The 276,882-nt window shown below is 33.4% G+C and overlaps 11 protein-coding genes, 1 long non-coding RNA gene and 1 pseudogene across 22 annotated transcripts; 9 read left to right on the top strand and 4 right to left on the bottom strand.

Annotated features, from left to right (window-relative positions):
- Positions 1–15,773: 15,773 nt before the first annotated feature.
- On the top strand, positions 15,774–27,162 carry LOC140056766 (uncharacterized). Its single transcript, XM_072102247.1, has 14 exons — positions 15,774–16,300; positions 17,385–17,565; positions 18,043–18,157; positions 18,684–18,890; positions 20,402–20,597; positions 20,980–21,142; positions 21,435–21,658; positions 22,274–22,410; positions 22,532–22,720; positions 23,025–24,064; positions 24,636–24,770; positions 24,867–24,968; positions 25,403–25,460; positions 25,622–27,162. The coding sequence occupies exons 1-14, from the start codon at positions 16,162–16,164 to the stop codon at positions 25,772–25,774; spliced, it is 3,039 nt and encodes a 1,012-aa protein (XP_071958348.1). The 5' UTR covers positions 15,774–16,161; the 3' UTR covers positions 25,775–27,162.
- A 9,100-nt stretch (positions 27,163–36,262) lies between these two features.
- LOC140041613 (uncharacterized) lies at positions 36,263–38,056 on the bottom strand. The gene is made up of 2 exons (XM_072087648.1): positions 38,033–38,056; positions 36,263–37,170 (listed from the first exon to the last, which is right to left on the bottom strand). Exons 1-2 carry the CDS (start codon positions 38,054–38,056, stop codon positions 36,280–36,282), a joined length of 915 nt encoding a protein of 304 aa, XP_071943749.1. The 3' UTR covers positions 36,263–36,279.
- Positions 38,057–39,692: 1,636 nt separating this feature from the next.
- On the top strand, positions 39,693–58,597 carry LOC140056736 (tRNA N(3)-cytidine methyltransferase METTL6-like). Of its 2 annotated transcripts, XM_072102220.1 has the most exons (7): positions 39,693–39,735; positions 40,219–40,474; positions 40,902–41,036; positions 43,991–44,161; positions 46,705–46,846; positions 47,368–47,525; positions 58,501–58,597. In XM_072102220.1, exons 2-6 carry the CDS (start codon positions 40,235–40,237, stop codon positions 47,517–47,519), a joined length of 840 nt encoding a protein of 279 aa, XP_071958321.1. In that variant the 5' UTR covers positions 39,693–39,735; positions 40,219–40,234; the 3' UTR covers positions 47,520–47,525; positions 58,501–58,597. The 2 variants fall into 2 exon arrangements, with proteins under 2 accessions (XP_071958321.1, XP_071958314.1); XM_072102213.1 differs by lacking the exon at positions 58,501–58,597 and having other exon boundaries at positions 47,368–48,014.
- Positions 48,039–54,854, bottom strand: LOC140056711 (ribosome biogenesis protein wdr12-like). Its single transcript, XM_072102183.1, has 9 exons — positions 54,705–54,854; positions 53,137–53,225; positions 52,289–52,502; positions 51,601–51,716; positions 50,987–51,187; positions 50,001–50,089; positions 49,302–49,442; positions 48,888–49,199; positions 48,039–48,519 (listed from the first exon to the last, which is right to left on the bottom strand). The coding sequence occupies exons 1-9, from the start codon at positions 54,761–54,763 to the stop codon at positions 48,451–48,453; spliced, it is 1,290 nt and encodes a 429-aa protein (XP_071958284.1). The 5' UTR covers positions 54,764–54,854; the 3' UTR covers positions 48,039–48,450.
- On the top strand, positions 58,323–65,353 carry LOC140056752 (uncharacterized). 2 transcript variants are annotated; one of them, XM_072102228.1, is made up of 5 exons: positions 58,323–58,591; positions 60,929–61,096; positions 61,445–61,711; positions 62,243–62,359; positions 64,231–65,353. In XM_072102228.1, the coding sequence occupies exons 1-5, from the start codon at positions 58,534–58,536 to the stop codon at positions 64,392–64,394; spliced, it is 774 nt and encodes a 257-aa protein (XP_071958329.1). In that variant the 5' UTR covers positions 58,323–58,533; the 3' UTR covers positions 64,395–65,353. The 2 variants fall into 2 exon arrangements, with proteins under 2 accessions (XP_071958329.1, XP_071958336.1); XM_072102235.1 differs by having other exon boundaries at positions 58,327–58,591; positions 60,941–61,096; positions 64,231–65,352.
- A 13,471-nt stretch (positions 65,354–78,824) lies between these two features.
- Positions 78,825–79,906, bottom strand: LOC140046628 (uncharacterized). Its single transcript, XR_011844816.1, has 3 exons — positions 79,816–79,906; positions 79,339–79,458; positions 78,825–79,154 (listed from the first exon to the last, which is right to left on the bottom strand). It is a non-coding gene; the product is annotated as an uncharacterized lncRNA (long non-coding RNA).
- A 40,455-nt stretch (positions 79,907–120,361) lies between these two features.
- On the top strand, positions 120,362–164,340 carry LOC140056641 (corticotropin-releasing factor receptor 2-like). Its single transcript, XM_072102083.1, has 13 exons — positions 120,362–120,472; positions 120,665–121,156; positions 155,974–156,253; positions 156,519–156,629; positions 157,098–157,174; positions 157,319–157,419; positions 158,053–158,167; positions 158,387–158,540; positions 158,745–158,802; positions 159,119–159,230; positions 159,785–159,870; positions 160,530–160,701; positions 161,227–164,340. The coding sequence occupies exons 2-13, from the start codon at positions 121,127–121,129 to the stop codon at positions 162,010–162,012; spliced, it is 2,082 nt and encodes a 693-aa protein (XP_071958184.1). The 5' UTR covers positions 120,362–120,472; positions 120,665–121,126; the 3' UTR covers positions 162,013–164,340.
- A 1,833-nt stretch (positions 164,341–166,173) lies between these two features.
- LOC140056625 (S-acyl fatty acid synthase thioesterase, medium chain-like) lies at positions 166,174–177,996 on the top strand. The gene is made up of 7 exons (XM_072102059.1): positions 166,174–166,197; positions 166,645–166,775; positions 174,815–174,953; positions 175,207–175,306; positions 175,818–175,987; positions 176,400–176,482; positions 177,161–177,996. Exons 1-7 carry the CDS (start codon positions 166,187–166,189, stop codon positions 177,280–177,282), a joined length of 756 nt encoding a protein of 251 aa, XP_071958160.1. The 5' UTR covers positions 166,174–166,186; the 3' UTR covers positions 177,283–177,996.
- LOC140056615 (uncharacterized) lies at positions 168,363–172,562 on the top strand. Its single transcript, XM_072102047.1, has 12 exons — positions 168,363–168,491; positions 168,717–168,771; positions 168,949–169,002; positions 169,157–169,261; positions 169,367–169,682; positions 169,896–170,178; positions 170,433–170,669; positions 170,795–170,871; positions 171,015–171,119; positions 171,412–171,626; positions 171,873–172,037; positions 172,304–172,562. Exons 4-12 carry the CDS (start codon positions 169,158–169,160, stop codon positions 172,560–172,562), a joined length of 1,761 nt encoding a protein of 586 aa, XP_071958148.1. The 5' UTR covers positions 168,363–168,491; positions 168,717–168,771; positions 168,949–169,002; position 169,157.
- A 777-nt stretch (positions 177,997–178,773) lies between the features above and the next one.
- On the top strand, positions 178,774–192,366 carry LOC140056606 (cullin-2-like). The gene is made up of 22 exons (XM_072102038.1): positions 178,774–178,854; positions 179,498–179,624; positions 180,187–180,289; positions 180,905–180,999; positions 181,334–181,436; positions 182,232–182,314; positions 182,480–182,576; positions 182,845–182,955; positions 183,071–183,233; positions 183,598–183,687; positions 183,817–183,851; positions 184,214–184,321; positions 184,964–185,026; positions 185,418–185,546; positions 186,123–186,209; positions 187,323–187,469; positions 187,963–188,040; positions 188,406–188,472; positions 188,733–188,932; positions 189,363–189,464; positions 189,787–189,903; positions 190,288–192,366. The coding sequence occupies exons 2-22, from the start codon at positions 179,506–179,508 to the stop codon at positions 190,414–190,416; spliced, it is 2,226 nt and encodes a 741-aa protein (XP_071958139.1). The 5' UTR covers positions 178,774–178,854; positions 179,498–179,505; the 3' UTR covers positions 190,417–192,366.
- A 541-nt stretch (positions 192,367–192,907) lies between these two features.
- LOC140056647 (partitioning defective 3 homolog) lies at positions 192,908–269,044 on the top strand. Of its 9 annotated transcripts, XM_072102110.1 has the most exons (24): positions 192,908–193,046; positions 194,590–194,854; positions 228,522–228,626; positions 236,517–236,730; positions 238,290–238,420; positions 239,282–239,437; positions 242,645–242,790; positions 243,984–244,109; positions 244,863–245,116; positions 246,656–246,795; positions 247,196–247,327; positions 247,873–248,076; positions 248,196–248,738; positions 249,099–249,241; positions 249,455–249,551; positions 249,738–249,801; positions 253,983–254,081; positions 256,696–256,752; positions 260,255–260,476; positions 261,317–261,470; positions 261,905–262,051; positions 262,469–262,688; positions 263,415–264,742; positions 265,263–269,044. In XM_072102110.1, the coding sequence occupies exons 2-24, from the start codon at positions 194,729–194,731 to the stop codon at positions 265,651–265,653; spliced, it is 5,199 nt and encodes a 1,732-aa protein (XP_071958211.1). In that variant the 5' UTR covers positions 192,908–193,046; positions 194,590–194,728; the 3' UTR covers positions 265,654–269,044. The 9 variants fall into 9 exon arrangements, with proteins under 9 accessions (XP_071958211.1, XP_071958257.1, XP_071958203.1 ...); XM_072102156.1 differs by lacking the exon at positions 194,590–194,854; XM_072102102.1 differs by lacking the exons at positions 192,908–193,046; positions 194,590–194,854 and adding an exon at positions 205,182–205,383 and having other exon boundaries at positions 249,102–249,241.
- On the bottom strand, positions 230,875–230,992 carry LOC140063705 (5S ribosomal RNA; annotated as a pseudogene).
- A 370-nt stretch (positions 269,045–269,414) lies between the features above and the next one.
- Positions 269,415–275,916, top strand: LOC140056596 (uncharacterized). Its single transcript, XM_072102027.1, has 7 exons — positions 269,415–269,504; positions 270,499–270,707; positions 270,836–270,963; positions 271,451–271,563; positions 272,152–272,370; positions 273,091–273,283; positions 273,985–275,916. Exons 2-7 carry the CDS (start codon positions 270,502–270,504, stop codon positions 274,194–274,196), a joined length of 1,071 nt encoding a protein of 356 aa, XP_071958128.1. The 5' UTR covers positions 269,415–269,504; positions 270,499–270,501; the 3' UTR covers positions 274,197–275,916.
- Positions 275,917–276,882: the final 966 nt, after the last annotated feature.

Raw genomic sequence — 276,882 nt, 5'->3', positions numbered from 1 at the left:
CTACAGCCTTCTAAGGTGTTTTACAGATTGCCGATGACGGCAAATTAATTGCTATACCTGTATAATATATGCACAATATACTGTACATAGCATGTATTGCATAAATATGCTATAAAGGAAGATAATAATCTGTAACTTAACATTCGCCGCCATATCATCGCTAGACAAAAATAATAACAATAAAGGACGCCCTCAATAATTATTTTGTCAGAGACTTTTTATTGGCCGAATATGCCCGACTCCTTTCTCACAGAAAGCCGGTATATACCGGTTATATTTCCGGCACGATAGTCCGATGAGAATGGGTATATGCCGGTAACGATACCGGCACGATGCCAGCACTGTACCGGTATATTGCAGGCACATCTGTGAGAAAGGGGCTTATGTCGGTCGGTCGGTCTGTCGGTCCGGTATTACTATGCGTTTTATCGCTTTTCTGTACTTTCTGAACTGTTTTGATGTACATTACTTTTTGAAAGTTCATTTTTTCTGAGAGCACGCGACTTATGGCTGTTGGCCTTGTTTAATTTACAATGTTCTTTTTCAAGAAAGCATACTCAAAATATATCGATTAACAATACAAGTGTACATTCTTTAAAATAGAAATAAAAATACAAATTATTATGTTTATAGTATATTATTTGTTTTAAAATATGGTTTTCAGTAGGCCTTATTTTAACCGTAATATAATACTTTTTTCTTTAGTTTTACCCGTTTTTCAAGAATATTTCTTCACAAACGTATAACGTATAAAACGTATAAAAAAACAACAAACCCAACCAACATTTTGACTGACTATTTTTAGCTTTAAATTACAGTTTTTCGGGTAATAATATATATATATATATATATATATATATATATATATATGAATGAATGTTTATGAATGAATGTTTATGAATATTTATATATATATATATATATATATATATATATATATATATATATATATATATTATGAATCTATTTATGAATCTATATATATATATAAATATATATAAACACAGCAGACAAAGAACATTAATTCTAAACCGCCCGGTGATATACTGAAATTTAATTAATTAATTTGAAACGATAAAGATGAGGGAATCTGTTACATTACACATATTACTTGTAATATTTGTACATTTAACCAAAACATATCTTATTTCTGAAATTTATACCTGTACCAAGCAGATTACTAAAGTAGTTTTTACGTTTGCTGAGCTGAGCTTTGAGAAACAGAAAAACATCTTAAGTTTAAACCAATATTCTTTTACGTATTTTCATATTATAACACGTTTTCTATTTCCAATACTTTCATTATATAGTTTACAGTACATTATATGGTTTTCATGCTCGGTGATTTTTTCTTAATATACATTATAATTACAAGTTTTTATTTGTTGAAAATTTATTTAAAAAAATTTATTCTATAGTTCACTATGTCGGTCGGTGTGTCGGTCTGTCTGTCGGTCCGGTATCACTAAGCGTTTTAGCACGCGACTGATGGCTGTTGGCCTTGTTACTCACCTTTTCGATGTAAAGAAATGCAGGCGTTTGAACTATCTTGACAGTAGCTGACGCATCCTGAGGTATACGTCTACTGATTCGACAAACACGATCTCTCGGGCTATAGTTAACCGACCAGCAATACGTTTTCTTCGAACAGACTTGCAAACAACTTACACGACTGATATCTTTTAATTCATAACTCCAGCCTTCTAGAATCTGACCAGGCTCAATAGTATAGAATGTACCGATTGTACTGACGAAAAACGGCAGAAAAAAGACAACCAATAAAGTAAGCCTGTGCATTCTGACGTTTTAGGAAGTCTGCATCAAAGTTAGCCTCGAATGAGTTTCGATCTCTGTTGTATTACATTTATGAACTATTATCTATTTTTCATTTGACGACAGATAAAATATTCCATCCAATACCAACCATTAGTGAAAATAGCTTGTGTAAACCAATCAATTTAATAGTGATATTTATATAAATGTATTCACATTTTGTGAGGATTCTTTACGGAATGATTATATAGTAATAGAACAATAATATGTAGTTGTTATAGTTTTGTAAGTTTTTGAGTTCGTCAATAATTGATCTTTTCCAGTCTACCAATAATTGGTTAATATTTCAAACAATAACATAATAAAAAAAAAACAGTAAAGTAAGACCACTTAACAATTATTTTTACTTTGGTGTATTATGAACAAAAGTTCTATTACAACAATTATCTATCATTTTAAATAGAGTAGTTTTATTAATCTTCTTTTGAAGACCTGTAATAAATATCAGGTATATGATATATTTGTTTGCCTAATGGTTTTGATCTGTTGAACTATACTGTGTGATGCTTTCATCTGATTGACAGTATAAATTGTTTATTTGATATACTAACCACGTGTCCAAAGAACACCAATCAAATGGGGCCATCCCCGCAAACCCCTACAAACCTAATAAAAAAACCAGCAAACCTCATTGGACCAACATAAAGGTGATTGAATCATGTAGTTTACAACTAGCTCACTTGGTGACAAAACTATTTAGGATATTCATTATCAAATGAGAGTTAAAATCAGCCCACTGAACAGATTCGAATGACTCTTGGTGGTTTCGAAGCTTGTCCATGGGCATACGTTTCCGAACTTTTTCAGTGAACTGGACCAGGCAATATTTTTACAGTAGAAATGTAGGGAAATACTAATGCACTGTATAATAAAGAGTATATTTATAGGAAGATAAGGGTATTTCTACACTGCGCAATGTACAATCCGTATCTAGATCATTTAGATTAAAATCAAACGGAGAGAAGATAATTTGAAGAAGGATCATCGGTGTAGGTTTTTTTTTATCTAGAACAAAATTAAAAATGTGAAGAATATCATCATCTGTTATGTTGTAAAAGGAAAGTGAGTTTATTTATTTATTTATTTATTTATTTATTTATTTATTTATTACCATATTTATTGAGGGTAGCCTATCCAGTTCCTAATAGAACTGATCATTCAGGGCCCTCGATAAAACATACATACAGTACAACACATAAAATATTAAATATTCAAATGACATAAAATATATTAAAGGCTTAAAAATTTACAATGATTATATAAAATTCATATAAAAGTTGAAATCGTTGACAGAAAAAAAAAATATATTATGCCTGTTCAGCAACGGCATAAACTTTTTCTTTTTCGTTTGCTTCATTTCATTATGTTTGTTAGCCATAGTATTCACTAAGTGCACAAACACAATAAGCTTAACTAGGTATGAGTACAATTTAAACAATGGTTGCCAAGCACGACGACGCTAGACAGTGATTGACCGATTTACAATGGTTGCCAGGCACGACGACGCTAGGCAGTGATTGTGGAGTGAATGGTTTGGTAAAGAGGAAAGTGATATGGGTTCCAGGGTTGGAAGAGAGTTTTGTGATAATCGAAACCTAAAGATACCAGTTTGTAATTTATTGATGACACAAATATTTAGGATATTCATGTTATAAAAATGAGAGTTCAAATCAACCCACTGAACAGATTCGAATGACTCTTTTTGGGGGTTTCGAAGCTTGTCCATGGGCATAAGTTTCCGAACTTGTTCAGTGAACCGGACCATGCAATATTACAGTATAAATGTAGGGAAGTACTAATGCATTGTATATTAAAGAGTATATTTATAGGAAGATAAGGGTATTGTTACACTCCGCAATGTACAATCCGTATCGATATCATTTAGATTAAAATTAAACGGAGAGAAGATAATTTGAAGAAGGATCATCGGTGTAGGTTTTTTTTATCTTGAAAAAGATTAAAAATGTGAAGAAGATCATCATCTGTTGTTGTAAAAGGGAAGTGAGTTAGTAGAGACAGTCATGAATTATATGGTCTTTTTACGATAAGAATGTTAGATATACGATAATTAGAAAGTTTAATGTTAAGCGCTAAGGTCCAGCGTGTTCAGAACATTGCTGCTCGTCTTGTTCTTCGCATCCCAATATGTCACCAATATTGGAACAGCTACACTCTGGTTACCAGTTGAGAAGAGAGTAATGTACAAGATTCTACTCATCTCATTTAAATCACTTCATAACATGGCTCCAACATTTCTATCCGATATCATTTCTCCATACAGGCCAAAACGGACACTGTCATCATCAGAGGTTTTGATCAGGCCTATACCTACACGGCCACAAAATTGTGTGGACAATGCGCCCTTTCCACATTTAAACAACTCCCCAAATAACACCTTTTCAATTTTCGCTTAAGCTTGGTTCCCACTAGAACGTAACGCAAGGACGTAAGCGCAACGCAAGCGTTTTAACCAATGACAAGCGAAGTTATAGACAGTTAGCAATCACAAGCGAATAAGCCATCGCTTGTGATTGGTCAATTTCCTTGCGTTGCGTTACGTCTTTGTGTTGCGTCGCTAGTGGAAACCACGCTTTAGAGGCGCTCTGTATTTTGCGCTATATAAAAATTATCTATATATAAATTTGCGTAAGGGCAAAATTTGTTAAATCGTGCGTTATTTCTAGAATGTTTACTCGATGGTATATACAGTTGGTTAGAATCTTGGTACTGATTTAAACCACCAGATGTAACCCTGTTTACTAATTAAATTGAGTTAGATAATTAGTTATTGACAATTAAAACGAACTTAGGTTGAACGATTTGCCCCAAATAGAGGTGTTTTCCGACCATAGTATACACTGTCTAATGGATGTCCTCTTAAAAAATACCTGCACACAATAATACGAGGTTGCTTCGCATTTTCCTATCTCCTCCTACGATAATTGTTTTTAATAGCTGAAACCCGGTTGAACAGCTCGAGTACAGTATCATAATGTTGAAGACAGGCCGATTTTCTTTAAAAAAATACTATTTTGATAGATTTAATATACGTTTATACAAATGTATTGATTTGCGATGAATGGAACATTCCAATCTCACAGACTCCCAGTTTGTCGGTAAATTTATGAGCCCTCCATGGTTTAACACAAGTATGTAAATTTATGGGCCCTTTGAGAATAAACTTAAAACTGAGATATAGCATTGCAATACTTTGACAATATTGTAAATACTGTACGAACCATTTTTGGTCGCCATTTGAATCGAAATTTTCTTACTGTGAATGTGGTTACTGTTTATTGTATTAATTTATAGTAATTATAAAAAATATAAACGTCGTAGTGGTGCATCGTTACATGTACTTTACTATTTTAATCGACTAACAGGCACAGTTTTAGTTTTTTGGACTCATTTTAAGACAAGTTTCTCTTTCGGAAGTAGGAAAAATTCCCAGTGTGCTAATTTTAGTTGACTACATTAATCATCGTGTCTATATTCGTTTCTGACATCGACAATGTATTTATAGTCCTGCGGTACGTAAATTTGAAATCGCCAGTTTTTTTACGCTGAAATTACTGTGTATTCGAGAACCATCTGTGAACACGACCTAGATGGTACGCGAGCGAAGGAAAATTAAACAGTGTTTATTTACAAATTACTATCAACCTCTAACATTACCATATTGAATAAAACATTCTATACCTTCATACCAGAATAAACAAGTCAGTGTGGTTTGTTAAATCTACATGTGCATCTTTTATTTCCATACATAAGTTCCTCATTTTCATTTCAGTACACTATGCATATATTCTATTAAAAATGTTTGTTGTATCATCTGCTAATACAAGCTTTTTTAAAGTTGTATTCATTTCGTTACATATCACATTTTCCATTGTTTTTTTGTTTTTATCTTTTTCCTACGTAATTTATACTAGTACTGTATACGGCTTTACTCTTTTTATACATACAATCTATGTAACATATTTCCATTAACATTTTTTTCTTATTAACATAGTTACATATATATTTTATACTTACATTCATGTCTTTATACAATTATCTATTAATACATTTTTTTAAAGCGAATACTATTGAATATAAATAGCAAAACATCGATATTATTTGAATAATATTTTCGTTCATTTTGTATCATCAGTTGAAGAGATACGAGAATAGAAAACGAATGGCTTGTGCAATTGAACTCGGTCTTAGATAAATGCGTGCTGAAGGTTAGAGGGAGATTGAAAAATGATGCCAATCACCCATTCGTTGCCAACACTTAACAGACACAACAAAATGGTAGAAAAAAAATCAAAGAGAAAAAAGTAGGCTAAAAAAAGGGAAAGAGAAAAATAATAATAATAAAAGAAAGAAAACAAAAATGGAAAGAAAAGATAAAATGGGAAATTTAATGTTGTAAGAAATGTGAAAAAAAAAATTAAAATATAAAACAAAGAAATGAAAAAAAATAGAAAAAAAGAAAAGAAAAAAGTTGCTTCACATTTTGTATACAGCAATGTTTGTAGGGAGAGGAGAGCAAGTCCAGGCCTAGGACTGTTCGTTTGTTAATTGTTCAGGGTCATCTTGCATCGTGAACCATAATGTCATGTTGTGTGGTACAATTATAATTGCAGTGTACTGTCATGAATATTGACATTTTAAAGAGAAAAATGATACTATAGTACGCTTTCATTAAAGCGAATTATATGCTTTATGGTATGTAACAATAAGCAGATGATTCAGTACGCGGGTCATTCGGATTGATGATTCCGGTACTTGGTTGCCAAGATCTTGGTGTTTGTAACACATACACGGTGTACCCTTCTTTAATCCAACCTGCACGTATACACTCTAAACCCATATTATATGCATTCTGAACTTCAGCGCGCGTTGCAAGTGTACCGCCATAGACCGCGCACCTGGCTATAGCTTCCACGTAAGTGTAACTCCATGCACCCGTCGTCCCAGACGCGACTATGACACGATGAGGCGGGTATGGATCAGGGAGAGAAATGAGACCATCTCCATGTAAAGGAATATAACAAAAGCTGAACTGTTTGAAAGATGGTTCAGTTAAAAAGATCAACCATAACGTTTCAGGATCCCAGTATTTCGATGGTTGATTATCTGTATTGCATACGTCTCCATCAAGACCACCAGCATACCAACCTTGAGCACAAAAATCAACATTCATTGAGTAAGTGACATTGTAGGCCTCGAATGATGTAGACATTCTACCAGAATAATCATCTCTACAACATTGATCTGCCTCTTCAGGATACAGCTTAGTCGTCAATGACTCACTTATTCTAATTATCCGTTGAGATTTTGGAATGTAATCGGCGGTAGGTGTACTCGAAACTATGTTTCTTTCTCTAAAACAATAAAACCCGAAACGATACTGTCCACAAACAAACACATTGCTTCTTTCAACCGGTGGTTTCATTGTGCACGCGTAGGAGATTTCTGTAAAGGCAATCTCTCTGCTGATAAGCCATCCTTTAGCACACTGTGCACCATCGGCGAATGCGTCATAGAGTTGCTCGTATGTTGCCAGTGAACCTAGCTTATCTTCACATATAGCTGAAGCGTCATCGTATGTTACTTCAGTCGAATAGTAAACTATGCCATCTGAAAAAAAGTACGTTGTGATATAGTTAAAATGAAAAATACACAATATGCAATTGTCAACTGATATACAGGGAATAAAGCCGGATTTCTTGCCAACGTTGATAGCCCGAGTTAATTAACATAATAGATAGTAACTAATTGATATTAGTATAAAATGTGAATGATTAGTTTAGAGATATATTATGAGCTCAACAAGATCAATAAAATATATAGATACGTGTTTGTAAAATGTAACATTTTTTAAAGCAAACCTTTACAGATTGGTTCCCATTAGGACGAAAAGCAAGGGAGGGTTTTTACCAATCACAAGTGATAGATTATTCGTACTGTCGCTTGCCATTGGATAACTCACTTGCATTACGGCCTAGAATGGGAACCAAGTTAGTGATCAGATGTTAAATAGTGAATATTAATTGCATTGACGTGATGCGATAAATCGATAGGCCCAATAAATATGTTGCTAATAATACATTTAGAATAATAATATTAAACAAGTAAAAGCACTTTACTTTAATGGAAACTTAACTACAAACATATATTATTGCCTGACATCTTTTTGTATTGAACAATATTTCTATTACAAAAATGACTGTGTTGCAAACATTTGGAAGAGTTATTTGGGAATACTCACGTCTTTTGAAGTCACTGTCTAAGACCTGTATTAAAATACAAAAAATAGAGAAAATAAGTAGGCTCTATATCTCAAAAAAACGCAAATACATTTAAGAAACAGAAAACCAATATAAATTATATATTACGTATTTTCATATATATCACGTTTTACTTGTTTCCTATACCTTCATGATATTTTTTACATAATTATAATGTAAAAACAAATAATTTTTGTTTGTTCAATTTTCGTAATTTAGAAGAAATTGAACGTTTTTACTCACTTTTTCGATGTAAAGAAATGCAGGCGTTTGATCTATCTTTACAGTAGCTGACGCATCCAGAGGTGTACGTTTACTGATTCGACAAACACGATCTTTCGGGCTATAGTTAACCGACCAGCAATAAGTTTTCTTCGAACAGACTTGCAAACAACTTACACGACTGATATCCTTTAATTCATAACTCCATCCTTCTAGAGTCTGACCAGGAACATTGGTATAGAATGTACCAATCGAGATAACATTGGCGACAAACGGCAGGAAAAAAAACAACCAATATATTAGGGCAATGCATTCTGACGTTTTAGGAAGTCTGCATCAAAATTAGCCTCGAACTCTGTTGCCTTACATTTATAAACTATTATCTATTTTTCATCAACGGCAGGTAAAATGTTCCATCTAATACCAACCATTAGTGAAAATAAGTATTTGAGTGCGGCGACAATATTAATCTCCCCTCGCTAACAATACATTCAATTCAAATCAACATTTATTTCTTCCACAATAAAATAACAACAAATATCCAATTGTTAATATTTCGAACAATAATATACTAAAAAAGTAAAGTAAGACTACTTAACAATTATTTTTACTATGCTATATTTTTTGTTATGAACAAAAGTTCTATTACAACAATTATCTAACATTTTAAATACATTAGTAAATTAAGAATAAGCCACGTCTTTTGAAAACCTGTATTCAATATCAGGTATAAATGGTCTACTGATGCTATTTTTCATATCTGGATGGAAGTATAATACATCTGATATACTAACCGCGTGCACAAAGAACACCATTCAAATGGGGTATTGCTAATTAAACCAAGAAACCATAAAAAAGTGATTGAATCATGTAGTGTACAACTCACATATTATGTCAGTTTAAAAAAAATATAATAGTTTTGAATTACTTATTTTTTGAGTAAAACATCATTTTTTGATTAAAAATGATTGATAAACCATTACAAAATGCTCATAGTGATATCATTTGCGCATAATCACATCACGCTGCGCATGTCACACTAAACAATCAAACGGACCCGATTATTCAACAATGTTAGTGGAGTGAACATGCACAAACAAAAATTACCAAATGTCCATTGTGACATTATTGTTCTGTGACATGCGCATAATTTCGTAAATTTAATAAAAAATATAAAATCTTCAAGTAGGAACAATATCTGCTGGAGTAAACAAAATCAGCAAGCGTGAAAAAAATTTGCGAGAGTTAACAAAATCTGCACGAAGAGTAAACAAAATTAGTGAGAGTGAACAACATCGGCGGGAGTGAATAAAATATGCAACATTGAAAAAAATCTGCGAGAGTGAAAACAAGGCCAACAGCCATTAAGTCGCGTGCTACAATGCATAGTGATACCGGACCGAAAGACAAACAGACCTACAGACAGACAGACCGACAGACAGACGGACCGACCGACATAGTGAACTATACTGACCGAAATTACTGAACATGTTTAAAAATGTTGAAATGTTTAAAAACATTTATATATTTTTAATTTACACGTGCGTAGCCTGTCACTTTTGACGTGCTCGTATAACGTAATTTCGAGTTGAAAAGTAAGTCAAGAAAACAGAAATCGGGCAAAAAGAGTGCGCAATAACATTTAACGCGCACTGCGCGCGCAAAAATCTGCGCACTCATGGCAATTTTTTAAACGCTTAAAATTGCCTGAAACGTACTCTTATTTCATCGAAAATAAATTTTGAAAATTTTAAGCGCGCGTACGCATGCGTTACATGCGCTACGCACGTAATTGTATTGCCATATGATGATTTATGCCCTGAAATTTATGAGTACCAAATTTTATTTAATTGTGATTCATGGTTGTTAAGATATGATTACAAACGTGATTTCGTTAAATCGTGCGTAGACCGCGTAATTTTTTATTGCGCACCGTGAAAACATAACCACATCGATTCCTGGCCATAAGGAATATTCTGTGAAAAATTGACTTAGCTAGATTAAACTGATATCAAGATAAGGTCATAAAGCGATAAAACGCATAGTGATACCGGACCGACAGACAGACAGACAGACAGACCGACAGACAGACCGACAGACCGACAGACAGACAGCCAGACAGACCGACCGACCGACATAGTGAACTATAGAGTCGCTTCCACGCGACTAAAAATTTGTGAGAGTGAACAAAATCTGCGAGAGTGAACAAAATCTGCGAGAGTTTTACGTTTTAGTCTGTTAAACTTACGTCCTGTATGAGTTTCTTAAATCAGTTGTAGTTTAATACGTGGTTGTACATTATAATAATAGAACCATAATTGCCTGAAACCCATTTTTAGTCGCGTGGACGCAACTCTATAGTTCACTATGTCGGTCGGTCGGTCTGTCGGTCTGTCTGTCTGTCGGTCCGGTATCACTATGCGTTTTATCACTTTCTGACCTTATCTTGATATCAGTTTAATCTAGCTAAGTCAATTTTTCACAGTATATTCTTTATGGCCAGGAATCGATGTGGTTATATGTTTTCACGGTGCGCAATAAAAAATTACGCGGTCTACGCACGATTTAACGAAATCACGTCTTCACAACCATGAATCACAATTAAATAAAATTTGGTACTCATAAATTTCAGGGCATAAATCATCATATGGCAATACAATTACGTGCGTAGCTAATGTAACGCATGAGTACGCTCGCTTAAAATTTTCAAAATTTATTTTCGATGAAATAAGAGTACGGTTCAGGCAATTTTAGGCGTTTACAAAATTGCCATGAGTGCGCAGATATTTGCGCGCGCACTGCGCGTTAAATGTTATTGCGCACTCTTTTTGCCCGATTTCTGTTTTCTTGACTTACTTTTCAACTCGAAATTACGTTATACGAGCACGTCAAAAGTGACAGGCTACGCACGTGTAAATTAAAAAAATATAAATGTTTTTAAACATTTCAACATTTTTAAACATGTTCAGTAATTTCGGTCAGTTGCTAGGTTGGTCGGTCGGTCGTCGGTAAACACTAATGAGCACGCGACTGCAGCCATCTATATGGCATTGTTTTTTCAAGTTTTTGAGTGAGTGCGCTAATTAATACTCTATTTCGCTACCAACATGCTTCTCAAATATACTCATTTTTTAATTAGCAATTGTTAATATAAAGACCAACTCAGACAGCGTCGTACGGTGAGGCCCGACGAAACGTAGTGACTCGTCTGTGCTGTCCGAGTTGAATCCCGACAAGACGAGTCGTCCTAAAATGGTGTAGTTTTTATGTCGTCGCGGGAACTTTAATCATGTTTAATTTTTACCCGACGAGACGGGTCATCGGACCCCGTCATACGACGTTCGAACAATAAATAAAACAGTAAAGCGCTTAGCTTAATGGAAACTAGACGACTAGGCAATAACTTAAATATTACGTTTTCGGGTGTGTTTTTTCACTTTCCTTTTGAGCTATTACAAATTATTCTGCCGAACCACCAGATATTAAAAAAAAAGTATTATAGTTTAGAAGATAATTGAACGCTTTCACACTCATCTTCTTCTTATTATTATTTAAGTATTAGTTTTTAGGCTAGTTAGGGATGTAGGAGGACACAACTTTCCAAGCTCTTTTGAGTTTTTATGTGTTTCCTTTTCATCTTTATATATATTATGTATTCATTATTGTTGTATTTCACAATGTTTTATGTTTGATGAATAAAGAATATTTGACTTGATTTGATTTTCAATGCAAAGAAATGCAGGCGTTTGAAGTAGTAGCTGACCGTCGCATCCTGAGGTATCGACAAACACGATCTTTCGGGCCGGCTATCCGACCAGCAATACGTTTTTTTTTCGAACAGACTTGCAAACAACTTACAATAGTATAGAATGTACCGATTGTACTGACGAAAAACGGCAGAAAAAAAACCAACCAATATAGTAATAATAAATGAAAAAAAAAGAATGTTAATATTTATTTGTAATAATTATGATGAACGAATAAATGTGGTTGATTACACCACAAAAAAACAAACTATACGCTATTTTTCATCTGACGACAGGTACTGTTTCATTCAATAACAACCAATCATCATGATAGTGTGCGAGGATCAAATTCTAGGGTGATTTATTTGCAAAGTTGTAACCATAAATGCCTGGACAATAATTGCTATAGTTTATACTTACATAATTACCCCGCTACATAAATGCTTCTCACATATACCATTTTTAAAACTAGCAATTGTTAACATTATTATTCACCGTTCGAACAATAAAATAAAAACAGTATTGTGATGGTACTTAGCTTAATGGAAACTAAGCCACAACATGTATTTTACTACGCTATATTTTTGTTATGAGCAATAGTTTATTACAAGAATTATATAAGATGTTTAACTGTTATGTAAGAATAATGTTTTTTTTTAAAAGTCGGTATCTAATTCCTGTACAAGAATGATAAATGATCTGTTTGGCTGTGTATAACACATGCCATTTCATTTAATGGTTTCAAACTTTTTTACGGTGGTTCTCTAGTTAGTGGGCTTACTGGTGATCCATTAAAAAAAAAAATATTTAAACAATATTTTACGAGGGTGGTCCATCCAGCTGAAGCTGATCATTAGGGACCCTCACAGAAATACATCATGACGAGAGACATAAACATGTAACAATAACAATTAAATTAAAATAAATATAATTTAAAAGATAAAATAAAGCACAAACAATTTAGAATAAAAAATTAAATAAATTAAATTAAATTGGCCTCTCAGAAGAAACGATAGGAAAAAGGAAGCAACTAAACAAGAAGATGGTTCTTGAGTAGAAATTTGAAGGAAGAGTAAGATGAAGTCGGATATCAAAAGGAAGAGAATTTTAAAAAATTGGACTGTTTGAAAAGTTCCAAGTAAAGTCTGGGTATAAGGAGATTACCGTTAGTGATCTGCCGTGTGCCCATGCGGCCATTAGATGTGATCTTAGCAAATAACTGGGAGATTGAGGAGCAAGAATAATATGGAGAGCTTTAAAAGTAATACAGCCAAGTTGATATCGAAATCTGAAGAAAGAGTATTAACAATGGTGAAGTGAAAAGAAGTTAAATTAGTAGAAGGAGGAAGATGGAGAAGGATACGAGCATAGCTTTGTTTTTAAAAATAGAGAATTATACAAGAGGTGAAAGGAAGGAATTAAGCTTGGATGCTTTTTTTGCGGAAATTTTAATATTAATAGAACCATTATGCCTGGACTATAGGCCTAATTGTTATAGTTTTGTAAGTTTTTGAGTGCCTCAATAATTGTTCTCCTCCACGCGTAGCCTACACCAATAAATCATAATAACTTTTTAAATCTATAGCAATATAGTTATTTATCGACATAGTATTATTACAGTATAACACTTTTTATCAGAGTAAACAGAATGTGTGACATTGAAAACAATTTGCGACATAAACTTGTGAATAACAAAATCTCCTTGAAGAATCCCGCTATCTCGCAGCAGCAGTGTGTGCAATTAACGTTCTAGGTTCATAATACAACTTCACCAAAAAGATTGAAATCATGTTTTGGGGGGTTTGTTTGTTAGTGTGTGTGTGCTTGTGTGTTTTTTCTTGTTTTTGTCGTGATTTCTGTAAATTAAAAAGGTGTTTTTGTAATTTACAAGCCACCGTGTGAACAGCTTCTTTCCTTTAGTATAATAAACTGCGGGAATAAAAGGCGCCCCATAGTTTTCCAAAACGAAACAAAAAAGCATGGCGCGGTGTGTATGACAAATAAGTCATAACAAAGAATATATATCACAAGAATGAGTATTCCGCGATTTTTGCATGAGAAATTTGTAACAGAGAGCTCCAGTGAGTGATGGCCGCCCTCATAAGGGCGGATGTATACATACTAAATAAGACTTGATTTAATAGATATTATACATGTCACATTAAATAGAATTATGATAATAGTTTTTGCAATTGTAAACTATTTTATAATACATATTTATTAACAAACTAGTGTACATTCACTTTTACAGACAATTATTTACTAACATGCTGAGTTAGTTCACAAAAAAGGCCTAACACAGCAACACCAAAAATCAACGAATCGTTACTCAGCACGGCCTATTCTTTACCATTGCCGTGTACTACTCTACGCCCGGTAAATTAAGTATTGTTTTTATGATACAGTATAAATTAGTATAAAATACATGTTATTAATAGGACAAAATGTTAAATGTCATTAACATTTATTTGTTTTACCAGAAACAAGTTAAATATAGGAATATTATTAAACTATCCTTTGTGAAAACGCGTAAACACCAACACGCCCGGTCACGCTATCGTAGCGCCCGGTTGATAAAGCAAACTGTTTATAACGGCAGTTTTACTAAATAAATTGCATAAAACGAACAATTAAATATCCAAATATTATTTAACATGATGTTGGCATGTAGTTGATAACATTTTTTATCATGAAAATACTACCGGTGGTCCAGCCTTTGATTAGTGAAACCGTCACAAAAAGTTGTATACATCCCAGATACATCCACACTTATGGCGGCGCCCTACCACATGGACAATATTACTGTTACAGGGAAAATCGCGGAATACTCATTCTTCTTGTGAGATGACCAACAAAACCTGAAAAGACAATTGCTGGGCGGCTGTAGGTCATGCGGTGATAATTATAATAAGGTGATTTTGTGTAGATCTATCTATTACTCTATGATAGATCTATATATGCCTTTATTCAGTATTTAAGTAAACGGTGATCCTTAGTTAAAATAATGTTGATTATACTGCTAGCCTACTAGGCCTAAGCGAGTGGCCTAGCTAGGTAGGCTAGCTAGTATAGATAGAGGCTTACCTTCTTAGCCCTAGCTAGCTCTGGGCCTAGGCTAGTTGTAGGGCTAGCTAGCTAGGCCAGGGCCTGGCTAGCCTAGTAGGGCCTAGCTAGGCCAGGAGTTCCAAGCTAGAGGGGGCCTAGTTACTAGTAGGAGCTTTGCGTTGGGGAGACTTTTCTTTCCGGTGGGGCGACTTTGTGGGTGATGGGCGGAGGGGGGTTGCGACTGTGCCAGGGCGACTTTGCGATTGGGCATAGGCCTAGGCCTAGATAGAGAGAGATATTATATCACTATAATATCTCTATGGGTTGGGTGACATTGTATTGGGCGACTTTGTATGGGGTGACTTGACTGGATCCCATGGTTTTGGCATAGCCCCTAGATAGAGAGGCCCAAGCAAGAAGGGAGCGATAGGCTATAGGCATCCCGGATGGCCCTACCCTACTGTGTACTAGACTAGGGTACTAGCCTATAGGCTATATATCATAGGGTAGCTAGTGAGTGAGAGAATGTCTGTGACTTGCAGTATAGCCTAGTATTGATAAAGACTAAAAAGTGGCACATTTAAAAAAAAATTGTTGTCACAAAACAACGTTCTAAGGAACGTCGAGAGAATGCCTACATGCTCGAGTACTACTTGTAGTAGACCTATCTGTGCGGACGGAGAGCCATAATAATTATAATATATAGTACAGTACAGTTTTTTTTTTTGTGAATTAATTTTTGCATACATATTAAATACCATACAGCTTTTTCACGAAACGGAAGACATCTTTGATCGATGACAAACAACCAATGCTGTGCAGGGAAGTGTAACTAACAGAAATAACATGGTATTTTCAGAGGATTTTAAACAGCATTTTGATACAAATTTTATTTATTTGATTACAGTATAATAATGTGTTTTTCAGATTGATTGATATTAACATTGATATATATTAAAATTGCTTTTCTATAGATGCAACAGTACACAGATACAGACTGATACAAATATTAAGACTTGAAGCAGAAAATCCCAAACATGGCAGGCCTCATTGTAGTGGATGTTATCCATGTGGTGACTCAATTAGGTGGCTGCGATATTGAGCTATGTTTCGGTGACATTGTTAAACTACCTGTGAAAGATAAAGTTGATGTTGTTGTGGCATCAGCCTTTCGAGGTTAGTATGCCATGCATCAGCAGGGATAAATTCAATTCTACCATTTTTTTAAAGCAATATTATTGCTAATCAAACTGATTTTTTAGTCGAGAAACATAGTTTTGTATTGTATTTTTTGCTACACAGTTTTAGAAATGTGTAGCAATAAGGTTGTTCTATGCTACTGGCGAAATTATTCCCTGAGCAGTTTTACTACCATTTCTATGCCATACTGAATCACAGTTTAAATGAATTGATTTGTTTGTGACGTTGTACTGGTTGAATATGTCGGGTATTTTGTTACTAAAGGTGTGTTCACACAGTACAATTGTCCATTGAACAGTGTTCAGCTGATTTGAATAATATCCAAGTATTAACCATGCAATCAGTTAACTATCTTATACCTAAGGAAATCCTCAAATGGGTTTAAGATGTACAGTACTGTACATTGTACAATTGTTCTTTTTCTGTTTATAAGTTTATTTATATGGATGATATTTCCGAAATAAAAAGAAATTAAATATACATCTGATGTACAGTAATGCATGTCAATTGTATGACCCACTATACGACCCCCAGTAGAGGTACGTCATTTGTCCGATGTGCATCATTCCTTATGAATACCATGACGCACAAAAATTTGACTTTCCTTTAGGTGACCATGACGCACCCATATTGACACACTGTGACCATGCTGTTTATGATTGGTGGATGGTAAAGTGACGGACATTGACAACCATTATTCATTAATGTGACTCACCATTTAGGTTTAGTGACGCACCCCTACCAATAATTATTTGTAAATGATGCATCCATGACGCACCTATCCCGAGGGTCATATAGTGGATCATACAATTGGCAAGTGCATAACTAGCTCAAATACTGTAGGTTTTAGAATGTAGAGTAAACAGCAGACAAACTATAGAAACAGCATCCCTTTCACTCCAGGGATTAAAATAGTTGGTATCTGAAATGTAATTTTTCGCAGAAAAGGTTAGACTGCAATGTAACTCTGATAGACTACAATTTAACGCCAATAGAGAAAAAAGCACAATAAACATACTTACTATCCAAGTGTTGCTTAATTGAAGTTTCTATTTTCTAGGTAACTATATGCCAACAGCAGGATCTCTGATTGGAGCTTTAAAGCGAGATCTTGGAATCGATGTCTTCAAACTTGCTGCGGATAAAGCTGAAGATCTACGGGATGTTCATCATTGCTGGTGGTCTCAAAAGCTTCCAGAGCACCTGCCATTCAAAAGACTTATGTGCTTTGAAGCTAAACAGTAAGTTCAGTGGTGATAATTATTATGGTAATTTTATGGTCAAACTCCCTATTTTTTATAAATTGACTTGAAAGAGTAGGAAAGAATGTGCGATCTTAAAGGTGGGTTTTACACTAGAATCCAACAAATCATCAGAACTGTGACTTTTGATTGGTCAAATTACACTTGCATGTATTTCCTTGCATTGAGTCCAAGTGGAAACCAACCTTAGACATGTTTTTGATTTAAAATTTTCATTTCAAATTCAGTGATACAAAAGTTTCAAAATAAAATAAATTCTGTAATCGGATAGAGTTTGTGTACCAATAGAATTGCTACATATTGTTTCTGTAATGTCACCAGCGGGCGTTTTGAGCTCAAATATAGGTACAGTATGCCAAAATTATCTACTGTACCTACTGTGATATCATTTTCTGTTACGGTTAGCAATGACACTAATTATACACTTGGGTTATTAATACAAATTTCTTCTTTCAGCACTGGTTTTTCTAGGCCGCAAGAACTTGTTGGAGATGTATTTCGTTGTTTGATTCCTATATTGAAAAATCAAGATGGATCGGTGATTACACCGTTACTCAACACAGGTTCTCAGGTAAACCATCAAGTAGAATAGTGCAGTGTTGAACTACTGTATTTAAAAAAAAAAAATTGTGCCATTTTGTAAAATAGTACTGAAATTGGCACCAGTTTTTTGATCTTCTAGACTAATTAAAAAAAAAGGATTTGCACATTTTATTTAACTTTCTATAATGTCAATAGTTGGGCCAGTAGAATAGCATATAGTAAGATTGGCCATTATTTCATTTTGGCCAATTCGCATTGGAATTAATCTAGTAGAGATTTAAATCTTAAAAATTAAATCTTACCATTGTCCATATATGAGAAGCAAGGATTTCTGTGAATGTGGCTCAGAAAGGGTCATGTTTGCACAAGTGGTGAAACTTGCCACACAACTCAGTAAGTTTTTCAGACTGTAGTTTACCAGTCTTAATAAAAAAAAGTCCAGTGAGATTTCTGCTACAGAAATAAAATGGATGCTGTAACAATTATGTTTGAACTAATCAAAGGTAAAATTTATGTATGTAGATTACTAGCCTATTATTTTGTTTTCCTTGCAGGGACATAATGAGAAAAGTATGATGAATGGTATGGTAGAGGCAGCTGTAAACTGGATGAAGGCTGGCCTACCACTGCGAAAGCTAAAAATTGTAGTTTATGCATCCAAAGTATCAAACAAAGAATTGCTTTTGAAGAAAAATGAACAATTATGTCAATTGTTTGAAAAGTTGAAAGGAAATTATGGAATGAAAGAACTGCAACGAAAGGTACAATCTTATTACTGTTTATTTGATTTCAAATTTTATTTCCACTTATCACAATGAGAGATAAATTCAATAAAATTACCTTAACAAAAAATGAAAGGAAAGTGGAAATTTGAGGAGAACAACAGCTTATAAAATGAAAAAAAACAAATAATACATAATATTCAAATTTTGTTACATGGCTCTCAGAGACTTTTACCAAAGGCTCTTAACCCTTTCACTGCGTATACCCGGTACTACCGGGTATAAACAAACGTCGTTGAAGTGCGTATACCCGGTAATACCGGGTATGGGCAAAACAATGATTTAATCGTATTTGCCTATAATATATAGCACCCTCTATATTTGTTCGATGAACTTGAATATTTCTGCAAGTCATTAAAAAAATTTTCCAGCAAAAAAAACGGCCCTCTATAGCTGTATTATTGTCTTGAAAATCATGCGCCCTCTATAGTTATATTATATATAGTATAGTGTATATAATAGTATGTAATAATATTCTATCTTGGAAAGTTGTTTTGAGTAGCGTAATGGCGGGCATTTTGAAAGTAACCAAAATTTACCAGCCCCAATAGGGCAACATTGTGTTTATCACAACACGCAAAAAAAAAAAATTCTGAAACAATAGTTAGTTATGTACTATAGTGAATTTTTGGGAAATGTCATTATTTTCACGATTTTGCCCCAAAACTTTGATTTGTGCATAATTTTTATAAAATAATAAAAATAATTCAATTTTTTTAAATATTTTTATTTGTTATACGTATCTTTATCAATATCCAGTTGGAAAAACGTATTCCATAAGAATTTCTTATAGAAAATATAGTTTTTATCATTGATTCGATAAAAAACACGAAATCCAAAATACCTGTAATGACGTCACATGACGTCATCAATATGCAAATTACATTTTTTTTTATACCTAACTGTAGACTAACCCTTTGCCCATCACACACCACAAAAATAATTACACAATTATCTCAATTAGTATTTTTTTGCAATTTATTAAAATACCATATGTTTTTCTTAAATATACATTACGCACAGAGATGGGAATAATGCTCCGCAGTGAAAGGGTTAAACCTGAGTCATCAATCAAAATGACATTTTACAACCATAAAAGAAACTCTTTTCTGTATTTATTCTTTTGAAATCACCTGAATCGCAGCATATTAAAAAAATAATACACTTTGCTATGCTTTTTAATTTGATTATTTAGTGATCATGGCAATGTACTGTATTTCACAGCTACATTGAGTTGGTTCTTTCTAAATAGTGTAATGTGTTCTTATTGTGCAGATATGCAACTAACAGCTCATCGACCTATCTGAAGGGCACTTACATTGTTTTATTAATGTTTATAGTTGTTTTTAATATAATAAGTAGTTTTAGTTTTTAAGACAATATTGTATACTTAAAATGAATGAACACTTGCATGTTTGCAAAGAAAGTAATTTACAAATCGGGGTAGTAACCAATACTATCACAACACAGTATATTAAATTACATTCCAGAATGTTCCAATTGAGTATGATGTGTACCTTTCTACCTCAAAAGAAGATGAAAATATTGCAACTGTTATTAAAGATAAACTACGGTTAGCTAAGCCTGACATTCGTATCTTTGGCAGTCAACATGAGGTAAACAAAGAGGAGGTGTGGCAGAAAGACATGTATGAAGTCATGATCAGGTGTGCCAGGGTCATCACAGGTAGGATTATTTATTGGTCGGTGTCTTGTCATAGAATGACATTCTGACATCTGATTTATGTTCCAATTACCCCCTGGAGTAAAATATTGCCACTGTAGTGAATGGTACAATCATCTAAATCTCAATTTTTCAGCTTAATAACTTATTGAAAGAATTTTTCTTTGATATATTAATAAAATTAATATCCTCCATTTGTATGTAAGGATATTTAAACTCTATCATTTACTCCTACATTTATTTAACATTGGCAAAACTATGAATCATACACCATAGGCTACTACTGTACTTATAAGTTTCACTCCAGCCAGAGGGAGTAAGTGTTTCATATTAAACCATCCCCAATCAAACAGAATTATTGACAATCAAATTCTTTTACTTTCAGTTCTTACTCCCCATTACCTTCAAAGCGTTTCCTGTATGGAACAGTATAACATGGCTCTCTGTTGTAATCGAACCGCTCAGCGTGATATGCTGGCGCCATTTTATGCAGAGCCTATTACTGACATGCCAACTTATATGGGACTTGTACAATATGTTGATTGTCTGTAAGTTCTGTAATTCCAATGCTTTTATGTAGATTATAAGTTAGCTAAATATTTTGACCTTATTCATATACTTGAGCATACCAAATAATAGAACATAATTACAAATATTTTATTGAACTTTAATTATACACACTCAAAAATGGATTGTTCCATTTACATTTGAGGTGTGTTTTGCTGTGCAAACATAACTCATCAGTTTATCCATGTATTTATTTTAATTACTACATAAGAAGTATGAGGTCTCCTTTGTTTATTCAGTTTTAGCATGATTAATTTTGTTCGTTTTTTTAAGCGTTAAAGATACCGAGAAGATTTCAGCAGCCTGTGTACAACTCATTGCGACCCTTGATGTCAAAGTTCATGCTGAGGTCATGTACGAACAACCAAAGCTTGCGTATGATGTGTTCATCTCATACAGTCATCGTAATGCAGATAGGGCTGCAGAGGTCATCAAATGTGTCAAAGCCCTTGATGCTAATTTAAAGGTGTTTTTTGATACAGAAGAACTAAAAACAGGTATGTCCCAGAAAACTAATATTACTGAACCATATTTCATCAAATGTTTATGGCATTGTGTACTGTAGTAAATAAAATTACAATCAAACATCTTATTCCTAATTCATAGGGAACATTTGGTTCATTACCCTTGAGCCTACAGTAAAGACCTACTACTCTACCTACAAATTGGCCAAAATCTAGCAATCGAGTGAGGAAGCAGATCACAATGTCCCCTCTGCATGCACACAATGAATTACTGTAACATGATGCAACTACTGTAGTTCCTAGGTCTTTGGTCGTTGAATTGAAAGCTCCTTATTGTACTGTGATGTAAGGTTGATGCTAAGATAATAAAGAGCTTGGGATTTGTGAAGACCAACAACCAACCATCATGTTAATCGACTGTGCATACAGAGATATTGAATATCTGTCCCCACCTCAAGACAAGTTTAATTGTTTCTAGGTCCAGACTACCTCCAGAGACGCATCAATTGACCTGACCTAACAAAATTTGAATCTCCCTATTGAAGAAATTGCACTATAACTTGCTGCTTAGAAAGCAGAGAAAAGTAACATTGTATTGACATTTTTTATTGATTATCAACTTCATCAACATTTTTCTTGATCTCTCAGGTGCCACTTGGCAGCAGATGCTGTACCATGCCATTGATGGTACAAAGTGCTTCATTGCTGTTGTAACTAAAGAATACTTGCTGTCTCCTGTTTGCCAGGAAGAGTTCAATCTCTCCTTGAGTAAACATTGTCAAAAGGTGAGACATATTTGGAGATTTTTACTAGAAATTGAACTGATGATTGATTATGATGGATAGACCAATTGACATACACTACAACTTGTTTATGCTGCCACATGTTCTCTTTCTCTTGTAACAGAGTGATCAATTGATCATGGTACCGTTTCTAGTGGATGATGATCTGGATGACCTTCCTCTTGAGTTCAAACAGATCCAACTCGTGAAGGCAACTGGAGAGTTATTCACACCAGCCATTCAAGCAACCTGCACAGCAATCTTCCAACATCTCAGAGGACAAAAATCTAAGATGCAGAATCTATTTACTAAAGTAAACAAAATGTTTAGTCATTTTTAGATATATGATAAAAAAAGTGTAGGCTTATCTTGGCTGTTTAAATATCTTCCCACTTTGAATTGAGTAAAAAAAAAACGCATTTTGGATTTTCTGAGATTTTTTCTTATAGAGCTTCCAGTATTTAGTGAATTTTACATTGTTCACTGTACAGTTTGTTTAAAATAAATACAATTTACTTTTGTCATATCAAGCATATAATAAATAATGCATTGGATTTGATCATGTGTATTATGAAAAAGAGAAGTCCATATTAATTCTTGATTCTTAATATTTCTAGCCAAAAGAGTCTCCAGATATCCTTAAAAGTCAAGAAAAACTCAGAAGAACATGTCTTTGTGCCCGATATAATTTGAATGATAGGTGGTATAAGAAGGTATTTCCATGGGATCTTGAGAGTTTTTACCTGAAAGAAGAAGAGAAAGTAGGGTTAGCAAAGGTTGAAGAAATTGAAGGTGATGGTGAGAAAGAAAAAGAAAGAAAGATGGAAAAAGATGTTAAGGGAAAATTATTGGCAGATAAAAGCATAATTGCAGAAGACAAAAAAGAAGAAAAGGGAAGAAAAAAAGAAAATGATCTGAAGGAAGCTGATGGAAAAGGACAAGAGTTATTGGATGAGAAAGAGGAGAATGTAGGTCTGCAGTTGGACAAGAATGTAGTTACAGAAGGTATGAAAGAAGAAAATGGAAGTAAGAAAGAAACTGATGGAAAAAGACCAGAGTTATTGGAAGGGGAAATGGAGAATGTGCAGATTGATAAAAATGAATTATTTGATCTTGAAAAAAGGGATAATAATTTATCTGAAATTACAAATGATGTAAAAGAAGAAAATAGGAAGATAGAAAATGTCATTGAGAGAACTGATGAAAAGAGACCAGAGTTGTTGAAGCTTGAGGAGACAGTACAGATAGATAAAGAAGAAGAAGATGCTGTCAAAGAGTTAGATAATGTTAGGTATGACATTGCAGTAAGCTGCACTCAATCTGATTTGAAGTTTGCCTCATACTTCATCGACATGATCAAAGAGTTCTCTCCACATCTCAAAGTAGCATCGAGTGATTGCTCTGATCAAGAAAAGCGATCAATTCTTGAAAGTGCATCAAAGATTGTGGCATTTGTTTCTCCAAGCTACACAGAATCTCCTCCTCACATGGAAGAGCTGAATATCGCTCTTTGCAGACATCGCTTCAGTCCTCAACCGATACTCTTTGCTATCCAGCTACACATGTTGCCAAGACTTCCTTCTTACTTGCACTTAATTCCATATCGGTTTTGCCTTGAAGATGAGATATGGAAAGAAATCATTAAGAAGATTGAAAAGTAAGACTCACAGCAATTACATATTCTAAAAATTACCTTTTTATGATTAATATAATGATTCAATCTTTTCTTCGACTGTGCCTTGGGAATGTTATGCTTGACATGGAGGTGTATCAATTTGATCTCTGTTGTACTTAGTGATCTGTTGCATGGCTTGTCTTTCAAGAATGGAAAGAGTTGCTATACATTTAAATATACCATTAGAACATTGTATGCTCTGGTTTTAGTTTGTTGCAGCTCATGAGTTTTATGAGTGGCACAGTAATTAGGTGATTATAATGTTTGCTTATCAACCATAGAATAATTAGTTCAAATCCTGACTTTGTATTTGTACTAAAATCACTATAAAAATGAGACCTTTTATGTACAGTATATCAAAAGAAATGACAAAAGAATGCTTAAAGCTCTGTCTACACTATCAAACTAGTTTCAATGTGATGTGCCAAAATATGGTAGTGATATGCCAAAATTATGGTAGTGATACTGTATATCATGTCCATATGAGCACATCACATAAACTTTGATAGTGTAAACAGAGCTTTAGTATCTTCAATTCATTTTATTTATTTAGGGATGGGGCAGAAACACACAGACAGATTCGTTTGACAAGAAAATCAATGGATCTTTACTTGCGTGTGTCGGTTGAAGCAGCCATAAGTCTGGCGATTGCAGCAGGAGATTTACTCAATGACATTAGGAATGAAAGGTAATTTTTAATATTTAGCTTTTCTTGTGGATACACATATTTTTCCCTCTTAATTTATTTCTTCTCTATTTTATAATATGTTCTTGTGTCTTTTAGAACTACACTTGACTCCAAATGCCCCAGGTCTGTTCTTGGAAACATTGCACGATTTCAAGCAGATGTCAAAGAGCAATCCAAGGTTAACCTGATCTCTCAAAGGTATGAGTATACTCTAGGCCTATTGTATCTTTGAAGATGTAATGTCTTCCTGAAAAAATACTTCTCAAAATGTTTCGTTAAATATGCCATTTTAATTTCACCTAATTGTTATCCACTTTGACCAAAAATTTGATTATACTCAAATCAAAGAAATAGACAAATTGGTTGTTGGTTGAATTTAACCATATATTTATTTATTTTATAAGTTAAAACGTTTTTTTTCCAATGGAAGTGATTAACTTTATTAAAACTACAAAATAACCTATTCAAAGTCTGATTTTAATTAATCTTCTCTTTTTATGTTTTAGTGAACAATATATCTTTAACTTTATACATTTATACGCGTGTGTTGGTTGAAGTCCAATGATTATTAATTTTATTTATGTTAATTTGTAATACAAGAAAAAGTTTTGAAATATGTTTTTTTTCTGCAGAATTTCACATTCAGAAGTCAAAGGGCAATCTGAGGTCAATGACCCTGATCTCTCAAAGGTACAAATATATATATGTGCATATACATTATTTTACTTTAGTTTCGTCTCGGGATGTAAATTCCTTTTGAGGATTTTATAGGCTATCCTTTGTACCGTGCAATATTGTGGTTTTTTTTTAAAATGCATAATATTTTTAGTTTGATTGTTTTATTTTGTCAGCTACTGTTTACCATAATACTACCTAAAGATTCAATTAAGAACAAGAATGTAAAAGAAGAAGAAACCACTAGCAAAACCAAAATTACTGTCAGACCTGAGCAAAACAAAGAGAAGAATTTAAATAACTCTAATAGTAAATGTGATGTTTTATAAGAACAATTTTGTTATTAGATAACACACTCAGGTACTGTATATTGTTGATATTTGATTGGTTGATTTTGTACCAAATAGCATTTTATTATTTATTATATTCAATGGTATAGTAAATATTCAATGGTTCTTTTCAAAAGCCAGAGGCCATATTCACACTTAAGCGAGATATTCCACTTAAATATTAAGTATTTCACATAACTTAATACACATTTAAGTATTTCCCTAAATAAAATTGTATTCACTTAAATAGGAGATTTTTCTTATTTTTAAAGATAAGTGTTTCCGTTAGCTAAGTGTGAATGGTGAATACGGCCACAGCACTTAGATTTGTGTTGTTCAATAAGTTGATAAATGTAAGATTATGCTGGCAATTATTCTTCTTCTTGCCTACAGCTTTTTGTTGTGGCCTAGTCTATTCAAGATGGAAGCGGAGGTTTCTGTTCATTATATCTTAATGTAAAGTGCATTATCAAGTGTTTTGTATTCATTCAATGGACAGATTATTTTTCATTCGTTGAAAGATTCCTTATTGTGCAATAGGTCTACTATACTTTATTTTAAAACAAATTAAAATGGTGCTAGTTGCTCTCCATAGGTAATATCGGTATGAAAGGCATTGTCAGCAAAAAAACCAAAAGATAGCTCAACTATTGATTTATTCATTGTATTGAAAGTTGTTGGTATCCTATGCCTTTTTCATGTATTTAAGCATATTTCTACTTAAGATTCAAGACATTTTATCATACCATAATTAAGACAATAAAACTAAGAAAAATACTTCAAATTGCAAAAAAAATAATATTGGCCAATGTAAAATACTGTTAAGTGTTATATATTGTGCTCTGGGAATGAATGATAATACTTAAGTATTTCACTAAGAAATCAGACCATGTGCTAATGTTTAGCCATATTGTAGAACTCCTTTATTAGTTTTCGGTTTTCGTATGGATCAAAACATCATCTTGATTGCATAAGCAACATTCAATCCCTGTTAACATCTTATCCATTTGTTTTTGGAACAGCTTTGATGCAGGTTTAATTCCATACGGCAGTTTGTTAAACGTATATAGACCTTTGTGTGTGTTTATAGTTACAAACTCTTTACTCTCTCCGTCAATATTCAACTGTGTGTACGCATGTGATAAGTCAAGCTTTGTAATTACACGTTTTCCTGAAAGTTCAGAGTACAAATCATCAGCACTGGGTAAGCTGTATTCTTCATCTGTTACATGTTGGTTTATGGTAACACTATAGTCCCCACAAATTCTAACAGTACCGTCGGATTTAGGAACCACTACTATAGGTGATGCCCAATTTGATTTTTCTACTTTCGTTTGTACATGTTCATTTTCTAATTTAACCAACTCTCTTTCTACTTTAGATTTCATTGCATATGGTACAAATCTAGCTTTACAATATATGGGTTGAACATTTTGTTTCATGTTAATATGAACTTTTTCTCCTGTAATACCTTTCTTATCAGACTCAAACAATTGTGCATGTTCTTTTAACAATGCCTGTAACTGAGAATTATCTCAAATTTACACCTTTATCTTTTTGCAGACTATTTACATTTCTGGAATTTAAGTTTTGGGTTATTTTTGACCAGTCTAGTTTAACCACATTAAGCCAATCTACACCAAGTAAAGTCAGTTTAGCTTTATAGTCAGCTACGTTAGCACTCAGATAGTGTATGACATTTTGTTTGTCAACAACTTTACACTTAATTTTTCCAATTAACTTAAGTTTCTCACCACTGTATGTTTTAAGAGGAATCAATAACATCTGGGTCAATTTTTATATGACTAAAATATTTGTTGTACTGTAGGTATCAATAGACATTATAGTATCATCAGCTTGAGTATCAATTAGCATTTCAAGATTAACATCATTTACGTTTAAAATAGTTTTGAAATGACTTCTATCTATCTTATTATTACTTAATACAAACATTGAATGATCACTGTCGCTATCATCTGAGAACCCTCGTTCTGTTTGATTGACACGTCTAGCTCGCGCTCGTATACTTCCTGTTTGATTACCGCGTCTTCTATTACCACCGCGTGAACTTTGGTCGTTATATCGCTGGTTGTTTCTACCACATGAAGAATTTCCCTTGTGTGTACTCTTTGAATAACACTGTGTTGCGTAATGTCCTACTCTTGAACAACGATAGCATATTCTATTGCTAGCTGGACACTGTGAAGCGGTATGACCTGGTGTAGAACCACACTTATTACATTGCTTCGCTTGTGTTATTTTATTAACTGAATGATCTGCCTTAGTCTCGCCACTACGACTAGGCATACTACTACTAGTATTATCACCGTTCTCCATTTCATTAGATTGTTTAGTTGTTAGTTCATTTGTCCTACCATGTAGAAGTAACTCATCTAATGTACATCCACCCGTTTTCAAACCAAATTTTCTTAGCTTAGAATCTGTTGTCGATTGAATAATATGTGATTTAATCTCTCCACTAATATCATGGAAATCACACTTATCAGCTTGTTCACGTAGTCTAATGTGATACACGTCAATGCTCTCACCTTTATTTTGCTGTAACTTTCTAAATTTCGATCTTTCAAATTCACTGTTCGATGATGGTAAGAAGTAATTTTTCAAAGCTTCTTTTGCCTGTACGTATGTCGTACCTTTATTTGGTAGCATTTCAAATGTGTTAAAGTTACCTGGGCCAATGAAGTGTAGCAGTAGTGCTCTCTTCCTTACGTCAGCAGTCACGTTCGCTGCCACTAGTAGTTATCAAACCTGGCGATCCATCTCGCCCATTCTTGTATGGTTGGATCAAAATACTCCACCGATATGTCAAATTTAGACATTATTGCTTACTGATAATATTCACGGAGTTCACTTATCCACAATTCTCGTCGCCAATGTTATATATTGTGCTCTGGGAATGAATGATAACACTAAGTATTTCACTAAGAAATCAGACCATGTGCTAATGTGATCAGCCATATTGTAGAACTCCTTTATTAGTCTCCAATCCAGTCGTTAAATTGCTAATATGAATATATTACATTAAGCATATTTCTACTTAAGAATATTTCTACTTAAGCATTATTATTCATTCATCTTTTATTTCGGAAAAAAAAAATTCTCCATAGCTCAATAACAAATTAGTGTACATAATTATAAATATAACAAAAATATATAATATAGAAATATAAAAAAAAATAAAAAACCTATGCCACATAGTCACGTGGTTAGAACAATAGCTTCATACATCTATCATGTAGATTGGATGAAGGAAAAGCAAATTCATAAATACATTTTGTGACAATATTGCCTGTCCTTCCCAACCTGCACAACATGCCAAACACCACCTTACGTTGTAGTTCGTAGAACGAGCAGATGTGGTTTTCTACAAACATGGTGCTGGCACTGCATGACCTAGGTTTATTAAGGAGCAGGCGTAAGGCATTGTTGAAGCACACCTTTAGTGCTTCCATAGATTTTACATTAACATTTGCCCACAGAGAAGCACAGTATAAGTTATTACAATATGTTTTAAACAAAAAACACTTTCTTTCAAATCGGGTGTCAAAGTGTGACCCAAGTAATTAAAAACTCTAACAAAGTCAAGTTCCGACTCAAATAAGTTTAAAGTGGGAAGCTCTGACAATTTCCTGACTGTAGGACAGAATAACATACATACAGATTTTTTCTTGTTATACAATATATCATGCGTTAATTGAGTATTTTTCACACATAAGAATTAGATGTTGTAAGGCGGAGGCAGATGGTGCAAAAAGTACCATATCATCCGCGTAAACTAAGGTTGTTTAGTTTTATACCGTGTAATTCGCATCCATTGCGTGACATATTGAGATTGACAATTAATTATGAAAGTTGTCAATACGTGAAATTGATATATATTTAGAGACAAAGTTTTACATATTTTTTTTTATTAGGAATATTTCTACATAAGTATATTATGAAAGTTGTCAATACATGAAATTGATCTATAGAGACACAGTTGTATATATTTTTCTTAAATATTTTTAATATTTCTACATAAGAATATTTCTACTAATAAGCATATGAAGAAAGTTGTCAATAGTGAAATATTATATATTTTTAGAGACACATTATTTTTTTTCCACTGTAAACCTTGGAAATGTTATGTATTTTATATGATATAACACTTTTAAAAATTAAACATTTTAGAATAGAAATATTAAGCAAATAATATATAAAACTTATAAATAGAATTATATTATACAGTACAGTATATATATACAGTATGTTATAGTGAACATTGAATGGTAATAGCACACTTTATAATACCATAGAAATTAAAGCAAAATTTGGAGACAAAACAAGATGAAAATGACTGAAACATTTCTGTGATACAGCATCTCATGTTTTTCACATAAACACATTTATTATACTATTTTGAATTTGGTGGTTCTTCGTAAAAAAATCCAAGTTTTAGGGCCATGTCAACCAAATCTTTGTTCGAATGTATATTAGTCATTGCTAATTGAAAGTTGATTTGCCTTTAAGCTTTTATACATACATTTTCCTAACAAAATCATAGAATTTACATACTCGACTGGAGTTTCTTCTAATTTAGAAATCTTTTGAACGTTCCCTTGTTTATTAAACTGATTTAAAATGCTACGAAATATTTCTTTAAAAAGTTCAGCCTTATTTTCAGGAAAACTTTGATTGTCTTCCCACAGTACACACATTGAAAGAAGTAGCATTGGATTTTTGCACATTGAATATGCTTCTGGATGTTTTTTTGTATCTAATTCATCTTTAAGAGATTCTCCTAAATGTGGTTTTCCAAAATACCGGAAGTGTCCGTCAATATAATTTCTTACGCTGTCTTTATTAAATCCCTTAACTCTTACATGTACATCAGACTCTATAAATTCATCTATGTTTTCTAGTCGTGAAGTAAGTACTACAGTACATTTATTTAAGTTCTTCTTTCTGAAGAGACTAATTAAGCTTTGATTATTAAACCGTAATTCATCTAACCCATCTAATAACAAGACAATGTTATTGTCATGTTTCGTTATGAATTTCTTAATCTTTTGGGAGATCTGAGTCCAAACTGAAATCTTCTATATCGTGTTGCCTTTCAATGTTTTGTCTCTAAACAACTTAAAGAATTACTTTTATTTAAATATATAAAAGAATAATCTATAATTTACAATGTTTTATATATTGTTAATCCATATTATTGTAAAGTACAGGAAGAATAATAGCCAAAGAGACGATGTAATCTTCGATGACAAATTTATTCAGATCGAATAGGAACTAGTATCGCAATAAAACCACAAAACTTATAAAAACTAAACACCCCCAACTTGACAAGTAATGCCGGTATGCCAAGCTAGAAAATATAATATAAAAATACAAACTTATCATCGTTAGTCCTTGACTACATCATGTCATAATTAACTTTATAAGAAACCATTGGCTTGTATTACAAAGCAACACAACACGGTATCCTTTAACACACAATACTGTAACTAGCGTGACCGTTGGCCTTGCCTCTTATTTTATAGGCAATACAGGTAAAACTTTAACATGGAGAAACACGAGGTGTTTGACCTTTTGACTTCTTGATTCGTTCTGACTGTACGCGCAGTAGTAATGCGCTAGTCCTAATTACAAATTACCTGCGGTGTAATCATCCGCACAATATTATACCTTGTTCTATCATATCGTCATAACTTAGATAATAACTACTGTACAAATACATTATTCATCATGTAAACATAAAACTCTATCATCAATGAAGTAAACATAGATTTCATAATAGAATTGATAATCATAAATAAGAACTACTTATTACTGCGAAGTACCACAGGGCTGCACGCTGATATATACAATGTACTACGAGGAGACGGGTAAAACCCGTACCTTACATACTCCCCATCTTTATCCGTTGTTGTCCCTGACAACAAAAACAAAAAAATAAGCAAAAACATTAAGCAAAATATGTATAGATAATCAAATTCAATCCAGCTGTTACATTCTCCCCAGCTTTGTCCGTTGTCGTCCTCGGCAACATGACTATTTGTAGAATATTTCGTCGAACTGTTATTAAATTGTCCGGCTAACATTTGTGCAAACAAAAACTGTGTTTTGCTAAATTCTGCTAAGATAGCACTGTTGACTGTTTGTCTTCTTTATCTTTGATTCGTTTAGATCGTCTTATTGTTTCTGCTTTAGACTGGTCTGCATCACTATTACTTTGTACATCTAAATGTGGTTCACGAACAATATCTTCTTTATTTCTTATTAATTCTCCTTCATCATCTCTATTTACAATTCGATGTACATTTTCTGGTTCTTCATGCTGTATAACTGCATGTTCTGGTTCATCATGTTGTATAACTACAGGTTCTGGTTCATCATGTTGTATGACTACAGGTTCTGGTTCGTCATATCGTATGACTACAGGTTCTGGTTCATCATGCCGTATAACTGCATGTTCTGGTTCATCATGTTGTATAATTACAGGTTCTTGTTCAGGGAGAAATATTTCAAATGGACCATCAAAACTGTCTGTCAACTGTGTCACTTGGAATTACCTCCAGTTCAGTTAAGTTATTACTTTGTGTAGCTGGGTTGTCTAAATTCTTCTGCTTGATTTCTCGAGTAGGCTGTTGACAGTCTTATCCTGTCCAGCACCGGTCAACGGTTGTATTGTGTACACATTCCCAGTCGGATTCGGTCGGTTGATTACAACATACGGTGTACAGTAGATTGCCAGTAGTCTTGTATCTTATTTCGACCGAAAGGATGGTTTCTTAAAAATACTCTTGCTCCAATAAGAAGGTCCGTCTCATCTGCGGTGCGATTGTTTCTTTCTCTTCGTGCTAGAGCTTGCTTCTCTATTTCTACTAAAGCACTTTGGAATGCACGCCCTATGGTGGTGGTTGCTTACCCATTCTTCTATACTTCCACTTTCATCTGCATCTAGCTCATTTCTCAAAATATGGTCGATCGGTAGTTTTGGCTCACGACCAAAGAAAAGGTAATATGGTGAATAACCTGTTGCTGAATGCGGGGTGACGTTATAGGCATAAAGTAGTTCTGGGAGATGATCTGGCCAGTTCTTCTTAGCTGCAGGTTGCAAAGTGCGTAACCGATCATGCATTGTCCTATTGAACCTTTCGCATTGCCCATTCCCCCTTGGGGATGGTAAGGCGTCGTTCTTGATTTAGTGATGTTATATAATCGGCATAATTCTTTGATCACATTACCTTCAAAATTACGTCCTTTACTTGTTTACTTGTTTCCCGTACACTTTCGTCTACGGGATCGAGGCGAAGCACTCAGTGCTTAAAAGCCCCTCTTAGCAATAAAATCATATTCTATATAGGGTGAAAACTTCAGCGGGTGGTTAGACCATGCAACGTTAAGTTTTGCTTTGAACAAGTTCACCGTAGCACATGAAACTACATCCGTAGGCAGAGCATTCCATAAGAGAATAACTCTCCTGGAGAACGTGTTCCTCCTAATATTAAGACGAGAGCTTTTAAACTTGAGTTTATATGGGTGTCCACGGGTCCGAGATTCTAGATCAAATTCAAAAAATGTGTTGATCGAAACCTTTAACAATCCTAAAAACTTGGATAATATCTGCTCTCTGCCTTCGATATCTCATGGTAGGAAGACCAAGAATTCTCAAATGTTGTTCATAAGGAATATTACGGTACCTAGGAATCAATCTTGTTGCTCTTTGCTGGACCTTCTCTATTTCATCCTGATCTCGTTTTCTAATAGGATTATAAACAGTGTTACAATATTCAAGCGTTGGCCTGACAATAGACTTATACAGCTTCAAAAATCCATCTTTATTCAAGAATTTAAAAGATCTATAAATCATTCCTAGTTTCTTATTAGCTCTTTTACAAATATCCGCTACATGCAAATTAAAGATTAAACTAGGATCAAAGGTAACACCTAGATCTTTCTCCTGCTTTACCTCATGTAGTAAAGTACCAGCCATTGAATACAAGAAATTGGGATTATCACGACAATAATGAAATACCTTGCACTTAGTGTCATTAAAAGGCAATTGCCAAACATTAGACCAATGGGAAGCACTGTCAATGTCTCTTTGAAATAAATCCGCATCATCAATGTTATTGACCACTCTATACAACTTGGTGTCGTCTGCAAATAAACGTATACTAGATTCGACAACATCAGGTAAATCGTTAATGAAGATTGAAAATCACTATGGAGACGTTGAGGAACTCCAAACCTCACAAACCATTCTCGAACCAAAACTCTAGCCACTGTTGTTGCTTTCTGGTCCCTCGTAGGAATAGCTTGGGTGTATTTTGTAAAAACATCCGTCATTACTAAAACATTTTCTAGGTTATTCTTCCGGGTTCTAATGTGGTGAAATCTATGGCTAAGACTTCTAGTGGTTTCTTCGCTATCAGAGAGCCCATCGATGGTCGAACTTTCTTCCCTGATTTCGCTAGTGTGCATCTGGGGCACTTGTCACAGTAATCTTGTATTTCATCTGCCATCCCAGGCCAGTAACACCTTCGTCGCATCACAGCTAAAGTTTTCCCGCTGGACTGGTGACCAAGATCGTCGTGCACTGTGCCCAAAACTTTGGTTTTCATTGATTCCGGCAGTAATAGCTGTTTGACCTTTTCCCCATTATCGACGATATTTCTGTACAGTACTCCTCCCGTCTCTGTGAGTCTGGGCCATTCTTTAAGCAGTTTCTTGACCTTCCTCGATTCGTTGGCCAACTGTCGTTTTCTCGGTGTCCTTCCAATTTTCCAAAAGTGTACTAAACGTGCAATACTCTCATCAGAATTCTGCAACTTTGCCATGTCCTCACCTGGAATTGACGGAATAGTTGTTGATGCCGTTTTTCGGTGTTCACCGTTAATTGCTGAGATCAATTCTTCACTGAACATTTCTTCTACCCTTGGTCTGAGAAAATTAGGTATTAATGATGATTGGTGGTCTTGAGAACAGTTTACCTCAGTTACTTCTTCAAAACGCACCAATGTCGGTTCGGGTGAGTGTTGGGTCTTTCTGCTTAGCGCATCGGCGTTGGCATTTGTTTTTCCTGGCCGGTATTTTATGGTGAAATTAAACTTGGCTAAGTCCGCCATCCATCTAGTTTCAGTTGCACCTAGTTTGGTTGAGGTTTGAATATGGGTCAGTGGGTTGTTGTCGGTGAATACGGTGAACTCGTTACCTATTAGTAGATCCCTGAATTTCTCAGTTATGGACCACTTCAGTGCTAGAAACTCCAACTTCATACTACTGTAATTAGACATGTTCTGTTCATTTTTCCGGAGCGACCTGCTTGCGAATGACAAAACAACACGCTTACCACCTTGGTCTTGTGACAGCACTGCTCCTAATCCTTTATTGCTTGCATCTACATTGGTGTGGTGGGACCATTCTGTGTGGAATTTTGATAGGCTGTTGATCATGTAGGATTATTTTGTGCTTAACCTCATCGCAAAATCCGATGTCATCTTCGTCTCTGCTAAACACATGCTGATACTTGTTGATCATTCCCTGTAATAGATTTTGCTGTTAGTTATTAAGGTCCTTACCAACATTCATTCTGGACATCAGTTCGTCTATATTCTTCTCACTATTGACCTGTGAAATATCATGTTGTCCTGCACACATAGTCTGGTATTGAAAGCAAACATCTGATTGTAGTGGTGCGGTGGTTGCCCTGGCAACTGGTGTCCTCGGCTGTAAATAAACATCTGCATCAGCAAAGTTAGCTATTTGTAGTGGAATCTTGCCAAATTGGTTTACTTCAACTAACGTCTGAGCAACAGTCACACCATTTTGTAAATCGTAACTATAATTCTCTTCAATAATCGCCTCAATTACACCAGTCTTTGAAGATGCTGTGGTACAGTCGACTGTCTTCAACGTCCTGAATGGTATAAGGATTGGTTTGTCTCCAGCTATTCTTACCAAACTGTTAATATCAGGGGGTGGTATGGATGCAGAGACGCCTTCAATTCAATTCAACTTTATTTCAGACAAAGTGTCCATATGAAACACATAAAGTTTACAAAAACAACACATTATTATGGCTATACTGATACTAGTTAACACACGTAAAAGTATACATGAGATTAAATATACAAAAGTTCTGTCCATTTTCTATGCAACTTTGAATCTTCATACAGAGCTAATGCATGGATAAGATATCTTTCATCTTCCGATCTTTCTTCAGTTCCTAGTTGGTCACCAATCAGTTTCCTCATGTCCCTTAGGACGTTGGAACCCAAGACACCTGGAACTTGCCTTTTTCTTTCCGCCATCGGACCAGCTACATCTTTTACAACCAGAAATCCCATGTTATCAACTCTGTGACCCATAGCCTGTAATGAAACTTCTATGTAACCTACATACGGTATCTCAAGTCCCTGTGCGCCAGAAATGGTCAGGTGTGATGAAATATCTTCTGCTTTTAAGTGTGCAAGTCTCTCTTCAGATGTCCAGGTTCACCACATATGAAACAGCAACGTACTGACCTTGGGTGTTGTTGCCATCTGTTGTCTGGAATTGGTGCTTGTTGAGGATGTAGTTGTGTAGTTACTTGAGGTGGTTGCCAACTGACTGGTTGCACAAACCGTTCGGTGGAGCATGTTGATCTGTCTCTGTTGCATCTCAAGCTGCACATTCTGTTTCTGTAAAAGATCTAATATTTTTGTCTTAGCAGACACGGTTCTTACTGCAGCTTCTGTTGGATTTCTTCCCACGTCTCCCAGCCATGCTACAGCTCGGTCTCGTAGCTGAAAGAAAGACAGTCGTGGTGATTCAATATTTAGATGCCTCAGTTCCCTCTGTAAATTGTGGTCCGAGACAGCTTCTGCCAGGCGGCTCTTCAAAGATGCCTCTCTGCACGGTTTATACGCACCATCTAATATTACAATCGAGTCGTATAGGCTGACCAATTCAAGAGAAAGACTGAGTAAATCTTGCTGTGCACACTGTTTATAAGTGAAGAATTTCTGCTGTAATTGCGGGAGATTATTTGCATATCCAAATACCTTGAGAAGAATTTCTAGAACTTGATTGGGGTTGTTTTCTACTTCTTTACCCCGCCCACTGATTTCTTTCCTGGGATAACCACCTAAGTTTTCTTTTATAAATGCAACGGCTGCTCCCGGTGACAAACGTCTCATATCAAGTTGGGCAGGTACATCGGCCACCCAGTCCTCTACAATCGGTTCGGTTGCTTTTTTGGGCCTCCCTTGGAATACTTCCAATCTTCTACCAGGGGAAATGTATACAGCCTTCGACTCTGTACCAGTCTCCTGTCGCTTTATTTCTTCCCGAGCCTCATCTGCATCCAACTTTGCCGTCTCAGACTTTTTCTGCGGCCAATGCAGCTTTGAGCGAGTCAATTTGGTCTTTGAGTTCCTGCAACTCCATTATATTTATGCGGGACAAAAATCGTTAAAATACAAGCATAAAAATATTGCATAAAAATTCCACATACATAAAAAAATGGTTGAAATTTGAACTATAAACACAACAAATATGCATGTAAGAACATTGAATCTAAGGTTGCAAATGTATAACCTCGGACGTCAGAGTCTTGATCGGTTTTCGTTGTTCAGTATACCTTGGTTGGTGACATGTAAACGTTCCGCCCGATGTTAGTAGCGATCAGAGTGTTTGGTTCGTAATCTTCTTAGAGGTGTCAAACATCTTTCCAATCCACGTGTTAGTACAAGCTGGGGGTTTGTTTTTTGGGGGGTTTTTTGGGTTGGATACTATCCTGTTGTTCCCATCCTGCCGACTACGCCAAATGTAAAGTACAGGAAGAATAATAGCCAAAGAGACGATGTAATCTTCGATGACAAATTTATTCAGATCGAATAGGAACTAGTATCGCAATAAAACCACAAAACTTATAAAAACTAAACACCCCCAACTTGACAAGTAATGCCGGTATGCCAAGCTAGAAAATATAATATAAAAATACAAACAACTTATCGTTAGTCCTTGACTACATCATGTCATAATTAACTTTATAAGAAACCATTGGCTTGTATTACAACAACACAACACGGTATCCTTTAACACACAATACTGTAACTAGCGTGACCGTTGGCCTTGCCTCTTATTTTATAGGCAATACAGGTAAAACTTTAACATGGAGAAACACGAGGTGTTTGACCTTTTGACTTCTTGATTCGTTCTGACTGTACGCGCAGTAGTAATGCGCTAGTCCTAATTACAAATTACCTGCGGTGTAATCATCCGCACCATATTATACCTTGTTCTATCATATTGTCATAACTTAGATAATAACTACTGTACAAATACATTATTCATCATGTAAACATAAAACTCTATCATCAATGAAGTAAACATAGATTTCATAATAGAATTGATAATCATAAATAAGAACTACTTATTACTGCGAAGTACCACAGGGCTGCACGCTGATATACAATGTACTACGAGGAGACGGGTAAAACCCGTACCATACATTATTAAACCGTAATTCATCTAACCCATCTAATAACAAGACAATGTTATTGTCATGTTTCGTTATGAATTTCTTAATTAGATTTGGATCTTTTGGTAGATCTGTGTCCAAACTGAAATCTTCTATATCGTGTTGCCTTTCAATGTTTTGTCCCTAAACAAATTAAAGAATTACTTTTATTTAAGTATATGAAAGAATAATCTATAATTTACAATGTTTTATATATTGTTAATCCATCAGATATTATCTATTGAACTGATATGGTTTTGTTTATTACAGTACAGTACATACAGCACTTTATGTTTTGTTATTTATTTATTATTCAACATTTTTTGTTTTGTTTTTGACGTTATCACATTTTTATTTTCTTTTAAGTTCTGTTATTTATTTGTTAATTTCGTAGCTTAAGTTAGTTAAGATTTTTTTAAAGGTACCAAGCTTGAGTAGCTTCGGCTATATCTTGGCTACCTTTTGTATTGATTAATTGTTTGATATAATAAAGAAGAACAAAAACTATAGACCCGGAATCCAAGTTTCCATTATACAAACAAAACATGATGTAGAGTATGTGGAATTTATCTAGGGTCCTTGAAAAATATCGTCATAAGCGGAGTCACAGTGGTGAGACTAAATATACATTTTAAATATAAGGGGTAATAAATACTATATTTATTATTAAAGTTAAAGATATATTGTCCCTTTGACCAATTCCAAAAAAAATAAAAAATATTTCGAAAAAAAGTGGGTCATTGTGAAGTATCATAATAGTTTCACCAAAAATAAGTCGAAAAAATCATTTAACTGCTGAAATACAGACGTTTTTTTGTTCAAAAAAAGTTTTCGATCAAAACATATCTCATAAAACGCGCTTGTTTGACTACTGCATCATCATAAAACTTCCTCGCGATCTGTGTGAAAACACCTTCTGTTGTAAACAATCCTAATCAGCAACAGCATACTCGTGGTTTAAAATCTTTGTTACTCGCTCGCGACGATTCCAGACGAAATGTAATCAAATTAATTTACCTGTTAATTACGTAAACTTGTTGTTTTTGGCTCGAATATTCGACTTAAAGTGAATATCTTTAATATTACTTTGATATGGCCAATTTAAATTTGGAATATTTTGACCTTCATTTTTTGTGTTTCAAGGGACAATACATCTTTAAAAGAGAAGATCAACATTTTGCATCTTCTTTTTAAATTGTTTTCTGTTGAAGAATACATCTAACAAAACAAAACATTATTTCATATATAATCAGAGGCAGAACTGAATTTTCACTGAGAAGTTAATGACTGGAACAAAGTACCATACCATAATTATTGTTATTGCTTCATTAATATAATAATAAATAATTAAATACATTTTACATTTAAACGATTGTGGACTATAGGGGGCGTTGTTATGAAAATATTTTATTACGAAAAAAGACACGAAAAAACTTTTCTGTGTGAGGTTGGTTTTATTTGGGTTTTTTTTAGTTCCGTATTTTATAATATAATTACAAAAATATATTTAGATGAAATTAACAGGTTTTCAGGATCTTTACAGTTAACAAACACAATGCTAGGGAATTTATTAGCTAAGCTAGGCCTAGGCTAGTACTAGTAGTAGTAGGCTAGAAGTAGTAGTAGGGTTAGGTCTATCTATATAGGGCCAGGCCTACCATACAGGGGTCCCCCCTACTCTAGTCAGAGGTAGGCCTAGGCTTAGTTAAGTAGCAGGCTCCGGTGTAATACAGGTCAATTCGTACCCACCATGCATGTGCCAATCCATGCCAACTCTGAATTCGTACCCCCTAACTCGTACTCAACTTGGCTCACTCGTACTAAAAACTGTGCTGAGAGTATACTAGCCTACTACTATGTAGGTCTAGTAGGCCTAAATCTTTATATTATAGATTTATTAACAACATTTCTTTCTAATTATATATGCTAGCCTATACAGACTGAAAATGGATAAGGAAACTTGTTCTACCATACCACAAAATAAAACTGAAGAACATCCAAGAAAATTAACAGAAAAAGAACTTGAAAAATTATTAAATGATTCTGAACTGGTGTCTGAATTCAAAAAATGTAAACTTGAAAAAGAAGCTCAACGCAATTGGGACCTGTTTTATAAACGTAATTCTGTGAACTTTTTCAAAGACCGACATTGGACCTCACGAGAATTTGATGAACTTAAGGAACCTGTAAGTATTTCTGCGCTTTTGTATTTGTCTATAATCTCAGGCTCAGATGATGTCAAATAAAAGGCAATTGAACATATACTGGAGGGAAGTGGGGTGTAGCAGTTGCGCCTTCTTAAAACTCAGGCACCTCCTATCCCAATAAAGCAAAGGAAAGACGAGACATAAATGAAAACCAATGTCAATGACTAAACTGACAAACAATAAATGTCCTGAGCTTTATTTTTAAAATACCAACAGAAGGGAAAATAAAACAAAAAGTGAAAGCAAGTTTCACAGTGCGGTGAATCGACTATAAATGACTGCTCATCGCATAACTTTGACCGACAGAGGGGTGAACAATGGAGAGTACAGTAGTTGCATCTGATGAGTGCAAGTTAAAGAACAAAGCTGAATAAGTTCAGAAATTAACTAGACTGGTTTTTTTTAGGGTAACAATAAAAAGCAAACTCTCCTTGAGGTTGGCTGTGGAGTTGGCAATGCATTATTTCCATTACTGCAAGAAAATCCCAACCTGATGATACATGCATGTGATTTTTCTCCACGAGCAGTACAATTTGTGAAGGTAAGTAATACTATTTGAACATTGAATCTGGGTCATTCCATCTCAGTTCACCCAAAAAAAATGGAATTTTAAACCCTACCTCTTCCAATTTTGATGAAATTTGGTATATGGGTGATTCATAGCAATTAAAGCCAAAATTTCAAATTTTAACTTTATCGGACCAACGGTTTTCGAGATATCGCAATTTCAATTTTCGGTTTTTACGCAAAAAAGGGAGCGGCCGCCACGTTTCAAAGAGCTGTATCTCGGGAACTATAGGTTCGATTTTAAAAACAAAGGTATTTTTGTAAAGGGGAGACCATAAGGAACCTAAATATACTAATTGTGTGTGTTTTATGTTAATTTTAAGTTGAATAAAACTTTGACATATATTTTGACCTTGAAATTGACCCCGTGGAACACGCCCGATTTGTTGGTGACTATCACGAAAAATGTAGCCCTACTTGTCAACTACAACATATAACAAAATTGGAGGGGTTTTTTTGTTTGTTTCCATGAAATTACAATTTGAAGTTGACATACCTCTTCCTTTTAGTGTATTTTTGGTGTTGTTATATACTTATACACAGTGTGAACACTAACTGTTAAGGTGTCTTATTGTTACGCTTTCTCATCAGGCCCACTTAAACAGTAGATATACTTTGATATGAGAAATACTGGGTAACTCACATACTTTTCAAATCAATTTTGACACATAGTTTAGTGTCCTTACTATGTTATTATGCATATTAATGCATAATAAGTGATTGCAGAGAACATACATCAGTTACTGATGCCTTTTTAAAGGTTGTCATCCCCTATTTAAAATCAAAACTACCAACCATGAAAAAAGTTCATTATTTCACAGATGGATGTGGCGGCCAATACAAAAACAAATATAACTTTATTAACCTTTGCCACCACCAGGAAGATTTTGGTTTAGACGCCGAGGGGAATTTTTTCGCTACATCACATGGCAAGAGTGCATGTGATGGCATAGGTGGAACAGTTAAGAGGCTTGTCACTAAGAGAAGCTTACAGCGTTTGACTGAATGTCATATTCTCACATCTCTCAGTATGTTCGACTACTGTGTAATTTTTTATTTTTATTTATGTCTTTAGGCAATGTGGCCAAGGATTACCAATAGTGAATTAATCACTGTCCTATCAGATAGGTGGTAATCCCCCTGATACAGGGGCTATTGTGTGAACCAGTTCACCGGGATAACCCCCTACTCTTTTTCGAATAATGAACTGGGTTCTTTAAAGTACACACAGGTTATAACTGTGTACACTGGACCTACGGTTTATAGTCCTTATCTGAGAAGACTTGTTCCACCACCAGAACTAGGAGCGAGTCGGCCTCGAACCCTTGCCGATGTTGTTGTTGGCTCTTTAGGTACGGTAAACGACGCCCCTGCCTTAACCGCTCGGCCATATGACTCGCTCATATGGACATTCCAGGCATCAACTTTTTTCATGTGGGAATAGATGAGGTATCTACTGTGGAAAAAGAAATAAAGCCGAGATTCAACCTCGCCCAGACCATCAAGGGTACATTACAATATCATCGCTTTGTTCACGTTTATCTGGCACAGATGCAGGTCTACAAACTTAGTACCCAGATAAACCCTCCGGATGTGGTAGTGATTCAAGAATCTTTCAGTGATGAAAATGAAATTGTTGCTGATACATTTCTAAATACTGTTTGAATTGGCCAGATGACAAGGAGTAAAGGCCAGACATAGACAATTGTAACATTATAATAATATTTAGTTTGTAAATAAAATTATTTTTGGAATACATCAAATTGACATTGAAGTAATGCATGGACAGACACCAAAATACACTAAAATAACATAGTAAGGACACTAAACTATGTGTCAAAATTGATTTGAAAAGTATGTGAGTTACCCAGTATTTCTCATATCAAAATATATCTACTGTAGTGTTTAAGTGGGCCTGATGAGAAAGCGTAACAATAAGACACCTTAACAGTTAGTGTTCACACTGTGTATAAGTATATAACAACACCAAAAAATACACTAAAAGGAAGAGGTATGTCAACTTCAAATTGTAATTTCATGGAAACAAAGAAAAAAACCCCTCCAATTTTTTTATATGTTGTAGTTGACACGTAGGGCTACATTTTTCGTGATAGTCACCAACAAATCGGGCGTGTTCCACGGTGTCAATTTCAAGGTCAAAATATATTTCAAAGTTTTATTAAACTTAAAATTAACATAAAACACACACAATTAGTATATTTAGATTCCTTATGGTCTCCCCTTTACAAAAATACCTTTGCTTTTAAAATTGAACCTATAGTTCCCGAGATACAGCTCTTTGAAACGTGGCGGACGCGCCCTTTTTTGCGTAAAAACCGAAAATTGAAATTGCGATATCTCGAAAACCGTTGGTCCGATAAAGTTAAAATTTGAAATTTTGACTTTAATTGCTATGAATCACCCATATACCAAATTTCATCAAAATTGGAAGAGGTAGGGTTTAACTCATTGGGTGATCTGAGATGGAATGACCCATCTATAAAGTGTCTAATAGAGCAGATTGTTTCAAGATGTATTTTTCCTCTGAAAAAACACATTGTCGTTAAATATGCCATTTTAATGTCACATAATTATCCACTTTGACCAAAAATTATTGACCTGAAAAAACTGTAATTTAACACAAAAGATAGTCTAATTAACTGGAAGTCAATGGGCTTTTTTTTATTATTGAATTTAACCGTTTATCTTGTCTTTTTATAAGTGAAAACATTATTTTTAAAGTTTTTTTCTATGGCATTATTAAAACTACGAAAGGTCTATTCAAAGTATTTTTTTTAATATTCAATTTTCATGTTTTTGGGGAAAACTTTCCGATTGAGTCAAGTGTCTACTCTCATCAAGCATGGTGTTAAATTGTTAAAACTAAATCACTTTTTTGTTATCAGTTTTTTATTTATTTATTTCTAGAATAATTCTTTATACGATGAATCAAGAGTAAATGCTTTTCAATGTGATCTTACTAAGGATGAATTAATGGACAATATACCAGAGGGCAGTGTTGATATGACAAGCATGCTATTTGTACTTTCAGCTATTCATCCTGAAAAGATGGCAGATGTTTTTAAGAATATTTATAAGGTTTGTATAATTATCTCTACATAGACCCATACATACAAAGAAAATGCGTTACCATAAATCTTCTAATAGTAACCCCCTTCTAATAATAGTAACCCCCTTCTAATAATAGTAACCCACCTTATAAGTCAATCTATAATAATAACCCACTACTCTAATAGTAACCCACCTTAAAAAACAATAACCCAGGGTTACAATTAGAAGATTTACGGTATACTTTTTTCATGTCCTCCAATTTCTCGCTTTTGTGCTGACAGCTAACCCTAAGCTTAATACGTATAATAGAAGAAAGATGGGAGAAGCTTTGTATGTCATGGGCTGTACGGGGCTGTAGCCCCCTCGTCGGGGAGCCTAGCCCCCCCGTCGGGGAACGCGAGTACTTTTCGTCGGGGAATATAATATACAGTAAAAATCATTTGCGTTCACTTCGTAACTTCAGCGCCTAGAAAACCGTGACGTTCCATTTTTTAGTACGTCGGACGAAGAGCTATTAATTTCACTTTTTTGCATGCATTATTGCCGGCGATCTAATAAACAATAGGTACGCACTTGTCTGGCGGTGTCCATTTGTACGAATCGTTTAACATTTAACCCGGCCCATTGCGGTTTACGCGTGATATCATGTTCCATCCGGGGACCAGAATGTGTACTGTAGTTTCCAGGCGAACTTGACTGAAGCGTTACGTTGTGTACTGTGTATCGACGTACGCTATACAACGGCAAAAGGTTACGAATTATGTTCGCAATCTATTGTTTTTTTTATTTACGATTAACCCTGTACCGTGGGGTCCCTAAAATAGACGTTTCACTGTAGGCTCGCCTACATCACTAAACAAACATTTTTCCAACATCTTATTATAGCTAAGTTATTACATTCCAATGTCCTGTATGTCATGAATTGCTCATCATACATCGAAATTCCAGATTCCACATCTGGGAAATAAACTGATTTTCCCCGAATGAAAATGGTCTACGCTTGCGGACGCATTCCCCTCCAAATAAAAGGTAAAAAGGGTAACTTTTTTAAAGCCTTTAGGCCTGAATTTGTTTAAGTCATAAGTGTAGTTTTTGAAGACCTGCAGCTCTAGTTTTCAAAAATTGTCTTAGCTCAACCGTCACGGTCCCCAATTATAGAGCTGGTCATGGATACTTATACATTTCGTTTCATATTTCGATGTACAATATACAGTTAGTGCATTGTCTGGGAACATAGAGCTCTCTTTTTTTCACATTTTTTTCCATATCCATGGTAGGGCTGGTTCTGGAGACGTACCGGTATATATTTTGTTTTATGCTTTGAAGTATAATAAGTTAAATTTCCGGGACCTAGCAACTCTATTTTTCAAAATGTTCTTAGCTCCACCCCAACCCTGGTGGGCTGGTCCTGTAGACCTATAATTTCATTCCATATTTCAATGTTTTGCAGGGATCTAGCAGCTCTATTTTTCAAAATTTTCTTAGCTCCATCCAACCATCTATGGCGGGCTGGTCCTGTAGACTTATAATTTCGTTTCATTTATCAATATGGGCCTATATAAGTGCAATTTCCAGGTACCTAGCAGTTCTATTTTTCACAATTTTCTTAGCAGCTCAACCCTAATGGTAGCTGGTCCTGGAGATGTATATAGTTTTTCTTTTTTTTTCGAAATACTATATTCCAATTTCCGGGACATAACAAACTTGTTTAAATGTTCTTAGCTGTATCTCAACCTCGGTGGGCTGGTTCTCTGGTAGACTTGTAATTTCTTTTCATATATCAATGTATAATTTCCGGGGACCTAGCAGATCTATTTTTCAAAATGTTCTTACAGATCAGCCCATGGGTGTTAGTCTCGCGCATTTACAATTTTCGCACCCCCACCAGACAGCAACCTGCCTACGGCTCTGCGATTATAACGATATACCTCTTGGCCCGTGGGAAGTTTTACGTTCGCGTATATTTTCTATGATAGGCATATTGAACTTCATTTTTAAAATTGAAAGAGTGGATTTACACAGTCATCGCATCGGATCTCGTGCAATGTGTTTTTCGCAGAGTATTTTATCTATATACCATACAAAATGGAAAAATTTGGCTACCCTAAATCTAATTAAAACGGCCTCAAATTACGCTATAACGCGTTGCTTTCGGGGGCGTCGCCCCTGGACCGCTTGGCGGCCCCCTGTCCCCCAGCCTAGCGAGGCTGGCTTCGCTCCTATAGCCCCTCCGTCGGGGGAATTTAGTCCCCGCGTCGGAAAGATCCTGGCGCCACCGCTGTGTGAAATACTAAAGATAGTGTCAAATGACCAAAGGAAATCGTCATATCAACATACGTAAAGGTATTTGTCATCCTCGGACTTAACTGGAAACTGAGGAAATTAAAATCAGGCCCTTCTACGGACACTATGTCAGCCAGATCAGCACACCTTGAGATAATTCCCTACTCTATATGTGTATATCCATGCACATAATAGCAATGTTTCTCTCAATATATTACAGTTATCACTATAAATAGGCCTTGATGATATACAGTACTGTATAACCCTATATTTCAATTAACATACAGGTGCTAAAACCAGGTGGTGTACTTCTGTTTCGTGATTACGGTCTGTATGATCATGCAATGTTGAGGTTTTCAAAAGGACACAAGATCAGTGAGAACTTCTATGTTAGACAAGATGGTACCCGTGCTTTCTACTTCACGACAGGTATGGTTGCCAGAACCATTGAATCCAGTGTACTTCATTTTCCTGTTTGCACTAACCTACATCTTGATAAGTAATAGTTGAAAGACCCTTTACACCTGTTCCGGCACGTGTCCGACGCCGGCAAATCAAACGGCAATGTTTCGTTTTAACAATGCTTCACACAGCTACAGTATGCGGCAATTAAAATGCACATAGCCGCATTAAAACAAAACATTCAATTTGATTTGTCGGGGCAGGAACAAGTGTGAAAGAACCTTTACTTCAGTATACTAATTCAGTCAAAAAGGCATAGTTGAGTAGTATATGTGTACAAAAGTAACAGATAGCTGGTGAAACTGTACCTTACAAATTCCAAGGCTTAATTGAAAACTACTCCACATCCTAAAAATACATACTTTTAGACAGGCAGCATAGGATACAAACCCCGTTAGTTGTAGCTAGGTAGTTAACATTTGTGCAAGTTATGTATTTGGTGTTGGATGTGTGCTAAATAAACTAAACTTAAATTTTTTTGTCTTCAGATTTTGTGAAAGATTTATGCGAAGAAAGCGGATTTACCGTTGCCAAGAACGAGTATGTGCTCCGAGAAACGGTCAACAAGAAAGAAGGGCTATGTGTACCAAGAGTTTTTGTGCAATCAACGTTTCTTAAACCAGAATCCACTGCATCATGACACATGGTAAAGTAATCTTTATGAATATTTAGATAAATTTGCAGAATGTAGTACAACGTAAACGGGACATACAACATTTTCGACTCTGGTGATATAAAAATGTGTATGCAAACTAGGAATTTTAGCGCCAGTAACTATTCAAATACTAAAACTAATTTCCTAATTAGAAATGGTTCATGAATATTTAGAAGTAATTTGAATAATGACAGTGTATTATGTGAAATAAACTTAGTGAATTACATTTTCGACTCCGGCTCTGTGATCTGACATTTTAAACTACTGTCCATTAACATACCAGACATTGTTTAATGAATATTTAGATAAGTAATTTGCATAATGCCAGGTGTATTATGTGAAGGGGAAAAATGCTTGGTGAATTACATTTTTGACTGTGTGTATACAGAGATTAAAGAGCGCTAAGATAACTCTCCATTAAAGCTTGTGACCAAAATGCTGATCGATTTAAAATGAATACAGTATTTACACAAATGAAAATATTCATAGTATACGTTTTATTGGCAGTATTAAGATTTACACCTGGAAAGACCTTCTGACTGCCATACAAGCACATGGCAAAGATCTATTAAGCACCTTATAGTCACTACAATGTTGAAGTGGAAGTGTCAACATTATTTACTCTTTAAATTTTTTTTAAAGTGTAATCATACACACTGTTTACTGCAGTAACTAACCTCATAAAAACAAACTAAAATGTAAAAAAAATGTAGTTACTGCTGAATAATTTTGACGTGGTCCCTAACACAACCGGGGAAGCTGTTGGAGCACCAAGGAAACGTTTCATTTCCTCACGTAGTTTTTAGTTATTTGCTCTGCTATTCATTACTTAAGCATTCAAGTTGTCTACTACCGTTTAGTTTTCATTTACTGTAACACAATAATATTTTATTTTTATTATGTGTACGTCAAATGTTCACCTTGGAATGATCTCAGCAGAGCGAAAAACATGTAGACAGTTGTCGGCTCCTCCAAAGAGTAGCAACTGAAATATAAAAAAAGAAGAGTTCTATAATTCAACAAAATGTATGCAGTTGGACACCTTAATAACCCAGCAAAGTGTCCCCTTAAAGGGTCTTTCACACCTGTTCCGGCACGGCGAATCGAACATCAATGTTTCGTTTTGTGTCACCTTAATAAAGGTTGGGCTTATATATATTGCCCCTCACTTGTTTCACAGAAAAGTGTTCCTTGATAGGGTGTGCTGGTGATACTGTATGTGTTATATGACTGAAAAGTGTTTGAACCAACCAATATTAAAATAAACGCAATATGAAACATTTTTGTCAAATAAATGAAGAAGTATTTTACTTTTTTAATTAGTTAAAAATATTATTAAAAAGTCAGCTTTACCTCAGGAATGTTCCAGTTAACAGTTAAGACTTTATCTCCTAATCCAGACATATTGTATAGTGGAGCCTTCGGACTTCTTATGTCCCACAATTTAAAAGTTTGATCATAGGAACCGGAGATTAACTGGTTTGGATTCACACGTGACCAATCCACTGTGGTCACCCAACCGTTGTGATGCGAGAGAGACGATTTGACAACAGTGCCTTCGCTGCTTCGTGGATCCCATATTCTGATATGCCGGTCAGCATTTCCGGATGCTAACAGACCGCAGCTTTCAGAATTTGCAATTGAAAGAAATACCTTAGTACCAGTCTGTAAAGTAAAAAAAAAAAAAAATACAAGTTTTGCATATACAACTCAAATACTTAAAGCAAAAATAAATTTCTACTAATATTAATAGTAAATAAGCCTTACCAGTGTTGATTTCTGCACACCAGATTCAACATCCCATAATTGTATTGTGTGATCCCATGATGCACTGCACACTTCATTGTTTTTGTACCACAAAACTGATGATACTGCCTCCCTGTGTCCGTCTAGTGTCAGGAGCGGAGTCTATTAACAAAATAATACTAGGCTTTTGAGATGCCATCTTCTGAATTTGTCCTAAATGATTAATAGTAGGGACTTTACAAAACACGACGGTTAGGGGAGGACGACGAATATCCTGTATATCCATATACAGTCGACATATCTGTTTTATTAGTTATATCTCTCTCCCTCCCCTCTGTCTCGCGGCGTGGGGCCCTTCTGAATCGCTTGGCTCTGGTGGAACAAAATAGGCCTAGCCTTCCTAACCAGGAGCCTCGCATTCAAATGCCGCGCAGAATGTATTGCTTTTAACGCAGCCATTTTAACCCAATAAAAATGTTATTTCGTTAAACAATTAAATTAAAAGTTCAAATATTATTTAGAGATTTGAAATTTCCACGTTTAAGTGTATTTTGAACTGTATATTTAAGGTTATATGTACATTATTTCTAGTAGTTCTCCGTATTAACGGGAAAATGGCAACTTTATCGTCATCAAAAAGTTAAGACGACAGAATTTCAGGCTAAGCTGATGTATGTATACAGTACAGTACTTTATATTTTGTTTTTCTTTAAAAATTACCCTTGTGAGTGGTTGATTTTTTTCTGATCTGATTTTCTTTTTATGTTGGTCCTCTATTCGTTCCGATTTGTCTTCAGTTGTTCCAGGAACTAATCAAAATTAAAGTGTTTATGTGTTTATTATTTCATCATCAACTACAATTTGAATTTCAGTAGCAGCATGCATGGTTTTGTAATCATGTGAGCACCAATTTCTATTTCCACTATTACCCCTTTCACACCAAAACTCCAGAGTGATCTCCGGAGACACCCCGGGGTTTATGACCATTCAAAACGTCGAGAAACTCCGGAGATACCCCTTTCACACCAATCTAGCAACACCAGGGTTTATAAAATAAAATTGTAAATGTTGCAGTCTATTTTGTTTGATAATATTTTTAATTTAATAATTATTTTCAAAAGTCTCAGAAGTCAGTCATATAATGTTTTATTGATACTACTTATTATTTTTTAGACCAGCTATGTATTTTGAAATAAACTAAAGCAGCAATAAGTGATCGTGTGAGGATGACCTTTTGACCTAAAAACTCGGAGTTTGATTTTGGTACCTTTCCCCGCAGTTCGCCCGTCCTGAGAACGTTCAGCTGTTCAACCCGGCTGTTTTGAACTCCAGAGTTGTTTGATGTTACCTTTCGCACCAAAACACCGGGGCGTCAACTCCAGAGTTTTGTTTTGGTGTGAAAGGGGTATATGTTAAACAATGCATATTACTGTCGTAGAAAACCGTGATAATAAAAAAAAAGGATTTGGTATTAATTTAAGGAAAGTTCTACAGTTTTTTATTAATGAAGACGGGCATACTGTAGGAATTGATAAGCTAGCTGATTCTAGTACAAGCAAATGTTATGTAAATGTATGCATCAAGCCAAATCTATAGTATCACAGTTGTTATCCTAATCACTAAAACAATTCCTGTGTTACAGTATCACAAGTGACAAAATGTAGCAGTGTATCATGAAACTTTCCCAAGTAACAGTGGTAAATTACCTGCTGACCAGATTTTAATCATACTGTCAAAGGACCCACTACATATCTTGGTACCACTTTTATCAACAGCTACAGTATCCACACTCCTTGCATGCCCCCTACAGCTATGTAATGCCTGGTACGTCTGTTTCTCTTCATTCACTTCCCATATCACTAAAGTCTGATCATGTGATCCGGAGACGAGTAAACTGGTCTCACCATCTGAAAACATTGTATGTTTTGTTTAGTAATTATTTGATTTAAAGCATAACTCCATATTAATGACAGTTTAGCATGATTACAAATAGAGTAGTTACCCATTTACATCACCTAGAAAAACTCGAGAGTTTAAGCTCTGTCCACACTATAAAACCTATATATGGACACGATGATGTCATATTAACTACCATATTGGGGCACATCACACTTTTTTTCTCAAACTAGTTTATAGTGTAGACAGAGCTTTACACACACACATTAGTCATTCATTTTGTGTGCACCCAGGTTCAGCTTCATTGACTGATGAAAAAGTTTTGCTGTGTTTTGGTATTGCATGTTTTTGTGAGAAATATCTTCATTTGTATGGTTTTGTTTCTGTATTGATTAAAATGTTGTCACCGTTTTATTTGCCATACCTTTCTTTATCCACGACACACATTTGACAGGATCTGAATGGTAACTCAATGTCATTAAGTTTTCACCTTGTGTGTTCCACATCCGTACCGTGTTGTCGTAAGAACCAGTTATAATTCTGAAATGCATTGAAAGAATTATTATTGAACTAAAGTTTAAGATGTCATCAGGCCAGAAAAAGTGTCCGCTAACAGGTCTACATTAATTTGGCGATTAGATGGCCAAATTTGCATTCTAAGGACCGATATTTTCTAACTGAGATGACCGCTGAATTTGGTTATATTTCAATAAATTGTTTAAAAATACAGTAGAATACCTCTTCTGCGAAAACCCCCTTTTCAGGGGACATTCCTATCTCGAGGGGACACTTTGAAAAAAATGAGAGGAACTATATTACACTATTAGTATTGCCAACCCCTATTCAGGTGACACACGTAGTAAGGAGACACACTTAGTATTAGGGGAAACTGCTACTGTATGATGGTTTTGTACTGTAATATGGTTTTTTTTTAAAGTATTTTTGTTTAGAAATCGTAAACCATTGTCAAAAAGTCTGTTTACAGTTGGTAAATTATCAAAAAAATCTGATGTGCTTATAATCAGGCTGCGCTGTTTAAATTAGTTGTAATTTTGGAAAAATAAACCATAATATCCTTATTCTTTTTATCTAATCTCTCCACTTAACCCCACCTGTCTTTAAGGCCTTGTACAGAGCTAACCCAATCGTCATGTAACAGACTGCCCTCTGGAGTTGGAGCTGGATGTTTCTCAAAATATTCAATCTCTACGACAGTTTCAGAGGATATTCCCTTCTCTTCCATGTGGTTGCTAACAGAGACTCGTAGGAGTTCCCCATCGATGAGGAAGTCAAAGTCGATCTGTTGGACATCTTCCTCTGCTTTCTCTGCAAAGTGTAACATTTAATTTGTTAATCTGTTATGATTCTATTGATCATACATTCTAATTATAATAATTATCAATCTATAATTTCCCCTATGTTTTATAATTTTTGGGATTTTGTTCATCAGTGGGAATTAAATTACACAGTAAAACCCTATTCTTTTGTACACAAATGTTGTAAATAGAGAGGCAGATTTAAACAATTAGGAAAGATAAACGGTGTGGTGGTAAAAAATATTATCAGATGACTAAATATAGGTAATATTACTTCAATTTTACGTTTCTGATGTTTTTATTCAACTTCAGATTTTTTTTTTTTGTGCTACACTAAAAATTATCCACCGACTTTTTTTTTGCACTTTTTTCATTTTCTAGGGAGTCACCTGATATGTTATTGCATTGGTTAACTACTTAAAAAACTCTGTTTGGCTGTTATAGCAGAATTTTGCCAAATTTTGTATTTGGCAATTTTCATGTTTTTAATGCCAATTCATGTTTTTTTGTCATCATTTCTGTTACACATATTTGTTTTAAGTACATCTAACCAGATAGTATATTTCATATTTTAAGTCATGCCTGTACATGAGCTTTAAAATAAAAACTCAAAACTTGACAAACCAAAACAAAAAAATTTGTACCTTCATTCAGTAACTTATTAATAAGTGCACTCAATTCTTGAGGTCCCACATTTTCAGGCACAGAAAAGGGCGATTCTGGGACTGCAAACCTATGGATTGTGAAAAATATGGTGTTTAGTTAGAATGAAATTAGTATACTGTAATTGTCAAGTGGCCAAGGCACCTGCCGCAAACCATAGCCAAATTTGGCACAGGTTCAAGGCCCTCCCTGGCTATTATTCTGGTGGTAGAACAAGTCTTCTGGGATAATAATAATAATACATAAACTGTATTATTGAATGTCAATTTAACAGCCATGAAGAATATCCAAATATTAATAATGTTATTGTATACACATTTTCTCATGAGTTTTGAGATCTAAATCTAGCTCCAATGACGTTGATTGACGTCGCTTAAGATAGCAAATCGACAGTGATTGACACCTACAGTAGTACATGGTAGGTTAGTTATTTCAATATCAAACAGTATACAGTACGTATACACTATACATATATTCTCAAACAGGCTGTCTGTACTTAAAATCTGACAAAACAAAATTTTGCACCACATTTGTAATCAATTTATGAACAGATATACACTGTAGGCATAAACATTTTTGTATTATCTACCGTCATCTCTATTAAAAAGTAATGTTCTCCATGTATATGTATCATATTGTATGCATGCAGTTTATCACCAACAGCAGTTACATTTTATACGAATGTCCACCTACCCACCATATCACCAAGATTCCCAACAACCAAGTTGCTGATAGTGAGTGAGTGGCCGAGCGGTTAAGACAGTGGAACCGTAATCACGTAGCCATAACATCGGCAGGGGTTTGAGGCTCACTCACTCCATGGTTCTGGTGGTAGAACGAGTCTTCTCGGATAAGGACTATAAACCGTAGGTCCAGTGTACACAACTTGCTCGTGTGCACTTTAAAGAACCTAGTACATCTTTCGAGACAAGTAGGGGGTTACCCCGGTGTATTAGTACATCACAGCCACTGATCACCAACTGGGCCCTCTGGGAGATCAGTCTTTGACTGAAGAGGTCACCCAGTATAAAGATAAAACAAACAAACTCTATGGCTATGCGTGTACTGTAGTCATACACTACAGTTTAGCAACAGTTTCTGAGGATTTTCATTTTTCTGGATCAAGTCTTAGGTATTTGCTTCTGAGGTCTTGTTAGTTTTTGCAACACAGGCCAAATTGTAATTATTTACTTTAATTATACTTTTTGAGTAAGAGCAGCGGATAGATAGACCATACTCATTTTACAGCTCTCTAAGTTTAGACTTTACAGACTGCTTTACCTTTATATATATATTATATAACGAAGATTAGTTTATTACTTAGCACTAGGTCTAGAATCATACAATCATGCTAGTAAAAAAGGAGGACCCAAGTAAACACAGGTCACAGATGTAGACTTTTTTAATCTTAGTACAAATATCACAAACACTTCACTTTGTGTACTGTGGTACGACACGACACAGAGAGTTGGAGCCTACGTAACGTAGCTTTTCTATCGGGAGGCTTATTTCTCATGGTCAATTGAGCTGTGCTGTTAAACTAACTTACTTTAGATCTTTTGTTACAAATCGCGCCTGTAAATATGATCCAGCACTTTTAGGGTCCATACTGCCTGAGATTAGTAACAATCAACTTATTTATTTTATAGTTTTAGTCTATTTTATAATGCTCAACAAACTCCTTCTTTCACATGTGTTGAAGATGAAGAAAAAGATCATAAATAACAGCAACTGTGAAATAATAGTCATAGATGGCGCTGTTGTTGCCCACTCATGTGTGAAATTTAATTTGTGTCCCTCCCCCCTCCTTGTGAAAAAATGTATTTGTTAGATTTTTTTGTTGAATATGCAATTTTAGTGTTACATAATAGTTATTCACTTTGACCTAAAATTAAATCGAAAAAAAATTATGTCAAGAAAACAATCGTCAAATTGGCTGCTAGTTTATCGGTTGAATGTAAACGTTTAATTTGTTACCGTATTAATTAGTGAAAACATGATTTATTTTTTTGTTTTTTTTGTCTTTGGATAGCCTATTCAAATCCTAATTTTATAATGTTTTTTTCTTGTTTTTGGGAACAACAAATCTTTAGATTCTCCAAAAAGATAAACTAGCATCTGTTTATGCTGTGGCTACACGTTTTTTTTTAATTTCATCTTTCATATGGCTATCAAGTAAAATCTTGGCATTGCAGACATTTTCCTAATTAATAAACTATTACATAGTACATAATATATCCAGTGTAAAAGGTATCAAAATCTATAAAAAAAAAAAATTACTCCCAAAACTCAATGTGAGCCTATGTTTTAGAAAGGGTGTTTCCTCACGTGCACCCAACCTCACCTATAGGCCTATATATTCCCCATTTAATTTTCTTGACTATCTTCACTCTCAACCCCGAGAAATCGAATGTGAATGATATTAGCGAAACATCGAGAAACTCAACAGTTCTACACAGTATGTGCCGAAAATCGTATCAGCTGAATTATAAAATAATGTTTCTGTAGTTTCCGTAAAACTATGAATGTTTAACAAATGTATTGAAGCTCTGTCTACACTATCAGACAACAAAATGTAATGTACCCATGGACATGATGATGTCATATCCCTACCACATTTGTGACATATCACACTTTTTTGTCAAACTAGTTTGATAGTGTAGACAGAGCTTACTTAATCGGTATTATAATAATTTGCATGCTATAGCCTAATTTGTTTTACATGCTAAACAAGAGTCTCTACGGCATTAATGTTTCTGCTGATGTCTTGTTCCCCTGATATTTAAGTAAAAATGTCCAGATTAATACCAACAAACATTCTTTAAATTGACTGCATGTGTTTTGTTTGAGCTCTATGCAAACACGCAATTCTATTTATTTCGTATCAATCTTCATCGTGTGTAGAGTCTTACACCAAAGACGAGTATAGTCCTAATAAATCGTAGTTGAAACGGTCAATATTATAGAAACGCTCACGAGCCTAAATCAATTGTTTAGGCTTATTTATATCTGTCTTTAAACAGGCATCAATATACAAGTAACAAGCCAATAGTCAAATTGAGCTCCGCTGACCGAAAAGACGTTGCGTTTAGTTTTTCATTGACATTACATTTTGTACGAAATCCGAATGCGTTTTAGTGTTAACTGATGTATTCTTTAACACTACCTCATTTTAACGATATATTCAATATCCGGAACGGAATGCGGGCTCAATGTGAACGTAGCTTTTTAAAAGCTCCACACTAAACGCATTCCGGATTCCGTACAACATGTAATAATAAAAAACTTACGTAAATTGTCTTGTTGGTCACCAGAACTCAATGTGACCATAAGCTTTACATACATTACTAATGCCTGGATTGTTAAAGATGTATTGTCCCCCAAAAACATGAAAAATGAAGATTAATTAAATTAGACTTTGAATATGGTATTTTGTAGAAAAAAAAACGAACAAAATAATATTTCAGGTAAATAATTTTGTTGTTGATCTAATTTTTTGTCAAAGTGGATAACTAATGGTTTAATGGTTTTAAATTTATATAGCGCAAAATACAAATAGTGTCTATGCGCTGTTTAGCACAAGTGTGAAAATGAAAATGTTGATGTAAAATAAACCACGAAATAGCCTAAAAAAACAAAATTAATTGACCAAGACAACAGAAAAATGTGACATTAAAATGGCATATTCAATAAAAAAAAATTTAAAAATTGCTTTTCAGAGGGACAATACATCTTTAAATGATGCACGTCGATCTTCAGTCCTTATTGAAGAGCTCAGTTTTAAGTTCTAACCTACATATGTGTTCAGTATTATTTCACTTAAGTGTTTGATGGATGTTTTGTTTTACGGGATTAGCACAGATTGGAACTGTGACACTAATTCTCTATTTGAATATCGAAAGTAACCAATAATCCCTTAAAATACGTACACTGAATGTTTGATTTTGTAAGCTTAACGAGAACGTAGCAACAGTTTAATATACATAATAATAATAATAATAATTACAATAATAATAATTTATTTGGAAGCTATACGTTTGAAACAGCGGCACACTTCTTGAATGAAGGTGCGTCCAGAGTAAGTAAAAAGTTAGAGAAAAAAAATGATTTAACAATAGGCCTATTTACAGTACAAGGAAACTTAAACTAAATTATGTACAAGATATAAAAAAATAACATTAACAAAAGTAATACTTTTGAAACAGTGTCGCACTTCTTGAATGAAGATGCGTCCATAATCAGTGAGTAAGTAAAATAAAAGTTTTAAAAAAATGATTTAATAGGTATGTATAGTACAAGGAAACTTGAAATAAATTATGTACAAGATTAAAAGTAATACAGGATTTAAAAAGCAAAGAACTAATTATTTCATAACATAATTTGGTTTTATGATTTAACTAAACGTGTAATTAGCCAGCTAAAAGTTAGGTGAAAGTTACACGTCTAACGACCGATTAATTTACTAATTATTGTACTTATTAAGTTGTATTAACTTCCAATTAAAATGGTAATTAAGATAAAACATTTTATCGAATTAAAATAACATTATAGGGGTGGCATTGGATTTCATATTGGATATTAAAATCTCTGTTAGAGTGAAAATTCAATCGCTCACTCATACTATTACATTTTAGAATGTTTTAGAAATTCATAATAACTTATAAAGTTGAGGTACATCGACAGTTGCATTTGCGCACCAAGAATGGACGTACAGTAATATTAGTACGCAATTACTGTGAACATAAAATGTGCCTAGGCCTAAAATACGCTGAACTATTAGTATTGTGTATCTTTACCCCTGGTGATGCAGTGTACGTTCACTCTTCCCTCATGGTCCTCCATGGTTATACTGAAAAACATAAATAGAAGTGGGCGTAACCCGGGTAACAATACAGTCTTGGCAACAACATAGCATTATATTATTAATACAATTTCAAATTTGCAATCTATCGAAAACAAGGATGGAAAAAGGCCTGCTGAATAAACAAAACTTCGTTTACAGTGATAAACAATTTCAAGCAAGGGGATTGACTCGGGAGCAAACACAAATTGCCCTTTTCTGCATAGCCAATAATGGACAAAGTCAATATGGACAGACGGTTAAAGAAACTCGGGTGGTCTTTCCAAACAGATGGCGGGAATTTCGATCTAGTTTGGCCTGAGGGTGATACGGATCGATACAGTGGCAATGTCAATTATAATTACGAAACGTCAAAATCACTGATTCTAGTTTCTTTTTATCACTGCCATATTTATGAGCATCGCTTCATTTTGTAAGAGATCAGTTTAGTTTTTAAGAGTAAAGCATAGTTCTTCAATAAGATAATTAATTTAATATTTCGCAGTGTTTGAAGAACCAAACTTACGGATGCGATATAATGGTGTTTTTAAAACTTTTATTTCTGTTGGTTGTTGCAATACAAGTCAAAAGTACAGGTATGTTACCAGGATTTTTTGTAATACTTTAATTAGGCCTAATTTTTTTTCATTTCATTAATTGTTCCTTAAATACAAATAGACAAATACAATAGACAAGGAACCAAAACAAAACAACAAATACAACCATGGAGAGAGAGACAGGATTCCTAAAAGGTGAACTTAATCAATCGCTACCTAAATTGCGATGTAATTACTAGACTGTTTATTATTATTAATTCTGTATCTGTATTTAAAATGTAATTGTTCTTGTATGTCTTTCTATAATATAAAACAACAAAAAAATGTTTTTTCCAACTTATGACTATTCACTATTATGCATACATTTCTTTTATCATGGACCATTTGTTGTTTGTTTATTTTTAATGAAATGTCATCCATGTAAAATAAGTTTGTAAATAAATAAATAAATCTAGTAAGTCTCTTATTGCACAAAACAGAATAATTATAAACATTTACCTAAACATTACACATTTGTAAAAATACTTTAGAACATTATTATGTTATGTTATACACTATGTTACAATTTTATTGAATCTCAAAATACTACTATAACAGTAAATAGCAAAATAAAAAATCGTACAATAAAATATTGTTTTATAAAAGTCGTAATTTTACTGATAGTTATCTGAAATACTGATTTGTAAAATAGAACATAATTTAATAAATATTTTTGCTTTTTTCTAAAGTTAAGTTGGTTGTCTGTTATTAATCATTACTTATAACCTTACTAATAATACTTAACAACAAGAAAAAACTCCTCCCGTGTAACAACTAAATGTGAAAAAAAACACATTTTTCAAGAAAAGTATCCATACAGTCGATCAAAAGATAATCGTTGCTCAGTCTAATTATTTAACTTTTTTTTACAAATTTGGTATAGAATAATTGTGTTTTTGTGTGCGACAATACTCTCTATGCATCGGACGGAACTGTAGAATCCCGTTTCACTATTTTTAAAATGAAATACTATTATTTACGGGAAATATTTCACAGTGCTATTGGTGAATTACAGCTCACAGAATGTTGGCAACCCCTTTTTTCACCTTCCAAAGTCGGAAACCTGCGTTGCCCTCTAGATACTGACAAAACAAGATTATGAGTCATGTCACAACATTACTCTATACTATACCATTACTGCAGTAACTGCATTGTTTACTGCAACAACCTATGATTTCATTTTTCTTCAATTTTCAAGTTGCTAACAATAAATATGTACTCAAATAAGCTTGCAAATAATTGGATAAACCGTAAGTTTAAAATAAGAAAATTCTAGTTACTGCAGCAGAATAATGTTTCTGTCTCTTAAGCTTGGTTCCCACTAGAACGTAACGCAAGGACGTAAACGCAACGCAAGCGTTTTAACCAATGACAAGCGAAGTTATAGACAGTTAGCAATCATCGAATAAGCCATCGCTTGTGATTGGTCAATTCACTTGCGTTGCATTACGTCCTTGTGTTGCGTCGCTAGTGGGAGCCATGCTTTAATACTACATCTGTTCAGATTTGTTATTATTATTATTATTATTATTATTATTAGTATTCATTAGTTTCACTTCAGGTTATAATTATTGTCAGGCATTAGTAATCTTGGCTCACACTAAGCTTTGTTCCCACTAGAACGCAACGCAAGTACGTAAGCACAACGTAAGCGTGTTGACCAATCAAAATCGATGGACAATTCAAACTTTCGCTTGGTCAACTCTCTTGCGTTGCGTCTACGTCCTTGCGTTGCGTTCTAGTGGGAACCAAGCATTAAGACGCAACGCAAGAAAGTTGACCAATGGTAAGCGACAGTTAGTCTATCGTCTGTGATTGGTCAAATCACGTACGTTACGCTTACGTCCTTGCGTTGATTCTCTAGTGGGAACCAACCATTAAGGCCCATTTACACTATAGGGCTATAGCGATCGACCATAAATAGATAAAGATACATTTTTAAAACAAAAGAAATTAGAACAGTTTTCGTTCTAGAACTATAGGATAATCATTTATGATGTATTTGATAAAAATAATATTTAAAAAAATCCAATCAATTAAATGACGTGACATCATGATCAATAAAAATAATAGAATCGTTGTGTTGTAACGATATTATTATCATGACGTCATTTGATTGGACGTGTGGAAGTATTATTTTCATCAAAGACAGCATAGATGATAATCCTATAGTTCTAGGATGGAAACTTTTTAAAATTATTTGTTTTAGGTATGAAAAATGCATAGGCCTATTTATCTTTTTATCGTCGATCGTTGTCGCCCTAGTGTAAATGGCCTTTTAAACTGGTTACGGCCAATACTGTAACTCACAGGCCTATGTATAGTAACACATTTTAGTTTCCGTTGTAGCTGTGGGATTGAGCGAATGGAGTCAGTGGTCTCCATGTTTCAAGACGTGTGGTGCTAGTTTTCGTGTTCGTAGCCGAAGTTGTCACGATGACTCATCATGCGCATCAGAGGAACTGCTTGCTATGGAAACGTGCTATGATCGTCCATCTTGTGAAGGTAAGATTGTATCTGTTGCATGTGCGAATATATACTTATATGTCTTGAATTACTATGACTATTCCATGCTAAGAATTCACCTACATGTGGAGCAGAATGATTATCTTTTTACCTACAAATCTAGGCCTAATCATGGGCTTCAAAAAGTGGCTCCAAAGCTGAACTACAGCAAATGGTTTGACAATTAATAGTTTATTTCACGATGAGCCGTTTAAATAAGTAAACATATCGTGTAGGTCATTAACTGGGAACGAATGGCGAACTCCATGAGAAAAGATTGTACAAATGTTGTACGAAAAACCTATGTGAGACGCCAAATCACCTAACTTCTATTTTCTATTCTTAAAGGACCATCGACAACAAAAGCAGATTTGAAAAGATCTACCGAAGTCGATATTGTCTTCTTATTGGATGAATCAATAAGCGTCTCGAAACATTACGTCACTCTGGGAGAAGTGTTTATTCGTCGGTTTCTGCAAAAGAGTCTAGAAAGTTACGGCGATCTTATACGTCATGCACTGTGTAGTTTTTCGTCGAAATTTAATATCGTGTTTGAGTATGGTGAGCTAGACGAAACTGGTATGATTAATGCACTAGAAGGACTTCGATACGATGGTAATTTAATTATTTAAAATAGATTTAAACTATCTGCTTTCTAGTTTAAAAAACACGCAAACTTAACTATAATGTATGCAGAGAAAAAGAATACTGGATTCTCAATGCTGTCGACATAATTATTTCAAAATAAAAATGCTGTGAACACAATTTCTTCTCCAACTGCAGAATTTCTGCAAAGTAAACATTGTGTCTACACAATGGCTGTATTTTAACATGATTATACTCTAGTTTTTATAGCAGAATTTTGCTAAATTGAAAACTTTTAAAAGAAATGCATGTTTTTGTCGTGATTTCTGTTACACCGTCTTAATTCTTATACATTTAATCAAATATTTTATCTGATGATGCATGCCTGTAGCTGAGAATTTAAGTTTATCTTTGAAGTAATACCCATGAATGCTACATCACAACCGTAATCATTGCAATACATTTATTTATTATTAGTTATATGTTTACTCATTGTAAAACGAGAAGCACGCCTTTGATCCCCAAATTATAATAGTATTTGGATTGTTGATTTTGTTGCAGGTGGCTCAACCGATGTAGCGTACGCGATCGAACGGCTTGGGAAGGATGTTTTAACCAGAGCTAGGCCAGAGGCTAAATCCGTTGTTGTTTTAATATCAGATGGTTTCTTTGATAAAGGTAAAATATGTTATTTATTTATTAATTATACAATTTATGTATTGATATACTTTAGACCTACTTGTAGTGTAATGTTTCAATGCTTTGTGTTACCACATTGCCGACAAGCTTTGACTCTACTTGAGACGTCGCGCGTAACGGTCAACTCAGATAGCGTCGTACGACGAGGCCCGACGAAACGTCTTCACTCGTCGGTGTTGTCTTGTCTGAGTTGAATCACGACGAGAAGAGTCGTTTTGAGATAGCGTTGGGCATAGTATTTAGGTCGTCGATAGAACATTGAACATGTCTTATTTTCTCCCGGTGTGACGACTAGTCGGGAAACGTCGTAAGACGCTGTTTGAATCGGTCCTTAAAGCGTGGTTCCCACTAGACCTCAACGCAACGACGTATTGTTATTGACGCAAAGTGCTGTATTGCGTAATCACAAGTGGGAACCGACGACGCAATATACTGCAAACATCGCAGGTTTGATTTCACGCAGGCGGGGGCCAACACAATTATTGGAAGGGTATTTCCTTAAGCGTGGTTCCCACTAGCGACGCAACACAAGGACGTAACGCAACGCAAGTGAATTGACCAATCACAAGCGATGGCTTATTCGCTTGTGATTGCTAACTGTCTCTAACTTCGCTTGTCATTGGTTAAAACGCTTGCGTTGCGTTTACGTCCTTGCGTTACGTTCTAGTGGGAACCACGCTTTACGTTGCATAGGTTGCGTTACGTTGCGTCGCTAGTGGGAAACAAGCTGTAGTGTCTGCATTCCTTAGCCCTGCTGCGGTAGAGTTAAATAAAAGATCTTATACGATCTTTGGTTGAATGTAGGCATATGTAAAAACATTAAACGAACAGAAACGCGCTTTGTGGTACGGTGGGAGGAAGGCCCAAATCTAATAAAACGAAGCAAGAGTCTAGACGCTACAATGAGTTTATGTTGTTTTCTTTACTCTTCTCAAAATTTAATTAAAAAAAAATTATATGAGTAAAACAACAATTTTTGAAATTTAGATTGCGTTTGAAACTATAAATATACATCGGACCTTATTAGCTTGAAAACAAACAATGAGGAAACCAGTGCATAAAGAGTATGAACAATAATATTATAGCGCCCCAAACGGTTGGTTATGGTTTGATGCGTTATCAATTTTAACGTCTGGTTAACCATTTCCCTCTGTATTAGGATAATTTTACATGATAAAAAAAAATCATTCAATTTCAAATCGCATGATATGTCCGTAAAGAAAGATTGGTTTTAATAGTACAGTAATAAGAAATTGGAAATTCCTTCCGATGTTATTATTCATTCGGTCATTCGGTACTGATTTTTTTTTTTCAAACCATGTTTCCGATAATAAAAATGATATGTATTTTTAGCGATTCATTTTCCTTAAATCACCTTTTAAATTAACGTTATGTCTGTACGTGTTTGATTTATTGTAGATCCTGATATTGAATATTGCTGATGATAAAACGAAATTATTTTTTTGTTGATTCTTAGAATTTCTCATAATTCTTAGCAACGATTAAAAAAGAATTGCTTAAAAAACAGCGACCACTTTTTACCAGATTCTTTGTTGTATAGTATATTATATTATGTAAAATCGTGCTCGGAATAAAATTTCTACACCACGTGGTGATATGTTTGAATATCAATAGCCTGAAATAATTAATTGAAGGATTTGTTTATTAGGTGATAGGCACTATAGGTGTATCACCTTTTGTGATTGTAGTTGGTTGTCATTTTCTAAACCAAGGAAGAGTAAAATTTCACTCTATTCCGTCTGCCTGAAACGGAATAGGCAATAATCTGCAGGCGGAGCATAAATATTTTGATGCAACGAACATTTATATTGACATTGTATCTTAACTAGATCCAGTGGCCCCTCCAGGCGTGACAACATTTGTGGTTGCCATTGGAGACAACATAAACACGGGAATACTTTCGAAGTTTACCGAAGATGATGGATCGATATTTGATATGCAGTTGGAATCAGACGTTAGTACTGCAATTGACGGCCTTCTATCGGCCATGTGATTTCCCCATATCATACATCTTCATTAACTACACATTTAATAGTGTTTCATTATCATAACATCACTAACGCAGCACGTATCATTCGTATAAAATAGACCATTTCACACGTACTGAAAAAGACCACTTGTAAAATGTATTTAAATCAAATTCGAATCTAAGTATCTTACCTTGAACATTTTAACTAGATATTTTTCTTCTAGTAGTTTACTTTCATTACATTTTCATGTCTGTTACAGTAGGTAAAAAGTTAGGTATCCTGTTTCTCTATACTCAAAGTCATTATCACATTATCATCTCTATTAGGAGGATACCTTCGATATCCAACAAAATATCCTCTTTAATCCTTGAATATTTGTTGGCCAGATTAATATATATACTGTATTTCTCTAATCGTTCGTTTGTGAATTTTTTTGTAGTTTTGATCAAGTTAATCACTTCCGTAGAAGTTTTATTTTGGGTTAGGCCCCTAAATATATTTTTTTTAATTCATTTTTGGTTAAAGTGAAACTATTATGTGACATTCAAATTGCATATACAACAACAAAAAAACGTATTTTTACAGGGGGACAATACATCTTGAATATAGGTTCCCATAGGTTCTACTACTGTTCAGAATAAACAAAATTAATTTACTCACTTATTATGCTGATATTCAAAGAATTTGTTGAAATTCAAAATGGGTTACTTTACCACACTTGAAGGTGTTTAAAATGTAAAACCAAGAATTATTTTATCTAAAAATCATTTTGAATTAAGATCAATTCGTAGACTTCATTACTAGTGACCTTTCGTTTTCCAGAAGACGCATCAAACAGACGCTCTTCGCGTGTTAAACTATATGAGCATGCGTAGAATTATTGTAAAACTATATTCGGTGCATAGTCTAGTTTCTTTGAAAAAGACAATTGTATACAGTACCACAATAAAGTGATTTTATTTCTAGTTACATTTTCTGTTTATCTTTGAATTGCTGTTTTATTTGATTTAATTTGAGAGTTGTAAGAATTTGACGCATAAACTGTAGGATATTAGGAAAATGATATAACAAGATGATTGGTGGCAGCATAGTATAAAAGTTGGGGACAGCAAACCTGTCAACTACATGAAAGAACGAAACGACTGATTGACTTGTGTTGCTATGGTAAGGAAAATGGAAAAATAGTGATACGAATAATGTTAAATAACTGAAAAGGAGTTACTGTCACACTGCCTCGCATAATTTGTGATATAATTTTAGTAAGGCACAGACACTATTTCGAATGTTTGTTTCGTAGGTAGGAGTGAGTGAGTGAGTGAGTGAAAACGAGCTCGACTTAACACTCTCAAACAAAAAAAACACGACACTGCAGGGACTGCAATAGCACTGTGTTGTTGTTGTGCCAAATTGTTACCATTAATATATCCATTTACGCATGAAAAAATGACCAATCTACGTTTTCACTCCTCACCAACCAACGAAATCAATATAACTTCCACTCGATTCAAATATTGCAATATGTCTGAGGTCTGTATATGCGTGTCACGCGTTGATTAGGACAATATAGTTCAACAGTTAAATTTATTTTTCGTTAATATAGAACACAAAGCTGAAATAAACTTTATATTCGTGTTACAGTAAATTGGGCAATAAAATAATATTAATCAACTTTCAATGTAAAACAAAACCTTATGACGCCTATTGTCACTAACATGAACGTCATAACATTGTTATATAGTTGTTTTTTTAGAAATAGACAATTACAATGTCAAACCGAGGACGTCATCCTAGTATAATAAATTTCGTTTATTGGTAAATAATCAAAGTGAGCATTTGCTAATAATACACAAACACATTTCTAATGGCATGTAAAGTAATGACGTCATTTCTATGAATAACCTTTTGACCTGACCATGAACTGAATTCTCTAATTTGAGGTGTATTTTCGTATGTTGCGATTTTATTTTTATTACAATCGTGATAACAAATTACGCAATATAAAATGTAAATTTTTCTTTAAATGAAATATATTTCATCGCCCGGAGGTATCTTTTCTATGATATATTTTTTTTAATTCATCCATCATTCATAATATCTATGTATTCATTATTTATGTTATTCTGTTATTCATTCATTGTTGGCGCATTTATACATTTATCCATACATACATGTTTGTTCATCCTTAACTCACTATTTACAAAGTAAAATCAGGGACTATTCTCTCCTGCACATTCATTACTTATTTTATTACACTTTGTTTAGAAGGAATCCAATTCCTTTTAAAAACAAGAACTAGGGTGATATCATCATCGAGACTTCGGTCCGGGGACGATTCGGCCCGGGAACGATTCGGCCCAGGAACGATTCGGTCCGGGAACGATTCGACCCAGATTCGGCCCGGGAACGATTCGATCCAGAGATGATTAGGCCCGAGATGATTATATTTTCGAATATGCATTTTTTATACACAAATTATTCGATAATATTAATCAAATATGTTATTGAAATATGGTAGTTCAAAGATAAAAGTCCACACAAAATGTGTATTAACAATCATTGGTTGGTCTAAAGTGGGACGTTTCGCGGTTCTACTGTTTTCTATTTTTACGGTATAATTTCTATAGAATGAAAAATCAATCTTTTAACTTATAAAATGTTTTCACCATTCAATTCGGAGCAAAAAAATCATTTCAGAGCTTTTATCCAATTAAATAACAAAAATTCTACTGCGATAATTATGCAGACACTGACTGATCCTTTGTTTTACGATTACCGAGCCGTCAGTTTTAACAAAATATAATTTTCAATTTATAGAAACCTAATGAAATAATGAGTTTTTTCATGGATAATTATTCAAAAATTCAATACATCGCGAGTTTTGAAATATTCTCGAATTCATCTTATAACTCAAGGTGATGACTGACTTCAAACGAAAAGTGAGAAAATTTCTAGAAGCTACAAATACGAAATAGATAATGTAACTCTAGAATTTGTAAAAAGCGTTCGTCAAAATTAGAAGTAATTTTAGAATTTATAGCTGTCTAACAACAGATTTGTGTAAATTATAGGCGATTAATTTCAGCTAATTTAGTTAAACAAATATGTATTCACTTACTGACAAATCCTTTAAAATGTTTCGGAGAAAACCTGATAAAATTAAAAAGAAAAAATAAAAATACATCAATCTGTAACATAACAGTCAAAATATTCTGTCTGCATTAGTTTGACCTATTGGTGCTTTACTAAACTTGTAAAATGGTGGGTTATTGGTGGCGATATAAGAACATTATTTATTTTTTTTTTTTAAATTAATTATATTTTTCATTTTTTAAAAACACAAATAAACAATAAATACTAATGTTGAACATTTTCCTTGGCTGGCATTAGCCTATAACGTCCTGGTATCAAAAATTCCACCTAGTCCACCTAGTCCACCTACGCTTTGGAAACTTCCGATGGAATCCATGGCATGAAAGTAATTTCACTCTTCTCTCGATGGAGGAGTGCAAATCAATTAATTTTTACATGGCAAAATGAAAATAATCTAACTCTTTTCTGGCGAAATAGTGCGTGAAGGTGAATAATTTCCTAGTGGGAGAGTGAGAGTAATTTCTCTCTTTTCTTGTAGAAGGAGTAAAAGCAATTTCTCACTTTCCCACTGGTAGAGTGAAAGTAATTTACTTTATTGTTATATTCGAAAAGTTAAGGTAAAACAAATATCGGGTTTGCTCTGCTTATTTAACAGTGGTGATTTTATAAGTAAGTATGGCACATGAAGTACAATCGTTTTTACGTATTAAGGATCTATATTGACGATTAGCCTAACTACAGCTCATATGCTATAATTTAAGTGTAAAGCCAAATTAAGCTATCGTTTTTAGCAGTGATTTATTGATGTGCGATTTAACATTAATCAAGATCGATGTTATCTTATCCGTCACGTTCTTTGCTATGTCTTTAAGATCCGGCCACAGAACAAATCTGTTTAAAACTTTCTGTAGACATATCTATAATAATACTGCATTTTTAGTGGGCGACGAAAGACAAATGTGCAATTAGAGTCACTTATCTCTGCCCTCTAGTCGATTCCCGCGAATTTAAAAATGTTTCCGCAAAGAAAAAAAATCGCACTATGGGGCCTACACCCTTTATTTTTCCACTTTTTAATTAGCATGAGTGCTCAGGAACGTATATGACTTATTTTCAGAGTTCAAATTGTTTGAACATTTTTAAAAAAAGGAGAAACATTTCGAACTACTTTTCTCTGACGCGAAAAAGCTCAAGGAACTAGAGTTTATTCCGTCACAGAGACGAAATAGGCCTAGCGCCGTAGTTAGCAGCACCGACATGACCTGACCAGAGGGAGAATCATGTACTTGAAAAGTGTAATTGAGTGTAATCCTAGTGTATTGAGACGAAATTGTTTGTGGGATGCGTTGTGTAAGAAATTAGAGTATATTTTCAGTAACATCACAAAGACACATGTAACACGCATGCGCAGTTGCTAATGACGTTCATTAACAAAATTACAACCAACATAATATAATTTTATATCACAAAATTATATCTATCTACCATTATTATTCTTATAAGAAATAATGATAGAAATAGCTTTAACCTTCTCTATTTCCTGTAAATCCCTCTCACGTCACATTGATTTGGCGTTTTAAATTTCAATACTCAACAGTATGTATCATGTAAACCATAGGATGCGTATGATGTAATTCAATAATAGAATAATGCCATTGAAAACTCTATATTAAGTGTTCAAAACTACATTTTGTTTTATTTAAAAGTTTTGTAAATTAAAGCATTTGAATTTTCCATTGCATTCACTTTCATTTCAAAATAAAAGCAAAAACAATCTTTTATTGACAAATAGAAGGCAAAAGAAAGTTGAAGTAAAATTACTAGACGGTAACTTTAATGTATATCCACCTATTGTGAACATACCGTACCAGTTCGCGAATAACTTTTTTTAAATTAGTGTCTACACAAATATAGTCTCATTGAAATAATTCTCTGCTAGGCATATTGTTATTATTAGCTATATATACCTTATTGAGAAAATAATAGGATATTTTTAAATTATTTTCTTAACATAATAATCTTTAAAAACAAATCAGAGCGGTGGTTGACAGTAAACTTGTTTTATTAGGCATTTTCAACATCGCTACATCATCAATATGTTCTCAATGTGTTGGTCTATCGCATTATGTAATGTAAACATGATGAGAGTGAGCAATGTTTTATAACATAATCAGTCGCGTAATTACCTATTGTGATCGTATCATAACATCACGTAATGTAATTTTGTAAGATATCTAAAGCCGTTATTGGAAGTGAACTCGAAAGGAGGACACCACCGTCGCAGTTGAAGAACTGAGTGTAAAATATATGTTACAAAACTCCAATTACCTGAATTTGATGAATTTGAAACGAGTGTTTCGCTTAACTTGTGAACAAGATCGATGCACGGCTTATCGGCCGGACGGACTCCCTCAGGTACTGAGTATTATTTATGGAACGCTGAATAGGAATATATAGATCACAAATTGATAAATTCCACTATGTACTCCTTCCATCATTTCAAAATAATTAAATCTAATATCTTCATGTATATCATATTTAACAACTAAAATACATTAGCCCGAAATTAAACAATGTTTAACATTTTGGTGACGTCGACTTTCCCACCGATATGGAACACAGATTATGTTTCATTTCTTCTAAATTTAAATCTACGCCTAATGATTATATTAAACAGTGTGCCCTCCATCATCTGAACCTTGCCTGTTAGCGTTTCATACCTGACTTAATTCGAACTAAAATTAATGTTTACATTCCAAAACGTTACTTTTTTTCCACTAATTGATATATTTGTACTTTATCAACATTGATATGCGAGACTCAAATGTGCCAGTTTATCGCTCCGATTAATCATAAGATCAATAAATTGTGTAACAACATGAAGGTTTAAAATTTATATTTATGTATTTGGAACAAATTGCGTTTGATTATGGATGCTCCCAAACCTCCCCGCCTGATTTCTTCTCAGATTCCGTCTCCGACATATTGAGAGATAAAAAATGGAGACTTTAACATGTTTTTCACGCTGCTGCTCTAGCCCGCTACGTCCCATTAGGACTACTCAACCAGAAGCTAAAGCAAGCAGCAGTTATAGTTCTAAGGACGACAGTTTTGCGAAAATGGAAACTCCACTATAATTTATAGATTCCACCTGCTACAGTAGACCCAAAAAACGTCTGGGAAAAGAGTCTATTAGGACATGTCGTGCTAAAATTACAAATCCCAAAGCATTTCTGGTATATTCACTGTCAGATATTCATTGAATTATTATCGAAACAGGCCATTAAAGTTTGTGTTTGTAATAGGATACTTCACACTTGAAATATCTAGAGTGATGAAGTGACCCCCAGACTTGGCCTTAGCAATAAAATTAACTAAAGTGACAGAAATTGAGTATTCACTTCTGTCACAAAAAAATAATATTTATTCACATATAAAAAGAGAAAAGAACCCCAAAAACCATTATCTGACAGACAATTTAAGTATTTGTTGCTTTAAATTACATTTTTTCAGGTAAAATAACTATTATGTGACAATAAAATGACACATTCAAAAACATTTGAAATAAAACATATTTTTCAATAAGCGAGCAACGTTTTTTGTAAGAAATATTTCTTGTTTATTACATGAATCTATTCCATGATTCATTGACAAATAGAACTGACATTTCAGAGAACATTACTCCATTAAGTCCATCTTGTTAGATTTCCGGTCTACACTACGGAAATTGGCTCCTGTCAAAAAAAGACAATTGAAGAGACCAGTAGACATTTATTAATAAAACAGTAACTCAGATGTTATAGAAGTACGCGCATACAATGTGATGAAATTGCACTACTGATTATGACAAGCGTGCAATGGTTGTCAGTTGGACTAGGCCTATACTCTACGACAATTATAGACGGACGGCCACCACACGTATGTCGTCCATGGCGACGTAAGGCCACTTTACACAGACGAGCGGTAACTGTAAAAAAAAATATCGAATCCGTGTTATTTCCTATGACCATTTACACACAACGCGGAGCGGACGGGCGGTTTCCACGTGGGACAAGCTACACGGTTTTTCGCTTACCGTTAACGTTTGTCTGTGTAAATTAGCCTTAACAGTACAATTTCACGGGTTGTAAATCTTAAAGTGGAATTACATACGCGGTAACCTATCTCTGAGTTCAAATAAGCAAAAACCACATCCTCGTCAGTTATTATAATAAGTCTGTAGTATTTGTGTAGATTTGGTATGGATTTTAGCTATGGTAGTTCTGCCCGCATGGCGTGATGGGTAATAAACTACACTATCAAAATAGTTTGATAAAAAAAGTGTGATGTGCCCAAATACGGCAATGATATTTTAAATATGGTAATGATATGACATCATCAGGTCCATATGGGCATATCACATTTTGTTGACATATACAGTTTGATAATGTAGACATAGCTTTACATCCATACACTGGTCACATCTCTTTAATATTGCACTTTATCAAACTAGTACCCCTTTTGAGTAAAAGTAAGTTAAGGTATATAGTTGATGCACCGGTAATCTGCATGAATAGGCCTACACTTAAATAAATAATAATAAATAATGCGCCCTGTTATCTGAGCAATCTCTTACGGGTGTATAGATGTGCTAAGAGAGGCCTGAGGTCCGAAATAGATCACACTAGATTGGATCACTGTCTCGAAAAGCGGACCTCTGGAAATAATACTTTCTCAAAATTTGGACCGGTGATGTGGAACGAACTCCCGTCTGTGATCCGGGAACAAACCACGGTTTTAAAATTTAAAAAAGCCCTCAAAACACATCTATATCCTAAGAAGTGACTCATTGTTGGGTGTGCTGATGTAAAGCGCTTTGATTATTTTATACTAATTTAGAAAAGCGCTATATATAAATAAAATAATAATAATAATAATAATAACATGCGTTGAGAAGATATAAGAAGATAAATAACGTTTTATGTATTGACTTGTTAGCGAACATTCTTTGTAGGCCTTATTCTGTGTTTTGTACTTCTGTTAAGGAGATGCTACTTCATTGTTAATAATGGCGAAATAGAACCTGAAACTGTAACGCTAAAACCGTCAGGCAGATTGCATGACGGTACTTGATCTTTGCTAATTTCACATATTGGTTTCATCTAATGTTTTCCACTGTTTGTATTACATTGAGTATCATGCCGTCTACTTGTCGTTTTCGCATACCTTTATGTAAAAATCAATTTAAAATAAGCTATTAAGAAATGTTAATTGTGCCTAGGCCTATTTTTAGTTTTGCATCATCGGAAGAGATGACAACGAGGACCATTAAGGCATCTCTCCTGACAAACAATATCTAGAGAGCTATTTTGGAATTTCAAAGCCAATATGAGATTTTCAATAAAGCTTCATATCTTAACGGTATTGAGAAATAATTGATACTAAAACAAATCAAAAGTTCATAGTATTAAGTTATTTTCTCTTAACGATACTGAGACAACAAAACAATATGACTGTCGCGTGTGATGTATTTGATAATACACTTTTCCACAGAATAAAACATGCTGGAAATTTCGGATAAAAATAAACGTTTTTATATTATACGAATGACCATCGTTATACGTACATGGGTGTGTATATAGCCTAAAGCGTGGTTTCCACTAGCGAAGCAACGTAACGCAACCTACGCAACGTTAGAAAATGCCCTTACAATAATTGTGTTTGCCCCCGCCTGCGTGTAATCAAACCCGCGATGTTTACAGCACTATTGCGTCATCGGTTCCCACTTGTGATTACGCAATACACAACTTTGCGTCGCTGCGTTACGTTACGTTCTAGTGGGAACCACGCTTTATTAACGTGGAGTTCTTAAGTATACATATAATAGTAAAGCGTGGTTCCCACTAGGACGTAACGCAACGACGTATTAACGCAAAGTGCTGTATTGCGCAAGTGGGAACCGACGACGCAATAATGATGCAAACATCGCAGGTTTGATTTCACGCGGGGGCAAACACAATTATCGGAAGGGCATTTTCTTACGTTGCGTAGGTTGCGTTATGTTGCGTCGCTAGTGATGAAGTCACAAGTGGGAACCGACGACGCAACGCAACAGTGCTGCAAAAATCGCAGGTTTGATTTCACGCAGGCAGGGGCAATTGGAAGGGCATTTTCTTACGTTGGGTAGATTGCGTTACGTTGCGTCGCAAGTGGGAACCAAGTTTTAAGCGTGGTTCCCACTAGCGACGCAACACAAGGACGTAACGCAACGCAAGTGAATTGACCAATCACAAGCGATGGCTTATTCGCTTGTGATTGTTAACTGTCTATAACTTCGCTTGTCATTGGTAACGCTTGCGTTGCGTTTACGTCCTTGCGTTACGTTCGAATTTTCCACTCAAAACATTTTAACGCTATAAAGCACATTTTCTCCTCTCGTACTAGCACATAGCAGCATTCATTAATAGGCCTGTATCTGAAACCATACCAGATACTATGTTGTGACGACGTGTGTGTTAAAACCGCTTTAGTACGCATGCGTCAACTTCAATCTTTGCATCACAAATTTAGAATTTGAATCCATCTCTGGAACCATCCGTTCATTAATTAGACTTAACCAAGCTTACTCTGAGCCTATTTCCCTTTTTACAGAATTCTCGTCTATCAATATATGTTGTACCTCGAGGACAAGATTTTTCTTCAAAATCGCTAAATTGGATTTTTTTCATGAAATATAAGGTAATTTGTTTAAAATTTGTATTAGCATTGAGTTCACGTTTTAACAGTTATATTATTAATCGTGATGGCTAGTTTGCCTTTAGAAAATGTAATTAAGCTTTACCTCGCCTCTTAACTTAAAAACATTCGAATATATTTGGCGCTCAGATATGGATAAAAATAACATTTGTGACGTCATCAATATATCGATTTCACTAGAAATAAATTATTAGGCATCTGTTGATACATACATATAAATAGTATAGAGGGCGCTGCAATTTAAAATGATTACGTAATATAGTCGAATGAAATGTGATACGTTGTAATCCCGTTGTTGTAAAACATGAAAACAATATTAATAATTATTATGCACGCTTCCCCTCCATTGGACAACAATAGCGATTTAAACAAAAACTGAAATGTTCCCAGATGCAATTAAAGCTTGGTTCCCACTAGAACGTAACCCAAGGACGTAAACGCAACGCAAGCGTTTTAACCAATGACAAGCGAAGTTATAGACAGTTAGCAATCACAAGCGAATAAGCCATCGCTTGTGATTGGTCAATTCACTTGCGTTGCGTTACGTCACTTTGCGTCGATACGTCGCTGCGTTACGTTCTAGTGGAAACCACGCTTAACCACCACATATCGTCTGTATTAACAGTAAATCCGTAATGCCAATATCAAAATGTCACTGAAAGATTCGACTTTTAACAAAATAATAAGTCTCTCGTATCACCTTCTGAAAAATTGAGGTCATATATCAGTTCTGTTCATGTTTTAAAACTCTTTCCAAAAAGCACTCAATTTTACAAGTCACGTCGCTTACTATTACCCGTCTTAATGTATAAATAGTATATAGAAAAACATATAAATATTGATTGATATGATATTGAGGCCGAATTAATGGCTGTTGCGGATTAAAAGTACTAAGAGATGACACTTAAAAAGTTTAAAAAAGATTAAAGGGTAGTGCATTTAGACACTTGAAGCTATGAAGATGTTTTTAACACAATCAATCAGTCAATCAACGTGGATCTGCCAAGAGTGGTTCGTTCTTAAACAGCGTCTAATGTCTACTTGCTTAGATTATAAAGCTTATATTTCAGATTTGTCGTACTATATTCAGATCATCATTGCATTATTAAGTAAACTTTCTACATAAATGTGCTCGCTTCTCGTACGATCAACGATGGCCCGCCTGTTAAAATCAATAATGCATGTTGTTTCGATATGAACATTTTATAGCGGCATTTATCATCGAAACAAACATCACATATTTGACAACCTCGTGTTCTATAATTAGCTTTGCTTCTGTTGTTAAGAATCCTTTTTAATCTACAGTAATTCGATTTATAACATCAATGGATAAATAGGTTTATCTTAGAAAGGTAAAAGTTTTTGCAAAACATCGTGCTTGGAAACCGATGATTTTCCGATGACGTATGGTACGGTTTGGTAAGATTTGTAATATATAAATGGCATGCTTTGATTTAATACGCAAAGATATGATGTGTGAACATGTTGTTAGGCTTCTGATGATTTGTCCTTAATGATTAGTATTATGTTATAATTATTATCAGTGAGTGAAACAGCACGACTCAGACGTGCGCGTTCGAATACTGGTGTTGATACTAACGTTACCTATTTGCGCGCGTTTAAATATTGGTAATAATGCACACATACTAATAATAACGTTATGTTTGTATGCGTTCAAATATTAATGTCATTTTTACGCGCGTTTTCAATAATGATAATAATCTTACATCTCTTCTACGCGCGCATTCAAATACTGATAATAACGTTACGTCTGGCAGGGGCAAACACAATTATTGGAAGGGCATTTGCTTATGTTGCGTAGGTTGCGTTACGTTGCGTCGCAAGTGGGAACCACGCTCTATGCTTGGTTCCCACTAGCGACGCAATTTTGCAGCACTATTGCGTCGTCGTTTCCCACTTGTGATTACGCAATACAGCACTTTGCGTCGATGCGTTGCGTTCTAGTGGGAACCACGCTAAAAGCTTGGTTCCCACTAGCGACGCAACGTAACGCAACCCACGCAATGTAAGAAAATGCCCTTTCAAACATTGTGCTTGCTCCCGCCTGCGTGAAATCAAATCTGCGATGTTTGCAACACTGTTGCGTCGTCGGTTCCCACTTGTGATTACGCAATACATCACTTTGCGTTAATACGTCACTGCGTAGCGTTCTAGTGGGAACCACGCTTTGATAATAATGTTACGTACGTACGTATTCAAATACTGATATGTTACGTCTTTTTGTACGCGCGCGTTTAAATACCGATAATGACGTTGCGTCTGTTTATGTGTGTTAACTTTGTGTCTACCAGTATTTTCTATACTATAGTTACGTGTAGAATTTACTCAGGTAAAAATTAAAAATAATGACATGAAACGGTAAACTAAAATCACGATTGTATCAAGTTTGTGATAACATTCACCAACTACCGCATCATTTTAGGCTATTTGTGTTTAACGATGTAATAATGCCGCCATTTACCCCCTAGTACTCCGATGTTGATCAACGTTGATGCTCTCTCGTCACGTTCATGTTAGGAATACCAATGCATTTAAGTACTAATGTATCTGTAATAATACGTATGCTTAGATCGTAATATATATTTTCATCTAAATCTTTAATTTACTCGTGAATGTTATACTGTATTTAATAGATAACGACATGCAGCCTAGTCTGGACTGTTAATGTCACTATGTTTTCTAACATTTAGTCACTTTATGATTAAAGTTGTAAATTATGTTCTAACACCACAAATAATAAAATAACATTTAATTACATCGTAACGTTTTAAGTGCATTAATAGTGAACATAATCAATTAGTGAAAAGTAACCTTTTTGTTAAACCACCGATTATTTGACATAAGAGCACAATTTAATTATATTCAAGTTCAAGTTGAACTTTATTTAAGAATAGCACATGACTGTTCTTCCCTAACACCAAAACCAAAATACCAAAATGTGTTTATTTCTTGTTTTATTCTTTATTCCAATATGTTTAAAGAGTAGAGAGTTGAAGTAAGAAGTTTGGTATTAGAACCATACCTAAGTAACCTGTTGAATAATAAAGAATAATTACATTTAGCCAAAGTTGCCGTCATCAACCAATGTGAAATAATAAACAAGTAATACTTAAGTTTTAATACAGATATTTTATTAGGCCATGATTCGTAACAATTTTTTTGATTTTTCAATGTTTTTCTCATTTTCATATTATGTACTTAAAATCCAATTCCATTTTAATATAAGATGTTCTTTTTATGTGATAACTTTTTTATATGTGGAATATTTTGTAAAATCTTACACAATTTAGCCTTTGGCTACAATGTAAATTTTCGTTTTATTGAATAAAACCTTGAATATGAATAGAATAGAAGATAATTCCAATCTAGTGCTCCTTTATATTACATGCTTTTGTATTCTGATTTTGGCAAAGGTTTTTTTTTCCAATTCAAGCTTGAAATGATTAGTATTTGAAACCCATGTATGTATGTTGATTTATTGGTTAAGCTAATTCAAGAAATGAAATCTAGATGCAACGTTTAAAGATGTATTGTCCCCATGAAAAAAATTTTTTTTTCAATATTTTTGTTGAATAGGCCATTTTAATTGCACATAAAAGTTATTCACTTTGACCTCAATTTGGATTGAAAAAAATAATTTTTTACACGGGAAAATCGCAATTTAATGCAAAAATTAACCAACCGGAAGCTATTTGTCTGGAAGACAAATGTGTTCCGGTTTAATTTAACCCTTGACCTGAGTTAGCTCATAAATATTCATATTGTATGGATACATCGTGTGGATGATGACGCTTTCCAACCAAATCAACACAGCCAACAACGATAGCAATGCCATGCGTGCGAGAGAGTCGAGTAGTGATGCGAGACGAATCTTGAAGAAAACACGAAAACTATAGCTAGCAGAATGCTAAGTTAGAATTACAGTTGGTAACTTTGATGTTGAATCTTATTCATTTAGGTGAGTTTTTGTTTCGCTAACAGGAGAGGCCTAGCTAGGCCTAGGCCCGAATTTGCTGCTACTGTACTACTAGGCCTAGTACTACTACTAGCACTCGAGTAGCCTAACTGCTGCCTACTTCTGTCTCTAGAAGTAGAGTGTAGTAGGCCTAGGCAGTACACTGCTAGCTAGGGCTACAGTAGACCACCACCAGAAGGGATGTATTTTTGTTTTAATCATGATGAATTGGTTTAATTTTTAAAGATTTCAACTATCTATTCGGCAGTGAAAATTAAAAAAAAAAGAAAATCTAAATATTGTTTTGGATGTTTTACTGATGCAATATTTTAAAAATATTTTCTGTATCAAATGCAATAGGTTCAAATTAACATTCCGCAAATAAACATTTTATGCAGATATTTTGACACAAATTTCTTTTTTTTTTAGGTTGATTGATTGAACAATAAGAGCAAGTAGTGAGAAACATAAAATGTATCGTACAGTGGCAACATTCACAATTTATTGAAACGTTTCTTACTATTAAAATGACACTTTGTAATGGATGTGAGCGATCTTAGAAGACTATAGCTGTCGTAATTACTGCCACAATCAACACATTGATAATTAGTAGACAAATTGACACAAAAAACAATACAGGAATTCAATAAGATATACTGTATATATATATTTTATTAACTCCTTTTGCACTGTAATATTTACAGTAAAATTATGAAGTGTAAGTAAATTTGAAGAATTTATCCTGTGTACTGTTGTAGTAGTTTTTTTTTATTTATTGAATGTTATGTTTACAAAATAATATACTGTACATATAATACAAAAAAAAATATACAATATTTTACAAGCTGGACAAGAACATATTGGCTGAATGCAGCAGGAGAGTCAGAAATATTTTTCCTGCAATATCCAATCATATTCCAATACCGAGTCTATCATTGTTGTCTTTGGGTGACCTCTGTTCCAGTCTTCATCAGCTCAACGTCTTTAAAAAAAGCAAAGTATGAAAATCTGGAAAAAATAGATCATGCATATTTAGTGCAAAGTTGGGCTAGTGAAATTGCTTACTTTGACATAGTCAAATAAGTATACTACCTTTCTATGGTAATTAAAACACATTACTTATAATGTTATAACTTATAAAAATAGAAAATAAATATTTGACTTACTACAGTACAGAGAACATTTGTTTGTGTTGTAAAATGGCTAAGCTGGCTTTTCCCCTCTGTCTACTTGTACAGTGCTGCTGGAAGGTTCTCAATTTCAGGCTTGTATTGCAACCATTTTCCCTGAAAAATGTTTGTTTTATTTTTATCATAAAAATTAGTTAAACAAGCTTCAACTGTAAATATATATGGTACAGCAAGCTGGCTGTATTTTCGGAATGTAGCTAAGATTGATGGCATATAGCCTAGGCCAGTCTATGAAGAGTACAATGTATAGGGCCTAGCTGGGCATCTTCTGCATGGACCCGATTGTCACAGTCTGCTTGCTACTAGCCTAGTAATATGCAGCAGCATGTATTAATTATTCTAGGCCTAGCCCTGAACTGAAAAAATCCCAGGCTAAGTTAATTAATTTACCTTCCTTTTATTATTGCGTTATATATATTATTATATTTAAAAAAACCGTCTAGGCCTACATACCGACAAATTAACAGCTCAGCTTTACATATTTATACGATCAGCCATCCCAGGGAAACCCACAGTCGAGTCGCGTCGATCTCTGGTGGTGTTGTTGTACCCGTACCATACAACGTGCATCGTTCATTGTTAGATCAGATCTCTGCTGTGTGGATGCTCATTAACATATCATGCATATGTATGAGTTAGCTCTACCGGCCTAATTTCCGAGCCGATGAGTTCGAAAAAATGGTTAACTTATTTTGATTTTTTTATAAGCGAAATCAATATTTTTTTCGGATTTTTTTTCGGTGGAAGTGAATAACTTTATGTTAACTACAAAACGGTCTATTCAAAATTTGATTTTTTTCATCTTTATTTTTCATTTTTTGGGGGACAATACATCTTTAAACAACAAAAACTTATAGAAATTGTAATTATCGTCTGCCATAAAAGATAAACTGAACGCGCTCAACAGACATGTTATCGTTGTGTGATAAAATAATATTAACAAGTCTAATCATATGCATCGTAATCCATTTTGCAGTAAAGTCTCTTAATCAGGTAACACTTTATCTCATGTGAATAATCTGTGGTTCAATTCTGTCTCCTCAGGTGTCTTAATTTCAATATATAGCCCAAATACTAACTTATATGAATCCAGTCATATCTGAAAGTTCAACATAACTTAATGTTAAAAAAAATACTATATGTTGATTAACATAGGCAACATTCACATGTAAATTATTCCAATTTCTAATTCAGGAGATAAAAGTTCACATTCTAATTAAAGATGTATTGTCCCCCTGAAAAAAAAAATTGTGTTGAATATTCCATTTTAATGTAACATAATTGTTATCTTCTTTGACCAAAAATTGGATCAGAAAAAAATATATTTACATGAAAAAATGTAATTTAAAGCCAAAAATGGTCAAATTGGCTGCCAGCCAATAGATTTTTGGTTGAATTTTTGTCATTTAACATTTTTTTTTCTATGGAAGTGAATAACTTTATTAAAACTACAAAAAATACATTTTTTATGTTTTGAATTTATTTTTTATAATTCTTGCTATACTACTAATTGGAACCCTGATTAGGACATTTTAGAGATTAATATCGAGTTTCTATCACATCAACTGTCATATTGAACTCTGCTTATTAGTGCTTGATAATTGTACCATTTCAGTCTTCTACCACCGTTTCTCTTACTCTCGTTTCTGCACTACTCTGTGTCTGCAACATGAGTTTCTTCTACCATGGAGTAATTACAGTACTCCATGCTACTACTGTCATTTCTGCTACTGCCGCTTCTGCTACTAACCTTTCTGCTACTGCCGCTTCTGCTACTAACCTTTCTGCTACTGCCGCTTCTGCTACTAACCTATCTGCTACTGCCGCTTCTGCTACTAACCTTTCTGCTACTGCCGCTTCTGCTACTAACCTTTCCGCTACTGCCCCTTCTGCTACTGCCGCTTCTGCTACTGCCGCTTCTGCTACTGCCACTTCTGCTACTGCCGCTTCTGCTACTGCCGCTTCTGCTACTGCCGCTTCTGCTACTGCCGCTTCTGCTACTAACCTTTCTGCTACTGCCGCTTCTGCTACTGCCGCTTCTGCTACTAATTTTTCTGCTACTGCCGCTTCTGCTACTAACTTTTCTGCTACTGTCGCTTCTGCTACTAACATTTCTGCTACTGCCGCTTCTGCTACTAACCCGTCTGCTACTGCCGCTTCTGCTACTGCCGCTTCTGCTACTGCCGCCTCTGCTACTGTCGCTTCTGCTACTGCTACTGTTATTTCTATTACCGCCGTGTGGTAGTGTGGTTTGGTTTCTGATCTACGATTTTTCGCTTCTTCTATAGTAGACTGGTGGCATATGACAAAAATAGAGCTAGAAATACCGTTTGGGAATGTTTCTTCTACGACTGTTATTATTATCACCTCCATCATCAAGGAGGTTATAATTTTGTCCAAGATATTTGTGTGTTGGTGTGTTGGCCTTTTTCCATGATAACTTCAAAACTAAAATAAGAATCTTTACCAAATTTAAACAACATATTAGATATGTGGTCACGAACGACTCTGGAACAATCCGGACAACCAATTCTGGACTATTTTTGTTTAGTATAATTTGTTTACAAATTTTTGGCTGTACGTCAAAACCAGAAGACGAATCTTTATCACAATTCTTGATCTTCTTTCTCTTGATTACTCTTTTTATATTTTTATTTTACTGTATTTATTTTTTTATTTTACCTTTTACACAACCGTTTATGTTTATTGCTTTTTGTTTGCTGTTTGTTTACTCTTAGTTTCTGCCGTGCTACAACCATTTCTTCTGGTTTTTTTCTATCTACTTTCTGTACCTTCGTCTCGCCACAAAGCCGATGTCTGTCGTTATTGGCACTGCCACCGTTTCCTTCTTTTTACTGCAATCTTTCTTTTCTGTTTCGTATGACTATTTCGTTACTATTATTATGTAGTTACTTATGTTACTTCTTCTGTTGTCTTCTAATACTTTGGCTATTGTTAACAATACTAAATTACACTATTAATTTGGATAATGCTGTCTCTGCTATATCTAACAAAGTGCATACTAACTACACACATATATAATATGAACACATTTCTTTTATTTCATTTAGCAATTTTCACAAAAAAAATTGCCCTGGGAATAAAACATCAACATTCGAAATTCATCTCAATAAATTATTCTGTGTTGCTCCCTGTACTCATTAAATGTATACATACAGTATTTATAAAATATTCCCTGGAATATATTCGACGCTGCGAAACATTTTCGGTGACACACATATTAAACATTTTACTGTACATTTTTATCGAAGCAATAACATTATTGAAAGCATTTTGTAATTTCTATTAAGTTCCGGACATACTTGAACCTGTGTGTGCGTTGCATTAAGAATCGATTTAACTATTATCGAAGTGATTCGAATAATTGCTCGTATGAAGCAGGTAAAATCTTGTATTTCTAAGAACTAAAAAATATCTTAGTTAAACCCCGATTGAGGAAGCCTATGATAATTAAAGACTTGGACGCAACGCAATGACGTAACGCAACGCAAGTAAATTGACCAATCATAAGCCACTTTTCGGATGACCAACCTCGTCGTGATTGGTCATATTCGTGCGTAATGTTCAATTGGGAACCAATATTAATGTAACGTTACCCTACTGTATGCCTCCTCAGTCAGGCTTTAGTCTTTTATCGCAGTTCTCAATACATGCACTACCATGCATATCCTCCCTGAAAATTGACTTATGAAGAATAGTTTTGCCTGCATACTGAATGCCTATAACTTTATTGTTTCTTTATTCTAAACGCTGATATAAAGCTCGGTCCCAATCACAAGCGACCGTGATAGGCCAAATTACGTACGGATTGTGTACATGCGTGTCCACATTGCCGTCTGACAATTTTATTGCGACTTGCACTTGTACTACGGTATTTTCTCCATGCCTAATTCATGATTATTTGTGTTTTTTGTTTCAATAAAACCTTATCTACACTATTAGGTATTATTGGCTATTTTGTCCAAATCGTGACTGTTAAATTACTGTATAATCGGATGGATACCGTAATTATTCCTTTTTTTAATCTCTGAAATTAATTGGCCAGTATAAAACGAAAATAGATGATAGCTTCACCGGTCAACAGAGAAATATTTATATTACACGATTTTAGTTTTCCAATCAGCATTAATAGTAACAAATAGATATAGTACAGAGCCTCTCTTAACGCTTGAATGATTTTCGCTTTTTTGTTTTCTAAATATAAAATTAATAGCGTAGATCTAATCACCCTTAAATGGTAATATCGTCTGTGTAGTTATTTTTATATTCCTCCGCGTATGTAAATAGCTTGGCTCTCTAGTTGGAAAATCAATGACGGGCCTAACGTATTGTTTATTTAAGCTTGGTTCCCACTAGAACGTAACGCAAGGAAGTAAACGCAACGCAAGCGTTTTAACCAATGACAAGCGAAGTTATAGACAGTTAGCAATCACAAGCGAATAAGCCATCGCTTGTGATTGGTCAATTCACTTAGTAGAAATTACAAATATAAAATGTTAAATAAATGAAAGTATAAGCGATTTTCTATTGTCTTATGGGTAAAACTAGTCGTTGCGCGTCGTACGTCCTTATATACATGATTATGTCATAGTACTACCATATTTTGGCATACCACTACCATACTAGTTTGATAGAGCTTTACATACAGTGCGTCCTAGTGGGAACCAAGCTTTACATTTTACAGTCACTCTTGAAGACGGCATCGACATCGTTCAAATAAAACTTGGCGCCGTCTTCTATTTCGTGAAACGGAACATGGTGTGAATGCAGCTTTAATCAGTGGATATTGCTTTGAACAATTTGACACTAACCATTTTAAATGTTAATGAACACATATTTTAATTTACAATCGTCGTATTGCATTTTATAAGATATTCAAATTAGCATATTTAGACTTTTGACACATTATTGATTTGCCTCATCTATAGTTTTATGCTCATGCATGCATAAGATTGCGTTCTTTCTTTTTCTTTGTAATAATTGATTTGGCTGTATTCTGTATTATTTTAACGTTTAATGCTTTATTAATGTTCCCCTTCTATCTTATTACGTCACTCAACTTGCCGTTACCGCTCGTAACTGGTAATTGGTCTTTAGGAAAGTTCCGGGATGTAGCGTCCGTTGGTCAGACGTTGATATAGAAATTTTTCAAACTTTTAAATGTCACCTGAAGTAAATAGGCACATTTTTGCTTTAACGTCAAACAACCTTTAATTAAAATCTCATTCCCATTATCGTCAATAGTGTAGCCCCATTATACTTTGCCATTTAAGGATCATTTCCTTTACATTGTAATCTCATTAACTGGTTTCATTTTGCAGTAAATCGTTTTCATTCAAGTAATGAGAAACATCCATTACGTTGCCTCTACGCTACTTTGGTGTGGCGCCGTGTTTTTAATTAAGATTTAGAATCGTAAACTAATTGTGATTTCTTGTCTAGATTGGATAATATATAGCGTTCCCACTTCAAAAGAACTCCGAATTTATATGATAACAACTAGACTTGCCCCAAGTCTGTATTTATTGTCTTTTTTTTATATATTTATTATTTGTTTTTATTTCGACCGCGATTTTTCTCTGAAAATATCCAAACTCAAGTAATACACGTATGAAACGCCATATGTGCAAAAATATTTATATTTTTACTAATATTAAGACAAAACTCCGCCTGGAGCCCAGACTAGATAACAACATGCAGCCTTCGTGATTTACATTGTTATTTTGTTTTAAAGGATATTTTTATGTATTCTATTATAGGCCTACAGTACTTGTAAGTAACACTACATTTGTAAAAAAAAGGTGTCTTGTGGTATTATTATCTCTGTTTGATATGTTTTATTCGTTCCATTAGTTATTTAAAACACTCCAAGCAAATAGAAGTTAGAAAATAGACAATCTATAAATCAAACTAATTTATATTATAATTTTCAGGTTCAATATTCTTATATTCTAATATTTCTCAGGAGATTTAATTATAAGATAATTACACTCTGCAAACTCTGGAGAAATGTCATGTATATTATAAGATGTTTATGGTAATTGGAAACTATAAATATATTCAACGTTAACATTATTAAAACGAAGGCTCAGCAGCTTATTCGATGATCAAGTACCACTTTTGTAGAATTGTGTGGTTTTAGCAGCTTTTGATCCCTAATGAAGTAACTTTTAATTGGATCAATTCGAGATCAAGAAGTCGTGATTACCTCAACCTTAGGTCGTCTGCATTAAACTTGGTTAAACCCAGAGAGACGATGACCGTTTAGAGTGAACTACTCGTGCCATGGAGAGTTTTACCTGCCTCGAGATAGAATTAGTTTTTGACTCAGTAATAATGAACCGAATAATAATGTTCGCCATATAGATGGAAATTCGTATACTATGACACTGACCTTCTCAGAGCTACCTGACATGGAAAAAAGTTGTGTGGTTTCCTCTATTTTGTGCTCCAATCCGACACTCCAAGGGGGAAGGGATGTTATAATAGAGAAATATATTATTCTGAGGAGAGAAAGCAATTGATACTATTACTATATAAGCCTACATTGCCATATATATCCAGTTAGGCCTGGTGAGATGCAGAGATGTGAGAAGACATCTAGTGGTGTCATTATTAACGGTGGATTATAATGTATCATGACAAGATAAAAAGAAATGGCCGATGTATCCATGCGTTATAACCCCGGATGGATACTGCTGACGCTGGTACAGTGTCATAATCAACAATTTTGGTTCTTGGTAGACAACATCAGTACTGATGGTGAAAGATAAATGGAGGGGAGACAGTTGTTGGTGAAACGTGGAAATACAGATATTTAACTACACCGCCAATATTTCGGTTTGTGACGGCCTGAGACCCATGCTACGCATATTGTTTCCGTAGAACTAGAATCTGGTAAACTGTATCGGGAATCAAGCGTGGCATAATGTCCCTACACGCACACAATGAATTAAAATGACTTAACGTTCCTACGTTCGGAGTGGTCGCTAATAGAAAGCTCACTCCCTGGACGTTTGGCACAAAAACTGCTCTAAGTTACATTTGGACATTCATAGTAAAGTGTTTAATTGATTTGAGCAAACTATAAGTAAAACCCCTCGAACCCTATCTCAGGGTGAAGATTCCTAAAATAAGAAGAAGCCCATGGGCCTTTATTCGTGGTTTCGTTGACAACCCGTAACACCGATAGTCTGCATGATTGTCAAATCTTCCATTACATAATATTTCTAATTCTACACATATTTTACATTTTTTCATATTCTCTTCATGTGAAAGTTCTAAATATCTATGCCTATGTTATAATAGATTAATTTAAACATCTTCTTGGATCTTCACAATCACGTCAACAATTTGCAAATTGCCGTATCATCATGTTTTTGAAAGTATAATTTGAAACGCGCATTAATCTCCGTATCTCTTGGATTAAATCGTTCATCTGACTTTTATAACGCTTATCGGTCAAGGAAGAAGCCGACATGACGACTCTAAAAATATTATCGTTTGATAAATAAAGTGTACTTGAAAAAATGTATTTTCTGGTTATTAACCAAATCAGAATTGCCCACGAGAATTAAAGTTTGTTTATTATGTTTTAAGCTGGTTCCCGTGGCATACGATGCAAACTGTATTTGACGTTTGTAAGTAATTGAATGTATGATGCTTAAAGGTAGATGGATATGCAACTAATGTACGGCTGTAACGTACTTGTAGTAATCCGCTTGTGTAATGGTTTATTTTTAGGTTGCTCAAGGAAATGAATGCTTGTAGAATATATGTTTTTACCTTGTTCGCTTCAATCACCACTTTATATTCATCATGGTACATAATCGTTCTCCTCATCGAAGGTTTGTTTTGGAATTACAGTAGGTAAGAGGTTTTGAACATTTAATTCAAATTGGTTTGAGATGTGGAAACTGAAGAGATTTTTCCTCCTACTCCTCTATCGTCATAATTGATGTCGTCATCCGTATTGCCATCAGCATCAACATGGTTGTTTACAATTCCAATGTCGTTTCCATCGTCATCATTCCCGTGGTTATCATTATATCACATTCATTTATCGTCATATTCTTTATTTCTTCGTCAAACGTAATCGTACCATCCTTTCTCAAAGAATAGATATGAATCTAGAATAATTATAATTATGTTTCAATACCGCATCATAGTAATCGTTGTCATTATTGTTGTCGTTGTCGTCATCATCATCATCGTCGTCGTCATCTCGTCGTAATCATTGTCATCACCGTCGCCATCATCACCATCGTATGCATCACCATGTAGCAGCTGTACGTAATATCGTCACCAGCATTATTATCCTGCAAAATACTTGGTCGTCGTCGTCAACTTTTAAGCCATTGATTCGTGACGACCTTGTTGTTCTTCTTTAATTATTGTATCAAACAATTAATCAATACAAAAGGTAGCCAAGATATAGCCGGAGCTAATCAAGCCTTTTAAAACATCTTAACTAACTTAAGCTACGAAATTAACAAATAAATAACAGAAATTAAAGTCGTCTTTTCAGGAATAAATTGAAAAAAAAAAACTTTCTCATATACCTGTCGTACCAATACCAATGACCTTTGACCGGACGGTCAGTCTTTAACTAAATAAGGTCTAAGGTTGGCAGTGCATCTAATTGCTAGCAAGGTATAGACATGTATTGGGAATGTCTCAATGTTACTTACAGTTGTTACACGTCTTGGATTGTCTAGCTAGGTTAGACAGCGATTCACCATGGTTAATTTTGCCTATTTTGGCGCAACCTTTTGATACGAGCATACAAGAAAAGGTACATACTTTGACGATGCGCTTGATCGAATGCCGAATTAAACCGAGTTAAAGCCGAGTGTCATTAAAAGAAATTACCGGCAGGTCTAATGTATCGCTACATCTATGTAGGCTAATCGTCGGAACCAGCAATAAAAATATAATATCATTTTGTTAAAAGTACAGTTCTTGGTCATGAACTAATGTTTGTTTTAGTGTGAACAAATGTATGTTTTCTTCAAAATAAATATAGCAACTGACTTACATAAAACAAATTAACTTTATTAGTATTAGTTCGATATGTAAAATTTGTGAACTATTAACCTCTGTTCTACATCTGAATATTACCAATTATGAAAAATTACATGATCTTTTAAAATATAGGCCTACATTTGTATAAACTATTATTATAATGTCCTAAATATAAAGACTTTGAGTGACGTGTCCAGGCATCGGCGGATGCTCGGGTCACGGGCAAAAGTTGCCGACACGGCGAGCGTCGGTACTAGAACTATATGCATCGGTGGTTGGTGGTATGTCGTATGGATAATTTAAATGGTTTATGGCAACTATACGACGCTACGCTTTTTGAGTTTGGTTTAACAAAATTATATAAAATGTCTTCAAACTAACCTCATACACGTTATATGTACAGTAGAACCTGTATTTTACGTACGCCTTCCGGTCCCGTACCGTACGTAAAATGAAGGTTCTACTGTACCTTCAGAAGCCATCGGCATAAATAGTTAATCACCGCCGTAATTGTGGAAATGGAGTAGGCTTACATGTACACTGATAGTCGTTGCCAGAGAGGAAACTTGTCATCAATAGGGTATTTCATAATTTAATTGTTTAGTTTATTCATTCAATAAAATATAATAAATTATAAATCAAAACCATATCAGTTTAGTATAATAATTCTATTGTGTGAATATAATATAAGTGGATACATTATCCCATCGCTGTATGTTTTGTCATCGTTTGCGTTCCATCATGTTCTCAGTTGCGAATGTGATATACATTATAATAATGTCTTACAATTCGATTGAAATTAACGTTTTTACGTTTTCAGTTCTGGATGGTAATGCTACTGTAAGGCAGACAATTGATCGTCATGATTTTCGTACATTCTGGGAATTCGATATTATCATAACATGACTTCTTTGATGTTATTATACCGTTAACATTATTACGTATGTTAAGGTAGTCATTATGATGTATTATATTACAATCGTGTAATACAATCTTTATTTAATTAAGTTTATTATGTCTTAATAGAGCGTTTTATTACTCAATACCTTTTGATGGACAATAATGGCAATGATTTTTGAAAAAGTGCTTGTTAGCGCCGCCAACGTATGAATCGTTATGAAAAGCATAGATAGTTGGCCTCTAAAGCGCCAATTCTTTCTAATTTCAGCGTCATCAGTTGGTGATTCGTTCCTCTTTTTATAAAGTTAAATACGTTGATTTTTTTTAGACATTCACTCCTTTGCGAGTGGTCCTCTAAAGCGGACATTCACTCAAAATAGTGAAATTTTCACTCGTTCACTCTTTTAAAGAGTGAAAGACTAACGCTTTCTCAATTATGACAGTGACCTGACCGTTAGTCGTTGTTTATACATTACTGGAAAAATGTTTAGATATATGAGTACCAAAAATCTGCTATATATTATCTTGAACACATGTACCAGATTCTCAGTGCTGTATCTTCACATGATAAAGGCTCCTTGTGTTTTTACATCCTGATGACGGAGATTGTCTATAATACTTGGGGAAATTTAGATACAGAATCGGCTATACAATTGCCAGGGGTGCGTGTTTGAAGACAATTACCAGGTGTTGGCGCCGATGATTTGAGATTGAGATTAAATCTGTGATTCATTTATTTTTAAAACCCGTGAATCATTGCGAAAACCGAGCGCGAGTAAATTGGCCGAGTGGCGCTGACGCCTTATCTAAAGAGCCAACAACATCGACATTGGTTCGAGACCGACTCGCTCCTAGTTCTGGTGGTGGAACCATTCTTCTCAGATAAGGACTGTACACCGAGGTCCAGTGTAAACAGTTTTACCGTGTGCACTTTTAAAGAAGCCAGTTCCCCGATGAACGGGTTTGAATTCACATAGTACGGTAGCCCATGTGTTGGGGGCGGTGCATTACCACCTATCTTATAGTACAATGATTAGCTGCTATTGGTAATCCATCGCCATATGTGTATGAAGACATAAAATAAATAACTAAAATTAAGAAAAGTGAATGCTTCTGTCGTTGACGAGCCAATGACGTCCAACTTAAGCACCGTTGACTGTTATGTGCTTTCTTGTTTGTTTATATTATTATATTTGATTTATATAAGACTAATTGCTGTTTTTAGTATTTTTGTTTGATAAATATTATCACAGAGGAAATCGAGAATTAACGGTGGATTATGTGTACAGTGTACATACGTACGAGACTGAAGATTGTTAGACCGATAGAATTTCTTCTTGAGATGAATCCAATTACTATACGCCTTCGCAAATAAACAAATCCTATATAGTCTCTTGTGTAATATTGGTGAAATATATAATAAACAAATCTCTGATACCCGACCGAAAATGATGCTGATATACAGTACATAGACTCCTGTCTTTGGGCTAATCTTACTTACTCTTAAAAGAACGCCGCCTAATGCATATGTTCAAAAAGAAAAAAACTCACTTGTTTTATTATTTTTGTTCGAGTGTAGCTGTATCTATTTCTACCTCTGAAATATTCATCATCTTTATTAAAGATGTATTGTCCCCCTGAATAATAATTTTTTTGGAATATGCCATTTTAATCTCAAATATTAATTATCAACCTTTACCAAAAAATTGGATCGACAAAAAAAATATTTACCTGAAAAAAACTGTAATTTAAAGCAAAACATTGTCAAATTGGCTGCAAGCCAATGGATTTTTGGTTGAATTTAACCATTTATTATGTTATTTTATAAGTGAAAACATTATTTGTGAAGTGCTTAATTTTAGCCTATTAAAACTACACAATAACCTATTCAAAGTCTGATTTAATTAATCTTTAATTTTTCATGTTTTTGGGGGACAATCTTTAAGATATGATAACTTTATAAGAATTGAAACCCATGCTAATGAAAATAATGATAATGGTTGTTTTTTTATAGCGCATACTAGACAATTCAAGACGAACCATTATTAGATGTAACGAGCGCGTCAACTTAATGACGTTCAAGCGCGTCTACTTAATGACGTTTGAGCGCGTCTACTTAATGACGTTTGAGCTCGTCAACTTAATGGCGTTTGAGCGCGTAAATTTAATGACGTCTACTAGCATTACCACTACTTGTTGCTTTACTCCCAACATTTGTTTATGTTTTTTTTTAAATTTAAAATATGCACTGCCTTCAAAATTACTTAGGTTTGGTAAATATAGCAACGCCAGCGGGTATAGATCGATTCTGTAATGCACTAACATGATGAAATTTCCCTATATATATTTATGATACTGTATGTAGATTTCTTTCCATAACGCGCGGTTCTTTATGCCCCAAAGGGCTTCAAACCACACAATGAATTGAAATGATGGTAGGCATAAAGGTTGATGTATATTACTTTTCTTGATTCTCTCCTCTTTATGTACAGAAACGTTTGTATCCTTTGTAGGCCTAATACTTGCTGTTTTTTTATTAATACAACATTCGCGCTAAAATTGATTGGCGCCGTTCGAATGAACAGTTCACTTCTCCTTATGTTCAGATCGAAATCTTTTACCATATCTATTACACATTTCGTAATCTGTATAATCAAACACTATATTATATTGCTAATAAAAGTTGGATTTAATTTATATTGATATCTAATGTCATAAACGATTATAAAATCGAATGAGTACATAATTTTCTATCTCACGTTAATTGTATCTAAATACCGGTTTCATCAGTAGAGAATCATGTAATGTATACTGACAACAGTAAATGTAACGGAGTATTAGGAGACGGGGTCCTATATTGGAAATATGTGATCTCATTGGTAATTCAACCTGAAATCACCTCAGGTTTTCTAAAGAGGTAGGCCTAATTTGCGAACTGCAATTGACCCACTTGAACCAGCATCACTCTTACAATATTATAATGATAACCAATTTATAATTTTTATTATAGGAAGAACAAACCAAGTCGTAAAAACAGCATCCGCTAAATTATTATTGGAAGTTAAAAAATGTTTTACGTAAAATACTATAAATCTTCCTTTTTCTAATTATTCTTTTTTTCCCTCTGGCCTCGTTTGATGTTGCAATATAGAAACAGGCGCTGCGAAGTCATGTTCAACTGTCGTTTGCTTATATTAAAAATCCACAAGTCGTCGGGCTGAGAACGTGTTGTTAGAGTATATTAAACATACTAATCAGCTTAACACTATACCACTCTGTTGATTAGCTTACGCCGAATATATTTAAATAGTAATTCCTCTTGTATCTGTTGATGTCAAATGAAGACGAGTAGTCTGTGAAGTAATAACAATAATAACGATGTCTTTACTTTGATATACCCTAACGTGATAACGACACGATTTATACAAGGTCCTGACTTGAATCGTACATTTCTTAAATAAGAGTAATTAAACAGAACAACTGTATCACGTCGATTATAAAACATTTTAAAATAGATCAAATCAACTTCTTCATCAAAGTGTATGACCTGATTGTAGGCCAGGGTACAAACATTAGTTTGCCAAGATTTTTGAATTAATGGGCTTTGACGGTATCTCTAAGCGTGGTGTACCAACATGATCATGTACCGGAATTAGGATATAGGCCTACTGGATATCGGTTTAGAACACAAAATTAATAAAATTAACATTTTTTGTTGTTATGATCAAGCTTTAGCCAATAGTATTAATTGATACCGATTGACCCCCTCACACTCTATCTTCAAGAAGATTAAATCTGCCGCTTACAATATTTGAGGACCTATTGTATATAATCGATGTTGAACTAAATTTCAATTTCAGCCTTCGCACTCATTATTGTGAACGGTCTTCCACTATGTTTTAATGCAGTAAAGTTGATAATAAAAAATGTAACAAAATATTAATGGAATTCTCTATGGTCTTCATGGTGTGGTTATCGCCTTAATTACTTAAGGTGTTTCATTTAGGGACCACAGTGGAAATAAGCGTTTTGAACTTGAGGTGCTTTTATCAGAATTAATCAATAAAAAAATAAATAAAAAGTCGTCCTGATCCGCTTATTGAAAATAATCCTCCCTTATTTCCGAACTCTGATTGGTTTACTGATTCTCAATGCTGTAACAACACAACACACATACGACATTATTTGCCCAGTATCATAGGAAAACATCGTAGGGTCTCATGTGTATCACATGTCGTAACTGTAACACTGTATCATGTAATGTGTAGGTTACGGTCTTATGATACTATGCGATACATTATGGAGTGTTTTTAAGATACTGGAGAAATCTAAATATAGTACCGAGAATCGGGTGAATGTGTTACACAAAAAAAAAATCATATTCAATGAACAACATCAATTGTACATTTTACATACCAAGAATGATAAATATGTCTTGCAGTATGTGGTTTATAATTGTGATAAAGGAGAGAGATACATCACATAAACGCATCAATGTTTAAAAAATGTGCTGTTTGGTCAGAAAAACAAGTTGATTTTAGTATTAAGTGTATGGCAAGTTACCTCATCGTAAAAACCACCCGATTCTGCAGCTGTCTCGCTAGGTAGAACGTAGCTGACCTATTGCAGTCATATTGGTGTATTATTTTAATAAAAGCATTTTTAAGACATTATTATAAGATATATATTATTGAGTTGATAATTCATATAGTAAGTCTAGTTTAATTAAATAATCATAACAGAATACTTTATACATCTTCTGTTTACATTACTGTAATGATGTTTATAATTGTGCCTCCTCTGTGTAAGTTTAATTTATGATAACGAGAAGTTATATGCATATTATGTACAATCTCGCGCCCCATTTTTAATTCTGTCGCAATTTCTGTGAAAGTGCGACAGATATAAAAAAAAAGAAAAGAAAAGAAGATTATTGTAAAGTGTGAGGGTACTGTCGTATTTTTAATTAAAGGTTGATTGATATATCAATTTTGTCTTCAAAAACAGCCGACTATGATTATTCTTTCAGTCAGTTCTCCAAGAAGATTAAATTTCAAGCATAGATAGATTCACCCATATTACTTCTAGATTGAGAGAATTAACACTAATAATTTAGAATAGAATATCTTCAAATGAACATTAACCCTGACTTAACATCATGCATTTATCGTTAAATAATCACCAAACAGCCAACTGTAAGTTATCGTCTGCATTCCTGCAGCTGATGGCGAAAAGCAGACGATAAAGAGAAAATGCTTGAAAGCAGATACAAAGATACCCCAAAGATGTATGGCGCGCGAGGTGAATCTAATTATAGATAATAGCAGCGATTATTAATCCAACTGTTTCTGGTGAGCAGAAATAAAAGGATAATTCCATTACACGTCTGTTCAAAAGTCACTAAACGCTAGATCTTATAATCATTACTGTATGTATGTATGGCGTTAGAGAGACGTAACAAATGCCTTGAATGAGAATGATGGAATGTATCACTACTCTACTACTTCTTTTGATCTAAATGTCTTTGTAAGATTATTAAATTGTTTTTATTAACCGCTTTTGTGATCAGTATTTTGTATTACAAACCTTGGAAATCAGTATACGTTAAATGTTTGTTGTTTTGCATAACAAGGTCCGCAATTTGCAAGTTATTTTCTAGATTTTATTCCTAATACATTAGCAACTCTATGCCTTGGTGACGTCACAAAAGCTTATTGAAATCTCGAGTGATCTATATTTTCAATACAGGCCGATATATTAAATTGCACGCCCTCTGTCGATCTTTGCATGTCCCACTCATTCACTAAATGTATTTATTTTCAGGCGATGCGTTACATTAATGCTGAAATGAAGATTCTCCTGTGTGATATTCTTGATTTCAGTAAAGAACGTTTGGCTTGTTTTACCAAAGGATCATGAATCTTGTAAGTTAATCAATTATTACTGTAAATGATGTTGTCGCAACGTTTATAGTTAACTAGTTTCGGTGCGGCGGTTTATTTAATATTATTCGACCGTGGCACTTTAAGTTAGTTTTGTTCCACTTAAACTTGGTTCTCACTAGCGACGCAACCTAGGCAACGTAAAAAAATTCCCTTTCAATAATTGTGTTTGCCCCGCCTGCGTGAAATCACTCCTGCGATATTTGCAGCACTGTTGCGTCGTTGGTTCCCACGTGTGATTACGCAATACAGCACTTTGCGTCGATACGTCGCTGCGTATGCGTTACGTTCTAGTGGAGGCAACGTAAGCGCAAAGCAAGTGAGTTGGCCAATCACAAACGGTAGTTCAAATCATCCATCGCGTCGTAATTAGTCAAACGCTTGCGGTGCGTTTACGTCATAATCACGGTGCGTCCAAGTGGAAACCACGCCTCAGGGTTTAGTATAAGGATGTCAGTAGACAGATCATCATATGCTATTAATTTAGTGTTTCTATTTTTTAATCATTTTAAATTATGTTGCCTACTTTTGGTGGTGTACGTTTGGAATGTAAATGCATGTCATAAACTCTGAACTTGGAATGAACTGTTACCGGTAATTCATATGACCTCTGTCGCACACCCTCAAATTGAGGAGAGTAGATAGGTTACCCATGATATATTCTGTAGAACCAGATTAAAGTGTTATCCAAATTAGAACTCCAGCAGACTAGAATCGGCACATTGTAAAAAGACTGATTGTAATCTAGATTTACTTACTATAAATACCCGTCTGAGTGCAAAGCTAACAGATAAAGGAATCGTGTCAGTTATTGTAGTTTGTTACTAAAAATAGTTTGTGATTAAAAATAAATAATTTACTAAAAATAAATATAATCAATCAAATCATCTGGTGTCTACGCCCTAATGACATTGAACGTTCTGTTTTTACAGGTGCTCTTACAACATTAATGTATGTTTTTTTCGGGCCACATAAAAGGTTTGAAGAAACGTGTAGACATGCCCATTGTTTTACCTGAAGTCTCGGTCGATAGTAACATATAGGCTATATATCATAGTTACAACAGTTAATGCATTACTCGTAAAGCGTGGTTCCCACTAGCGACGCAACACAAGGACATAACGCAACGCAAGTGAATTGACCAATCACAAGCGATGGCTTATTCGCTTGTGATTGCTAACTGTCTATAACTTCGCTTGTCATTGGTCAATTCACTTGCGTTGCGTTACGTCCTTGTGTTGCGTCGCTAGTGGGAACCAAGCTTTAATCTCAGGATAGAATACAAACGTTGCTTTCTAAACTGGTATCATCATTCGTTAAGTTTTGGCAGTGGCCATGAGAAAAATCGTGGAATCAAAACTTTATTTCGCAAACAAAAATGCAACAAAAACGTAAAAAAGGTATAAAAATACATTTGAGTATTGTAAAAATCTAATATAAAATGTCAGACAAGCTGACATACAATTTTGAATTCAAAAGCAATTTATCAAACACAGTTTTAACAATCAAATTATTAGACATACTAATACGTAACATAAAACTATAAACACAAAAATTCACCAAAACTAGGGATACCAAATTTAACATAGGAAGCACTACAAAATTTACTCATATTCAACAACATTCGCTTAGTGAAATTTGAGTACAACACTAAAAATTCATACAACAAGATTTAAACAGAATCAGAACACTTCGAAAATTTACGACACAAAACATTAGATCTAGTACATGTACAAAGCCCGATATTGTTTACGAATATCCATAATATCATTCATCATTAACACTAGGCTTAAGGAAACACTTACCCTTAAAATTAAGAAAATCTCTTATTTAAGTGAATACAATTTAAAGAAAATACTTAAATATTTATTAAGGTAAGTAAAATACTGTACTTAATATTTAAGGGAAACATAACTTAAGTGTGATTGGTGAATACGGCCACAGGACTCGTTGGTTTTAAGGAGATGCACCTATAGCTTCGGTGTCAATATGGTTGACTGCAATATGGATTTACTTAGGCCTACTATAAATAGCATTTTAGAAGTGCAAAGCTAACAGATAAAGGGTCCAATTTGTGTCCAACAATGTTGTATCATGATATCAAATACGTTTTCTCAATCGTCTTCTAGAATTATGTTTTGCCCAGTGACCATCAAAATATAAGGTGGTCCTCTTTAATTACTTTACTGATCTGGCTCTGTCCACTTTTCTCTCTTTAGTTGTAGTCTTTCTTTCTAATTTATTTTTAAAATTTTATTTGAACCATATTTAACGAGGGTGATCCATCCAACGATTGCTGATCATGGTGGGACCCTCAGAACAGATACAATACACAACATACAAAAAAAACAGAAAAACAAAAGCCTATAAATAAAATAAAATAAATTACATTAATTAATTAATTAAAAATCTGAATAAGAACATTAGAAATATAGTAAATAACTGATATGTTAAATTAAGCAACAATGATAAATATATATTAGATCTAATATTTTACAATTTAAAGTCTGGAAAATGATTACATAGTTTGGAGAAAAGTCTAGTTTTGAATGAGGAAAAGGATATTGAATTGCGGATATATAGATAGAGGAAGATCAGTGTAGAAATGAGGGGTCTTTTTGGCTGAAGAGAGTTTGAACATTTCAAGAGAGGGTTTAGGAATGTGAAGATTTCCTTTGGAGATTTGACGAGTAGTCAATTAGTTTGTGTGACGATTTGTGATTATTTTTGTATTTGCTATTTATTAAGACACGAATGGAAGCTAACAGTAAGAATAGTAAAAAAAAATCATGTTCAGAATGCGCGTATCTTAATACCGTTTATATAGTTAATACCGACATGTCTATACATTAATTTGTTAGTGAAAAACAATGCGATAATGGTCTTTAGTAATCGTTCATATATACGTCACATCTACTTAATCGTTTTGTGAGTTAATACGACATTAAGTTGTGTGCAGCCGTTTCAAATGTTTCTCTTAGCTCAATTACTGTAGGCTGTGAAGATGGAATAAGTACTAAGGACAAGTTAAGTGAAATTAAATTACGCTTTATAAGATTTTCGATTCACAGTTGATGCTCTCAGAGCGAATATTATCAGCGAACATCGCACGCTTGTCAAAGATTATTAAGGGGCCTACGGAGTGTCGATGGGGCTTCGAGTGGTAATCTTCGTGACAATACTACGACAAATAACGTATAGCAGATATATGTTAATTGTCACTAATGTGAAATACTAAACATGGAGAAGGCATGATTCGATCGTCTGATAGACATACGTTACTTTTTCCACTTGTTCCGTTTAGTGCAGAATTGTTTCGTGTGCAAAGTTTTTTTTCTTCACTTTTGTGGCGTAAACACCACTTTATTCACATTAATATCATCTTTCATGTCATCACCCTAAAATCATATTATTTTTTGTTAATTTGATCCACTTCATCAGCAACGTATTAAATCATATTACCTATAGACCTTTTATTTTTCATTAATTTTCTTATTTTTCTATAAAACACTTAATATAGAAGTTAACACAAAGGTGATATACCTAAATAACTGCATCGTCATAATTATATATAAATTCTAGTTTTATATATCATTTAAAAATATTTTACACAGAAATAACAATTTTCCTTTTGTAGTTTTTAAAGTTTTTTTCCCAACTGTTCCATTTATATTTTGGTCTTACTACTTTTCGTTTTCTTTTTGATTTTTTCTTTGCTTCTGTAACTAGTGTCGTGTTTTGTTGTTTTTTTAAATGTATTATTCTATATTTTTCACACAAAATTATTGTCTAGTAGTCGAATCATATTCCTATAGTATTCTACGTGTATACATACGTCTGTTCTTCTGTTGTTGTTTTTTATGCTTTAGACTTAGAGGTTTTGTTGTTGCCCATATCGCCCGACCCAAAATTTAAGAAAATCTGTCATCAAATTCTTTTTAATTCGGGAATTTAGTATTAAAACAAAAGCATGTTAATGTAAAATAATCTGGAAAAATAGATAGCATTATATAAAAATCACTCATGCATGTAAATTTAACAAATTTTTACAAGGAGAAGCCACGTTGATGATCATTTTTAGACTAAAAATGTAAGTACATTTTATTATTAAATTACAATAGACTATGTATTTTCATATACCTAAATTTCTATTTGCCTAAACTTTCATTTTCATTGTAAACTTGCAAGCTAAATTTTTAATTTCAACTTCGGCTAAAATAAAAAAAAAGAATGCATTTCAATTAATGCTGTACTTAAAAAAAATTTTGTTTAGGCCTTATTGTCATAAAACAGAACGCAGAGTGTGATGCATTAGTAGATGTGTAAGTATGATTGAAATTCTCCTTTCACTACCGTACTGTATATTCCTCAATTAGAACTGCTCCCCAAGTGTGTAGTCTTTTTTTACGATTTTTGTTTGAAAGTCTGGAGTTATTGTCTTTTTTATGTTAGCGTGGAAATACGTGCTCAAGTAGTATACGTATAAAACGCCATATGTGCCAAAATCTTCAATGTACGAAGAGAAAAAAATGTTTTTGAACTTTCAATTACTGATTTCTTGCTTTATTGCAATTATTGGCAGTCATTTACATGCTCCTAAATATCATTCAATTTAGATAACCATGTTATCTAGATAGTCACTACGTCAAACCCATAGTACCAACGTTAATTGCCGAGAAAAGAAACTTAAAATGACTACATCACCCTGCAGCTCCCCGCGCTAAAAATTCAATTAGCGTCGATCGATAAATGTTGGTTGTACTTAAATTCATTAGCTTTTGCCGGGTCACTTGATAACGACCGATATTCGACCATAATGCGAAAACTAAGTGCCAGAATGACCACTATCTGATGAATTAAGATACCTCGTCACTCGTGTTATCAAAATGTATATAGACTTTTGCCAAAGGGTAGACGTCATAACATATAATCACAAGTTGTTGACCGATGTCAATGCACCGTATACAGATTGGTATCTATGCGGCGATATCGTTTATTTTCTCTATAACTGTTAAGCTTACCGTACGGTAATACAAACGCTTGGTTTCCACTACGACGCAACGCAAGCACGTAAGTGCAACGCAAGTGATTTGACCAATCACAAGCGATGGGTTATTCAAGCTTCGCTTTTGATTGGTCAACTCGCCTGTGTTGCGTCTACGTCACTAGTGGGAACCACGCTTAAGTGAAGGTAGCTCATAATCACCCGATTCTCTGTATTGTATCTCCACATAAGTATGGCATTTATATCTAAATTCTGTAATACAGTGTATCGCATGGCGCCTATGTCATGTTAAGGTTATGGAGCAGGCATCACCCGGAATTTGCCTATATACTGTACAAATTATCAGCATAAATCGGTTCAGGATGCTCCGGCGAGCGCCCTCTTTTGCACTGAACAACTGAGATTTTCCACCAGGATACCATATGAGCATGCGCATAGCCTGTCAAGATGATACTTTTCTTGAAGATGTTCAATGAAACACATTTCCAGGTTAAAATTGACACATGTAATGATTACAGGTTAGAGATTCTTGTCAAATTCTCTTCCTTGCATACTAATCGATGTTTCTCACAATGATTGAATGTGTCTATTTCTAATCGTACCACGCTAGAAAAGTTAAACCATTGAATCTTTAGAGGGTATTATAATTATGGAAGGTTTTCGTATAATACAAACAGAATATCGGATAATGCAAATAAAGTAACGCAATACCTGTAGGTGTGAATGACATTCAAATGCAGTGTAAAGATGATATGCCACCTGTTTTAATGAGAAGGGGACGACGAGAAAGGTTACATAACGACAAGCGGATAAATGTAGTCGATATAACGAAAATATGAATTGGCTGACGCATTCATGATATAGTTGTCAGTGAGAACGCAATGTAATGGCTCGGATCGAAAGTTGTGTTTTTTTTGTGGCGCTATTTAGTATCAAGTCCAAAACTTCATGCGGTATTTTAGTAGTTTGATTTCCGAATACGTCGTGGCCCGGCCTTGATTTTAAAACGTTACCACTATCTAGTAGTTGAAAAAACGAGGAACAATTATTGCTATTATCCTTTATCATTTAATTTATACATAATAGGCTAGACTTGCCCCAATTCTGTATTTTATGTATATTTAATTTTTGTCCTGATTTTGTATACGTATGAAACGCCATATGTGCCAACATATATATCTTTTTACTAATATTAAGTCAAAACATCGTCAGGAACCCAGACTAATAATAGGCCTACAAAATCCTTTTATTACCTTATTTAGTGGTGATCGAGTAAGTTTTAAAATAATGTATTATTCTAGTTACGTCACGTTATTCATAACAATAATTATCTTGGCCGCTTTCTTTCGCTTTAGATGTATGTTAACTATTTATTGTTAGATAGTACACATGAGAGAGTAGCTAGCCTACGGTACTTGTATTTTCATATATTTATTATTCTTCTGAATATTTCAATCATAACTATTTAAAGATGTTTTGCTTGATACATATTCAAATAATAGGTTATTTACACTGACAACAATACCGCGACCAGTTACACTTAATTTTAGCAATCTAAGAACTGTAAATTTATTTTATGAGACTACACAGAAACCGTTACCGTACAACTACGCGATTCTTTAACTGGGAACGTGTTTTATTTTGTTTCAACCTGTGTTTTCAGATTCAAAGTACTGTATTGGGTTTTTACCTACTTTGTAAATTATTGCTCCGTATTGTCTGTGCGTGCAAGTTTGTATAAACAAAGTTTGGCGATAGCGTGAGCGTCACGCTTCAGTGTGCTCCATAACGCAGTTTTGTCATCCAACATTCCTGTTCGTAAATTCATTATCTTTTTCAATAGACAAATGGATGGGACGTCAACAAATTGAAATAATGAACAATGTAGAACAAGAGTTATTGAATAATGTGACAGATATAGATATTTGAATTAAAAACTGAATTATGTAGGCGTATTACGCAAAACAATCTTTACTTTTACTTTCTCACGAAAACTTTGGTCCCCGCATGGATCTGGATTTAAATATACGATACAAAGACGAACATAAACGTCGTACTGTAGTTTCAGCATTTGATCTTCAGGGCCCCATCATAAGCTTAATCTAACCATAATCTTAACATAATACAGGTACCACATGCATGTTATTTATATGTTACACTGTATTACGGAATTTGCCATGTATCCCAAAATCAGGTGGTTTTCGTTGTCAATCATCAATAATAAAGATTTAATCTGATGAACTTTCCGTTTCGAAGTGGATTTATTGTATTATATTAAAATGGTACATTATCGATCAATAGTCTTTCTTGAAAAAAAAAAATATTATTCTATTTAACTATCATATTCAAAGTTTTGTTATAGCAATGACAGTTTTACTGCAACAATGATAATATGATTGATATCTTATCGCCAGAAGGTAGAATTTTCTTTAAAATCGCAAAATTTAATTATACTAACATTTCAATGTTAAATCCATTACTCAAACAAATGCTATATTTGTGACAGTAATCGTTTGCATATTATTAATTGTATACCGCATAGCATTATGGTGCCATACGATAACTTTACACATAGCATTTGATGAATATAGTACGTACGGTTAAAGAGTACGCATAGCTGTGACGCATAATGCACAAACTTCACAAGGCATGTTAAACATAGCATTTAGATGCATATGTACGGTACGTTTAAAGCACATAGACGCATATAGCTGTGACGCATAGTACACAAACTTTACAAGGTATGTTAAACATAGCATTTTGATGCATATGTACGGTACGTTTAAAGCAAATAGATGCATATGACGCATAATACACAAACTTCACAAGGTATGTTAAACATAGCATTTTGATGCAGTACGGTACGTTTAAAGCACATAGACGCATATAGCTGTGACGCATAATACACAAACTTAACAAAGCATGTTAAACATAGCATTTTGATGCATTGTTCGTAATATACATTTAACAAAGCATTGTCGTGATGCGGAACAAGCAAATTTAACTAGGCATAATGTCTAGAATACCTGCATTGCAAAATGTATTGCGATATAATGCATGCGAAGGATACTACCTAAATGTGTTTGCGAGTAAAATTCGAGCGATATAGTTTTTTTTTTTTAACGGTTCACGTGCGTACGCATAATTGTTCTATTACCTGTATGTAATTAATTACGGTGAGGCATATGTCACATGCCATAATGTTTAATGAATTTATTTTATTGTACTGTACTGTAACATATTCATGATGGTTTTGTAGAATAATATTACAATATTAATTATTATATGGAAAAACAATTTGATTGTCGGTCACAAAATCTTAAATGATATAGAAAATAAGTATACCATTGGACTCAAACAAAGCAGAAAACAAATTAGACGAAATTAAGAAATACTAAAAAAATGCAATTGAAGATAAATTTAAACTATTTCGTGAATAATTATTGAAGAAGTAAAGTTGATATTCTAATATTTATTGTAGATATCTATTTTGACGAATTGTTTTATTAATCTCTTGACCTTAATAATAATACGTGTAATCGTGAAATAAAAAGGCCGCAAAAGTAAATTATTTTTATATTTAATTTTACGATACGGAATTGTGATTATCCGCAATGCGGCAGTACGTTTTCCCCCCATGATAAAATCAATGCGGCGAACTTTGGATTCAACTCACAACCTCAGTAGTCCAACGACCAAAACAATGCGCCATATTATTGTTACAGTTCCAACTTTAACAGCCTATAATTTAATTTTGCAAAAGTTATTGAAATTCATAACATTTTTAGTCGCGTGCAAACGCGACCCTATAGCTCACTTTAAACAATGAAATAGTCGTTTTCATTTCCAAATACGTAACTGCGTCATAGAGTTTAAAAGCGATCATTGACTGGTAACAAGTTTAAAAAATTGCAAAATAATTGGAGAAGCTAAGAAGCTGTAATTAAAGTTATAAATTATATAGCTAAAGGAAAATAATAATAAATATAGTATAATACAATAAATGGGTTCAAATTGATACAGATAAGCATTTTTTAATCCCAAAAAGATCTTCTTATATCAAGAATTATACAAGAAAATCTTGTTTTAAGATTGCCTTCGAAACAATTTTGTATAATGCAAGATAACTATCATTGACTTTCGTGCGGTAAAACCCCGACTTATATATTGGCAAAAGAGTGATTGATTACTTTATTCCGAATCCTTATCCATGCAATACACAAATATATACACAAATACAAAGGCAACATCAATAACAATATGAAATTTGATTTACAATAATAACATTTTAAAAACCTTCAAATAGTTAAATGAATGGACTGTAAGTGTTGTAAATTTGAGTGAGACATAAAATATACATCCATATGGTCTATTATAAAATGTAATTTAAAGTACATTTAAAGGTGTTAATTTTTGATAATTTCAATAGGTAATTTGTTCCACTTTGAATTGCATTTTGAAAGAATATCTCAGAAAGTCCTCTAGTAGCCTATAATGAAATACAGATTATCAGATTCTGAACAATTTATATTATTATCTTCTTAAATAAAACAAGTCTGTTATAGTCATTGAATTTTTATTTACATGGAAATAATGTTGCTTTTTTACTTCAATAAATCTAAAAAATGTCCATATATACAATAAATTTGTACCGGGAAAAACATATATAATTTTAGGCTAAGACATTGGGTTTGTGGGTAGCAAATCAGGAAATTAAACTCATTTATGATAAACTATAAAAATACAAATAACCAAGATAGGTATCAAATAAAACAATCGATCTAGTCTACATACGTTTATGCTGTTGCATCAAAGCTAAGTGGACGCCGTTTCTTGACAAATTAGTTCTAACTTTGTTGTGAGTATGGAACGCTATGAAATAATGTCTGCGGTGTCATATTATGCAGTCGGGAATCAGTAACAAAGACAAAATAAGATCAAATTAGCATAATTTTACGATGTTCGTATAGACTATATCGCCATCCAATTCTGTCACTGGAAAGAGTCTAACCGACTAGCATGTAACATAGATACGTGTCTGACTGTATTAAGGCCCACTTTAGAAATGATTTCATTTTCTTTATTCTTTCTTATTTGTTATAAACGACACCTGGCCCGGAAATGTTGGTACTCCTTATTTTGTAAGCTAAGCTCGTGTTGATTTTTTCATATTCCAAGTAGGGTTAAAACATTGATAGTTTGAAATTAGCTCCGGCATGGTTCGATTCTTAGGCATGGGACACGAAGGTGGCCGAAAAACCACCGTACTCACACCGCCCAGACTCCTTATCTAATGCCTTAATAAATGGTCAGAAATATAAAACAACAAATAATATTACCTTAATTTTAGATACAAACTTAACATTGGTCATAATTCGAACGTCTTTAAAAAAATAGGTAACTTTTTTTTCCAAATTACGAATTAAAAAACGTTTACTATATACAGTAATCTCAATACATTGTTTATTATTATTAATTTAAAAGGTAAACACAACTTTTGTTTTTCGTGGAATTGTTATTGTGTAATATTTGATAGTGTTACGTATACGCTATCCAGTAGTTCATAATATTGTTCTCCAAGTATTAGTCCTAAATACAAACACAATTGTGTTTGTTCGGTCAGGGAAAGTGAATAGCTGGAGTTGATTCATTGTCCTTGGCGTAATATTGACCACTCTATTGCCAAAATACAACTAATATACTGTTCAGTCATAGCAATACAATGACATAGCTTATCGGAATTCGCCGCCCACACTTTTTGATTTGTATTTATATTGAAAAAAATATACAGTACAGTATAGTTTTTACGACCTTGATTTTACCTTTTTTTTGGTAGAAAGACAAGATATATCTCCAAAAGTTGAAGAGCAAATAGTTTAACTAATATCCAATAAAAGTATGTATATATATATTTATGATATAATTATAAGATTAAATTTAAGCTCTGCTAACTTTTCTGACTGTTTTTCTTATTGGTTTGATTTTGCTTTTTGCTTTGTTTTTGTACATCCATTGAGATCCAGCCACTGATACACCCACAGCATTGTCATTTTGTATCTCCATTGAGATCCAGCCACTGATACACCCACAGCATTGTCATTTTGTATCTCCATTGAGATCCAGCCACTGATACACCCACAGCATTGTCATTTTGTATCTCCATTGAGATCCAGCCACTGATACACCCACAGCATTGTCATTTTGTACATCCATTGAGATCCAGCCACTGATACACCCACAGCATTGTCATTTTGTATCTCCATTGAGATCCAGCCACTGATACACCCACAGCATTGTCATTTTGTATCTCCATTGAGATCCAGCCACTGATACACCCACAGCATTGTCATTTTGTATCTCCATTGAGATCCAGCCACTGATACACCCACAGCATTGTCATTTTGTATCTCCATTGAGATCCAGCCACTGATACACCCACAGCATTGTCATTTTGTATCTCCATTGAGATCCAGCCACTGATACACCCACAGCATTGTCATTTTGTATCTCCATTGAGATCCAGCCACTGATACACCCACAGCATTGTCATTTTGTATCTCCATTGAGATCCAGCCACTGATACACCCACAGCATTGTCATTTTTGAGTAATTTGCCTTTGGATTTATATATAAGAATATAAAGAAGTGCATCCTTAATCTGATTGGTTACTTTTGTATCGTTGAGTTCTACTGCACGTCAAAGTGATACAGTATTTTGTGCACCTTTAACTTTTTTCAAACATTTGCCGTGCACAACTTTCCTATTCCGCTGCCACAATCGGACCGCTGATTTTTTTTTAATTTCCTATATCCTACCGTCTTTTATTCAAAATTGATTTAAAGATTGATTAATTTACTTTAGAGCGATAGTTTGTGTACTTATAAGTGTTTTTTTTTTCAATTAATGTTTTGTATTCGTGGCAGTGCGATGACGCTAGTCACAATCCGTTATGCGTGTGTAATTAATAATGACGTAATACATAAACGGGCATAAATAGTAAGATTTGTATTCGGTAATACGTCATATTGTACAATAAAAATAAAGTTCGAATGAAATTAGCCGATTAAGTTGTTTAGTACTTGTCGTCAGGAGACTATTTCCTTCGTTGACAACCATATAAATATTCACACCATATTATTTATTTTCGATCGATCGATTTAGTATTTAAAAATCGAAATTGTTATCCGTTATCCACGGAGCTACTGTTGCTTTTCTTTCTTTTGATTTATACGATATAGAGATATTGTACATTTCAATTTTAAATTATCATAAATATTACAAGTAAAAAAATGCAGTGATATTTACTTACGTGATATTCACAATGTGTAAGTAATGCAACACCAATGCATTCTAAGTGAATTTTCTCCAACCTGACGCGAGAGATTGATTAATAGAACTCAGTATAAATAATTAGTATTAGAACACTTGAAATTCCAACTAGCTAACGTGTTTTTACAAAAAAAATGTTGATGTTCTTCCATCCGATTCTTAGTGTTTTATCTCCACATGACAACATTGTGCAGTATCGTAGGCAAATGTCGTAATACAACATCTCATGTGTATCACACATGGTGCTCGTTTAAAAGAAGGTTAATTTATTAGGGTCCATTTTAACATACAGGCTTTAAATAGGAATATTTGATCATAGATTTATTATATATTTTATTAATATATGTTACTAAAGAGTGGTTAGGACCATGACTGCTTGGCTGTCATACAAAGAGATCGGATCCGGGTTCAATTCCCGACAACTTCCAGTTTACTCAGCTGTAAATGTAAAAAAACAAAAATATATTGAAAATGAAAATACTAAGGAGGATAAGGCAGCGTGGATAGGAACTGGCCACCCTACCACATAATGACGAGGCTTAGTAAAATCAGCTCCTAACAGATCATTTCCCTCAGAACGGGAGTTACCTTTATGTTACTAAACAAAACAGTATTTAAAATTGTATACCGAGAATCAGATGTTCTTCCACGAAGCCGATATCGAAAGTAATAATAATTTACTTATGTTTAACTTGTTTATTCAATTATTTAAGCGTTTTTATTAGGTAGTCATACAAACTGTTTGTTACAGCGACTGCCTCATACACTTCTACATTGAACAAACTGGAAGCCTGCGTTGTTGTAGTGTAGTAAGGAATATAGTTACTGCAGTAACTACAGTAGAATAATCAGTGACATGGACAACATGTATTAAAAGTACTTAATACACATAGACTCGTATCTAGATGACTATCAATAGTAAGTTACAATCTACCTATGGACATTTATTAATGTTTCGTGTACTCTATGCTCTGTCTACACTATCAAACTAGTTTGACAAAGAAGTGTGATGTGCCCAAACATGGTAGTGATATGCCAAAATATGGTGATATGACATCATCTTGTCCATATATGGGCACATGACATTTTTTGTGACATGTTTGATAGTGTATACAGAGCTATACACGTTCGGTTTTAAATATATTTCTGTAAATCAAATATGGTTTTGATTATTTTCTTTCATATACCTATCATTAATAAATGAGAGTACGTGTTCCCTACTAAATTACTAAATAATTTAAAAGCTCTATTTCACACGTATAAGGCCGGAGTTTTTTTAATAATTTGTTGAAAATGCAATTTTCATATTAAGAAGCGAATTATAATTACAACGACGGATAATCATAATTTTTTAATGACTTTTATTAGGCCTACCATATTTTGAATCGATATTTTAATTTAATTTTTTTATTACAATAGTTATTCTAATTCTGTAAATCTAGGTCGTGTTTACGACCTAAACACAGTGTATGTGTTCTAATTAGGCGTGAACAGTAATTACTGACTGTTAGCTGCTTTATTATGGGGTGTGTTTCCATACGTGTATGATTAAAAAAAATGACCGGGGTAATAATGTGTAGCGCATTGAGAGCTATGAACTATATAAGAATGAAATATTATTATATATCTTTAAATCACAATGCATATTTACAAGGCCATGTGTTTACATACGTACATATTGTTATTATATTACAAACCATGCAAATCAAATTCTTATTAAAGTCGAACGTTAGCCCTAGATCAATGTTTAAATTATGTATTTTTATAATTCGTTACTTTTTTACACTTTAACTTCGACATCCTTAACGAGAAACAATGTTATTCAGCGAACTGGTCTGTTATTTTGATATCTTGCTTCATTTCAACGTATTTATTATATTTTAGTAGTTCCTTGTGATTGGTGCCCATTATGCGGTTCTGTCGCCCTTGCGACAAGTTGTTGGGCGACGTAATGTAAACAAACTAGCGTCGCTAGTCTAGGTTCTAGACCGAAATTAGTAAAGAAATAAATATTTTGGCAAATTTGGCGTTTCATACGTATAATACATGAGCTTGTATTTTCTGACAAAAATCGAATCGCCGACATAAAAAATAACCAATAAATACAGACTTGGGCTACTTGGGCATACGTCCGTTTAAATTCATCAAGACGCGCGCCCATAAAGGCACTATGCCGCATTTTGGTCTCTCTCTTACGTGTGTTGCCTTTTTGCTGTTTAGTGGTTTAAGCCTAAACGTATTTCCTGGTACAATTTATAATCGTTTTCTCCTCATAAGATAAGTCTATATTACAATATATTATTTTGCGCTTTGAGGCAATTATACTGTTTAATTCTATTTCGAAATAATAATATTTTTAACCGTATAGATATGATCCGAGGGTTGAAATACCTTTGAATGAGATGAATGCATAGGATATCCGGGTATACAATGTATTGCCTGAAAGTTTAACCACCATGAACACGCAAATATAAAAACTGAAAGTGTAATACAAGGAAAGCGTTTTATAAATACTGTATAACAATTTTTATCTACTACACAATAACTGACACTGGTCCATTAAATTCCCTTTATGATAAACCTTGTTATTGTCTGGTGGTGGTGCTATCAAATAAGAAACTGTTATACATAGAAAAAATAAATATGTATTTCCTTAATGGGGGTAGGCCTAATACTGTTCTATGAATATCTTAACCAACATAAACCTACGCGAGTGCGCTCTCGAGTCAGAAGTTAATCTCTTTTAGTTAATTCTCTAAATGAATATTTGTACGCGTAATGAAAAATAGTGTTTTTATGATTTTTTTTTTGGAGAGAGGGAGAAGGAGGTTGACAGATAAATAATTCATTTGACGGTTGTTACATGTTAAATTCCGTGCACGTTTTGCTATAATGTTTTGTTATTGCGCTGCTGCACGCATGTACGCAATGGGGGTCAGACAGGAATTGTACTTCATGGAAGGTTTTAAACTACTTTGAACAAAAATGGTGCGGTCGGAGAATGGGGTGTTCGGATCATTGTGGTAATTCAATTCAACTTTTATTTCAGACAATTGTCCATATGGTATAATACATTACAAATAAAAAAGATGAAGGAGAGAGGACCAAAACTTTGATCTATTGGTATAAAATGCTTCTTTCCATTTGTAGTACATTAGTTTGAATCCATCAACAAATATTTATATATACAAATTAACATTCTGACCAGAATTGTCTTCTATAGTAGATTATAATGATAAATAGTAACATTCTATTTATTAATTAAAAAACTTTCATTCTCAATACCTTGCAAAACACCGTTGCTGCATATTTACTGGGTGTACAGTATGTAAATAAGATTAGTATAGGTGATATATTAGTGTTAGATGTAGTAAACATCGTTTTTTAAAAGACGTAATCCTAACTCTTTGATTTGTATTTAACATATTGTATGTGACATTCAAGATTTTAATTATCATTATAATTAGTCTCCATAGTGTGTTTTTGAAGTAATAGCCACATCCTTGATTTTAGGCTGATAATTCGTAAAAGAATCTGTTGATTAGTATCTGATGGAATATCTACTTACTCACTTACTTAATGCTCAAGAGAGAGATGTACAATTTCGGACGTTTAACGCAAGGGATTTAGCTGAGTCTCAGTACTGTATGCACCTGTGAATTTGTTTTAATGAATTGATAAATATACAAATTATAAATAAAAAAAGGTATCATTAAGAAATTATTCTTACTTTACTTACTTTTCATTAGAGCAGCACATTATTTTGATTGTAATATAAATATCGAACATTTCGCCACCAGCTAGCTCTCCATAATAGGATCTCGGTCTTCTTTGAGATGTGGCTTGCTCATCTACCGAATGTGGAATTTGGGTTAGCATATAAAAAACCTCAAAGTACATATTGGGCTTTTAAAATGATGACACTTTCTATTATAGGGTTTTGCAGCCATAGTGATCTATATAAAAACTAATCTAAATATCATAAAATAGTAGACATCTAGTAAAGAGGATTGTCTCCTCAAAATGAACTTGTGATACATTTGTCTAATGAAATAACCATTTTGTAGGATATGCTAATAAATTATTTTTAATTGGATATAAATAATTGTACAAATTAGTAGCAGATATTCGATTGTTGAACTACTTTTAAAAAAATGCATAATAATTTGTTAAAATAAAATGTCAATTCTTAATTTTGTGAACCTAGAAATTTTACCTTTAGTGCATGAGTTGCCCAAGTTGGACCTTTTCAGTCGTATCCTCGATCGAATTTACGAGTTTCTTAATTATTTCTGTTTATTGAACTTTTTAAACAAAAAGTTTTTCTATTGAGCATTTTGACTTTTTTATGATTTTTGTTTATGTTTTGATTTTCTTTTTATTATCTTGATTTCATATAGGGCTTATTTTGTGTTTTCGTGTTTTTTGTTTGCTTTTAGTAGTATCGTGATTTTGTTCGTTTTTTTGTTGTATTTTTTACAAATGTTTACTTTTGTACCTTGATTTGTGTATCTATGTTTGTTTAAATCTTTTATTGCTATTATTTGTTTTTTGTTTTTTTGGTTTTTTTTTTTCATTTCTTCAATTGTTCTTAATATTCATTAAATGTGTCAGTACCCCGTGAACCTTCAACTAATTGACACTGATGTGTTTTATTTTTGTTGTTTAATTAAGTATTGATCTTTTTTTAGCACGTCTCTGTCTCTTGTCGCACCATTAATCTAAAAGATTTCTAAGTTGCATAGAGTTATAGACATTCGGTCGCACTCAAAAACAAAAAAATGCATGCAGTGCTCATGCGCTAAAGAAGAGACTCAAGTTCATTCATCTTCCATGATGCCTTCAGCCCGCAAAGTTCTGAATTAGTATCTTTTATAAAAAAAAATAATGCCGACTATTTTTATATTCATTTATATGGCTTGATGGTTTTCCGTGTGTTATTTTTAAACCTGTGTTTAATTGTCTAATGTGATTTTGCTAATGTTCCAATAGTAATACGGCGTATGTCTATTTTGGTATATATTATATAAAATAATAACTTTGTCGGAGGTCGGTGGTGTAAATCCTATAATTATTTTATTGAATCTAACAATATTATTATCTATAAGAGAGAGATTGTATTTGTACTGCTTATCATATTTACATGCATTGGGATGGGGGAGGTACCCTGAGGCGAGCATATACTCTACTAGTAGGCTTTAAGCACCCGATTCTCTGCATATGACATTTTTTATGTGATACATTATGTTACAGTGTATTACAAAATGCTCTCATGAAACTGGACAAAGTATATAGAAACAGGACAGAGAATCGGTTAAAGTAAGTTTAAACCATCCATTAATTATTGTAATATTCTAATCATGAGACATTTATGGTCATGTTGTTTTAAAAGCTTCTTGTTTTGTATTAGTTTGTATACATTTATGGAAACAAGCCTTGAAGAGGCTATACTCATCGAAAATAAATGTTGTGAGCGGCGATTTATGTCATGAGTGACAATAGATGTAACTCTAGTATCATTTTTTAAAAGAAAGTGAATCAACGAAGAAGCACGTGATTACGTGTAGTCGTATAATGGATTCCATATCTTATAGATGGGATTATAGATGGGATTATCTGTCACTTGTATGGTAATATCCCAACACCTTCGAGTCCCTCTTAAGACCTTATTGATACTAAATGATAGCAAACAGTATATAATCCTTTTAACATTTACTACAGCTTGCTCGAATGCATCATTATCCCCGTCAAAGCAAGCATTTACGTCAAAAGATCTGTCAGAATCTGAACTTGTCAATTCGGTGATGAACTTCATCTTCGTGGAAGACGAAACGCACTGAAGACAAGAATAGGATGTAGTACGTTTTCAAACGTACGGTTAGAATAGAGGCATGTTGTATACAGTTAACATCGCTCAAGATTTATATTGACTACGTACATGTAACATAATGAATTGAAACATTATATGTTTTATTTTATACAAGAAGGAAGTATACGCACATTTTATTCTGGAAGATTATCATTCGTAGAAAACGTATGGTATCTATTTTTTTTTTTTACTGATAAAAGTGATATTATTCGTTTTAGGTGATGATAGGCCCTAAATTATTCCGACAATTTTTTTCACGGTAATTTATACCGGACTTTCCGGAAACTATGTAGATATGTAGACCAGAGCAATCGTTTCCGGGATTGACTATCATGCATCACTTTGTATACTTCGTAAGTTATCTTTTATATAGATAAAAAAATATATATTGTGTAGTTATAATCTGCTTTTATATGAATCTTTCTCCACTCCAGTGGTTTTCAAATGCAGTTAAACATTTTCCCAGTACAATTACGGTCTTTAATACCCCTCTGATGGATATGTACAATAGCAAAACATAAGGCCTATAGGCCTAAATAAATTCAAAATAAAAATTCAACTTCAGGCCCACGTTTAGTTTAGCTATCTGGGTACCAAACATTCGTCTGTCAACAACGACTGGGCTGAGATGTACCAGTACATCGAGGTTTACACCAGATTTTTAAAACACGATTCTTTTTGGGTGAATGAAATATTGAGCAAAACTGATGTCCAAAAAAATGCAGAAAATCTCTTTGATTCTTGGAAATCTCGGAGGATTGTGATGGCGCCATAGCTTGTTGATCCCCGTCACGCTTCATTCAACATTCAGAACCGAAAGGTTATTGTTTGACCACAAAACATTGGCCTAAGACAATCTAGGCTACTAGTACGGTTTTGCTCTCTACTGGTGAAATCATTATTACAGGCTACGGTTGTCAAATTTAGTGAAATGTCCACATTTTCTACAAATTAGTATTTTCTTTTATCCAGATATCTCAGCACTCACTGCAATATTGCAATATCTAGTATAATTATGTTATCGCAATCATTTTAGTGGTTTCAGAGCATTCTCGACATTTTTTTGCTGCCAAGGCGCATTACCTTTCTTTCAGCCAGATTATATATAAATGCCGCATTATCATTCTAGCATTTTTGTCGATTTATCATAACATCGTATAGTGTGTGTTAAGGTAGTACATGAATAATTAAGGTTATCATGTTGTACGTGTATGTCTGTTTAACAACATCTCAACGCTTATTTCCCATTTGTGCCTTTACTTGTCAAACGTAACACAATTCTTAAAGTTGGTCAATTATTTAAGAAATGCCACGGTAACGTTAACAACTCAATCCTGACGGTTATAATTGTCTATGGAGTTCCTAATACTCCTATCAATGTTAATATAATATAATAACAATAAGCATATAATCAATACATAATATTTCATGCTGTCGAGCTTTAAACCACAGCAGATGCGAATGCATTATAAATGAATGTCTAAAGCATAACTTTATTGTACTGTATACTTTTATTGTAGATTGGTAAAGAGATTTATAATAAAGGGTATTGTTGCGATTTCTGCGAGTTATTTTAAGAAATCGCTTTAGACAAAGCTGCGTCGGTTACGGCTTATATGCATGAATAGATTGTGCACGCAAGTCGATATGATTTTCCCTTTAATAGTACAAAGCAACGTTTGATCTTTTCGATTTAAGAGTGAATATTACAAATATCTCACCGGTCGAGGTATTTTTTATTTATTTTGGTATAAATATTAAAAATTACTAAGTTTATGCCTGAGAATCTTCTCGGATAAGGACTATAAACCGTAGGTCCAGTGTACACATCTAGCTCGTGTGCACTTTAAAGAACCTAGTACATCTTTCGAGACGAGTAGGGGGTTACCCCGGTGTATTAGTACATCACAGCCACTGATCATAACTAGGCCCTCTGGGAGACCAGTCTTTGACTGAAGAGGTTACCCAGTATAAATATATATTTCAATCAATCAATCAGTAGGACTTCTCCCACAATTCACGCCTCATCAATGCGGACATAAGAATATCCAGGTAACATGCAACTATCGATCGTGGAGAACATACAGTACCCATCGAATAAACATGTATTAGATGTGTTACCTTTATACATTTATGTCAGCTCTGGCGTTCCATACCAACACACCTCACCTGTCAACTTATGCTCCTACCTGTTTACTAGCCCTATGACACACTCATTCGTACATGTAATCTATACATAGGATGTGAATTGCTTTTGCATTCCTTATTTTTTTTATGAAAAGATATTCTGCGCATCGATAATCATGATTTGCTTCAAGGAACTGGAACTTTACAAAATATAATATTTCATGAAATTATATTTCAAAATAATCACCTTTACGTAACCAAACTCACTAGGCTAGTTACCGCGATGTAGTTTTGTTTTCCTGTTTGGTTATTAATTAATTAATGAGTTTACTAGGCCTTAGGACTTCTTGGTAATTTCAGTTGCAGGTGCATATTGCTACACTGCTGTCTTTGTTTTATAATTATGCCACAGTTATAGATTCAAAAGACAAGTTACTAAGCATAATATTTTAAAGGTATTTCTAATGATTATACATTAGTTTTGTATATAACATCACATTCCCTTGCCTCTCTTGTTATATCGATTAAAACTAGTTAAACCTTGATTTCTACCAGAAAGTTTACGCGCGGAAATTTGACCAATCAGAAAATCGGATCATCGGAACATTTGCTTGTGATTGGACAAATACTTACGCGTACATTGTGGCTTGTGTTGCGCGTACTTCCCGTAATCAAACTTTACGAAGTCATAGTGAATTGCACACTCTAATATATTGCAGTTAATTCATTCGGTAAATATTACTGCACCTATATACGTCTATCGTAATAGCCCTATACATTCACAATTTTAGAACGAAAGACGGCGCCGTTAAATTCTATTATTTTTCCATTATTTAACAACGCGGCGTCGTGTTCCGTTCCGTAAAAAAAGTTTGAATGTAGCTTTAACCATTTGTTTGGCCTGGATACTTATTTATATAACTTAAATGGAAACTTGATTGCATTGTGAAATGTATAATGCCGTGGAGTAATTTACTCTGTGGTAATACATGACTAATTATTTCCCCATAATATATTCGCCACAAAATATGAGGTTTGTAAATTAATGGTATGATTTAATAAAGTTACCCTGGATGTAATGTATAAAAGTAATACTGCAGTTCTATCTTTCACGCCTTGTCACGTGTCACGTACCTGGATGCTATGTTTCCATTCATACACTACGAATCGTAAATACTTTGGTTTAATCATGTTTGTATCATTAATTATCCACACTTCACCTTGGTATAATCATGTTTATATCATGAATTATCCAAAACCAATCAATACGGCTTTTACATTTATTTTTATGTTTATGTTTATTATACAATGATAATTAGTTTATATACAGAATTATAATTCTACCTCCATTATTCTACTTACTACAGTATAAACAAATCGTACTCAACGGTGGGTGTTGATCAGTATTTCTCTTTTCACACTAAAGGCCATAACTGTAGAGTATTTCACCATACCCCCATGGGCCTATTATAAAAATTTAATAATATAAACACAATTTGAAAATATCTCGCGTGTATACGTGACAAAACCTGCGTACCGGTAAGTGTAGGCCTACCCGATTCTCACGGGTGCTTTATCTTCACATACGACAATTATTTGCCCAGTTCATGGAATATTCTGTATACCACCGGTGGGTATTTATATACAGTAATATAGGCCTACATAATAACATGTACTACATGGACGTGGTGTCTTTGTTATATAAGGTCAGGTTATAATGTTACCGGCGATACATGTGAAACATCATTACTATGATACTGGAGAAATATCGATACAGTTCCGAGGATCGGGTGGTATTTCAGGGTTAAAAAACTGAAGCTTTTTTTTTTATCAAACCATTTTTTGACGAAAGGACTTAGAAATGAATATGCAAAGATTTTTGATTAGGTAATTTTGAAAACTGACTTAAGTTAATAAAGTTAAGATGCTTTTATTTCTAAGCAAGTTTGATCAATCTGACCCCAGGTCTCTTAAAATGCAGAGATTTTTGCTTAGATAATTTTGAAAGCTGACTTAAGTTAACAAAGTTAAGATGCTTTAATTTCTAAGCAAGTTTGATCAATCTGACCCCAGGTCTTTTAAAACTTTCATGGATATTACTATGGGGCGTCATTCGTGCCAATTGTTCTTAGATACTTAATTTGGATCACGTTTTTATGAGCGTAGTTGTTGGGCGAAACATGTGTAATGTATGGTATTCCTTTGTAATAAATATGTTTGAATCTAAATAGACTCTTAATTTATTCCACTTTATCATGTGACTGATATTATTCTTTATGTGCTTGGCGCGGACAAACAATATTTCCAATCAGATGAGAACATTACAATATATGAAGATGGGCAACAAACATAGATGAATTTTTCGTTCATCAAAACACAATTCAGCTTTAAATTGAAAGAAATATGTTATGGAAAGGCTCGCATGTCGTCAAATTATTTATCGACAGTAATTCATGTCGCCTATCCTTTGGTAGTTACATCTTATAGAATTGAAACAAGGCTCCATTTCATTTATTAAGGTATATGCTATGTATTGTCACAATTACCTAAGTATCATTGTTGGTTGTTTTTTTCCGAGTGTCTCCTAATGTTATTAGGTCTTTCTATACGAATCCCGTTATATAAACATAACAATTGCCATGTATTTATGAACCACCGTATCTTAGTTTACGCTATTAATAATATCGATGTTTTATATAACGGCATGTGCATTTGCCTAATCAATTTTTAGGTTATATTTACGACAGGCTATATTTAGATTTATTATCGCAAAACCCCGATAAAACATCGTTTGGTAGAAGCGCAATGTAATGTTTCGTGCATTAGAAGAAAGATAGTAACGTTATAAATATTGGACTTTGGCGTATAGCAGCGACCGAGTTCATGTCTTTTTACCCTTGTATTCCCTACACGTGCATTATTATCCACAATGTACCACATTTACCGGTCACATTTTCACATTGTTTCTTTGAATTGTATCCTTCTAGTTCACACTTGTCCAGTCGTTGCCTCACCCAGTAGTATACTTTTAAAGCTTGGTTCCCACTAGAACGTAACGCAAGGACGTAAACGCAACTCAAGCGTTTTAACCAATGACAAGCGAAGTTATAGACAGCAATCACAAGCGAATAAGCCATCGCTTGTGATTGGTCAATTCACTTGCGTTGCGTTACGTCCTTGTGTTGCGTCGTTAGTTGGAACCAAGCATGCAATCACTTGCGTTGCGTTACGTCCTTGTGTTGCGTCGCTAGTAGTGGGAACCACGCTTAAACCTCTGATCCCACGTACGTGGACGCAACGTAAGAACGTAAGCGCAAGTAATTTGACCAATGACGACGCGATGGAAATTTATAACTGCCGCTTGTGATTTGTAAACTCACAGCGTTGCACCATATGTGTCTTTGTGTAATTGTGAATCAAGCAAAAAATAAAAATATATAATAATAATATTAAATCGTGGTAAATTTAACGCAGATCATGAAATCGAAAGTGCTCGATACAAAATGTAGAGCCAAATATAAATAAATGATAAAGACGCTAGTAAATTACCAACTGAACATTTTATTGCACTACAGGCTGTTTCATGACTATCATTCAGAGCCAAGCACCTGAAGATTGAGTTCATACTCATGAAACAGCCTGTAGTGCAATAAAATGTTCAGTTGGTAATTTACTAGCGTCTTTATCATTTATTTATTTAATTATAATATTATATATATTTTATATTATATTGTATAATTTGCTGAACTCAACACACCACAATTAAAGTATTGTTAGCCTCACTTGCTACACGCGTGTAATAATCGAGTAGGCATTTGCACGAATTTGGGTAATTACCAAGCAGTGTGTATTCCATAACTACGTGTAAACGCGCATAGGGTATTATCATATTAAGCCGCAAGTCTGTGTAAAAACATAATCTCCGCAGATGAAATTCAATCACGAATTAACTTAAATGCTAACATATGACTGTGATTATGAGCTACTGTATGCCTATTGGGGATTTTACACAATATGAATCTTGACGAATTCAACGTGTATATACGATTTTCGATTTTCGTCGACCGAGGATTCAGCGACCAACTTAGGTCAGAAGTCATTTCAATCGACGTGTCATTGGTCGTCTGGACCTAGAAACCATCCCTATGTCAAGTTGAGGAGCGATGACACACCGTCCTATATCTCCACATGCGCACATTGTGAACTAACATGACGTAGTTTGGTCGTCGCAATTCGAAAACATAGTATCCACTTACGCAACAAAATTACGTACGCTCAACGTAAGTAGGTTGAGTTGACCAATCACACGCGACAGTTCGGACGATCCATCGCGTCGGATTGGTTAAAAGTGTGCGTTGTACTGCATCCGAGTGGAGAACCAAGACCACCTCATGCGTTGCGCATGTACGTTAGTTTAAGTTGGTTATTGAACTTTTGTATGCCTACCGTACAGTAGTTTATAATACACACGGTGTTAATTCTCTGGAAGTTTTAAGCTCGGTCGATTCCATTATTTTGATGGAGACATTTAAAAAATACATTTTTTTAGCTTTTTTCTGCAAAATCAAAGCTATTAATAGCAAAATAATACACTTACATAATTTCCATTTTTCTTTTGCGAAACCTATTTCAACCTCTCTGTTTTTAGTCTATTTCTAATCCAAATATTTATAAATTCGACACTCCCATTCACTAACCAATCAGAACTGCGCATGCTCCTTGAAGTTCTCTCCGAGATGTAACTAGTAGCTAGCGATTATACCATTGTTAGTGTGTGAGTAGCGATAAGTCAGTGCTAACGTCTCTGTCGCTGGACGGCTCTTCTGTTCGATATGGACATTACTGTTTAAGAGAATACAAATGTTATACTTGGATTTGTTATACTTTTCAAGGTAATTTGTACTACCAATATGATATTTTTTATGCTCATATATAAAAATTGTGTATATATTATCGTGGGTTCTATTTATAGATCTATAAAAATATACACACCCAGCCAAACGCACGAGTAAATAGACTGCGACCTTCAAAACCACAAGTTGCATTGAAATCATAAATATTGTTTGATTTTGTTTATATTACAGTGTTAATTAAACAGCGTGACTGAACGTATTAAGCACACACAGAACTAGCTTAATTCCTCACTAGTTGAACTCAATTTACTGCTGAACTGACCGTGTTCACATGGAAGGAACCGTATACTTTGTATCCGCAGCAGGAAAGTTTGTATGTTTGAAGTGCTAGGATAATAATCGCCTAAACAAAGAGACAAAGCTGGTGTGGTTTATTGTATTCAGGGGAAAAGAGACGTTATCAGGGTCTGATAACCGTTGTTATGAGCTAAAACAGCGTTGGAATGCCGGCCTGCATATATACTGCTATTAAAACATCACCACGCCGATAATATTACTAAAGATTGTTTGTTTATTGTATTTTTACGGTTGTGAATTGAATTGAATTTTCATCACAAGATCACTGCCACTCCTCATTGATTGAAGAGTTAATGAAACTATTTCCAATAATCGATTGATTTGTATAATACCGGCATGATGCTGTCATCAATCACCTATGTATTCGTAAGTACCTACATCTTTCTTTCAAAATATTGAATAGGCCTAGGCCTATATTAATGTTCAGATAAGTGGTTTCTCCCCCGTTTCTCCTTTCTAGGCTTTTTGCAAGCCTCCCAACCTAATGTATCTGTCCCAACCCCGACAACACACGCGCTCACAAAATAAACAATTTGTTTAAAAAGTTTAAATTACGATGTTAGAATGTATTGAATACGTGCAATTGCGCGTACAACTCAAAAGTTGACATTCTCGAATTATTTGTGTTACTGCACGAATTATACACGCGAGTGTCATGTCATATAGAGAGTGCCACAAGCAAAACAATGGTAAATGGTGGAACGGTTAGTACTTTGTGGAAAGTGTCAGTGACGAGATTTCCGAGCTAAATGTTTTATAAAACTTAGGCCTATTGCCAAGCCTACATCAGACGATGGTATAACTTCACAGGTATATCACAAATCACGGCACAGTAGTTTGTTTAGTAAGGATATATTTTAATACCCATTTTAATACATCACTACTATATGACCTACTTTTAGTAAAATTAGTAATCATGTAGTCTTCTTCACTTTAAACCAAAGATAAACCCAGCAATTACATCTTATTCTTATTAAAAAAATAAATTTTTGTAACAAAATTATATCGTGCACTAATCAAAACGACTCATCGTTCCTTGTATGTAGATTTTTGAACAAACGAGGTGTTTCCATCAATCAAACACCATGAATGAATATTAATTATCATAATCCGCGAATTGATTAAGCATGGACCTAACTAATTTATAGGTCCATGGATGAAGCAGTATTTTATACCATATATTTTAATTTTGCATTGTTTATTTAACCAATACTCTAGCTAGGCCCAGTGTAGACAAATTGAACCTTTGAGCATTTTGATCACAACAACATTTTGTCGGCTGTGCACTACTTTGTGCGGTGATAAAAAGTAATTATAACCATAATGTATGAGTTTTTAGGCAAACTATAATCGATAATTTAATATGTGTAATACTATACTGCTCTGAAATGACGGGCACGTGTTGCATAGAATATATATTTATGACCTACCACACTTACAATCCTCCTACCTGTAAAATTTACGATATATAGGCTGCAAGTATTACATTACAATTTATAAACAATACAAATATAAACGCATCTCATAATTCATTTACATTTCCATTGAGTAATTGATTCAGATCATAAACTGTACTTGATATCTATAAATAGAACAGATATTAAACCTAGCGGAATCGTGTTGTCGTTGCATGTTGGTGAAATCGTTTTTAGACTTTAATCCGAAGCAAATACCAATACCAACAGAAAATATTACTACAATTGGAGTCCTTGGGTTTCCCACAGATGGAAAAATAAATGAATAGTTTACACAATAAACATTAGTCTGTGTACCATTGCTAATAAGTATTTAATTAAAGACATTACGGTAATAATAATGTGTCTGTACTTTTTAGGTCAACACATTCCTATTGTATATTGATGAAATATTAAAGAGAACATGCTACATTTTGTAGGACATTGATTAACCTCGCAAATAAATACTAGTAGGCGTATTTCCTAATCCTGGGGCGAATGTTAATAAAACGAAACGTAAGAATAGATTTTGTAAGCGATTGTAAGTAACTTTTGTAGCGTACACGCTGCGGTAACTTTGTACAGTACATAAAACCAACTTACCCGGGTAAAAAACTAAAGTATGAATGGGCCTAAGAAGATCAGTTTAGAAGTCATGAGGTAGTATGTCATGAAAATAAGATGCATCCCGTCATTTGAAGACACCCAGTTCAGAATTCACCAGTTATCTCTGAAACACATGGTCTGGTGAAACTCTAGTTCATACACGTTATTCCCATTGGATCCCATGAATTTGATTTCTTGAGCAGTACCATTTATAGCAAATAAAATTTACTAATTGTAGGCCCTATCTAGCCACACCATATGCCAGATACTATGTATAGTGAGATGGTTAAGTTACAGTTAATATGTTATGGTATGGTCCTGGTGCCCGCAGTAGACGTAATACTGCAGAGTGTTAAACGTTGCTGTAGGCGATACCGTACTTAGAATCTGCAAATTAATGTATAAGATCTATATTACAATTCCACTTTTCGTGCCTATAACAATATCCCATGTGATACAGGTTGATGTCAGAAGACATGATACTGCATTGTGTTAATTGTCACTAGACATGATACCGCTTGTGGATCGAGTGCATGATATGGAATGTTAGGCGTTATGTCCTTGGATACAGTTCATTCCTTTTACTCTATTGTATCCCATGAGAGAATCTTTCACAAATCCAATTAATGCTGTAACCGTTTATCTAGGATTACGGTCGGATTTTGTCAACGATCTCATTTCTTCCTTTCTGTCAAAATATTTCAGAATAAATGATTACATTTGCCGTCATTCGGCTATTTGTAGATACACGGCTATTTAAAATATTAATTGTTATTTGGTTTACGGATCATGGCGATTCAGCAAGTAGACATGTAGCTTAACAGTTTGTTTCCTTACCAAATAAATGTTATGATCCAAAGAAACACTGTAATTTGCTCGTAATTTGCGTTATTACAGAAACGTACCTCCATTTTTGTGCAGAATATTAATTTTTATAAATTGCATTTTTTTTAGTGCTTAACTTCGTTTCTTCATATCATTATTTTGGACATCAATATTAAAAGCTCGAATTTAATTTACATAACAAATACGGTCGGTATCTAATATCAGCATCTGTGACGGCTAGGATTATGGAACTAGAATTTCGAACAAAAAGATCGTAAAACAATTTATATAACCGCGTGCATTGAAAGACAATAATTTGTGTATCAGCGAAGCGGAGGTTTAAACAATGAAAGAAATGGAGAAAAACCTGGTTACTCCAGGTGGTGCAATTGTGGGAGGAGTTTGATTATTTAGTTTATTCATGGAAACTATTGAATAATTTGATATATTTATGAATATATTAACTAGGCCTAATTAAATTACTTTAATATAATGTGAATATGTATTTAATTTAATTAATTTCATGAATATACATTAATTAATTAAATTATGAATATGCATTAATTGATTACATTTGATATCATGAATATAAATGAATTAATTTAAATAATATGAATATTCATTAGGGGCCAAATTAATTAAATTTACATAATGAATATGCATTAATTAATAATTTTATGATTAATGCATTAATTCATTAAATTAATATCTTGAATATGCATTCATTCATTAAATTAATATGAATATGCATTTATTCATTAAATTACTGTAATATTATGAATATGCATTAGCCTAATTTATTAAATTGATATCATGATTAATACATTTTAGCAAATTAATTTAATATCATAAATATTCATTAACTAATTTATTTAATATCATGAATATGCATTAGCAAATTAATTTAATATCATAAATATTCATTAACTAATTTATTTAATATCATGAATATGCATTAATTAGTTATTTTAATAGTCATGCTTTAATACTAGTAACGTAAATAAATAATTATTTTGATAGTCGTAAATTTGCACCATTCTCATTTGTTTTAGTCCTCATTTTTTTCTTGTTGGCAAACAACTAATCATAGTTTATTCAGGGAGATGTAAACATCTCCCTGGTTTATTGTTGAGAATTTAAAGAATTAACTAATTACATCCACTCGATAAATGATAGGCCCATTACTGTGGATTTGAATTTACGTGTGGTGATTAGACTTAATTTGTAATTCGGATATTAAACGGTACAAATCCACACTACTAAACGTTATTACATACGTCTCTTATAGCACATTTAATGTTTGATAAGAAGTGATTTATCTGTTATAATACAAATCAGTTATTCACACATTGGCCTATATTGCCAAAAAACATTGACGTTATAATGTAATTTGGAATTTAATTTAGGCCTAGTATGTATTATTTTTATTAACGAGACGACGTGTGTAATAACCACGTGCAAACGTTTCAAATTCATTTTAAAAAAGAGACATCAATATCCCAATTAATTATTATCCAGAATGTATATGTCTGTTTTAACTTAGCCCAGTCAGTATACCGTCTTCTCACTTTTAGAATTTGCACAGCTAGTTAATGTTATTCATCAATGTTGCAATAATGTGCAACATTTTCGAAAATTACTTGGCAAAACAACATTAAAATACTTAAAAGTAAAAATATTTAAATTACACTATTAAAATACGATAAAAGCAATAAATTAAAATACCGTAGGCCTATTATTAATAAGTGAGTTAAAGCTTGGTTCTAGCTAGGACACAACGCAAGAACGTAAGCGCAACGTAAAACGTACATGATTTGACCTATTACAAGCGCGATGAATTATTCGAACTGTTGCTTGCGTTGCGTATCTGTAATTCCTTGCCTTGCGTCCTAGTGGGAACCAAGCTTTAAAGAAGAATTTCTATAATAAAACTGGAGCACATTAGGCAACACTTCATCAGTCACAAATTCAACTAAAGCACATTTAATTGTTCAAACGTTCTTGATGTTTATATTTGTCTGCACAATTGTACAACCATCATGCAATGGAAACGGCTCCCAAAATTAATCATCATCATTAGGCCTACCGGTAATTTGCGATCCCTATTTAACTAGCGTTTACGTGTTATCGCTCTTCCAATTATGAACAAAACACAGCCTTGGCTGTAAAGTGGTTTTATCCAATTCTATTGCATTCAACTTTTCGAGGTTTATCTGAAATATTTTTGTACAATAGGTGAATCATGATCAGCAAATAACAACTCCTAGTAAAAAGCACAATGCACCTTTGTAACTTTTAACAATTGCTAAAAAAAGAGTAAATTTCCCCAGAATATCATTACAATAAAGCATTTTTTAAGGAATGCCAATTATCTTTTTTGAGGAAATATAAAAGTCAGATAAGAGACCGTGTCTGAAATTATTCTACTGCATTTACTGCAGTAACTATTATTTTGTTTTACTGCAATAACGTATCGTGTGGTTTATTATATTTTTTATATATTTTTTTTAATGTTTTTTTATAAGTTTATTTCAATGAAGTTTATGACGCAATCACTGCAAGTTATACACATTGTTAAATAAATGCATAAACAAGTTAAAAAGTAAACAACATGTAGATGCTGCAGTAACTGCAGTAGACTAATTTGACATGATCCCTTAGTACTTTTATATAACTTTTAGATACCGATTTAAATTTGTTCTACTTCCTTCAGAGTCTAGTTGAAGTACTATTAAATCGGTTTAATGGCACAGTAAATATTTTGTTTCGTAATTTTAAAATAAACAATTAGTTCTTCAAACATAATTTAATTAAAAATCAATTTAAAGAAAAGTGAAGGCGCCAAAGCAATAGACTGAAAGATAACAATAATAAGCGCTCACTTAATTTAATATCAACAGAGGGCGTGATTTTGAATGGTTCCGCCCATATTGAAGACACCTTTACTCGAGATTTCAATCCGCTTTATAACGTCACCAATTTATCGATTTTCTTTTTGTGACAATTTATTAGAAAACAGGACACTGCGCTAATTTGTTTATTTTCTTTTTTTTAAACTTTTTTGATTATGAGAAGACAAAAATGTAAATATAGCTGTTCACACGCGCACACGCACTAGAGTAACTGTAAGCGTGCATAAACATAGTCTAATCCAAATCGCATCAGAGTACGGTAACATCGGACTTTATTGTGTTATTTTAAACTCTCTTCCTGTCGCGTAGTTAACTCCAATAAGACTCCGATGTACCTCGAATTTTTAATAACTTACAGCTTGTATATACATTCGATCAAGGCAATTTGAAATAACGCTACTGTATTATACGGTTGAACACGTAACTGTAACTCCGATTGAGCGAGAAAAGTGCATGTAGGCCTAAACATAGCTTAAAATAGGAAAGCTAGTAACTCGGTGACATCCTTATTTTCTGTTGCTTTTTTATTTTCTAAAAATAGTATATGAAGGATATAACACAAGGACATTAGTTACCGCTGTGGGTAGATAATAACCGCACTACCATTTCCTACATTGGAATCCGGTCATCTTGGGTCACGTATAAAATTAGAAAAGGAAATATCTATTATGAAGCAGTCAATAGAACCTTTTATGTAGTTTTTTAGAAGTGGGCAGATTGGAAAGTGGTGAGCCACAGAAGACAGCTATAGCGTTTCATGTAGGCCTAAAAAATAAAAGTGAAAAAAAAGACTTCACACCAAATTCTACTTTTTGTCGACATGGTTAGTTAGAGAACTTTTTAGCAACATTGGCCAAGCTTCATATTCATAATGTATATTGCATTTTTAAATAAGTTTGAGATACCAATAGATAATACGGGCCCAGCTGAATTCATTTTTTTTTTCGTTATCAGATAGGCCTATCAGCAATCGTTCTGTTAAAAGTAGGCCTAGGTTTATTTTCCTGTTTATTCGCTTGTGCATTGATATATTCCACGCATTATTTGGTGTGTATACGTCGTTGCGTTCTGTTGGGACCAAACTTTATTGGACATCACATTTTAAAATCAAATTAAACAATTTTCAGATATTCTTATTCTATTTTTAGAAAAGAGACACACATAAAGTAACCTTGAACCAAGTCAATCCGTTGTTTGAATTTGTTTCACTTTGTGATTTATAACGTCCAACCTATGCAAGTTATTGTTTTTCTCTTTGTACTTTTTATCATCCATAAAATGTTAATTATCGCTGTTCGTTGACTTAATTAAACAAAAGTGAAATACAGTAGATGAATTTTTCTAGAAATACTGTAGCCCTACTATACTCGGTAGGCCTCTCTACAGTATAGTCCGCTTCGAACCGATTAAAGTTATATAAAAATACAGTTATGTAGATTTTCTACCTGCTTTCCAATCATGTTCAGATTCCGAGAAATCAATACCTTTCCTTCTTGTTGTTGAAAGTTGTGAAGTGGGCGATGGCGATGTGGCTCCATGGTGACTATGCCTAGGAAATCAACTGTTTTCATGAACAATTAACTTTAAATCCAAGTCGTAAAATGCACATTTTGTGGCCATGAGTTGAATGACCTCTTTAATATTTGTATATAATTATAATACTTTGTATACTAGGCCTATAGATAATGTATCTTGATTCTATTATTCTATTGAATGTCTGTACCGGATTTTAAAAACTTCCGGAAGAAATATAAAGTTCAAAGGCCAATAACATAAACATAGCAATAATAATAATATTAATAAGTAAAACGGTTATAATATTGAAAGAGTGTTATGTCCATCATAATAATAACAAATCTAGATTAATAGTAATAGTAATAGGCAGTACTATTATTTTTCTGAACAAAATAAATATTTATTTTAAAATGATAATACTTAAAGAAAAGAAGAAGAAACGATATCATAAAGAGTGTATTATGGACTACGGTACCATTTAGGAATGTTGGTCTGATCTGGTATTTCATTTGGAATGAAATAAGTCTTTGTTGAAGGTCCTTTCTATTAATGAAATTGGCAATTTTCCATATTTTACAATCAAACCCTTTTAATAACATTCGCTGTCTGGTCGTCGGTTACTTACCTTAGGCCTATGTCGTTCATCATGAAATCTGTTAAATGGGTTCCATTTGAATAATGAATTTATGTCGTAATATGTAAGTTCTGTAAATCCTATAGTATAATTTTGGCCTAAGAAAATGTGCTATTGTGTAGGCTAGAAGGTGGACTGGGATTGTCGTTGGTCTCAGATAATGGGTTCATGAAAAGGACAAACATCGAACATTATTACTCCCATGGGGTTCGTTCGATTTTTGCTTTAACTTGTTACCCACTTAATGAGATAGAAGGAAAAGTCTTGAATTGAACTTAGAAAGATTCACGTGTTTTTGTTTATTTTAAACCACTTGTTCAGATATTAAATTACTTGTTAATTGCAGTAGCCCTTGATGATTTATAATACTGTGTTATTCTAGATCAATCTGATTTATTTGTGTAGCCTAACGATGTTTGCAAACTATCGGTTATTCATAATAAAGGTTTTTTTTTTCCTGAAACGGTAAGTGCCATTTCTAGTGCCAGAAAACCCCCGTTTTTTAACAACAATTCTAAAAACCAGGTTTTAGTTCAATATATTCTCTGTTCTGTATCTCTACATATGCCTTAATTTGTCCAGTATCGTCAACGGCAAATTCTGGTATTTTGTACAATATTACATTATCATACATGTGACGCCTGTTGTAGGCATATTATGTAAAAATTAGTATTATAGTTTATCATACCTTCAATCTACAATAGCCGCTATCTATGTATTTTGTCACATATATGTATTTTAATCTTCGTTATCCCAGATAGCATTGCTTAATTGTATGCATTGGCAGTAGTTCAAATACAACAACCAAACAGGTTGAATAAAATTACGAACATGACATTAAATGGAGTTCATCTTTAATAAGGGAAGACAAAACATTATTTAAAAACATTGTATCGTTATGAAATCATAAATAATAATAAGAATAATTAATCTGTAAAGATGACAAAAAGCGCCCTATACAAATAATAATAATAAATGTGACCGGCCAAACAATAATACAATAAGCTATTAACTGGTGTGTCATCTATAGGCCTAAAGAAACAGAAAAAAAAATTTCAACCGCCGGTCGTGAAAACCGTAGATGATTAAACCAAGTATATAATATAGTTGTTAGTTGTTACTTAGCAACGCGGTATATTCCCGGATGTCTTTTTGTTAAAATGATGTAGACTCTTCCGGGACCTCTAACACTTTTACGTGGTCACTCCGGGGAAATGAGTTAATATGACTAACATTTTCGGTCATAATCATAACAAATCAGCCCTCTGAGATAATTTTAATCAAATGCATATGTTGCGATGATGCAAACACTCGTATTCCAGGCCGGAAGGTTTTTACTTTCGTCAGTTGCATGGAATATTGCCAGAACGTGCAGAGGTTTTTAACATTTCCTCCGGCCACTCACAAAGATCATTATTATTTGTTTTAACTCTCATCTTATATATACATAATAGTATACGATATTATAGTCGATCAGGCGCATATTGTAATGCAATAAAACAAATACAATACAATGTTTTAACAATATTATGTACGCCTACAGTATATAAATATACATTTAAAAGTTTTAATGAAGTTTGTAGGTTCACAGACGAGTGAATATCAACACCAAGGTTGTTCAATTCTAAGATACGTTTTTGTTATATAATTCAGTCCAATGTAGACCATTGGTCAGCATGGTTATCGATAGCTCTTAAGTATACAGTGCCCGCATATTGACAAGCCAAAGATCATTAGTTGAAAAGATAAATCTTGGATGCAAAGCACGGTATCACAAAAAAAACTCAAATTCTAATAATGACCAAAAAAGAATAAAAGCGTTCTGTGTGCACTTGATTGATGATAGGATAAACAGAGGCCTAACTTGTTAAAACATGGTTCAGGGAATACTATAAAACGTGCCAGCCTTCATTAGATGGTACTCTATTTCGATTAACACTAATTTGTATGTTAGGCCTTTCGTAAAAAGATGATGGCCATCCGTAAGGTTTTCCATCCTACCATGGATGAAAAAAAATTTCCTCCATGATCCAACCAAGGCAATCTAAAAACGGGAGTTTATCTGTGGCTGCAACACGATCAGTTCCACGTCCCTTACCAGACACCGCTCGCCGCGCAGAGAATATGTACATGTACAGTACTGTTGATATTTGTCGCAGCCAGATATAAGATCAAAGGACTGTTAAATACGAGTTCCTATCTTGTAATGAGACTGCCTTGGTCCAACCTAAGTTAATAGGCTTCACGCATCTAACACGGTTATTTATTCTATCATTGGCCTCTCCTTACAGATATATCCAAATTTTCAGACAGACACCAAGAATATTATTTAATATCATCGTCATTGTTATTTATTGTCGTCGTGCCTTCTATGTTACTGGTAGTAAACACACACACACACACACACATTCATTGTTTATTTTATGTCAACAATATTTTATGAGTATGGTCCATTCAGACTCAGCTGAGCAATAAAGTTTGGCACAAGACCTATAGTGTGTAATGTTGACACTGTTGACAATGTAGACCTAACTATGAAATAAAAATTTATATTCATTTTTCATACAATATTAATCTCGTTAAAAAAAAATGTTAAAATCAATAAAGAAAGACGTGTGTTGTTTCCAATAGCGCGTTTTATCTATACACGAATAATAAATGGGTGCTTTTTTAATAAAAGTAGGGGTTTCGTTTTAAGGGGTTTTATTTTCTTAAGCTGGTATGTTTCTTATTTATAACATTTCATCACCAACATAGCCTCATACGCCATTGCGCGTGTTTACATCACAACACTGCAGTAATCAACAATGTGATGATGGCCGACGACAATTTCGCTGATGATTCGGTAATCCCGGATTATCGATTAAGTAATAATAGAAGACATCTAATTTGAAATATTCGTTCTATTAAAATAAATATGTAATGTTGAAGGCACTATTGATGAGGGTCGTGAATTGCGGTTATAAACAACAACAACATGGTTGATATATCTTGAAGTATGACACGCCAAATAAGCAATAATTCAAATTCAAATTGCTTTTTAAGAATCATCAACCTTAATGCATACACGCGTAGGCCTTCCGTCAGTGTTAACCAGTTTGATTAGAATTGTCATATTATCATTTTGGAAGTAAGCCCGAACACGGTTGTTCCGGGTTCTGTTCAACAAAAGTGTTCAAAGTTGTAGTTAATCTCATTATTGTTGATTGTATTAAAGTAGTGGGCTTATTAGTGTAAGACAAAGTAATGCATTCGAGCATCACACTACTAATAATAATAATAATAATAATACCACATTTATATAGCGCCCTTTTCATGAGTAATCATGCTCAAAGGCGCTTTACAAGCATTATTACCCCAGTAATATAGGCTGTCTTTGCCAAACGATGATAGATGAGGAGTTAGACAGTTCAAATATCCCGGACCTTTAATGTAACAATGCCGTCATAGGTCATAACTTAAGCAGAGTTTTAGCATGCGCATCTGTTAACATTAATTGTACATACTCAATATGGCGTTCAAATGAAAACATTACAGAACGCATGTAAATGTGGCCAATCAGGATGACCTCCGTTCCGCTTCAAGGATTGCTCAAATACTTGCGTTGCTTTGTAGGTTGCGTCGTCAACTAGAGTTATGCGTCAACCAAGCTTTGTTCCTAGGTATGGTATACGCAGAATGTGTTTGGAGAAAATAAAAACATGTGTAAAGTGTATACATCAAACGTGCCGACGCACGATTACCTGCCTTTTGTATTTAATCAGGGAGCTAATCTTCTTGTTCGTCATCAAATTCTGATCGATTTGCAACTTCTGATAAACAACAACAAATACATTAATTGAAGAATATTGTTGTCGTATCAAAAAAGTTCAATAAATTCACCACGATGCATCATGAACACTGACGATACTATTAGAGGAGACGCGTGTGCGTTTTCATCGGTCAGTTTTTGTAGGCCTTCTCTTTGATGTTTGTTTGCTTGATATAATGGTTTTGTATGAGGGCACTGGTAATTATCAAGCTTATTCCGGGTGTACATGATAAGAAGGAGCTGTAGGTCTAATGCTAAATTAGACAACTGGCACCTGCTGTATCATAGAAGTTGTTTTTAAAATTAATGAAAAGTTATGGACGTAAAATCAATGTGGCACTGTATTTAGGAATTTTCCGATATAAGTTTTACATAATACACCATTATGATTCTCAGTACCGTATCCAAATGTTCTCATAATTTCCGAATTAAACAAGAGACAAGTTGGTTTAAATAATTCATGCGTGAAGTGGGAGGAGCAAGTATTCAGCTTACCTTGTCTAAAGAAAACAATACTTGTTAAACCGATGTCAAGCATTTATACACCGACCTTACCTGATGGTAGAAAGTAATAGAAAGTCAATTAGTGACACCTGGCAAATTACTCTTATTCAGTGACCTTAGCCTATAGATCCCTGAAACCTAATAAAGTACTAACATTATAAAGCTATCAATCCAATGACAATAAGTTAATTGATATTAATTACGCAATCGCAACTTTGCAAAAACTGTATTATTGTGGGTATTCTATAGGTCCAAACTGATTCTTACATTAGTACATATTACCTCTTAGTATTTGGGAATATGTGTCATGTAACCCCGCACAATAGTTATGATGGTCAGTTGTATAGTGTTTGTGTTTCACTGATGATCGATCGGTCAGAGTACTATGTTGTCTCTCATTAAGCTTATGGCAAGTACAAAATAACGACAATCGGCTAAATTAATTTGTACTTTATTTCACATCTGGCTTGTAATAATAACATAACAATAGGAATGCCTCCAGTACCCGTAATTAACCAAGAGTAGGCCTACCAATCTTTCTCCGTCGTTTGTTATGCTTTTTATGCATTACGTCATTTTATTAATTAATCATGCATAACGGAGTGTAACTAGTGCCATCACATTATCGTAAAATGTCATTTGATACCATTTATTAAAGGAATGTGATATTAGTTACTTGATTTATATCAAGCTTGAAGAATATATACATTTAATATAACGTGGGGATTATAAACTATTATATTTGATTTATTTAATTCAATTTTTGCACTATGGAAATAGGGAATACCGAGATTACATAACTCTCTTCCCTGTGAGTCGGCATTGGTACGCCAATACTGCCATAATAAATCCAGACACTATTTAACGAATCGAACAATGATATAATATGAAAAATATCACGACCTCGTTTAGTAGGTCAACAAATGGTTTATACATTTCAAAAATAATTGTTAGATTAATCATACGGTTTCGATTATTGTTTGCTGAATTGATTTTTGTTTTCACTCCAATAATTTAAACTAGGAAGAGTATGGGTGTTACGCTAATGTGAATGGCCAACTACTCGGAAAGAGGTCGCCGGTGAAGGTTGCTTCAAATATAGAATTGTACAAGGACTGCCACGATCACCTGGGCTTGTATATTTTTGGATAAAGTTGTATATCATTTTATGGTATAGCGGAAAGCTGACGTCTATGGGCGGCCATTAGGGCCAAAATAGACAAACTTTGCCGTACGAACAATTCCGCTCCCGTAAGGCAAACTAATGGCGTTAAAGACATAATTCCTCGAGTGACAAACAAATATTGCCGTACGGACACACACACACATTGCCATATGAACAAATTGCCGTATGGTTAAATTGGCGTAAGGACAAAAATTGGCGTAAGGACAAAAATTGGCGTAAGGACAAAAATTGCCGTAAGGACAAAATTGCCGTAAGGACAACAATTGACGTAAGGACAAAAATTGGCGTACAGTCTAACTACATATAAACGTTGAGGGCAGCATAGTATTTTAAAACCACGTGACTGAAACCACTCTGTGTCCAGTCCTGGGGATTAACAACATAATCGATCATTGAAGGCCTGTGTCAAGCCATGTCTTATTTATGGTTTTTATGGTATTAGAAAATAAATATTTGTGAGAAAACGGCGGATTGCTCCTGGGAGTCACTTTGGTGGGATTATACTAGGGTACCTCCTTAGTCGTCCAGTATAGGCTAAGTAAGAGTAGGACCGCTGGTCCCGTTTTTACTCGGCATTTATCTTTTAAATCTGAGTGTAATAACTCAATTACGTTTTTTTATATATATAGTGAAATTTGATACTGTATTTGTGAGAAAACGGCGGATTGCTCCTGGGAGTCACTTGGTGGGATTATACTAGGGTACCTCCTTAGTCGTCCAGTATAGGCTAAGTAAGAGTAGGACCGCTGGTCCCGTTTTTACTCGGCATTTATCTTTTAAATCTGAGTGTAATAACTCAATTACGTTTTTTTATATATATAGTGAAATTTGATACTGTATTTGTGAGAAAACGGCGGATTGTTCCTGGGAGTCACTTGGTGGGATTATACTCTAGGGTACCTCTTTAGTCGTCCAGTAAAAGTTAGAGTATGACCACTGGTCCCGTTTACTCAGCCCTCATCTTTTAAATCTGAGTGTAACTCAATTACGATTTTTAATATTATAGTGAAATTTGATACTGTATTTGTGAGAAAACGGCGGATTGCTCCTGGGAGTTACTTGGTGCATGGATTAAAGAATAGAATAATATTCCTTAATCCATGCTTGGTGGGATTATACTAGGGTACCTCCTTAGTCCAGTATAAGTTAGAGTGGAACTGCTGGTCCCGTTTACTCAGCATTTATCTTTTAAATCTGAGTGTAACTCAATTACGATTTTTTATATATAGTGGAATTTTATACTGTATTTGTGAGAAAACGGCGGATTGCTCCTGGGTGTCACTTGGTGGGATTATACTAGGGTACCTCCTTAGTCGTCCAGTAAAAGTTAGAGTATGACCACTGGTCCCGTTTACTCAGCCCTCATCTTTTAAATCTGAGTGTAACTCAATTACGATTTATTAATATTATAGTGAAATTCGATACTGTATTTGTGAGAAAACGGCGAATTGCTCCTGGTAGTCACTTAGTTGGATTATACTGGGGTACGGTACCTCCTTAGTCGTCCAGATGTTAGAGTAGGACCACTAGTCCCGTTTACTCAGCATTTATCTTTTAGATGAATATGACTTGGACAAGTATACCAAAATGACTATAGTTGAGAACAGTGTTAAACGGTATCGTACATTAATGTTATTTGTTGTATTTTATTAAGTTTATCCTATTCTTTATCACTGTGCTCAAGTAGACCAAAATGACTATAGTTGAGAACAGTGTTAAACGGGATCGTACATTAATTTTATTTTTTGTATATTGTTAAGTTTATCCTATTCTTTATCAATGTTCTCAAGTATACCAAAATGACTATAGTTAAGAACAGTGTTAAACTACATCGTACATTAATGTTATTTGTTATATTGTTAAGTGTATTCTTTATTCTTAATAATTGTACTAAATTATTAAGAAAGAAACAGTAGTAAGCATAATTCCCCACTCCTACATTAGCATGGTAGGACATTGTAATGGTCGCAGGTGGCTCAACTTTATTTATTACTGCAATAGGATGGACATGGTCCTACTACCACCTTACCATCCAATGGGATTCCAGTAAATTTCCTTTAGGGCATACTACCATGCCAATCAGAATTCAGTAATTAAATGAATGAACCCCTTAAGTTAACAAGGAAATCAGCCTAGCTATCCGAATATACCAGTAGACTTCGTCGTACAGTCGTACTGTGGTAATAGTTGAGAATTCTCAATAGTCAATTTGGTATATTTTATATACCTGGCAGGACTGGACACAGAGTGGTTTCAGTCACGTGGTTTTAAAATACTATGCTGCCCTCAACGTTTATATTTAGTTAGACTGTACGCCAATTTGTCCTTTCGCCAATTTTTGTCCTTACGGCAATTTTTGTCCTTACGCCAATTTTTGTCCTTACGCCAATTTAACCATACGGCAATTTGTTCATATGGCAATGTGTTTGTGTGTCCGTACGGCAATATTTGTTTGTCACTCGAGGAATTATGTCTTTAACGCCATTAGTTTGCCTTACGGGAGCGGAATTGTTCGTACGGCAACGTTTGTCTATTTTGGCCCTAATGGCCGCCCATAGACGTCCACATCTGTGCGCAATTGAGCCATGTTGCGCTGCATGACACGTCTTATGCCATTAAAAACCTTTGAACAATCACAAGCTGCCAATAGAACATTGGGTGTGGTTTAAAAAAAACTCAATTTGTTTTAATAAAAAAAGAAACAACAACAAACTGTTCATCATAAACGAATTGAAACTGAAGAGTTTCTTCTGCAAAACTGGAAATATTGACTGTTTGTTATTTTGTAGTTCATCACTGCGGCCTATTTCTCTTCTAATTCTCTAAGGTTTTAATTAGGAATTTCGTGTATTCTTCGCATTGTGGTTGGATATTAGCTTTATTTTGTTTACGTTCTACTTTGTCTTTGTGCCCTTTCCATGTATCTAAACTTTACTGATCCGTGTCGTCGGGCCAAACCAAACAAAGAGGTGGAACAGTAAAATTCGGGTTAAAACTATTTATACATTTTTTCAACCTACACGTTCGTGACCAATTAGCACGCCTGGTACAGAGGCCTAGTAGAGTGATTCTGCTACCATATTGAATGCAAATGCCCATTTAATACTAGGACGATAATGATCTACGATATGTTGTTTATTCAAAAGACAAAATTATATTATAAAAATGATAAATTTATAAAAAATATAGAGATCATAGAAAAGGTTCTAAATAAAATTTATCAAAGCAGGGTGAAATGATTGACAGACGATATATTATAACTCATGACATTAAAATATCAATTACAGTATTTGATTTATATCATTACCTTGGCTTCATATGGCGCTAAATGACATATGCTACCGTACATTTGTTTTAATGAATTCGTATAATCAGGGAGTTGTCACTCCCTGGTATAATTAAATCCATTACACTGTCGTACGTCAAAATGGGTTTCAGGCATCTCTCAAAGTAATATTGCTCTAGTGTAACTATAGTATACATTAGATTATAATATGAAAAATCCTTTAGGCCAAAATTTAATCAAATCTGTATATTATATTTAGGCAAAACATGTTTCAAGTTCGTCTGGGATTTAATATTTTTTTATATGAGGTATAGTAGTTGTAGCTTGGTGGTACCATGGTCATGGCTCAGATGTCATGACCTTTTTTTCTCGGGACAAAAAAAAAGTGCCAAAGAATATAGATTTTATGTAAGCATCTTGTATTTTGTACGTTTGTCTGTGAGGATTTCCACATTTACGAAGGATAGTGGATGAATTCGCTTATCAAACTCGATATTAAATCCTAAACAATAATAAAATAATAATAGTTATTGTCATGGACCAACATGATGGTTAGAATGTCCAGTTTGTTATTCGGTCGATCGTCGAAAATTATACATATTCAGGATTTTTTTTTTATTTTCGTCAATATACAAATGAGCAAATGTTAACAACCTCTCAATCGAGACTTTATTATATAATTATTATTAGTACATAGTTTTTCTGCTGTTAAAAATAAAATTATCGCCGATAGTAATAGTTTTTTTTTTTTTTTGTGTTACATAATAATCATATGGCCTAATAACTGTACTGTTCCCTGTTGTAAAATCGATTAGTATTACTAGGAAAAATACTTTGGGCTTTATGTTACCCTTGACCCTGTAATTAACCCTTAACCCATGGTCAGGCCGAGCATATACTTCTCTTGTCCGGCTTACATGTGTCGTACAAGATATTCTACGACCAGAGAGGGCTGATACGTTGTAGAACACATTCAAAACGTAAACCTAACGTTAAATGTGTATTTTACGCCACATGCACGCGTATGACACGTCATATATGCCAAAATGTTGATTTTATTACGAATATTTGGTTTGGCACAACACGCTTTCGATCATCTCAACATCTAAAACCTAGAGTAGGCCTAATATAGTATACAATTTGTACTGGTAGACAATTACAATGCAAATGAATACGAAGGCACTTTTTTATGTTGGTTCATGACCTTATAAACCAAACCATAACGATAAACAATAATTAAATTATAATATGTATTGTTAGAAGTGGCTTTTAAAAAGCACATGTAATAAACAAGAAGACAATCTTTGCTGCTCCAATGATACTACCAATCTGACCCGCACGCCGCGCCGCAGTAGACTCACAGTATGCGGTTTATGATCATAAAAACTTAATTATGTATGAAACATAAGGCAACGAAAAATGAACATCAATTATGCAAATAATATAATAAAACCACAATTGCAGCTGCAGATTGTTTGCTTTCTGTTTATTTTGTTCATAATTGTTAGAGACTGTGCGGTTCTAACGTTAACGTAGAATAGGTAAATTCGCGTTGAGCCACACGTAGTTTCTATTTTACAAGATGCCCCTAAGAGCAGCTGCATGTTTCTTGCAAGCGCTTGGGAAATTACGTGGAACCAATGCTATTAATTGCCCTGGTGTGGAACCGCTACGAAGTTTACAGAGCGTAGTAATAAGCTGCGCATGTTTACAAACCAAACCAGTGACTAGGATACCAGGGACGGAATCGGGTCGCAACCGTTTGATTTGTGCGTATTCGCGTATGAACAGGAGCATCTATCTGTCATCTAGTGGTACTGAACATATTATTAGTCAATGACTAAAATACTGTGTGCGCCTTCGTAGATAACCGTTAAGCTTGGTTTCATCGCGTCGCGTGATTGGTCAAATATTGCTTGCGTTGCGCTCACGTCCGATACGTCCCTGTGGGATAATGCTTCCCACTAGAGACGTAACGTAACGTTAGTCGTTTGACCAATCCGATGGATTATTCAAACTTTCTCTTTTCGTTGGTCAACTTGCTTGAGTTGTAACCTTTAGCGATTGATTCCTAGTGTGAACCACGCTTTACTCTGTCGTTTCGTGCGCAGTACCGTACAGTAGTACGTTATTTTAGCATACATAGTTGCTAAATGTGATACCATATATACGGCGTTTTATATTATTCGACGCATAATTGTTATCACCGCGTTGTATGTGGTTAAGCCTAACCTCCTTCAATAAAACACACTGACTGTGTACGCTTAGAAGTTACCCTCGTTTTCCTAGAGAAATCTGTTGATTGAAACCTGCCACGAATCTGAAATCAATTTAATTGGATTGTGTATAATATACCGTGAGCAGTGCATCATTGCTAAATAATTTGATTTTGTCTCCGTATTTCGCAATGATACTTCAACTGCTGTTTATTTAGATCCAATTGGCATTAATGTCACATCTAGTCGGTCTTTTTCGATGCACCAAGCCACCTGCCAAAACATGAATTTCTCCTTAGATTTAATAGCTTTCTTCTATCAAAGTCATATAGACTTAAATAAAATGTATTTATATATTTACTTTTATTGCTTTTATGTTGCCTATGCTTGGTATTTTCTACGCTTATTCTGTTCAATCAAGTGTGTTGTTTGTTGAACTTATAATAATCACAATATAGATTAATTATTATGGTGTTTAGAAAATTTACGACACACAGGTAAAATATGAATGAAGTTTTTTTGAGCATCTGTTAATCCTGTTTTCCACTAGGCGAATTTATTAGCGCGAACCGAATGCGTCTCATGTGTAGTCATATCTCCATGAAATTTTTAGTAGATTTTGAACTTGTTTGGAAGACAACACTTTCGCGCCCAATCATGTCACTGAATCAGATCTCAATTCGAACACAGGCTTTGATATGCAGTGTATGGTGCGATATAAATACGCTATAATTGCCTTAACTATTCATTAACGTTATTACTAAACCCAAATAAGCCGTGTGCTGTGTTTTATTAGAGAAATACATTTTAAATATATTTCGTTCTTACGTACTTTCAAATATTAATTGCAGTTTCCAAACAATGTTTAATTACAGTCATTTCCAGGTCATTACAATCAAATTAAAATTGTTCAAGCAAATCCTATTCATTTTCTGGTACGCGGTTCGTTAACAAATATACGTATAAGGCCTAACAGGCACCACGCTGTATTTACTTTCAAACCTTGTTCATTTCCATTTAATTCTAATTGATAAGAGGCTCTTTGGTCCAGTGAATCATTCATATTATGATAATGGTTGTAGCTTAATAAATAAAGTGTGTTTATGCCACAGACTTTTTTTTCCTCAGTGGATATGCCTACTAATTAGTTCTAATGGTAAATGTTAATTATTTAGTTCTATAAGAACTAATTTTCTCCCCGGCTAGTAATTATTGAAATTATTATTAGTAAATATTATTTTTATTTTTTTTGTGTATAAAAACAAATATATAATGAAAATGAAGCTCATTTATGTTATTGTTTGAGTGCGCGCGTTGTGTAACACAGACGTGTACACATGATTTTAAAAACCTTGTTGAAGTTAAGCTTACCATAAGTATAATTGATAGTCACTTATTAACGTTTCTGTGTATATATATTTATGCTGATTTTATTAAACACTGTCTCTAGGGCCTCGCTATAAAATTCAGTGTGGTTACGGGGTTTTTATGCGCAATCAGTGAATGTTCAAAATCCTAGTGATATGTCCCATTAACGTAATTAAGGTCACGTCTGTCTACACTCAAACTTTTTGTAACAAAAAAATGTGGTGTGCCCATATATGGACATGATGATGTTATATCACTACCACATTTGGGTATATCACTACCATATTTGGTGACATCACTACCATATTTGGGCACATCACACTTTTTTTTTGCCAAACTAGCTTGAAAGTGTAGACAGAGCTTTGTATTACAACACCAAGTATATCTTTCTCATGTAATTGGTTGATTTGTATCACGTGGCTTTGAAAGTTTAAAAGTTTTGACAAGTCTATCAAACCTCTTTGAATAGAATAGTCAATCTTATAAGGATATTTCCCCGTTCAACTCATAACATTAAGGAAATGCGCGTGCGCATCATGATGATAGACCGTATATTATAGAAAACACTGAAATCTCGAGTTGTTCATCATTCGATGTTGAATATTCAGTACAACACCTACTGCATTTGTATTTCAAGCACATATTCCCAAGCGTGTTCGATGGGCTTTAACGTACGTTGCATATAGTTGGTGAGATTTAACCTGTCTTGCTAGTTTGATGTATATAGGTTTCAATGGCATATTTGCTTCGTTTGAATATCAATATATTGTAACACACCCTTGTTCACTTGCCATTTGGGTGATTGTCACGTCCCATGTATTCATTTATCCTTTATGATTTGGTTGGGGGATGGGAGGTAGTTTACAGTGTGTCGTCTGTAACTATTTCGTCAAATTCCGAGCGTCGTTGGATTTAGCCTTAAGCTTGGTTCCCACTATGACGTAAGTCGCAACGCAAACGAATTGACCAATTTAAGCGATGGTTTATTCAAACCGTTTCTTGTGATTGGTCAATTACGTCCTTGCGTTGCGTTCTAGTGAGAATATGTTTATGTTATTTTACGCGAGGTGGAACATTTTTCTCCGTATTTCACGCTTCACGTTTATTATCCAAGAAAACAAAATGTCCGCATGGATCTTACAAAAGAAAAAGTGGTTGTAAGTCCCATTACAAAATGACAACAAGTAAAACGTAACCTACAAGACTACATCGTAATAACAACAAATTTAAAATACATAGAACCAACTCATCACCAGAGATACACAATTAACTTATCTTACTACTGATGTCTTAAGATGTATCTAGTGACAGAGCAGAATCGGGTGCAACGCGGTAACAACGACAATAATCTTTTAATCAATTCGATTCAATTTTTCTTACATTTTCTTGAAATGAATATTCTATTTTGTATCTGATAAATGAATATGTAATTGATAGCTACATTCTAATATTGGCATGTTATTGGGCGGCGTATACTGCCAGTAGTTCTTTTTACATTTGTCCTATACTGTACATCGAATATAAAACGGCTTCGATTATTGTATTCCTATTTCAACATAACGTGTGAAAACTAAACCATTTCAGAAAATTAACTGAACATTTTTTATTATGTAAGTGTAACTCTATAATGTCACACTATACGTAGATTATCACACCTGCAGTTTTGGGTGCGTTGAAATAATGGTATGATGAACCACCAGTCCTAAAAGCCTGGACCTATATTCAGTGGCATGAGATCTACCACGTTATAATCAGTTTACAATTGTTCCTTTGTGATTAAACTTTATTATATGATGTTAAACACGACTAGAATGACTTCCTTGGTTCATTATCTAGGGATTTTTTAAACGTTATGTTTTTCTACAAGGGAAGTAGTTCATAATGTATTTCCATCAACTATGTTGGTATTTTAATCTTTTAAAAGTCGAACAAAATTGATGTTAACAACTGTATATTTTATATTAAAGCTTGATTTTGTATGTCGCGAGGAAACAAACCAATTCAAAGTTACGATGTATTCATTAAACGTGTCAGTTAAAGCAGGCAAGATAAAAAACATGTAATTCACAGTTATGTAGATTTCATAACGTCCATGATATTTAAAGGGACAGTGAAGCGAAAGCGGGGATTTATAGTGTTTTAACAGTACGTCCAACCATGGAAATAGGGCAAGGACACTCCTAATAAGCTTCCTGTGAAACGAATGAGGCGGATGTTGAACACTCGTGCAACCCCCCATCCCACCCCCACCCCTGTGGATTACATTATTAAGGAGACATCCCTAAAAAAGGGACACTTCCTTTTGAAACGAATGCCGAGCAAATAATGTTAATAACGTCCACCTTTCCATGGCACCTCTGCGTCATACAAGGAACATCCATATTAAGGGACACTTTGTCGGTCCCCGAAGGTGTTCCATTATATGTGTTGTTTTGCTTTATGCTAAAACAAATAATTATGCATGTAAAATGAATGTCTTAACTACTGATGCAGTTGAACATTAGTAAAATTATCCTTTTGGGTGTTTTTTAAAGAATTTAAGGCAAAAATGCAGGTCTCATTTTTGTGGTTAAACTAAAGCTCATTTTTGTATTTCTTGATTTCGGTAGTTACACTTTAGTGTTAACAAGTCTACTCTACCACGAAGGAAGGAATTGACCTTTCGAGGTCAATTCCCCCTTAGTTAACCTCTTTAGGTAATAAATTAGTAACTCGTTATTAATTTGTAACGAATGACTGATATAACAGGTTCAATAACCCCTTTGTATTCTTCTTATCGTAAATTTGCTGGAGTGTTGCTTATATATTTGCACATCTATTAATAAAACATACAACGAAAATCATTAAGTCAGTTGTTTTGAATTTGAAGTGAAGGACAATAATGTCGGCATACGTTCTCGTAAATATAAATTGTGCCACTGGCAGATTGCGTTGTGGGTGGATATAGCATGGGTTGAAGCAGTTGTGCTACGAGTGAATCTAGTTGAGCTACGACTAGATTTAGTTGTTCTACGTGTGGATCTAGTTGTTCAACGACTAGATCTAGTTGTTCTACGTGTGGATCTAGTTGTTCAACGACTAGATCTAGTTGTTCTACGAGTGGATCTAGTTGTTCAACGACTAGGTCTAGTTGTTCTACGAGTGAATCTAGTTGTTCTACGTGTGGATCTAGTTGTTCAACGACTAGATCTAGTTGTTCTACGAGTGAATCTAGTTGTTCTACGTGTGGATCTAGTTGTTCTACGAGTGGATCTAGTTGTTCTACGTGTAGATCTAGTTGTTCAACGACTAGATCTAGTTGTTCTACGTCTAGTTGTTTTACGAGTGGATCTAGTTGTTCAACGACTAGATCTAGTTGTTCTACGAGTGGATCTAGTTGTTCTACGTGTGGATCTAGTTTTTCAACGACTAGATCTAGTTGTTCTACGTGTGGATCTAGTTATTCAACGACTAGATCTAGTTGTTCTACGAGTGGATCTAGTTGTTCTACGAGTAATGGATCTAGTTGTTCTACGAGTAGTGGCTAGTTGGTCTACGAGTGGATCTAGTTGTTCTACAAGTAAATCTAGTTGTACCACGACTGGATCTAGTTGTGCCACGAGTGGATCTAGTTGTTCAATTGTGGATCTAATTGTGCTACGAGTGGATTTAGTTGTGCTACGAGTGGATCTAGTTTTTTTAAATATAGTTTTATTATTATAAATAGAAGTGGATATAATAATAAATAGCGTTATGATTATGAGTGAAATAGTTGTTCTATGGTTGGATCTAGTTATGTTAAGAATGAATCTAGTTGTTCTATGGTTGGATCTAGTTATGTTAAGAATGAATCTAGTTGTTCTATGGTTGGATCTAGTTATGTTAAGAATTAATCTAGTTGTTCTATGGTTGGATCTAGTTATGTTAAGAATGAATCTAGTTGTTCTATGGTTGGATCTAGTTATGTTAAGAATGAATCTATTTGTTCTATGGTTGGATCTAGTTATGTTAAGAATGAATCTAGTTGTTCTATGGTTGGATCTAGCTATGTTAAGAATGAATCTATTTGTTCTAAGGTTGGATCTAGTTATGTTAAGAATGAATCTAGTTGTTCTATGGTTGGATCTAGTTATGTTAAGAATGAATCTAGTTGTTCTATGGTTGGATCTAGTTATGTTAAGAATGAATCTAGTTGTTCTATGGTTGGATCTAGTTATGTTAAGAATTAATCTAGTTGTTCTATGGCATGGATCTAGTTATGTTAAGAATGAATCTAGTTGTTCTATGGTTGGATCTAGTTATGTTAAGAATGAATCTAGTTGTTCTATGGTTGGATCTAGTTATGTTAAGAATGAATCTAGTTGTTCTATGGTTGGATCTAGTTATGTTAAGAATGAATCTAGTTGTTCTATGGTTGGATCTAGTTATGTTAAGAATGAATCTAGTGGTTCTGCGAGTAAATATCTATAGCCATGTTACGGTTGTGTCCAATTACTTACATGGATTTCTTACGGGTAGATGTCGAGTGAAATGATTGTGACCGGGTAATATAAATTATTATTATTATATAATATAAGAAGTGTTCAACATAAAGTAGGCCCTAGATGGTTTCCTTGGAATCCAAGTGACCTGTAGCCATGCTCAACACAAAGACAGTCTTCCGAGTAGAATGTTATGTTTGATGTACAGTTCGTTGTTAACAAAAGAATTGAAAGTAAATACACTCTATAAAACTAATATTATTCCTAAACATGAAGTACCCAATATGTATACAGTTTTGAACCGTATTTTACGAGGGTATCGTAAAGTATCGATCTTTTTTTAATGAAAACAGTACACAAGTCGACGCAACTACTGACAGATAGTATTCAGTAGCTGGATAAACCGAACGATGAAATCGATCTAATAAAATATTTTACAAATTTATTTTTGCACAATAAAAGCTTGGAAATTATCATATATTAAGTGGAAATTAAATTCCAGGTGTTTTTTTTTATAAAAAAAAACGAAATTCTAAAATTATACGTTATTATATTTCTCCTGAACCTCATGAAACAGCTAAATGTTCAAGTTATAGCGTGTTTGACTATATTATTATTTTTAATATACCTTTCAAGCTTTCAACCTACTTTATACCAAAATGTCAAATATTAGGCCTATTGCTTTTGTTTTGGATGGATGGCGTCATCCGAATGTTGATACCCTTCCCATTCCTCTTAAAAACATGTCGCATCGGGAAGTAGGCTCGTCAGTTTGGGGTAAGTAGGCCTAAGTTAAGTAACAAGTGCTAGCGTGTGTCCAAAGGGCGCGGCTACTTAATTCCTTACATATATTTTCAGTACAGTTGGTTCTATTGTTACAAGTCCATAATTTGATTTCACAGAACGTTTCCCTTGCGAGCCATATTTAAACAATCGGAAGGTCATGAACCGGTCGTTTAGGACCATGAACTGTTAATATTCGAGTTATTAATAAAACTCTCTTATAATGACGTATGTTTTTTGCTTGTCCGGAGTGTATTGTAATGTATTATGTTCGGTTTATGTCCATGTAATTTATGTGAACATGTGTTACCTTTTATAGCTTGAATTTTAGCTAAACCATCTCTCTCGTGAATCCAACGATGGACCAAACTAAACATTAATTTGAGGTCAGACAAGGTTGGCGATATTAATGTAACGATTATTACCCCTCTACCGGGGGTAAATGACGTTAATAAAATATCCTTATAGCTTTAAAATATTTTAAACATGAAATTTTATAATTTGTGTTATTACTATTATTTATTAAGCACGCACACAAAAATCAATATGAGTCACTGGTGATGATATAAACGTGGATCATTACATTAATGTTTCTCAAAACATTCCGATTGCATTCCCAACAACCTGTTACCGTCCGATTTAGATACCTTGTCTCGTATCCGAAAGTGGCTAACGGCTACGGCACCTAGTTCTCTGTATGTTTACATTTAAATATCCACAACCCCAATTATGAAATTTAACCAGCTGAAATAAACACATTATTTAGATAATTAAAATTGAAAGTATACGAAACCAAAATAAACAATTTTCAATGAAAATGTAAATATGATTAAGAAAAAACAATCAATATTTATATTACTTATTGATCTATTCAGTGTGCATATTTATAATGTAAATATAATTAAGAAGGCAGTAATAGTATTAATATTTAAATATCCTTTAAATTGTTTTCGCACTCTCTAAAATTTGCGTAATGCTAAAAAATTCCCACAATTACCTCTCATACCGATATCGAAGACCTAGAGTCTAGGTTAAAATTATTGTGATATACACTTAACGATTTTAATGGAAAATTCTAATTATAATATAGATTGACAAGAAGAAGATGTGTTTTAATATTCATCGCTAAGTAGTAACCTTGGTTGGTGTTAATTTAACGTGCCTTTTAAGTAATTTTCATTCTTAAAGTGTAGCTCCGGGTTAAAATTGATTTTTCTTTCGATTTATATATTTATTTCCTTAAGAAAAGTGTCTCAAATTTACATAACCAGAGTCCACTTGTGGTGAATTTCCAATCCTTTAACACTAGAAAAACAGTTAAGTGGCACCACTTTTAAAAAGGGACTTATTTAACTACGCTCGTTCTGCTTTACCGATTTCGGGAAAATATAGTATGATTTATCAATGTGGTTGCAAAGTTTTGTATTAAATATAAATAAAGAATAGAATTTTAAACTCGGAGCTACCCTGCTCGTTCTGCTTCACTGATTTCGGGAAAATATAGGCCTATATGATTTATCAATGTGGTTGCAAAGTTTTGTATTGATAAAGAATAGAATTTTAAACCCGGAGCTACCCTTTAAGCTTTAGCATACCGACACACAACAAAAAGATACAGCGGGTACATACAGCAATAGCATTCGGTGCTGTTATACGCCTGCTAACAAAGTTCGACTTTATGGTCATTTTAGAAATAATCACTCTATATAGAGAGACGTTTACGTGTTGCGTGGTAAAGAATTAACTGTGTGGGTTGCCTGAAAAAACAAAACAAGGGTTGACCTAACACTCCATAATCATATAATATATGCATAAATTAAAATAGGAACTTATGGTGTACATGTGTCATTTTCCGATGGCTCATTTGAGTTTTTAAGTGAAGACCACTCATCAGCACCCGATTCCCTATGCATTTGTCTCCACATGACTCGAACCATCTGCCAAGAAAATGTTGTAACACAACATGTGTGCGTCGGTTATATGCGGTACATGTATCAGGTAATGTTAGTTACGAGATGGTTATCGATACGATACCATGTTCATTTGTGTGATGCTGTATCATGGTATTTTGCTATATACTTTAAAAATTTAGAATCGACCCCTCATTGCAACTCGCGTATCGTAAATTTCTATAATAGTCTCGCACACATCATAAGTTTAAAAATAGCCGAGTTGGATCGTTTTTCATATAATACAATTATTCTGATAGAATTCCCTGGAATCAGACAAGTGCCCACAGCAATGGAATTTCACTTAGCTTTCATTGTCATGTAGCTATACAATACATTACAATAAACATCAATGCATTTATTATAATGCACTATAAATAGATTTTCAAAAATCAAACGTATAATATCTTAACCAAAAGCATTGCCATTTTATCTTATGATATTTAAGCATCTTCGATTAATTGACGATGGCAGACTAAATAGATTCACAAAGTATTCAAACTGCATCACGTGTTACCTTGAATTATTGAAATCACCAGAGCCATATTCTATAATCTGTAGTCAAATATTCACCTCTAATTTAGATCCGAATCCAGCCACTCGCTCTGTGGTTGTATGTGATGTAACGACTACTTATAAACAGTAGCTCCAAAAATTAGGCAATTCTACTGTATTTAAAGGGAACGTGCGATTGACAAGTACAACTTTAAAACCACATCTGATATGGTATTATTTAGGCCTATCTGAAATTTATGAAAAATTAATGTTCGCACTTTTACTGTCACACTGTTGATTAATGTGCAACAATTGAATAGGATAATCGTACTTTGTCTAAGAAAATGATCATAAAATACCGCTACTGTGAGATTAGAGGTACAGTAATCGTTTTTTCGCCGCAATGACACCGTCAATTCTCTGCGTTTGCGAGTGAATAAAGTTCTAATTTCAATGAAGGAGATATCAATACTAATATATATTAGATACATCTATATATTAATACAAATTAACCTTCTAGAAAAATTTCGTTTAATAGTTGCAAAAAAACAAAACGATTCTACACAGACGAGATGAATAACTATAATATTATTATTTATTATAGTTCTTTGCACTACAATCGATACCGCTTATGAATTTGTTTATACCTTCGAGTCACATTCTCTCGGCAATGCACCGTATCCGTCATACACACTTACTCCCTTGAAGATGCTAATATCAGAGAATTCTCCGGCGGCCTGTATTACAATTATTGTAGTTTTAACTTTATAATTATTCAGAGAACGGTTGATGCTAACTCCCTGGGTGAAATTTGTAGCAATTTATTCGAGCGATGAACCATCTTGGTTCAATTTCCGATTGGTTTCCTATAAGTTCATAGTTCATTTCAAAGTTGTCCTCATTCCGCTCCCTCTTCTTTTTTAGGTCTATTCGATTTTATTAGGGACACCATACCTTAAAATAATAAATGAAAAAAAATTGCCTGGTAAAACGCTGAACAAAAACACAAGAAAATCTTCAATTAAATGGGTTGGCTGTAGTGTTAAAACATATTTTATCGTTCCACATGAAAGTGTTGTGTCCATTTAATAATGGGAAAGCCTGTCTGCTGTATCGCATCTTTCTTGAGGAAATAATTTCATCTGGAATTATTTTTCTCGGTAAAAAATTTTGATCCGGAATTATTTTCATCGGGAAAAAGTTCCTGCTGCAATATTTTCCTAGGGAAAGTGTAGTTCAAGTGAAAATACCAAATTAACCGTAACGTTATTTCACGTATCGAAGAATGTTGCATACCCTTTGGCAAATTACGACTTACACAATTTATTTATATCCCGCATTTTCTAAATACACACTGGCAACACAGAATTCATTTGGTTTGTCTGTCGAACTGGAAACGAGTTTTAGGGATAGTTAGTACCTCTGTAGATAGATAAATTTATTTGTTGTATACTACGAATAAAGCTATCTCTATAGTAGTATACTAGATATATTTTTAGGGCTCATGTCAAAATTATTCTGCTGCAGTTACTGCAGTATAACTAAACATTATTTACTCTCTTATATTTAAAAAATACTGACCAAAATACATAAAAAGTGTTAGAATATAAACAGATTAAAAAAGGGAAAAACAATCAGGCAAAAAACAAAACAAACAAAAACACACACGTTGATTGCAGTGACTGCCTTTTAAACAAACTAAAACCATATACATTATTACAGTAAAAATGTATAGTTACTGCAGTAAATGTTGACATGATCACTGTACTTGTAAAAATGAATCAGAGTTTTGCTTAGTATTTGCAAGGAAGAGTGAAATTACACTAATTTCACTCTTCCGTAATATTTGCTATTTTAGATTTCTTAACGAACCCACAATATGGTTTTTGTGTATAATAAAGGAAGCGAACCGCTAATAATACGTTCACATTACCATCACCATTGGCATTGTTATCAAGTTATTATCAAAATCAGATTACCTGATAGTACCCGGTATTTTTTTACTGCAGTCTCTTCCGATGATTTCTATTAATAGATCGAATGAATAAAAAAGAAATCGAAATGAGACTAAATGTCTATTCTGTAACAAATAACGTACTTTAAAAAGATTACTTAGGCTAAACCGTTACAAAGGAAATTATCTAGTCCTGTGTATAGTACATACATAACAATACGAAATTGTTATATAATATTCCCACCAGATTAAATAAAGTTTAAAATATCGCTGCCGATTGGTCAACAAATCCAGCAATCAACCACGTAGGCCCCATATTTATTTAGTTATTTATTTAACTATCGTTCAAGAGGGTGGGTGACCCAGCCAGCAGAAGCTGATTTTAAGGGGCCCTCAACAATACGACATAAAACATAAAGTAAAAATATATTACAATAGTTAAAATTGAATAAAGAATAAATATATAAATGTAAATAGAAAGGCAAAAAAGGAAAGGTCGGGAAGATAAAAATTTAAAAAGTGTCATTATTATATAATATTATAGATTACAACTTGATATGTAATATTGACACTGAAAGCAATCATAATTATATGCCTACACACTTTTCCGTTATTCTATAATCTATTATAGACATAAGGCATATTCATCAATTCACACATTCCGAGTATAAATAACCGAGGCCCTCGTTACCGTCGAGCGTATGTTAAGTCGCACTTAGTAATAATCGTGGCACTTTGTAATAATAGCAGAAAAGAGTGAAATTATTTTCATTCTTCCATGGTAATAGCTATCGCACTTTTCATGTTAACAGCGAGTAACATGTGTCTTTGGGTCGTAATGTATTTGTATTTCCAAACGAAGAAATAATTACTGGTACAGTACTAGTTAATGAATACTCCACACTTCTTTTCATTGAAACAGGGTGTTTACTGAGCTCTGTTGAAGTAATTAAATTATAGAAAGACTTCAGTCAATATACGATGCCATTGACTTTCTTGTAACAACACGGTATAAAACTATACTTCATGCTAAACCGTACGACACGTTATAAACTACAGCAGCTCTAAATGCCAACGAGTTGAGTGTGTTTTTGCTTTAAAAGATCATTTCTTACCCACTGGCATTTCTTTAATTTATTATCGATAATATGGCACTTCCTAGAAAATGCTCCTGGTGAGGCGTTTCATACATGGATAAACTGGAATGCCATTTTGCTCTTATTGGACACCCCTCAAAATAAAATTGATGGGTCCATTTTTTTACTACTTACATAGCGGAAGTATGGGTTTCATACCGTTGTGGTTTTGCAGAGCATCTTTCTTATTAATACATGGAATGAATTGGCGGTCTCAACACATTTTCGTCAAATGGAAAAGGGACAGATGAGTATACTGTAAACACCCGCCTCCTTACTTCACTTTAGGTAAAATAAAATCCACAGCATGCATAGCATTGCCGTCTCTCTTGATTTGTATCATCAAAGTATAATATTCTGAAAACTACATACTTGTACAGTAAAGGTAATCATGCTTGTTGATATTACTTGATTAAAGCACTCTCTGGGTCTGATCAATAATGTTCTGTATTCTAAATCTATCTCTTAACGTTTAATTTGTATATGAGAAACTTAATTAACGGTAAATTAGGTGTTATAAACCTTTTGAAATTTGAGAAAGAAGAATAGATTGATATAGTTTCAATTTTTTTTTCTCTATTATAATCGACTTAATCATAACTTATGATTATCAGTTTCTACAAAATAACAACATAAATCACTGCTTTTATCATAGTTTGTATTATATCGTTTCCAAAAAACATAGTCCGACAGACAGACAGACATCACATACTTTAGAATAACTTTATAAATTCGAGATTAGGGATCATCTCCGGTATGTTGATCATCTCCGGTATGTTGATAGTAGGCGCTGCACTATGGCCGATGTGGGTCTCCGTAGAGGACCAATTAGAATGTCTTCAATTCACAGTTAAATTAAGGAAGATTATTAATACATATTTTCATTTAATTTTTAATCGTCAAGATATGTTTGGTTTTGTAGTATGAATGTAGTAAATATTATTGACTTTCAGCTTCATGCAAAAGTCAGCCGAATCTGGGAACCTGAACTCAATATTTCTCATTGCAATCATTCCTATAAAAATAGCTAGCGCAAACAAGGTGTAACCTTTGCACCCTAAGTAGTTCTAGAGTAAATATGAATAACTTCAACCACTAACTATTTGAATCTTAGTTGTATGAATTTAGTAAATTTTGCTCACAGATCACTATAGACTATCGGGGATATTTCAATTTTAAAAATATCACTGGTGGAATGATAATGGAAATGATGAAGTTACTAAAAGTGGCGAGTTGGGTACCATATTGATTGTAAACAAAATGTATTTCTCTATGTTTATGCATGTTGTAGAGTTATAAAGAATTTAAATAAAAGCATTTAAAATAACACAATTTTCGCTCGTATAAATATTGGAAAATTAGCGCCTCCAACGGTTTATTATGATTATATACCGTACCCGTTTACGCTCGTACACGTAATTTCCCTCTATTTATCTCTATGATTAAAAATGTTTACGAATGTGGAATCAGTGCTGGACAATCTAATATTCTACTGATTAAAACATTCTCATTTATTGTTATAATTTAAGAAAGGATTTATTTTATTTGAATTACTTTATGGCCTACTTGTAGCCTATTGTATCATATTTCAATAGGAAAATAAAATAATATTGATTTGATTGTACCTCTACAGCGCCTACAACCTATTTTTATTCTTAAATTAGCCCTCGGAACACCTTCCATTCGTTTACTAAAGATTGATAGGAATCAATAACTTGATGGCCTACTTTCATTAATGCAAGTGAAAGCGGAAAGCAGCAGGACATTGAATGTTGAGAGGAGTGGCAGTAATTGTTATTTTCCTGTGGTACTTTTTAATTCAAAATCTAAATTTTAAATGTGTTGGTTAACATAGATAATTCCACGCGTTAAGAGTTCAATTCAATTAAATTTCTTTATTGCTGCAAATGCCATCAAGGGCTAATATCCGCTTAAACATACATCATAGAAAAATATACATATTTACATTTGAAATTTAAACACATACAAATTATAGTCATTACTATACTGTGTAGTTATTATTTATTTTAAATTATTGTAATTATTGTTATTTTTATTAGGCTATTGTTATTGTAAAAATATCCTATGCATAAAGGCAGTATCCACATCTTATCAACTACACAGTTGAAGGATGGATGTGTCCTTATTATCTGTTCGCATTTCAACAATTTGACGTCCAAATTATTCTCATGAGGCCCTCACAACCCCATAATAATGCATTTAGCTATAGCTTGAAAGAATACAACCGCGTATGACGTGACGTAAGTGAACTGTTAATGCTAAAATTAATGTTATCACTTAGTTTATTTTAAAACTGTATTTTGTTTTCAGTAGGAATAGTACAAAATAGTTCGTCATACTTTGTTTCTGAACGGTTTTGGCGCTGATCGCGTCCCATGGGGATAATAAACAGTTTTCCAGATTTAAAACCCGAGCATTTGCACAGGACTCGAATACCATAGAATGGTAGGATGTACAGCAGCCTGGTGTCGCTCGTTCTTTTTGTGGCACATTTTAATATGAACAGTGTATTATAGTATGGATGACCATGGTATACAAATATAGAGCGGGGTAATAAGCTCTTCAAATCAGTGGCTGATTAATTTATGAAGAGGAACATATTTTGTTGGAGAGCATATTTTAATGAACACCATCATTATGCCTCATTAATGTTGTCGACATTCCTTCGAAGCACATATTGATGTTGAACCAATAAAAACCTCCATGGATTGTCAAAAATAGTTCCAACGCCTCTCTCCTATCTACCTCCCTGCTTAGCTTGGTTCCTGTTCGAACGCAACCCAAAGACGTAAAAAACACAACGCGTGATCGGACAATTATTGATTGCGGTGCGCTTACGTCTTTCCTCCGAGTAGGAATCAAGCTTTAAAGTTGGTTCCTCAGACGCAATTCAATAACGTGTACACACAACGCAGAAAATGTGATCAATCAAAAGCGAAGGACTATCAGAACTGTTGTATGTGATTGGCCCATTTAGGATGTGCTTTGCGTTGCGTTGCGTCCAGCAGAGAAACCACACTATGTACTCATACATTCATTACAATATTATAACTCAGAGTATGTATTTTAAAACACGGTGCACCACAGTAAATGGCATAGCAAGATATTTGTACATATCTTTCAATCATATAGTGTATTTGTATATCGTGGATAGTAAATATAATTACTTCTAAATATAGAAAAGTCAAGTGTTCATTTCGTTTAGATTGCAGGGTTCGGTATCTTATCAATGAGTTGCTTGCTAACAATATCATCATTGGTATCGTCGCGAAAGTGTTTTGACGAATTACAAACTACAGTACGTACGTCCCTCGTTCCGTCGTATAATTTAATAACATAGCTTAATATACTGTGCTGTCTCTTGAGCTGGGGCAAACTATATAGTAGTTTCAAAAACCTGTTTAACTTCAGGAAGTATGGGGCTGTTTAGTTGGAAGAGTTGGGATCTCAAGAATTAAGCAATTTCAGTGCTCTAATAAATTGGCACTTTATTAAGCTATTTCGGTGCTCTAGAGAATTATGTTCGTATGAGAATTAAGCTCTTGTATGTGCTCTGAAGAATAACATGTAGGCTCTTTTTGGTGTTCTGAAGAATTAGGCTTCTTTATGTGCTCTGAAAAAAATATGCTTGTTTAGGTCCTCAGAAGAATTTAGGCCCCTTTATGTGCTCGGAAGAATTAAGCTCCTTTGGGTGCTTAAAAATGACACTCCCGCCCTATTCACATATTCATGAAATAGGGAACCTAAATCTGCTTGATATTATAGAGGGACTACCATTTTCCCACATCCGCAAAATAAGAAGAAATTGGTTATTAGTATAAAAATATATTTTTTTTCATCATTACGTGCAATACAGTATGTACAGATGATTCGACTGGTGATAGGCCTACATTGGTCCTGTTCCGGCTCAGTTATTTACCCGGGTAAATAAGAACTAACCTACCCGGATAAATAGCTAACAGTGAGTGTGTATGTATAGTTAAAATGTGTATGGTTATTTGTTATACAGCAATCGTGATAAGCTTTGCCTTCTTTACTAATCATAATGTGTTGCATTGTATATTTCAGATTGCTGCAACTATCACTATCGCCTTGTCTTCTGATGGTACATTCGGTGAATACAATGTCTCGGATTTACTCACGGCACCCACGGATTACGATAATGAAACATCGGATATACTCGATGATCATCAGTATACTGTGGAAGTTCTAGCTCCGGTTGTACAGGCATATTTAGATCAAGAGAACTTACATCCAGAAGACGAGAATGCCCAATTTACAACATGCACATTGTGGAAAATATATGAAGAGCAAGACCTAATAGATATGCAGCCAAACGGAACCGAAGGTAGTGATTGTAAAAGTATAAGTAATCGGAGGGAGGCCTGTAATATTGTGATTTAAATTAGTATATATAGGGGCGCTATTTAAGTATGGACATGGATCAAAATAGGTTGAAGATGGGTCTTTAATTGGAGTCGTGGTGGGGAGGTTCCATAACCTCTTCCATGAATATGTTACCATAACTTTCTTTGTTTTGGAAATTAAGATTAACACTTTGGCGTCTGTGGTCAGATACATAACGGGTAACATCATCTTGCTCTCATACTTAGGTCGTTACTGTCCAAGTTTGTATGACAATATCACATGTTGGCCTCCAAGCCCTCCTGGTGAAGTACGATTGAAATGCCCAAGAGTCTGGAATGGCGTCGCATACAAGTCAGGTAGGCAGGCCGTACGCTTTGGTCTCTCCAACAATCCAATCACGACTCTCATGTATCTTCTGTTGTACAATATGCCAATGTTGGCAGTCAATATGCAAATATGAGCACCTCTTCTGTGGTCAATAATGTTCATGTTTTTACAAAACTGTGATCAATATCTGAATTGCCGTAAAAATTCGTGTTTTAACAAAAGATTTTCTTGGTCTGCCCTCTGTTTAACTCGTTGGCGGCAAGATACAATGTACGTTTTATCTCTGATCGATACATAATCTGATCCTTCTCTCTTTATATAAATTGTTTCTCTTTGTTTTTGTTTGATTTGTATATGATGTACTATCCGAAATAAAGAAAATGAATGAATGAATGAACTTTTTATTCATAATAAGGTTGACCAAGTTTGTCGGATTAATAGTGTAAGGGACAGAAAACACAAATATAATATTGAGGGAATTTTTATTTTTATTTCAGAGGTGACTAGGAATTGTTATTTGAATGGCACTTGGGCAAATAAAGCTAATTACACAAACTGCCAGGCTGTTACTGTGGTTTGTATTTTAATTTTAGAATTATTAAAAAAAAAGATAATTGCATGCATAGCGTTACTTATAATTATATCGTACCATATTAATTTCTGTATTAAAACTGTCTATTTTGTAAGTGTCATTGTTTTCTTGTGTTTTTTCTTTCAGAGTGCCGTATACTTGGACATAGCTACCGTCATTCTATACGCTGGCTATTCGTTGTCATTTGTTTCTCTTGTCATCGCATTCTGTATATTCTTATCTTTCAAGTAAGTGATGTTAATTTAATTAATGCTATTAATTTGTTCTTGGTCGAGCAATTATCTTCGTAAAAAGCTCAAATCTACTTTAATTAATTATTTATTTTCATTTCTAACTACATTTCTAACGTATGGTGGACTGCTTATACAAAAGTGTTATGATTATCAAGTGGTGAAAGAAATAATTAAATTCAATTTAGTTTATTTTCGGTCTCGAAATAAATATACATATTGAATTTAGTTATGAATTAATTACACGTTCCATTGCTGTTACTATTTCGCAGTTTCTTCTTATCCCTAGCCGATCTACATCACTATATAGCCAAACTGTTTTCTATCACCTTGTCTATTCTACCGTAGGATAATAATTAAATAATTCACAAAGCAAATTAGAAGTATTGATTATAGTACAATAATTTCAAACATCTTTAATTTATCAAACCGTTAAAAAAAAGAATCCAATTTCTCAAACGGTTGCAGGAAAAAAACATAATGATGTATTTCATTGTTGAATTCGTATAGTTTGGTGTGTATATTTACACAGTTTTCTCAACCCAAGAAAGAGCAATAGTCAAGATCATCCAATAGTAGCGCGGGTTCTATTACCATATAACTCTTAAAATGTTTTCATTTGTTTTGTAGGAGTTTGAGATGTCTTCGGAATTATATTCACTGGAATTTCATAGCAAGTTTCCTCTTTCTCTACATAATGTTCTTTTGCAACCATCAGATGATTAAGAAAAGTTTGGATAATCTAGTAAGTAAAATATTTTAATTAGTTTTTTACAAATTTGACTTGTTTTTGATACAAAAAGTCCTGACATACGTGGTGCAGTATTGATTCTTCCCATCATGCAAATTTGTCGTTACGTTTTATTAAGTGGAATATCTTATGTGTTGTTATCTTATGTATGTTTCTGCATCTATGTTGTATCTCTATTGTGGATTTTTTCATAGTATTTTCTTTAATTTTCAGACTGTATGTCGTATTCTGATGACATTGATCATATACGCTCAATGTACAAACTTCTTCTGGATGTTTGTCGAAGGACTATACTTGTATACTTTGGTTGTCATGGCCCTGAAACCTGAGAAAATGACGATTATCAAGTATTGTCTTATTGGATGGGGTAAGAATATACAACTTTGTATGTACATGAATCATGTAACATGTATTTTTACACACTATCAAAAAAACAAAAGGCACTTTGCATTAATTATAGAACGCATTAACTTAAGAAATTGTTGTTACGACACCTAATTAAAAACTGTAAACAAAATAAAAAGAAAAAAATAATATAAACAAAATTAATTAATTTCTTTTGTATTTTCAGGAATTCCGTTAATAATTACTATTGTTTATGCAATATGTGAACTTCAACTTGGCGTAGGGTAAGAATAAAAATTAATTCAGTTTTTTTGTTGCAGCGAATAAGTTATCAAAACTTGACTAACGTTGTTTTAAATTATGGCTCCAGCTGTGATGCAACGTAGGACGTATGCGCAATTTAATTTGACCAATCACAAGCGAGAGTTGATTATTATGTTCGACTTTTTTTCGTGCTCTGCGTATAATACCAAGCTTTAGTTAGTTGCATTTGGATAAAGGCTTTTTTCCAGCGAGTGGGAAAACATTAGTCAGACTCCTGCGAGTTTTAAGAGACTTCTTGAAACCTCCTTTTATACTCCATTATGTTCTTTATTGCAGATGTTGGGCATCTGTTGGGGCTGACCTGTATGACGACAATGGTGAACCCATAAAGGGCTCTGTTGAATACCTTGAATTCATATTTGTTGGACCAGTTATTGCCATATTGGTGGTAAGTAAAGTTTTACAATTTTGAATACAGAAACAATAATTATATTGTGCAGTTGGTGTTATGTGTTGTTTGGTTCTAGACCGAAATTAGTAAAAAGATAAATATGTTGGCATATATGGCGTTTCATAAGTATAATACATGAGCTCCTAGTATTCAGAACAAAAATCGAAACGCCGACTGGTGGACTAACATAAACCAATAAACTACAGACTTACGGCAAGTCTAAGGTTATGTGTAGCGTACGCAATGGTGAGGCTTATTTGGTTACACAGGTGTCAATTCAGTCCATTCCCTCTCACTTTGTTATCACACATACGGAGTAAGTAGCTGACGTAACCATGGAACAATTTTTTTTCTCCATGGTGTAGTATACGTAAGTAAATGTGAACTAGGCAGTAGCGTTGTTACCTAGCCTATGCCACATACAGATCCATCTGAATTCTTTTAAATAACTGTCATTGTCAATCAATTGGAGTTGATAGTTTACAAAAAACAATAATGTAATATATAAATATTGTTCTATATATTATTATGTTTATTTCTTTGTGTTACAGACGAATTGCTTCTTCTTATTTCACATTAGTTTCATTTTAATGACGAAACTTAAGGCATCGCATTCGTTTGAAACCAAACAGTACAGGTATGTATTGATTGAATCATAATACACATCAACTATGACGACATACTTCTCTTTACTTCTTGATTAACCAATCCGACCAATAGGAGAACCTCTGGATACCGGTAGTGACTGGTATAGTACCGATGACGCCAATCTTGCGAAAGAGGCCATGGATATTGACTCGACGTGCCGACCGAAGGGTGTCAACATCCCCTAAATTTCGAGTCATCACCCGCTCTCCCGCTACAATGCAATTTATCCCGATATTTTGGATAAACCAAAAAAAACTCCGTGATTTATTTATGTATAAATTTACTCGAGAGAATTTAATACATACAGTAGTAATATCTGTAGGCCTACACAACTCATGCGTTTTTTATTAAGTGAAATAAGGTTACGCCAGACATCAGTACCCATGTTTACAATTATAGATTATAATAGCCCTCTATGGTTTGATGCATTGTTACAGCGCCCTCGATATTTCATTTTTCCAAATTGGAATGTCTGGTCAAAACTAATACCGCGTTATCGGGACGTGAACCTATCAAGGAACACAATAAGGACATAAATTAGACCAAGGACTGAGACTGGAGGAGGTTTGGACCACCACTTGCCATTGTTTTCTTTCGCTTGTTGTCAGATCACCTAACTTGTCGATGAATTGTTATTTGTCGTTTCAGGAAAGCTTTACGTGGCATCGTCCTTCTCTTACCGCTACTTGGGGTTACTGGAATTGTTTACGTCTTCAATACTGGTGGTGGTAACCATCCATCCGTGGTTATCAGTAACGCTTTGCTTCATTCGTTTGAGGGCTTTTTTGTCGTCTTGATATATGTCTTTTGCAACCAAGAGGTAAGGCATAGTTATTGCAAAACTACATTAGAACCTTGGTGTGGGACAGCCCCGGGGACACCCATTAATAGGACACTTCCCGAGAAACGAACGAAGGCTAATAACATGATTTAACTTTAGCCAACCCATATTCTAGGAACACCCACTGCTAGTAAAAACTTCGTAGGGTAGACTTTGTTTGGTCCTGAATGGTTCCCTTAATAATAAGGTTGTACTTCATATCAGCACTGTGTGCTTAAACTTTACTTCTTGATTTAAAGTACTTCAAGTACAAAAAAGATTACTAAGCTAGATTTACTATTGCCAGATGTTCATGTGGTTGCCTGGGGGTGTTGGAGATAAGTGAGAATGTTCCGCGATATTTTCAATTCATAGTATAATATACAAGATTGAAGAAACACACGTCTACAGAAATTGTAAATTACCATGTTGTGCCAACATTGGGCGCAGGAACACAAATTTCACATGTCCCCAAATCAAAACCATCCTTCCGTAATAATACATGTCTTCTTTATCTTTTGTCAGGTAAAAAGGGTAATCAAACGAAAAATTCATCATTGGAGAGAGGAGCAGTCGTTGCCCACTCGGCAAGTATCGCGACGCGGGTCTCATTCCCGCCAAAACAGTATCGTTAGCGCTATGTACGCCAAACACAACGGTGACAATAATGTTGTTTTCGACAAGGCAAGGAATAATTCAAAAGTCGGTTGTTGCAACTTCACCAAGACACAAAAGAACGAGGGTTATAATATGATGACCGCGAATTCTTTTGACGCGAGTACACGCCAAAGTTCGTTAGATGGTATTACCAGTGAGAAGTGCTTTACTAAACCAGGGTTTGAGTCCATATCTGAGGTAAGCACTGGACAAGAGAACTCGTACAGCAAATCTGAGAACTCCGTTGTCTACCACGAGAAACATCCAGATACAAATCAAAATCTGAAAGTTGTGTCTAACAATGGATCTGTTAATAAATTACCAACATATAGTGAATCGAATGATTCTGGATTGAAAGCAGTAGAAATAAATTTAACGCCGTCGAAAGAAAAAGATATTTTAACAAATAAAGAGCAGTGTCGCGAATCTTCAGAACCGGAGGACGAACAGGAAGCACTGTTGCAGAATAGGCTTACAGACGAGGCTGAACCACGGCCTGCTGACGATTGCGTCGGAGATGGAGATACGGAGTACTCTGCACTTATGACTAAAGAAACGGATGACACATCTTTATCAGACGAATTGTGCTTGGACGTTAAACATAAAAACAGTATGATCATTCCAAAAGGTTTGGCTATAGGCACGCAGCTTTGATATACGTGTTGTGCTGAATATGGAAATGATGGCAGTTGACCAGAGAAGACGTTAAGTGTGAATTTTTGAATGGTTCTTTTACCACGTGGATGGGTGATGTTTCAATTTGGAAACTCTGCCAACATATTTTAACTTGGACAAAATGCTGCCGAGATATTTGTATATAGAATAATATGTATATTATGTTGTTTGTATAGACCTTTAATGGAACTGTTGTTATGTGCCAATCTTCGCGATGCCAATGTCTTTATATTGTATGTCTGAAGACGGCGAAGTACTTTTAAAATCGTATCATTACAATGCTATAGAATAATATGACTGAAGACGATATCTGATTGATGCGTTTCCTAACAGTCAATTTGACTGCGAAGAAGGAATTATGAAAAGGTAGAATTAATCAATAATTCAAAGTATCAACTCAAAGTCTCTTTGCAAAAAACGTTAACTGCGCTTGGTTTTTAGGTAGAAAGCAACACGTGAGTAATTTGACCAATCACAAGCATTGTGATTATTCAAATTACTTGCGTTGCACGAGGGCCTACGTCTTAATCACGTCGTATTGCGCCTCATGGTAATTGGGAATCAACTTTTACCCTTTTCTCAAAACACCTATCTGCATGATTGAATAGTTTTCAGGCTCATAATTTACCCGAGCAGACGATAACACCATGTGAAAAGAGAGACGATTTGCCCGCCAAGGTTTTGCTTGCTTGTCTGACTACGATGGAAACAAACATTGTGACATCATACATTCCTATATTAATTTGTCTTTCAGTGTAAAAATTTCTATTTTTATATAATTCCAATGACGTCATTGATGAGAATGAATAATGAATCGACTTGGTCGTCTGGAACAGTTTGCGATTGATCAGAGTTATGACGTTTAGCTAATCATTATCATATTATATTCCTGCATAAGATAAACTGTAGAATATAGACTTTTTATTTGATGTTCTATCAATTTAATTGTAAATGTTATTTACGCCAATTTCATAAACGGCGTCCCATAGCATTTACCTATAATCGTTTAAATTGTACTGTGGCGTACCATTGATTGTCGTCGCGACGTACTATGTGTCGTTTCGAGTTGTCATTGTGACGTAATCTAATTTTATAAGTAACTGAAATAAATAAAAGGTGTATATGTTTTTATAAATTCCGCGTAATTTTATCATGCGTTTTTAATAATTTTATTGTTTACGTTAATTGCAGCTAAACCAAGTGTCAAAGCTAAACTAACTGAAATGTTGGAATAGAATTTAATATAATCAGCTCATTCAACTATTTTAATTTATGGTGCGGGACTAAGTATAGTTTAGTGAATACAATTTTATTTTTAGGTGGAAGTGTATATTAATTTATTTTATGGGCCATGAGTGTAGGCCTATTATTATCAGCCGAAGTAAAATATTATACTAACGTTCATTTGTTGAATTGTTTTGCTACATCACTGTGTAAGATAAGAAAAATACGGCTTGGTAAAAATAATAACAAAAGATTGTGACGTTTCATCGCTATTGTTAATAGTGTTTAATGATAATTTTTAAATGTCTACAAAAAAAATTTATATATAATACTTTATCAATTGAATTTAAGGTTATAAATTAAATACAATTGCAATAACCCGATTATTAGACAATAACGAAACGAATGTAATTATTATTGTAGGCCTATATTTGTTACTATTTTACTATTTTTACTTTCATTGTTATTAATGAATAATACCGTTCCCAAATAAAGAGAATATTATTAAAGTTAACTCAAGTTAGAAGTGAATTCCACTCAAATGGATGATAGGTACCGTAAAACGGAATTTCGTCGGCCCTGTACAGTAAAATATAGCATATTCTTGTTTCCGTTTACGAATTGGGTCTGCATTCGCAAGGTTACTGAAAATCTTCAGACGAATCAATAGAACGATTCCCTTCCTCTCATTCCAACATTTATTTTCAAGGTATTATGTATAAGAAGCAAAAGTTGAATTATATAATATTACTTTTATACACTATTTCCCATCGTATTTAATTGTTAATATTCGCATACATAGATCCTATTTATATTCCTGTCGTATTGGATTATAGGGTCGCCTATACTAATAAACACCTTAGTTCTGAATACGATTACAAATCCAAGTTGGAAACATCGTCAAACAGAGGCCCAACGGTGGCGGACACACAGTCCGTGTCAATAATTTTTATAGCAGGGAGTTGAACTCCCTGGTTATAGTATAATAATTATCAACGGTTGATTAGTGCTAGGCTGAATAATGCACTGTTGGAATATCGGTACCCACTGGGTTCTGTTGTTTTTTTTTGCTATATGCCTAAACACATGATAAATATATTTCTTGATATTAATGATAAACAATAACAGTATTGATGTGTGAAAGTTGCCAAACGTGTCACTTTTTATAAGTAAATGAGCTAGTACGTACAATGTGAAGTTATCTTCCTTGTGTTATCGTGCTAAATTCTAGATATCGATTACTTAAGTTAAAGCTATAGGCCTAATGGGGTGCCAATGAATGAGAGATAATCCCACCAGAAAAGGAAAAGTGTGTAATATAGCTTAATTTTATAATAAATAAATAAAGATATCAGTCAGTGAAAAACGTCTGTGTTTTGTTTTATTTTATTATCTAATCTCATAATAATAATAATAATAATATTTATTCGGTCATCAATGTAAAAATAACCAGGAATGAGAATAGGCTAAAGCCCAAACAGATTCTGCACTCACTCCATACAATACAATCAGTTAAAGATAAAACCATATACAAGAAAAATACAAATAAATTATACATAACATGAAATATAGTGTTTTGTCATGGCTTTTTTTTTTCAATAAAAAACAGGTTTTGATACAAACAAAGCCAGAACTATTTAAAGCACCTTGATTGGTCCTAACATTGATTAAGAGCTTCTCTCGTCCAGTGTCCACCCTGACCAGCAGAGGAAAGGCATGGGCCAATACGTCTGAGGCAGATACTAGATTCAGGGCTGCCATACGAGTCAGCAATGCTGATTTCAAATGCCAAACGGGACCCCAGCTCCATAATACAACACCCGTTATTCACAGATGATCTCCCATCCAAGCTCTAACCAGGCCCAGCGTTGCTTAACTTCGGTGATCTGACGAGAACCGGTGTTTCAACGTGGTGGTAAAGCCGTATATTAAAATATTGAAAACAAAGAATCTAATTTGACGATGACAAGATTTGGTAATTACGAAATGGAGATGAGCTTTAATTAAAATTATTATGGCACTAACATGAATTTTACAAAAAAAGAGAAAATTCTAAGTAAAACGTTAGAAACATTTTTATTGGATAACCATTTATGTTGTCTTTTAATTTAAAAAGAAAATCCAATTAAATGACGTCATGATATTATTGCTCTTCTTGGACGTATTAGTTTATTCTAGGATGAACATTTTTGTATATATTTTGTCGCGGGCGCTTTTAGGCAGTTATATTCAAGAGGTTATTAAATCTATTAAAATACTAATTTTTTAATTTATTTTATTTATTCAATTTTCAGGCACAAAAATACATGACAACAAGACAGCGGTGTAGCACCCTGAGGATTGCCATGAGTGCAAAGCACTATTGAGATGGATCTCCATATACTGCACTTGAACATAAGTAAACAATAAAATACAAAGATAAACATTTAAAAATTGCGCAGCATCAAATTGAACAATCTAAAATTTGAATCTAAATATATATATATATATATAAATATTATGTACAGATAAAAATGATTGCGCCGCTCCTTTAGGCTATATTCAAGAGAACGGCGGAATAATTAGGAAACAGTTAGCATAATATGTGGTAGCTTATTGTTTACTACGAATATTCGGACTGGGCATGCTCAAACCCCAGAGCTGTGAGAACAGAGTCTATGAGATGTATAAATGTTTACTAGGCTAGGCCTGCTGATTGTTAAACAAATACAATTTACGATAATGAATCATTATTTCTTATATTATTAAATAGAATATCAATTTTTAAAAACATCCTTTAATGACACGTCAAAATGTCAAGCGGCGTTTTTTATTAGAAATATTTATATAAATAATTTCCTCATTGTTGTGAAAGTTTATGTAAAAAGTAGTAGTTATAGGTGGCGCTAAACAAAAACATGTTGATACTGCACTGGTTGTTGAGTGTTTTATGTTGATAAGGTAGGTAGGCCTAGGCCTAAGCTTTTTAGGATATTATTTCTTTATTTAAGCATAAATGTTTTGCTAATTTTACGTTACTTGTGATTTATCTCTGAAAAAGCGAGACGAAACAGCATTCGATTCTTATGTATAGGCTAAGCTAAGCAGCTAGATAGAAGCTACAATGTGGCTAGGCCTCTACTCCAAGCTATCTGTGATTTAATATTGTGAGCCTGGCTACTGGCCTCCTGCGCCCTGTCGGAAGTGTGACTGGGTGCGTGTCTCACTGGGATTTCCCCCTCACCGGTGTCACGCGAAATTAGGTTCTATTGCTAAATTAGGTAGACATATAATTGTATGAGTTTGCCCATGGCATACTTAGACCTAGCCTAATTTAATATATAAATTTAATATTAATAATTATAATACATTTTATTTTTGTAAAAACTAAAATATATTTTTTTTTAGGATGGAGAGCATGATTAATTGTCGCCATACACGACCAAATTCTCAGCTTCGTTTATTCTGCTTTCCGTGGGCTGGAGGTGGAACAAATTATTATGTAAATTGGGCTAAAACTTTATCTGACTCCATAGAAGGTACGAAAGATCACAGGTCATGCAATAACAATAAAGTCAAGAAATGGATAAGACTTCAGAATAATTAGCATATCCAGTGTTTATACGGATCATTTGGCTTATTAGATTTTGACTTTAGTGAGCCTCTTGTGCCTCTACACAAAAATAAATGATAATCTAGAGACTAGAAGGTCTAACATTTTACACTTACTATCTTATCAAATATTAAAGATGTATTGTCCCTTTGACTAATTCCAAAAAAATAAAAAATAACAGATTTCGAAAAAAAATGGGTCAATTTGAAGTATCATAATAGTAATTTAACTTTCAATAAAAATTAGTCGAAAAAAAAATCATTCAACTGAATTACAAACGGTTTTTTGTTAAAAAAAAAACTGTGACTTCCAGTCAAAGTTTTCGATCAAAACATATCCCATAATGCAACGCGCTTGCTAATGAATTATGCATACGACTCCTTTTTTGGCTTGTTTATTTCTGTACGTACCGCAAGAGAACACACGTGTGAGTTGATTATCATCGTTCATCACGAGAGAGACGAACCCGTGGTAAAGGATGGGTAAACGAGGCCCTTATTCTGGATTGAGATCATCGGAAAAGAAAAGGCGCAAACTTACACGTAATGTAGCGTCAAATGCTCGCAGAATTTTGCTAAACTTCGATACATTTCAGAGATGGTCCGTAGTAAAAGAAGCAAATAATTTAGCAAGTAATTCTGATGTTGCAAATTTTTTGCTTGACAGGTAACTTCTCTCTTTAGAAATAGTACAGTGTCCATCGGCTCTAGGGATTAGTTAGGGCCTTTTATTTAGTAAAATAGGCAATACTAGTAAGTAATGATAATTATTATTATTGGTACTATAGTTCCACAGAGTTATAGATAGCCTAATAATTTTGAATTTAGTATAATACTAATAATAATAAATAGGTTAGGTTAGACCTCCAGGGCAGGCTAGGCCTAGCTAGCCTATCTATACTAACTACTATATAGCCTATACTACTACTACTACTAGGCCTGCCTACCTTTGCAATTAGATGAATCGTTCGAAAACAGGCGGATTGATAGGCCTAGGTAGATAGAGTAATACAACACACCTTTCGTAGTACAGCAGGTATTTTGAGACAGAAAGTATACTTTTAGTGTTAGTGTTATATATAATCTAGCATAGAATAGCTAGCCGCTAGGCCTATGCCTAATTAAAATCATAGATCCGGTTACCTAGCTGAACATACACACAGCACAGGTCCTACCATTTTTTTTTAATAAAAAAATTGGCCACCCATGACGAAAAGGTTTACCTCCTAACCATTTGACTTGGAATTTTAAGTAGATAATTGATTACAATACCATCTGTTTGGTAGTGAGGGCCTTCACAAACAGGGCTAGTAAAATAATTATTTTCCTAGCTAGAGTGGGAATTAACTTTGGTACCTCCTCTGTTGTTACATTACTAGGGCTAGCCAGTGTCAATTTTAGTACAGTATTAATTTGATGATTTGGTATATTAATTTTTTTTTTTATTTAAATTGTAAAATTGTTTTCCCTTATTCTATACCTCTTCACACTGTGCTTTATTGTTTTACGTTTAGTCATGCAGAAAGACATAGCACAGCTTCTGGGCCGACCAGGACAACAGTTTCTACTCACCTTCCTACAACATCGACGCCTATAGAAGGTGCTTATTTAAGAACTACACTATCTGGTGGTTCAGATACAAGGTATGAAAATTTAGATATAATACAAATTTTGTTATGAAATATATTACTAATAATATTAATACCGTACTTAAATTAGATCACATGGGATTCACATAGTGAACGGTTGCTTTCTACACTCATGATTACATGGCTTCAACACTCACTACTAACTGACTTCTCAATAGGAACTCTACAAATATAACTAAAAAATATAGAAATTGTCATCGATCATAAATTGTTCTTTAGAATTTCTTCAATATCTGGAATTGATAGATTTTCCAAGTGCTTCTGAAGATGGAAGGTAAGTTTAAACTAAAATTGCAGCGCTTTAACTTTTCTGTTTCACTTAATTCCAATGGAATGAACACAGCAAAATCCTTGTCTGTGGCTTGATAATACCCTGCACTCTTTATACACTATGCCAATCTGATTACTGTTATTGAGAAATAAAATGGCATTAAAACTGTTATTTTTTTAGTATAAGCAACATTAAAGAAGAGGACAGACCCAGATGCTCTGCTGAAATATTAAAGTAAATGAATTCTGTATACTTTTCATTTTATATGTTACAATGTATTAATTTTAATTACATAGTTTAAAATCCTTTCCCCCTCGATTGCTAGTGTTTCTAATCACACAATTAAGAGGTTGACATCATTGCACAAGTATTACTATTATTCTTTCAGTATGACCATTGACATTAACTTGTCAAGTGAATCTGAGTCAGAGAGCACTTGTGATGAAGATGAAGATTATGATTTATATGAACCATCATTTGACATAAGCCTTTGGTAAGTCATCATCTATTCCTTTAACCTAAACTTTATTGTGATGCAGTAAAGCATCATTTAAAAAAAAATTAATGTTTGAAATTAAGTCATACATACATTTTTCAGTCCCAACAATGCACTTAACCTCAGAGAAACCTCATTCGTTGAAGAGGAATTTGAAATTGAGGCAGAAAATGATGATCCATCCAGTCAGATTGAGGAGGACATTGAAGGTGTGGAAGTTGAAAGCCCTTATGTTAAACACATTGATATTATGGAAGAGTCTGACTTTCTTATAAAAGATGAAACCTGCATAGTGTACTTAAACTGTTTGAAAACCTTGGCAGAAATCAAAATCAACAAATCTTGTACTAGAAAATCCTGTAGTAGTCCTGTTGATCTGCATTCAAAGTTTGTTGGTTCTGCTGTGTATTTCAAATGGGTAAAAAGTCTTACTTTCAATTTTTGTAAACATTTTATCTTAATTTAATAATTCATAATTCTAATTAATTCCTGAAACCAATTTATGAACAAGTCTATGGTACCATCAAACAATGATGGTTGCTATGTAATGTGTTTCAGCTTGTCAAATGACTTATTTTATGAAATTGGTTTAATGGTTTATTTAATAAATATATTATTGTGATCTACTTAGATTTGTACAAATGGCCACCTGAACAACAAATGGTGTTCTCTACCAATTCTAAAGAACAAATTGCATGGAGGGGATTTGTTAATGTCTACGGCACTTTTAGCTTCTGGAAACAACTATGCAAAGATTGCTCTTCTGGCCAAGTTTTTAAAACTTCATATTCTGAATGTCAACACCTACTATAGAATTCAGAGAAAATATCTTGTGCCTGCAGTTACTGAATTATGGGAAGATACCCAGAAAGAAATCTTGACAGCACATGAAGGAAAAGATGTTGTACTGCTTGGTAGGTATTATAATATAAAATGGAGGTGTATGGAAAAAAAATAAATGTGACTAAACTAAAGTTCATAGGTCAAGGCTTCATTGTGCAAATGAAAATGCAGGATGGAACTAAATTACTGAAAAACGCTAATATTGTTTTTGACGAGTTATAGTGAAGAGAAATTCTATTAAAAACTGTTTTTAGTGGTGGTCAGGTACAAATCTACTTATATACAGTACAAGAATGTTATTACTGTAAATATTTTTTTTTCATAGGAGATGGAAGGATGGACAGTCCAGGACACTCTGCCCAATTTTGCACGTATACTATGATGGACAATGCTGACAAAAGTATTTTGTCAATTATGACAATTGATAAGCGGGAGACAGAGGGCAAAAGTACTTTAATGGAAAAAGTAGGATTTCAGAAGAGTGTTTCATTTCTCAAACAACAAAATGTGAATGTAGTTGAATGTGTAACCGATGCACACTTACAGATTGGCGCATTGATGAGTATGTTTTATTTTTACATCGTAATTCTAGATGATCACCAAAATCTAAAATAAATTTTTGATTAACATGTTTTTATTCTGTAAAATATGGTTTATTTTTATATTTGTTTTTCTTCATCACTCTAGAAAACGAATATCCAGACATCAAACACTCACACAATATTTGGCATGCTGCCAAGAATCTAGCAAAAGCATTGGTTGCAGTAAGTTTTTTGGTAATTTGCAGACAATGTAAATTATTTTATTATAGTTATACCCTAATTTCATAATATGTAAAATAGGATATTTATTATACAAATTAATACTAATCTTTTGTTTCATTGGTATTTTTTATACAATTTAACAGGCTGGTCAGAAGAAAGACTGCAAAGTCTTATTAAGTTGGAGCAAAGATATTGTAAACCATTTCTGGCATACCTGCGAGACTTCAAAGACATATGATGAATTTCTTGTATGTACATGTTTTAATTTAATGATGCACATACTGTATATACACTCTCAAAGACAAGTTATATTGTTCTTGAACATAAACTTTAGCACAAGATCTTCTTTATTGTGGAATTAATTTCTTTATTCTGGTTCTACTATGTTCATCAATTTTAAAGGCTCACAGCTATCTTCAGATACTGACATTGTCATATTATCTCTGTGTGTATCTGATATTGTATCCATTTTTTCCATATTTAAAAAAAGAAATCTGTATTTGAGATATGTATTTTACTGATTTTCTTGTTCAATGATAGGGAATATGGTGTGGAATTCTTCACCATGTGGTGGATGAACACCAGTGGGCTTTATCATATAGTGATGTTGGTACAGCCTCCTGTAGTCATAGACCTCTTGAGAGCGAGAGACAAAAGGGATGGATGACAAAGGGTCATCCAGCGCACAATGCACTACGAAAGATCGTCCTAAACAACAGATTTCTAAAGAAAATCCCATATTGGCTTAATTTTCGGTGAGCAAATTGATTAAAAATAGAGGAATGGTTTATACTGTACAAGCATTTCTGTGCATATTCTGTAGTATTGATTAAAGCTAAAAAAAAAAAAACAGGTGCTCTAAACAATAAATATACATTTCAACAGAACAATATACACATAATAAACACATTTATTAGTATTACTTTAAAACTTGCATATTTTATTGCATTTGACAACAGTATTGACTTAGCTATTTATATATACATATTGTGTATTTTTAGTGGAACTGCTGAACTGGAAAATTTCCACCAATGTATTTTGATGTATGCGGCCAAAAGATTCCATTACAGTCCACCAATGTACAAAGTAAGGAATCTTCTGGCAGCATTGGATTACACAGCAAACCATCAACGAGAGATCAAGAAAAATAAAGATGGGACCACAAGGTACATTCCATAGTTTTTTACAGTTGAATATTAATTGGCTATATTAATTACTAAATACCGTACTACATATGAAACCGACAAGTCTATTCTTAAATCAATTGTATCTTTATGCCATGTACAACGGAGTTACCATGGAACTAGCTACAGGTATATGGGCAAAAGAAATTTGACAATTAATTTTAAAATCGGTTTTCCCGAATTGCAATCTAAGCAAAATATTCCAAATTGCTGTCAAAAATTATAAACAATTATTTTCTGTTGTGTAGATATCAACGCTTATTTAACAAAAAAAGTAAGAGGTGGACAGTGGTGCCTGTTAAAGAAGAAAAGGATTACAGCTACATCCAGAAATTGGTGGAAATGGTTGTATACAGAAGACTACTTGATGAAACTAGCCTGAAAACAGTAACAGGCTTAGGAGAAGATGACCCAAGAAGGCTCAGCAGAAACATTGCTTCAGTACCAGCATTACCAACTCATCAACTAGTTGAAGAGAAATTGTCAAGATTTAAAAAAAAACTATGATGTATCAGTTACCTTTCTATTCGTGCAAACAGTACTGGGCAATTCCTGTTAAGTTTTTAATGTATTCAGTTAAAAATGATTTATTTTTTTCTGTTATGGTACTAAAATGAGCAATTAAATTTGGAAATCTATTTGTGGGAATTGTACAAAGGGACAATACATCTTTAAATTCGTCCTGGTTGAAAACCAACATACTGGCCAAATGCATCGGGGTATTTGTCCCGTACTGCCCATACACAACTGGGTATTATATTCTGATGCCAATACCGAGACGACCATGTGGTCACAAAACATACTGCCGGTAGGCTGTATGTTTATGACCCCTACTCCATTTGTTGTCCATAGGCGCTGCTAATATATCTTGATGATAGGCTCGTGCCAATTGCAACATTGCTTCATTTAGAATGAGCAACTAAAAGTCCTAAAATGAAAAAAAAAAATGTTTATTTAGTATTTTTTGTTTAGTTTATGTTATGCACTATTTTTCAAAATAATATAAGCTGGTAACAGGTCTGTATTTTAACAACAGTACTTATTAAAAATAAAGCAGAACTTTTAAAATTAGTTTGACAAAAAGACAATTCTTTTTGTGTTTTTTTAGATACACTATATCGACACTTTATCATTGTAATGCATTTTATCAATAAGTATGTTAAATTAATATACTGTAATGTTTCACACGTGCAATTACCTGAAATTTGTTGTGTTTTCGTGTGTATAGCCACAGAACACTCTTTCATTTTCAGTTTGAATTTGCCAGCAGTTGTTGCAAACACACCAACTTGGTGTAGTTGCTGGTGGTACAGAATGATGACCTCCCTCTGGTACTTTTTCTCTGCTGCTTCCTTTAGTTAGTAGGTCTTTAGCCTCTACCTCTGTCAATGCATTAATTTTAACCTAAAATAAAATTGTTATAAATTGTTTACTGCTAAATATGGAAATATGAAATATTTATCGTGAGGAATCTTTGCCATTTGCCACCAGAATTTCAAATGTTGAACCAGGTTTCACAATATCTTTTTACCTTTATGTATTACTGGTCCATTGACAAGTAACATTAACAGTGAAGCTAATTAGTTGCGAATATTTTTAAAAGTATTGTCACAAAAATAGTAAATAACCACAGATCCTATAGATTTTTATATATATTGTATATGGAAATTATAGTATTAATTATTAGTAACATATTTCTAATTAAAAAATCCCATGGATATGATTAGTGTATTTCTTTTTATACACAGTACAATTCAATAGTTAGGCTACTACTACTAGTAATAGGCTAGTCTTTAAAAATAGAACTGGCATCTATCGTCAAAATGACGAATCAGTTGCCAGTACAGTGGGCTAACTTGGGCACATTTTACTAGCCTATACTCGATAATTAGTAATGATGAACCGATCGGACCTGGCAAAAATTAATACGGGTAGCCAACGAATACTTAAAAATGAGTCTAAAGCATAGGCCTAATATTAATAAAAAGACAACGTGAACCTGAAAGGTAGACCTACCTACCTAGAGTAGCCTAGGCCTAGGCTAGAGTAGAAGGCTAGGCCTATCCTATAGGTAGGTACTGTGCAAGTTACAGCTTAGAGCTAGGCTTAGTAGTAGTAGCCTAGAGTATCTAAACTAGGCCACAAGTATACATTTTATTTGAGAGAAACTAAGTAAAAAATAGTAATATATTTACCGATAAATCCATGGGTTTCTTGAATACATTAAAACAAAATTCGTTCCGCAACTAGGCCTAGGCATACACTGCCGGCCGCGCCGGCGGCGCGCGTTACGTACAGTTTGGCTATATTATATGCATAATCATAAAACTTCCTCTCTCGATCGCGCGATATGTGTAAAAACATCTCCTCAACCACCGTGACAAGTTGTAAACAATCTTAATTAGCATATCATGCATAATTCATACTCGTGGTTTGAAATCTTTGTTTACTTTCGCTCGGAATGATTTTCCAGACGAAATTTAATCAAACTAATTTACCTGTTAATTACGTAAACTTGTTGTTTTTGGCTCGAATTTTTAACTTAAAGTGAATAACTTTAATATTACTTTGATATGGCCAATTTAAATTTAGAATATTTTGACCTTCATTTTTTGTGTTCAAAGGGACAATACAACTTTAATTAAAAAAACTCAAAATACTGCCCTCACATTTGTAACCAATTAAATATCAGACAATACATAAAGAATAACGTTTTATTGAAATATCATAATTATTAAATATCTGTTTTTATTTTATAGTATGTGCAGTTCGATTAGCGGGAAGAGAGATTCGTTTGAATGACAAACCATGTGGTGATATGTTAACAACTGTAGCTAACATTGCTAACACACTCCTTCCAAAGTTTCAATCAAAACCCTTTGCTTTCTTCGGTCATAGGTAAACTCTGTCCACACTATTAAAATAGTAAGAGCCCAAATATGGTAATGATCGTGTCCATATATTGGCACATCACATTTTTTTGTCACATAAAGTTTGATAGTGTAAACAGAGCTTTACAGCTCTTTAAAAAAAAACTTATTTAAGTGAATAGTTCTCCAGTCCAGTATTTCGTTTTTGATGTTTTTTATTTACCTTCAACCCTTTGATGTTAAAATTATATGTGGTGTTATGTTTTATTAAATGTTATTAGTATGGGATCTGTTCTTTCATTCGAAGTTGCTCTGTATCTGAAGAAGTACTATGGATTAGAACCAGTTCATCTCTTTGTTTCTGGATTCACCTCTCCTCAGGTAAGAGCTTTGGTCAAGACACTAAGCAATGGTTTGATGATGTCCTCATGGTTTCAATTGGTGTCTCCTGCTGGTGACGGTGTTGTGTTGTGGAACTAAACCCACAATACTAAAGTTAAGCGATCAAAATAAGTAGAACCTGGGTTTCCATCTAGATGTTGTTTATGTCTTCTGTTAGTCGAGGTCCTACACAGAGCAATTTGGTTTAATATTATGTAAAAGAAAAAACATTTTTTACACTTGGTGTGTCATACCTACTTTAGCTGGATTAGTCTAGTTATGGAAATATTGAAATTCCCACTGATAAAGGAACACAATAATCAGAAACTTGGCATAAGTTGACTCTCCTTGTTTTGCTTTTGAATATGTGGTATATATTCAAGCCTGGACATAAACACTTCCACATTATAATCTCATTTTCTGAATACAAATAAAGAATAGAAAAGAATCTATTTAATTGTCTGCTTTAGGAAGAATTGACCCAATATTTTATTCTTCTTTTTTTTTTTAGTCTGCAGGACAAAGAATTGCAACCGATTGGATAAATATGCCCGAGGATGAATTTTTGGAAAATATTAAACGAATCGGTGGAACACCGCAAGAAGTTTTAGAAAACCGTGATTTGATGAAAATGTATATGCCATCCCTTAGGGCTGATTTTCACATGGTATCACATTATAGGTATTGTTAATTTTTATTTGTACTTTACAAATTGTTTATTTTCCAATACCATGCCCTCTCCTTATGAGGTCATTGATGTTCCATACATGGCAGCATCATTTTTTCTCTTTATTTGCCATTATGTCAAACTATAATTTCTGTCTACACTATCAAACTTTATATGACAAATAAATGTGATGTGCCCATATATGAACATGATGATGTCATATCACTACCATATTTGGGCACTTCACTTTTTTTAGTCAAACTAGTTTCATAGTGTAGACAGTGCTTAATACTTGCTTCTACTAGTAACCTCTTACCCTTCACATTATCATAATCATAATATTTAATACAATGTTTTGTTTTTATACACACAGCTGCTGTGTGAATAGCCAGTCTTGTACAACTTTGCATTTCTATGATTTTTCAGGTATAATCTTCCAGATAGTGTCCCTCTGACGTGCCCTGTGAGTTTTACAGATGGAGACAATGATAAGCCTCATGATGTTGCTGGTAAAAATTTTAATAACTTGTTTACTGAGAGTGGAGGTGTGCTAATAAGTGGTAGTTGTAATTGTAACATGATTGGGCACAAGAATAAGACGATAATAAAGGACAAACTAAAGCAACCCAACATCTAAATAAACTTAGCCTAACCCTCACTTAACAAAAATCATGCAGCTGAGTGGGCCTGATATGTCTGTTGCCCATGAGTTCACTATGCACAGTAGGGTTTTGACACTTGTAAGATTGTAGGCCTCTGTTGAGTTGGTTTGGTAAACAAAGTAGATATCCCTATGAGAATCTTTCTTAACTATTTCAAGCTCATGTATTATGTATAAAAAATAAAAAAAATGTTGATCTTCTTTACAAATAGTAAGTCATTCGTCTGGAACCTAGACTACACTTACCTTACTAGTATATGTTTATTTCTTTTTACTGAAGTACCCACAAAAATATTAAAACTGATCAAAATAAATCACTTTTTGTCCGTTAAAATTGCATAATTTAAGAGAGACACAAATTATTTTTTTTACTACTAACATACTTGCTGCCATCTTAAAATAGTTATAGTTAAATAAAAATTGTGAAAACATAGGTAAAATAGAGATATTGATTTCCGAGTTGGATTAAACTTGTTGCCTTAGGGTTTTATATATTAATCCAACATAAATATTTATGTTTTTAAAGGTTGGGCTAAGATCACCAACGGAGAGTTCAAGAGTCAAACGATGCCCGGTGGTCATTTTTATTTCTATAATAAGGAAAATGAACGTCAACTTTTGAAATATATTACTGAGAAATTGCTTTGATGATTCCATGAAGTACCGAAATAGATTTAATTTTTATGAATTTGTTCAGATATGACTCAGGATTAAAACTGATGTGATGGATGATGGCTTATGATAATGTATTACACAGACTTCAGAACTAAAAAAAAGAAGTATTAGATGTGATTATGTACTGTTATTAGTATCTGCTGGATTTCTTGTGGCCCTAAAGCCCTTTTCTGAAGTACTAGTACCAGAGTTATTTGTGGCACTAGTGGTATATTATGCAGTGGCATAACTGCTATGAATACTCACTGAATAAAATCAGGAGCCCCGCAGCTAATAGAGGGGCCATCCATGAGAAGGGGTAAAGAGGGAAAAAGGCATTAAAATATGTTGAAAAGGAATATTCAAAGTAAATGTAGGTTTGCAAGTAATCTGGCTGATACTGTCGGGCAACCCCTTTAGAGTGGAACCATACCGTAAATAATAATAGTATTTTCGAATTTAGAATATTTTGTACTTTATTTTTACATTTTTTAATGAAAAAAAAAATATAAAGCAATAAATGTAAAAGGAAAACAAAGGAGAGGAAATCAATTTTATGCAACAACAAAAAACGCGTCCAAGCCAGCTAAAAATAGTTTTATATTTATATACTATGATAGAATTGAAAACTAATTATATAAACAGACATATATTTATATACCTGCATAGATGTATTGTAAATGCTAATGTATAATATGCTGCTACTGAAAGATAAGTTTATGAAATAAATTTAAAAAAAATGATTGTTGATTGTTTTCATTTCCCTGCTTTTTGTATGAAGTTTTTTTTATCAACTCCTCAGTCCAGTTCAAAGATCAAAAACGGCATATACAAATCAAGTAGCATGACATGCTTGACTACCAAGGTGCAAGGTTCAATCCTGACCTAGTGTGAGCATTTTAACACACGACTGTTTCAACTGCATTTCCCCAAGCCTCAAATGAGACTTAGTTTATAAGCACGATACATTTTATCCACCTTGTAATTGTGAGTTGCTCATAATTGTTGGGTGAGTATGAACATGGAGTAAAGAATAAGCTCCATGGTATGAAATAAGAAAAAAAAAATGAAATATAAGAATAAATTGTTTTTAGTTTTTTCTTTTATTTGAGTGTCGATCCATTCATTTAATGCAAACCATTTTATTATTATTATTTTATTATATATATTACTAAAACTATTTTCTTGAATACGTTTGTAAAACAATCATGATTGGTCAAATGTTTTATTTTTACATTCAATAGGCCTAATATTAAAAAAGAATTACATTTTTTTGAGACACTATTTAATATGATGAAATAAGAAATTCCTTTGGATATTTGTTTTATTTATGAATAAATGATATTTAAAACGTACAAGTAATCAACTGCTAAAACTGAAAAAGTAATAAAAAGTAAGTGGTTTTCAACACGATTTTCAATGGTCCCTTGGCGGCGCGGACGACGTAACCAAAAGTTAAGTCGACGAGATGACTCGTCCACCAATCGACACACGTCGCCGTCGTGTGTCTATTTAGGTGGTGCCTAGCCTAGCGTAGTACGTAGTGGAAATGGGAACAAAATAAATGTAAGTTACATAATTATTTTCATAGAAAATTGTTATATAACATCAAATAATAATCAATGTATCTTTGAATATGATTACTGTAGAATAAATGTGTAGTATAGTATGTAAATAGGCCCATCATACTAGCTAGGCCCTAGGCTAGTAGGCCTGGCTGGGCTTTGATCGTAAAGCCTAGGCCTAGGCCTAGTCTGGCCGGGCGGGTCTAGCTATGGAAACCGGTCTAGGCCTGTGTACTGTTTGACTTGGTCTAGATGTAATCCATACTCCTTACTCCTAGCTCAGTTTGTCTGCTACCTAACTGGTTACAGATAGCAGACAGTTTTGAAATTAAAGGTAGGCCTAAATTCTAAAAAAAACCCAACACAGTCATGCCTTTCAATTTGACATACAATGACGGTTATATTCTGAAATTTTGATTGGTATGCCGAGGCCAGGGTCTGTAGCTAATATCTAGCTATCTAGGGTTAGTAGGCCTAAGCATCGCATAAACATAAAATAAAGGACTGTAGCTTGTAGGCCTAGGTCCCTACATATTATGTATAAAGTATATTTTACATCTTTTGATTTATACTAACGATATAGGACTTGGCCTAACTTAATAATTTATTGTATAACTATGATATAATAATATATTTATTTACAGAAATCATAATGTCGTTGAAACCACGAGTGGTGGATTTTGACCAAACCTGGAAAAATTTAAAGGAAACTGTAGAAGGGGTGATACAACTAGGAATTGTCCAAAGAGGAACTTGGAATGACCGCTTCCTGTATCCTTTAAATATTACCAATGTTCTTCATCTATCATTTCTTGTATTATTTGAAGGTTTGCATGGCTAAATCAAATGGTGATATAAGTTAGTGGTAAACCATGTATACAGTTCTGAAAAGAACTGTTGAGTTTCGAACAATACTTTGATCATCCTCATGAGTGAGAGGATTCATCATCAATCATTTCTTTCAACTTGGATAAGTTAAGTTGAATCTTGAAACTTGAATTATAGAACTACAACTCCCTAAGATTCATATTTAAGACCAAAAAACTCTCGCAAAAAATCTTTACTTTAGGTCGAAAAGGTTGCATTCTTACCATTCGAAACGCATTCAGATACATACTAAACGTTCCGGAAAACCAGATATTTTGGGCCAACCCAAAGGGATCTGGTAGTAGGAAAGTAGACTATCGTATTCATATAAACAATTTATATGGTTACCACACTAGACTGGTAGGCCAAGTGGTTGGAGGACCTTATTCAGAGGTATTTATTCACAGAAAAAAGCATCATTTGAATGAATAGACTACTACTGTATCTTCCTTATTATTTGTATCAGTGATGTGTATGCGTTGTGTGTAGCATTTCCTGATAATTTAGGTGAAAAGTTGTATGAGGAGACCAAGCTGTTTCTAGAAAGACATGTACACAACTTATACAAGGTCAGAAAAGCTACAATTATTTCCATTTTTTCAACTATTACACAACTAAATAGATTCTTCTCATTTGATTGGAGCATTGTAAGTCACATGATACTAATGTTTTATTGAACTCTTAATCAGGTCAATGTCGTTATATGCGAGTTCTGAAATGTCGTTGCGAATTAATTTTTGGTTACACAGTGAGCAACTACACACGCTACACAAGACTAGGCTGTTAATGTTTTCCAACCTGTTGTGCTTCCATTTATTCCTGTCACAGGCCGGGTGTGTCTCAAGTGAACATGTGTAATTTAACACTGTAATTCAAGTCATCCAGTATTCTTTTTATCCATATTTTCTTCCATCTTCCAACGGTTCTTTTTACTTTCTTGTTTTCTTCCTATAGAGATTGTTTAGCGGGCGTATTATCTGGGAGTCGTATTACATTATCCCAGTTCTCTTGCTATATGCCTAGTTGCTGCATTAATTGTCTTTCTGTTTTGCCAGACTCTGTTTCTACAGATTGGGAAAAAAAACATTATTTTCTCTGAAAAATTATGATTCTTCTATTTGTTTTGGCCTTCACGATCGATCGAAAGTATAAATATTATTTATTTTCTTTTTTTCTTGTACTAGGATGTCTGTGATACAGATGAAAATATGTTGGTCAACTACCAGAAGACTTGGGAGAGATTTAGTGAAGGCTCTAGTTACCTTGATCAACTATACAGGCAAGTGTCACAAACTGTATAAAGCTCTATCTATTATTATTATTATGCAGATGTGAAAAGGGTATAAGAATAGATATCAATATTTTACAACAGCATGCATGCTGAGGACAATCAAGTATATTGATCCGATCGCAATGTAAAAAAACATTTTCCTTTCAGAACTGCATATGTGGTGTATGTCAAAATTCATCAACACATAGATTTTCAAAATCTTTTATTAAAAGAAATCATCTTTATTTATTTCTGCGTGTTTTTTTTTAAACAACTGCTACATATTTTAATATTACTTGATTTAGAAGAAGAAAATAATAGATTACCATTCATTCATTTATAGATACCTGAATCAGCAATACATAAAGAAACAAAGATTAAGTGAGGCCGATGTACAGTATGGCTTTGCCCTGGAAACAAATGAACAACTGATGGATATAGGAGAGGTAACTAGAACAACTAGAAACTAGAACTGGATAGGCTACCCTCAGTAAAGATGGTAATAAATAAATAAACAAATCAAAAACTAGAAAACAAAACAAATGAAAGAGAGAAAAACCATACAGTGAATGAATCACTATTGAGTGGTTTCTCAGACTAGAAAAATGACAGAATTTTATAAATTACATAGGAGCCTGATAAAATATATTACAATCAAAATTAGCTAATAATTATCACTGTCATAATACATATTGGACACTACAGGGGTGTATCCAGTATTTTGATCTGAAGGGCCCAGCCACAAGCTTTAGGTATATGACACCCACAGAAAATTCATAATAAATGGCACCTCCCACTAGCCTAGTTGGCCCAAAAATGACACTTCCATGTATTACGCAGCAATCAGCAAAACGATCATACTTCTGTCTGTAAACACAGTGACGTAAAGCCTGTTTAGTCCCCTCCTAAATCCGCACTGGCAATACTGTCCCCCTACCCTTCAGAAATGAAAAAGAAACCCTCCATTAAAAACACAAATAAACACAGAATAATTTTATTTGAATATTTTCTTCATCTGGAGGACCAAATTTAAGTCGTGGCCTCATCACACAATTATATTTATTAATTTATGTTCTGTATTATATTGCATTGTGTGAAACAATAAACTTGAAACTTCTCTTTGACTGTAACTACTGTTTTGTTTTGTATGTACAGTAGTTAACATTGATTACTTTATACAAACTAAAGGTTTTCCCTTTTCCATCATTACCAATTATAATTAACTATACTTTGTTTTCCAGTTGGCTCTTGATATTTGGAGAAAACAAATGATCAAGCCACTACAGCAGCAACTACTACACCTTACGTTTAAAGAGATACGAAGGTAAGGTATTATTATGTCGTTGCGTTAGAGTGTGAACCAAGCCTAATTAGTAGTCCCTACAGGATGCTAGTCATGCTTGTTGAGTATGGATTATCCTACAGTCGATAAAGATTTGTTTGAAGAATTTGTTTTCCTGAACAATAACCTCACATTTTTATACTATAGGGATCGGAATGGAGAAAGCACAAATCACCACATACTACATAGTGTAGTCAACTCATTTGTAGAAGTTGAAAAATACAAGAAAAAGCAACAATTAAAGGTAAAAATTTAAATTATTTTTAGGAATTAAAATGTTGTATAAATTTCATTTGAATACTAAGGAATAGTAATTGGTAAAAAAAAACATATATTGACACCCTCATTCATTTGACGTGAAGTTGTTTCAATAATAGGGATGTCTTCAGAATAGGGATTGACTGTAGTTTGAAGACATAATTTACTCTAGTTCATTTGACGAGTACCCTTGATAGGGACATTCCAAAGCAGGGTTCTACTGTGTAACCTTTTATATTTGTTTATTTTTAAAGCTTTACCAAGAAATATTTGAGGAGAAATTTCTTGAGGAGACTGGACAGTACTATAAACAAGAAGCAGCTAAATTACTACAGGAATATAACTGTTCCCAGTACATGGAAAAGGTAGGAATTTAAAAGAAAAGATTGAGACAGAAAAATATTAATGAAGTCTAAATATAATTTTGTTACAGGTTTTAGGGAAAATAAATTAAACACTTCTTAATATGTAATTTCTTAGGTGCTAGCGCGACTAGGAGAGGAAACAATAAGAAGTCGGAAATTTCTCCATCCTAGTTCTTATCCGACTGTCACAAACGAATTTCAGCAGCGGATGGTTGCGGATCATATGAAATTCTTACATAGTGAATGTAGGGATAAAGTACGAGAAGAATCAACTGAAGGTAAAGCGAAAATGTACATTATTCAGAGGTGTGAGTGAGTTGCTAATCGGTTAAGACGGTGGATCTGTAATTACGTAGTCGTAACATTGACAAGGGTTCAAGGCTCACTCGCTCCATGGTTCTGGTGGTGAAACGAGTCCTCTCGGATAAAGACTGTAAACCGTAGATCCAATGTACACATCTACCTCATGTGCACTTTAAGGAACCTAGTACATCTTTTCAGATGAGTAGGGGGTTACCGCGGTATACTAGTACACACACACAGCCTCTGATCATTCTGCCTCTGAGACCAGTCTTTGACTGAAGAAGTCACCCAGTATAAATAAACATTAAATAAAAATAAATAAATTTCTTTTTTTATTAGATCTGGCAAGAATGTATGAATTATTACGACCAGTTACCAATGGTCTTGGAATAATGGTTCAGGAATTAGAATTACACATTAAAGAAACAGGTATTTAAAGAAAAACGATTATTAAGTAGTTCTACTTCTCTCATAGTTTGCATTTTATTATCTCTTTTGAATTAAAAGAAAGTTAAATATATATATATTGTAGTGTTATTGTTGTAAACTTTTTTGTAGGTTTAGCTGCCATTTCAAACCTCAAACGAGAAAATGTAAGTTTAGTTTTTTGTTTTTTCGTAACTACAAAACTTCGACATTCATTAGTCCTCAGTGGAAACTTGACAAGATTATTTCACAAGGGATTATCATGTGTGCATAAATCTATGCAAACATGATAGGTGACATCTCATCTGAAGGACGAGGTGCATTCATAACAAAAATTGTGCATACATTAATTTGTATTCCTATGTTTTCTCTTCAATGATGATAAATCTGATATGTTTTTTCGATATTTTGTTATAATTATGATATGTCATGGAAGTTATTATCGAATGCAATGTCTAACAAAGATGAATAGCGTATAGATGATGGTGTTGATGGTAATAATGATAATAACAATGTTTTTTGTTTTCAGATTCCAGCCCAGTTTGTTGAATCTATCCAAGCTGTACACAAGAGGTTTTTAGAAATGATAAAGAACACCCTTGGAAATGACCAAGTATTCACCAAAGCACTTGATAAGGTATAGTAAATTGGGACACACATATTCAGAGGACAACCCTATTAAGGGCATACTCCCCTAGGGAACATTAAATAAATGAAAGGCAATATATGTATGAGTAGAGATAGTAGTATGCTTAGAAAATTCATATGGAGACTGGTAGGTTAGTTTTTCTGAAGATGAGAGGGTTGAAAACATAAATGAAGGAAAGAATAGAGGAAACAGAATTATTAAATGATGAAAGAAATGCATCAATACATATGACGGCAAAATTGTATGATTATCTTACAACTATATGATAAACAATATATTATTAAATTTTAGGCAAATTGCCAAGGATAACCACAAGTGAACTCAATCACTGTCCTTCTCTCAAAGGTGGCTCTCCTGTTCACACGACAAACATATAATACAAGATGCTCTACATAAACAAAGACTTATTACAAGTCTTTGAGAGTGGGGTTGCAAATTGTCATGAGAAAAAATCCTGACGTATGACAGGACTTGAACCCAGGACCCTTAGATTAGTAGCCAAGCATCATAACCACCAAGCCACAACTCCACTCCAACAGTGTTTATTTCTTTAAGTAGAGTTTTTAACATTTGAAATGGCAGCTAATCTTAATCATTTGTAATGTACTATATATATTATAATTTGTCTAGGCCTGTACTGCAATTGTCAATCATAGACACAGTCCTCAGGAAATATGCAGGTCACCTGAGCTGGTGAGTATGATCTGTTTTCCTATTCCACCTAGGCCTAGCTATGATTGCTCACATTTTGTTTTCAATAAATTCCTTCTAGCTTCGCCTAGTCTTCATTGCAAAACCCTGTTTTTAGCACATTTTGTGTATTCCGTGAAGATCAAAATGTTATCTTCATGTTTTATACTATCAACATTGCCTTTCTTTGTGAATAAAATTTAAATGTTTCTAAAGCTCTATATACACTATCAGACTAGTTTGACAAAAACAAGTGTGATGTGCCCAAATATGGTAGTGATATGCCCAAATATAGTAGTGATTTGTCCATATATGGATACATCACATTTTTTGTCACATAACGTTTGATAGTGTAGACAGAGCTTAATTAAGACTGACTATCTTGTTGTTTCAGCTTGCCAAGTATGCAGATACGTTACTGAAGAAGAGTTCACGAGGGTTAAATGAGTCTGATATTGAAGATAAACTAACACAGTGTATTATTGTCTTCAGGTATATAGATGACAAGGATATATTTCAAAAGGTATGTTATCTATACATTAATATTGTCAGTTACAATATAAGAACAACAATGCTTTGAGAAGAGTGGAGCTTGATGTTTAAGGTGCTCAGCCATTTGACTCCAAAGTCATGGGTTCAAATCCTTTCTGGTTTTTGTTTTCTCATAATTATGCCACTCCCAATGACATGTTATAAGATAAGTTTTTTTTCTCAATATAAGAACAACAATGCTTTGAGAAGAGTGGAGCTTGATGTTTAAGGTGCTCAGCAACTTGACCCCAGGGTCATTGGTTCAAATCCTGTCTGGTTTTTGTTTTCTCATAACTATTCCACTCCCAAAGACATGTTAAATGAAATATTGCAAATTCTAGATTTTAGAAGCTTTCATGATATTATATTACTGTATTATTATTAGTATTTTTTTCCTTTTGTGTAAACTGTAAAAAATAGACTTGCTATTTTGTTTCGTTTTGGCTACATCACTAGCCTTGTTTACATGAGTGATGCATTGATGTTTATCATCACTCATCGTTTCTCGTGATCTAAGTAGTATGTTTTTCAAGAACGAGTGTATTATTTGTTTTTCTTTTTCCTCAAGTTCTATGCCAGAATGCTTGCTAAGAGGCTTATACATGGTTTATCAATGTCAATGGATTTGGAAGAAGGAATGATAAATAGGTTAAAGGTCAGCAACAATTAATACTTCTATTATAATCAGTTCTAAATCATTGGTTAAGAATAATATTTCTATTCAAAACTATATTCATTTACTTAGGGATCATGTCGAAATCATTCTACTGCAGTTACTGCAGTAACTACATCTTTTTTTTACTGAAATAACATATGGTTTTAGTTTATTCAATGTAGAGGTTTGTGAGGCAGGAACTGCAAAGAAAATATTGTATTGTCAATTACATAGACAAGCTGCATAATTTCATAATCTGGATAAAGAGTATACAAACTGAAGTTACTGCAGAAACTGAAGTTACTGCAGTATCTGCAGTAGAATAATTTTGATATAATCCGTCATTTATTCATTCTTTATTTAATCTTTCAAACTCTCTTCACTAACACATTACTTCAACCATTCTCATTTATACTCAACTTCCCCGTTTATCCATTCATTCTTTATTTAATCTTTCAAACTCTCTTCACTAACACATTACTTCAACCATTCTCATTTATACTCAACTTCCGTTTATCCATTCATTCTTTATTTAATCTTTCAAACTCTCTTCACTAACACATTACTTCAACCATTCTCATTTATACTCAACTTCCCTGTTTATCCATTCATTCTTTATTTAATCTTTCAAACTCTCTTCACTAACACATTACTTCAACCATTCTCATTTATACTCAACTTCCATTTATCCATTCATTCTTTATTTAATCTTTCAAACTCTCTTCACTAACACATTACTTCAACCATTCTCATTTATACTCAACTTCCGTTTATCCATTCATTCATTTATTTACTCACTAATAATAATAATTAAAAATGGTATAAAATGGTATACTTAACAATGAGAACTTGCTTTGAAGTTTAAGTTTAGTTTAAAATTAGGTTTTTATGTTTAAATGTGTCGTAGGGCCCCTCGGAAGAGCATTTTTCATATTATTACTGAGAGGGCTACGCTACTGGAAAAAAAAACGAAATTAATAAATCCATTTCTTTCTTCATTCGTTTATTTATTTTCATACTTTACTCTCAACAGCAAGAATGGGGCTTAAGTTCATTTTTTCCATTCATTCATACATTTATTAAGTCCCACTTACGGTACTTTTATCTCAACAGCAAGCATGTGGTTACGAGTTCACAAATAAATTACACCGCATGTTCACGGACATGACGGTTAGTGAAGATCTGAATACCAAATTCACAGACTACTGCAAACAGAAAAGCACAGACTTAGGAATTAATTTCTCAATATACGTTTTAACGGTAAGAATAATTTCCATGATTATTCAATTGTGCGAGTTAAAGTACATACGTGCTGGTATAAAACTAGATTTAATAGTTTATATCATTCAAATTGAGATATGTTGAATTTACTGTGCTGTAAGCTTGTTTAAAGGGTCTTTCACACCTGTTCCGGCATGGTTCCGGTCCGGCAAATTAAATGTTTGTTTTCACATCGCTTCACACGACTAAGCACCAATTGATATGCACATAGCCATGCAGCCGTAAAAATAAAACATTGAGGTTTGTTTTGGTTTGCCGGCGCCAGACCGTAACCATGCCCCCGAACAGGAGTGAAAGATTTAATCTATTCAATTTTATGTTGGAAAGTAGTTTCAATATATATTTGTTAAAAATTTTCTTAAAATGTTCCATTCTCTACCATATTTTTGTTTTTTGTGCGTGAAAAATAATGAAACTGATTTCAGATTTCAGACATATATATTATTAACAATTTGTAATGTTTGTTTGTTAGGCGGGTGCTTGGCCGTTAGGACAAACATTGCTTTCCAACTTTGCCATACCTCAAGAATTAGAAAAGAGCGTGAACAGTGTAAGTTGTTAAAACCCTAATTGTTTCTTTAAAGATTGTCCGGTTTTAAGTTATTCACTTCACAAAACAAACAAAAAGAAGAAAACGAACAAAACTAATAACTATTTACTTCTAAAAAGACAAAATAAACAGTTAATTTTAACCATATTTTTTAATTAGATGTTTTGCCCTACTCTGACGTAATTTGTACTTTATACTAAGTACATTTGAGAATACTTGTGAAAAAATTCGCAAGTAGTTCTCGGGTATATTTTTTAACCTACATTTTTTCAGGTAAGTCATTTTTTTTAATTTATGTGACATTAAAATAGCTTAATGGAATAGTATACCTTTTAATATGGAAACATCTGTGTTTTTTTTTTTAGTTTGAACAATTTTATGGTGGAAACTTTAATGGTAGGAAACTCACATGGCTTCATCATTTATGCTCAGGTAATTTATAGAATCATAAATTAAAATAATGATATAATATGATGTGCTTCAATATACAAGATAAATCAATCTTGTGTCCTGTCCTTTAGTAAACTTATTACTGGTAATCTCCAAGTCTGGCTATAATAGCAGCATTTCTGAATATATTTCATGATCTTTGGCAGTACAGATACAGATTCTACGTGGAACAATCTATACAGTTTATTTGGCCTTTACCAATAATACATTACTATATTCTTTTGCACCATCTAATCCAAAAGGTGAACTAAAAGTTAATTGTTTAAAGAAGCCATACATTGTAACTATGACAACGTACCAGATGACGACGCTCTTAATGTTCAACACATACACAAGTCTTCAGTTCCTAGAACTTCTGACCAACACGCAGATGGCGGAAAAGGAACTAACCAAAACGCTACAGTCGTTAGTAGAAGTCAAATTATTAAAACAGGAGCCTGAGGTAAGTTTTGATAATATTACAATAATTATTATGTTGTATATATTAGGCGGTTATATTTTTATCTAAAGCTCTGTCTACACTATCAAACTTTATGTGACAAAAAAGTGTGGTGTACCCAAATATGGTAGTGATATGCTTATTTATGGTAGTGATATAACATTATCATGTCCATACATTTTTTTGTCCAAAAATTTTGACAATGTAGACAGAGCTTAAGATGTTTGTTTGTGTCAAAACTACCGGATTGATCTTTACCAAATTTAAACCGCAGATAGATATGTGGTTATGGATGGCTCCATTAAATTTTGGGAGCAATCTGTCCAGGATCCCATTTCTGGACCACTTTTTATTTACTCTTCACAGGTCTTGATCCTTTTCCTTTTTTTACTCCTGAGACAATTACCATTATTTCGTGTTTTTCCAATTATAGGGCCAAATTACTGAAAAGACAGTATTTGTATTGAATCTTGAATATTCCAACAAGCGAACAAAATTCAAGATCTCAACAGCTATGCAGAAAGAAACCACACAGGTAATATATTATTTTAACTTACAAAGCTAGAGGGTGTACCACATGCAACCAACCAATCACAGGCTTTGTTTCCACTAAGATGTGACAAACGTACACCTAGCTTTCTTTTTACCCACTTTTTTTTTACATATAAAATGTCTGGGACTTTTAAAGAAACAGAAGTTCTAGCTTTCAACAACAGTTGATAGCATACAGTAAAACTGTTATTTTAGCGTGCCCTTAATTTTCAAGAATGTTATAACATTTAGTGGCACAAACTTTTCTTGGTTTTTCATTAATTATTTTTATTTTTGATTAATTCCTTATACTTATTGTTGTTTAGGAGATTGAGTTGACGCACAGATCTGTAGATGATGATCGTAAACTTTACCTTCAAGCCGCAATTGTGAGGATAATGAAGGCTAGAAAAGCTCTAAAGCATAACATTTTAATACAAGAAGTAAGTACTGTAGATATACTGTAGTTATATAATATGTATCGCCTTCCAAAGATATTTTTTAATGGATTTCATATTGCGTGAAAGAAAGTAAAAAACGTAAAAAAATCAACACACTTTATTAAGGTTATGTCAGTGATGGTATTGCTGACAACTTGGTGAAGTCACCTGATGTTTTGTGACTTGTGCCATCTATTGATGTTATTAGAACACCTCTGGATAACCAGAGAGGTCTGCCCGGCCGGCTGACTCACATGCAGTAAATCACATATATGTGTGGTAGCCACTTTCTGCTGCTATCTTTATTTGCCAAGTCTTTAACAGCTTCTGAGCACTTAATTTATATGTACGTTATTAATTACTTCAAGTTTTATAATTTTCTTTCAGGTGATCAGTCAATCTCGTACACGGTTTACCCCCACCAACAGTATGATCAAGAAATCTATAGAAGCCCTTATAGATAAGCAGTATATAGATAGGTCTTCAAATGCAGATACATATGTTTATCAAGCCTAGATCCTATTAGAAGAAATATGCCTTATAGTTAAATATAATATATGAGAACAATCGGTGTGGTAATTGAAAATAAGGATCATTAATTTACATTACCTGGCAACTTTTTCTTTCTCAGTAGCCAAAAATGGATTGAAGTTGGTAGGTCAAATCAAAGATGACCTCCCATGCTTAAATGCATATACTAGAATTCATAATGAACCTCAGCAAAGAATACATACTGTATGTTGGTTGTGGGTGACATAAAATACCATTTATAGTTAGTTGAAAGGTTGCTCTAAGGTCATACGTTAGTGTAATGATTATTTTTTTTTAAGGCTTGAGTCCACATTTTTAGATTATTGGCTGAGAGGTTAAATATAAAATAAAATGATACATACACAACAACAATATAGTATTATTTAAAAATCATTTTGTCCAAAGTTTGGTGATGTAGACAAAACTAAAAAATGAGCTTATGTCGACATGGAATTCAACTCAACTTTGTTGATGTAAGTGTTCCAAGCAACTGAACACAACTGACGGGCACACAGAAATGTTAACATAAGTATAATTGCTTTCAGTTGCCCAAGTTTAATGTTATCATATAAGCGCTTGTGCATACTGGTTCCCATACAACTATGAATTGTGTCATGCGCGCCATACAGATCAGTTCCAGTGTCAACATAAGCGCTCGCGCACTGGTTCCGTGAAAGTCGACGTCAGTTCTCTCACAGAACTAGTTTCTTTCAGTTGAATTTAGTCACGTGTCGACATAAGCGCACATTAAGTCACACCAACATTGTTTAGTTTCATAGTGTATACTAGACTAACATCTGAGGTATAAAATGTTATTACTCAAACCATATAAGGGCTATTATATGTTGGCCTCCCTATGTGTTTTATATAGCTCTTTATCTTGCTAATGATGTATGTTTTTTACCATAAAACTTGTTATTATTGTTTTATATTAGACAATACTTATTCATCATCATGTTCTGATATGTGCTATTAAATAAATAATATCATTTTAGATATATATTAAATTTTTTATACTGCAATTTGCATATACAGTACCATACATGAGTCCAATTTCTACCCACCACCCATACGTTTTCATAGTTGTAATCCATATATCCTGACCCTTGCAATCTTTTCCTTGATTTTAAGCTCATTAAACTTATTGTATGTTGTTGAATCAGCTGATATTTATATTTCATTCCTGATGGTGATATTTTTAATGAAGGAATTATTTAAATAATTATCTAAATAATACTTCCTATAATCAAGGCAATCTAACAACAGAATGCTGAGCTCCGAAGATCAAAAGGTTTATCTGTGGCTGCGACATGATCAGTTCCACACCACTTAACAGACACTGTGCGCCGTGGAGAATATGTACACAGGACAGTAATGTTGGTATATGTTGCAGCCAGAGATAAGATCAAAGGACTGTTATGAGTTATGATTTATCAAGGCGAAGTCAGTAACCTGTTGTTAGATTACCTTGATATAATTAATGCTGAAATATTGAATGCTATCACAATACAGTGTATTTCGTTGTTTGGAGTATATATTATACTTTTTAGTATGGTACCTACTCTCTGAGAACTAAAACAAATAATTGATAAATACTCAGAAATATTAAGATTAGCCAGTATGTATTTATTTATAGCTCGGTTAGACTTTTTTTAGATTATTTTACAAACTAATAACTGAGTCTTTTCAATATGAATAATGTAAATATCTAAATTGCTTTAACAATATAACTGACTAAAGTATCTGACTTCAAAACAGTGTTTTGTTTATATCCTGTTATCTGTAACAAAGTGATGCTGAGTCTGAGAGACATTTTGAGATCATTTTTTTGTTAATAATTGATCCCGTCAAAAGTATGATTGTTATTGAATTGAGACATTTGAGCGAGGACCTAATGTACATTATGAAACCGTGGAATGTAGTGTGTATATGATTTTTTCTTTGAACTTAACAATTTTTCTTTTTTTTGGCTGCCATTCAATTTCTCACACTACTCATGAGTTATCTAAAATAATAATTTGTTTGCTTTGAAAATCAATGAAAAGGGGACATCATCTGATTACATCTAAAGTCTGATTAAAATTGATTCTTTATATTTTATATGTAACTAAAACTTGAAATAATCCTTCATTGGTATCGTATTTAGATGTAGCGATATAATACAAATTTGACAAATTACCTCTAGTTTGACTTTTTACGTTGTTGGCTGTAGGTTTGCTATTACTTTTATTTATATTTTATTAGAGGTGGTGCAACACAATTCTCCATTGTACATTTAATTAAAATTCCACGCAAAACTTTCTTTTGTACTTGAGGGCGGTGTATATCATGCCAGAATTCGAAACAATGCACAATACACTTACCACTCAGGAAATCCCCCCGCTGTGCACAGTGTATTAGAATAGGAAAGATAATCGTCGAGTCCAATCTAGGAATGTGCAATGCTTGTTATGTTTTTCGTCAACCCAAACGCGAATTCACGACACTAACCTTTGACATTTTTATTCCACAAATTACTATTTTTAGGAAATAATGGATAAATATTAACTGTTAAAAACAAAGATGATGATTCCTTAAACCTTGTTGCCTGCCTGTGATGTGTTAATATCAATAAGGTAAGTTAATTAACACGATTGTTTCTAATCAATTCATGTGCTTTCCGGGACGGCTTTAGCCGTTTCCGTTCGGAAACGCTGCCCGTGGTTTCGACCCGCCGTGGTGGTGGTGGTGCAAGAATCACGTATCTGCCTTTGCAGGCCTAAAAAGTATCTTCACTTGTAAGTCTGTTTTTTTGTTAATATTTCGTTGATATTAATAGTTTTCATAATAGTCTCTATATTTAGATAAAATGCCTAATGTTAATTGATGTTTTTTATGCATGTTTTGTTTGGAAACTGTCTTTTTTTAGCTACAAACTTGATTGATCTCACTCAGAGTCGGACTGGATTAGGCCAAGTTGAGCCGCCGACAAGTTGAGCCGCCGCCAGAAAAACGTTATTTTCTATGAAACGCCAAATGCTTACTTTCGCCGGTGCTCGTTTCTATTTAATAGAAGTTCTATTTATATTAATTATTAGATATAACGATGTATATTCCAAAGTTTATATATCACGGTTTTTAATATATATTATTAAATATTATAATTAAAGAGAAATAATTATGAATATCTGACTTGTTTGTAGATTCCAAAATATAAGGCCTAAAACATGACCGAAAGTGATCGTTTTTAGCCAAAAATGACGTAAACATGTTTCCCCCTTAGGCGGCAGTTGTATGAACTAGGCCTACTCCATTTTTCGGTTAAATAATTGCATAAAATCACCGTTTTTTAGTAAAATATTCTGTGTATTAACATTGTAAAATTCAATAAAATATGATATTAAAAGATAGTAGATAAAAAATAATAATTATTTAACCTCATTTGAAGAGTATCAATACTCTATTAGTCCTGAGAGACAACGTGATTTTACGCGAGAAAAATATTATGGAGTGCACTGCATTTTTACCTTGAAAGATTAAAAACAATTAAATTATTAAATATGACTACTTTCCTTTGCTGTGTTGTTATGGCGGTTCAAACCAACAAAATTGTAGTATGTAATTATATATATTATTTATTTTCATGACACAATAAACCTAAAGACCATGAACTTATGTACTAGGAAACCCCTCTATCACTACGCGAAATGTCGTAAAAGACGCACTGGACGTTTCATAGAAATTACCGGCGGCTCAACTTGTCGGCGGCCCAACCGGTCATATCCCGTCGGACTCTGGTCTCTGCTCACATTGTACAGATGGTGTGAGAGAGCTTTTTTCCCTTAAATCTACATCCAAGATGGTTATTTCCCTGCTCACCTATTAAATCAGTTTCCTGGTGGTAGAATCATAGAATACAATGAGCTGAATTAAACCATTTAAACAAAATAAAACAGAAAATGTAGGCCCACCGACTGTACAAACTGTACTAATTATACAGTTGTAGAGTAAGTATGTGTACACAATATTTGCATGTGATTTCAATCAAAGTACTGTAGCATTATATTATAATTACTACTGTAGTGTAGTAGAATAATATTAGAAAAGTATATTATTATGCTTACAAACAAAACAGCTGTTTAAATGTTGACGAAACTATTAATAATTTTTTTTTCTCAGGTAAAAAAACATGAAGTAAAATAAAAAAGTAATATTCCAAGAAACAGAAATTGTGAGAAGTAAGTTTGTATTTAGAAATAACGTTGGTATTTTCCAAATGATTTGAAGTGAGTGTTTTAAAGTAAACCACCTGATCTGCATGAGAATGAAAGTAACGGTTTGTTTTGGAGGCGTAAAAGTTGTTGTTCCTTGCGGGGAAGGCGATTTAACGATAGATGAAGTGATAGACAAGGCAACCACCAGATATCGCAAAGCAATTGGAAAGGTAAGATTGTATATGACTACATTACAAACAAACTTTACTAAAATAAAATTTGTTTGTAAAGCCACTTTACAGTTGCAGTTATTCACATCATAGAAAAAAAAACTGAACAAGACATTAATTTCTTTCACTGAATTTCTTATGTCCATATTAAAAAAAAAATGTGTTTTATTATTTAATACTTTGGCTACGATTGTTAAAAATATGTTACAGTACATCTTGGTGTTTAATGTCTTAACACCAATGCACATCAGTAACATCTGCACTCCTTCACATACTGTACATTAATAGACTGTAAAAATTGTATGGAAAAAATTCATTCTGTCCAGTTTTGTCTGTATGATATTTGGTCAAACTAAGAATCTATTTAAATTGCAACAAATCCTTGAGGTATTGTGAAAAATAAAAAATGAGAAGACGAGATTGCTTCAGATTATTTCTGTACAGTAAGTAAGAATCTAATGAAGTAACCCAGAAGAGCCATTATGTGGCATTTAATCCCTACCATTATGCTAGAAATAGAATTGTCTTCATTCATTGCAAATCCAGTAATTTTAGATTTTTTTGAATAAAATTCTATGAATATATTCTTTTAACTTTAAAAATTAGTTAGCAAGTTTCACAGAAAATATTTTCTTATCTGTTAATTATTGATTTAAATGTTGTGAAATTGGAAATGAAGATTGTAATGAAATTACTAACTGCTACATTACTACAGTAATGTAACTAACTAACCTACTTTTTTTGGTTTTAAAGAAATATTTTTGTGTAGGATTAAAAGCTATAATTACTGTACTTCAACCCAAAGACATGAATACACTACATTTAGAATTTAGGCACATCACACTTTTTTTTGTCAAACTACTGTAGTTTGATAGTGTAGACAGAGCTTTAGACAGACAGTATGGGCTGTGATTGTGAAGAGTCGGTTTGTCTCTACAACATCATCAGTCTGTTCACCTATTATATCCCCAGGATTAAATTAATTCATGAATTTGAAAATGATTTTCATTATTATTTGTAAAAAGGACAATAACCTAAATACTATGAAATTGTTTTCACAACTATCATACACAGTTTAGCACTTTTGCTGTACTTTGTTTTCATTACTATGTGGATATAGTAAATCTTGTATTAAAGACGTTCACCTTTTTAGAGACAAGGTCTTTATTGATTTTAACAATATTCGATCTTACTTTGAAATTTTGTCTGTCAATTGAAGTTCAATGATCTTTTGCTCCTAGTGAACTTTAGACATCAAGTAGGTTTTAGGACTTTTGCAGTTCTGCTACTGTACTACAGTAGGCTATTCCATGAAAAGAATTTCCCTCTGGATCTGGAAAAGTGCATCACACTCAGGGATTACTGTGATTGTGCTGAACAGACTAAATAAACTGTACTAACTGTTCTTTAAAATGTAGGTTTCTGTCAAAATGTTAAACAAAGGCGTTTGTAGTACTGTACTGTGTGTACAGTGTACTACTAACTATTACTAACTGTAGTTGCCATACTGTACAGTTTATTTCATATTCTACAGAACAGTAGATATAATTTTACTACAAATAAGTTTATGTAAAGCAAGACTAAGAGTAATACTGAATGTACAGTATGTGCTTTATTTACCGAGTGGTAAAACCCAAGCCCTGCTTAAAACAGGGCCTACAGTTATGATTTACAGTAGAAGAACATTCAGATTCTGGTAAAAATGTAGTGACTATATGCTGGGCTTGATATTTTATACCAACAATTAAGAGAATATGTGTCTGCATGCTTATACAGTATGATGCGATAATTGTAACAAACACATAGGTGGTTTAACACAATTAGTTGTTACATGATAGTATACTAAATCAAAATTAATTTTTTATGGCTATTCTTCCTTCTCCCTGATTTTTTACATGAATGCTTTCTGCCTTGCCTTTTCCAATGAATATTTATTACCACTGTTTAGTAAAAAACTAGTGCACTTATTAACAGTGGAGTCTCTAATAGTTTAGTAAAGACATTAACGGATCAATTGTTAAAAGCGATAGTACTTTGCTGCGGGAATATTTGCGCTAACAGTCTCAATGACGATCACGTTGACAAATGTGAAATGGCCGATTGCGAGTTTTATGTTCTAAATGCATTGCTTTACGAGTCATTCATAATAATGCTAAGGTTACAATTACAGTGCATACAAAATGTATGATTAGGAATAGTATCTGTAGTATAGTAGTCATTCTGTTGTCTTTTTCTACAGTATACACAATAGGCCTATTGTTTTACCACAGCCTGAGTGAAAAACCCATGTTAAATCAGAGAAGCCAGTATTTTTTATGGATCCAAGCAATGAAATTGAGGCTATAAAATGTATTAATGATCATCAGGATCAAATAATTTAATTTAAAAAAAAAAGATCTCATGCCAGTATCCACTATTTAAATTAGTAATGGTATAACAAAAAAATACATTCACCAAAATGGATCATTATAATATTTAAAGTGTTAATATCTGAGATCTTTATTTAGTTACAATAAAGTACTGCAGTAAGTGGTCAAATTTAGTTTTAGAATATATTTAATTATTTAATGATAGTTCATTATGTTCTGTAAAAGTACTTTAAGGATGTCAATTACTTCCTATTGTCTTTTAAAATATTAATAACTAATTTCCTTTAATAATTTACTGTAATCGAAACAGTACTTACAATAAATGTATGGTACTGTATATGTATACTGTATGGTACTGCATACTTGTATCCCCAAATTGGACATACTATTAGTTATAGTTCTGTAATTGTCCTAGGAAGAGTAGAGTTGAGTTTACAGGTAGTTAGTTATCCAGGCTAGTAGTACTGTAGGATACAGTAATGGTGATAGTATTCAGGGATAGACAGTGGATTTCAATCTGTTAACTGTACAACTGCTCTTAGGAAACTGGCCTACTGTACTTTATTTTTGTACAGTATGCTGTGTATGCACTAGTAGTACTCAATCAGTAGAGTTTACAGTATGTGAAATCTGGGTAGAAAAGGGCTAAAAACAGTCTAAAACTGCCTGACCCATCACTTTACCCTACCCACTCTACTCTACCCACTCTACTCTACAGATGTCTTAAACAATAATTTAAAACCGAGTGTCAACGCTCCTTATTCCTTGATACAGTACATTCATTTTGTATGCCGACATACAATGTAACTAAATATGCTTGAAATAGAAGAGTGACTCTTGTTGAAATCCAATCGCAAACATCACAAGCAATGTAGTGTGCTATCTTTCTGGTCTGAACTGACTAGGCAGTCAATAATACATTTCATACACTAATTTCAAAACCAAGGCCTTTTCCATATTACTATTACTACAATACACTACGATGGCGCATTATGCCTGAGTTTCTGTACGTTCTGATTACTGTATGGTAAGCTCAGTATAAATGTTTTAATTACCATAAATATTGATTGCAATAGACATCATGATATTGTAATTGTACTGAAAAAAACATTGTGTAGTATTATGGGCGGAGTACTGTAAGTAACTGTACTGTGTATACAGTCTCCAAACAACAACAATAATGCATATTCTGTTGTATGGAATGGATGATGGGTGTGGGTCAAACCTATGATTGTTACCTAAATGTTTCAATAACTGTATAGCATTAGAATCCATCCTAAGAAAGGTAATTTGTACATTTCACACCTGACTGTAACTGTGTAAGCTTGTATTTCTTGATTTGTAGAGATTATCCTTGTACTTATTTATTAAGTAAGGTGGAGAGTTACCCTTTACTGTAGGCCTACAATTACATTATATCAAGTACTCTAGCCTGTGATTCTGAACCCCCAATGTATTGTACAGGTAACTTTATTACCCCAAATCCCCTTAATTTGGTCACTTGGGTCGTGTTCGTACGGTGGTTAAAATAAGCGCTTAATTTCACCCATGCCTCGGGTTATAAATTGAGCGTTGTTCGTACTTGAAATATTTAACCGCTTAAATGCTTAATCGACGAATCACAAACCGGAAATTACGTTTTAAGGTCAGTTGTCTTTACAACCTACGACCCCATTTTCGCACGCTAGTTTCGTGTTGTATATTTTTTACTCGCGATCTTTCTTTACAATAACAATTACTTGCTACCTTTTACACTGCTTATCCTTGCGACAAACCTTATGCCTCTTAACGCCGATAATCCTGCCGAAATATGCCTTCTCCTGACGACCATTATTTTACTCATTGGCGAAGAATTTGACGGAAACACCACCGACCAGCTAGGCCTACTACTAAACGGGGTGTATTCCTAAACGGTCTACACCAACAAGGACAGCACCAGCTGACGATCGCTCTCGAAGCGTGTATGGAAGAGCTTCGTAGGAGAAATGACGGGCCTAGGCAGCGAACGTTTGTCAAAATTTGACACATTGCCTCTATCGGAGATTTATTATCCTCGAAGGCCGAGTATAATTGGATTATCGCTGAAATAACCTGCAAATTTGGTGAACATTTTACCTCGAATTTTTTGTAGCCTGAGGCAAAAGTTAATTGGGCCACGCGAACGGAAATCGGGAATAAGCTGGTATTTTCAACCCCTACGAACAGGCCCCTACAGTACTGTACAGTACCTCAGGTTTCATAAGCTCTACTAAAAAGCAATTTAAATACAAATATTGTTGTAATCAAACACACTTTTTATTCCACCCTTGTTTGCACAGAGTACTGTATATGTGTACAGTATAATAAGATTTTCTTTAGATTTCTTTGTGAAATATTGATGGTTAATTTATTAATCAGAAAAAAACTAACACAAATAAAGTGCAGTTCACATTTGTTAATGTTATGGTAATTTTTACTACAAAAAAATGGCTTCTGGGAAAAAGTACAATGTAGAATTTAATATTAAAATGTAAATAAATTCAATAAACAAGTACTGTACAGTGTTTACTTACACAGGTATGATACACATTCATTGAATAAATTAATACAGATACAGTAATGTATTCATTTATTTGCTTTGCAACAAGATTGTCTATGCAGCATCTGTAAAAAAATTCAATAAAAATTTGTCTTCCCTCAAGTACTTTATAATCACTGGCTATGCAAGTAATGTTCAAGCAAGTTGTAAATCCTTTATATATTGATGAAAAATGCAGTTGAGCCGAATAATTAGGCTATAGTGACCAGAATATCAGTTATTTTGATTTGAAATTTAAAATTCTTTCTACCCATTGTTTTCAACTGTTCAATACTTTAAGGGATCGTGTCAGAATTATTTCACTTCAGTGAATAAATTCTTTTTAAAATCTGTTTAAATATTATATTTAGCAAGCTTAGATAATATACACATTTTAATTGAAACCAGGGAGTGAAAGAAACTAAAATCTATTGTTATTGCAGTAATAAAATGAAGTTTTACTGCAGTAACTGCAGTATGAATAATTTGATCTCTAAAAAATAAAGCCTACTTTCTGTGGTGGCATTGTTTTTGTATTGTTTTGTATCATTTCCTTTGGTGTCCATTGAAAGACTAACTTTCTTTAGAACCTACATCAGTTTGTGGTATTAGAAAGAATAGGATATTACTGTAGTTAAATACTTGTAGTTTGATCTGTAGTGTAGTACCAAGTGTATACTGTATACTGTGCATTAAAATGCTTTGTGTAATTGCATGGCTATTCATTTACTTTACATGATCGAGTCTTTTTAAAAACTTTAGTCACAACCACAGTTTATATAATAACCAATGAAGACTGTGATTACAATACAATTTTCTTGTTATTGTATTGTTAGCTTTAAATAAATTCAAAGTATTTCTGACCTAAATCTGATTTTCTAAAAATTGGTACTCTACTTTACACTGTTTAATCATGAATCTTTTTTGCTTCTTTTTTTAAAAGTTAGTATTACACACAGTATGAGTAAAGTATTAAGAGGACACATTTAGGGCCCAACAAAGTTTCCCTTATAGAGTAGGGGGTGTCCTTTGAATAGGTGTTGGACAATACAGTGTGTTTCCTTGTTAATGTTAGTTTAAAGAAAATTTCAGGCCAGCTAAAATACTGTACAGGTACATCATGTACAGTATTTTAGCTGGCCTGAAATTTTTTAAAAGGTTTGTATGATCATGGAGGTATATACCTCCATGGTATGATACATACTCACATGGAGAAAAAGAAAATGTTCATGATGATGAAGAAATGTATGTTGTTAGAAAAAACATACTACTCTTTTGTTCATTTTCTAATTAACACTTCGTTAATCAACTTATTGTAATCAGCTGTAAGTATTAATTAACACTCTGATTATCTAATTAATGATGATTATGATTCCTTTTGTCTCTCAAACAATTGCATATTATCAATTACAAAAGGCCAACTGTGTACAGTAGGCCTTTTGTATTAGAGTGTGGTTTTTCAACCTTGCAATTTCATAGAAGCAGGGATATTAAATCCTGGAAAAAGGAAATAATTCTTTTCATCTCATGTTAACAGTATGTCATAAGGAACGTGTATACTACCTTTAAAAATGCTGCAGTGTGCCTTGCCTCTCTGAAAAAAATATTGTTAAAAAGTGTTTTTGCATAAATTTGGAATACTGTACATTTTTCCACCTGAAACTTACAAGTTACAGTATATTTTCTTTTGTTTTAACTTTAAATTAAATTTAGCATACTGTACTAGATTTTCATGTCAGATTTGATATATCTGTTGATTTTGATGTATTACTGTAGGAAAATTGACATAAAAATACATAAAGTGAAACATAACTTTATACTGATATAGTATTACAAATAAATACAACATAATAATACCGGTTTTCATCTTGAATGAAAAGCTCCTTTGTCTGTTGTTAAAACTGATGTAAATTTTAGTTTTACTCCAGAAATTAAATCTATTCTGGTCCACAGAGACTGCTCTTAAACATAATTTACAAGTTACCAAAAAGAACTCAAAGCTGAAGCTAATTTGTAACTACTGTAATTCTACAGTAATTCATCATGTATTGAGAACACTAAAGTACTTCACTGTATAAAGTCTTTATTTGTTGTAAAAATGGAAATTTCTTAAAAAGGAAGTACACTACAGTATTGTACTGTAGGCCATACTGGACTGTTTCTGATTCATGCGTAATTTTATAATGTAAAATTTAAATTTGAAAAAAAAGAAGTAAAATATGTACAGAATAATTGCATACAAACACAATTTGCCATAAATTCAAACTGGGATTCACAATGTTTATGGTGATTACACATTGTAGACTTTCTAGTAATTAAGCTACTGTACTGTAGCTATAAATAGGGACGATCAATAACATGATTCAAAGCTAAATTAAGCTATTTATACCTGATGCTTTTATATATTTTTAGACTAGTAGCTTATGTTGTTAATAACATCATGACAATCTACGATTGACTATCACAGACAAACAGGTCTGTATCTACTGTATTATCGGATAATCACATTAAGTCCTAAGTCTGATATGATAGATAATTAACAATGTTTTAATTAATGAGAATCAAAGTGGCTGTAAAGTTGGCTCAGTGTCTGGTCTGGTTTGAAAATAAGTTAGTCCTTTCCAGCAAAGATAAAGTTACTGTACTGTACACACAATTGTGTTACTGTAGTTAAAAGAGTGTACATGAGAGAATGGTTGACTTGACAAAAGAAAGATGTTGATATTAAATCAATTACTTTTACATTTTTTTTTTACATCACAAGTTAAAGAAAGTTCAAATTTTGGTCAAGTTGACCTCTGTTTCCTGGTCACATTTGCAAGTGCTAATTTCACTTCAATGGCAACTGTAAATTTGCAATGTTTAATACTGCTTTGTAATAAAACCACATATTTGTTTTCGACTTCATTATTTATACTCTCTTTACTCTAAATCTTTTGGCCATTGGCAAGGCTTTGTTCTGATAGGTTTTGTTTTCTTCACAGCAACCTCCTGTTATTCTTCCTTTTCAACAGAATTATAATACTATTTCATTTTGCAGAAAAAAATATAAAAAATAGTAAAGCATTTTTAGAATGGTTGTTAACAAATTAAAGCACCCGGATGCAATCATTCACAAAACCTGAATGTCAGTCACCAGACAAGACTTCAAATATTTTGAAGTGATTTGCATAGAATTCTTTCAAAATCCTAAAATCTACCAAAACCCAAAATAAAGTGTCAGAATTGATTTTCCTTCAGGTCTATTGTGTATTTTATACAGGTTTTTGGCAGAGTTCTATACAGAAACACTGTGCAGAATGACACATTTTTGCAGTCATTAGTTGGAGGTACATCTAATTGGTGACCAGGGTTTACATTATGCTGCTTAAATTGTGCTTTCCTGGCAACTTTTGACTATATGATCGTGTTTGTTTAATTTGTTGATTTGTATTATATTTTGTAAAATGTATGTTTTGCCTAAATAAAAAATACTACAGACATTTTTATCAGGACTAACTGACATTAATTATACTATAGTAAAGTTGATAACTCTGTAACACTAACAACAGTGAACATGGCGTTGATAATTGTTTATGTGTGCAAACAATGTATTGTACTGTATGATGATAATGCAAATTTAAATTATTTTATTATATAATCTTTATTTTTGTATTTTATTTATTAATTTAAATTTATATGATGGTACTATGGTACCTGTTACTCCATATAAACCAGATACTATTCTTTTGAATATTCTATCTTCATGAATGACAGAGCCTGTCAGTAGGCCTTTTGTAATTTCTACTACTGCTGGTACTAAACAAGTTGTTTGAGTGGGAAAATAAACAAATTTGTCATTATCCTCATCTATGACTAATATTTATGCTGTGTTTATGTTTACTTCCATGAAGAATTGAATACTTATTGACATATCTGCACAGATCTGCATCACCCAACCAGGTTAAACTGCAGATGGAATTTCATTTTCTACACCTCATTGCACAATTTGCATGCATGACTGCACAATGCCTACGCTTCACTGCACATGATTCAAATTATGGTAGTCTGTGTTATTACTATTGGTGATAAATATTTTCCCTTGTGTACTTGTCCTCAAGTGTTGTGTTTGTTTTTTCATAGAGACAGTTTGCTTTCTGACAAATTGCATCCATTAATAAATTATCAGTTCTTATCAAAGAAATATTTTTAGATACTTCAGCTTTTGAAAACTAGGTTTTTCTGTCGATCTGCTTTGGAATGTGTTAATTAATTGCGTGATGATCAATTTATTCAAATCAGCATTTCGTTACAATGAATCCATTGATTTAATATTCAATACTATTTCTAATAATATTGCCGACACATTCTTCTCGTATAATTCATAATCTATATCAAATTGTTCAGTTTGGCTTTAACTTCATGATTTAGCTATACAGTAGTAACGGATAGTACAACATTGTTTGTCAAAGGAAGAAGATGGGGATTTAAGGGAATGAATATGAATAAGAACATAATATATGGACACATAGACAGACACTGTACTTAATAAGTACCAACTATCAACAATTTTTTTTTTTGGAGACTGATCATTTCGAAACTAGAGGTAAACCTTCAATCTTGCTGAGCTCAACGTCTTGTTTTTAGATTTCCTTGGTCTGACCAGTACTGTACTCCAAACCATACAAAACTACTAATTACTGTAATACTGTAACCAGGGAAGAGTTAAATTACACTCTTCCCTGCTGTAACACAGTAGTAATAAGTAAACAAAATGCATAAAAATACCACCTAATAAATCAGGCAGAAACATTCTTGTAGCATTCGTAATCAATATTAATTAATAGCTCCCTCACTGTTGATTAGTAACCTATCTAATTATATTATTACCCACAATTCCGCTTCACTAATCAACCCCTTGTTATGCATAATTGCTCGTTAGATTTCCCACTTTGATGTCCGCGTAAAGGTGCAGTTTTCACTGACGATCAGTTTAGTTTTTAGATGGATCTATAATATTAAACCTAATTCATCCTTCTAGCAGTCCAAAAATCCATACAGTAGTATTGTTTTTAATAACCTGACACACACATAACCTTTCATTTTTGGGTGAAGTGAACCACTCTTAGTCTTAATTTCTTTTTTCTTTTACCTTATAGTGTACCCATCCTATTAAAGAAGACTTACAGTACAATAAAAGAAACCAAATACTGTACTACTGTTTTCCCCCAAAATTTTACTTTAAATAGTGGGGGGAAAATAGTTTTAATTGCACACTTGATGTATCGCTTTTTCTCGATTCGCTTAATTGATCTGACATGGTTGGATATATACAGTACTAATAAGGCCATTGTTTTTCTATTCCTACCACCATGTGTTTGTGACTCATGTGGGAGGGCATCCCCTACCATCTAATCAATACCATGCATATCATTGACTATTACAGTATTAGATTAATATTCTGAATACATCTACAGTAGATGTTCATTGTTCACATATACTGTGGATTTATTGTTGGGTGTAAACGTCTGTTTTTTTTAATGGACGGAAGTAGGATGGTGATTTATGAAAGTTATGATAGAATTGAAGTTGGTGTTTCTAATCAATGTGTAGGCTTACATCAGGTAAGGTTCATTTTGATTTCTTTGGTTAAAAAAAAAAAATTATTATTAGCTTATTGGATCAGATGTTTCAAATAGTACGATGACTTGTACAAATTTATTTATAATAAGGATAGATGTTAATTCATATTATTATTAAAATAATAATACAATCCTACTCATTGTATTATAAAATATTAAATTATAAGTGTCAATATATAATTTATTTGTTTGGGTTATTTGACTTGAATATTATAAAGAATGTATGGCACAGTATGACACTATATTGCATTAATAATACATTGATGGTGCTAAAGTATACTGATTTAATTGTTAATTATATTTTTTTAATTATTACTGTATTTAATAATTAACAATTTATTGTACATAACAATAACATCTGTAGCCTGTTATGTTACACTACATACAAATAAAAATATTTGTATTATTGAGAAAAATTCATGATTCAAATTTCCATGCTCAATAATGATTTGGTACATACTAAAGTAGAAGTAGCCACACAGTAGAACCATACTGTACACCTTACACCTAACAAAGTATATCTTAATAGGGATGTCCCCCTCAATATGGTTGACCATAAAACATTTGTTTCACAGTGAGAGAGTCTTAAAGTAGGTAACTGTGTGTCCCAAAGGAGGGGTTCCTAAGATATTTTCAGTTAGGTACATTCCAAAATTAAAACAATAAAATGTGAATAATTGTCAGTCTGTCTGGTCCGAAATCATAATGTTCAATTGTAAAGTGATAAGTTGTCAGTCATGCGTCAAATTACTACTAGACTATCCCACTCTCCTGGTTCAAATGGCATGAAATTCATAACATGGGATTTTAAATTCTACGTACAGATCAAAGATTTATCGTTAACATAAAATGCATAAAAGTTTTTCAAAGTCTTACCAATACTGCAGGTTCCAATTTGGAAAATTTCCTTATTTCACATTCTTCTTAACTACTTAAGAAAAGTGGTATTTATTTTCAATTTTTGTTGTTATTATTAAAAATAAACATTTAAGATTTTAAAAATATAGAGTAAATTTACCTATTTTACTATGCAATAGAATGACCATACGGTACCCCTATTAAGGGGATACTTTTGGAACCCAGTTAAGTGCTTAATACTAATAGGAAAACGGTCAGCTTTAGTGATGCATAATATCATTCCCAGTGTTTGTTTTACAGCAAAGTGATCCCTTAATTGGTAGGTCCCTGAATAGAGGTTAGGCGTGGGCTTAAATCATATTGCTCATTGTTCATTTCATGGAAAAGTGTCCCTTTTAATAAGGGGTGTTCTCTGAATAGTGGTGTCCAAAAGGGGGACTTCTGCTGTATTAACTTTTAATGTATATTTAATTTTAGTCGGTAGAATTAAATGCATTCGTAAAATCTCATTTCAAAATGTCTGTTTCATGAGTAACTTTATTACCTTTCTTTGAATGCACGAACTGGGAGTTACTAATCAGTATTGAAATAAGTACAGTAACTAAATCATGCATTAGCAATCCTAAGATGATATTTAAGTCACTGTCACTTGCGGCGAAAGTTTTAACGTTACCTGAACCGTGGATGAAGAACATGACTTGCATGTTTTACGAGACGGTTTCTTCTTTGCAGTGGTCATCTTGTCTCCTAAATCTTAATTTTGCGAATTAGACCCAGGTCAAAGGAAATCAATGTCACCATTCCCAGATGTGATCACTTTAGATTATCTGTTTCTGCTTGACTGAGATTTCTTAATAGTATCAGAAAAAGGGAAAAAAGAGGAACGTGCAGTGAATTCTTGATACAGTAGCATCTCATAACAAAATGGCCCAGCAGAATTCAAAAGTTAGCATTGAACTTCTGGTTCAGCATTTTAAATCAGCTTGCTATATTATAGTGTAAAAAACTTATAAATTCAAATTTCTTCATTGTAAAGTTATTTTACTAATCCTACAAAGTGTGAACATACTGTAATCTGTCCCCAAGATCCGTTACTGTACTGTAGCTCAAGATTTAAGCTAAAGCACAACCCTGGCTAGAAAGGAATGGTGCCCAAAACCAATACCCCACACGATCCAACATGAATTCGGCACCCACAACCAGAAAAAAACTGGAGGAAGTATGACTTCATTCAGAAAAGTGTACCTACTTTAATTTGTGTCCACTGTGGCTTAGATTTATAATAGTGAGGTGTGGCAACCATACAAATACAGAAACAAATATTTCACAACAATATGTTTTCGTTTCATAAAGTATTGAGGGCGCCTCCCAAAATATGACCAGTTGATTTGGACTAACTGGAGAATGTGGCAAACAAGAACTTTGAACTGCAAATTTGTGACTACATGAAGTATTGAGGACGCTGTCCAAAATATTGTATATTTGAACTACAGAATCAGTAACTGCAGGAACATGGTGAACGAGAACTTTAAAATCACAAATCTTGATAAAGGAACCAATTTTAAATGAAAACAGGATAAAAATTTACAATGTGATATTTTTGTTTATCAGTTTATAAACTCGTATAAATATCATTCCAAAATATGTATCTAATACCTACAATGTAATGTATTTAGAAAATTATTATTTCTATATTGACATAATATTTTTTATGAGTATTTTAGTTTTAAGCAGATGTTTGTGTCCTACTTTTGTATCTCCAAATGAGTAATAAAATTATTATTCATTTTGAGGCTGTCATAAACTTGTTTTCAAAGAGATGTTGCGTTTGTACATTTAAAAAATAAATTTAAATTGTTCTTTAAAAGTTATATTAAATCATAAAGCGTGGATTTCATTTTTACGATTCATAAATCTGCAAAGAGGTGATTTTCTAGCGCATTATTTCAAGAAAGATTCTAGCATATCCCTAGGGTCTGATTTCATGAGGTGTGGCAGGAGACAATTGGATCCTTAAACATCGCATTATGTGAATTACTGTAATGTCTCACAGCTAAGCCAATAATCCTACTTTTATTAACAAACTGCCTGTTTTCTTTTCTGTCATGTTTATTGCTAATGTTGAATACTGTATGAAGGATGTACACTGTATACTTAATAATATTATAGTTTACAGGTACTTACCTCGGTGTGTGAAGTACTGGTCACCAGTGATAAAAGAGTATTTAGGAAAGGGTGTGGACTTATTAAAAAGTTGGATAAGGAAATTGATGTCTTAAAGTAACAAAATAATAATTGTTGGTACCTCCATTTAGCTAGTGTATTTTTTTGTCTATTTCGTGCCTAGCTTACATGGATAAACCGATAAATGCCCTGTTCACCTTAAAGAGCGAGATGTACTCGAACATTGAACACCATGTATTTTGGCTGCAGTTTCTCCAATATGAAGTATTTGATTCTTAACTTTTTTCCATCTTTAATTTTTGTATGGTATAGTGCCCTTGTGTTAGTGTTCAGACTATCTTCCAATCTCCTCCAATTAAAGACCGTCTTATGACCATATTACTACTAATGTATGCAATACAAAACTATTAAATATTAAATAAGGCTAAATCTTTGGTCAAAACAAAAATGAAATCTGTACTTTACATAGACCCACCAGACTTTCCTTTTCATCTGATCGATTACTACTCATTTTCACATAAATTATCATTAAATGGTGCCTAATTAGCATAAATATATGCATATTTAATATTATTTTCGAATTATAACTGTCATAATAATGTTCAATGAATAGTTAATCTCTTCAACATATTCCCCACAGGCTGTTTGTGAGCTTCTTCTATTTATACTACAGACATTGAGTCACGTCGGACAACAGACAAGCATTTTTATAGCACATAATAAAATTAATCTATGCAATTTTAAAATACAGACGATATATATTTATATTGCTTTCTTTCATCTTTAATTATTATGAAAATTATATTAAAGAAAATTTAATAATAAAATATTATTGGGTTTTTAACGATCATTTTGATGATAATATAATCATGCGTATATTTGAATAGGTGAGTTTACATAATGTCACTATGCACTGTATCACATATGAGATTTAGCAATATATTGTGGACATACTATACAGTACGTCAGGTCATAGGATAACATCCATTCATTCTGTGAATGTTGTATTTAAACTGGTGACCAGCTGTAGTACAGTAGGTTTTTTTTTAATGAAAAATGTGTGTATTTTTAGACATAAACTGCTGTATTTCAATACTATGTGTTTTAGTCAGTATTCTATGTTGTTGAATATGATTTATGTAAACATCTAATTATAATATAATATTTGTGTACATAATTCTGTACAGTATAAACTTAAGTACAGTAATTATTTGCATAATTTACACATTGTATTTAAATCTAATCTTAATGTTTTGTTTTCTTCTTTATTTTTCATGGTTCGATTTCATCATTGTTCTTCATTCTCATCTACTCAAATCACAGGTATGTGTTTTAACAATAAGTTAACATTTATTGAAATTTGTCCTTGCTACTGTAATTACAGTATATGGAGGATTTCATAATTTTATTGACATTGTTTAATGTTACATGTTTTAATAGACATGTACTGTAAATGCCAAATAAATTTTATCCTGATATTATCACATTATTTGTGAATTGCAGTTACTGTTAGATAATAAAATACTAATTAGTTTCAGTAGAGTAATGTTTTAAACAGGTTTCCAATTCTATTGAAATCTGATAAGCTCTGCCTACAAAAGCAAACTATATGTTGTAGTCTAATCCCACCCTTCTGAACCAGGGTTTCTTGGGTATACAGCAGTAGTCCCACCCACCAAATTCGGACCAATTTTGTGTTCTAGGGAGTGAGATTATACCAGAGGATATACAGAGAAAATAGTTTTTTATTCAATTTGAATTTCATGATTCTTTCCACCTCGTTGGCAAAGTATATAATTAAAACCAAACACAATTGAAAATGTTTACAAAAAAACCTTAAGTTAAAGTAAATTTGGAACTAACCCATTCTTAAGTGTTTGTTATATTATGTTCTGCTATATCAACATACATTTCATAAAGCCAAGGGTCTTGTTAAACACATGTTTTCTTTTCTCAAATTTCCACTTATGCTTTTATTATTTAAGGAGCTTTAGATTAAGTTTATGTGCTTTAGAAATAGCAATGAGTCATACTACAGTCTTTAAAATAACAAACAATATACACAAAGCTATTATAGAATAATGGCAAATAAAGATGGCAAAATATGTTTTTGAAAACAGATTCTACTAGTACTGCTGTTTTGAAACTCTGAGCTGTTTGAGTCATAGCTTTGGATCTCGTAAATTAATTAATAAACAACCTGTAGTAGAACCCCTCCCTTCAGACACTACTGTCTGCTGGGGACTTACTGGTTAAAATGATGCTAGTTTTTTTTCTTCAAAATATGTTTATTTACGGGAAATATGCTTGACAATCGGTTTTTCAGAATTATAGCAAACACTACAGTTAATTGATTGTCAGCGCCAGCCACTATGTCAATAGTGGAAAAAAATGGAGAAAAAATTAGTTTAGTAAATGAAAGAGAGATGATTTTCATATAATTTTGACATGGCCACCATCTATTTTAATTACTTAGAGATTTTAATTCAGAACCAAAATGGATTCCAAATGCCCTGCTGACCAAAACTGCTTTCTTAAATTTTAATTTTCCCCGGCCTCCCTCTATAGATGATTTTACATTATCATACTGTAGTGTAAATCATTGGAAATTCACTACCTAAATGCAGTTGCCTCAACACATTTCAACTAATGTGCTTAATGTGTGAACATGCTCTCACTAAAGTATTCTAATCGGATTAAATTTATGAAAAAAAAATAATCCATGTTGAAAAAGTGTACAGTACAGCAGGCATTAGGTTTTTTAAAATATGTGTGCAGAATGATTTATAAAATAAGCATGATTATTTTGATGGATGCATTGGCAAATTGTATTGTAATTCTGTTAGTGTAAGTGTTATCATGGCGAAAATTACAATTAATTTATCATCAGCCCCAGCCACTATGTCAGTAGACTTGTGTATTAATTTTTTGTTAAATGGAAAGAAAAATGAACCAAAAAAAATGAGAAAACTAGTTTAGTAAAAAAAGAGAGATGATATAATTTTGACATGGCCACACCCTCTATGTGTCATACACAGAGAAAACAAATCAAATTAACAAGAATAGGGAGGAATAATCTGCTCTGAAAGCAAGCAATCAAAATAGACCCTAACTTGGAGGCGGTATGTGATGTACAGTAAATACTGTACCTTCAATTAAACATTCCTAAATTTACTGCAACAGTAATTAATAGTAAAGTAAGTAATTAAAAACCCATAGGCTAGGCTCGCGCTAACCGCTCGCCAATTCGCCAATGGCGACTGGAGTCTCCATTTGGCGAAAATAATTATTGCCTCGTTCGCCAAATAAGCGAAAATACATTTCCAAGCCTAGGCCTAGCCTGGTCGGCGTGACTTCTTATGGGAGCGAGAATTCGCCACACTTCGGTACTTTCTGACTCGGGTACACTTTTTACCACAACAGCATTTTATGTGACGACGTCACGATCGCCGTGTTCATTTTTTTAGTTCTGTTTAAACATGCGCAGAGCGTGCCTCGATGACGTTTTAATGACACACAGTTAATGTGATTGGTTCGTGGCCGGTCGTCGTCGACGTGATGATGAGCGAATAAAAGGGGAAGTCCCTATTCTTCGACGTAGAAAATGAACTTCGAGAAGAAAATGTAAACAGAAACATGTGGACGAATACTTCCGTAAACGAGGCTGTTCTGTTATTTAAAAAGGGGAATTTTAAATTTAACAAAGTAATTACCTCAATAGTATAATGTTAACATGTTTAATTTTATTTCCCTTTCGATTATTCTAACCGAAAGTTGCGCTTTAAATTGAATAGCTAAGAAACAACGTATACTACAACGGCAACCCTGGCCAAAGCGCGTTTCGGCCGCCTACATAGAATGGGTTACGGCCGCTGCATAGCAAATTCAAAGCTTCTTAAATTTCTGTGGTACATTTCTTCCTAACGTACTTGTTTTATATAATAGATTGATAAATATTCCACTTATTAAATAATTTAATAAATCGGTAAAATTGACGTTTCGAAGCAAGTATTCCATGATGAGAGGCGACATTTTTCGACATGCCTCGTGTGCGGCGAATACTAGTTCAGAAAATGGAACAGTCCACTGTGCGGGGGTTATCCAATCATTAATTAACGCGCTAATACCTAGGCGACGGTAATTTAGTAATAAGCGGAGAACTGAATCCCCCGTAAGGAAAATGGTAAACACTGATATTTATGGTAGGGATTATTTTTTTCAGTGGTTGGTCTTGTTGGCTTCTTCGCACCAGGTCCACGCAAAGTCAAATAAAACGATGTGGTTTATCAAACAGAAATATAAATTAGCTTTAATTCATTACTAAATTACCCAGATTTTGATAATGAGAAAGGCTAAAAAATTGTTATCGTTAAAATTGACATATGAGGCGGATGTACATAATAATAATAACCGATTTACATATCAAAATAAAGAGTATTTAAAGCCTGATAACATGCAACAAAAATTACTCCACCACCTATTATGGACCTCGTGCGATCGGGTGCGAAAATGGGTAGGTGTTTTCCGAAGTTATTTTTAGCGCGCAGATTTCGGCTCGCCGGCTTTTGTACCTCATTTTTAACTCGTGTTTTCTATTAAAATATTTAATAAACATAGATTAAAAATATATAAAAATAATCCCTTAAACAAGATCTTTCCAGGCATATAATTTTTATTCTCATGGGTACATAAGAAATAGTATATTTTTAACTTCAAAGACACGTCACTTTTTGAAATTTCACGAACGTGTTAAAATCGCGGTAACGAAAACCAGCTTCATTGGGATAAATAATAATAATATAAATGTAAAAGAAGTAAAATAACAAACAAATACATGCATTATTTATTTAATAAACATTTTTGCGAATTTTTATGGTTTTTTAAATTTGGCTAAAGGATTTTCAATTTGGCTAATGTTTTTCAAAACCTTTCGCCATTTTGGCGAACGAAAATTTGACCTTAGCGCGAGCGTAGCATAGGCTATTGGTCAAGTATGGGATTCCCTGAACACTCATCACAGCTGTTAAAATGTAACACTTTCTGAGGGTACTGTATGTTCAGACCTACGGAGTTATGCTTTCGTATCACAGCCAAGGTCATATTTTAATGAGCGTCGTAAGAGCAAAGTGTTCAGATTCATTACAATGAAGTTGCGTTACAAACGGATATGATGTCACTCGTTGGAGATTAACCAAACTCTAAACGCACGCATAGACCTTACCTTCGTTGTTATTAAAAGTAGTAGTGGTTGGTTTAGGAGTTACAGGCCTAGACCGAACACTTGGGCTCGGCATTATCGATTGGTTGTCAGGCATACCAACCAGACAGCCGATCGTTTTGGGGTTTGGGTAAGTTTATATTTGGTCTATGACCTAAAATATTATTTATGGCAGAAAAATGTTCAAATCCCGTACTTGCACCGGCTCCAGATTTATTTACTCGGTCTTTCGCCGCTTTATACGACGACCCCTTCAATTTCGTTTGGATATTAAATCCTTCTTTATGAGGATGGCCCATCTGCTAACGTGTCCGCCATCTCGTTGAACACAGACATCTTGTTCCCGGTGGCGCTTTTACGCCACTTTTTCACTTCCAACCGATCTCTCTGAACTCAGGGCTTCCCCACAATGAAATAAGGTATTTTACTTCGGTTTCTCGCCATTGCGCACGCTTCGATGACATTTTAAATTAATTAATATAATAATATTATTAATAATAATAATATTATTAATAATAATAATACTGTATAGTGTAACAACAAAAGGTATGATTTTTTCGCACGTTCACCGATCACAACAAATGGATCAGCTTGGCTATACGATGAGGAGCACATGTCACGATGTGATGTGGCGAATATTGTGATTTGATTGGCTAGATATCTAACCTAGGTCATATTCATTTATGCGTGACTTTCGTATTATAAGTGACGTCCACTAAACCCATACCTTGAGCTTTCGTAGCGTACGAAATATCAGTGTCGTACGAGGTGGCTTCCACTAATCTTTTCCTGGTTCAGACCTACTGTATGGACTTGTACGCCGCGTACAATACGAAAGCATAACTCCGTAGGTCTGAACAGGCCCTGAATGTCATGGTTTGGTACAGTATTAGAACTGAACAAATAAAAGGTTTTGTGAGAACAATAGTAAATTATAAAAAAAAAAATGTTGAGAAATAGTAATGTCACAGGCATCAGTGGCTGAATATAATAAATAGAGATAAAAATTGAAAGAAACATAGTAATAAGGTCACCAAAAGGTCATTTTTTTTTGCAAATTACTATCAATATTATCCTGATAGATTTGTGGACTTAATACTCTATGACTTATATGGTTTACAGTGCATAGTTAATCAATCTCACTATCTTCCGCATCTTCTCCATTAATAGCCTCTGTACTTTAATGCCAATTAAATGCATTAAATTATTTGTAATTTTACTGAGCTAAATGCTTTTTACTGCTCTAGCCATTTGAACTGAAATTAACTTGGGGTATATTGAACTAATTTGGCTAATGCCCTTAGCTAAAATTAATCAGGTACAGGTACAGTAAATGGAACCTAAAACCCAGAGGCTAGTTCCTTATGCCCTCCACCCAAGATTATCACTGGACCAGCAAGTGTGGACATCAGGCCAAGGTTGCAAAGAAAATAGATTCTCCCAAAAGGTAGTCTAGGGGCCCGTTTATACAACACGCTAAATTTACACGCATCGACGTTGGCGTGTTGTATAAACAGAAATGGATTCCGTGTAATTACTATACCATCTGGAAAGGCTACTTGAAAAGGCTACTTGACGACCGACCGGCCAAATTTGGCTGGTTGGAGTAGCTGAAGTAGCCTTTTTAAGTAGCCTCGGGGGACAAGTTGACCTCTCCAATGTAATAAATTATTACTAACCAGCTTTCGTCGGATATTATGTCATCTCCATGGTAATAATCAACAGCCTTGCCTATGCCTACAGTATTCAGGAAGGACTGATACCAACATAAGTATTCAAAAGATGCCGCTTATCGTTTTTAAAGTAATTCCCCACCAGGAGAGACATCGATCGATCGCGAGGAGTAAGCCTAGGCTAGAGAGGCTTAACATGCATGCCGGAACGGGTGGATTATATCGCTATATAAATAACAAGTTTGAACAAAAGAGCTTACGACAATCTTATCTTAGGTAAATTTTTATTAAATGTATAGGCCTACTTTCTTGGCGACTCGTTTAACAAGTTCGTAATCGGATCGTAGTACTCTGTGCAGTAAAACCGAATATATATACTATTTGGTAAAACCAAAAAACACCGCTTCAACAACCTCGTGCGATGTACGATCTTTGCAGATCAACATTGGTAGAGTCCATTAATTATGAGGGTGTTTAAAAATGTGATAACTATTAAAAACCTGTATCAACCACTATGTAATCAAAGCGTTTATTTAGTTAAAACTTTGATCCCCCCAAAATTAATAATCGCGTATTCCGGTTATCACATGATTGAGTCACGGTTGGTTGCACACTTCTTTTTTACACGTGAGGCAGAGCAGGGAAATATATTCACCAATTTGGCGAATAAGACAATATGTTTTCACTATTTGGTTTCACGATTGCCGTTTGGCTCACAAAAAAAAAGCCGACCTTCATTTTCGTCACTTTAGGGTCGGTCGGGCGTGGCCAACAAATTTCTTTAATTTTTTTTGGCCTAATACTATTGTATCTGACGAAACTTCCTGTTCACAAAGCACACACGAACGTTCAACACGGTAGTTCATTTTTTATGTATGAACGATGCAGATTAGGGGATTGACCTTGATCTGTGATAACACGCATCCTACGAACATGCGTGTAAATAAGAAGCATGTTGTATAAACACAGCCTAGGTCTTGTTAAACATTGGATCTTATGTCAGAGTTAGTCACTCCCTTGTGGTGCTTTAAGTTCAATATAAACTCCATCAAACCCATAAGGCCAGTTACCAATGTCCTACACCCACAATTATCACTGGACCAGCAAAAGTTCGGACATCAGGCCAAGGCTACAGGTAAAAGTGATTCTCCCAAAGGCTACTGTAGGCTATGACTTGTTGAACATTGCATCTTATGTCAGGTTGGATGCTCCCTTGTGCTCAATCCTTTGTCAATAGGGTGTACCGTATATTTCGGTGTATAAGTCGCACCTGTGTATAAGACGCACCCCCAACTGAGAGTAAAATATCGGTATTTTTTATATCGTCGATGTATAAGACGCACCTTATATTTCATCAAAACAATGTTTTTTTAAAATGTAATCAATATTATTGTAATAATATATTTTGTTATATCTACAACGGCATCCTTTATTTATGTTTTTTCTTACCTAGGCTCGGCCGCGCCCAGCCTCAACAAGTTCTTTCTAACTTGTTATTCATGAGTTTCGCCGCAACATCGAGTGCATGACCGTGTGTGTAACACGCACGTACGTGTGTGGGCTAGCCTCGCTTGATCATTTCGAGAGGGCGCGCGTTTTCACGGACAATCGTATTCGATTAGTATCTATGTATCCGAGAAGTGTGTACGCTAGGTCCATGCTATAATCACCTGGAGAATATACTAGTCGAATACCGTACACCATGTGGCCACCAAAATAAGGGCTTGCGCTTGGGGTACGGCGGTCGTGCGTATAACTACTGTATAAATAAATACTATTCCAATCGTACGACGTAAACGTTTACAAATAAAATTTTATCGGAGCGCCATAATGAACAAATCTTTTCATCATATTTAGTATAACTGTACATCATGCTGAAATGACTTGAAAACTAGGCAGAAGCAGGTTGCCGTTACGTTAGTTAGTTACTGTAGCTAGGCCTAGCCTACTCAGGCCTAGCAAACGAGGTGATGATAGCCTAGGCCTATGTACAATCTGTGTGGTGAGGCATTTATGTTCGGTGTATAAGACGCACCCTTAATTTAGAGGTCAAATTTGCGTGTCAAAAGTGCGACTTATACACCGAAATATACGGTACCTCATAATTGAATGGTCAATGGACCACAAAAGCTAGAGTACACTAGGCCAAGGATATTTCAATTGGGTATTCAGGTAAAATTAATTAGCATAAAGTGAATTAATATCATTTGACATTTTAGTTAAAGAGGCAGTCTAAAATAACACGTTTTTAATTGTTGATTTTGTTGACACCAAATGAATAAGGTCTATAAATGGAATTTCTTTTTGTCTGCAGCAGGATTTTCAACTCCTCAATGTCCTTGGCTTAGATTTAGTATTATAGTCCAGTCAGTATTTAAATATTTTTTAAATAATTTATATCAACTTATTCATTAATCATTATGCAATTTGGACTGGACAGTTTTACCACCTGTTGTTGGTCCCATCCTTTACTAAATTTGTATTTCTTTATATGTGCATTTTTATGAGAAGTTGAATAAAAAAAAAAAAAAAATAGTCTACAGTATTTCGTGCCTACTACTGTAGCTTACCTGGATAAACCAACAATAGCCTTTCTGCTCGAAGAGCGAGATATAACTTTGTTTTCATTGAATCCCCCTCTCCGTAAATGGTATAGACCATGAAAAATAAATAAATAAAATAGTTTGTTTATTTTATTGAATGAGAAAAGGCAAATCAATGCAAGATGGAATATTTAGAATTAAATCGGAAAATACAGTCTATTTCGTGCCTGGTAAGGATCAATATGGATCAATTGCTATTTTGCTTTGAACCAAAACATTAAACTGATTCATAATTAATCTATGTAGAGACCTACAAATTTGTCTACACCTGAGATGTTATCTGTATGTGCCGTTGCTATGGTAATCTCGTAGTTGGTATGGTAAATTTGCTCAGATTTGTGACAAGTAGTGATTTGTAGCCGTTCAGTATTTGTAAGATTAGAAGAAAATCCTGAGAAAATGTTGAAAGTCATAAACCTAGTCTGATAAAGAAGATTGAAAAAACTTTGAGAAATTGTGGAAAGTGGGGGAAATCTACAAACCCAATCTGATAGTGGAGACGGGATAGAATTTTTTCGGTAACATTTCCAAAAGACAATGCTGAACCATATCAATGTCACAGTTTGAACCAGGAAACAGAATTTAGATGATCTGCCAAAAAATTGACAGGTAGATAAATTTTATATGAAAAAAAAACATGAAATTAAGAATCATGAGAATCAGAAAACATGCATTAGATCGTATATCATGTCATTGATTACACCAGGGTGTAGTATGTGATGGTCCATTTGCAGGGCTCAAATAGTGTCTGCATTAGATCAGAACATCCAAAGGTTTTTTTCTATACCTGTGTCTGTAGCATTCAGGGAGTGTCTACCAAACTGTGTATGCTACTCTGGGGGAAGTTAAGTAGATAGAAATTAATGTTAGGAAGCTTATAACATAAACTCTCTTAAAAGGTCATACTAAATTCAAAGTTTATTTTAAGGCTCTCCACACATCTTCAATTCACCCTGAAGATCCTCTTCATTGTCTTTAGTCCTAATGTCATCCACATACTGTAGGATAGCATCACCCGCCCTTAGGATTGTGATGTCACAAATTGTGCACTAGCAGTATCCATCCTTCTACTACTGTAGCTAGTGAGATATTAACATTAAAACTTGCCTACAGCTTAAGTTAGAAAATATTAAGTTCTTTTTTTCTGTTGGCCATCATTCCTATTTCATAATTCTATACCCTTCAAGTTCTAACATCTCTTGAGGAAAGTGATATAATTTACAACCTGTACTATGTAGTGCATGTATCAATCTCTCTTTGATACTTGGCTTTCCCCCTGTTACATTATTGTTACATAAAAGGTGTTACCTTACAGCAGCCAATAAGAGATGTATGGGCTTGCCGATTTGCTTCTTTAGGGAATCATATTATATACTAACCTAAGGTATTCAATTATTTCTTTAAAAATGTATTCCCAGAAAATCAAAAAAAAGGTATTCGTTCCAATCCAGTCTATTTTGTGCCCAGCTTACCCGGATAAGCTGACATTGGCCTTGAGCAAGGAGAGCTAGGTATATTGGCATGTTTGAAACACACTTGCAAATAAGTATTCTGTAATAATTTAGCAGAACATCTTACAGTATTTACAATTATGATAGATTTTGTCAGTGAAAATCATGAATTATTCATGAGTAGAACATGCACTCATCATTGCAGTCATGCAAATAAATGAAACTAAAATCGTTAATAAAAATATGGACGATGTAATGTGGATGATGGACATTAAATATAACCACAAAGCTGAGAAACGGTTTTGTTTTGATAGTAAAAATTAGGCTGTAACATGATCTTTGTTTACAAACAAAGTATACTTATCCTTTTCTGTTCTTTTGGAGTTTGTTGTATTATAAATAGAAACAAGCAGTGAGATAGGTTCTGGACAGTACGTGACCACCAAAGTACCCTGACTGTTTATCAATCTTCACTTTGCAATATCCCCTAGATAGAACTTAATAACACAATTTGTCTGTAATAGGTTTCCAGTTAATATTGAATCAAGACACACAACTTGAGCTATATATCAATCTAGACTTTTAATATATTTCTTTAGTGCAGTTGGTAAGGTTTGCCTGTCTCGGGGTCATGGGTCATGGCCTATTGCTTGTAGGTGGTATGTTTTATATAGAAATTAATTAAGCAAATCTGATTATATGAAATGATGAAGTCAATAAATCATATCGTACTATAGGAACATGATAAGGTTCAGATACCCTTACTGATGCCCATCTTGCCAACACAATCATGATGTTCTTAACACAGTGTTTCACCTTTATGTGTGAGTACAGTCAACTCTCCCAAAACCAGACTCGGAAAAACTGCAAACTTTTCTAAAACAGACTTTTCTTGAGCTCCAAAAGGGCCTAAATGTCAGACTTCTTAGAAAACCAGAAATATTAGTCCAGCCCAATGTTCTTAATCGGTATTGGGAGAATTTTCTCCCAATATTGAATATTTATGTATTGAATGGCGATACAACTTTATTCATCTTCGTAAAAAATACAAAGACATTTCAGTTGACGGTATGTTTCCATAAAAGATTTCATTTTCGTGTCAATCAATGAATAAAACCGTTTTCTAGCAGACTTCTTTTTCTGTCCTGGTATTTAATGTTTTGTATGTATTTATCATTTATTTCAACTCCTGTCATCAACACAAACTTGACACTTTTATTGTGGCATAAAAGCAGATCAATTGAGGACAAACATTTTTTATTTCAATTCATATTCAACATTGAGCAAGAAATGACAAAAGATTAATTAAAAATATGAATTTACAAAAACATTTCAATTTTAGATTTAAATAGCAAATTAATATAGAAGAGTATATAACTCAATCTAGGTATAAATTGAAAATAATTTCCATTTTTTTAGAGTTATTTCAAGTGTTGCATATTATTTATCTATTGCTTGTCAAAAGAAAAAAATGTTGACAAAGGCCTGACTATGAATAGAATTATCACTTTTACCATTGATTAAAACTACGATATCAGCCAATCAAATGTCATAGTTGTACAGCACTTAAGAGTGTTGTAGTAGATGACAAGAAACTGTGATCATACTGGCCTACTTTTGACTTGCATCTTGCAGAATATTGTCATAAGCCTAATAGCCATTTAATTCCATAGCACATTTTTTATTGATTCAAGAGCTTTTGTTGGAATTTTCAGCTCGGTAGTTAATAATAATTTTATGTCAATTCTGAATAGTATTAGAACATTTTGTATGCATATACCCATTTGCTGGGTCTCAAAAGTGTCCCTTTAATAGTAGTTCTACTGTTTATTAATGGTCAAAGTTTAGGTTTGTGCCTACTGTACACATAGGGTGATAAAAAGGCACATATGTTATAGTGTTCAAGCATTTCATAATTTCTTCGGAACAGGCCTTTCATTGATATTCATAATCTACAGTAAACCAGTAGAGGAGTAAAATATGTATTGAGTTTACTCAAATCTGCGTGCTTTATTATACATCAAATCAAATAAATACGACGCTGACATCTTTATTCTAGATTAACCCCATTGGGAGCATCTTTTCTAATCTGTAGAACTAGTAAGGATTCTGTAAATTCAGTCAAGCGTTCAGCAGAGTATGTATGTAAAGTGTTAGATCCCTTTTGGCAACTAATAAAAGAGTTGATAGTTAGACAAATGAAATATCTGGCGAGCTTTTGTTTACATTTATATCTAAGTGAAGATTGCGGTGTTGAAAGGTGGCTATTAGAGGACCAAAGTGAGTATCCCCACCTCTTTATAGGTATTTATTTAGAAACTGATAGGCTCGGTTTTTTGGTGTCCTGTGGGCAAGCTCTTTATTCTGACATTCTGTGTTTATCCCGGAGTACAGTGTACAGTGGGTACTGTACTAGTAGCAGGGTTAGATCGTAATTTCACTTGTGGTGTACAAGATTGTAATTAAGACAGAGATGAGTACTGTAAAGCTTTACCCAACATCCTGGACATTTGGTCGCAGTTTGTTCTTTTTGGACCAATTCGTCATATTTTTGGCTCCAATTTTTTTTTGTAAAGTGAGTTGTTCATAGTAGTATGTCCATCCCTCCAGGATCTGTGACAATATTTGTATATATGTGCTGTGTAAAGGACAACTGCCAGATCTTTGTATGTAGTGAATAATTCTTTACACATTATGAAATACAGTAATATATTTTAACAATTTAAAAATGTTGTGAATATAGCATAGTATTTCTAGTGTTCATAAATATACAGTAATGATTTTAAAATCTGTTTAATAATAATAGATTTTTAAGCATACAGGTCAGTGTTGGCTGCTTTCGTTTCTAGGCCAACACACAGGATCAAAAAGCGATCATTTCGCCAATGTTCCCACCATAGAAAGCCTGTGTGGTGCACTTGGTTAGCTCACTCCTGGCTTCTTTATTCCAAATCCTAAAATCCCATTTCTCTGTTATTTACCATTGTGGTGTCACATTCCAAAAGGATAACCCATTTGAAAGGATCAACTGGGATTAATATTTAAGATTAAAGTATTAAGTTTTAGGATAATATTTTCCTAGTGTAATGAATAATTTCCTGAAAACCTGATTTGTTATAGTAACATCTATTTATAAATGTTTGCTATGCGTTTTTAAAACTATTGCTAGTTTGGGTTTTTTTTCCCATTGCAATAAGTTTTAATTTAAAATTAATAACCACAAGAAGGCACAAAGTAACTGGTTGCCTGCTACCCACCCTGAGACTGTATGTCTGTCAATGTCACTAGATTTTGATATCTATAGATGAATCACTTTGATAAAAAAAAAAACATTTGTCAGTTTTACCCATCAATAACCACAGCTACTGGTTGCCACCCACCCTGAGATGTCAGTCAATACTACCAGAGTTTGATATCAGTAAGTGAAATCCCTGGATCCATGGGTCTGAGGAACAATATTGTACAAATAGCTTATCACATTACATAACCAACTTTAAATGTGTACAAACATTACAACATGTGAAAGTAGCCTGTAGAAAAACAACCAGACTTATTTATAAACATTTATGTGGAGACAAATTTAAGTTGGAGACAAATTAAGTATAGAACTCATCCTTGCTTGTATAATTGCAGCCAGTAGTCTGCATATTGTGCACTGGAAAAAATTGTGAAACAATGCTTCATTTAAATTTCAAAACTCAATTTACTACTATTAAACTATTTTTTTTGTCAATAGAAACTAGAAATATTTCCAAATAACTAGTTTATACAATACAGCAATTTTTCATCTACATTTTTTTTATTTTAAAACTCAATTTCCTATTTTACTATTTTCATGGCAATATACTGGAAAACATTTCAATTAACTGATTTTTAAAACAATGCTCATTTAAATTATTTTTTATTTTAAAATTCAATTTCCTATTATAACTATTTTTCTGGCAATAGAAACTGCAAACAAATTTTAGCAAACAAATTGAATTAAGTGGTTTATAAAATAATGCTTGACCCAAATTAATTTTATTTCAAAACTCCAATTGCAATAACTAATTTTCTTGGCAAAAGAAACTATACTTAATTACCTTGTACCTTAAATAATGACAAATATACTATAAACAATTGTAAGAAGACAATGATGATGCAGTATACAAATTTTTAAAAAAACTTTCTGTCAAACTTTCTCTGTGGTAAGAATTACCGTATGTGGATTATGGTCATAACTAATTTTTACTACAATAAATTAAGCTTAAACCCCTTGAATGAACACACCACAGTATTCTGTGTATACAAAAGGGTTGAACGACCTTTATTTAGGCCAGATTATTTTGTTTAACTAGGCTTCATCTATGAAAGTAAATGCATAAAATAAGCAAATAATCTTTTACATTTGTTATGGATGGCATCTGCAAGTGCTTCCGTACAAATACAGTTATCATAGTGATACAGTTCTTTATTATAAAGTAAATTGTTTATCTTTTATATATATTTATTTTAACTTAAACAATCATGTTTACTCTTGAGTGAAATAATGAAGAAAATTGGGGACAATTTGCTTAGCACTAAATCTGTCATTCTTTAATAATGACAACTGTGTTTCTTAAAATCCATTTGTAGTGATGCAGAGGAATTTGTTTTCCACTTGACAAGGAGACAGTAATTCTTACTTGTTTAACTCTTATTAGTTCATCTGTGAATTTGTTGAAGAAACAACTTTAGCAGTGGCTTCGTTTATTTACAATGTTGATTACAAGCGATTTCGTAGATTACCACATCCAATTTGAGGGTCCTAGTGTTTGACAAGTGTCCTGTGGATGTTTACTCGTTGATTGGACAATACTTTGGTGTAACACCAAGGTAAACATAACAGGTTTTTTTTTTGTCTGAATTTTTTCTTCTTTGGGTCATTGATCGCTTCAGCAGCAGGATGATGGCGTTGGCTGTAAGTATTCTTTCTGATTTGGCTTCTATTATTAGATGTTGATAAACTTGTTAAAAGTCAATTAATTTCTAAATTTATGTTCAGGATTGTTTGTGAATTGTGGTACTGTATTTATAGTAATACATTTTTGATGGCAGCAAGAATATTGTACTTTGTTAACAGGCAGATAGAATCTGCTGGAAACTTTTACCTGCTTCTGTTAACAAAACCCAAGATGTAACAGTACTAATTTCTTATATTAGTAGTCTATTTCATGCCTGGATGAACCAACATTAGCCCAGGAAGGGGAAAAAATAATTATTTTTTCACCTCCCTGATTAACCCATGTATTTTTAGGCCTTGTAATGAATTCACTGTAGCCATTGTATTATTTGTGATGAAAAGCTGGGATGTGCAACATACTTATATAGTATTGCATTTCTGTAGAGAATTTCATAATTATTTAGTGAACCATCCCCTCTCCTACTACAGTACTCCCCCTAAGCACTTACATTATGGTCTAAACGATCATACCACCCTAATCAGTTTTTCAAAGATTTATGTTATAAATATGCGTGTATCACCTAATTTTTCCTGGTGACGAGTTCAAATCTAGTTTATATTGAACTGGAGGATGTCTTTAAAATGCAGAGTATAGTAATGTATACAACACATGTAATATGTTTTAAATGTTTTGCAATAAACTTTCCTTGCCATATTATTACATGGCACTCTATAAGGTCATTGTCCTGTGTTTTTATCACTCTCATTATTTCATCTGTTTGTCTGTAAATAGATAGCAGATAAAGGTGATAGATTATCTTAAATTTGATACATTCTTGGCTGATATATTAATTACTATACACTTTTTAGATTTCCTTTCTGATTGAGTCTAAATGGGTATATACTGTATGAATTTATTTATTGTTTTTGTCTATAAACAGTGGTCTTTTACACGATTTCTTGATAGGGGCAGCGATTAATAATTTTATATAAATAAACACACTTTTTAATTTTAGTACATATGTACTGTACCAAACAATTAAAAAGTAGTCTTTTGATTGAAATGCATCAAGGCATTCAAACAGTTGTCTTTTTTGTACTGTAAACTGTTTCTTGACATCATACTTAATACAGTAGGCCCTTATCTTTTCATGTCTTTCATCAGGTGTTTAGGTTCTGATGATACACCTATACCAAGGGTCAGGGTCACATATTCATTGTCCACAAACCCCCAACCCAGTAATTATTTTTCGCATTTGAAATGCCGATTTTTTTCATTGAGTGTTCCTCTTTCAACCCTGTGTAATTTTCAAGCTCCAATAAATTACTCCTCTCAACTCAAGTTTATTTCATCACCACCAGGTAATGTAGAATCTCTATTATTAGGTGTCCCTTGAGAGTTCACGTTTTAATACCTGTACTGTAGGCCTACATGATCTAAAGCTGGGGTGTACAGTAGCAAGAAATGTACATTTAGGTGGCTGAAGCTGAGATTCAACTGGAACAGGTTGCTGACACTAGAAAATCCTTAAATCTATAGCTGTCACGAAAACTGAACAGCACCAGATACAAATTTAAATTCTTGTTTCTCTTTAGTCTTGAAATTGTTTTTTTTTTCCTATCAATTTTTAAGTTTCTTTTAAAAAATGTTTATATTTATTCTAGCATACTGTACTTATTTTAAATAGTAGTATTTTATTGGAAAATTGTTCATAATCGCCAATAACTTATTTAACTACGTCTTGATAAAACCTGTATGTTCTATCTTTCTTATCCAAATTTAGAAATAATATGACCTTACCATAAACTGGAATGGAATGAATAAAATCAATTTAATATTTTATGATTTATGAACAAACTTAACATGGTTCAATGATTATGATGTCATATTTTTTATATAGTAAATTACTGTATATGATTTTTTAAAGTTCCATATTCCAAAAGTTCAAATTGATCAATTGGCATTAACATTTAATCTTTGTGGAATTGTAAAATAGCACATTATGGATTCTCTTGTGGCTAATAAAGTTTTACAAAATTAAAATGAAGTGTTAAAATATTATTTCTAGTGTAAAAGTATATCATTGAGGTGTTTTATTGGGGCCAACATGGCACATCAGCTTAAAAAAAGATCTCTCCAGGGTTTTGAGCATAGACACATCAAAGATACCGGCTAGGATATTAAGTTATGGGTGGTTGCAATCGGTACCTTGGTATACTACAAAGGCTAATAGTCTGGTCGTAGACATAGATCATTATAACACGGTAATTTAACAAATAACACATACTTTTAATGTAACCTTATGATTAATGGGGTTCTCAAGCAAGGTGGGTACTTTTTATCTAAGGCGTATTAGCGTAAGAGGGATTAGGCGTATTAGCGTAAGAGGGATTCCACTGTAATTCAAACATTTCTGAATATACAGTTAGGCTACTACGCATACAACTGCAAATCCACTATACAGAAGAAGGCCTAAAAGATAATATAAAAAAGTGTGAAGACAGAAGGAATTAGACCATAGAATAAACTTAAATTGAACTATAATATTAGACCGATTTAAATCAATGTTATCTTGGGCAATTCAAGTTTTTTTTTTCATTATATTACCTATACAACAGATGCATGTTGTCTATACTAAATACAATTCCGAAATCCATTAAACCATCATTTCAATTCATTCCTTTCAACTCTTTCTCATCTTTCAAATAGATTGGCATTTATTAGCGCAATTTATCAAGTTTGTCAACCTGTTTGTTATCCACATTATTGTTATACAACCAAAAGCTTTTTTACGCTTTAAAAAAAAAAAAAAGTCATATTAGAGATATTAATTGCATCATCAACTTGTGTAAGTAGAATAAGTAGGTCTTAGAGTATTTGTGAGTTTCAGTTAAGTTAAGAAAGTTGAGACAGATAGAAAATAATTTGCAATGTCTATAAGTGCATCCATATACCTTTGGGACCCAACAAAGTGTCACCTTTTGTGGTGGCTAATAAAGAAATGAATGAATGAATTAATTGATGAATGAAAAACAAAAATAAAGATTACAAATTTTCTATTTTGCATTGAGCTACAGTAATTTGATAAAACTTGGAAGTTAAGTGAAATTCTTGAAAGAAAACAAATATAGTTTCACTCTGTCCAGCAGTTGTAAAGTCGATGAGAAGAGGATACTTTTTTTTTTGTTTATCATGGTGCAAGTGCAACTGAACAAAAAATGTATTTAGGTCTAGTAGATGAAAGTGATTCGTCTGCTGCATTAGACTGAGGCCTATTTACTATCACTTTCGCTGATGGTCTCTGTTTGAAAAGGGCACTTCAGGAAAAAAGCGGGGTTTTTTTCAAAACCCTGCAAACTCCATTGGCTACGGGCTTGGACTGATCAGTATGTACAAAATACATATTGTGGTCACAAACACAAAATGGTTCTACAAAAAGTGATTTTACTGTGGCTTTAGATCCATTTATAAGAGGAGATTTAAGACTACTTCCCCACATTAATCTCCTATCTAAGCAGGCTTCATAATTCCTGAAAAACGAAAAAATTATGTACTTAAAATGAAATGTTTTTTAAATCCATTTTTGGAAATCGCTTGATGGTTTTCATCTGCGATTCGAACGCCTTGACCAACTTAGACTTTTCTTACAAGTTTTCTTGTCAATAAGAATTGATCAAAGTTTGACATACAGTAAGCGAACTTGACCTTTTGTCTTGTCAACAGTTTTCAATTTACTTGTGTATCAGTTACATTGATTGATGTGATAGAACCTTTATCTTTTATTTACTAATGAGTAAATATCACTTTCATTGATTGATAGGAATATGTTTACCAATCTACTGCACTATGGGGTTAATGTACACCTGTGGTAAGGTAGAAGCTGAAAACAAACCCATAGACCCACTGCAGTAATCCGTATGTTCTTTTATCCCACCAAGATGCTTGTGATTGGTCAAATTACTTTTGTTGCGACTATGTGCTTGCATCTGACTGGGAAGCAAGCTGATCATTTTGTTTACAGTAGACCCCCTATTAAGGGAACACCTTCACAACCCAACAAAGTGTTCCTAGAAGTGTCTCCTGCATTGGTGTTGGTCATTGCCTCACAAACGGTGTCTTCTTAATAGTGGTGGCCACCTAGCTTGTATGGGTAGTTTTACTGTAGTTGTATTTATATTTGAATTCTATTGTATTGTTATTTTCTCCTCCAGCCTTCAGGTTACTGGATAACTGTCCACAGTCTACAGAGTATTAGTGATGGCGGTATTTTAGACCCTGATGACCAGATACAAGACGTCGCTGATGACCGAGAAAAGGTAACAAGCTATAGGTTTAATTATTCTCAGCGTGGTGGATCTGAACCGTTTACCGTTTTTTTTTAATAGAAATAACTTTATTAAAACTACCAAATGGCCTACTGTATTCAAAGTTCGATTTTATTAATCTTCATTTTTCATGTTTTGGGGGGACAATACATCTTTAAATGTTGATCCAGTGTACCAATATGACATGTTGAAATCAAGTTGTTTTGTGGGATATTATACAGTAGCATGATGCATATTACCACAGTATATTATTGCTTAATTTTTCTCTTTTTCAACAATCTATTACAATTACAATATTAAATTCAATACAATATTTTATAACATAGACCTTTCAATGAACTATTTACAATACAAATAACTGAAGATTACAGAATCAATAAAAACAGATTTGTTTGTAGACTATCTTTCAGTTTTTGATACTACTAAGTTTGACTGCAAGGACGAACTACTTACGAATTCAACTTGAGTCCTTTATCCTAATTCAAACATTTCTAAACAATCTATTGAGATGGAAATTAAAACTGTTATTAGGGCTTTAAACCACATTGCTTTCCCTTCATAAAGCTCATTGGAACGTCAAAAAATAACAATAGAGTTTTATTTTTCATGAGGATCAAGGTAGAATCGATCAACAGTATATTTCTAGATTTGGCACGGCCTGTACAGTAGCTATTTCTAACTATCTGTACTTTCTCCATTGATAATTCAATATCAACACAGAAATTACACTACAGTCATGTACATAAACTCTGCTATTATTAGTTGCTAAACATTGCCAGAAGATTTATGCGTATATCTAATGGCATTCTTACTTTTCGACGAGTGTAATCTCCTACAAGAGTGGATTTTAAAAATATGTTAATGGTTTGTCGAAGAACTGCTTTACTATTGGAATATATTTGTCTGCTTAGATTTTCATCATGTTGCAATTCAAAGTGACAAAACGATCTAAAGCTACCTCACCAGTAAGTTTCTTTATTGTATTTCATGTTTTGATTGATAATATTCGAGCCTGTAGTCAGGGAGGTTAAGGTTCTAAAGAACCCCTTTTTCTCCTGAAATACTCTTTTTAAATAGAGACCAGACAAATGGCAATTTAGTTAGACCTACAGTAAATATCTTTTTCAGTTGCTTACTGTAGGCTTGTATTTTTTTCCGGAAAAAAAAACCCCTGTTAAAAATAAATGTAAAATCTTGGTACTCATTTGTTTTATACACATATAAAGGTTTGCGCATGCGACAACTTCTCTTACGTGATGTTTAGCCCATCTTATTGATTCACTAGTTTCAAAGTTTTGTTTGATCATGAATTGGAAATCTGAAGGAAACATTGCCCAAGCAAATTACTCCAACAAGGCAAAATTTATTCAATCTGAAAAATTGGGAGGGAAAAAAAACATTACAAATTCATTATGTTAAGCTACTATGTATTCATTCATTCAAGTTTTATCAAGTTACACTGCTAAAAGAGAAATAAAAACCTTCTGCGGTATGTAAAATTTAACATCTTTAAGCCAATAGATCTGTCGAACTTGCCATACACTTTGTAGAATTTTGCATTACAGTTTAAATTTATTCACGTTACCTGTAAATGAACTTAAAGAGTTAAAGAGTGAGTGAATGGTTAATAACTCACTCATTATGTTGTGTAGTTCTAAACAACATTCTAAATCTACAGTACAGTAAATCCCTCTAGTAGTTAGTTGTACTATCACCGATGGTTGTTGTAACAGGTACTATACATGTACACACTTTTTTTAGTCAATTGTCTTTAAGGCAATATTATATATATTCTGAGAATGATTTATTTACACTGCAGTACTTATTTTAAATGATTTCTCTAAAGTTACTTACTTTATGTTAATATTTTTTTTACTCTGCTTAAATACTATGGATTTTTATTTTGATACTGTGCAATATTAATATCATTATGAATGTGTTTAAAAAGAGTGGTAATATAGTGAGTACAGTATGTTCAGTTACGCTATTGGTTATTATGTAAAAAATATTTTTATTTATTTTATTTAATCGAAACCAACAGCGATAATTACCGCCACTAACAGGTTTGATACAAACAAAGCCAGGACTGTTTAAAGCACCTTGATTGGTCCTAACATTGATCAAGGGCTTCTCTCGTCCAGTGCCCACCTTGACCAGAGGTCTGAGGCAGATACTAGATGCAGGGGCTGCCATAAGAGTCAGCAGTGCTGATTTCAAATGCCTAACGGGACCCCAGCTCCGTATACAGCACCCGTTATTCCCAGATGGTCTCCCATCCAAGCTCTAACCAGGCCCAACGTCGCTTAACTTCAGTGATCTGACGAGAACCGGTGTTTCAACGTGGTAAAGCCGTATATAAATTTGAATCCTTGCTCACATACTCTATGCACATCTACAGTAATCTATCCAGCTGATATAATAAACTGTCTTACATACATACTATATTTTCAGTTGAATCTATTATAATCTAATTCTAGATAGTAAAAAATAATAATTTAATAATATTTGTTACACATTTGTTAACTGTCTTGGTACTTTAATGTCAGTGTCATGATCAAACAAGTAGTGTTTTGTTGTACACATTTTAAAAACACACACAATCTTACAGTTTACACAAATCTAAAAAAGTGCAATTATTATTGTAACATTTTAAGTGTATTCGCATGAAGTTTCTCGTTTCAAGGTTTGCAGTCTTTTTGTTGGGGTGTGCACATCTCAAAGTACTGTATGTAAGCAGATCTGATCTCAATAGGAAAGTGTCGACAAGGAACAAAGAATTTGCTCCTATGTAAAATGTGATTGGATTGGTAGAGAGTCTAAACTTGTATGCATATAATATGCTGGACAGTGACTCTGAGTCTATCTACCTAAACTTTCCAATCTAAACTAAGCTAAACTCATTTCCAAGAAGCACAACCCCATTGATTGAACTACGGGTGTGTTTATCTTGGCTGACATGTATCCGGTTTTTAATTGTGTAAACAAATAGAATGAAAGTAATTAAAAAGTAGTTTGATTTTAAAAAGGAATGCCATGAGAAGCTACATTCAATATCAGATTTCTCATATTAACAGGCTAAGCAGTGGGTGGTGGTGGTGTACCCACTTATTCTTCTCAATCAGTGCTTCCATATACCTGTAAACCTAACATGACTTATCTCTACTTCTGGTAGAAGAAAGCACTGTTAATGTCTTGAGCAACGATGTGTGAGAAATTGAATGTTTAGAAGAAAGTAAATTAGAAGAATAAAGTAAATAATGGCAATAATCTTTAGATTGTTTTTCACATTTACCCACCTGTTTGTCGAGGAGGGTCAGATAAGTTGCATAAAAATTGTACCAGTGAAACATCTGTTGTATAAAAATGTTGATTTTTGTTGGGGTAAATCAAAAGGTAGTTAAAAGGACAAGGGATTTTCTTTTGATAGACTAATGGAAGAAATGTCATAAATTGATTGATATTTCGATGAAGCAACATTAGTCGGTTTCACGAAGGAGTGCTATACTCTTGTGCAAAAACAATTCCCTGGCTAAAAACCCATTGGAAAAATAAAACCACCAGGATAAGACTCTATATACAGGGAATAATTTCGCCAGTGTAGAATAGCAAAAAGCTATACAAAACAACCTTATTGCTACACATTTCTAAAATTGTGTAGCAAAAAAGACAATACAAAACTATGTTTCTCGACTAAAAAATCAGTTTGATTATAGCAATATTACTAAAAAAAATTTTAAAATAAAATGTTTCCCTGATATATAATAGTGCATTTGGGGTTTGGTGGGTACCATGTAGAAATTGAACTGTCAAAAGTTTATTAAATAATGGTAAATTACTTCTACTGTACCTCATGGGCGGATCCAGTGGGTCACATGCTCCCCCTTTTGACGGCTAAATAAAATTGTGAATGACTTTTTGATATTATCTTTAAATGGCCAATACTACTAATTCTCCCCTGTACCTAAAGGTACTGTACTTCAGTACAATAACAGGTTGTTATAGTACAAATTACACAGTAGTGTACCATTTCTTTTTGATGACATTTTTCTTCTCTCATGATTTTCAAATTGAGTTACAATTTTTAAAGAGTGTTATAATTAAAAACCACATTGATACGTTCAGTACCATATTCCATGTTTGTCTTAATTGACATACAGTATTGTATGATCATAAAACAACCTGACATGTGTTGCAATTTCATCCTATTTAAATAAAGTCATGAAATTACAAACTAAGTTGACAATGACATTTTATTTAGTGCATTTTTGGGAGACGAGACATCTATTTTTATTCATCCCCATACAATGGTGTAAACGTGACAAAAATATAATAATTTAATCCTTACAATTGATGCTATCCTAATCCTAGTGTCAATGAACTATAATTAGTAGAACATTCCGTTAAATACTACTTATTGTTTGAAAATATGTTTAAACGCCATGGTCTCCCTCTTTGGACAATGGTGTAATCCGCCTATATTCATAACAGTACATATTTTGTCAAATTTTACAGGTATAAAAATACAGTACAAGAATAGATAGGCTTTGTTTGTTAATAATAGTTAAAATTCTCCTGTGTGTTTTTTAATACAAGAGAAGTATTGATGTTCAAGGAAGTTAGTGTTAGAATTAGCCAAGGTTATCCATCCCCTCAAATCCACTAATAAAGAATACAGTCATAGACAGAAACAGAAAATATGATGATGACAATACAAAAAAAAAATTGTTTTATAGATATATTGTCCCCCTGAAAAAAGTTTTTGTTTTTATTTTCTGTTATATAGATAGATTGAGTAAAAAATGTACACCTTCAATGAGTGTATCAATGGTGTCCATGGCAACCTTAAAAGCAATTTGTCATAGATAAAATATTGTAAAAAGAGACTAATTTGAATCTTGTTTGACCTGTACCCCTAGCCCACCTGTTGTAGATAGACCTAGGCCTATACTCTTCTGCTTCAATGGTCTTGTTGACAGTGGTAGGCTGCTCACAAGTCAGGTGTCAACAGCATCATGAAATTAAACCCAAGGTCAGGAGTAGACCAATTAGAAGCAATGTAGTAGTGAAATTGAGCTTGTGGGTATTGAATATCAAGTTCTGGTTGCCTTCACTGAACACTATCATCTGAAGTGAATGCCATTTTCCTTTCTGTGGGACCATGGAGCATATCTTTAAAAGAACCGAATTGATTTATGCGTCTGAATGAATGTCTCAAGAGATTGGTGCATGCAGTTGTAGTTTTAATTGAAAACTTTTGGTTCATTTGGCCAGTTGAAGTCATGTTGGTTGTACCTAGGTTTCAAGTTGTGAGTAAAACTGTTGTTTGAATTTTGTTTTTAGTCTACGAGAAAAACAGTATGAAGGTTTGTTTGTTTGTGTTTATATTTTACTACTACAGATGTTCACTGCTGTATGGTCTGTAGTATTAATTTAGTATTAAATATAGTAATATATATTATCTAGAATAGGTAGTCAGGTCTACTCCATTACCAACACATATAATAGGTTTTGATTCTGTATCTGTAGCATAGCCATAGCAAATGTTTGTGATTTGTTTTCATACATATTTATTATATCTTTTTCACCACTGTCATTTGTCACAAAACTGTTATTGTCATGATCATTTAATCATCATCAGTATCATCACAATTAATATTGGTTTTCATTATCATCATTATCATTATCATCATCATCATCATGACATACAGTAAGCTTGATACAGAATTCAGAATCTTAATTGGTACAGCAGTAAGGAAATGTGTTTTGTTGACAAGCTCAAAAAAACAATTTGGACTATAGAAAGTGATAGTATTTAGGTATACAAAAATACAAGTGTAATATATTACAATTTTACATTTAAAAAATGGATTTAACTAATTTATGAACTATGATTCATTGATTGATTTTGTCTTATTTTTATTCAATTATAATTTGGCATTTCAATTTAATTTTTATTATTAGCTAATTAGTCAATAACGATCACACTAGTGCATCTGAAAAAAAAAATTAATACAGAGATTATTATTTAAACAAGTATGTACAGTATATATAGCTAGTCTGATGTTTAAACTCGAATGCTAAGCTTACATCATGTAGATATGTACAGTAGGACACAATAATGATAAAGGAATACCCTTCAGCCTTTGTCATCATGTACAGTATGTTAATTTTGCCCAACAGATGTATTATTAGAATGTAATAGTTGTATATCTTTTATACATTTATTCAAAGGATACTGTTTAACTATTAGTACTCAAAAGACAATTTGTTTTATCTGCTTCTATTTGTTGAAATACAATGGTCTCACTACACTGTTTATTATTAACCATACAATTGTACTAAAGTGAAATAAGCTACTGTATTTGAACTGTGATCTATTGTTGTAATGAATTAGAGAGAGAGTTGAATAGATCACATTGCCAGTGAGTCACCTTGTCTAAACTCATGTATTGGTTTATTCCATCAAAGGTGATGATTAGTTTGTAGCTGAAATACCATACAGCCATCACCATATTTCAACAAAAACATTCAACAAGAATGTTCTAAAGCCCTATCTGTTCTACACTATCAAACTTGTGACAAAAACATGTGATGTTCCAGATGATGTCATATCACTACCATAATTAAGCATATCACTAACAATCATATTTAGGCACATCACACTTTTTTTTTGTCAATAGTACTTTGATAGTGTAGACAGAGCTTTAGATAATTTTTCTAACAATGTTTTCTTTTTTTTTTGTATATGTAACTGTATTTCAATGTTTTTATTTACTTTTATTATACTGAATATAAAAACTTTGTTTAAGAAAAGTTCCTTTTCAATATTTGTATTTTAACAATGGATTTCACCTTTTTTTACTACGTCACTTCCTGTTGAAGACTTCATACCTGTGTTCTCGCATAATTATACATTGAAAAATAGTAGTACACTTTTTACTGAAGGTTTTCCACATATCGTCAGTAGATGTAATTTTTCCTTTCTTAATATACCCGAAATATGATAATAATAAAAAATATGATAAAAAAAAGAATCAACGTAAATGCAAAACTTTTTTAGAATAATTGTAATATTCTGTTATTAGCTGTATTTTAAATTTAAATTGAACAAAATTATTAGTTTTTTCCAAGAATAATGTGCTGACCTCATCAAAAGTTCAAGAACAGATTAATAGTTTGTGTGATACATAATGCAGTGAATCATGATTTATAGTCCTGTCATGTTTAGTTGAAACATTTATTTTACTTTCCTTTAAAATGTTGCAATATTTTAATTTGTAATAATTCCAAGTTAAAGTATTTAAAGATAAGGATACACTTGTATTGTACATTACTATAGTATAAAATGATAAATTTAAGTTCTGTTTAGGCTGTAGTATTTTGTATACATCTTGCAACCTGGTAGTTAATTAAAGATAATTGTGTTGATTGTATGCTTAAAGGCTTAAAGATATGTTTTCCCCACCTGAAAAAATAATTTTTTAAATGTTTTTGTATATTTTTTTAAACATTTTTTTTTTCTATGGAATTGATTAACTTTATTAAAATTGAAAACTGTGGAACAATCTTCCTGATCCTATTAAAAATGCATCCTCTATCATAGTTTTCAAAACACTAATATAAAAACTCATATTTTTTCTTTGTAATTTCTTTCTGTTTTTTCTCAGCGCTTTGGGACAATCTTTTGATTGTATAAGCGCTATATAAATAGAACAACATTACAGTACATTATATTCATTTTTCATATTTTTTTTTTTTTGGGGGGGGGGGGGAGATAGTACATCTTGAATGTCTACTCTTTCAGTTAAAAAAAATTTGAAGAGCAGGAATGTTGCTGGTTGTCTGCAAAATGCTATAAATGTATCTAATTTTGTCTTTCAGTTGTTAGCAAACTTTGAAGAGCAAGATGGTCCTAGACTGACACATAGCATAGGGGACGGCACAAGTGCAAGCTCTGCAGGAACCGCTAGCCCTGACATGTTCCACTCGGAAAACATCATCAACACAAACAATAGCAACAAAAGTTTCAACGGCTGCGATGTTTGTGAACACAATCAGATGGATGTTGTCGTAACGGATGAACACATCAATGCAGGTAGGTTTAGCAGGCACATGTGATAGCTTAGAGATATGGTAATGTAGTGTTTGTGAACACAATCAGATCATGGGTGTTGTAGTAAGGATGAACACATCAATGCAGGTAGGTTTAGCAGGCACATAGGATAACATAGGGATAGGGTACTGAAATGTTTGTGAACACAATCAGATGGATGTTGTAGTAAGGATGAACACATCAATGTAGGAGGTTTAGCTACAGGATGGGATAACATGGATATGGCCATATAGTGTTAAAACATATTGAAAATGTTCTCTTAATGGGAATGTTCACTATAGAGATTTCCTCCTGCCCCCAATATGTACCAATGTTTAAGGAAGAGAGGGAGTACTGAAATTAATATGAGAGGAGCTACAGTACTAAGATATAAATTGAGTTTAAAGAATGCATAATATAGCCCATGAGTCTATAAATGAGGGCAATTTTGTTTTATACAAAAAATATTTAGCCTCAAAACTTACTGTACAGAAGGAAAAATATCAATAATGTTAGTGGGTTAGTAACCTTCAGGTTACTTTAACTGATTCCTTAGAGGGTAAAGAGGAATGGGTCAAGGAATGGTATTACAATATATAGTGTATACAGTACTTACTATAGGACAAATATTGATATTGTAGGAAGGATATATGGATAGTACAGTCAAGGTGGTACAAACAGGAAATCATCAGAATATTAAGTATTCCATCAGGAAAGTTAAAGCTTGAGCTTAAAAATTTCCCACTTAATATTTTCAGGAACAATGTGTTTTACATGGCGTTATATTTAGGTGAAAAATAGATGATATCATAGAATTAGCTCTTGTTTTAGGAATTATTTATTGGAATACAACAAGCACAGTTTATTTTTGGAACAGTCTTGCCTTTTGCATTGTTATGTAATACTAATACTGAACAGTAGGTTGATGCTTGATTGGAACTTGATAACAAACCAGTACTGTATATGATACCTGCATACAACTGGTAAAGATACTACAAGTTTAATCAGCTACTTTTAGCAGCACTATGTATGTTGTCTGTTAAATGCTTACCTTGATGCCTACCTGATAATATTAAGGATGCAATCATGGGTTATAAACTCAAGAGCTATTTCCTCTCTTTTTATGTGTGTTTACCGTGGTTGTTTTTGGAATTACAGAGTTCCAGAAAACGCCAAAGTAGACTGGTGGTATTAAATCTTTTACAGTAATTGTATAATTTGAGTGAACTTTGGATGGATGTCAGAGTGAAAAATTAGGCAGGGCATTATTTCTGCAATCTATAAATAATTGCTTAGATTTGACGAAGTTAAAGGATTCTTGTTTCATTCTGAACATAGGGGAATAAGCTGTTAAAAGCTCATTGCACCAAAAGGTATGGTATTATGTCGAAAGGGTGGCCAGTTCCTTACCACACTTACATAGCAAGAGTTAGATATTGGAATCACAATTTATTTTTGTACATTCTAACACAGGATCTTAACACAGTGTATTAATTCCTTATTGATTTCAATGCTTATACAATTATATCAATTTAATTTTTTTTTCTACCTTATTGATACAGGTACAAGTTTACATGTAAGAAGAGGAAGTGAACCTAGCCTGATATACACAGAGAATAATAACAGTAAAAATCACGACAGGGAAGAGGAGAGGTGGGGATCTGAAGAAATACTGGATGACCTTGACAAAGATGTAGGTCAATTATTTTGATTTGACATTTGATTACAATTTACAATAGTCTTTTGTTTAAAGGACAACAGACTGGGGTATAGGTTGTCCCAATGTATTTTAAATATGAATATGAAGGAATAACCCATGTTTTGCAGATGAATTGCACACACATGTGCCTGAACCACATTGTATCTTTCAAAAGTGAAAGAAAACATTTGCAATATCTGGCTTTGGCTACACTATCAAACTAGTTTGACAAAAAAATGTGATGGTGATGCCTAAATATGGTAGTGATATGATATCATCATGTCCATATATGGGTACATCACATTTTTTGTCACATAAAGTTTGATAGTGCAGCTTTAGTACAATACTCATGTGAAATGAGATTGAGAAGCAATATATTTGTTAATTCTACAGCCAATACCTATTAAAAATACATTCTAATCATACTTTGTTTGGTCCTGAAAGTGTCCCCTTAATAGAGGTTCTTTAAAAGTCTAAAAAAAGTTGAACTGATTGTAGATTGCAGTTTTTTCAATTGCATAATTACAAATACACAATGCAATAGTGCTTAATAATGCTCAGAACAAAATGAACTCAGTTGATATTAAGTGTATTAGCTGACCTATAATCAGCCACATAGATTGATAAACCTGGCTTTATACTCCCTGCTAGTTCGCTTCACAATACCTACTGCACATGGTTGTACTAATGAAGAAGTCAGCTGCTTACAGCAGTTTACATTTTTTTCTGTCATAAGATAGAACTGTACTTAGTACTACAAACGGTAGCTGTGTAAAATGAAATCAAAACAGTTGATTGAAGGTAATATCGGTCGTTTGTTGTTGTTGTAATTGTTGTACTTCAAATTTTCTGCAGAGGCCGTCAGCTTTTGAGCGATTGAGCAAGGCAAGGAGTAGTTTTGATGGCTTAGATTCAAATAGCGCATTCTCAAGATTTGGGCGTGATTCAAAGAGGCAGTCAATGACCGGAACCGCCATCAATAAGTTTATCAGTACACAACAAACTAGTCAGGTAAGTGTTATTGCAGTTTAAATACAGGTTATTACTTTTTCTACATTTTAGGGTAAACACATGAAGAGAATCTGAATTTAACATACGCATTATATATCTAACCTGTCTTTTTTTTATTATCAAATCAAAATGTGTGTACATTCTTTTATTTTTTAGTTTCTTTAGATTGTTAATAGGTCATTGTTAATCATGCTTTCTCCTAACCAGTCTTAAGCCTTGCAAAAGTGCACATATAGCTACCTAAATAGCATTCACAATATTAAGTAGCTACTATCAGCTATAAATAAATAGATAGCTATGTCATAGCATGGCAAAATAGCAGTGAAAACCATCCATGTGCCTTCCTCGAAAACTGATTAGTTTTCAGTTATGGTGAAACAATTTTTTAAAATGAGGTTTTTAAGTTTGTAGGAGAATATGTTCTAGGAAATACCATTTGAAACTTTTTAATAATGCTAATAATCACATTTTAACATGAAATGACGTAGTATCCCAATACAATGCATGATGCATTTTAATTGAATGTACAGTGGGTTATGCCCAAGGCTACAAGTAATGGGGAATTGATCCTGTCACTGGTTATAATAAGATTCCAACTAATTTAGCCCAGTTACGTCAGCCTATTTAGTTTACCATCAGTAATGTGGTTTTTCCTTTTAAACTCCGATTTCCATTTTGAGCTATAATGAAATTGGACCTATAAAATTATTTTAACCAAATGGAGTGAGGACAACAGTGTAGTAGATATATACTAAAACGTCCACTATTCAACTGAAAAGACACAGTATACAACGGTAGGAGATCTCCATTGGGTATAGGTTTTAACACTACAACCAACCCTTATTCACGGGATACCTTTATTAAGCAGAAACATTGTTTGTATATCCATGATACATAATTCCTTCTTTGTTTTTTGAAATCTTACACTTGACAAGATAATAAATGTGCCTAATCATAATCTATAGTTTGCATGTTTGAAAAAAAAAAGGTTTTTGACAAGCCTGACCAGTTACAGACTATTCCATGGCTTGGGGGAGGTGGTGGAGGGAGATGGGCTATAAAGGAATTCTAAATTCCCATCTTCCATTACACTTATAATGTAAGTCTAGATTGTTGAGGAAGGTGTGATTGGTCTAGCTTGAGCTTTCTCACTAAGTTATTTTCCATTCAGCTTAATTTTTCACTTAGCATCTAACTTAAGGAAGCTTTTTTAAATGTCCTTGTACTTTTTCAATATATATCCACCCGCTCTTACAGTAACTTGGTGGCACCTACTTTTAAGCTTTTAGTATGGTGCCTAATGGACATACCATATGAATATTGTATTTAAAAACAAGATGTTTTTAAAATGACGTTAAAGACATCGACTGCCAGGGAGTGTGTATAAACAGGGAGTTTATTTTACAACTCCCTGGTATAAAGTATGTCACATGAGCCACTGATGAGTATCTTTAAGATGACTGCACCGCTAGAATGCTGTTGAACTTTGTGCAGTCATAGGGTATGTTCAGACTCACAGAGTTACGGTGGAGTTATGTACGCGGCGTACATATTTTTGTGTCTTAACCATGCCGCGGATTAGCGTTAGGGAGCTGTTACTCCGCGCCAGTGGCGTTAATAACTCCAGCGGGAGAGGGTAGATTTCATAAGGCTAATCCATTGATGCATCAGTGATTTCAACCTCCGGTCAACGTCAGCCAATGAAAAGACACGACCGCAATTAGCAGCAGTCTATTCGCGAGGTTTTTTTTAATAGCAAAACAATATAGCCTATTCCTCGAGCTAGCCTAGATCAACAGCAACATTTGAATTAAAATAAAACGTGTTACATGGAAAAGTACAGAAGTGGCTGATTTGATTTCATTATGGGGCAGCCCTGAATTTATAGACAAGATAGAAATTAGAAATTGGAAAGCTAGCGCCGGCAACAAGATGGCTGTTTTTAAAGAAATTGCATCTAAACTGCAAAATTCTTCCTGACGAAGTTGGCGTCGGCGACATGATTTCACAAAATTAATTAAAATCACACAAATAATGGCAAAGTCATTGTCCGTGTAATAATTATGTTCGAAATCACTATCTTCTGTAAGGATTTGCAAAAAAATCGGCAAAAAAACCATTACATTTGAAGGTAACATTGTATTATATTGCTAGGCCTAACTAGTGTTGTAAACTTTCGCGCGTGTCACTCTCAGCTCTGTTGTTGTTATTGCGTGTATGTATCCCATCGGCCGTTTCGGTATGACGGAACTTCCGCTTTAAACGCAAGACGTTTGGAATGCTAATCGTTGTGTCTGAACACCTTGACTTTTAACGCCACGGATTACCGTACGCCTTGCGTAGATAACTCCACCGTAGCTCCGTGAGTCTGAACATACCCATAGTTGGTCTTATTAGTGGGGTTCACATGGAACTATGTCTAGAAGAAGTGGATTTAACAGTTTTCTACTAACTGGACTAACCTTGACAAATCCCGTTCTTTGGTACAATTATGTCTAGTTAATTCAATTTCATAAAAATCTGCTTTTGGAGTTTTTAAATACTACAGTATTTAATGTATAAAATCATCTCTTTTTTTTATTTATCCTGTATGTTGTTTACTTTTAACTTGTGATTACTAATAATTGGTCATTTTACTTTATGTGTTTTTTAAATTGTGTATTCTACTCTATTCTTCTCTTCTATTAGCCCTCTGTCCTCATCAGATATAGTTCATTTAATTTTTAGGACATTTAATAGGGTACACAATGTTCAAGAAGAATAAGCATATTCTTTGCAATTCAAATGTTAAATATTAAAAGGACCATAATAATTGTCAATTGGGTTCAAAAATTCTTCAATCTCATTGGTGCAAATGAGGCTGAAAGCCGCCTGCTGGGTTGTTAATTGGATTACCCTCATAAAATAACTGGCTATCCTTGGATTTACTTCTAAATCCAAGCAGCAATAATTGTCCAGAAAAAAACCATCATCCGGATATAATTGAGCATTCACATCCAAATTATGGCGAGATCATATAGATAATCTAGTTAAATTAACTAGCCATATAGTTCGATGTGAACGCCACTATTGTGCAACATTTATATAGCACTACCTCTAGTTTTAAGGTGAAAGAACTTTTATATTTGCCACACAAATGCTGTAGCGCACTTTAATTTATTGACATGACAGAGTAAACATATAAACAAATTATTCATTTTATTTTAGAGTGACGATCGAACAGAGCCAGTTGGAGAAAGCTCCAAGTCCAGTTCTTCAGCTGTCGAGATGGAAACAGAGGTCATTAACATTCATAATGATGGTTCACCACTTGGTGTCCACATAGTTCCATTTGTGGAGAATGCTGATGGCACGTAAGTCGGTTACTGGGAACTCATTCATGCATTTATTGTTTTAGGTTGGATGTACAAATTCTAACATAATCTATATATTCCTGGTCGTATCAGAAACATGGTGGTATCATGAATTAGTTTTTATTCTAGTTGCTGCCAATCAGATCAACAGCCTCGGGCAAACAGACGGCCTAAAAACCCTCAACAAAATTTGTGATTCTTTTGAAAAACTGGTTTGGTTTGCTAAAATGATAATAGAGCGTAAAATACAGATTGTTATTGAAAATTGCTTATGCATGCAATGCACAACAAATTTTAGTAAGATCTTAGGATCTTTGGACAATTTAAATACATGTCGTTGAGCTGGTTGACAGAATCTAGTAAATAGTATAGTGAGGTAAAACCATATATTTACAGAGCTTCAACATTCATGTGTACAGTATGTGTTTATTAATATTATACATTGTTTTTTAAATACATTGTTTATTGCATTTTTATGGTAATAATTGACAATTTTGTACATTAATAAATTATTAAAATAAAATTTTAATATGCCAGATCTCAATGCCTATTTGAACACAACAGTACACCTTGTTGAACTCGCAATATATGACTTTGCCAAAAAATGTTGATCATTTAGTATTTGAAAATTTTTAGTTGGTACTATACTTCACAATTATATATTATTGAAATAGTGGAATTTAGTGTAGCATGATTCTAGAAAATATAAAATAACAACATTATTAAATAAGTTTCACATTCATAGTAGTAGTATCACATTTTTTACCCATAGCTTTGGTATGTTAACACTTAGCATAGACACAGTACCCATGCAAACCCTATCCTGGTAAATATTAGAAATACTGCCAGTTCTGGACACTCTTTATGTTATGAACCCATTAAAAAATATTCTACTCTAGTCGATGCATTAACTCTTGTCATGATGATCTTATACCTGCCAAGTTTTTCACTGTCCAATACGTGAGGCAAAATAAATTGATTTCAAAATATCCCAACATTTTCAAAGAATGCGCAAGAAATAGCTACTTATGCATGAGACCTAAAAAATCGACCCTCGCACGTTCTTGCTTATTTTGTGTGAGAGTTGACAGGTATAGGATGTACGTTTTTACTACTGCAGTAGAATAATAATGACATAAAACCCTTTTTGTCACTAATAACGGATATGATAAGGACTAACATTATCGCTTTAGTGCCTTTGGTATGGTTGTGTATGACATAGATCAAAGTGGTCGGGCAGCAAGGGATGGCCGACTGCGGCCGGGTGACCACATCATTGCGATCGATGCCTATCCCATCTATGATGAAAGTTTTGACAGGTGAGATATTGGCATTGACGAAAAAACACAACTTTAATTTCACCACAAAATAATTTTTTTTTCATTAAATTATTTACCACTATTACACCTTTTTTGTCAACTTGGGCGCCAAAACTGCATCGCTTTTTAAACGTACAAGACAATTGTCTTTAAAATATGATTTTTATTGACATATTATTTACTTTGACTTGCTTAAACAAAATTTTCTTTGGTATAAAGTTTATAGTATTTATCTGGTTATGCATTTTTTATACTGCACATATTTATTTACTAACCAAATTTATTACTGTTATGATTTATGTTTTATTAGTATTATTTAACATAAAATAGAATATAATTATTATGCTAACATATTATAGCAAATTAATATAACTATATATTATTTCTTAACCATTCAATTATTGTTATGCAATTATTATTAATATTTTGTAGTTGTATAGTAGAACACCTATTACGGGACATTTGTCAGGTCGTAATGTAAGGTGCCATAGACTAGTGGGGGATAACTAGCTGATGTGAGAATGGACGGTATTAACTGTGTAAAATTTGTACTTGACACGTGTGTATAGGGTGCCATTAAGAAATCGGTGTGTAAGATACACTAGTGCGAGATAACTAGCTGATGTGAGAATGGACGGTATTAACTCTGTGAGATTTGTACTTGACATGTGTGTATAGGGTGCCATTAAGAAATCTGTGTGTAAAATAAACTTCATTTACTCATTTTACTATAATTCTCCAACTTCAAATCAGCGCCCAAGAATTAATGAAAGAAGCGATGAAGGTTTCATCGGTTGCTTTGAAAATCGAAAGAGAAAAGTTTGATGAAGAAGAGGAAGATAAGGAACCAATGACCAATGGTATCGATGCGACACCAGAGGTTCCCATCAGAGCACCCTCAACTACACTTTCAACAGATCCTGCTTCACCAACAAGAGTGAAGAATATTATTGCACCAACAAACACACGAAGGATTGGAAGAAAACTATACATTCAATTAATGAAAGGTATTTTTCATAGAGTTATTATATATTACTAGAGGGATAACTAGGGGATAGAGAAGTGATGTAAACAAAATATGGCTGAATTAAAACAAAAAAAATACAGCTTTTATAAATTAATTATAATTATTGAAATGAATAATTTTTTAGGTAAATGTCTTAAATTAGATTTTTACATTTATTTATTTTTTATTTGTATTTATGGCTACAAACTGGCATATCGTTGGCAAATTGAAGATTAGTCATATTTGATGATCTCCCTCTTTGGATTGTTTTTTAAGTTGTGTTGAGTTGACTCTAGTGGTATTTTCAATGATACTTTACATTGTCTAATGAGACTGCACTGGCATTAACGGTAGATTCCTGAACTCTCCCTTCCATTTGCCATTCTTCATCTTGCATCTAAAATATGGATATAAAAAATAATTTATTTCAGATTATAACATTAAAAATTATAACAATTGGTAAATATTGAGATAAAATTGACATAACTGTCTGGTGACTCTTTGTTAGCATGTCTGTATTACACAGTTATACTGTTTACTTTCTCCCTGTCTGTCTGTCTGTCTGTCTGTCTGACTTAGTCCAGTAGCATACCATTGTTGGTAGTCGTCCTATCTATGAGTAGGTTCCCCATCTATTTGAACTGTGTTGATATGTCACAGTTAGCAAGTTAAACTAGGTTTTACCAGGTCCAAAGTTGAAAACATTTATTGAAATAGACACAGTAACAAACTATCACCAACAGTGACATTCTTCAACAAGTAAACATGTACAGATAATAGACAACTAGGTAAATGTGAACATATTCATGCACAGTAGTCCATACAGTGAGTGTATAGGTTTAACTTTGTTGTGCGTTATTCAAGTATTGGATGTACTTTTGAAACAAATCTGAGTTATATTGGTGATACATCAGAGGTTTAGCCGTGCGATACAGAGGTATAAGATAGTAAACCAATCACACTTAATATTGGATATTGCTTAAGTCTGATATGATGTTGTTCAGCTTAGGGCCTGTTGAGACCATAGGATTTATGATTTCATATTGTACGTGGCGTACAACTCTATAGGTCTAAATTAAGAAAAGCCTTATTTAAAGCCACTGATTTTTTGGATGATTACGAAAGCTCACTGTACAAGTTTTTTGTACGTAGCTCACGCCACATTAGCCATGCATCACGATTTTGATCTCCGACCAATCAAATTTATTCTTGCATTCTGAATGGTCACCCCAATCTGTGACACTTCAGTTTTATTGTTGTTTAACCAAATCTGAACAAGTTGCTGTTACGAAGTATGACTTCACTTTACAATACGAAAATATGACTCCATAGATCTGAACATAACCTTAAATCCATTCTATGCATGCTTATAACACTAGTGCGTGTGAACACAACTATATATAGATACTAAATAAACAGTTGAGATTTATTCTAAGTGTTTCTCCTTCTGTTCCATAATACTGTGACCTCTGATCACTGCAGGTATTTCCTCTGATGTCATTACCATGTTGAATATGTTATGTTTAATATTTTCTTTAAGGACCTCAAGGCCTTGGTTTTAGTGTAACAACGAGGGATAATATCGGTGCGGGTACAAACCCTATTTATATTAAGAACATTTTACCAAAAGGTGCTGCTATTGCTGACGGACGGCTGAAGGCTGGTGATCGTCTTTTAGAGGTTAGTACAAATATTTTTTCATATATTACATTAATTTCTGGTGTGAACAATTACATTATAATTAAAATTCCTCTTACTGTTTTGTTAACACAGTTTGACAATTGTAAGATTTAAGATATAATAATTGCCTTTTGACCTCTAGGATATGAGTGCCTTACTATCATAAATTCTGCATGATTTCTTTAGTTTTAAAAGTGTAATGTAAATTTATAGTATCCTAATTCTGATACAAAACTTTACTGTACATTAATTATTATTAGGCTGATTAAGTTTGAAAGGGTTGTGTTGTGTGGGTTTCCGGTGTGAACCCTTTGAAGAATTGTTTTCTGGTAATCTTTTCATTGTCCCTGGTTCCGCCTCTGCTACGTCCTCATAACTTCTTTTTTAATATACTTTACAGGTTAATGGTATCGAAATGACTGGTAAAACGCAGATGGAAGCAGTAACTATATTACGTAGTGTTAAGCTTGGGGGAGTTGTCAACCTGGTAGTCTCACGACAAGAGTCTTCTCCCAATAAGTTCCTTCCAAGAGTAAGTACCTTACTGACCACTAGGCCTGAATACAGTATTTACCCCTATGACTGACTACGTTATTTACGCCTAGACCTGAGTACCTTATTTATCCCTAGACATGAATACCTTATTTACCCCTTTTACCGAGTGCCTCATTTACTAAGTCATGTTAGCTAATTTACCCCCAGCTTAGGCATGAGTATCTCTCTCCTGGGGAAAACTGACACTTAGCAGTAAATAGTAAAGAATTGTGTTGTCCACATGCTTGGAAATAACAATAAAAAATCTTGATTATAAACTACTGCAGTAAATATTATATTAATCTAAATCATTTATCTGGTTTATACATAAAACAAAACATTAACATCTTTTATAAGCAGAAAATAATTGGAAAACTGCAGTGTATCTAATATTCTCCTCAACCTTGAGAGACAGATCCTGTAAATATATGGGATTGTGAAAGTGAATTCCACCCTACATAATTTATTTCTTTTGTGAAATACCTACAGAAAAATGTGATTAAATAAGACAAAAGTACTAATGTTAGAATTGTATTTCTTTAGCCCATTGAAGAAGTCAACAGTGTGGATGAAACACTGCCCAAGAATAAGCAGATACTGAACCTAGACATTGAATTGAACGACACTGGCTCAGCAGGCCTGGGAGTGAGTGTAAAGGGCAAGACAGCCGGTACAGGCAGTAATGGAGAGACTAAGGATCTAGGTATATTCATCAAGTCTGTTATACATGGAGGAGCTGCTTCCAAGGTAAAGAAAGGGTATTATGGTTAAAGTGGCCAAGTTCATGCAATACCCTGTTTTTGTGGGCCTAGCATTGGACATTTTTATTTATTTTTATTTTTATGATTTTTTTCTGTTACTTTCAGGATGGGAGACTGAGGCCCAACGATCAATTACTGTGTATCAACGCTGTATCGCTTCTGAACAAGTCCAACAGCGAAGCTATGGAGACATTACGCAAAGCAATGTGTGCACAACAGCTTCCAAATTCAAAGATCAGGTTAATAATTGCACGTCGTGTAGACTCTTTGAACGATAGTGGTAACGAATCATCGTTAAATAAATCAAAATCTATTGAATCTTTGAACGCGGATCATCCAGTTGATTACCCCGACAGAGAAGTTGGCGTAGATGCCCCAATTAGTCCTCCGATATCTACACGACGGGTAGAAATTACTCAAGAAAGAGAGATAACTAATCGCACCCCATCAGTACCACCTCAACACGTGCTTCCAAATAAATATGTGCCTAATCGTACACAGTCTTATCAAATCGCAACACAATCACCACCGCCCTCTAAGTATGGTGGCATGCCACCAAGTACACATAGTAAATTGATGGAGGAAGCGCCTACAATCACCGGCAGGAACGGAGAAGTTTTTCTAATAGAGGACTACGACTTAGATTCAGTGAGTGTTTGATAATACAATATTAATATCACTGTTAAAATCAATGTATTTTTCCCTAAAACATAAATAAAATAAAACTTTGAATATAGGCCACTTTTTAGTTATGATAATGTTATGTATTTTTTTTAACAAAATGAAAAAGATGGAGTTTTGAGTTTGCAATAGTCTACAACAAAGTCCAGGACAATCTTATTTAACATATTCATAGTAAGCTAAGTAGATCAGAGTATTAAATCTCCTTTTTTTTACATTTAATCTGGCTACAACATTAGCCTTTATAATTATTGTTGGTTTAGACAACTACAGTACATGCTAAATACTTAATTTCGAAAGTTATTAATAGAAATGTGTTTTTTTTAGCAGAGGTATCATTCAAGTGTAATGCCTGAGAGCCAAAGCCAGCAACATAGTCAAGAACCCCCACCTAGGTCCCCTTCACCCCCACAGTGGGTGCTTGACTGGGCTAAGGGCCAGTCTAGTGCCGATGATCATGAGCGAGAAGAGTGAGTTATATTTAAATTTAGAATAATAAAGTTGAACACCTCCTTTTCATGAACACCCTTATTGAGGAGACTCTTTCCCACTAAACAAATCTTCAAGATTTCTTTGAATATTCTTCCATAATAAGAACATTTTTAGATTCTGTTCCTTATTTATGATAATCTCCTGTCTGCTTTTTAATACACAAATATAAAATAATTTCTCTTTGATTTCAGGGATAGAAGTCCTGGCTTAACTGATTTCAACAGAGACAGCTTCGCTCGTAGAAGTTTCTCGGAAAGAAAACACGGTGGATCCTTGGACGCTCAACAGGTTAGTAAACATGTTTGAATTTGCAAAATAATGATTACTATTTTAATTTATGTAAATTTATCCATATATTATCTGAAATTCATTTATGTACTTGGGTTTTAAACGGAGTGCAAATTGTTCCTTATGTAGAAAGTGATGGTAATTTGCAATCTGAAAATTGGAAATTTTCATAATTTGTATTTTCAGCTCAACTGGTACAACAAAACAAGATCAGCAAGCAAAGAGAGAAAAACCAAGGATACATATGAAGGTAGGACATCACAATTTTGTTAACATTAATTTTAATTTGACTAAAGCACCATCAACATTATCAAACTTTATGTTTACAACATTCTCATATCAAACTGGTTTGATAGCTAAGTGTAGTTTATGATTTTTTTTCACAAACTTTGTACAATTATGATATAGTCGGTTTTCATGGTCGGATCCAGCATAATAGGGGTGCATTTCATACCGAAAGCACAAACAGGAAGGGTGGTACGGGCCTGAAGCCTTGTTTTTTATTTTCCGAAATAAAAAGGTGTGTCTAGTCTAGGCTATCAGATTAAACATTTGTTGGCAATTTAAATGCATGTAACTAATCAATTAAGATAGGGCTTCCATGAAATAAAGAATAAATAAATATAACACAAAAACCAAAAGAGTATACTCCAGAAGACTGTTTATTTCTTTTTTTAAAACTAACCAGACTTGCTAATAATAGTATCTGTTTGCTGCCCTCTATTATATTACTTGTTCCATCTGTAGTCAGCAAAGCATCTTGTAATATTATATTCAAATGTGTTGTGTACTCGTGGGTAATTTTATATCAAATTCATCCAGTTTTTAAAGATAAACATACTGAGATATGTCACACTGATCAAGTCTCGTGTGTATAATCATTAAAAAGAGTTTATGTGCTGGAATATTCAATTCTATTGATGTTATTATATTAATGTCACAAACGGCAGTCGGAATTTTGTATTGAGGAATGTCAACGAAAGAAAATGTTGCTTAATGGTTATAACTACATTGTGTTCGTTTTTGTGATTAACGTCACTGTAATCAATGTTCGCAATTCAATCATCGTTATCAGACCTTTTTCAGTTCAGTAACCTGTAGAACGTGTGGAATTTATGGTTGTAATCAATATTTGATATATAAAACATTGGATTTTTTGCGTTCGAGATGCTCAAGTTGGATTTTTCTGGTAGTTTTTACCAACATGCAATGTTACACAACTTTTTAATTGTTTATTGAAAGTTATATGTCCTTCAGCATCAATTCTACGATGTTTTTTTCGTAAGGTTACGACGCCATTTGCAATTACTCAATTTCTGGTAGTGAATGAGATATTGATGAATTAAAACATATCCTATTGTTCGAAGGCTGTTTTACTACACCTTTTGTGCCTTTGTAATTAAAGTCGCTGTCACTTCGCTCATATTTTATTGGAGATGAAATAATTTGTATACAAATTTTCTATTCGTTTGTAAACTGCTCTGCTATTAGTAGTTCAACCTGTAAATTGCTTTTCTGTACACAGAGAAGAACAAAAAAATCAATAGTTGATTTCTTATATTTCATTGTTTTTTCCTTCTGATTTGAATATTATTCACAGTTCCATAATATTTGTATTTCAATTCATATTTATATTAGCCATTCAATTTATAAGAATATTTAAAATTTGAATTAAATAATAAAAAAAATTTAATTTAAACCGTTGATTTGTTAAAACTTTTTAAAATGTTTTCTTTGTTTAATATTAAAGTTTAAATAAACAATTTAATTGATAATGACAATGATATTTTGAGTTGAATTCCCTTAGTTTCCTTGTGAAATATTTATATATTAAAAAAGAAAAAGAATTTTGTTCAAAATATATTTCCTGTTTATTGTTAAAATAAACTTCTACATACAAAATTGATAAAACAAATCTAAAAATAATAAATAAATAATGCATACAAAATTAATCATTGTTTCACATTTTATTATTTTTAATTAATTGTAAAAGCCAAACAAGACAGCCCTCTCCCTCATCCAAACCTTCCTTCAAGCTTAATATTTACATATATTTAATAAAAATTGTCAATCTTCTTTCCAAAAATATCACCAATGATAATGTAATTAAATAACGATAAAAACACAATGAATATGAAGGTCGAATATAATAAAATTTCTAACTATATTGATTATTAAACAATAATAATACATTATAGGTATAGTTCATAAATCTTAATTATCAACCGTTAATATTACAATGAATAAATAAATGCTAAATGTTTAAAATTTGGTAGCATTTTGTTACATCGTGCATATTTTATTGATTGTCGGTGAGTTTCATTACAAGCGCACGATGATGAATCTTTCTATTCATGCAATTATTAATCGATGACCGTTGCTTTGCCATCATATTGTGCGCAATTGTTTAATTTAATAATTGAGTTTAAAAGAAACAGATATGATCATCGTACAGCACTGTATACTACACACTGCATTGTATTCAAAGATGATATTGCTAAAAATGACAGTAAACCAAGTCAAATATGAGACGTTGTTCTTTTTTTTATGACATTGTTAGTGGAACGTTTAAAAAACCTATAGACAAACAAATATGTCAAGCTTATTTGAAAAACGGATTAGTTTGAGGGTCAACAAACGCTTTATTTGCCAGTAATACAGTACATAATAATGAACATGTTTATTAAAGAACTTGAATGTATAAACTTGTAGACAAAGAAAGTGAATTGGATCTAGATAGTGTTGAATCTTGTATAAAAGTTTAATCTTGACGATATTGAAATGTCAGATTTGACAAAGTTGACACGTGCCATTGTTGGGAAAAAATGAAACAATTCATCAATGCAAATAAGTCAATAGTACAAACTGTAACGTTTTGCATCTGGGGACAATGTAAAGAGGTTTACAGAATTTATATGTTGCGGTTTTTTCAAGAATTTGTACCAATTATTTTGATTGTTGGAATGGTAAAAGTTGCATTATGTTTTGCCAGATAAAACTCTTTATGTGAACAAAGAAACAACATAAGGAATTTCCGTACAAAACGATTGTTTTTTTTCCCCGAATACTAAACTATTATTAATATTTAGTATTCATAATCATACGCACATTCAAGACTATACTACAGAAGTTTTTCCAAACTTCTTAATATACGACAACAATTTTGACTGCAATATTGCGCTGTATGAGATCCCAAAGTGATGCAACATTTATTACGACTGGAAAGATTGTCTTCACTCTCTTAATTAAGTAATTTTGATGATACCTTCGCAAAAACGGATTTATCCACGTATTATATCGTCGCAGTTGGGACATCATTATGTGACAATAACAACAAACGTTAATAAACCCGCTGTGCAATGCATTCAGTTATGGAATATTCAGAATTTCAGTAGGTTCATTGTAAAAGTGCTTTATTTTCATCCACGTGTTTAAATGTTACTCTGGATCTATCATTTTAGGATTAGTTAGTTAGATGTAAATGTTTTATTATTTTCTTCTCATCTGAGGAAGTTCGTATCAGGTCTTTTTTTAAAATAGTTCTTAATCATGTGCATTGTATGTACAGTACATGGGACCTGCTTTGCGTCCTGTCTGAAGGATTGCAATATAGTACTAACAAGACATGCATCAACCAATGTCTCTCACACATTTGTCCAATTCTATTACCATTATACCATAAAGTAGTGTTGTTTCATCTCTAACTTCTTGTATTGCTGAAAAACTTTATTTTTCCACAAGGTAAATTTTTAGCTTGAACATATTTGTTCGCGTATTTTTCATGCACAGTCATCATAACCATTAATTATTGTATTGATGTGGACAATGTGCAACAATGTGTTTCTTTATGATGAGAGACAAGATGCCGAGTTGTAATTAATGTCAAATCGATTGTGGTTAGTGCACAATATTTGTGCTCTAAAGGGTTTATACAGTGGAATAGATTAGCATACGTCTGTCTCTGAGTTTTGCATACCATTTTAAAATTCATGCTTTTTATTAGGCTACTGTATCATGTAACATTTTTTTTTTAAATCATAACTTTTTTTCATTTTTAATATGTTCTTTTCTCCTGCTAGTTTTTTGTCATTTTGTACAGCTTATTACCGGTGAATGAACTAGACTATGGCTTGGGTATCATAAAATAATAAGGCAAACTATTTGCTACCTTGAGAGATATGTTATTTTGATTAATTATAAAATACAATGCTTAGATAAAAGTGCTACTGTAATCTATGAATTATGTTTTTCGTTTATTAAAAGCACTTTAAGTTAAAAGTCAAGGATATTTTGACAAAATTGAAATTTGATTAAATTCATTTACAAATGTTATTTTGAAAACTCATAATTTATTCCCAAAAATTCATAATTTATTAATGGCCAACTAATATAATAATTGTTAAATAACAATTTTGTTTTTGTTTTTTTCAGCCGTTGGCGCCAGAAGCGAGACCCCTTCAGGTAAAATGACGAAATCCAATTCAAGTGAATCTTTGCTTGCGGGTACTAACCTGACCTCGTATCATCATAGTAAGTCTATATAATCACATCATCTAACAAACTGCAGCTATAAAATAACTATTCTTTATTTCTTTTTCCTAAATATCCTTCTCTGAAAATGAATGAGGCTCAAAATTTCATCTTGTTTAATTAGGACCCATAAATTAACAAGGTTTTTAGATAAATATAAGCTTGGTTCCCAATTGGATACAACATAACATCTTGCACAAAATTTGACTAATCTCAAGCTACAGTTTAGATTATCTTCTGCTTTTGATTGGTCAAAACTTCTGTTGCATTCTAGTGTGAAGTGCCTTCATAGTGCGAACCAAACTTCAATGTTATTCCTTCCTAGTGTGAACCAAGCTTTAAAGCTAATTTTTTCTTGAGGAACCAAACTTTAATGCCACACTTTCCTAGTGTGAACCAACCTTTAATGTTGTACCTTCCTAGTGTGAACCAAACTTTAATTGTTCTAAAAATAGGTTGGCATTAATTTCCCAAGTATTCGTCTAAATTCTATATGCGTTTCTTATTCAAATTGATAGTTGTTTTGAATTTTCACCTGTATCTTAGCTTATTCACACCTCCAAATCTCTTCTTGTTTTAAACCACGGCTTTGTTGTTTCACTTTTTTCTGTAAAATGCTTTTGGTGTACCCACACACAAGTCTGATTTAGACAGTTATTTTTGTAGAAAAAAAACACAGTCCATTTGTTTTATAAATTCACCACTGCTTTTGATGTTACACTTTTATCTTGGAATTTCAAAAACACAGCTTTTGATGTTGTATATAAAGGTTGCCAAGAAATTGTCGCTATTAAAATAATATTATTATTATATTATTAAACTCAAATACACTACAATTTTGTTTATGAGTAGTGCAATTTTAATTGCTATTGTAAGAGTAAAACGGTGACGGCAATTGCATGATGGGAAGAAAAACATGCTGTACAGCAAACTTTGCTAGTGCCTATTCACCAAACCTTTGAACAATATTTTTTACCCTAATTAACTGTTCATTGTAGCAAAAAATGTTATTAATATCAAACAAAATTATTATCTATTAGTTAATTCACATTGCAAAAGAAAGTTTACCCAATTGTCAAACAAAAAAATAAATAAAAGAGAATAGAAAATATAAGAGTACTACACAAAATAATCAAATGCTCTGCATTGAAACTGCAGAATATGAAAAATTGAAGAGCTGAAGCAAAACCACAATTACTATCCAAAATAGAAAGACATTCAAAACATTATTGATAAATTCATTTTACGCAACATATTAACCGACACCTACTTTTCATAAAAAAGCTCATCAGCGTCAGCTGAAAAACGACAACATTCTGTTTAATTTAAATCATCAAGAAATTATTATTAGTAAATGATTCTTTATTGTTTGTACAAACAATACCAAAATTATGAGAATAATTATTACAAATTACATAACTGGGTTACATATTATTAATACATTATATAAATAAAACTTAAGCAATTGTGACTTAGAATTCAGAAGTATCCATGTGACTTAAAAAATATCTAGGTAAATATATAAAATTAAAAACAGGTCAGTTCTAATGAGATTATATATATGTGTACAGTAGAACCTCTATAGGGGGGCACTTCTTTAGGGGGACACCCTCGGAACCCTACAAAGTGTCTCCTTAATAAGAAATAATAATAAAGTAAAACTTCTAGTTGGGACATCCCTATTTTCAGAGGACATCTCTATTCAGAATAAATAATAAGGGTATCATTTTCTGTTGAACGATCAAAGGACAATATATGTTTTTTAACACTACAGCCAACATATTTTTTGGTCCAGGATGTGTCCCTTAGAGGTCCTATTGAATAATATCACAGCTGTACAGTTGTTACAACCTAGCTTCTACGATACTATGTATTTCATAAATTATAAAAATATTTTATTTTTAGTTCCTAATCCTGTTATTTCCTGAAACTATGTCATGGACACCTGTATATGACAATAGGAAATGATGCTACTTTATGAGAGATGCAGAAAATACATTAACCATGTTATCTATCTCATTTAAACAAGTTACATACATTAGATGTTAGAAAAAGTTGGCCTCATACTACATCTGCCAAACAAAATTTAGAACAGTATGAAAAAAAACATGTATGAATATTACTATATATTAATATGGTTTTTTTTAAACTACCATATATTTGTATGATGAATGGTCAGATATTTGCCCTATGCTAAACATAATTATACTTACTACTAATAAGTACAGTAATAATATTTGGAAAAACAATCAATTAATTCTCAAGTGGGAATCTAACCCTAGCCATCAGCACAAACTGAGTGGTTTAGAGGTATGAATACCAGGTTGTGGGTTCCATTCCCACTCAAATTTTTTCGCAATATGTTCTTAAATGTACTTAGTATAGTAGGGCAAACATCTGACCAATTAACTCCCTAATACAAACCTACTATAATAGTAGTTATTAGTTTGTTCTGACTTAATTACATAATGAACTTTTTTCACCGTAAAACCTGTGTGATTTCATTTTAAAAAAACATTTACTGGTTTGAAATGCTAATAAATTATTCATAAATTTAATCCAATGCCTATTCTACATCTAAATATTACGTCTTTCTTTTTACCAATTTCCGTAGCTGCCTATGAAGATTATTATCCAAAGCTCAAACCCAAATCTAAATCATTTGCCTTCAGTAAGAAACTCAAAAACTAGCTGCATGAAATCTATCAATAAATGTTTCTGTTGTCAATTTCAGGTACAACTATAGTTCAACTGTGTCAAAATATGTTTAAATATCTTAAAATATATGAATCACAAATTGCTACCACAGAGTAACATTTAAACACAATTTATTTATCATTTAAAGAATGACAACATTTTTCTAAAAACATTTGTTGTTGACCAGTTTTTGACACAACGAGAAACATTTGTCAAGAGAATATTTTTCCATTGCTTGAGCACATTTTTTGCATGATTGCATGCTTGCATTTGTCTTGTTTTATTTACTTGTTTATTGAATTTTATTTGTGATTTTTATTGTGGTACAGTATGTGGCATGATTGAATATGATATGAATTGTGTTTATATTGTGTAGTGTTTTTGGACAAATATATTTTCCAAAGTACTTTAATGTAATGTATACAAAGTATTAAAACTTGAAAGAAATATATATCCTCTTTTAAACCCATTGTTATGATAGCTTAGGCAACTACCCAAATTAATTAAAAAGCTATGTACAGTATATTTCCATTGGTAGTTAAGTTGATCTTTATGTCATATATGTTTCTATTAAAATCAGAATATTGATACTATTTTTAAGAGAAATAATTTTTAAAAATGGATTAAAATTTACTTGGAAATTAGGAAATATTGATAGTTGGATGTGACAATGTTTTCCTTCCAATTTTGTGTAAACTATACAATTTGCTGATTCACACAACAACACATTTTGAAAGTACCTGGCCTAACTTTTTTTGCATAAGTCCATTGATTTGTCAAAATAATATTGTAGAAATGAATCTTATTGTTCCCATTTTTAAACATCACAATTAAGTTAGATAGAGAGGATGTTTTACATTTCAAGTATTATTAAACAACAATGTGAATACTTTTCTTCTATTCTATTGTTTCTCTGCCAGCCATGTGATCAAATTACATGGTGTTATTATTACTTGGCATAATTGTAATTATGATATAATTACAGTATGTCTGACATTTAGGCAGTCAAATTAAACATTAGTTTAAAAAATCAATAAACATCTAGGAATAATTCTTGTGACGACCGTGGATTTAATGTAAATAATATATAGTTTTAATTGATATATCGGAAATTATTATTATAAGCTCAGTAAAGTGATGCTTTAGTTGATTAAATACCACAGTTAAGTGCAGCAGTTAATAAGTGATGAAGTTAAATATAGTATTGTAATTAAAAGAAGTTCTGTAATTAAACAAGTTTTGTGCCACAGTTTTAAAGTAAAATTTTATAATAAGCACTGCAGTTGAATAGGGGATGCTGTTGAATGATTACTGCAGTTGAATAAATGATGCAGTTGAATAGGTGATGCAGTTGAATAAGTGCTGCAGTTGAATAAATGATGCAGTTGAATAGGTGATGCAGTTGAATAGGTGATGCAGTTGAATAAATGATGCAGTTGAATAAATGATGCAGTTGAATAAATGATGCAGTTGAATAGGTGATGCAGTTGAATAGGTGATGCAGTTGAATAAGTGCTGCAGTTGAATAAATGATGCAGTTGAATAAATGATGCAGTTGAATAAATGATGCAGTTGAATAGGTGATGCAGTTGAATAAGTGCTGCAGTTGAATAAATGATGCAGTTGAATAGGTGATGCAGTTTAATAAGTGCTGCAGTTGAATAAGTGTGGCTGTTGAATAGCTGATGCAATTGAATAGGTGTAGCTGTTGAATAGTTGATGCAGTTGAATAAGTATGGCTGTTGAATAAGTTACTGTTATGTAGTTAAAATAAGTACCGTATTTGGACAATCAAAATAAGCCTCCCATACAAATAAGCGCCAATATATTAAACATTAAAACATCAACTCTCATGTTATATAAGCAAGTCGTTGCTGTCTTGTAAATTGTCTTTAAGATTTCACAATAAAGACTCATTCAATATTATTTAGTTTCTTTGTTCACGTCCGCACAATATAGCAATAATACCTTAAGAATTATCAGGTAATGATAATGTGACCATACTATTTATATATTTGATACATTTGATGGTTTTTTTAGTCGTTTAATTATGGTTTGAAAGTCTGTCTGATGATGATTATATGCATGTTTCATCATATAACATTATGTTTATACTAAGCATTTTATACTTTAAATATATATTATTATATCATAACTGCTATTATATAACACCTATATAAATTCCTGTCATTTGATTGGACGAATGTGGGTCACATGGTGTGCAATAGTACGCACTATTCAACGATCGTTAAATAGTACTTTTTGAAACATTTTTGTGTACGAAAAAAAAACGTCTAGATGTTATATAAAACAATAATGAATGTTTTGTATTCGTGTAATGGTACAAATAATGGCACTTGGTGAATGATGAAAGGTTATATCAACTCGGCTTTGCCTCGTTGATATAACCTTTCATCATTCACCTCGTGCCATTATTTGTACCATTGCACTCATAAACATTCATTATTTGTATACTATTGTGTTTTGAAATACATCTAACAATAGTTATATTTTTATGGTAATGCTTTAACAATCCCAATAAAACAAGAATAATGAGTATACCTATATTACTTGTTATTGTAATAATCTAATAAAATATCATTTTGAAATAATATTTTTTTTTTTTTCAAAAATGAATTTAATTACGATTTTAACTTCTTTTTCCTTGATTTTTGTTAAATATTAATATATTTTAACATTTTGTTCATTATAACTTATTTATTTCTTTGGATAAACAGCTATTTTAATTTATTGTTTTATTAATATTAATTTTACAGATCATGTTTGTAGAGTTTTAATAAATTTAGTTTAGATGTTCATAATATATAGTTAAAATAAATTGATACTTGCTTGGAACGACCCATTCAATTATGCAACCTGTTAATATAAGCGGCTTCTTCAATTAAGCGCCTAGTTAAAGTAGTCAGCCAGTTATAATATTAGTAGAACTTTTAATAGTTGCTAGTACCTATTTCACTTCAGTTTGCTTTTCCCTTTAAAGCTTGGTTCCCACTAGAACGTAACGCAAGGACGTAAACGCAACGCAAGCGTTTTAACCAATGACAAGCGAAGTTATAGACAGTTAGCAATCACAAGCGAATAAGCCATCGCTTGTGATTGGTCAATTCACTTTCGTTGTGTTACGTCCTTGCGTTGCGTCGCTAGTGGGAACCACGCTTAAGCGTGGAACATTTTAATATCTCCAAAAGAATATCAATCTCTCACTATTCCTGTCTTCATTAATTAATTCATAATGATAATATTCACTTAAAATTATACCTCTTCCTATACGTTTCCCTTTTACCACTCCCCTCATCTTTTCCTTAGTTTAAGAGGTTAGGGTAGTTATTTAGTCAAGATAACTAAAAATGTAGGTAGTAGTTAGATATGTACACCAATGCTTGACAATGACAAACAAATTCAACATGTTTTTACAAGAAATAAACACATACAATATTATTATTTGTGTCAAACAGTGTCTCCATCCGAAAAGAAAGACTTGGGCCCATACCTAGGCATGAAGAAATCCAGTTCATTTGAGAGTCTTCTTGCTGCCGTAGCTGACTACACCAGCGACAATAAGTCCAGGCAGTCTCGCACTTCCGCTAAAGTGATTCGAGGAAGAGTTTGCAACGAGAGCTTCCGTGCGGCCGTAGACCGATCTTATGGAGATACGCTAGACAGGAAGGATGTCAAAGGTTAGTTATGATTTTTAATACTTTTTTTTTTTGAGAGAAAGAGAATTGTTTACAGACAGAACTATGAGATAGCTTCAAACATTGAACTTTTGCTGTAAAACGTATTCATTTTCTTGAATACCGCCGTCCTTTGTCTTATTTTGTCCCTTAAGCTCTTTATTGATTGCTTCATATCTTTCCTAGCATTGGTACTAATATGATTATTATTTTAATTTACAAAATATATTAAATGACCATGTTTATAGACAAGTGAATGAAAGCTGATTTTCAGATGTTTACAAATTCTAACAGATAGTAGATAGTGAAATTAGTGTTACTTAAAACTAATAGATTGACTGACAGCTAAGAGCAAACCAGTCACATTGTGGATGTAATTATGCTGGCTGAAGCTGGCTAGCAACGTCCACTTTCAAAGTCTTTCAATGATAATGAAATGAATGAAATAATAATGAGACTAAACAGACAACAAAAAATAGGTCAATTACAAGTTCACTAGAAGTATTGAATAGAGGTATCTTTAGTTGAAATTAGTTAATAGTGTGAACATGTACTCCCTTCCCCACTCAGTTCATTAACATTCTATGTTAGGTTGACTTATTCATTTTATTTAACTATTTTTTTTATTCACAATAGTTGGAAAATTGCCTGACCAGTCAAAGAATACTGGTCTACTTTAGCCTCTGTGTAAAAAAATTGTTTTTTTGAATAAAAAATCAAATAGACAATAGATTATTTACAGTAAATTGGAATTCATTCGTTTATTTATCATGGTAATACAATTAAACAGCCCAAACAATTCATTATTTATACAAAACAATGTTTACCTTCCCTTTTCAACAGAAAATGGTGGTTTAAAAATGATGGCCAAATCAGAAGGTGCTCTTGACAATAGGTATATAGGAGATGCTTCTGAAAAACCAATGCGTTCTTCCAAGAAAAAAGCAAAAGACAAACGAAAAAGCGGAGTTCTGAAAGGCCTTGGTTCTATGTTTAGGTAAGAAAAATTTGTAGTTTATTAAATATAACCAAATTGTTTAAAAATAAATAAAAGGAGATAGTAAGTGTTGCCTAAAAAATTGGTATCTTGGCAAAAATATGATTATTATTATAGTATGAATCAATACAAAAAAGAATTAATAACAACAAAATAAAATTACACCTTTCTATACAGTATAGTTAAACTAATACATTTTTTATTGTATTGCCTACTATTTTTTTTGTAAAGGAAAAAAAAAGTAATTTTTTAGTTACACAATTACGTCAAATTGGAGTTTGGATTTAGTTCAATGTAGGTAACCATAGTAGCGCAATACTTAGGCTTAGTGTTGCGGTATTTATTACAATAACAGTTGATTGCTATGGCAACCAATTCTGTTGACAACATCTTTTAATTATTGACAAATTTGTCATGTGTGTTTTATTTTGAAGGTTTGGAAAGAATCGAAAGTCAGAAGTGGATGGGAAGGAAGAGGATGGGGATGCGGAGGAGGGGGAAGAAGCAGGGGAGGAGATGGGTAAACCAGATGACGAGGATAGAAGGAAATCCAGACAAGAAGCTGAAGATGCACAAGAAAGGTAATTATTATGAACCATTCATATTATAGATTCCCTTCACAATGTACTTCGTTACTTCAATCTTGATTGAGCCCTCTCTTGTCTCCATTCCACATATAAAAAAAAAATCTTTATTTGGTTTATGAAATTGTAACTGCCTAGTTTGGCTCATAATACTCAACATGATCCAAATAATGCATGGAAAAAATACACATTCAAAATAGTAGACTTTTATTAAGGGGAAGCCTTCAGGACAGAGCAAAGTGTCCTCTCAAAAATGGTGTCTCGTGAAGAGTTGGCCTTGATGTTAAAAAATATATTGCCACTCGATTGTTTCACGGGAAAGTGTCATCTTAATATGGGTTTCCAAAAGTATGGTTTCTATTGTATAATCTTTAAACTATACAAATAGTGTAACCATGTTTTTTGACTTTGTAGAATTGAAGAACAACACAAAAGGTTAAGAGATCAAGAGGCAGAAAAGAAGAGGGAAGAAGGACGAGAAGCAATGAGCAAAGCAGAAAGAATGCTGCAATTACGAGAACAACATCAAAAGAAACACCGTGAGAGAAATGGTCGTTACAAAGATGATGAAGACGACGACGATGATGATGATGAAGAAGAATATCGAAAGGAGCCTATTTATAGTAAATCAAAGGTAGGAGAAAATTATCAATTGACAATTTTTAAAATGAAATAGACTTGGAAATGCTGCAGTAGAAGTCACAGCTTGTAGTGTCAACAAGTTTCTGAATTGACATTTGCGACAACCTAAAATCTGATGATACAAAAGATTGCGGTACACCACATTTGTCATTCTGTGTTTCTCAATTTTTCAATCTGTATAATTTGATCATCCTCGTGAGTGAGGTAATTTTGAAGTATATTGATCAAAATTTCAAGAATTACATACATGGTGTATCAATCATATTGATTTTGCGATGCAAACTTTCAAGCAATATAATGACCTAGACCTATTTGCTATGCATATTGTATTGTTGGAGCCTTGGATTTACAAACAAAACATGAAGCTTTTCCCAATGTGTTATGATTTAAAGATTAGTTTCAATCTTTATATTTTGCTGACCTAGCACAAACTGGTATCTTTGTAGTATATTTCATTTTTTGTTTTTACTATTCATTATTATTTGTATACAATGTGTGTGCTAAACAAATAAAACAAACATGCATGTGAACATGATGTACCTATGCTCTAAGCCATACAAATTAATGTCTATTATCACTCATACCTGCTTCATAGTAAGTGTTTATACTTAAATACTTATTTACTTGTAAGTTTGTTAGATTGTATGTTTTCCGACTATTAAAAAGTCTAGTTGCCAATAGTATATAGAATTTACTTTCAAATAAATTTACATTTCAGCATCAATATCGTGAAAGAGCTGTAGATGACCATAAAATTTATCATGAATATAAACAAAGAAAATATGAAAACGAGGAAAAAAAAGTACTCGAAGACGATATTTATGATACGAGAAAAGAACATGTAAGATTAGAACGATCACGGAGTAAATCATACGATCCATATGATCGTTATGATGATACGCGTCACAGCGACAGGCGCCCTCGCTACGAGGATGAACGAAAAGACGATTATTATGATGAGAGACATATAAGTAAACGTCCAGATGAGAAATACAGAAATCGTTACAATGGGGATGATAGGTACGTGGCAGACGGTCGTCCTGACAATCGGAAGCAAGATACTTATTATTACGAAAAAGACAAAAAAGACGGGATTTATGGGGATGTGCATGTTAGGGAAGAAAGGAAATATGAGGATTGGCAACGCAAAGAAGTGCCATATGAACAGAGATACAGAGACGATGGTAAAATATATGAATCGCGACGGTCGGACGATGCTAGAATTTATGAATCAAGAAGGTCTCAGAAGGAGGAAAAAATGTATGATGTTCCTCGTTATAAGGATACTCAAAGAGAGCGAGAAAGACGGAATTATTATGAAGAAGACATGTATGACAGAATCGGTGAAAGGAAAAGGTCAAAAGAATATTCAGAGAGATATTACAGAGAAGATGATTCAAAAAGAAAGGTTGAACGAAAGAACGAGGAACCTTTAGAAAAAACTGAAAAGCATAAAAAGAGTTCTAAGGATGTCGAAGATAAAAAACTTGAGCGTGTTGATAGTAAGGATAAAAATGAAAAGAAATTAGAAAGGAAAGGAAGCAAAGATAAAATAAAAAGGACAAAGAGTTTAGAAAGAAAAGGATCCAAAGAGAAGGAGAAGGAGGAAAAGAAATTGAAAAAATTACAACGGTCTGAAAGTAAGGAAAAAATGAAAAAAGAAAAAGCAGAAAAAAGTAAGGAGGCAGAAAAGATAAAGCAAGGTAGAGATAAATCAAAAGAACGTTTGAACGAAAAATCAAGCGAGCACAAAGAATCAAAGAGAAACGGTTCACTTACCGACAGACTTACAGACAGAAATGAAAAAGTATATGAAAGTTATAAAAAATTAGAGGATACAGACCATGTCTATGAGTCACGGCAAAGCAGCCGAAGAGAAGAAAGAAGTGAAAATAAAAGCCGTCATCAAAATGATAGGACCAGACGCAAAGATGATGATAATGGATTCTATCGCGAAGAGCGACGGCATCACAGTAATGAAAGGACGCACCATTCACGCATTCGTCGACCAGGTAGTCCACCAGTTGATTATGGAAGCTTAGACAGGTAAGATAAACTTTGAAGTCCTCTGTTATTTTACTTTATACTAACTTTAACTATATCGTACCCCTCCTTTGGTACACTCTTATTAAGGGAACAGTTTCCCATTAAGCAAACAAAGGGGAAATAAATGTTTTAACGCCATAGCTAACCTCCATTCAGGATTCCCCCTATTAAAGGAACACTTTATTGGAGCCTGAAAGTGCCTAGTAAATATTCTACTGTAATTTGGTTTTTTTTTTGCAATATAGTCACAATTATTTATTTTGATAAAACAAAAAAATGCAGAAGGATCACGATTTCTAAATTTACAAAAACTACAAATGACTTTATATTAACTTTTGATTAATTGACATTTTACTTGTATGCAAACCACAAAAAAAAACCTTCTTATGAGAGTCATTAAACTTAATTATTATAGAATAACATGTATTACTGCAATTACTACTTTTTATTGAACTATGCAACCTGTTACTTCTGTAATTTTTATGCAACATTTATGTAATTTTCTTTTCCACTTTTGTAGAAGGAAAAATGGTAGTCCACGAAAAGAATTTCACTCAACGTCTCACCTTGAAAACGGACCAGTACATTCGCGTCATCGCTCTTATGACCATAGCTACAAACGAGTACAAAGAAAAGAGGCCATGTACAGTAAGGAAAACAATGCGGGTTACGGTCGCATGGCTAATGATTACCGAGATGACTATCAACGTTATCGACCGCATTCTCCCAAAAAAGCTCCAGATTACGATACGCGAGGGGAGAAACGCAGACCCCCAAATTATGAGGACCATTACGGCTACTATGATAATTACCGAGAGTATCGTTCTCAACCGTCAAGTGCGCGTCAGTCTCCGTACCCTCAATATGACGATTACGATCATGAGACATATGAAGCTGCTGCACGTGTGTAGGGTAGGTTGCTGGTTTACACCCGATTTACATTGAATAATTTAATCAAATGCAGCATGGTTTGCTTATAAAGTATTCTTTTCGTTAAAAAGAAAGTGACTGAATAACAACCAGGATTCTTCAGACTCATTAGTAACGCTTGACAGAACATGAGTAATGCTTGACTGAACATTCGTAATGCTTGACTGCACAGCAACTTTTCAGCGACTTATCAGTAGTGTTTCCACATGTACAGGTTCATATCTTCATACAGGTATGGAGGTTGAATTTCTGTCTTCTAGGTATGTAAATCAGGTAAACAGGTGGCATAAATGTCAACAATCAACAACAGAGCCTTGAGATAAAGTACTGTAAATGATATTTTCAGTTCAGTCTCTAATAAATCCTAATTATTGTATCGTAATTAAATGATTTAGTAATAATAATGGTTAAACCTAATATTATTTAGTTTATTAATGTATATTTTCAGTTAAGGTTTATTTTGTATTTTTTAATATTTTTGTAGGTGCTTATCAATGATTTTTATAAATGATTTTTATTAATACAAATAATTACCAGAAGAATAAATAATCTCAATGATTTTCCCTGTAATTAACACTAATGGTTTCCTATGGGATAGGCTGCCACATACATTGCTGTAATGACAAAGAATAGACCATGCTGGCAACACATGGTTGATTTTGACAGCACTGTTTGTTCAAATGCAAAAATCGTGGATTGCTCATTCTTCTGATATATTCCTTAATTATAAAAGATACTGTAAATTAAAACAATAATCTTTTTTTAATGATTGTTACATATATTTTCTTTGCTATTAAAGTGGAGCATACTATTATTTTTATGTTTACTAGACTTCTATATAAATGATTATAAACACAAATGTATCAAAGAAGAAATCATCAAGGCCTAGATTACTCTTAACTAAGTTAATGATTAATAAATAACTAAATTAAATATAATAAAATTCAACAAGAACAAATGCTGTTGCAATTTGGATAGTTCATCAATTGTATTTTATTATGGGATCATATCAGAATTATTCTACTTCAGTTACTGCAGTAACAACCTTATTCAACTGCATCAAATATGATTTCACTTTGTTTCAATAACAAAGTTTATGAGGCAGTCTTACAGTACAGTATTACAGTATTTAAATCTTAAAATTATCAACTACTTGATGTCTAGAAGATTTTTTTTATTCCTTCACAAGATCATTGAACACTAATGTAAAAACAAATTTCCAGAATTAATCTCTCAATGAATCACTTCTTCTTTTTTTAGTAATGAAAAAGTATACAACTCATCATGTTTCCTCTCTTGAACATTCATAGAAATTATTTTTTTAACAGTAAATATTAGAAAGGCTGCTGTGTTGAAATATTAAAAGCACATCATATAATTACAATGTAAATAACGCATATATGAAATATTTAACAGGGTTTTTGAAATGTGATATCAATTAATTATTTATTTGTTGTACCAGGGAAGAGTGGTAATTTCACTCTTCTCTGGTTGTACTTCCATTTTTATACTCTTTAGAAATTGAAAACCATTAAACGCCTCATCAGTCTGGAACTGACAATTTTTACCTTTTGATTTTATCAAACATTTTGGTGTGTTTTTGTTTCAATATCTGGTAATTTTTCTTTATGAATTTGCCATGTTTTTCTACTATAATAGTGTGTTTATATGAAATCAAGGCTATGAAATAACGATGTACAAGAGACAGTACACAAGCTCAACAACTTTACTAAACTAAATCAATTTTGTGATAGCTTTTGTAACTACACCAAATAAGAATTTTTCAAACTGAGCATGTGCAGATGGCTTTTATGCTCTACTCCTTCGTCGAATTTGTACCAGTAGTATATTGTAAAGTCCTTTATGTAACCACCTATGTACAGTTGCTATCATCTCACCATATTATACACTAAAACAGTATTTTAATTTAAACTTTTATATTTGATACTGTTATTGTTTAATGTATTGTAATGTTTACTGGATAATGCTTAATATAATTGCAAATATTAATTTCTCATTTTAATAATTTAAATTTGTATGTGAGCACATATTATATAGAAAAATTACCTCTGCAAACTTATTAATCTTCTTTCCTATGGTAGTATTTCTTTTTGAATATATTCTATGCCTCATTTTGTATAAATATTTTAATTAAGATGTGATAACTAAATTAATTTGCTCTATATTTCTATACAAAACATGTCTTTACCCACCTTCTTATTCTTCTCTGGCAACCCCTGCAACACTTCTACTTTTCCCAATTTTGGGCTAAATAAGGTGTGTGGTTGTGGAGAGCTTTTTATTATTAGATATTATTTTCAATTCAGTAAACTAATATAACTAATTACCTCTTGTATTTTATTTTCTACTAATTATAAAAGTAATATGTTTTATTTTCTTCATCCAGTATTCAAATGTAAATGTAAAGACTAGTCAGTAATGGTATAACAGAATTAAGTTTAGTAATTGGTTACATAACCTAGTAACAGATTTTACTTTAACTTGCTCTAACCAACTCCCTGCTCTAACCAGGGGATTTTAGTTTTGTTTTCTGCCAATGAGAGGCAAGGTTCTATAACTATGTTATGTGTGGCCCACTCACTAATTTGGGCCTTTTGTGTAGGTCATAAATATTCATGATTTTACTACATTACGTATCTTTAATTTTCATAGTTTCTTTATTTTCGGGGGAAAATTAAAGCAAAGATAAAGAAACTTTTTTATGTAAGTAACATATTGTCATATGTAAAAATAGTTTATTACAGTTAGTTATTTTATATAGTATTGTAGTATAATTCTATATAATTATGTAATAATATATAACGTCTGTTTATATAGCAAAAATATGTTATATAGCAAAAATAACTGATTATATAAATAGTATATTCCATTCCCAGCTTTTGTACCGCTATAGCAGAAAAATCAGGTTGATAAATTTAAACATTGATTTTTTTTCAAGTTTGTGTACAGAAAAAAAAATGTTTTACAAGAAATCTTTTGACAAGAAATGAATCTGTATGAAGTGTAAATATGATATATGTTGGCAGTTTTGTATTGTAAATAAAACTTTGTTCAAAGTAATGTAAAATACAAGTTCTTGCTAAAAGTAGAGGACCAAGAAATTCCATTTTGTCATCAGCAGGTTTCTGTCATTGACATGAGTCGATAGGGGGCGTCCTAAAGACTTCGTAATGGTGCATTCAGCATTCATTTTATAGGCCTATTCTTTCATAAAAAAAAACAAAAGAGCAGAGTTGCTGAGGTAATTTTAATCTGAGGTTCTTCTGGCTTTTGTTCTATTATGAGATTGAATCTGATGCAAAAAATGCACCATTTTTGTATTTCAAAATAAAATATCTTATCAATAAACTAGTAGCTTTGTGTGTGTTTTTCTGTTTGTTTATTGTATTATTATAAAGTAGTATATGATTAGATTATATCCCATCAACTCTTCAGAAGATATTTCCAACGGATAGAAATGTGTTCAATCAAGTTTCTGTAAGCTGTTCTCTGATTGGGTGTATTTTATTTACCTAGTGCCAGATTTTATCAGACTACATTACAATTGATTTTCAAATTCAATAATACAGTATAATGAAAATTCCCAAAAACTTGAAATATGCTGGTTATGCACAGACAGACGGTTAGAAATCAATATTACATAAGTTAAATTCACACAAGGCGCCTCATATTCAATGATTACGTCATCTCCAATAAAAAAAATTGCAATTTAATGCATGAACGATTCCCTATCTTCTAAACAGATCATGCTGTAGAATTTTCTTAAATTGTATCACTGTATTTGTTAACAAATATTAGTTGCAGTACCAAAGTAAGCACGTAAACTTATTCTAAATGTAATTATATAATTGTAGATACCTGTTCTTCGAGCTAAGTGGCGTAAAGATCGAGAATATTAAGGATTTTTGCTAGGCTCCTCCTTCCCTTACATTTCTCAGTACACAACAAGAACAGTCAAGCAGAAAACCCGCTATTCTATGGCTTACCATCTTTTCTTGGCCTAAAATACTAATTAACTAGGTAGGCCTAGGCATAGAATCGAGATTGACGTGCATGTGGCAAGTCTAAGCAAGATATGACATAATCGACCGACGTCTATGCATGCACTATCTAGACTACACTCTTTATTTATAGACTAAAAATGTAAACAAGTTTGTCATTTTTTATGGGGTCAAATATTATTAATAACGCAGTGGCTGCATCTACACGTACCTGGTCCTAGGTTAGGCTAGTCATAGATCCAAGCTAGATTCTATATCTACGCCTATTGACCCGTAACCTCGTAACCTAAAAAAAATCATCCCTCTAGGAAATTAATGAGAAAATACGATGGTCAATAATAAAGAAGATGGTCAGTAAAAAAAAAAAAAAATACCAGAAATGAGTTTCGAACCCTAGCCTAACGCTACCGCATTACATTGCGAGACCCAGGTACTACCCATTCAGCCATCCAGTTGGCTTACAATCCACCGATATAACATATTAGTATTTTATCAAAAATTATACTAGGAGGCATGATATCGGCGTAAATATAGAATCTAAGATTGGATTTACGACTAGGCGTAGAGGCAGCCAATCGTGCTGGAAGAAAAGTTACACCACCTAACTAATGAACAAATGTAACCCTAACAACGGGTCTAACAATCTAAAGGCTAGGCTAAATTTTATTATTTCATACACACACAATACATGAATAAAGTGATTATTAATATTATAATAAGTATTTGAAATTGAAGTTGCCTGCCTTGAAAATGCCTACAAATGTAGACATAATCCTTGAGAAGTACTCATTAATTTCTTCTCAGAAAATGAGTCAACAACAGGGACCTCCAACCGAGAGGCCAATGATTAGTGTAATGCTCATGTCGGAGCTGGTGAAGTCGCCGCCAGATTTCTTTGAGATAAGACAGGACGTTGGACGAGAACATCCTATCTTTATTCATGATCATCACAAAGTGAATGTATGCGTACATTCCACTAAATACAAGACTTGGTTTCCTGACACCCTGGGAGAGTAAGTATGGATCGCCACCAATACCGTATGTTTTATATTGATTAACAAAGTGCATGATTCGCTGTTAAGTGAAATGTACTCTGGACGGTTATTGGTTTTAAGTTTATAACAATTTGTTATTTTCATAGGATTTTAAAAGTTAACAATGACACTGAGTTAGAGAGCCTGTCAAGAAGTATTCTCTCAAAGCCTTTGTTTTTTGACGTTCATCTTGAAAGAAACTCAAAGCTTGCCAACCACAGACACATTACCACAGGTAGCAACTCGCCAATTACAGGATGGATAAACTAACTTATAATTTATTGTGCTTATAAACTAAGTCTCATTTGAGGCTTAGTGAGTGGAGTTGAAAGAGTCACTATACAGTACAGATAATTGTATGGGAAATTCCCATGCCTACTGTAGAAAAGTTTATTTAAATAAAGTCTGTGGGGAATTTCAATCTATTAGTACAGAAGACTATGTGGGAAATTCCCATGTTGTTGTTTTCCTATGTAAAAGTTAATGCGATAGAAAGAAGACAGAAGACTATGTGGGAAATCCCTGTGCTAGGTTCCTATGTAGGGTGTTTTCTATCTTGGAAGTTTCTATATAGATATTTGTGGTATGTGAAAGGTTTATAGTGTAAGTGGAGAAGTTCTCAAATTAGCCCACAAGACACAATGTTTTCTAGGAAACAGGGTAGAAATTGTACACAAGTCCAGTAGTTACAGCATTTAACTATTTATTTTTTCTTTCGTAAGGTGATTTTGCTGTAGTTGTGAATCCACAGCATCCAGTAATTAGGCAGCAGATTTCTAAACTTTTAGAAGAGGGAAAAGGAGACATGAGAGCTGGCAGAAACTTTGCATTAGAGGTAAATATTTCTGCATTTTTATAGCAAAATGTATCTGTTTTACATCATCATCATCAAATGTGTCAATATCTATCTATATATTATTACTGTAATACACAAAACCCAATAAGTATTCCCATAATAAGGGTGTCTCCTGAATAGGAGTTGTTTGTATTGTTAAAGCTTCATTTCACAGGAAAATGTCTCCCTGAAGGGTGTCCCCAGAATAGGGCTGTCTCAAAGCAAGGCAATCCTACAACAGGATGCTGAGTTCCGGATATATAAAATAATAAGTGTTTATCTGTGGCTGCGACATGATCAGTTCCATGCCCCTTAAAAGGCACGCCACGGAGAATAGGCACATAGTATAGTACTGTTGATATTTGTCACATCCAGACATAAGGTCAAAGAACTATCTTGACAAAGTGAGCTGTCTGTACTATTATATGCTATATTATTATATATGATATAATTGCAAATGTTAATGTTACACATTTTATTCACCAGCATTCTCAAATGTACCGTAAACATAGGACTGCACATATTGCAAAAAAAGACAAATTTATTTTAGATAAGCTAGTTTAAAGTTTGGTATTTAATTTATTTCAGTTTGATTTCAATGATGTGATAAAATCCTGGTTCAAGCAGCTTATGTCTGAGGATGGGGTTACTAGCTCAGCCTGCTACACCATGTGGGACTGTAACCATGCTAGCATTGTCATTACAAACTCATCTGAGTATCTTCACTGCTACGATGTATCTCTTGAAAACAGCATACTGTGGATGATTTGCTTCCCATGTTGTTTGCTCACATGCCCATGTTACAGGGTAAGGAAAACAGGGATAGAAATATGGATAGGATTGTAAGAAAACCGGGATAGAAATATGGATAGGATTTTAAGAAAACCGGGATAGAAATAAGAATTATGCTGGAATATAGGAATAGAAATAAGAATTTTGCTGGAAAACAGGGATAGAAATAAGGATGGGATTGTAAGAAAACCGGGATAGAAATAAGAATATTGAAGGAAAACAGGGATGGGATTGTAAGAAAACATAGATAGAATTATTGATGGAATTGAAATAATGATGGGATTGAAATAATGATGGGATTGAAATATGATGGGATTGAAATAATGATGGGATTGAATTAATGATGGGATTGAAATAATGATGGGATTGAAATAATGATGGGATTGAAATAATGATGGGATTGAAATAATGATGGAATTTAAATAATGATGGGATTGAAATAATGATGGGATTGAAATAATGATGGGATTGAAATAATGATGGGATTGAATGTTGACAACATGCATTGAAAAGATAGAATTAAATGCTGAATCTCCAAAATGTTTTTTGAATTTGGGATAGAAATACTACCAGTGTAAAAACAAAGATAGAAATAATGGTAAAGATAATGTATGTTTTTATTTAAGTAAAAGAGATAAAGTTTGAATTGAGAAATAGAGGATTAAGTACATATTAATCCAGTTGAAAGTTGGATTTAAAAAAAAAATCTAATTTTGTGACTTTTTTTGTTTCCAGGTTCACAGATGCTTTTCTTGTGTAGATAGATCCGTATCTATGCAAGGAGAAGTGGTGTACGTATCAATGGCCGGTTGGCAGCGTACTTTAACTGCTGCGGCTATCATGCGAGCAATCCAAGCGCAGATGGGCGCCAACGTCCAGTTATCGTCAACACAAATTGTAGGACCACCACAGGTTCAGGTTTCCATTGGTAAGTGTTATATACTTAATATGTAGTTATAAGTAGAATAGGTGAATATATAATTCACTTTTTCTTAAATTTACCCCGAAGATTAAGATTTGAGGACCAGCTCATTTGTTCCTTGATGTCATGACTGAACACTTCATTTACAAAAGGAATACATACATGTCAAGTTTAAGATTGCTGCTGGCTTGATATTTTGCAATTATGACTCCAACGACCCCCACAATTTCCAGTTCTAATATCTTTTTTATTGATTTCTTTCTTTTTTTTATTTTGTTAAGAGTGAGAAGATGGTATACATTAAATCATATAATTTGTTTTTTTACAATAGCCCACTGGGCCTCTATTAAGTTGTAGCCCAAATGCTATTTAGTTAGCCAGACCTAACATTTCACTTCTTAGTGAGCTAAAATACTGTCTAGGCACAGATTGTACTATTCATTAATTGAACTTGGATTTAAAAACTGTGTTAATTTGTCTCGTACCCAATGGGAACAGCAAATGATAGATTTGTTTCCCTAAAGCAGGTTTTACTAGACTACCAAATTCAGCCTTGACAAATTATTATTTATATATAGACTTAATTTGCATGTTCATCTTATTTTTTATTTTTATGCAATAACGAAATGTAGGCGTACTGTGCCTATGAACAATATTTATTTGTTTTTAATATTAATTTTCATAAATATATTTTCTTTTTTTTATAGGTAATCCTGCAGTGACAGCTCAACCCTACTCATCCTACCCAAACCAACAGCATCAAGTACCCTACCCAAGTCAACGCCACCAACCACCCTACCCCCAATCAGCCATGCCCCAAAACATAGCACATCCCCCAGGCTCATACCCAGCCCCAGGGCCACATCTACCCTCATATGATGACGTCATGAAGGAAACATCAACAACCATGAATGCTTAAATGACTCAATTCTATTTAAAAATTATTATGAAATATTTATGTACAGTATTATGTGTTTTCATTGGTAAAAGACAAACAACTCATAGAGAGCAATTGGTGGGTGTAAACAGAAACCAAGAAACTTAATTCTGTAAATATTTTTTTAATTTAAAATACGTTAAAATTGGAATGTGAAATAAAAGCATTAAACAAATTAAACCTTTCCACAAAAAAATCGGGCTGGATGAATTTATTAAAAAAAAGTATGAAAGTATGTTTCACCAAAACCAGCGGAGCATAGCAAAGGTTTACACATGCTTACAACCCAACTGGCGAAATCGATAACTAAGGTCACTAGTTGACTCTTTAGAAATTGGGGTCGACACAAGAGCTATTACAACACTGATCAACATACATGGTCTGTAGTTGAATCAAAACCATACTTATTAAATTTAATTATTTATCTTAATTAATTTTATGTAATTTTTTTTATCGATATACAAACAATATTTGTTATATAGCGCCCTCTGGAGACATTACACACATTCAATGTAGGCCTACTGTAAATAGAGATGTCTACAAATTATAATTATTATTACATTACACACATTCAATGTAGGCCTACTGTAAATAGAAATGTCTACAAATTATAATTATTATTATAAATATAATCATTTATAATTTACAAAATAATGTACATACAGTTATATTATAAAATAATACTTTAGAAAAGAAGCATGTATGTAGTAGAGGTCTGTATTATATATAGCATTTGTGTTTTATTTGCCCATTTACTGAAACATACCATTTATTTAATAATGATTTATTTAACATTTATTTTTTTATGTCCATGGTTCAAAGAACAATTATGAATATAGGTTTTTATATTATAAAAAGTGAGGTTGAGGTAAAGATTTTTCCAGCCACACAAGGTTTAAATTGTTAAGTGTGTGGTTAAAATATATTAAACTAGATTAACATATAAATAAAAGGAATCGATGAATAATCATAAGACGGTTCAGAGAGACATAAGATCTGTCCGATTCGACAGCTCATGAGTCCATTTCATTTTCATAAGGATGTACATTCGTTTTCTTCACATGTCATGCTATATGCAGCTATTAAGTCTAACTGTCATTTCACACATGCTTGACGTTTTGACTATTCATATAAATAAATAAGTTCATTGTATGAACCGACGCCACATGTGGAATATGAAATCGCATTACCAAAACTATTCACAGTCGTGCTTAAAACCTGGCTTATTAATATTAACTAACAATTTTAAAATATGTAATTTTATTTGTAATGTAATTTTGTTATATGATACTATTTTTCGATTTATTACATAAAGATTTTTATTAATAATTATCATTCCTAATGTATAATTAATATATTACAATATTTATTGAAATTCATGAGTGTGTAAACCATTTTTTTTATCAAATAAGAAAAACAAATATGTATCCAAAGAAATTTAGAAGACGAAGGTTTAAGCCCACGTAAGAGAATAAAAACAAAAAGATTCAGTCACAATAGAGTTTAGGATTTTTAAAAGATTCTAAAAATTCATATAATAATATAAGATTAGCCAGTAAAGATAAAAACAAAATGTTATGATGATCGTTATAGTAAGTTTTACAGAGGTGTACAAACACACTTGAATGTCTTGTTCATATTATATTCAGTTCTTGATGATGGTAGTATAATATTTCTTGAAATAAATTCAAGATAATAATAATTATACATTTTCGTTATTTATTTATCTTCGTAGCTTATGTTAATGTTTCCGCGGGTTACCGTAAATGTTGTCACCAATCGGATACAACAAAAATTGCGTATGATCAGATATTAACGAACGACCAATCACAACGCAAATTAACCATTGTCTTTCAGGTCATGTCAAAAGGTTAAAATTATCTGATTTGAATGAGATAATTAGCGGTTAGTTTTTCTGGAGCGGAATCAGTTATCCCGTTTCCACAGAAAATGTATCGGTTATTTTTGTCGGTTAATTGTTGGCTGGTGGAAAGTTGGAAACACGGCCTTATAATATTGTCTTCTTCAATATTATTTTACTGTTTTTTTTCATTCACACTCTATTAGACCTTTTTTCGCCCACAGAATTAATAGTTTAAATCAATTTAATAATTGTGTCGAGTGGCCTGTCGGTTCCTTAAACCATAGCCATAAAAATTAAAATCGGCACTTAGGCCTACTCTATAAACTCGACCATCATTTTCTCTCTTAATCTCTCGGTCGGTTACTTACGATTTACGACTTAAAATCTAGAGGAAAAATATAAATTTTAAGCTCGTGTGTGTACGCACTTTAAATAACCGCGTTATGCGTGACGCGTATTTAACAGTGCGCGCGTATCCTAGTTACAGATGCTATAACAACAACTCAACTCAAACAAACACTTCTTCGCTAGCTGGAAACATCGTTTGCGATAATCTTGTTAAATTTGCTACAATTTAACTACAATATTCACGTTTTAGTAAGTTTAAACTTGTAAAATAATTTGAATATTAAAGTTTAGAAATAACACTTTCCCGATCGGAAAAAGTCCAGCAGCAGTGAAGGAAGGCCACACATATTATAATTATTAAGCCTCCATCACATCACACTTAATGTGTGTGTGTGTGTACATCTAGCCTCCCTACCCTATACTAGGCTAGCCATTGAATCTTTTGGAAGAGTACCG

This window comes from Antedon mediterranea, chromosome 1 (assembly GCF_964355755.1).
Source record: "Antedon mediterranea chromosome 1, ecAntMedi1.1, whole genome shotgun sequence".
NCBI classification, from domain to species: domain Eukaryota; kingdom Metazoa; phylum Echinodermata; class Crinoidea; order Comatulida; family Antedonidae; genus Antedon; species Antedon mediterranea.
Note: the sequence above shows the minus strand (reverse complement) of the source record. Positions and strands in the feature narration are given on the sequence as shown.

Coding starts and splice junctions, on each gene's coding strand:
- LOC140056766 (XM_072102247.1), top strand. CDS start 16,162: ATGGCAGGCCTCATTGTAGTGGATGTTATCCATGTGGTGACTCAATTA. Junction 22,411..22,531: donor TGAGTAAACATTGTCAAAAG/GTGAGACATATT, acceptor CTCTTGTAACAG/AGTGATCAATTGATCATGGT. Junction 22,721..23,024: donor TGCAGAATCTATTTACTAAA/GTAAACAAAATG, acceptor TAATATTTCTAG/CCAAAAGAGTCTCCAGATAT.
- LOC140041613 (XM_072087648.1), bottom strand. CDS start 38,056: ATGGTGCGGATGATTACACCGCAG. Junction 37,171..38,032: donor TGCGGATGATTACACCGCAG/GTAATTTGTAAT, acceptor ACTCGCTCAAAG/CTGCATTGGCCGCAGAAAAA.
- LOC140056736 (XM_072102220.1), top strand. CDS start 40,235: ATGGATAAGGAAACTTGTTCTACCATACCACAAAATAAAACTGAAGAA. Junction 40,475..40,901: donor TTGATGAACTTAAGGAACCT/GTAAGTATTTCT, acceptor GGTTTTTTTTAG/GGTAACAATAAAAAGCAAAC. Junction 46,847..47,367: donor TGCTTTCTACTTCACGACAG/GTATGGTTGCCA, acceptor TTTTGTCTTCAG/ATTTTGTGAAAGATTTATGC.
- LOC140056711 (XM_072102183.1), bottom strand. CDS start 54,763: ATGGACCCTAAAAGTGCTGGATCATATTTACAGGCGCGATTTGTAACA. Junction 51,717..52,288: donor GTACAAGGCCTTAAAGACAG/GTGGGGTTAAGT, acceptor AATGCATTTCAG/AATTATAACTGGTTCTTACG. Junction 49,443..50,000: donor AAAATCAACCACTCACAAGG/GTAATTTTTAAA, acceptor TTTTGTTAATAG/ACTCCGCTCCTGACACTAGA.
- LOC140056752 (XM_072102228.1), top strand. CDS start 58,534: ATGGTGTTTTTAAAACTTTTATTTCTGTTGGTTGTTGCAATACAAGTC. Junction 61,097..61,444: donor TGATCGTCCATCTTGTGAAG/GTAAGATTGTAT, acceptor CTATTCTTAAAG/GACCATCGACAACAAAAGCA. Junction 61,712..62,242: donor AGAAGGACTTCGATACGATG/GTAATTTAATTA, acceptor ATTTTGTTGCAG/GTGGCTCAACCGATGTAGCG.
- LOC140056641 (XM_072102083.1), top strand. CDS start 121,127: ATGATGCTGTCATCAATCACCTATGTATTC. Junction 121,157..155,973: donor CATCAATCACCTATGTATTC/GTAAGTACCTAC, acceptor TGTATATTTCAG/ATTGCTGCAACTATCACTAT. Junction 158,168..158,386: donor AGAAAAGTTTGGATAATCTA/GTAAGTAAAATA, acceptor TTTAATTTTCAG/ACTGTATGTCGTATTCTGAT.
- LOC140056625 (XM_072102059.1), top strand. Junction 175,988..176,399: donor CACATGGTATCACATTATAG/GTATTGTTAATT, acceptor ATGATTTTTCAG/GTATAATCTTCCAGATAGTG. Junction 176,483..177,160: donor TAAGCCTCATGATGTTGCTG/GTAAAAATTTTA, acceptor ATGTTTTTAAAG/GTTGGGCTAAGATCACCAAC.
- LOC140056615 (XM_072102047.1), top strand. CDS start 169,158: ATGACCATTGACATTAACTTGTCAAGTGAATCTGAGTCAGAGAGCACT. Junction 170,179..170,432: donor AAAAGATGTTGTACTGCTTG/GTAGGTATTATA, acceptor TTTTTTTCATAG/GAGATGGAAGGATGGACAGT. Junction 171,627..171,872: donor CCATATTGGCTTAATTTTCG/GTGAGCAAATTG, acceptor GTGTATTTTTAG/TGGAACTGCTGAACTGGAAA.
- LOC140056606 (XM_072102038.1), top strand. CDS start 179,506: ATGTCGTTGAAACCACGAGTGGTGGATTTTGACCAAACCTGGAAAAAT. Junction 185,547..186,122: donor ACAAGGATATATTTCAAAAG/GTATGTTATCTA, acceptor TTTTTCCTCAAG/TTCTATGCCAGAATGCTTGC. Junction 187,470..187,962: donor TCTCAATATACGTTTTAACG/GTAAGAATAATT, acceptor TTTGTTTGTTAG/GCGGGTGCTTGGCCGTTAGG.
- LOC140056647 (XM_072102096.1), top strand. CDS start 205,240: ATGTTCATTGTTCACATATACTGTGGATTTATTGTTGGGTGTAAACGT. Junction 245,117..246,655: donor ATACATTCAATTAATGAAAG/GTATTTTTCATA, acceptor ATTTTCTTTAAG/GACCTCAAGGCCTTGGTTTT. Junction 247,328..247,872: donor CCAATAAGTTCCTTCCAAGA/GTAAGTACCTTA, acceptor GTATTTCTTTAG/CCCATTGAAGAAGTCAACAG.
- LOC140056596 (XM_072102027.1), top strand. CDS start 270,502: ATGAGTCAACAACAGGGACCTCCAACCGAGAGGCCAATGATTAGTGTA. Junction 270,708..270,835: donor TTTCCTGACACCCTGGGAGA/GTAAGTATGGAT, acceptor TTATTTTCATAG/GATTTTAAAAGTTAACAATG. Junction 270,964..271,450: donor CCACAGACACATTACCACAG/GTAGCAACTCGC, acceptor TTCTTTCGTAAG/GTGATTTTGCTGTAGTTGTG.